The sequence below is a fragment of the Plecotus auritus genome, assembly GCF_963455305.1.
Source record: "Plecotus auritus genome assembly, chromosome: 1".
Taxonomy (NCBI): Eukaryota; Metazoa; Chordata; class Mammalia; order Chiroptera; family Vespertilionidae; genus Plecotus; species Plecotus auritus.
Genome location: NC_137770.1, coordinates 153835876 through 154111689, shown reverse-complemented (window position 1 = coordinate 154111689; position 275814 = coordinate 153835876). Strand labels below are relative to the sequence as shown.

The 275814-nt window shown below is 41.3% G+C and overlaps 2 protein-coding genes and 1 pseudogene across 4 annotated transcripts; 1 reads left to right on the top strand and 2 right to left on the bottom strand.

Moving 5' to 3' along the window:
• Positions 1–33026: 33026 nt before the first annotated feature.
• USP6NL (USP6 N-terminal like) lies at positions 33027–222016 on the bottom strand. Of its 2 annotated transcripts, XM_080656700.1 has the most exons (15): positions 221813–222016; positions 202769–202855; positions 118829–118896; positions 115723–115805; positions 105042–105081; positions 92729–92809; positions 79765–79872; positions 72599–72708; positions 70209–70257; positions 67550–67670; positions 63631–63725; positions 62471–62536; positions 62280–62379; positions 59394–59546; positions 33027–36614 (listed from the first exon to the last, which is right to left on the bottom strand). In XM_080656700.1, the coding sequence occupies exons 2-15, from the start codon at positions 202770–202772 to the stop codon at positions 35215–35217; spliced, it is 2478 nt and encodes an 825-aa protein (XP_080512826.1). In that variant the 5' UTR covers positions 202773–202855; positions 221813–222016; the 3' UTR covers positions 33027–35214. The 2 variants fall into 2 exon arrangements, with proteins under 2 accessions (XP_080512826.1, XP_080512827.1); XM_080656701.1 differs by lacking the exons at positions 70209–70257; positions 72599–72708 and having other exon boundaries at positions 221813–221996.
• On the top strand, positions 101979–102533 carry LOC308245564 (large ribosomal subunit protein uL22-like; annotated as a pseudogene). Its single transcript has one exon. The product of its transcript is annotated as a large ribosomal subunit protein uL22-like (transcript).
• Positions 190658–194676, bottom strand: LOC308248468 (large ribosomal subunit protein eL6-like). Its single transcript, XM_080668526.1, has one exon. It carries the CDS (start codon positions 191577–191579, stop codon positions 190689–190691), a length of 891 nt encoding a protein of 296 aa, XP_080524652.1. The 5' UTR covers positions 191580–194676; the 3' UTR covers positions 190658–190688.
• Positions 222017–275814: the final 53798 nt, after the last annotated feature.

Genomic DNA, 275814 nt, shown 5'->3' with positions numbered 1-275814 from the left:
TTTCAGGTGTACAACGTAATAATTCAATACTTGTATATATTGCAAAATGATCACTACAATAAGTCTAGCTAAGATCTGTCACCATGCATGTTACAATTATTTTTCTTGCAATGGGAACTTTTAAGACCTACTCTCTTAGCAGCTTTCTCACATACAGTATAGTACTGCTAACTATGGTCACAATACTGTATACTAGATCCCAGGACTTATTTCATAACTGGAAGTTGTAACATTTTAACCTGTTTATAGAAACACTAGAGGCCCAGTGCATGAAATTCATGCACTGGGGGATAGAGGAAGTCCCTCAGCCCAGCCTGCGCCCTCTCACAGTCTGGGAGCCGTCATTCGGACATCCTTAGCGCTGCTGCGGAGGCGGGAGAGGCTCCTGCCCTGCCGCTGCACTCACCAGCCGTGAGCCCAGCTTCTGGCTGAGTGGCGCTCCCCCTGTGGGAGCACACTGACCACTAGGGGGCAGCTCCTGCATTGAGCGTCTGCTCCCTGGTGGTCAGTGTGCGTCATAGCAACCTATCATTCTGCCGTTCGGTCGATTTGCATACTAGCCTTTTATTATATAGGATGATTGTCATTGAGGAGACCTCAGGTAAAGGCTTAAACAAAAAAGAAAAAATGGAAAGTAAAAAGAGTACCTTATGCAAAAGGTGATTTGGCTAAGGAGAGGGTCCAAGCAGAGCACTGAAGGTGCCATCTGATTTTTTCTTGCTGCTGCTGGTAAAGGTGAGAAAAGAGAGATAGTTAAGGAAGAATTGTTAAACACAAGAGAGCCAGAACTCTCTGGAAATTCTTAACCTCTCCAGATGACAAATGCTATTAAAATTAAGAAAGGGCTTCCAGGCAAAAATCAAGTACAGGGCACTGTCAGAAAAACCCAGTTTAAATAAGAACCCAGAGGGGAGAAAAATGGCGGCGGAATAGACAGACGTGTTCCGAGCCTTGTCCCGGAGCAGAAAGAAAGAACAGCTGAGGGTCGCACTAGGAGTGTTTGTTGGCAAGTTGGGGGACAGCTGAACTCCAGAAGAAGGTGGGAGACTGCTAGACGGGGTTCCCCTGACCTGGCAGCTCCCACTGCGGCTGGGTCCCCTCCCGGAGCTGCGGGCTTAGACGCGGAGTCGCCGCCATCTGGAACCGGAAAGTGGAGCTTATCGGAAGCCTGAGAATCCACAACTGCGGCACCCACGGAACAGCTGCGAGCCCCAGAACAACGCTCCCCAATTGGCGCAAACACACGGGTTCAGAGGAGCTCTACACTCCACCACGGAAAGGTCAGATTTCGCCTGGGATAAGGTGAGGTCTCTGGTCCCAGCGCGAGAGAGGAACGCGCGTTTTGCGGGAGCTGGAGGACCAGGGAAGTCTGTGCCTAGAAAAATCAGTGGCTGCTGGGGCTGGCGTGATCTGTGAATGTGGAAGGGGGTCCTCAGAGCTGCTAAAAGAAGGGCTCTCTAAAAAGCAACCCATTTTGATCTGAAGTGCAGGGACACCCTAAGAATTTCAGGGGTGTGCTAGACTTACGCGCAGCCACAGAGTGCGCACACTTGGGCTTTTTCCTCTTGAAATTCTTGCTTCTGATTACTAAGCCCAATTCATAGGTTCACCCAGTTGGGGACACCCTGGGAGACTGCAGGGGAAAGTTGTTTTTCTGGAACCTGGGGATCGGAGCGGGGAGTGACCATCCGAGAGTCAGCTCTGAGGCAGCCCACTCCCACAAACCCTACCGGTGCCACAGGGAAAGAAGACTCTAACACTTCCTAGAGAGGCCATAGATAAACCCGGAAGTCAATCCAGAAACACTGCCACCCAGGGGCTGAATCACAAATTGACTCTTGTGTAATCAAAAATAAAGGAATACGAATTAAGACACACCGCCTGCTTAAAATCAGGACTGGCTTACATCACTGAAGAGCAGTGGAATGCAGGGAACTGCAATACTGTCCGGACTGAGAAACAGGCGAGCCAAACAGAACAACAGAGGAAGTGAATGACCTTCACTACTCCACATTTTATTTTTATTTTTTATTTTTTTATTTTCATTTTTTGCATCTTTTACTCAAGAAACTAATTTTTTTTTCCTCACTTGATTTTACCTTTTTAATTATTACATTTTTATTTTCAATCCGTATTATTACTACTGCTATTTTATATATATATATTTTTTTTAAGTGTCATTTTATTTTCTCTTCATTTTGTTTTGGGATTAATGTTCTACATTCTATTTTTATCTTTCCTTTAGCATCATTTTACTCTATCTCAAATCTACCTTTATGCCATCACTCTCTTCCTCACTTTTCCCTTTTCAGTGTCCTGTTTATCTTACCCCTTTCCTGCTTTAGATTTTCCCTATTCTTTCTGTTTACCCCCTTTTAAAATTTCACCCTACTTATATATCTAATCTCCAATCCCCTGCTCCAAGTCCATACACCTCTCTCTTCGCTGTCTTAACTATCCAAAAAATTGTTCTTCTCTCTGTCCTTTTGTTGTTGTTCGTTTGAATGTAGATTATATTGAATTTTTATGCTTTTTTGTGAGATTGTTTTGCTTATTCTTCTTTTGTTTATTTTTTTGTTTGTTTAGTGCTTCTGTTTTCCCTTGCCTCACTCAATATTAGTTGGTGTTGTAGTTTGTATTAATCCCCAGGTACTTGTTGCTGGCATTTGCTGGGATTAGTGATTGTTCTATTGGAGTTTTATCCCCAATATATATAGTCTGTTTCCCTTTCTCTCTTAGTCTCTTTCTTGTCTCTCTTACTTTTTTTTCTTCTTTTTTTCCCTTTTCCCAATTTCATTTTGACACCCCCCTTTTTTCCTTCTTCGTCTTCTTTCTTTCCTTTTCCTCTTCTTCTTTCTCTACTATCCCCTGATTTGCCTTTCTCTGGTGGTCACCTTTATTGGAGGTTGTTAATATCGTGAATACATTTCTGTTCAGTGCCTTGTGTGTTGTACCTGGTAGTGCTGTATTTTGTGCCTTTAAATCGACGCAGGAGAGAGAGAACTACATAACCAGACACCCAGAGAAGAGAGACCATGGGGAGACAAAGACACAGCCCGCACATGAAAGAAAAGCAGGCATCACCAGAAAAGGAAGTAAACGACATGGAGGCAAGCAACCTTCCAGAAAAAGAATTCAGAGAAATGGTCATAAGGTGGCTGAAAAGAATGGAAGACAAATTTGACAATATGAGCAAGAACCAAGAGGAAATGAAGAAGAACCAAGAAGAAATGAAAAATGACATCGCTGCTGTAAAGAACTCAATAGAAAGCATCAAGAGTAGACTAGAAGAAGCAGAGGACCGCATCAGTGAGCTAGAAGACAAGATGGGAAAAAATACCCAAGTAGAGCAACTTCTAGAAAAAAAAATTAAAAGGCAGGAGGAGAGCCTAAGGGAACTTTGGGACAACACGAAACAAAACAACATCCGCATAATAGGGGTTCCAGAAGGAAAGGAAGCTGAGCAAGGAATAGAAAACCTATTTGAAGAAATAATGACAGAAAATTTCCCTGATATAGAGAAGAAAAAACCCACACAAATCCAAGAAGCTCACAGAGTCCCAAGCAAAATGAACCCCAAAAGACCGACGCCAAGGCACATTATAATTAAATTGGCAAACACCAATGACAAAGTAAGAATCTTAAAAGCAGCCAGAGAGAGACAGAAAGTTACATACAAAGGAACCCCCATCAGACTAGCAACTGATTTCTCAACAGAAACTCATCAGGCCAGAAGGGAATGGAATGAAATATACAAAGTCATGCAAAGGAAGGGTCTCAATCCAAGAATACTGTACCCAGCAAGGCTGTCAATCAAAATTGAAGGTGAAATCAGGAGCTTCACAGACAAAAAAGGTCTAAGGGAATTTATTACCACCAAACCAGCAATGCAAGAAATGCTAAAGGGTCTGCTGTAAAAAAAAAAAAAAAAAAAGAAATAGGAAGCGAAGAAGGAACACAGGTGTAAAGAATAGGAATGGCAACAAATAAGTACCTATCAATAATAACTTTAAATGTAAACGGATTAAATGCCCCAATCAAAAGACATAGGGTAATGCACTGGATAAGAAAACATGACCCATATATCTGCTGTCTACAAGAAACCCACCTCAGAAAAAAAGACGCACACAGACTGAGGGTGAAGGGATGGAAAAAGGTTTTCCAGGCAAATGGAACTGAAAAAAAAGCTGGGGTAGCAATACTTATTTCTGACAAATTAGATCTCAAACTGAAGGACATAACAAGAGATAAGGAAGGCCATTTCATAATACTAAAGGGAGCAATCCAACAAGAAGAAATAACTCTGGTAAACATATATGCACCCAATACAGGAGCACCCAAATACATAAAAAAACTCCTGGAGGATATCAAGGGAGACATTGACAGCAATACAATCATAGTAGGAGACTTTAATACCCCACTATCACCATTGGACAAATCCTCTAAACAAAACATCAGCAAAGAAACATCAATCCTAAATGACTCACTAGACCAGATGGAATTAATTGACATCTTCAGAACATTTCACCCCAAAGCCACAGAATATACATTCTTCTCAAGCGCACATGGGTCATTTTCAAAGATAGACCATATGTTGGGACATAGGCAAAGTCTCTTCAAATTCAAGAAGATAGAAATCATATCAAGCATCTTCTCAGACCACAGTGGCATAAAACTGGAAATCAACTACAATAAAAACAACCCAAAGAAATCAAACACATGGAGACTAAACAGCATGCTATTAAACCATGACTGGGTTACCAGAGAGATCAAAGAAGAAATAAAAAACATCATGACAACAAATGACAATGAAAACACTACAATCCAAAATCTATGGGACACAGCGAAAGCAGTCTTGAGAGGGAAGTTCATAGCTCTACAAGCCTACTGCAAAAAACAAGAAACAGGGGTAATAAATTACCTAACCCAACAACTCAAAGAGTTAGAAAAAGAGCAACAAGAAAAGCCCAGTGTAAGCAGAAGGAAGGAAATAATAAAGATCAGAGCACAGATAAACGACATAGAGACCAAAGAAACAATACAAAAGATCAACAAAACCAAGAGCTGGTTCTTTGAAAGGATAAACAAGATTGATGAACCTCTAGCCAGGCTCACCAAGAAGCAAAGAGAGAGGACCCAAATAAACAAAATCAAAAATGAAAGAGGTGAAATAACAACAGATCCCGCCGAAATACAAAGGATTGTTAAAAAATACTACGAACAACTCTATTCCAACAAACTGGACAACCTGGAGGAAATGGACATATTCCTAGAAAAATATAACCTTCCAAAACTCAATCAGGAAGAATCTAAACAGCTCAATATGCCAGTAACTATGGAAGAAATTGAAGCAGTCATCAAAGAGCTTCCGGCAAACAAAAGCCCGGGGCCAGATGGCTTCAGAGGAGAGTTTTACCAAACATTCAAGGAAGAACTAAAACCTATCCTCCTCAGACTATTCCAAAAAATTCAAGAGGAAGGAACACTTCCAAGCTCCTTCTATGAAGCCAGCATCATCCTAATACCAAAACCAGATAAAGACAACACAATGAAAGAGAATTACAGGCCAATATCCCTCATGAATGTAGATGCCAAAATCCTCAACAAAATTCTAGCAAATCGGATCCAGCAGTACATCAGAAATATCATACACCATGACCAAGTAGGGTTTATCCCAGGAATGCAAGGATGGTTCAATATCCGAAAATCAATAAATGTGATACATCACATAAACAAATTGAGAGATAAAAATCACATAGTCATATCAATTGATGCAGAAAAAGCATTTGACAAAATCCAACACCCTTTCTTGATAAAAACTCTCAACAAGGTGGGAATAGAAGGATCATACCTCAACATAATAAAAGCTATATATGATAAACCCACAGCTAACATCATACTCAATGGGCAAAAACTAAAACCATTTCCCCTAAGAACAGGAACAAGACAAGGATGCCCACTCTCACCACTCCTGTTTGACATAGTACTGGAAGTATTAGCCATTGCAATTAGACAAGAAGAAGAAATAAAAGGCATCCAAATTGGAAAAGAAGAAGTAAAGCTGTCCTTATTTGCAGATGACATGATATTGTACATAAAAAACCCGAAAGACTCTATCAAAAAACTAACAGACTTAATAAATGAATTCGGCAAGGTAGCAGGATACAAAATTAACGCCAAGAAATCTATGGCATTTCTATACACCAACAGTGAACTTACAGAAAGAGAGACTAAAAAAGCAATCCCATTTTCCATCGCACCAAAAAAATTAAGATACTTAGGAATAAACCTAACCAAGGAGGTAAAAGACCTATATGCGGAAAACTACAGGACACTGAAAAAAGAGATAGAGGAAGATGTAAACAGATGGAAGAACATACCATGTTCATGGATTGGTAGAATCAACATCATCAAAATGTCCATACTACCCAAAGCAATCTATAGATTCAATGCACTCCCCATTAAAATACCAACAGCATATTTCACAGACCTAGAAAGAACTCTCCAAAAATTCATCTGGAATAAAAAAAGACCCCGAATAGCCACAGCAATCCTGAGAAAGAAGAATAAAGTAGGAGGGATCTCAATACCAGATTTCAAGCTGTATTACAAAGCCACTGTCCTCAAAACAGCCTGGTACTGGCACAAGAACAGACATATAGATCAATGGAGTAGAATAGAGAATCCAGATATCGACCCAAACCAATATGCGCAATCAATATTTGACAAAGGAGGCATGAGCATACAATGGAGTCAAGACAGTCTCTTCAATAAATGGTGTTGGGAAAATTGGACAGATACATGCAAAAAAATGAAACTAGATCACCAACTTACACCATACACAAAAATAAACTCAAAATGGATACAGGACTTAAATATAAGACGGGAAACCATAAAAATACTAGAGGAATCCTCAGGCAGCAAAATCTCAGACATATGCCAAAAGAACTTTTTCAGTGATACTGCCCCTAGGGCAATGGAAGCCAAAGAGAAAATAAACAAATGGGACTACATCAAAATAAAAAGCTTTTGCACAGCAAAAGAAACCATCAACAAAACAATAAGAAACCCCACTGTATGGGAGAACATATTTGCAAATGGTATCACTGATAAAGGTTTAATTTCCAACATCTACAGGCAGCTTATACAACTTAATAAAAGGAAGATAAATGATCCAATAAAAAAATGGGCAACGGACCTAAATAGAATCCTTTCGAAAGAAGACAGAAGGAAGGCCAAGAGACACATGAAAACATGCTCAAAGTCACTTATTATCCGAGAGATGCAAATCAAAACGACCATGCGATACCATCTCACACCTGTCAGAATGGCTATCATCAACAAATCAACAAACGACAAGTGTTGGCGAGGATGCGGAGAAAAAGGAACCCTCGTGCACTGCTGGTGGGAATGCAGACTGGTGCAGCCACTGTGGAGAACAGTATGGAGTTTCCTCAAAAAACTGAAAATGGAACTCCCATTTGACCCAGTAATCCCACTCCTAGGAATATATCCTAAGAAACCAGAAACACCAATCAGAAAGGATATATGCACCCCTATGTTTATAGCAGCACAATTTACGATAGCTAAGATTTGGAAACAGCCTAGGTGCCCGTCAGCAGATGACTGGATCAGAAAACTATGGTACATCTACACAATGGAATACTATGCTGCCATAAAAAAGAAGGAATTACTACCATTTGTAGACACCTGGATGGAATTAGAGAACATTATGCTAAGTGAAATAAGCCAGTCAATGAAAGAAAAATACCACATGATCTCACTCATTTAGGGATAATGAAAAACATTATAAACTGATGAACCAAAAGATAGTTACAGAGGCAGTAAAGCATCAAACAGAGTGTCTAATTACAGCGGTAAGGTTAGGGAGAGGTGGGGGAAATAAGAGATCAACTGAAGGACTTGTATGCATGCATATAAGAGTAACCAACGGATGCAAAACATTGGGGGGTGAGGGCAGGTATGGGAGTGGGGTGGGGGGGGGGCAATGGTAAGATATGTACACATATAATACCTTAATAAAAAATTTGAAAAAAAAAATAAAAAAAAAAAAATAAGAACCCAACGGTGCCACTGGGTCTTAGTCTGATTGGACCGTCATAACAAGTAACAAATGCCGCAGGCTGCGTGGCTTAAACCACGCTCTCCTCTGCAGGGCTTATATTGAAGACACTTGCAGCTGAAGCTCTTTTCCTAATGGAGTGAGCCCAAAGTTTTTAAGACAGTTATACTGGAAGAGACATTGCCAGCTTGTGGTGAAAGGGACAGACAACACAAATTGAAAAGATGCTTTTGGAGTCAGAAACTTCTATAGGCAGGAAGCTGGCTGAGAAAATGACACAAACACAGAAAAAGGAAGGATAGCTCAAAGGGTGGAAACCAACGTCCATGCAGAAGCCAAAAACCAGGAAAAATTATTCTGGAGGACTGTCAATTTGTACTCAACTGGATTTCAGAATTGCTATGAGCCAGTGACTAGTGCATCCCTAATTCCCACCCTTGTTCAACAGGGGGGTCTACAGTAAATATCCTATGCTTGTCCTAGAATTGTATGTTGTTGGGGGGAAGGGGGCAGATAACTTGTCTCTCTAGTTCACATATTTCTGATAAAAAGAGCTGGATTTGAGGACTCAAAGAGCCACACCCAGGGAGCTTCAGCAATAATGAATGGACCAGGTTTGGATAATGAGATTCTGGACTTCAAACTGATATTCTATTGGGGTGAGACTTTTGGGGGCTTTGGGAGAGGCTGAGCACATCTTGTGTGTGGGAAGGACGTGAGTCCCTGGGGACAGAGGGAGGGCTGTGGCAGCCAGTTTCCAAGATGTCCCTAGTGACCCCCACCTTCTGCTATTCTCTCCTTTGTGCCATCCTCCCCACACAGAATGGAATTGACCCACGGAACCAATAGGATGCTGAAGAACAGAAGGATGTGACTTCTAAGGTCAGATATTGTGGTTTCCTCATATTCTCCCTTGGGTGACTTGGTCTGGGAGAAGCTAGCTGCCATGTCATGAGGATACTCAAGCAGGTCTGTGGAGAGGCCCACATGTGAGGAGTGGGGCCTCCTGCTCACAGTCCTGTGAGGGACCATCTTGAAGCAGACCCTCCAGCCTCCTCCAGGGGGCTGCAGCCCTGGCTGACCTATTGTTTGTAACCTCATGAGAGCACCCAAGCTAGATCATTACTAAAATGCTCTTAAATTCCTGACCAACAGAAACTGTAAAATAACAAATGTTTGTTATTGGTTTAAGCCACTAAATTTGGGGGTAATTTGTTACCTAGTAATAGATAACAATGATAGGATTAGAATGAGCACATGTCAAAAATTTCACTCAATTCATTAATTAATGATGGAAATAGAAATATGGTTCTACTAGAGGTCTGGTGCACAAAATTTGTGCACGGGTAGGGTCCCTAGGCCTGGCCGGAGATCAGGGCCAATCTGTGGGGCAACCAGAGGGTGATGCGGGGGGCCCTACTGGCACCCGCCTTGGCCAGCCTGGTGCTGCCCACTTGCTGGCCCCACCCCCCACCGCTGCCGGTTGCCTCCCTCTACAGGGTGACTGGTGGGGTGATAGGGGAGCCCCCGCTGGCACCTGCCTTTTGAGGAACTTTATATTTATTAGCAATTTAATAAAGAACTGTTAAAATTTGAGTGTTAGGTTAATATAAAATAATAAAAAATGGTTAATGTCCTACAGGGTAATAAACCGAAACCTTTGGGTTATCTTTTCTACCAGATAGAAAGTATGTTCATCTCCATCAGTCAAAAATCTAAGTTCCTACAGAACTTCTAGGACCTCTAACCAACAGAGCCGGGAGTGGAATAATTCTGTGTTGTGAGGGGCTGCTCTGTGCTTTGGGCAGGTTTGGCAGCATCGCAGGCCTTTGTCCACTAGTTGTCAGTAGCATCCCTTCCTCCCCACCAGTCACGACCATCAAAAATGTCTCCAGACATTGCAAATGTCCCCGAGGGCCCCAGGATTGCAAACCACTGTCTTAGGTAATTAAATAATCCTTGGGCAGACCTATCAAAGGATGCCCCTTTGACACTAAAATGACATGCCAATCACCTTTTTACATCATTTTTTATCTTAACAAGCATATGACCCAGAAACTGAGAAAGGGAATTCCCTCCCACATGGCTGACTTGCTTCCAAAAGAGGAGGTCCTGACAACTGCTGCCCCCTGGGCTACACCCGGGCATGACCTCCCTCACCTCCACTCAGAGAGAATAGAAATGAATGATGAAGAGGCGGCAGACATGGCTGGAGTAGCCCATGGGGTCAGAGTGGTCCCAGGGCAAACAGCATGACAGCCTATAAGGACTTGTCACAAAGCAGCTGGCAGGATGATGGGTTGTTAGGTGGTAGCAAGGTAGGCGGGAAGGACAGGTGGGCAGGGAAGGAGAGAAACAGGATGCTCAAATAGCATCCCAGGCCCTAAGATTTTGAGGGTTTTGTTTGTTACGTTGCTTTTTAAAAATCATCCTATCTAATAAAAGAGTAATATGCAAATTGACCGTACCTCCACTACACCCACAAGCCACGCCCACCAGCCACGCCCACCAGCCAATCAGGAGGGAACATGCAAATAAACCCAACCAAGATGGCTGCAGCCATAGAGAGCAGGAGGGAGGCTTAGGTTTCCTTGGCAATGGAGGAAGCCAAGCTTTCCGCCTGCCCTTGCCGGCCCAGGCCTCCACTCAATGCTACAAAGTTTCAATTATAGAAGATACATAAATCCCAACAGAAATAGCTGCCACCACAGAGCAAGCAGAAGGCTTGGCTCCGCTCCAGGCTACAAAGTTTCAATTGTAGAAGATAAATAAATCCCAGATCCCAGGGCCTCTGCTTGGTTTGCCGGGGGTTGTGGCCAGCCTGCAAACCACCACAGGCCCCTCGCCCAGGCCGCCCCACACCCCAAGGGAGCCTCCACCCTGATCCGGGACACCCTTCAGGGCAAACCAGCTGGCCCCCACCCATGCACCAGGCCTCTATCTTATCTAATAAGAGAGTAATATGCAGATTGACCATCACTCCAACACACAAGATGGCTGCCCCCATGTGGTCAAAGATCCTGCTCCCATGTGGACACAAGATGGCCACCACAAGATGGCCAGCAGGGGAGGGCAGTTGGGAGGAACCAGGCCTGAAAGGGAGGGCAATTGTAGGTGATCATGCCAGCAGGGGAGGGCAGTTGGGAGGGACAAGGCCTGCAAGGGAGGGCAGTTGGGGGTGATCAAGCCTGCTGGGGAGGGCAGTTAGGGGTGACCAGGCCTGCAGGGGAGGGCAGTTAGGGGTGACCAGGCCTGCAGGGGAGGGCAGTTAGGGGCAAACAGGCTGGCAGGGGAGCAGTTAGGCATCAATCAGGCTGTCAGGGGAGTGGTTAGGGGGTGATCAGGCTGGCAGGCAGAAGCAGTTAGGGGCAATCAGGAAGGCAAGCAGGCGAGCAGTTGGGAGCCAGCAGTCCTGGATTGTGAGAGGAATGTCCGACTGCCCATTCAGGCCCCATCCCACTGGGATGGGCCTAAGTGAGCAGTCGGACATCCCTCGAGGGGTCCCAGATTGGAGAGGGTGCAGGCTGGGCTGAGGGACACCCGCCCCCCTCCTGCACGAATTTCGTGCACCAGGCCTCTAGTTTTAAATATGCAAAAAGTATTTATCTAATAAAAAGAAGAAATTCGAATTCACCTTTGGGTCAGATTCTTTGTTTTGGGAAGAACCACTAAGTGAATAAATTACTAACTATGAAACCAATACTCACATGGTTCCTGTGGAGTCTGGTGGCCCCAGTGCCGACGTATGAGGCTAAGGAACTCCATAGTCTGTGCCAAGTAAATGGCAGAATCAGAACTGTTTCTGAAAACAAATTAGTTGGTGGCTAGGGGCTCAGGAATGGGCTGGCAGTGCTGTCCCCGCAGTCTGGGGGTGGCGTCTGCAGCAGGCCAGGCTGGGCAGAACACCACCCCAGGGGAGGGAGGAGGGGAATCTGGAGCAAGGCCCTGGTGGGGCCTTCGGGGATGCTGTGGCTTCCAGCTTGTTGCTTCAGGCTGAGGTCTGGTGAGTGCTTGTGCTGGACAGTCATGGTCTGATGGACCAGCCTTGCCAGAAGCCAGATGGCCAGGGAGCACTCCTGAGGCTAAGGGGGTAACTCTAACATGGGCGTATTCTGTTCCAGTCATCCTGTAAGGCTGGTCTCCAGACAGGAAGCAAAGATGGGGGTGGGGAAGGAGGCGGCCTCTATCTGGGACTCCCAGCATCTGGGTAGGCCCCTGACCAGGGACAGGCCCAAGGCCTTCCACAGAGGCCACCTGGAGGCCAGGTGAGGAGCCCTGCGGAGGACTCCAGGGGGAGCCACTTTCAGTCGGCTCTCAGGTGCCTGGACTGCACGTCCTCACCTTTCTTTCTCCGCAGCTCCTCAGCACAGTCTGTCTCTGCTGCTGTGGAAGGATTTAGGGAAAAGCCTGCTCTGTGCCTGGAACGCCAGCATGTTGGTCAGGACAAGAGCCTGAGGGAGGGGTGGCGGCCTGACTCAAGTACAGAGCATGCGTGAGACATCCCCAACCCCAACCCAGACCCCTGGGAGGTCCCAGAAGGACTGGAATCAGGGCAGGGAGGGCCCCCAAACTTAACGGCTCACAAACTGACAAGCATCTCAGAATTTCTCCTGTTAAGCCCTAACTGGTTTGGCTCAGTGGATAGAGCGTCAGCCTGCGGACTCAAGGGTCCCAGGTTCGATTCCGGTCAAGGGCATGTACCTTGGTTGCGGGCACATACCCAGTAGGGAGTGTGCAGGAGGCAGCTGATCGATGTTTCTCTCTCATCGATGTTTCTAGCTTTCTATCCCTCTCCCTTCCTCTCTGTAAAAAATCAATAAAATATGTTTAAAAAAAAAAAAAGAATTTCTCCTGTTAATCTGCCTTACATCCATTTAATTCTTCTGCCCAGCTGAGATCCAAAAAGGGGAAAGAGAATTTTCTTCCCCTACAATGGATGGATGGATAGATAGATAGACAGATGTTAGATAGAGGATGGAGAGAGAGAGAGAGAGAGAGGGAGAGAACGTTGTGGAGGACACATTTATTTTATTATAATTCTAAAATGTGGACAAGGGGCAAAGAAAGGTCATGAAAACGTAAGTGAATGAGAACCCAGAATGCAACTTACTTGCTTGGCTCATCACCCTCCAGGCGGAGTTTAGAGGCCAAGTTCAGTGGTCCCCAGTTTCCCTCTGTCCAGATACCTGTGATGGGTTTATCGCAGCCATTTCACCCAACACTGACCAGGAGATCAGGCAGCATGGAATAGAACCCCGAGAACCAAAAAGTGCCCACTACTGCCCCCCACATCACATAAAAAATGGAAGAAAAGAAAGTTGTCCTGAGGGGCCTGGGCAAAAGGCTGGTTCTCGGGATGTCACCTTGAGCTCCCCACCCAGCCGTGTGGCTCCCCCGTCTGGCTCCTTTGTCCCTCAGTTGGCCCGTACACCGGGTGAAGGTTGGGCTATTTTGCCTCCTTCCTAGGGTGTGTCAAGCAGCTCAACCACTATTCTAAAGAATGCGATTGTTTGGGGGTCAAGACCCCATGCAGGACTAACCACTGTCAATGAATAACAGCACAGGGCTCCCTGAAACGTGACAGCCAGATCGATTCTGTGGGAGCAGGAGACAAGATGGAGCCAGTGGGACGGGAGAGTTCTAATCCTCTGTGAAAGCCTCGCTGGGAGCCCAGCCGCACACCATGTGCATATTTGTCTATGCTTAAAGCTGATTATCCACCATGACATGAAAACAAAGAAAAATTATTTGTAATTATTCTAGACTGAAAAGTAGTGACTTCTGGAAGTTTTTTGATTCCCCTCCTACAACGGCCATTAATGGATATGAAGAGGAAATAACACCGCATTGATTTAGAATAATGCAACAGATCAGAGCGTGATTCACGTCTTAGGAGGTGGGCGAGAAGGATCTACCTTTAAAGAACTCCAATTAAAGTAATTACCATTGTTACAAAAATTACTGTTTTTAAAAGACTGAAGTCTTCTATTGGAGAACACTTAAGACAGCTGGGGGGAACCTCACATGACCGGCAAGATGAAGGAGAACAAAAGCCAACCATTGTTTAAAGGGAGCTGCTTAATCCTCCCATGGTGGGAAGTCATCATTCCTGAAAGCTTGTCAGGCTTTCAGTTTCCCAAGAGCTGTCAGCACTGTTCCAGGGAGGCAGGGGGACCGCCACGTGAGCGCTGCTGCTCGTGGCAGGGTGACGGCTGTCACCTGCTTCTCCTTCTGAACTTATAGCAGGCGAGGTGGCATTCTGCGGCTCCTCATGGTGGACCAAGGAGAGGATGGACCACAGCGGGGGCCGGGTCTGAGACTCCACACTCAACCCAGAAAATTGCAGAAGAAATGTTAGCAGGCAGGGCCAGCTGCCCTGTGGGGGTGGAGGCACAGGAGGTGGTCCCAGGTCTGTCTGCATAACCTGTGTGCTCTCGGCTGGATGCTGAAAAGACCAGATCGTGGGTTGATGTTGGTGGAGATGCTTTCAGATTGTGAGGGGATGGACTGTTAGTAAAATTTTTTCAGTGTGCTGCAGATATACCCTAAAAATTAATTACTAAAGACATGGCGTTTATAAAGAATTATGAAATACTAGAAGCCGAAATTTGTGCACTGGGGGGGTCCCTCAGCCCAGCCTGCCCCCTCTCACAGACTGGGAGCCCTCAGGTGATGTCCAGTCTGGCCTCCCTCTGTGGGAGGCGACCGGGCTGATCAGGGGAAGGCGCCAGCCCCATCATCCCGCTGCTGCTGCCACTGCTGGCCACTGCAGCTGCCAAGGTGTTTTCATCAACATGGTCTCCAGTCCCTTCACCATGAAAAAAATGACAACTTTCTTTAGGCATTTTCAAGATGTGTCTTTCATAGGATATGACATTTCTTCCTTTCTTTTTTTAAAATCCTCACCTGAGAATATGTTTCCATTGATTTTTTAGAGAGCTTGGAAGAGAGAGGGAAAGACAGAGAGAAACATCAGTGTGAGAGGGACACTTCGATTGGTTGCCTCCTGCATGAGCCCTGACCTGGGCCCCGGCCAGGGAGGAGCCTGTAACCTAGGTACATGCCCTTGACCAGAATTGAACTCGGACCCTGCAGTTGGCAGGCCGAGGCTCCATCCACTGAGCCAAACTGGCTAGGACAGGATATGACATTTCTTAGCCCTCCAGCAGCGGACCTTAGTTTTTTCCTCCAGGAATGAAGTGGAAAAACCCTAGATCACCTTCTTAGATTCTTATTACCCAAGTTACCAAGAACACTGCAAGTGGTGGCGTACAGGGAGCTTAGCCAATGGGCGGTCAGAAAAGGTGTTTCCTCTGTAGCTCACTGCGTTGTGTCCGCTGGGGTGGGGGCATGCTTTGAGCCACGCAGTGGCCGCCCGGAGCACGCCCCCAGCCCTGCGTTGTGTCTGCTGGGGTGGGGGAGTGCTCCAAGCCACGCAGTGGCAGCTTGGAGAAGGCGCACCTGTGTGCTGTGTCTCTGCTCCGGCCCTCAGCGGCCTGGGTGCAGGACGCTGGCCTGGTTGCCGGGGCGACGACACCAGCGTCCCACCCCAGCCACTATGGGTGCCGCCACCTTTGTGATGGTTAATTTGCATATTACTCTTTTATTAGATTAGATAAGCCCCATGACTTTGCTCGTAGGCTCGACAAGCAATAAAAATTACTCTGTCCAGTAAGTTTAATTGTTTAGCTATAATTAGCTATAAATGTTACTAAAAGCTCACTCTCAGCTTCTGTACTTGCGTCTTTGCAGACCACCAGTCCACACTTTAAGTATCTCTGGTCTATACCAGCATATCCCAAAGTTGGCACTAGAATGACTAAGTTACCAAGGTGACCACAAGAAAATAGTTCTGATGGTCAAATAAGGTTTGCAAAAAGCTACAGATCCTTTTGAACATTCACATGCACGTTAAAGGCTATGAGACATTCTGTACTGCAAACAAAGCAAAAAATGACTCACTTTTATTGAACTCAGTTTTCCAAATTTATTTGCTCTCTCTCTCCTTTTCAATTGTATTTGTTTTCTTATTAATTTCTTTTTGCAACATTGGCTCAACTACATTCCACCAACAGATGGTAAGCAATGCTTGCCGGGGGTCTGCCCCCCGGCCCAGGAGTTGGCATCACAGGGGAGAAGTCGGTCAGTAGTGCTGGACCCCAGAGTGGACAGTCCCCCCATCAGTGAGCCTCTGCCTGCGATGGTGATACTGGACCCATCCGCAGACCTTGCCAGACGACCCAAGGAATTGCTTCCAGGGACACTCAGGTGCCTCTTCTTCTTCTTCTTCTTTTTTTTTTTTTTAAGGAAAGGTATTTATTATTTACACCATTGAAATAGTCCTGTAAGAACAATATACACCAGGTTCATTTGAAAGGATCAGATTCCTCTTTAATTGTTTAGCTGCAGCAGATAAGAATCCCAGCTGTTAGTACTGCTGTACTGTGGCAGTGCGCGCATGCTGGGACATGGCGGCCTTTAGCAGACGTCTGTGCATGGAATAAACTCAGTCAACTGGAAGGAGACTCTGAGCTACACTGGGAGCTCCAGGCACCAGCTAGGGTGATGCCATTTACCTTTCCCTGGGCGAGACCCAGAATGCGTTTTCCTAATTAGTTGGCATCAGGCACACATCCCGTGGAGCAATCCATGTCCTTATAGGAGGCCCTGGAATACTGCTGGGAAGGTCATTAGAGTCACCAAGCCTCCTGATTCCCCTCCAACGAAACAGTTCCAGTTCCTGCACACGGAGTCCCACGTGCTGTTCACATTGGGGCAGTGGAAGGAGGGGTCCGGTTGTACCAGGACTTGACTTGCCATTGGTCCTAACAGTCTTGGAGGCAACTGGCTACTCCTGTCAGTCTAGAATACAACTGCCTTTCAAATATTTAGGGTTTCCCGCTCTTGTATCACACATCAAAGGCACACCAAAGTCCAGGCCACGTTCTTGTCCACTCTCCAGTCTCCTCACTGGCCCCTGCCTTCCTAATGCTATTTTGTATCCCTGTGGGATTAGCACTTTACAGTTGGCATGAGTTGCAGGAAAAAATGACCCAGGCCTGGGGGTTTTCCTGGTGACCGCAGAGATATAGCATTTAGTCAGAAAATGTAGCTACTTGTCCGCATGCTACACCAAGTCCGACAGGAACTGCCAGCCCCTGCAGGCACCCTAAGGCTCACCATTGACACAGGGTGTAGCTAGGAGGCCCCCAGACTGTGTCACAGCTTCTCGGACACACCTCCCAGGGAAGGGCAGAGTCCGGTTTCCCTCCCCATGATTAAGGGCCAGCCGTGGGCGCTGATTCTGACGGCAGGAGAGATGGCTGCCCATCCTCTGAGGTGAGGACAGATAGGGGTGTGGTTCCGTCCCCGTTGCCTCTCTGAGACACACGGCTTTGGAACCTGAGCTGCCACGTGGGAAGTTTCGCTCCCGAAGTCATCATGCTGGGAAGACCATGAGCGAGGCCACAGAGAGAGAAATCCCTGAGGGTGAGGAGCCCTGGCTATTCCAGCCCAAGAACCAGGTCTGGGCGTGGAGAAACCTCGGCAACATCCTCAGGCTGCTCCTGACTTGTGAGAGGCAATGAATGATTATGGTTGTTTTCAGCCACTAATTTGGGTGATTTGTTACCCAGCAATAGATGACTAATACACTTCTTAAATGGGGTACGAGTGGAGGCCTTTCTACTTCTGTTCTTCCCAGCACACCTCACTGGCCTCTTTAAGACTCGAAGCTAGTAAGGCTCACAGAGGAGGCCTGCCCACTCACACCTGGCTTCAGGCAGCTCCTCTCCTCAGTGCTGACTCCTGTCCTCTGTTTTAGATGCTTCTAGTTCAGAAGCCCGCTTGGTCACTTGGTTACACTCCAGTCTCTTAGGTTATTCAGGGCAGATCTCCCAGGCACCTACCATGAGCCTGGTGGATGGAGGTACCTCATCCATGGGCACACCCTGAGACCGCATTCCTTGGCTTCTCCCTCAGAGGCAAGAGGCACTGTTGGACACAGACTTGTGGCCGTCCCCTGTCCCCTACAGGTTCCACATGCTCGCTCACTCACTCACTCACTCACTCACTCACTCACTCGTGTTTATGAAGCATCCATGGAGCTCTGGGAGCAGAACCAAGCTGCTAATCTCTCACTGCACTGTAGAAGCAGGGAGAACACTCCTGTCTGCATTAACAGTGGGATGAGCCAACACCAGCCAGGGCGTTGTGCAGTTAGGACGGGAAATTTAAACAGGGAAGATTTTTTTCTGTTGTTGTGAAGATGTGAATGGGCATAACTACTAATTTTCTTAGTGCTTTTGTGAGGATTAAATGGCACAACACAGGTAAGATGCTCCCTCCAGTGCCTGACAATTCTTACTGCTATTACGTATCATCGAGCTTAATATGCCCAATATGGAGCTTTTCACATTCCCTCTGCTCCTCCCACGTCTTCCCCATATGTTATCCTTTGAGTTACTCAGAAAAACAAACAAACAAAAACACACAGTGAAACAACCTAAAGTCGTCCCGTCTCCTTTCCCTCTCTCTCATTTCACACCCAGCCCGGTGCCCGGGCTTTGCGGCCTTGCCTTTCAAACAGATGCAGAACTGGCACTTCTCACCCCTCACTGCTCTCTGTGCACGCTCTCATTGCCTCCCCTCAGCACAGCCGAGGTGTGCTAGCGCCTCTGTCTGCTGCCATCCACCCTCCATCCCGCATCGCCCTGACTGGCTTTTCAACCAGCTGCCAGAATTGTGTTTAAACAGAGGTGATAGCAACTTTTTTGCCCCAAATCCTAACGACCTCAGGCTCTAACGATCTGGCCTGGAAGAGTTAGAGCAGAGCTGGAGGTCAAGTCTTTCGGGGATGCAGTTCTTAGGGAGGCCCTTCGGTGTGGTCAGTGGCAGGTTTCCATTTATTCCCTGCCCGTGACTTGCAGTGGGGTACACATGGGGCGTGAACATTTCCTGGACAGGTAAAAGTCATGTTAAGCTGGTGTGTGTGTGTGGGGGGGTGGGGGGTCATAGGATATGAGTTTTAGCCCAGGCTCTGCTTTTGACAACCCAAAGGAGACTGACCACTCTACAGCTGAGGAGCCTACCAGGAAATGAGTTGCTCTCTACCTGCTGAGCAGGCTCAGAGCACTGCCGGCTCTGCAGCCTCAGGCCTGTCTAGGACAAGAACATTTCCCATCAGCGGTGGGAAAACAACCAGAGCATTTTGTGGTGACATCTGCTTCATGTACAATAGCTTTCTCCTTCTTGCTTCTCTTGTTTCACTCACTTATTCATTCAACAAACACTTACTGAACATCCATCTAGGCTACAGAAGTAAACTGGTGATGGGTCTTACCTCCAGAAGGCCCTCATTTCCTCTGTGTGTCTCAGCCTCATTTTTTTTTCTTTCTCTCTGAGCTATATACCTCAGGCTCTTAGGGTGAAGCTCAAGGCCTCAAAAGCAAGAAAGGTTGTTGGTTCCTGTGCCAGGTGGTCAACACGAATATCCTCTTTGCGGGAGTTAAAGCCCTCCCAAGGCCAGCTGGTATCTGCTGGTAGATCCCAACATTCTGCAGCTCCACAGGTGCGAAAAATGGGTTGAGCAAACTGTCTCAATGTGGACTTCAGAAAACACTTGAGAAGAAAGCAATGGGGGATGCAGGAGAGCAATGACTAAAGGTTTACTGGAAACAAATGTGTCAGGAGCTGTGGATTCTGTAGGGATGGGTTTGTCAGAGTTGGCATCTACGACATGGCACAAGGCCCAGGCATAGCAGGTGGCCCAGACACAGCCTTAATTGATAGCTTAATTAAGGAATTAGGGAGGTTATAACTTTCAACCTGCAGCTTGGTTTAGGGAAATTTTATTATCTTCCTTTCCCATGGAAACACACACAGAAGTGAATGAGGAGTGGATGTCATCACCTGTTGCTGACCTGGGTTGGCTACCAGCGTGCACGAAAAGGAAGAAAAACAACGTGCGAGGGAGGAAACGTCCAGAGTCACTTCCTCCACCTGCCGGGAGCTGCTCCAGGAAAACCCAAGGGCAGTGATTTACTCTTTTCCCGTAAGAACTTGCTGAATGGAGATGAGAAACATCATCTCCAACAGCCAGACGAGCGCTCACATGGTCCAGGCCTGTGAAATAAGTGGTCTGCCAAGACATGGAGGAAGAAGACATAAGAGCCATTTCATTTATGTCCATAGCTCTGCAGAGGCAAACTGCTACATGCTTCAGGAGCCACACTGGGCAGCTGGGTGGCCCCAGGAAGCTGCGTGGCCCTCTAGTATGAGCGTAGTGGGTCTTGAACTTCCTTTTGGTTCTTTTCAAGGAAGCCTGGCCTTGGTCTTTGATGTAGTGTGGACCTGTCCTAATAGCATCAGCATCACTGGGGAGCGTATAAGGACTAGAGAATCTCCAAATGAATCACAAGCTGATGGGGTCAAGCCTACATTTTTAGCAAGATTTCCCAGGTGATTTCTAGGCACATTAAAATTTAAGAATGGGTGACCTGGAAAACTAGATAGTACAGTCCAACTTCTAGTTAAAACAAACCCTTTCCTAAAAAATTCTGTGTAACTTGAAACTGTAAGAAGAGCAAGTTCTATGAAAATCATAGGCCACTGGATAGAGACCCGTGACCGAGATGTGACACCCTTCTTTAAATATAAATGTGATGCTGGGGTTCGTAAGAGAAGTGATAGCCAGGTGGGTCTTAATTAGATACAGGAGGTGGGAACAGGTGATAGAGTATACAGGAAGGGAGTGGGACACTGAAGGCTTTGTAATTCTGCCACCTGCAGGGTGGGCAACGTCCCCCATGGGCTCCCCTGGGGGCACTGGACGCTTCTAAGACCTGCAACCCACAGAACTCAGAGACCAGCGGTACCTCTTTGTGGATCTCTTATGCCAGCAAAACCTCTCAGTTATTGTCACACAAACATCCAGCTTTGCTACTCCCACACCCACCACTGTCTGAGTCGTTTCCAGGGAGGCCCTGGGCCATTGGAAGCAGAGACAGGAAACCCTGCTGGGAGGGCGTTGATGTCACGAACAGCTTTGAAAGCCAGCTGAGTGGCCAGAGCAGCCACCGAGCTGTTTGAGCAGGAAAAGGACATCACCCGCGTTGGGCATTAAAGGTGTGATTTGAGATTGTGCAGTGGAGTAGAAAGTTATGGCCATAGTCCAGGCAAGTGTTACTGAAGACTTTAATGAGGGCTTTTGGTTTTTTAATTGGGGTTGTAGTGAGCAAATGTAACATTATTCTGGCAGACACTTATGGTCCATCACAGACATTCAGTAACACCAGACTGAGTGAATGAATATTACATTCATTACACAGACCAATCTACACAGTAATGCAATTAAACCTTACATTTTGTTGAGCTCTTTTCACCTGTATTAACTGGACCAAAATACCATTTCTTGAATATTTGTACCTGGTGGTTGGTGGCTTTTCCATGTCACGAGGTTTTGATCGCTTTTCCTCCCTCTCAGGTTGAGGGCTGCCGGCTGCTGTGCAGTCTGCTTGGGATGCAGCAGTGAACGGTGAGGGCTGGTCCTCTGCTCAAGGCCAAGTCACTGGACGATTCTGGGCTCTTATCTATATGCTTTCCATCAGGAAACGAGGAGAATTTTAGAAACTGCCCGGCTCGGTCCACTGGAGACATGAATGAGCCTGCTGGGCTGAGGTGTGGTCTGTCATCCCAAGGGGTTCCCTGGCAGGCACAGCATTTGGGTTCTGCTGCCCTAAGTGTGGGACGTCCACGTGGTGAGGCCAGGTCCCTGGTGGCTTCTCGTCCTCAGGCAAAGCTGCCAGGTGACCAGATTCTGGGTAGATAAGTTGTCCCTGCTTCTCATCAACACACTTCATCGTAAAAGAACATCTGGTTTTCTTTGCATGTGTCATAACTCCTTGTATCAGCTTCAATCAGGTCCTACTTTCCTATAATTCACTCAGCTTATCTCATACGTAACTCAGAGATCACAGTGGATTTTTAAAACACATTGCACACATTCTATCTTGGGACTCTGATTAAACTCACACTCTCCATCTGGTGTTTCAAAAGCTGTTGCAAGCATGGAGTCCTTCTCTGAGGTTATTTGCCAACCATCTACCCATAAATTAATGGTTATGGTATGTTTATTAGTTTCTAGGACTTTTAATAGTTTATTGATTCTGGCCAGAAGGTTAGCATCTGGTTTGGCTAAAGAGTTTAATTTTCTACAAACCACACAATCCAATCATATCATCTGGTATTGAAACAAACACTAATTCAATGGCTTTTAAATGCTGATGTGTGCACCAGGGCTGAGCCATGCGGAGTTTTCACCAGTCTGCCATGAGGTGTTTACAAAATAAAAATTAAAAAAAGGTCAATATAGTGGATTTTTTAAAATGGTAACTCTATTCAATTTAAAGGCTGTCCATTTTTCTGAGTTGATGCTCTTTCTTCTTTTCATATGTACTACGAGTCTTTAAAATATTTTTCTTTTAATAAATGTATTTGACAAAATAAAAATGGACAACTCTATGACAGTGCCTCATATCTTAAAGGACATTTTACTCATCCATGAAACCCAAAGAAATAGGCTATCCTGACCTAATGGAGCATCCAGTGATTTTTAAAAGATGGGACAAGTCCAGATTTAAAACCTGCTCCACCCCTTTTTGGTATCAATAAACACCTGCCCCGGTTTCTGATCAGGGCCGGCCAGGGATAAAAGGTGGGCATACCAGGCAGGCTCAACAATAGAAGACTAAGTCCAACATTGACCTAGTCAGCAGGAAGAGAATATGAGGCGTCTGACCCCCCACCCCACCCCGCAGTCCCAGGTCTTCATATTTCTAAATAATTTTCAAAAAGAATTATTGCTGCCCTGACCGGGTGGCTCAGTTGGTTGGAGCATCATCCTGTACACCAAAAGGGGTGGGTTTGATTCCCGGTCAGGGCTTGTATAGGAGGCAACCAATGGATCTCTCTCTCTCTCTCTCTCTCTCTCTCTCTCTCTCTCTCTCTCTCTCTCTCTCTCCCTCCTCCTTCCTCTCACTCTAAAATCAATAAACACATCCTCGGGTGAGGATAAAAACAATTCATTGCTAACATTCACTCACTGGGCACTACTGGCCTTCAGCTTCACTGTAAAAGTAGGACTGCACCCTTTCCTCCCAGGCCGCACCAGCCCGGCAGCCAGGGCATGCCTTCCACTCACGGTCCCCGGTTTTGGCGACCAGCCTGTGACCAGCTGCTGCCTTGGAAGGCTGTCCCCAGGAACCTTTCTGACTTTCTTACGCTCCTTCCTCCCGATGGATAGCACTGGAAGGAAATAAACAAGGCAGTTCGAGAGGAGGGAACAGCAGTGGTTTGAGTCTGTCCAGAGAGGTCTGGCAAAGCCCTGTCATGCTTGTTCTTGGTTAAAGCCTGAACGGTGACCCAAGTGGGGAGTGCATGTTCGCTTCGCTCCCACCTCCTAGTCCTTCCACCTGGGACATGCCCTGCCCTCACCTCAGGGGTTCTTGCTCCTCCTCACTTCCCTGTTTAATTTCAACATGGTTATCCTTACATGCCAGATGCCTGCACAGCAGTTCTAAAACCTTCTTCACTGTCCAAAAGGCTGCAACGCCTTTATGCAAACAGAACTTCCATGGGCTCTTTGACAGCCCAGGGTTCCTAAACCCATGGTTAGCAACCCCATCCCACACCCAGCCTTGGCCTTCCTCACCACATTGCTGAATCTAGCTGCAAGGCTGGTCTGGGGGGAAGCCAGGGCTGGAATGCCAACCAAGGGCTGTGTGAATACTGCTTTGCAGCTTTTTCATTTAAAAATAAGTCAGAGACATCTTTCCATGTCAATCACATGGGTGCATTTTAAAAGGGTGAACAGGATTCTTTTTTTCTTTTTTTTAACCTTCACCAGAGGATATGTTTATTGATTTTAGAGAGAAGGAGAAAGAGAAACATCCATTTGAGGGAGAAAAATCAATAGGTTGCCTTCTGTATGCCCCCCAATTGGGCATTGAACCAGCAACCTAGGAATGTGCCCTGACCGGGAATGGAACTGGCATCCTTTCTGTGCACAGGACAGCGCTCAACCAACGGAGGCACTCGGCCAGGAGTTAACGGCATGCTTTGTACAGTTGTATCATATTTTTTTAAAAATATATTTTATTGATATTTTACAGAGAGGAAGGGAGAGGGATAGAGAGTTAGAAACATCGATGAGAGAGAAACATCGATCAGCTGCCTCCTGCACACTTCCCACTGGGGATGTGCCCGCAACCAAGGTACATGCCCTTGACCGAAATTGAACCTAGGACCCTTCAGTCCGCAGCCGACGCTCTATCCACTGAGCCAAACCGGTTTCAGCCAGTTGTATATTTTAACCTACCCTCTATTGATGGACATCAGGTTATCCCTTTACATGTATCTTTTCCACTTGTATTTCTGTTCATAGAAGCAGTATTTCTGGACCAAAGAGTGCAATAACCGCTGGGTGTATTTGTGGAATACAATGTCCCTCCCACGGGCAGGGCACCACCATTCTTTTCACAAACTGTCTTTGCCAATCACTGTTCAAATTTCAATTTCTCTAGTTAATGGGTTTGTACAATATGTTTAATAGTGTTGCACTTCTTTATCTGTACATTTTCTTTTAATATTCTTTGCCCATGTTCCATTTGGGGGTACTTAATAAATCTAAAGAGAAAAAAGCTATTTAAATATGAGTACCAGTCCTTTCCCTAGGCAAACATTTATATTCATCACTTAACATTTAGAGAGCCTGTGTGTCCCAGGCACTGTATTTCATGTACATTATCTGAATTAATCTCCAGAACAAACTTGCAAGGGAGACCTTGTTTTCTCTGTTGTATTCATGAGATTGATGTCCAGCAAGGCAGGTGGAAAGCTGAGACATCTCCCAGTTTGTTTTCAAGCCTGTATTCTTTCTATTACACCATTCAAAACCTCTAAATAGAAATCCCCTAATAGGAGGTTAGGGTGGTTTCCTGATAGTAGTAGATGATATGGAAACTAGAAGAATAAAGAAATAGAGGTGTGGCTCTATTGATTGGGCATCATAAAGAATAATGCCAAGGCCGGTTTGGTTCCGTTGTTTGGGCATCATCCTGTGCACTGAAGGGTTGCCAGTTCGATTCCCGATCAGGGCACATTCCTCAGGCTGCAGGCTCGATCTCTGGTAAGGGGGCGTGCAGGAGGCAGCAGATCAACATTTCACTCTCACATCAATGTTTCTCTCTCTTCCTCTCTCTCCAAAAATCAGTAAAAAATATTTAAAAAAAATAGAGATGGAGAGAGTGATGTCTCTCTTTCTCTATGGTCAAACACTTGTTAACAGAGGCAGGCCATTCATGTGTTTTTTTCATCAAAGGTTTCCAGGCCAAGGCTCTGATTTCTTGTAGGATATTCCTTTACAATTGTTTTCCATGGTTAGGTTCTAAGGGACAGATTTCAGAACCATGAAATATTGGCCTGTGTAAGTATTTAACTTATTAGTAAAAAGTACAAACCCTGCCCTAGCTGGTTTAGCTCAGTGGATAGAGCATTGGCCTGTGGACTGAAGGGTCCCAGGTTCGATTCTGTCAAGGGCACATGCCCAGGTTGTGGACTCGATTACCAGTAGGGGGCATGCAGGAGGCAGCTGATCAATGATTCTCATCATTGATGTTTTCCTCTCTCTCTCTTTCTCCTTTCCTCTCTGTAATTGATACAAATATTTTTTTTAAAAAAGTGCAAATCCTAATTCCTGGCCCACCCTGGGAGATTCTATCTTAATTGGTCTGGGCATAATATTTTGGCAACTCCTCAAGTGATGCTTATTCACAGCCATGGTGGGGACCCACTGTTTTAGGTCATTTCCACGACCCTTTCTAGCTCTGATGCCCATATTTCACAGCTGAGGAAAGCGAGGCCCAGGAAGGGAATGTGACCTGCCCAAGGTCATCCAGCTGATGACCAGCAGATGCAGTCTACCACACAGGTTTGATGGCTTCCAGTCCGCTCTACCGAAGGGCCAGTGTCCAGGGAGGGCCATGGCTGTCCTTCCTTTTCAAAGGCAACTCAGCTAATGGTACTATTCATGGGTGCAGACATGGTTGAGAACTTAAAACTGTCTTCATGTTAGCGACTCCAGCTCTTTGTGTCAATATTTGCTACTCTGCTTTCTTTGCTCCCAGGCTGCACTGAGAGTTGCTGTACCCCCCCACGTCTGTGAGCGGTTTCCTTTGCCCCTTATCAGGACCCACATCTTTCTCATGAGCGTCATATTCGCTTGTGCCACTATCATAGGTGCTAGTGCACTGGGTTCTCCTCCTGGTCCTGGCCAGGACGTGGGTCATGTGTGTTGGAAACCACACAATTAACATCAGCCTTCTCCACAGACTGTCCACTCCATGAGACCAGGGGCCATCTGGCCTTTGCTCACCTCTGCTTTCCTAACACTTGTCATAACACAAAGCACAAAGACAAACAGGCCTTGGGTTGAGAAACCCTCCCCTTAAAGGAAGCCCTTACAAAATTGCCCTCTGCCTCGAGTTTACAGATCAGAAAATGTGTCTGAGGCCCAGGGACCTTCCCGAAGTCACACCGTGAATGTGTGAACACTGAGTTAGCGTTTGAGGGAGCAGTTTGTTGCTGATTCACATTGGGCTTAGAGAAAAGCCAGCCTCTCCACATATGCTACTTCTGAATCACACTTCGTTAGTGTACATCACACAAAGCAAAACTTAAATACGTGCTCATCAATGTCAGTGATGAGCAGGCACAGCATTAATAGTTTTCTGATGCAGCCTACTCTACACTCAGGTCATGCTGATTTTCCTCCAAATTAAAGTGAGAAGTCTGAACTGCAGAAAGTTTAATAATGGGTGTTTTAATACTCATCAATACATAAAGTAACAAACTGGAATAAAACCAATGGCTGAACTGCAGAAGGATTTGAGCGTGTTTGAATGGTCAAAACTGATTTCTAATTAGCATTACTTTTTCCATGTAAATATATCTGCTCCCCCACTCCTGCCCTCATCCACCCTTCCCTCCAGCTACTAGTCAGTAACTATCCAGCCCGTCTCACTTACACGGCTGGAGAGCTGACCACCTCCCACTGGTGCCTGTGCCCACTACTATGTTCTAAGGACAGCAATGAGCTCCTAATTGTCAAATCCAAACCGTCTTTTCAGACGTAGTTGCTGGGCCCTTCCTATTGCGTTTTACACTGCTGATCACTTCCTTCTTCTTGGAACTCCTCCTCCTGCAGCTGCCCTAGTGCCTTCCCTCTCACCTGCCACGTGTGACTACTGCCCCTGTCCCTCACCGGGAGTCACGGCCCATGCCCTCTTGCTCACTAGGACCTGGCCCAGTGGGGGAATGTGAGTCTCCCTCTAGCCAATATTCCAAAGCATTACTGTGTGCTGATGCTGCATTGAACACTTCACACAAATTCATTCATTTAATCCTCACAACTCTTTGAAATAAATAATACTACCATCTGTCTCCCTATTATAGTGGAGGAAAGGGATCAAAACGTAAGCTCCTTGACGACAGGGATTTTGCTGTCCCTTTACATCACAATTTCACCAGGACCAAAGATAGAGGCTGGCCCATCAATGCAAGGTTCAAACTGGAGTCTGACTCCAGAGCTGTCCTCAATCACTGGACATTTAAATATTGTGGAACCAGCCCATGACTGCTCCCCGCGAGTTCTTCATGCACTCCTTTCCCTCTGGCACCTCTTAAATGCCAGAGATCCCCTAGGCCCGTGGTCGGCAAACTGCGGCTCGCGAGCCACATGTGGCTCTTTGGCCCCTTGAGGGTGGCTCTTCCACAAAATACCACAGCCTGGGCAAGTCTATTTTGAAGAAGTGGCATTAGAAGGAGTTTAAGTTTAAAAAATTTGGCTCTCAAAAGAAATTTCAATCGTTGTACTGTTGGTATTTGGCTCTGTTGACTAATGAGTTTGCCGACCGCCGTGCTAGGCTCTCCCCTTCTTCAGCTCGCTCCTCTTCTCCCTCAACAAGTACTCTCTCACGGGTTTGCCTCCTACATGCTGGCAAACCTTTCTGGAGTTGCCAGCTGCCTGTCAGACACCATCTGTCAATAACCTAGTCCTCAAATTCTACGTGTCAAAACATGCCATTTCCTCACTAAACCTACACCTGCTCCTTCCCCTGAATTCCAGGTGGTGACCCTATGGCAACCCAACGTGAGAATTGTACAAATCAACCTTGACCCTTCCTCTTCCCTCAACAGTACAGATTAATGTTTAAGCACACTGGCTCCAAAGAAAACAATTCTATTCACAGAGCAAGAGAAATAAAATACTCAGAAATAATTTCAACAAGACGTGCAAGATATATACTAAAACTACAAGACATTGCTGAGAGAAATTAAAGAAAATAAAAATACATGGAAAGATATTCTATACTTATGGATTGGAAGACTCATATTCTTCCAAAATTGATCTGTAGATTTAAAACAATACCTATCAAAATCTCAGCATTTTTCTCCAGAAATTGATAAGCAGATTCTAAAATTTACATAAAAATGCGAAGGACCCAATAGCCAAAACAATTTGGAAAAAAAAAAGTTGGGAGGATATGTACTTTAGGGGAAAGTGTAGTTTTTAACACAGGATGCTGAGACCACTGGATATCCACATGAATTTAGACCCTTACCTCACACCATATACAAAAATTAATCTCATAGACTGAAATGTAAGAGCTAACAGTATACAAGTTCCACAATAAAACAGGAAAAAAATCCTTTGTGACCTTGGGTTAGGAGAGAAACAATACTAAAAGCATGATCCATAAAGTAAAAAATTGAAAAATTTGACTTCATAAAAACATTTGTGCCTTAAAAGGCACCATTAAGAAATTGAAAATACAAGTCACAGATTAGCAGAAAATATTTGCAAATCATGTCTTACAAAGGACTTGTATCCAGAATACAGTAAAAACTCTTACTATGACATAAGAAAACAACACAATTTTAAGTGAGCAAAAGATTTGAACAGACATTTCACCAAAGAAGATATACAAATGGCTCATAAGCACATGAAAGGATGGTTGAGATCATTAGCTATTAGAGAAATACAAATTAAAGCCATAATGATATATCATTTCACACTCACTGGGATGGCTATAATAAAAAAATACAAATAATAAGTATTTACTGGGAACGTAAAATGGTGCATTTGGAAAAGTCTGGAGGTTTTTCAAAAAGTTACACATAAACTTACCATAAAAGCTGGCAATAGCACTCCTGGATATAGGTCCATGGGAAGTGAAAACCTGTGCACACAAAGACTTGAACACAAATGGTCACAACGTGCCGACAGTCCAAATGTCTATCAGCTGGTGAGTGAACACGCACATTGTGATACAGCCACACAATGGAATACGATTCAACAAAAAAGGAAAGCACTGATACATGCTACACATGGACAAGCCTTAAAAACATTATGTAAATGTGAAAGAAAGATGCAAAAATAAACCACAGGTTACCTGATTCCATGTTTATGAAATGTCCAGAAAAGGTGAATCTGAAAGATAAAGTGGATTGGTGGTTGCCTGAGGCTGGGGGCAGAAATGGAGATGGATTGCAAATGGGCCTGAAGTATCTTTTTGAAGGGATGGAAATGTTCTACAATTGAGCACAACTCTGTAAATTTACTAAAAAAATCATTGAAGTGTACACTTAAATGGGTAAAATGTTATGGTGGTTACATTATGCCTCCTATAACCTTTATAGGTGTGTGTGTGTGTGTGTGTGTCGGGGCGGGGGGGGGGGGGGGAGGGGATCCCAGGCTCTAGATTCAGATCACTTGGATTCAAGTTCTGGCTGTTACCTACCACTGTGTCACTAAGTTACTTCAACTCATTTGTGTCTTAGTTTTCTCATCTGCTCACTGGGAATTACAATAGTACATACGCCATAGAGTTGTTGGAAGAATTAAATGAGTTAATATGGGTAAAATGCTTAAGCAAGGACCAGACGCGTAGTAAATATTCAGTATCATTAGCTACTTTTCTTATGATTATGATGATGACATTCAAGCAGTTATCAAGTTTTGCCCATTTTACTTAGTAATTAGTTCCCAAGTTAACCACCTTTTCTTTGGAACTTCTTCCCTGGCCTTCAGCTCGTACCACCTTTAGAAGAACACTTCCTTAGTTCCTCTAGGCTTGTTCCCTCACAGCTAGCCTCCAGCACTTCTAGGGGCCACACAGGTAATGTAAACATACCCGGGAAAAAGCTGCCTCCAGGACCAAGTTCAATGACATACAAGACCGTCCAAAATCTGGTCTCTCTGTGGAGCCCCACACCCACACATCAAAGTGGCAAACTTTCCCCCACAGACCCTGCAGTTGCTCATGCCACCCTGGGGAGAAATGCCGCCTTTCCCTCCCTATTTTCTGTCCTCTCAAGAATTCTCTCAGGCTCAGCTGAGGCAACTCCCCCACAAGCTTCCCCAATCCTTTTGATGGGTGGCCTTCTGTGCCTGTAAGAATCACCTGTGCGGGTCTCCAACACTGACTGGAGACATGGATTATAAAACACGTCTCTGATATTGAAATATGAGTCCCTAGGACAGCTAGTCCACTGTGCTCAATTAAGTGTTGACTAGTCAAGCGACTAAGAAGCATTTTCTCAGCCCCTCACGAAATACACGCAGGCTTCCAGACAACGTAGGCCTTTGTTTAGCATGTCACTTGATGAAAACGAGAGGTTATCTAGGGAAATGGAAATCTTAACAAGGCACTATCTATTTTGTACAACTGTTGCCAGCCTTAGTGAGAGACATTACAGGGTCATGCTACTTTCCTTCGGAAGACATTTATACTTTCCACCACTGTCAGTTCATCAAAACTTACAGATTCCTGATAATGTTCATCTTCCCAGTGGAATTTTTCCTAACTTACTCAAACTGACCTGTTAAAAATTTTTGAGACAACTCATAGTGAGAATATAAGACAATCAACTTTAGAGGGATTTTTGGAAATAGCTTAACTGACAGAATGGAGGAAAATATAATTACCTGATACCTGGGATCCACCCTAGCCATTCTGATTTAAGGGGCCTAGGGTAGGAACCAAGGAGAAGATTTTTTAAAAGTTCCCCTGAAAATTCTAAAGAGCAGCAGGGGTCAAGATTCACTCCTATGAAATCTAAAATTTGCTCCTTTCTCAGTGTTCTTATCTATAAAATGGTGACACTTATCCTTAGATTTATGGTTAACTGAAACTCTTTCTGAAGGTACAAATCATAAATACATTTTAAATAGAATCCTTCTTCCTAATCACAATCACTTGATTATAAAAGTAAAGTTTGACTTATTAAAATCACCTTGTCCATAAGCATTAATATCCAGATTAGAAATGGACATTTACAATTCATTAAAGGACAATTAAAACAAAACAACAAAACCAGATCTCAAAACCATAGTCTTAACCCACAATTAAGTGCATACTAAAATAAAGTGCGAGTATAAAAGATAATTGAGAGCACTATTTCCCTAAGATTAAGGTTAGGTCTGCTGTAAATAAATCCCTATTTCTGGACATGGCATGTTTTGCTCTAATCATGAAAATAAAAGAGATCTCAGCAAAGTATTGAGGAGGTACTGTTTTTGTGCCTGAAATATAATAGGTCCTGAGAGAGAGATCTTAAGATAACTGCAGGCATAAAACTCAATTTTAAAGTTACACTAAGTATGACATAAAATCTTCTTAAAATGAAAAAAGTTAAAACAATCATTCTGTAAACATCCAGACATGCTACCCCAAAATATGCCACTTTGGCATAAGAAAGGTTTTGAGCTGAAGGCATTTGAGTTCCCGAAATCCCTTATCTGTCTAAAGCAGAACCTCCCCAAAGAACTCAATAGTCATAAATCCCCTCCCTGGGCAATTCTCATCTCTTCTGGCACCACACCCAGACTTGTCACAAACTATCATATCTCGTTTATTTCCAAAAGGCCTATTTATTTTCCAAAAAGTCATTTACTTTTCCACAAGTGCCTTTCTCCCTTTCCCTTCCCCACTAAGTGAGGTACCTAGACCCACACCTGCCCTTCATAGATACTCATCACTAGATCCTCCCATTTGCGTGCAGGATGCAGATGTCAATAAACTTGTTTTTCTCTTGTTCACCTGTCTTTTGTCAGTCCAATTAACAGGGCCTGGCCAGAGAACCTAGAAAGGTAGGCAGAAAAATATTCTTTTCCTCCCTACAATTGATATCTGATTTTACATATATCGCCCAGCTTTAAAAAGCTGTCATTAAAAAAAAAAACTATTAAAAAACTTAAGCGCTGGAAAGAGTCAAAGTTTAATAACCCTTTGAGACTCTGGGTCTAGTTTCTTTAACCTTTAAAACTAAATATTAAGAAAATTAAAACTATACCAAAGTGCTTAGTGTTTTAGGCAAAACTACTATGAAGACTTTAGCAAAACATTTACACCAAGTATATGCAATTACAGAGTAAAATCAGTCTCCACACCATAAAAATTCTTACCAAATATGTTCTTCATAAATATATTTTAACCCACTTTACCAATATCATTTCATATTTTATCATTATTTCATTATTTATCTTTAGTGAAAGATAAATCTGAAAGCGTGAAGTTGTATGGTGGCAAAACAACTTCAAATTAAATTTTCATACTTGAAAACCTACCATAGCTATACATTATAATGGGGAAGACTAGAAATAACACCTTATTGCTATTAATAATGGCAGATTACATAAAATAAAGGAAAGGTTTTATAATTCTAAACACAGTACTACTGGAAATTAATATGCATATAACATTGAACTTGAGTATATAAAGCCATGTCCGCAAACACTGGCAGTATCTACTCAATTAGAAGAGAGTTAGCTTTAGAAGGCTCAGGGATGCAGCACTTCTGCCATATGAAAAAAAAGCACATTAAAGACACAAAACAAAATATATGTATTACTTTTAGCATGTTAAAAACAATCACATCAAAAAAAGTATACAGATAAAAAATGTCATAGATGACATAAGAAAATAGTGTGTGTATACATATTTTGCATACATACATATATATATATAAATCTACAGTATTTACCACTGTTGATATATAGATTTTGGAGCAGCTCAGATGCTGCTATCATGAACTAAATTGTACAGCTTGATTTATTACAAGTCACAGAATTATGGTTTAAAAATTAGAATTAATGTCCTCAGCTACATTTTTACATACATTTATGTCTAAGCTTCACATGATCTGAATCAAGAGCCCAGTGATGTCAGGATTTCGTCTGAGCTTCCGTGCAGTGCTCACCTGCTAATACACTGCATTTGTTTTGTCATTTAATAACATCATTACCAAGGTGATTAAAATTACATTAGATTCATTATATACATAAAAATTATTGTCACATTCACTAGCTAAACAAATGTTACTTTCATTTTAAAAGACATACTTCTGTACCTTGAAAGCTTAAAGCCACAACTTGCAACAAGAAGAACCCTCAATGTTAGGTTTTCGACTCTATTGTTCAAATGTGAGCCAAATAATGTTGAAAACGAGCTCTCCAATTAAACACAAAGTCCTATTTTCTTGGCATGCTCCAAACTTGGTCAGTGTTTTAGTAACTGTAGTGTAAATAGAATATTTTAAAAGACACTGCTAATTTTTTTTAAATAAAAATATTTTTGAAATTATGAAAATCACACTATTAAAAAAGAAAAGGCCATAATTCAGATCATTTTTACAATTTTACATGCTGGTAATTTAATGGCCTAGGTGGCGGTGGCAATATCCATTGACTATGTTCTTGAAAGAAAAGAGTGCCAGGAAAAAGATCATGTAAAGGACCACCCAGCCCTTTGTAGTGAGGCCCCTGCAGGAAATGAGGGGCAGAAGCAACCATATTGCTAATCCTGCTTTCAAAAGTATTTCTGGGAGTGCGTTCTGCTGCCCCATGGGAACTTGCCTCCTCTCCCACTGGCACCCACAGGAGAGCTGCAGCCTGTGCCACAGCATTTCCTTCACATCTGGCAGGAACATTCTGCTCTGAGCTTTGCAAGCAGGCCAGGCCAAGGGCACAGAGGCAGGAACAGATCTCGGTGCCCACGGATACACTGAGCCTGCACCTCTGGACACACGGATACCTGCACCTGTGGCCTTCAACTTACTTTCACTGCTACTATTTTTAAGCACCATTAAGTGGTTAGACTTTCTCTCCAATGTCTTTAATTTTCAGATTGAAAGAAAATGGCAACAGAAAATGAGTATCCTGTGAGATCTGAATTAATCACCTCAAGGCAAACCCTTAAGTCAATTTAGGGTCTGGGTTAAAAATATGAGGGGGGTCGCCCTGACCGGTTTGGCTCAGTGGATAGAGCGTCGGCCTGCGGACTGAAGGGTCCCAGGTTCGATTCCGGTCAAGGGCATGTACCTGGGTTGCGGGCACAACCCCAGTAGGGGGCGTGCAGGAGGCAGCTGATCGATGTCTCTCTCATCGATGTTTCTGACTCTCTATCCCTCTCTCTTCCTCTCTGTAAAAAAATTAATAAAATATATTTAAAAAAAAAATATGAGGGGGTGGGGGGGACTTGACTAAAAGACCAGTTAAAGAAAAAAAGGAGAATAAATTATTCCATGGATCTAGATTAAAGCAGGTTTTTTAATGTTTCATTAGTTCTGTGTTGAAGTGTGTATGTATAGATGTCTATATCTACTTAAAGACACATACTCTACATAGAGCCTTAAAAATGTCTAGTATTCATAGACAGTTTTTCAGTGCTTTGTAACATTACTCAAAGTAAAATGGACTAATAGAGTAAAGTGTTTAGGTTCTGAGAAGTTATAAATGGAACTGAGTAATGAATTTATTTTGTACGCATCCCTAAATGCTATTGCTATGTTTCCACGGTAAATTAATAGATTCAGTGATGATGCAATTAAAATGCTCATCTTAAGCAGCATCTACGTGGGGATGAAAACACTCCCATCTATTCTTATTACTAACATACATGAGAATTGTGCGAGTTGTTTACAATGGTATAAAATACTGCTTTGGCAATTACAAACATAGCAATGTAGATTCTGGGAGATTTCTATTCTCATCTTCAGCAAGTAGAGATGAATTCTCACAGCAATACCGATTCTTGAATAGAAAGTCCATCCCGGTTTCTGTAGTGATATGCTGGAGCAGAGGGCCCTGAATACTGATACCCAGAGGAGCGGGCATCTTCTAAAGCCGGGGAAGTCCTATACCGCACTGGACCATCCACGGAAACTGGGGGGAGGCTATGGTCCTGAAAGGGTACATGCTGAAAGGCAGAATATTTTGTTAAATTGCTTAAGTGGCTACGGTTAGCATCCCGAGTCCATGACTGTTCAGGCATCTCAGGTCTGAATGTGTAACTGACTTCTGACCATTTTCTGTTATCTGGCAAATAATCCACTGGAGGAATGATGAATTTTCCATTCTTTGGTGACCCTGAATATCCCCCAGCACCAATATCAATGGGAAGAACTTCTATGCGACTAGATGGTAGGACAAGAGGAGCTGGACGGCTGTGAGATTTCTCTGGAGAAACATTGATGGAAAGAGTGGAATCATGAGGTCTCCTGGAAGGATTCATTTGAGCCCCGTGGCTAAACTGTGGAGACACAAAGCTGCTGTTAGTGGTGGGGATGTGCTTTGGAGAATTTCCGTGGTAAATAGGGGGATTGCTATAAGATGGGGGATGCACGGACCCTCGATCTTCTCCATCTAGCTGAGCTGGATATTTTGCATAACTTAGAGGCTGTATTTTAAAAGTAAACTTGTTTGATACTTTTGATGGACTAGAAGTTGGCTCAGGATGCTTCCTCGGACTGTGCGTGTAAACAATATTCCTTGGACTCTGAGAATAAGCCCTTTCTAGTGCCTCTTCAACAGACGGGCCATTTTCATTTTCAGGTACATTATCATACTGTGATGCATTCGAGCCCCGTTTCCCTTCATCGGCATCCCAGACCTTGATCTTCTGCCTTGCATTTGACACCCGAGGATCAGCAGAACTCGGGATGGTGACTGTAAGCGTGGGGTGCGCGAATCGACTTTTGCCTTCAGTGGCATATCTGGCAGTTCTTTCAATAGCTGAAACATCTGATGGTTTATTCCATTTGGGCACAAATTCCTTCCTGATATTTGAAAGAGCATTGCTATTTTGGTTAGCAGATGCATGGTCATATTGCCTAGCATTGTCTTGTGGACCTGATGAAGGTTTTCTTTGAAAGTCTGCTTCATCTTTAAGCTTTTTACTGTCCTCCTCCACTGATGCCCGTCTTGGCTGCCTTGCTCTTTCTGGTGTACCAATTCTGCCTTGATGGTGAGGGGAATGCTCGGGCTTTTTGTGAGGTGATGAGCCACTCTCTCTTCTGATCTTATGGGGACTTGATCTGCCAACACTTTGTCCATTGCTCAGGTGACTAATGCCAGCAGACTGAGGTTCAGGTGGAAGCTGTCCCAAAGGTTTCTTTGGAAATTCATCCTCTTTACCTAAAGGAAAGATATATTTATGAGTAACATTAACACATGGGTAAACAGTACCAAATATAAGAACCATGCTATGAATAACTGTATACTTTTCATATGTGCACTCATACACATACACACAGAATTATAGTTACAAGAGATGCACTTTTTAGAGAGACTGATCGTAAAACACACGAAATTTCAAAATCTAATAAGATTAGGCAATGTGCAGGTGGGAATATTTTATAAATTTTATGTGTAACACATGATTCTTATATTTTGTTAAGACATACTATTACATGCTTTTTTTTAAAGAATGCAAGGCTGATATAGTCTCATTTCTATTCCTAAAACAATCCTGCTGTTCAATGTCTTACCATCACCTTCACTTTAACTTACCTCAACTTAATACAGCTTTGAAATCTCAGTAAAACTTTTCTTATCAACTTCAAGCAGATCTGCCAAATTTAAAAGCCAACTGTGATCTAAAGTTGTCCACAAACAGTTCATTATTAAGCACCTTTCACTGTATTACTGCGAAAAGTAAATAGTACTCTCTATTTTAAAGATAATATTCTAAGAGGATCCTACTTTAGAGGAAAAAAAAGAAAGAAAGAAAAAGGAGGAAATCACATTGGGTACTTTGAGTTTTATATTTTACTAGAGGCCCGATGCACGAAATCCATGCACTCGGGCGGGGGGGGGGGGGGGGGGGGAAGGGGAGGGAGGTCCCTCAGCCTGGCCTGCGCTCTCTTGCAGTCCGGGAGTAAGCCAGCATTCGGACATCCTTAGCGCTGCCACGTAGGCGGGAGAGGCTCCCTCTACCACCGCTGTGCTTGCCAGCCCTGAGCCTGGCTCAGGGCTTCTGGCTGAGCAGCACTCCCTCTGTGGGAGCACACTGACCACCAGGGGGCAGCTCCTGCACTGAGTGTCTGCCTCTTGGTGGTCAGTGCACATCATAGTGACTGGTCGTTCCACCGTTCAGTCGATTTGCATATTACCCTTTTATTCTACAGGAATTTATTTCGTAGACAATATTCTTAAACCCAGCCTATTTCTGGTTTCTCTCAGTGCTCTCCTTCCTCAAAGCTGCAGTCTTCTGTGTTGCTGATGATGACAGTGATGCCAGAAATTCTCCATCAACTTGAGCTTCAGGTTGAAGTTTATGTAGGAACTTCTCAAAGTCACCTGCAACTTCATAAGGTTTCTTGGTAGCCTTTGTTGGAATTTAGCAAGCTTCTTGTCTATTCTTTCCTGCTGCTATCTTAGGAGTTCATTAATTCTGTGCTTATCCCAGTCTCGCTGTGACCTCTTCTATAAATCCTTGGTTATAAGATCTCTCTTCAGCTAGTCTTCAGTTGGTTATTCAGGATGACTGTTCTATATTTCAGTTGTACTTTCAGTTTGGTCCTGGAAGGAGATGAATGTAGCTTCCATCTACTCTGCCACCATCTTGGATTGAGAGTTTTATGTTTTAAATAACTAACATGAGAAATGAATGAGGAATTAAAGGAAGGTGCAATAAATTTGCCATTTAGCAGACACTGTGTAAACATGATCTATTACAATATCAACATTCAATAAATATCATCTTGAAAAACAACTTGTAAAAATTCCATGATTTAAGGTATGTTTTTCACCAATTATTACAAAATATATTCTCCCTTAAAAATAAGTTGCTGCTCACTTCAAATATCCACTTGTTGTCCTTCCATCTAACAAATATTTATTGAGTTAGCTCTGCTTTGGGACTGTGCTAAGCAATGAATACGTTAGTAGTAAGTAGGCAGACCCCGTCTTTGTTTTCATGTAGTTCATTTCTTAATGAGGACAATTTTGTTATTTACCCTTATAATCTTAATTTTCTTTAAGACATTTGAAAAAATATTCAATGAGCTTTCCTTTGGGAGGGGAGGGTGCAGAGAATGTGAAGAAATAATATAGGAAAGCTGCCAGAATCAATTAAGCTAAAAAATAACCTTTGTGCTCTTTTAATTCGGTGGTTTTTAAGAAACAGACTTTTTTCAAACCAAATTTCATATGAAACCCCAGCATATAAAGGAGATATAAGTAACGCTGCTCCAGTTGAAGTGGAGGGGCTCAGGTTCCTCCCCTCACCCTCTTTCCCACTTCCCTCAGCGGGGCAGCTTCTCAGAGATTTCCAACCCTGCCTGCATTTTATAGACAGGAAAGCAGTCTCAGGGAAGCCAAGTGATCCTTAGTGGCAGGAACAGAATGAGAACCAGGACCCAGCATTTTCACTCCAGGTCACTGTTTTCTTCCACTCTGCCATGTTCATTAAATTCCAGAGAAACTTTGGAATGGTTTTAACCAAATTTAACTTTACTTTGACAATATTTGTGCAAGCTCTTTATTTTATATATGTGAAAGCACACAAAGTATTAGGATTGGGAGTAGTTTGTTTCATTCATTCACCCATTCAACAAATAGCTATAGAGCAACTACTATGAGCCAGGCACACTCGTTGCTGGCGATGCACAAACAAAACAACAGGGTGAAGCCCGTCCTATGGAGCTGCTGTGCTAGTTGTGCAGGGCGGTGAGAACAGCACCAGGAAAAGGCAAGCACAGTGATTTGGGTGTGGCAGGGCAGAGCAGGGAGGGGTCCCGGCAGGAGCAAAGGTGCCCTGTGCCAGGTGGCGAATGGCTGGGGACAAGGTCGGAGGAATGGAACAGTCACATCACACAGGGCTTTGAAGACCACAGTAAGAACTCTGGATTTTGTTTTTCTTTTTCTGAGTTTACTATAAACTACTGAAGGCTTTTCAGCAGGAGAGTAACATGATCTGATGTCTATCTTATAAGTTCACTTTGAAAGGTGAGTTGGATTTAGATTGTGTAATAATTAATGAAAATAACAGTAATAGCTAACATTCATTGAGCCCTTATATGTCAACATTGCTCAAAAGCTATACACACAGTATCAGCAATAGGCATATAACATAGCTCACTACTACTGTTCTCATTTTATAGATGAGAGGACGGAGGCAGGCGTGACCTTGCCCAAGGGCTCATAGCTAGCTAGTGACAGATGGAGAATTCAAACCCAGAGCTGATTCCAGAGCCTCCTCTCTTTACACTAAGTGTGAGGGAAGCAGTGAGGCGAGGCTGTGCTAGGATATGCTTTAAGGCAGAGCACAGACACTTGCTCTTGTGCTAGGTGTGACCCGTGAGTGATGAGTGGGGTGAGGTATGGCTTCTGGTTTAAAGACAGTTAATAGCTCGGTCAGTGTGGCTCAGTGGTTGAGCGTCTACCTATAAACCAGGAGGTCAGGGCACATGCAGGCTCAATCCCTAATAGGGGGAGTGCAGGAGGCAGCCAATCAATGATTCTCATCATTGATGTTTCTCTCTTTTCCTCTCCCTTCCTCTCTCAATCTATAAAAATACATTAAAAAAAAAAAAAAGACAGCAACAACAGAAATGTACTACTCAGGAACAGTAGGCACACCAAATTGTTCTGTCTTTTCATAATGAAGACATTTTATCATGTGTGACAAATGATTACAAGTGATAGCTCGAATTTTAAAATGCTTGTCACTGGGAAAAGTTTCCTTTGTTCATGAATGCTGCATGTAAAATAACTCAAAGTATTTCAGTTCAGCTCTGACTAGTCTCATAGGAAATACTGGAATCGGGGCAAGAGAGTTGACTCAAAGGCAGCCAAGACAAGAACTTTCACAAGTAGTTATTTAGTCTCTCTGGTTAAAAACTAACAATAAAAATTAAAACCTATTTAGTGTCCCCAAAATGTTTTTATCAACTCAACAAATAATGATTCATTAGTTCCAAATAAATATATGAATTCCTTCCTCCCTACAGGCAACTGACCCCAACAAACACAAATTATCAAGTAGATATAAAGATCTATGTAATAGAAAAACTGAATCTATGAATTTTCGTTTAGTCTTCACTCTGATTATTTTCTAAGGGCATGCAACTCAGTTATGTGACTGGCTACATCAATGGCTGGTTGATATTCCTTCAGATAATAATACCAGTCAATCATCAAAACACCCTTTTCAGGTTGGTGTGTGGGAACCTGATGAAAAACTAACCATTAAAAAGAAAAGGAAGACAGTGGCACCCAGAGAGTGGTTAATTCGTGCCTGCAGATGCGTTGCTCCAGGGACAAAACTTGATCAGCTGTAGTGATCTTCAGGCTGGGCCCTGTAAGCAACCCCGCTTCTCCAGCACTCAACGGCCTTTAGCAGCCTGCAGAGAGAGCCTCGTGCATAGGAAATAATTTCAAATGTATTTTTTAAAATTCTCCATAGCAGCTTTGTTAAGCAAAAAATAAAAGGAACTGCTGTTGCAACTTGCGTGTGTACTCCCTAGAACTCAGGCGGCTAGTGAAAGCTTCGCTTAGTCCAGACTGTGGCTACTCAGAGAGTTTTCCCATCTGTGTCAATTCACAACTCACGAAACCAAATCCACTTGGAACCGGATTTTTCAAAGACTAGCTAACTACTGTAGACTGAATGTCTGTGGCCCACCTCCACCCCCAATTCATATATTGAACTCTCAGTGTAACCGTAATGTAATGGCATTTGTTGGAGGGGCTTTGGAAGGTAATTAGGTCACAAGGGCAGAGACCTCATGATGGAATTAACATACCAACACACTCAAAGTGGAGTACAGATAGGGCCTCAAAGAGAGGTGTGATCTGCCCAGTGTTACCTCCCCCTCTGAAAAGGCTTCTAGAAAGTAGCCATGTTGCACCACAGGGACTGCAGCCCTCAGGTTCCTGGGTTGTGGTCAATAGTGGGGTGAGGAGAGGCCCTGGCAGAGCAGGGAGAAGTGGTCAGAAAGGGAGTGCTGGACCTCGTGGGGATGGCCATCTCTTTTTGCCATCACCCCTTCTCAAGTACACAGAGAGAGGCGACACCTAAGAGGAAGGAAGGCTGTTCTCTGACTAATGTGTGGAGTCCTGGACAGTGCCTGGCACAGGGTGGCCTCAGCTTGGGTCCCATGGCGTGGACTGGGCACTAGAGTTGGTGATGAGTCACCTGAGAACAAATTTATGTTTTTCCTCTTCTTCAGCAGGGTCTGTGCCTAAAACCACCTCATTGTTACAGGCTGAATTCTGTGCCCTCCGAATTCGTATGTTGAAGTGGTAATCCCTGGTAACTCAGAATGTGACTGCATTTGGAAGTAAGGCCTTTACTGAGGTAAGTAAGGTTAAATGAAGTCACCGGAGTGAGCCTTGAATCCAATATGATTCATGTCCTTATAAGAAGAGACCATTAGGACACAGAAAGAAACAGAGACAACCATGTGAAGATGGCCATTTAAAGCCAAAGAGAGAAGAATCCAACTCTACCAACACTTCCCTCTTGGACTTCCAAGCCTCCAGAATTGTGAGAGAATAAATTTCCATTGTTTAAGCCACCCAGTCTATGGCATTTTGTTATAGCAGCCTGAACCAACTAAGACACGACCCTTAGGTCTACATCCTAGATCTGAAAGCTGACTTACTTTATTAAGCACACATTTTATAGATTGTTTTTTTTTCTGTTAGTAACATGCTGCATATTTTATTATTTATGATCATCTGCTTTTATAGTCCTAGCACATTTTCAATGTCCACAACTATAGTAATTAAAACATATTTACATACCACATCAAAGAGGCAAATGAACAGAACAAAGGTGGAAGGTGGATGTAAGCGGTACCACATCTACAAGGGTAACTAGAGTTCCATTACTTTGCAGATTCCTGTATGTCATTTTCTAGTCATCAACTTATTGCTAAAACAGTCAATTTGGGGTTGGCTTCCATAAGCATTTCCCATAGACATCAGCTTTAGCTACTTATTGACACTGATGAAGATAAAAGGGCATCCTTGTAAATGTGGTACCCAGAATTTAAGCAATATTCTAGGTTTGGACTAACTGAAGCAGAATAAAATAGGGTATAAAAAGAAGCCAATGAGGGAAAAGAGGTTTTGAAAAACACTTTAAAGTGGGAATGGAAGGAAGAAAGTGGGGGAGGAAAGAGGACTAAGGGAGAAACTGAACATCTTTGGGAAAAATAATACCATTTCACATACTGTTCTTATTCTAATATCCACAGGCTTTTCATTCTGAAATACTTTAGATACATAAAAGGCGCACATTGATAAAAACTAACAGGACACATAGTAAAATGTAGGATATGCATGTATTTCTCAGGACAAGCAATAGAAGAATTGAGAAGGAAGTAATGGAGAGACTGAGGTGGTAATTTCATGCATGAAACAAAATGGAAAGGTATGCATCATACCCAAGTGGGAGATTTAATTTTTCAATATAAACGGTAAGAAAATTATTTACCTTACACTTAACACTACTTTATATTCAAGTCAATAGAGAAATTTCTCTAAGGAAGAGACATTAATAGTCTATGCATCTACACATCATATTAGAATAATAAGAAAAATTTAACATGTTCCATTTACTGAATAGGCAAGAGGCCAAAATCCACATTGGGGGAAAAATCTGCCAATGTTCTAAAATATCCAAAAGGCAGCATCTTAAAGTTATTTCATGCAATACATTTCCCTTTCCTAGTAGACAAAAACTTACTTAAAGTGACTTTTTGTACCCTTTCCCATAATATCTAAAATAATAACAGAATTGTGTGTCAGATGTTGACAAAATGCTCATTGGCATATAGTAAATATGCATTATAGTAATGACACACTGTTCATACATACACTACACCAACAGAATGGTTACAAATACCCAAGATCTGCATAAGCCAAGAAACTAGGTATAGCAGGGTTTGGAGGGAAAATAAGTTCAGTGCAAACAAAATGACACTGTATCTAATTACTTTCTAAATGTCAATCTCTTGTTAGGAACTAGAACTCTATAAGAGGTACATGGTGAATACCTCAAACGTATAAAGACATTTAAAGAGTATGGTCCTTTGCCCCCATGAAGATTTTCAATAAGCACAGAAGATGAAGCAATTTGAAAAGAGGCAATCAACAACAATATAAGAAAGAGCCTCCTAAAATGTAAGTGCTTAAAAACCCCAATTCCGCCCGGCTGTTGTGCTCAGTGGTGGAGCATCGACTCATGAACCCAGAGGTCCCAGTCAGAACACATGCCCAGGTTGTGGGCTCAGTCCCCAGTACAGGGTGTGCAAGAAGCAGCTGATTGATGTTCTACTCTGTCATCAATGTTTCTATCTCTGTATCCCTCTGCCTTCCTCTTTCTCTTAAAAAAAAAAAAAATCAATAAAAACATTTTTAAAAACCCAATTCCTCCCCCTTTTGAAGACAGTAACACCAGTTAGGCTAGGAAGTATTACATGATAGTGGTGAGGGCCAGACCAATGTGCTGGGATTTGCTTAATTTCAAAGTATCAGGTCACATCTACTTTCTATAATGATTTGTGACCAGGGAGCAGACTAAAGACTAACAAGAGGAACTAAAATTCATGGCTCAGGATCCCGTATTGACATCTATCTTCCATAAATATTTGTTGACTGATAACACTGTTGGGTTATGCCATGTACAAGTTACTCTCATAACTGACCCAACACCTCTGAACAGTGCGAATTCTACATACATTGTTGGCACTTCAGCAAAGGCCCTAAGGGACCCTCAAGGACAACCTCATTTGTGGAGAACTGTGTCTCTCAAAAGATAAGGAGGAATGAAAAGTGTTGGAAAGAAGTGACCAGAGAAGAAAAGAGGGGAAGAAAGAGAAAGAGAGGACAAGAGTGGGTGATTGTGGTCGGTGAATAATGGAAATGACCGAAAGGAAAGCAGACGGCAACGGGATCGGGAAGGTAGAAAGTGGAGATGGCCACGGGAACCTATGAGGAAGCTTCTCCCGTCTGAGAGCAGGTTGTAACTCCCAAGTCTGAGTGGGGACTTGCTCATGTTACACTGGGCGGGGCAGAGGCCTCTGAACTCCAATAGCAGTACCAAACTCAAGGACTCTGTGCCTGGGCAATCTGACCTTTGCAAATATGAAATTAGGAAGACAATATACTTGACTTTGTTATAAAGGTGATTCTTTTTGGAGATTAACTATTCAACTTTCACTGAGCTGAAGATATATGGCATAGATCCTGTGAAGACAAATGCCATCACCAGCAATATTTTCATATGCTAGTAAATGTTCTCTGCCTTTCCCCCCCACAAACGTAGATCCAAATAAGCATTAAACATTACTGTATAGCCTCTTCTTAGATCCATCATAACCTACACACACACACTGCTGCACTTGGCCTATGTTTTAACTCTCCTTTCACCCCTAAGCAATTGAGTACAATGAAAGACTGAAGAATAACTGATGTCAAAACAGATGACTAAAAATAGGCAATAAGTATTAATATTTATCATCCATACTTTCATTCTAGACTTCTTTTCGATAGGCATAGTATTGTTTTGCTTACCCCATATTAGCTCCATGCCTAAAATTTTATTCTTTCCTTCTTCTCCCCAAATCACAGGAGTTTAAATGAAGAATTACTGCCCTACTCTTTAAAGGGCAGGAAAGCACCACAATTCTCATCAGATACAACAGGGGATGTTTTTGTGAAAATATCACATTAATGATTTTTTTGCTGCTGTTGTGGTATTTTTATGTCAGTGCCAACAATTAAGATATTCTACTAAAAAAAGGGCGATATAACTTAATATATTTAAGAATAAAGGCAATGATATTTAGTAGGTTTTTTAAGCCAACAATAAGAATACTCTAACCATCCTTAAAAATATAAGGGAAAGAGTCCCTCCAGGCTGGTCCATCTTTGATTTTATTCAGTCTCTGTCACCACCCAGTGGACAGCACACTCAACTACAAGTCTTGAAGATTAATTGCCTCAGAAGGCATTAACAGGTTTTTGCACCCAACGAGACATACAATTACAGGAAAGTGCTCTAAGTGCTCTTTCTTGTGAGCAATATTTTACTTTTAAATTTCAACAATAGGAGACTATATATATATATATGTATATATATATATATATATGCCGACTATTCTAACAGTATTCACTAAGAAATGGTGGGGGCCACTATCAGGAAAATTATCCTGAGAGAGGCATCTCATTCCCTTCAGATCAAATATAAAGTCCAACTGAGTTTTAAATTACTGTCACAAAATTCCTTTTAATATACCATCAGCCAAAAGAATATACAATTCAAACACTATTATAGCCTCATAACTGGTGATCAAAAGAGTACAGTTTGCTTTCTAAATTATTGCTAGGTTATTTTAAAAATTAAAAAAAATATTGTAGTTAGGCTTATGGACTGTACTCCCCCCGCTCCATCATATTAAATCTAAAATATAAAGGAAGCAGAAAGAAGACAATTATTTAAATACATTTATCATTTATACACCTGTTTAATACCACATAAATTCAGTAGATTTTGTGAAAAAAATTATTTTAAAAATCTGCACTTTGTGTTTCCTAGCATTTCATTTCACATACACATACATAAAAGTTGTTGGACATATGTGACTAACACTGGTTTCCATTATATAAACAACTAAAAGTGAAAACACACTCAAACACTCAAAAAGTGGGACAGAGGTTTCTCCTTTATAAACTTACAATAAAATTGACTTATCTCTCTGTGTGTGTGTATTCAATCAGGATACAAAACAATTCCATCACTTCAAAAAACTTCAGTAATGTCTTCTGTCCTTTGCACTTTATTTTTGAAATGGTAGTAAAAAACTTTGCAACATATGAGAAAATGTTTGTAAGCTGAATTAATAAATTTAGAGAACATCAGTAAGCAAAATACTAATTTTACAAACCTATATAATGCTGTGTATGGAAAATTATCCTTGGGGATATTAAAAAACAAACAAACTTACATTGACAAATACCTTATTCCAAAGGGCTGCTGAAAAAAATAACTGAAATGTGTATGTAAAGAAAGCATTTTGCAAGGAGTCTATTATAAGACTCAAAAATTTGCTGTTACTATTACTCTTTAAAAGTGGCCAGGAGCAGGAATATCTCAAGAAACCAGAAACACCAATCAGAAAGAATATGTGCACCCCTATGTTGATAGCAGCACAATCTACAACAGCTAAGATTTGGAAACGGCCTAAGTGCCCATCAGCAGATGAATGGATTAAAAAACTGTGGCACATCTACACAATGGAATACTACACTGCTATAAAAAAAGAAAGAACTCTTACCATTTGCAACAGCATGGATGGAGCATTATGCTAAGTGAAATAAGCCAGTCAGAGAAAGGTAAGTATTACATGATCTCACTCAATTGTAGAATATAATGAACAACATAAACTGATGAACAAAAATAGACCCAGAAACATAGCAGCATCAAACAGACCATCAAACTTCAGAGGGGAGGTAGGGGAGGGTACGAGGGAGGGGGAGGAGGGTATGAGATAAAGAAAAGAACTTGTATGCATATAAACATAACCAGTGGACACAGACAATAGGGGCTGAAGGCCTGGGCTGGGGGGCCGGGGTGGGCTGGGAGAGGACAACGAGGTAAAAGGGGACATATGTAATAATTTCAATAATAAAGAATTAAAAAAAAAAAAAAGTGGCCGGGAGGTGGGGTGGGTGGAAGTAGGAAAACAAACGGGCCAAGGGAGTCTTATACATCAAACTAAGGAGTTTGGATTTTTTTCCAATAAGCACTGAAGCCTCAGAAGGGCTGGATGTTCTACAAGATCATTCTGGTTCAGCAAGGACATAAGCAACACTGGCACCAGGGCTTCCAGTGTAGCCAATGCGGCTCTGGTAGGAAGGGAATGAGAGATATTAAAAATCAAAAGAAACAGCCAGGCTGGAGTGGCTCAGTGGTTGAGTGTCTACCTATGAACCAAGAGGTTAGGGTTTGATTCCTGGTCAGGCCACATGCCCAGGTTGTAGGCTTAATCCCCACTGTGGGGTGTGCAGGAGGCAGCAGATCAATGATTCTTTCTCATCATTGATGTTTCTATCTCTCTCTTCCTCTCCCTTACTCTCTGAAATCAATCAAGATATATTTTTTAAAAAGGAAAAAGAAACATAAAACTTGGCAACTATATGCAATAGCTAAATGGAGAGCCAGTGGTGAGGGCAGCACGGAGAAGGAGATTTTGGATAACTAAGAGGATGAGTGAATGTTGAGTACTTTACATTGATAGGAAATGCAGAGGAAAATGGGAAAAGTTGGAGGTGGGGTAGGAATTTAGACATTAAGTTTTAAGTATCTGAGGGACAGGTGGGTGAAAGTGCCCATTTACGGGATCAGTTAAATGAGCCTGGAGCTCAGAAGTTCTAGTACAAAGATCTGGGTGAAGGTTCCGAGCTGGAAGTCTTTGAAGTGACTGCATACTAGGGAAATGATGAAAGCACCTGGGGCGGTATGCAGAATGAGAAGAAGGCAAGAACACAACCTTCTACAGGTCATTGAAAAGACCAGCCCAGGAAAAGGAAGTCGTGGAGGAAAAAGGAAATGAACGGTTGGAGAGGCAGAGGGGAGAAAGTGAAAAACAGCAGTTATCTGGAAGTGAGCCACAAAGAACTCCAACTGTAACCCCCTGCTGGGGCCACGCACAAATGAACGTTTCCTTCCCATGTTCCAGTGAAAAATCTGGACTGACACCACCAAAAACAAAAACAAGAAGACAATGCAATGCTGAAGCTGGAAAAGTTTTTCTCTTGATAAAGAGAATAAAATTCCCAAATTACTCTAGAAAAACATGGACAGGTCCCAGAGCTAAAAGCAGTAAAATGTTTTCTTTCTTAAAAAGGTTCCTTCAGTTTCCTATTTTCTGATATCTAAAATAAAAGATAAACTTTAAAATGGCTCTCTCAATTATTCTCAGAAAAAAGTCTCTCTCAATTGTTCTATATAGGTCATAAGCTATAAATGGGGGCCAAATTGACAGCCATAGTAGATCAACATAGGCTTTCTAATCAGAATGACTTCCTTAAGTGACAAAAATCTCTGCCAATGGCTTTATTTGAATAGAAGATAGCTGACGAGAATAGAGGAATATTCCTGTCCAAATAATCACTAGCTAATGGGGTATGCAAGAAACCATCTGAGTCATTTTAATACTTCACTTGTCAAAAGTACTTTTATTTAAATTGATGTCTTCATAGTTGATTCACATGAAGGGATGGAGAGCTAAAACATTTTATCTACTTATACATGTTTATTACTAGTGGCCAAAAAGAAGAGCATTATAGAATTAGTCAATAAAACAGGAAAATAATAGAAAACAGAACAGAAATGGTTGAAGTCAGATTAGCAATATAAAGGAAAGGCTTGATACACTCATAATAAATGAAGACTAAAAACACAAATAGTGACATAAGGATAAAGTGTCAGCAAATTAGGAATAGAATGGAACATTTGTTGATAAAAGCCATCTACAAAAAAGCTACATTCATTATGCAAACTCATTAGTCAACAGAGCGGCAAACCATGGCTCATGAGCCGCATGTAGCTCACAAGCCGCAGTTTGCCGACCACTGGACTGGAATGTGCCCCAAACTGCTGGCCAGTAGTTTCCTTTGAAGGAAAGAACACAAGTATAATGAAGTAATGGAAAGCCTTCATACATCACTCAGCATACTTCAACGATTGTCTGGAATTCATATAAGGGTATACTTGTGTATTATTTGTGCAATAAAACTGAACTGGGGATTTTTAGGATAAGCCAGAGATATCTTGCTGCACATGAAAGCAAAGAAGTATTCAAAGACTACTAGTGTTTGGTCAAAAGGACACAGAAATCAGTTTAAGGGAGATCCCAACGACCAAATGTAGAACAATTCGAGCAATAAAACAATAATTATATCTGATTGAAACATTTAGGACAAATCAAATTCCACTAATTTACAATGAGAAAGCAAATGAAAAGGTCATTTGTTGCCACTGAATATAATCTAGAGCATCAACTCCTAATTTTGAAAATTGACAAAGAGAAAACAAGCACTTATTCTGCCTTTTTAGTAGGAAACACATCTATAATAAAAGCGTAATATGCAAACTGACTGAACTACCAAACAGCAGAATGACCGTGACGACCTTTCAGACCACCACGCTATGACACGCACTGGCACCAGGCTAGCCAAGGTGGATGCGATGCGATTGGTTTGGGGGGCCCGCCATCACCCCACGATTGCCCCGCAAAGGGAGGCCCAGGCCACCCTCTGCGGGGAGATCGAGTTGGGGGGCTCTGTGGAACTGGGGAACCAGGGGTGTGTGGCAGCGGACGTAGGCAGCGCCAGGCCAAGGTGGGTGCAGGTGGGGGGCGGGGCCGTGAGGCACCCGGGGCTGCAAAGGCCTACCCTTGCATGAATTTTGTCCATCTGGCCTTTAGTTTTAAAATAACCATAGAGCCCTTGTTGATGAAGGAGAGAAAGCTCTTTGTTACAGAAGAAAATCTTCTGATAAATGTAAAAGAAATAATCAAATTGGAAAATTACTATTTTACAGCCTCTAACAAAATATTTGTTTTAGACAAGAATTACCAATGAAAAGTATAAACATCAAAGGAAAGATTAAAAGAATACTGGATACTGTACAGTATCAAAACATTATGATATAGATTACTTGCTAAAAGTTTTGTAATTTAAAAAAATCTTATTTGTAAAATAAGAGATTTGGTTATCACCACCTTTTACCCAGGGTTCAAACTGAATGTCACTATTATTTATAAAACTAGTCTTTATGTGTCTCCTTTTTAACCTGAGTCTAATTAAACCTCTACATTTAACTTCTTATAGAAATACAGAGGCTAGAAGAATGAGTTAAATGACCACAGGAAAGAAAAATTGGACATTCCACAAGATAATAGGACTGATTTCTTCAACAAGGTGTCATTGAAAAAAGAGAAAAATAAAGGTAGGAGTGGGAAGTGAGAAAGAAGAAGAGGAAGAGACTGTTGCATATGAAGAGACTCAAGAAGCAGATCACACAAAAATAAAGTGAGGTCCTTGGTTAAATCCTGGTGGAGAAAAATAACTAAGATAGTTTTGGGTACTACTGAAAAAAATTCCAATATGCAACTGGTTTATAGATCATATTTGAGACCTATGATATCTTTATTTTCACTTTAAAATTGTTCAATAAGCTGGATGATGAATAAATGGAGAAAGGGATTCTTTAACACTTTTTCTATTTTTGTACATGTTTGAAAAATTTTTTTGCAAAATCTTATACAAATACATTCAGAAACTGGAAGTGAACAACTTTCTAAGAAAATATAGAAGTCTCTCCTTATCCATGGGGAATATGTTTCAAGACCTCCAAGTGAATGCCTGAAACTGCAGATAGTACTGAATCCTACATACACTATGTTTTTTCCTATATATACATAGCTATGATAAAGTTTAATTTCTAAATTAGGCACATTCTATGAAGCCAGAGTTATCCTGACAACAAATCCAAACAAAGATACAAGAAAACTCCACAACAATATCCCTTAAGAACACTGATAGAAAACTCCACAACAAAATACTAGCAAACTGAGTAGAGCAACATAGTAGAAGGATTATATACCATGACCAAGTGGAATGCATTCCTGGAATGCAAGAATAGTTCATCATATAAAAACTGATCAATCAAAAATACCACATTAAAAAAATGAAGGGGGGGGGAGATGATTATCTCAATTGATGCAGAAAAAGTGTTTGACAAAATTTAAAACTCATGATAAAAAACACTCAACAAATTAGGAATAGAAGGAAATTACCTCAATATAATTAAAAACCCACAACAAACATATTCACTGGTAAAAGACTGAAAGCTTTCCTCTAAGATCAGTAAAAAGAAAGGGATGCCTATGCTCACCACTTCTAATCAACATAGTACCAGAAATTCTAGCCAGAGCATGTAGGCAAGAAAAGGGGGAAGGGAAGGGGAGAAGGCATTCAAATTGGAAAAAAAGAAGTAAAATTATTTCTGTTCACAGATGATAGCATCTTATGTATAGACAACCCTAAAGATTCCATACACATTAAAAAAAACCTGTTAGAGCTAAGAAATGAGTTCAGCAAAGTGGCAGGATACAAAGTAAACACACAAAAATCAGTTGTATTTCTATACACTAATAATAAACTATCTAAAAGAAAAAATACAAAACAATTCCATTCACAATAGCATCAAAATAATAAAATACTTAGGAAATAACTCAACCAAAGAGATGAAAGACATGTTCAATGAAAACTACAGACCACTGCTAAAAGAGACTAGCTAAGACATAAATAAATAAAAAGATGTCAATACTATACAAAGTAATCTACAAATTTAATGCAATATCTATCAATACATTAGTGACATTTTATGCAGAACTAGAAAACCATCCTAAAATTCATATGGACTCTCAAGGGACCCCAAATGATTAAAATAATCTTGAAAAGCTGGAGGACTCACATCTTCTGATTTCAACACTTATTACAAAGCTATACTAATCAAAATAGTGTGGTACTAGCATAAAGACATCCACTTTAAGATCAATGGAATGGAGTGCTCCGAAATATATTTTCACCTACATGGTCAAATGATTTTTGACAAGGATGCCAAGACCATTCAATGGGAAAGGGACAGTCTTTTCAACAAATGGTGCTGGGGAAGATTGGTTATGTACGAGCATAAGAATGAAGTTGGATCCTTACCTAACACTATGAAAAAAATTAATTCAAAGTAGAGGAAAGACCTAAGTGTAACCTCCTAAAATTATAAAACCCTTAGAAGAAAATATAGAGCAAGAGCTTTATGTCACTGGATTTGGCAATGATTTCTTGAGTACCACACCAAATGCACAGACAATAAAAGAAAAAACAAATTGGACTTCATAAACATTAAAAATTTTGTGCATCCAAAAACAGTATCAATGGAGTAAAAAAATCAACCCATAGAATGAGAGAAAATATTTGCAAATCACATATTTGATAAGGGAATTAATATACAGAATAGAGTGAGAACTCCTAAAACTCAACAACAATAGAACAAATAACCTAATTCAAAAGTGGGCAAAGACCTGAATAAACATTTCTCTAAAAGAAAAAAAAATGTATAGATGACCAATAAGCACATGAAAAGATGCTCAACTCACTGATCATTAGGAAAATGTAAATCAAAACTATAATAAGATACCACCTAATACCAATCAAGATGGTTACTAAAAAAGAAAAAAATAGAAATGTTGGTAAGAATGTGTAGAAATTGGAACCCTTGTGCATTGCTGGTAGAAATGTAAAAGGGTATATAGCTGCTGTGGAAAGCAGTGTGGTAATTTTTCAAAAAATTAGAAACAGAATTGTAATATGACCCAGCAATTCCATTTCTGGGTATATACCCAAAAGAATTAAAAATAAGGCTTGAATAGATATTTGTATACCCATGTTCACTGCAGCATTTTTAACAATAGATGAAACGTAAAAGCAACTCAAGTGTCCATCTTGAATGGATAAGCAAAATGCAGTTTATGCATATAGTAGAAAACTATTTAGTCTTAAAAAGGAAAAAAATTCTGACACAGGCTATAACATGGATGAACAGTGAGGACATTATGCTCAATGAAATTAGCCAATCTTCAAAAGACAAATACTGTATTATTCCACTTACATAAGCTACTTAGAATAGTCAAAAATCACAGACAGAAAGTAGAATGGTGGTTTCCAGGGGATGGGAGGAGGGGGAGGGGGAATAGAAAGGTCTTGATTAATGGGTATAGTTTCAGATTTATAAGAAAAAAAGTTAAATAGATAGACAGTGGTGATGATTGTACAACATTATGAATGTGTTTCATACCACTTAACTATAACTTAAAAATGGTTAAGATGGTAAATTTTATGTTATGTGTATTTTACCACAATAAAAAAAACACACAGATAAAATGGAAAGTTCACCTTATAATAGCAATAAAAAAGATAAATTACCTACAAGAGTGAGGGTTTGGGTGGGTAGATAAGAAATGTGTAACAGTCATATGGAAAAAACAAACTTGACTGAGATTAAAGCAAACTGAACAGCTTAAAAGCTTGTATTTTAAAAAATCCTATCTTTTAAATATCAATTTTCTCTCAATAATCTTTAAATTCAATGCAATCTTAATTAAAATACCAGTAGTTCTTTTTTTGTAACTTAACAAAATAATACAAAGCAATGAGGAAAAATTAGCCCCAATAGATATTAAAATTGTTTGTAATTAGAAAAGTTGAGATCGATGGAACAGAATAAAATGCTAAGCTAGACATTTTTGCTACTTTATCACATGACAATGATGGCCTCTCAAATTGCAAGAGGCCGTTAAGCTACCTGGCTAGTTATGTACAAATACAAGCAAAGCCGAGCCTTTATATCCTTTTTTAAACAAAAAGTAATTCTAGATGGTTAAAGAATCAAGCAAAGACCTGGCTGCTAGGCCGGTGTCATTGATGACACACTTCAAGTTAAGATCACAGACAATGCCCTCTCTAGAGACTTGTTCCCCATAGACTATCACTGTCTGGGGGACAATGAGAACAGGCCAGTTCGGTGGATGGCTCTGGAAAGTCTGATTAATAATGAGTGCTCCAGCGCTAGAGATGTGTGGGCCTTCAAAGTGACACTGTGGGAGCTCATGACTCTGGGCCAAACGCCCTATGTGGACATCGACCCCTTTGAGATGGTGGCGTACCTGAAAGACGGTTACCAATAGCCCAGCCTATCAACTGTCTGATGAACTATTTGCTGTGATGGCTTGTTGCTGGGCCTTGGATCCGGAGGAGAGGCCCAACTTCCAGCAGCTGGTACAGTGTCTCACGGATTTCCATGGAGCCCTGGGGGCCTATGTTTGACTCTCACATCCCACAGCATCCAGGCGGAAGGTGCCCGCCGGGCTCACTGGGAGCCAGTTATGGACGTTCAACCATCCCGCGACGCCAGCAGAAGCACATTCGTCTTCCAGAACGCTGTGCCTTAGAAATGCGTTAGAATCTGAACTTTTAAAGACAAACTTAATAATGGAGAATATTTTCTAGATATCACTTTTATTTGGTTGAACTAAAAAGGTTTTTGTAAATTTTTTGGCCAAAATTTTTTAAAACATAGTTACTTTGGACTAGGGGTACCTTCTTACAAAATAAATAAACAGTTTTTAAATTTGTTTTTTAAAAAAAGGAATCAAGCATAAAAAATAAAAACATAAACGCTGTAAGATAGAATAAAGGTAAATAAAGTTTTCATTCACCATGTAGAAACTCCTTCACATACTACCGTAGTAAGACACAAAAGTGAGATGCCATAAAGAAAAACACTGGTTAAAAATTTTTAAATTCTGTATGAAAAGCATCTGCAATGCATATATTAAACTAGCCAATCTCCTTTAACTTATCAACAACTTGTATAAAAAGGCCAATAGAAGAATGGGCAGAAGATGAACTGGGAAGTTTACAGAAAAGAAATAAAATGCCCAATTAATACATACTAGTAAGAAAGATACTTGATAAAAATGAAAGAAATGCAAATCAAAACAACAATGCAATACTCTGTCCAACCAGCCAAAAAGTTAAAACTTTAATAGTGCTACCATGTGTTTGTGTGGGTCTAAATAGGCCCCATCACACATTACTGCTGAGAGTTCATACTAATGCAGTACACAAGGAGCCAAACAGAAATAACATGCTCACATAGGTTTTTAAAATTATACATGTGGCACAAGAACAGACATATAGACCAATGGAACAGAACAGAGAACCCAGAAATTGACCCAAGCCATTATGCTCAATTAATATTTGACAAAGGAGGCAAGAGCATACAATGGAGTCAAGACAGTCTCTTTAATAAATGGTGCTGGGAAAATTGGACAGATACCTGCAAAAAATTGAAACTAGACCACCAACTTATACCATACACAAAAATAAACTCAAAATGGAAAAAAGGACTTAAACTTAAGATGGAAAACCATAAACATCTTAGAAGAATCCATAGGCAGCAAAAATCAGACATATGTCGTAGCAATATCTTTACCAATACAGCTCCTAGGGCAATGGAAACTAAGGAGAAAATAAGCAAATGGGACTATATCAAAATAAAAAGCTTTTGCACAGCAAAAGAAACCATCAACAAAACAACAAGAAAGCCCACTGCACTGGCCAATGTTATATCCTAATCTCCAAAATTTATAGGGAACTCATACATCTTAACAAAAGGAAGTTAAACAATCCAATAAAAAATGAACAAAGGACTTAAATAGACACTTCGAAAGTGGACATACAGAAGGCTAAGAGACATATGAAAACATGCTCCAAGTCACTAATCATCTGAGCAATACAAATCAAAACGACAATGTGATACCATCACACACCTGTCAGAATGGCTATCATCAACAAATCGACAAACGACAAGTGCTGGCGAGGGTGTGGAGAAAAAGGAACCCTCATGCTCTGCTGGTGGGAATGCAGACTGGTTCAGCCATGGTGGAAAATAATATGGAGTTTCCTCAAAAAATTAAGAATAGAACTCCCATTTGATCCAGTAATCCCACTACTAGGAATATACCCCAAGAAATCAGAAACACCAACCAGAAAGGATATATGCACCCCTATGTTCATGGCAGCACAATTTACAATAGCTAAGATTTAGAAACAGCCTAAGTGCCCATAAGCAGATGAGTGGATTAAAAAACTGTGGTACATCTACACAATGGAATACTACACTCCTGTAAAAAAGAAAGAATTCTTATCATTCGCAACAGCATGGATGGACCTGGAGAGCATTATGCTAAGCGAAATAAGCCAGTGGGAGAAATATAAATATCACATGATCTCACACATTTGTGGAACATAATGAACAACATAAACTGATGAACAAAAACAGATCCAGAGACAAAGAAGCATTGATCAGACCATCAAACCTCAGAGGGAAGGTAGGGGAGGGTGGGGGTAAAGGGGAGAGATCAACCAAAGGACTTGTATGCATGCATATAAGCATAACCAATGGACACAGAGACTACGGGAGTGAGGGCATGTACTGGGGGGTGGGGGTGGCCGGAAAAAGGTCATTGGGGGACAAAGGAGACATATGTAATACTATATGTAATACTTTAAACAGTAAAAGATTTAGAAAAAAAAAGCCTATACATGTGATACTAAAATTTCTTGTTATAATGTTCATCTTATTATTTTAATGTTCCATTTTTAGCTTATAAAAAGGTAAAGAGGATAACAATAGGCAGGCTTCAGGGCAAAAAGTCCAAAAGGAAATGTTGTAGAAGTATAGGTGAAAGACAGATTGTTGTAGTAGAAAGTGCACAGCCACCTGACCATGTTCAACCTTAACTGCCAGCATAATCAGAGCAAAACAGAGCCAATGTTTCTGGTCTTATTTATCTACTAGAGGCCCAGTGCATGAATTCGTGCATAGGTGGGGTCCCTCGGCCTGGCCAGTGATCGAGGCCTATCAGGGGGCTGCCCAGCCGGCTGCCCTCCCATAAGGCCTAAGGGGGGGGGGGGCTAGGGGGAGGGGACGCGGCAGTTGGCCACTACCCCCCAATCGGCGGGGTGGGGGGGCGGTTGGGGGCAGGAGCAGCCAGGGGAAGGGGCCGGGGGTAGTTGGAGGGGGGCAGTTGGGGCCCGGATCAGGATGGTTGGCCACCACAGTGCCCGTCACAGTGACCAATCATTCCGGTTGTTCCGCTGTTTAGGTCGCTGGGCGTTTTTATATATATAGACTAGAGGCCCAGTGCACGAAATTTGTGCACTCAGGGAAGGTGGGGAAACACTAATGATTAGACCCCTTTAACAACTAAAAGCAGAGCATCTTGGTTTTCACCAAAGGAGAAAAGATATGCTTGTTCATTAACATATTTCTGCTTTTTCTGTACACACACATCCAAGTAGACATCAAAGTATGGGTCACATTGACTGGAAACACTAAATCCAACTGCACCTGAGGTCTTACATAACTGACCACATTTACTTTTCATCTATCACCATGGTCTTCCACTTCCCGACTCCCTTCCCACATCCATCCATGCAACAAAGGTAAGAAAAGGGCAGAATAACTTATTGTCAAGTAATATCTAGTCAAAACTCCTAAAAGTTATTCCTACTGTGATAGTTCTACATTTCCTTTTTTCTTCGCTCTCATCCTCCACTCCCCTTGGGATCCAAGGTCCTTCCCCCTGTATCCTATATTTATCTAGCTCTATTATTACCCCTTCACAATCTATTTATCTTTGTGTAAATCCCATCTCTCCCTGCGTGCACCCTGAAAGCAAGAAGCATGTCTTTCTTTTCAGTTGTTCATCCCTCCTAGCACCTAGCAGAAAACCCAATAGGAGGTACTAGAAGATGTCTTGAAATCTATAATAATAAAAGTGTAAAATGCTAATTAGACCAGACGACTTTCTGGACAAAGCTGCGGCAGCAGAGGCCAAGGCAGAGGCAGCCGCCACAGCGGTGGGGGTGGAGCCCCTTGCACGAATTTCATGCATCAGGCCTCTAGTCTATTTATATAAAAGGCTAAGCGACCATTGCATTCAAAACAACTGAATGGACGACCGAACAGGCTGTGTGGGGCAACCAGGCTGGCAGGGGGGTTAGTGAGGCATGACCAAATGACTGAGCAGCAGGCTGCATGGGGTGACCAGGCCGGCAGGAGGGTTAATGAGGGGTGACCAAATGACCGAGCAGCAGGCTGTGCAGGGCGAAAAGGCCAGCAGGGGGGTTAGTGAGGGGCAACCAAAAGATCGAACAGCAGGCTGCATGGGGCGACCAGGCCCACAGGTGGGGGGGCAGTTGGGGGTGACCAGGCCCGAGGGGGGGTGGGGAGGGCAGTGAGGGGCAACCAAATGACTGAGCAGCAGGCTGCGTGGGGTGACAAGGCCAGCAGGGGGGTGAGGGGCAACCAAACGACTGAGCAGCAGGCTGCGTGGGGCTATCAGGCCTACGGGGGCAGGGGCAGTTGGGGGAGACCAGACTGGCAGGGGGGGCAGTGAGGGGCGACCAGGCCGGCAGAGGGGGGCAGTGAGGGGCAACCAGGTTGGTGGGGGGCAGTTGGGGGCAACCAGGCTGGCAGGGGTGGGGGCTATTGGGGGCAACCATGCTGACAGGCGGTGCAGTAAAGGGCAACCAGGCTGGCAGGGGTGCAGTTACAGGTGACCAGGCCGGTGGGGGGGGGGGCAGTTGGGGGCGATTACGCCAACAGGGGGGACAGTTGGGGGTGACCAGGCAGGCAGGCAGGTGAGCAGTTAGGAGCCAGTGGTCCCAGATTGGAGAGGGTGCAGGCTGGGCTGGTGGGACCCCCCTGTGCACGAATTTTGTGCACCGGGCCTCTAGTAAGTAAATAAAATAAATCATCTTACAGTGCAATACACTGCAAAGAGCCCTGGATTAAGTCAGAAAAATTGGACTGTATTGTCAATAATGCTCTATGCTGGTCGTGTAGCTTCATATTTAAGCATTTTAGTATCAGTTTCCTCTTCTATAAAATAGGACCCTTACTTGCTCTGTTATTGCATATGGTTTCATAAATTGAAATGATGAAAGTAAAAAGAGCTTATTGTTATGTTAGTTTAAAGCTATATGGTTATTTCTGTTGAACATTATTACTTGTCAACCAAACTTGCTAAATTTAAGTAGGGATAGTACAGTTATTCCATTAGGAAAGGCAGATTTATTTAATACATTTACTTGCTTTTTCTTAAAATAGAATAAAGTCATAAACAGCTGTTAAAACACTGATTTACATAATGTCATCACAAGCATGTGTAATATTTATGTTTGAAACAGAAATGGCCTGTGTTAATTGTGCCATATTTTCCAATTATAATTATGATTTAGATAAAGTTTTTGGATATTTCTTACCAGGTTCTGGAAGGTCTAATTTTGCCCGCTTTAATTCTGCCATAGAAATCTGAAGTTGCTCTATTACAAAGTCATCTTCAAAGAAAAAGTCCTTTGCCAAGGTCTCCTGAAGAAATTCTACAAGTTCTTCCATAGACAATTTCATTAAATGTTCTAAGAAAGGACAAAATAAAATGCTATGTCAACAGCTAGTTTAGGTTGAGAAGATAATGTATTCTATTCTGGTGTAGCATATTTTTAAAGGGGCACAAGAAACAAATTAAATATGGTATTGCGAATATCATTGAAATTCAGTATGACAAAACAGTCACAGAGAAAAGCAGGAACTCTTAGTGTGGGGGATGAGGAACTGAATACTACTAAATACCTCCTCATTGGTTTAATAATAACCATACCTAGGCATTCATATTAATCCAGAGCAACAGCTTCTTAGATACAACAGACATAGACCACCTAAGATGACATGAGATCTTTCTGTTTTTTAGGTCTATATTTTTACTGTTTCAGAATTTCAAAAAATATGGATTACTAATTTTACTTATATTTCTACTTATGGAATTAATTTTATAGGAAAAAACTCAAATTATAGCTATAAAACAGAAAGTAAAAATGAGCTAAGATCCCATAGCAACTGCCCTATAAGATGTGTATACATGTGTATCAATTTAAAAAGTAAGTAACGCCACCTTGTTTCCACGCCCCCGCAACACTCAATAACCTATATCACAGATATCCCTTATTTCAACAAGTGTAATTGTACACCATCATTTTTAGTAACTGTGTGCATGTACTATAATTTTTAATATTGGGCACCTAGGTAGTTTCTTTCTTTCTTCTTTTTTTTTTTTTTTTTTTTACTGTTAAACCCACTGTGTGGTGAACCTCTAGGAACAATGTCTCATTAGTGTTAAGGCAATTGGGAAATAACCTAGAGAAAATCTTGGGAGCTTCAAATAACTATTAGTTAAGGGCCCAGACACAGTGTTTGAAGCTTTATATGGCAGTGAATGAACTTCTTGTAAGTCTGAGCTTTCTCTTCCTAAGAAAAAATACACAGTAGCACACAGACTTTTTTCCACAGCTTTAGACTACTGAAATGATGGTATAGTAAGTAATTGTTACACTTTATTTACAAAGGGTGAAGAAACTTTTTACTTATCAAAATTAATCAAGAGCCATATAAGTCAAACATACTTTAAGAGGGAGAGGAACACTATAGAGAAATAGAACTTCCTATTTCTTCTCCTCATGTTTAGGGAACATTAATAAGTAAAAGTCTTAATAAAAAGCTTACTTTTGTTTTATATCTTGGTCAATTCATAATACAGAAAGAGGAAAGGGGAGGAGAGATTGAGAGAAACTGAGGGAGACTGATTTCCTGTGGTTATAGGACAGTCTTGGAGACAATTTATTGTCAATTGTTTTGATTGGTGCTGTGGTTTGTGTATTGGGGGAGTAAGGTTCTGGGTGTAAGAGAAACAAATCACAACACTTCTGAATCCTTTTCTTTCAGAGTAAACAATACAAATGTGATTTTAAAGGGGATTTTCATTCCTGTCTAAAGTTTGGATAATCTGGTGCTCATGAAGTCCACGCTTTTCAGATAAACAATCAAACAATCCTATATTAAAGTATCTAACGTGTGCTTAGAACAATGCTAAGCACAGCAGGGGAAAAACTACAAAACATGACCTCAAGTACTCAATTAGATTATAATTTAGTTGGGAAGCTAAATAGATGAATCATCTGAGAACATATGAGAGTGAATACAATGAACGTAAAACTATGTTGTGTGGCCTAATTAGAAGTGCACATGCAGTTCTAAAGCTTTCAGTGATTCTCTTCTCCCCCAAGTTACAAAAGTAGTCATAATTTTTAATGTTGAATTGAGACATTAAGATGAATAAGGTTCTTCATTTTATGAAGAAAAACTCTCATTTCTTGATTTTAAACAAGGCATAGCACATCAAATTTACTGAGCCCTAGAAATATTGCAACTGCAGACGTTTTAAAGCCTTGTTGCATTTACAGTAGGCAACTATATACATGAACTGCACTTGCCCCAGAGGCCACAATGCAGCCAAACAGAGAGATGAGCTGGAGGGTCCCCATCTCGTGTCTACACCTAGGAGCTGGATGCTTTTTTCCTGGATAAAAAAAACAGTAATGGAAAATATCCTCTCTAGACCTTTAGACTAAGGTGCCTGGTTTCTTTGGTCTCCCTCTTCTCTTATCACAAAGCTGAGATTCAGACTGATGAAAAGAATAGGGTCCCAGTAGAAACAAATCTACACTAATAAAAGAGAAAGATGCAAATTGACCATACCTTCGTGATGCCTACCAGCCAATCAGGAGTGAGTATGCAAATTAACCCAACAAAGATAGTGGGTTAATGTGCATACACAGGTGTCGATTGGCTGGAGGCGGGATGCTTGTGTCATCGCCGTGGCGATGACGCAAGCATGCCACACCACCCCAGCTTCTCCGGGCCTCTGGGCAGCGTGGGGAGGGAGAAAGGTGGCTCTGGGCCAGAGCGAAGGCAGAAAGGTGGCTCTGGCTAGAGCAAAGGCAGTGCTGGCAGCCAGGGGAAGGAAGGCCCATTCTTGCACGAGTCTTTGTGCATCGGGCCTCTAGTACTTAATAAGATCAGTATTATTAGCAAAACCAGCACGATGCATTCTACTGATATAGAGAAAAGAATCAAAGACCTTTGCAATGAAGTAAACTTCTTCCTAAATTATCAACTGGAGATCATTTGTTCACTGTTTTTCAGGAATTTTTAAAACTCACTACTAAAAGAAAATGAAGATGAGTGGGAAATGAAAACTCAAGAGTTAAAACATGAATAGATTTTTGTGACATCTTTATAGTTAAACATTTTCTTACTTTTGTGTAATTTTAAGATTGTATAAGACATAGCAGTAAGAACTCGTTCTCCTTCAAAGATGTAGATATCCCATATTCTGAGATTTAGCGTAAAGGGAGTCTATAATTAAAAACAGACAGAAATAAGATTAATAGTTTGCCCTGTCTGATATTTATAATTTCACAATTGGGTTTTGTAAATAAATACTCACACGATCAAGGAAACATTGAAAAAACCATTTCATTGTATAAAAACTTGTGTAGATTTCTTGAGAATCCTGAAAAAACAAGGACTTCATAATTTCTGGATTATAGCAAACAAAACATGACATATAACACTAAAATTTACGAAAGCTGTGGGGGGGGGTAGCTGTCAAAGCTACACATAAAACAATTTCATTACAAATCTTTTTTCATGTTGCTGGAGGATTTCTATTTTTTCTCTTTTTGTTTCCTCTCCTCTCTCATTTTTTACTTTTGAAAATCAAATCTTTCTTATGACAGGACTGTAATACAACATTTTGATTCTCTTTAATATAGTTTATAGTGAAGTATCTTTGCTTTACTAAACTACTGTGTTTTATCATAGATCATATATATGGTTCACTAAAGACAAGTTTATATGACCTTTAAAATACTTTTTGTGCAATAAAAACACCTTCAAACCCTAGCCAGTGTGGCTTAGTTGGTTGGGTATCAACCTGTTTAATGAAAGATTACTGGTTTGATTCCCGATCAAGGCACATGCCCAGGTTGCCATTTCAATCCCTCCTAGGGGGCTTGCAGGAGGCAGCCAATCAATGTCTTTCTCTCACATTGATGTTTCTCTCTCTCCCTCTCCCTTTCTCTCTAAAATATCAATAAAATCTTTAAAAAAAAATAGCTTCGCCGAAACCGGTTTGGCTCAGTGGATAGAGCGTCGGCCTGCGGACTGAAGGGTCCTGGGTTCAATTCCGGTCAGGGGCATGTACCTTGGTTGCGGGCACATCCCCAGTAGGGGGTGTGCAGGAGGCAGCTGGTCGATGTTTCTCTCTCATCGATGTTTCTAGCTCTCTATCCCTCTCCCTCCGCTCTGTAAAATATCAATAAAATATATTTAAAAAAAAATAGCTTCAAAATTACTGAAATATCATATATCTTTAAAAGCTGTATATATCAGCTTCAAAGAAGTTTGAGTTAGGGCTGTGATAGTTGATCAATATTAAATTTCACAAACCCAATGTTCTTTAAACAACTGGGAATTATAACTGCATACTAAATGAAATGGACAACAATATAAATTGATAAGGTAATTGGGACCAAATGCTGCACTCAATTCTGCTAGCTTTATTCTTGGTGTAAGTGGGTTTAAGTCATTGTCACGTCTACCTACCAAGTGTTGCTTAAGCTTGGACAGAAATTTATTCAGTATTTTTTCATGATGTTCTTGAAACCTCAAGAGTTTAGGAAAACCATGGACAAAAAAGCCTAGAATACAAACATAAAAATAATATTTCTTAAATAAGACCAACAAAAATTCCTATTTTAAAATACAATCTTTTTTTCATTTTTAACTGTCAACAACAAAAAATAAATCCAGTAGTTACCAAAATATTTTTCCTCCCCACCAAAAAAATAATTGTGTATGAGCTTTGATTAAAAAAAACCCCTGTAGCATAGTATTTATTTTTTAAAGATCTCCTATAACCTTATAAAAATATAAAAGAGGACAGAACATTTGTGAATTAAAAGGAAAACAAAGAAGCTAAGAAAAAATGAAAACTGAAGTCATTTATCAAGATTAGATTAGAGACCCGGTGCATGAAATTTGTGCACGGGGGGTGGGGGTGGGGGGTGGGGTGGGGGGAGGTGTATTTGTCCAGCCTGCACCCTCTCCAATCTGGGACCCCTTGAGGGATGTCCGACTGCTTGTTTAGGCCCGATCCCGGTGGGTTCGAGTCTATACGGGCAGTCAGACATCCCTCTCAATCCAGGACTGCTGGCTCCCAACCGCTCGCCTGCCTGCCTGCCTGATTGCCCCTAACCCAGCCGTGGGCAAACTACGGCCCGCAGGCCAGATCCGGCCCGTTCGGCTGTTCTATCCGGCCCGCGGAGCCGAAAGAGCGGAGGGTTCTCTTGCTCTCCCCTCCGCTCCTTTACTTTGAATTTATATTAGTTCACACAAACACTCCATCCATGCTTTTGTTCTGGCCCTCCGGTCCAGTTTAAGAACCCATTGTGGCCCTTGAGTCAAAAAGTTTGCCCACCCCTGCCCTAACTGCTTCTGCCTGCCAGCCTGATCACCCCCTAACCACTCCCCTGCCAGCCTGATGCCTAACTGCTCCCCTGCCGGCCCGATTGCCCCTATCTGCCCTCCCCTGCTGGCCTGGTCACCCCTAATTTCCCTCCCCTGCAGGCCTGGTCACCCCCAACTGCCCTCCCCTTCAGGCCTGGTCCCCCACAACTGCCCTCCCCTGCAGACCTGGTCCCTCCCAACTGCCCTCCCCTGCAGACCTGGTCCTCCCCAACTGCCCTCTCCTGCAGACCTGGTTGCCCCCAAGTGCCCTCCCCTGCTGGCCTGATCACCCACAACTGCCCTCCCCTGCTGGCCATCTTGTGGCGGCCATCTTGTGTCCACATGGGGGCAGCCATCTTGTGTGTTGGAGTGATGGTCAATTTGCATATTACTCTTTTATTAGGTAGGATTATCTGTTTTCTTAAAGTACTGGGCCATATCTTAAATGTGCAAATTTTTATAAGTAATTCTAACTCTGATTTCTTATCACTTTGTTTTACTGTTAATATATTACATAACGAACATTTCACTACTTTTTTAAGATTTACTCTTAACAATTTAATTAGTATCATGCTTCCAAAGTTTTTATCACTTTCAATCTTTCTATAAGTGATATTTAACAGCAGATAAAATACATTGGCACTATGTGATCAATGTTATATCAAAAATGGAATTTTACCCCAACTGATTATACAATATTCTATATAATCCTATATAATAAAAGTGTAGTATGCAAATTGTCCCCTCAACCGGAGTTCAACCAGGGGGCGGGGCCAGCCAAGGGAAGGGAGGGAGGCCCCAGCCGGCCACCGCCAGCCACTAGGGACCCTACCAGTGCACAAGTTTCGTGCACTGGGCCTCTGGTAATGTATAAGATTTCTAGATGGCAACTAATTGTAAATAGTAAGTCAGTATTAATTTTGTGTATTTAATTCATGGAACCTTACATCTATTTTTATTCACAAGTTTCCTTTCTGATATTCTACACATTCCATTAAAAAGGATATATACTTAATGGATTTACAATTTTTCCATATTCGTATTTAACAACCTGGGTTATATGTAACTTTAAAAGATGTTAATATTGTTTTTAAAAAAAGAATCCAGGGCAAATACTGTGTGTTACATATGCCCTCCCTAGATAGTCCTGATGTATGAGCTTCTTAAAGTTTCTCAGTTGTTTTATAGACTAAAGAAACATTTTTCTTTGTTTAACTCAGTCTTCCAGACTTACTTGATCCTGAAGACCGCTTTTACCCCACAAAACATCTGTTTCCCAAAGTAAAACTATGTTCCTCACACGCTTTTGGGAAACACTGCTTTATATATTTTGGGGAAGGGCTAGTTCATAACTAATTCTGTTTTCTAAGGTGTGTGTAAAAATTTCCACAGACAGAGATTCTATTCCTCCCCTAGTGATATTTTCCAGTGAAATGACTTCATAAAAAAATCCATATCTCTGTCTGTGCCACTTTCATGGTCAATTTGATAGGGATGGAAACTGGAAGAATCTCAGAAAGTCTTATTTTAAAAGTAATGCCCTTCAATAACAAGTACTAGCTAAGATACCTAATTTTTCTTCACTTTTCAGTGATATCCTAGACTTGATATTTTAAATCTCATTTTCTTCAGCCCTCACTTTATTGTATACATTTATAAGTGATACTTACATATATGAAATGCAAAAAAACCCACAAAACTTCTCAAAATAGGGCAGTCTTCTACATATTTATGTATACTTAAATTATAACATTCCACTGTACTTTAACATGTATCAGCAACACCATCCATGGTAAAGCAAAATAAAAACTGATACAAGGCAGAGCTATTTTTCTTTCAAGATGCTTTTTAAATGATGCTGTCTATTGGATGGCAGTTCAATGTAATATGTCAGACTTTTGGAGTCTATTCACGGGGTGCAAAGTGTCCATAACCAGTTGCCATAAAGATAGTATTTATTTTTTAAAAATTCACAAGGAACACTAAGGGAAATAGCCAAATGCGCACACACACACAGTGCACATGTGCGTCTACACACACAGACCACACACATACAAAATACATCCCCCAACCCACATAGTAAGAATGTGAGATTTAATAAACTATAAACTATGGAAGATCATGTGAGATTTAATAAACTGTAAACTATGGAAAGTGATGTTAAAATGTCACTTTAAACATGTGGCAGGTTCCCTACAACATAGGTTTAAATATTCACCAACAGAACTTATATGACCCATTCTTGGAGTGATTGGTGTTAGATTTTGCTTTTATTTGGTATTATCACATGAATGGCACTGGGAAAATAATTTTGCACTATTTGGACAAATGTCACTTTTATTTCCAAGACAAGTTGGAATCCAAATTCTTAAATAAAGTTTATTGCATATGCTTCACAAAGATAAGGACATGGTTATTAAAATCAATCTTCTAACTTAAAAAACAAAAAGTATCCAGAATGTGTTACCAACCTTTTATGTAAAATGGAATGAATTTTATAGCTGAAAAAACTAAAACACACACTTGTTACAAAACTACTTAGTTATTATGTACCTTTTCTTTAACACTTTAAGCACCATTTTTCAATGACTATTCTTTGAGAAAGAGTTATATATCACAATATCCAGTCAATAATAAAGAGTTCACTGATATGATAATTGTATGACTATCTAAAAGGCATCTTTTATTTCTCCCAATAATATAGCTTTTCTAAATTCCTCCAAACCTAAATTAGTTTATTCTGATTGGAGGGGCAATTAAAAAAAGAATTTTTAAATGCCAACAATATACTCTGGGGTAAACACAAAGGAATATAAATGTGAACAGAAAAATTTAGAGAGTTTAATAAAGAAGAATGAAATAAAAAATTAGTAACAAACACTAATTAACTGAATGAACCCCAGACAGTAAGTTTTTGTACTTAACTCTGCCAAGCATCTTCCATAGTTTGTGCTTTAATTTACCTTCTCTCACCCTCCCTTGCTTATTATTTAAGATAACTATGGGGCTTTCTTACCATGCATGGCATGTTTGGGGCCTGAGAAGAGTTTGACCAGAGCCCAGAAGGCATCTTCTTCATTCATATACATAAGGAGTAAAGCTGTGATCTGGCTCATCCCCTGACAGTATCCAACTTCCTGAAGAACAAATGAGAACAAAGAAACTGGGGGTTTTAAGATCAAATTACATGCATATGCACATATAAAACTGACCTATAAATAATCAGAAAATGCCTAAATACATTCTTGAATGAGCAATTCCACAAAAAATTTTAAATGTCAACAATATACTCTGGGGTAATACTGTTCAATACTGTTATACCTTCTGTAAAGAGCACTAACAGTTATATATATATATATATATATATATATATATATATATATATAAATATATAAAATATATATATTTTTATATATATTTATATTTATTTTATATATTATATATAAATATAATATATATATTTATATATATATTATATAATATAATATATATATAATATATATTTATATTTATATATATTATATAATATAATATATATTATATAATATAATATATATTATATATGTAATATATATATTTATATTTATATATATATTATATAATATAATATATATTATGTATGTAATATATATATATATTTTTATTATATATATATATACATAGATATATACATACATATATATATATATATATATATATATATATATATATATAAATAAAATGACTAGAGGCCCAGTACACGAAATTTGTGCGTGGGTACAGTCCCTAGGCCTGGCCTGTGATCAGGGCCATCTTCCCCAGCTGCCCGCAGCCGGCCCCGCCCCCCACTGCCACCCACCCCCGGTCCCCATTCGCCATCAGGTGATCGGTGCTTGATGGCCAGGGGAAGGGACCGAGGGGTCAGCTATTCCTGCCCACTCGCCAGCCCCGGCCCCACAACAGGTGGCCATCGGGGACTGGAGCCTGCTGGCTGGGGAAAGGGACCAAGAGGTGGTCAGTGTGCCTCACAGTGACTGGTCCAGCAGTCGTTCTGCCGTTTGGGTCAATTTGCATGTTACCCTTTTATTATACAGAATAGAGGTCTGGTGCATGGGGAGGGGGGCTGGCTGGCCTGCCCTGAAGGGGGTCCCAGATCGGGATGGGGGTCCCCGCTGGGATGGGGCTGGCCTGGGCAAGGGGCCTGGGGCAGTATACAGGCCGGCAACACTGCCAATTGGGGTGGGCGTCCCCGCTGGGGGCGGGACCGGCCTGGGTGAAGGGCTGAGGGTGGTTTGCAGGCTGGCCAAGCCCCCAATCAGGGTGGGTGGTTCCCACTGGGGGCGGGGCCAGGCTGGGTGAGGGGCCACCGGAGGTTTGCAGGCTGGCCAAGCCCCCCAGCTTTGTCAGGAAGGATGTCTGGAAGACGTCTGGTCTAATTAGCATATTACCCTTTATTAGTATAGATTCTCAGCTCAATATTCCTCTTCTTTGCTCAGATGCTGGCAAATCTCCTCCTACAATTCCCAGTTCACTATCTGGCCTTCTCTAGACTTCTGGACCTTTATGTACACATTCGCAGCCTGTGCCCCTTCTCTGAGACCTGCCCACTCTCCCCATGTCCCCTGCTCATCAAGTGGCCTTACGTGTACATGAACCAAAGCTTATGGAGCAGAAGAGGACACTTGACCCCAGGGGAACGATTAATTGGCTGCACTGGCTAATCACAAACTCTTTCCAGGAAATCTGAATAAAGCCACAGAGACTGTAACCAGATGGTAGTGTGTCCTTGAATAGAGTGGTCACGGTGAGTCTGTGGATGCAATTTTAGCCATGGAAAAACTGATAAGTAGGCAAAGAAAGCAACTAGAGAGAGAAATATTGGAATAAACAGTTTACAGAGGTAATCAGAGTCAGCTCAAGAGGAAGAGAGAAAAAGTGTAGCTCTTTCTCACCTAAGGCTTTGTACCAGCTCCAACTCCCAGGAGGCTCAACTACTGTTTCATTTCTATGAGAAGTTCCTTTAGTAAACTCCTTTTTAACTTGCTCTAGTTTGGGATTTCTATCCCTTGTAACTTAAAGGTTTCATTATAATAAAAATGACTTATCTCAAGGTTCAAGGCTGTCCTTCCTGAAACCTAGTCAACAAGCATTAATTTAACACTCAAATTAGGTTCAACCCTAATTGGTCTTCCCTAAAATTATCATCTCCCCATGTAAGAACAACATGTTCCATTACCAGAAAGGTTAGTCTTAGCCTGCTCTTTGGAATAGCAAGTAGGCACAGGCAGTACCCTAGTTGAACCTCACTGAATGGATAAAGTGCAAAGCAAAAATTAATCTAGCTACCAACTTCCTGTCTTTCTACTGCTGGTCATTCCCAGTCCTGTTTGCTTAAAATAAAAACAAAACAAACAACAACACAAAAATAATAAACAAACAGGCTGGAGAAAGAGGGAAAAAGTGAGGTTCACTGATATGCTGTGATTTTTCCCACTTCCAAACCAGCTTTCCTCTAGACCCAGGGTCACTGTAAGGAGCCCTGAAGAGATCCACAGAGATCAATGACTGTGGGACCATCCAGTCCTGAGATGAAGAAACTCAGCCCAAAGGGCCTTGTTAGGAAGGGAGTGCTGAAAGATTCCTCCTGTTCCTCAGAATACTCCCAAAGAGCTACAGGCAGGCATGTTCCAACTTACCGTATTATAAATAGAATATGCAGCAAGAACATGGAACAAGGACTGTTGCCTAGAAGGGGAAAAAATTTCATATTGAACACAACCTAGTTATTTCACACATTTTAAAAATTATAAGCTTAAAAAAATAGGTTGACTGAAAATAGATAATCCACATAAAATTACTAATATAATAAAGAAATGATCCCAAGCTCAAATTTTAACAATTTCTATATGGTATAAATTCGAGGTTAGATAACATTCATTTTGATAGAAAGAATTTATGCCAAAAACACAATAAGCTTCACAATTACTTACATTTGTTGTCTTCTTTCACTGAACTATTCTCACTATAAAATCATCCCCATGGAAGCAACTGGCCGGACAGAATCATGGAATGGCCTGAGTTACATGCCAGCCAGCTAAGTGTACAATACCTGTAAGGCTGAGGCAATGTCTTCCAGGAGGTTGTACATGCTTTAAATCAGCCTTCAATATATGGTGCTGTCTCTCCCATAGCCAGGACCCAGGGGTCCAAGACTGAAGGGGTGGAAGTGGGAGGGCTCCACCCACGATTATCTCTGGTATTCTACTAGCAAAATGTTTGTTTCCCTTCCCATCAACCTTAGGCTCTCTGGCAGTCTAGAGGTCTTAGAAGGCTTCCACCAGGAAACACAACAATGATTCCACTTAACTGAAATTGGAGACTGCCACCCACACTTTTGGCTCCTCTTCCTCTGAAGGCAAAAAAGTGCCTGGGATGACTGATTCTGATTATTGAGGGGAAACTGAGTTGCTACTACATAATGGACATAAGGAAGAGTATGTCTAAAATATAGGGGAACATTTAGGGTGTTAGCATTACCAAAACCTGTGATTCAAGTCAATAGAGAACTACAACAATCTAATTCAAGCTGGATTATTAATGGTCGAGGCTCTTTAGGAGTAAAAGTTTAGGTCACCTCACCAGGTACATAACCACAACCAGCGGAAGTACTTGCCGAGGGAAAAGGAATTAGGGACTGGATAGTGGAAAGAGTTATAAACTAGCTCTGACCACATGCCCAATCACAGAAATGAAGTCTATAAATTAGTATTTCGTCCTTATTTTGGTATATGTTTGTATATGTTAAAATATTTTTCTTCCTTCTCTTTTTCCTTGTCACCTTATGAGATATAGTAACAACAGTTGATTTTATATCATAGTAATTAGCTGATAGAATACTAAAGCAGAACAGTAAACAGACACCCTTTGTGGGGAAAGGGTTAACATATTTGGTCATAAGCACTCAGGGCAAGGTATAACTTTGTTATTGTTTTATTTGGAAATTAAATTGACAAGGGTTGACTGTGATGGTCAACTTTGTCAGCTTGGCGAGACTACAATAGGTGTTGCTACAAAGAAGGTATTTTGCACACGTGATTAAAATCCATAATTGGTTGACTTTAAGTAGAGCAGATCACCCTAGATCAGTGGTTCTCAACCTTTCTAATGCCGTGACCCTTTAATACAGTTCCTCATGTTGTGGTGACCCCCAACCATAAAATTATTTTCGTTGCTATTTCATATCTGTAATTTTGCTACTGTTATGAATCGTAATGTAAGTATCTGTGTTTTCCGATGGTCTTAGGCTCTACAGCAGTGGTTCTCAACCTGTGGGTCGCGACTCACAGCTTCAGCTCATGCCCAAGAGTCCCTGCCTGCCCTTCGGACCTCAGACCTGCCTAGTCAGCCCTCAAAACTGTGTAAGCCAATTCCTCACAATAATTCTCTTTAATATATAGTGTGTCCCCCCAAAATTTATACACACACTTTGAATAATTATAAAGGCAGTGTTTATTAAAATACATTTCATTTTTAAAATTGAGCTACTGGCTATTAAAGTGTATATACATTTTGGGGGACATCCTGTAATATTTACTGGTTTCTGTTTATCTGGTTGAACCCTAACCAATATAGAGGTCAGCAAAACTATACCTTTCATTCATAACTGTCATAGTCATTTCATTCATTCATCTAACTAAAGTTTTTAGTTTCATCTACATATGAGGTCATGGTTATAGGGATGTATTTATCACTGACACAGTTCTCGAAAAGCAACACAATCTCTCATTTCTTTTCCAAGACTTTTAATAAAGTGCCATATTTTTTAAGAATTCACATATCATAAAATGATTCTTTAACAATTTTATAGCACCAACTATGTAAAAAATTAAAAGTTTAAGTTAACTTTGAACCTAAGTTTCACACAACATGAACCAAATGATCTGCAAAGCGTAAAACTTCAGGACCTGAATGAAGATTATTAGTCTTTAGGAGACAGTCTAAACACTCACATTTTAAGTTAATAAAGATTTTGATTCAGACTATTTACAAAGGCTATTTACAATGCATAATATTAAACTTTACTTACTTAACACCGTATCTGTCTCTAAACATAATATGGTCCCTAAATGTGCGGTTGACATCAAGGTCTATTTGTCTGATATCAGGTGAACAACCACGTGCTCTGTGTTTTAATTTCTGAAGAGGAAAAAAAGAGGGGAAAAACACATTTTTATGGAAATCAGCTGTTGAAAAGTCTATGACAAATAGTAAAATAATTTTCATTTTAAAAGTTCTTTTGGTTTAGGAAAATCATTCCCATTGTTCAAACATGAAAAAACATAAAAAGATACACAATGAAAAGTTTCTCTCCCATTCAAGCCCCATCTCTACTATTCCCATGCCCTCTTTTCCCATCCCCTTTTTCCCTCCTGTCCTATCAATAGAGGTAGATGCTAATTTTGGATAGAGAACTTTTTGGAGTTTGCATTGCTATGTAAAAGCTCTTCATAGCTAAGTCATGTAGTCTACTATGATTTCTTTTTTTCTTTCCAACACAATATTCTTGTTTTCCTTGGAGCTGATCATTGCATTGTATCTTGATTTGCTTGTTTTCTACATAGCTGTCACTAACTCAATCCCAAACTCATACATCTCTCAGTTCTGAACAATTTGCATAAATCTCTTCTGGTGACACTCAAATAGAAGGGGTATTCTCCCAATTTTAACTGTTTGCAGACATTGCTCCCAGAGCCTTCTGACCTGCTCTAGTTTGGGCTACTGCACAGGTGTCTTGGGGTCTCCCTTCACCATCTGCTAGGCCTCTCTTTGCTTGGGTCCCGTTTCCTGCATTTCCCATCTTCTTTCCTGGTTTATTTCCTTGTTCTGGAGGGCCACATCCTCCAGTAGCTCCTGTGAAAGGGTGTGTTTTTTGAAACTTTGAATGTCTGGTAGCTACCTCCTTTCTTAAATATTTGGCCATTTTGAGTTCTAAATTGGAAAATATTTTTGCTCAAAAGGCATTGCTTTCATTGTCTTCTAACTTCCAGTGTTTCCATTCTAATTCATGCTTCTTTATATGAAGTCTGTTTTTTCTTTCTAGAAGCTTATAGGAGTTTCTCTCTCCAGGTCTAAAACTTCACATTTTTGTGCTTGGTTTGGATCTATTTTTATCCACAGGATTGGGCATTTGATGGATCTTTTCAATCTTAAAAACTCATATATCTCTCAGTTCTGAACAATTTTCTTCAATAATTCCTTTGTTGATTTCCCCAGCCTCCCCTCCCACATTCCCATTTTCTCTTTCTGGAACTCTTATTATTATAGTGTTGGATCTCCTGGGCTGTCATTTAATTTTCTTATATTTTCTCTATTATTTTCCATCTCTTTGACATCATAATCTACTTTCTGAGAAAATTCTTCAATTGTTATTTTCAACCCTCCTCTAGAATCTTTCATTTCTATTATCATTTTTATAATCATAAACTCTTTGCTGTTCTCAAATGTTCCCTTTAAGAGCATTCTATACTTGTTTTATGGATGCAATATCTATTTTTATCCTTCTGAAGATATTGATAGTTGTTTCTTGCAAGTTCCTTTTTTCCATTTGTCCTCATTTGTCTTTCATATTAGCTCCTTTCTCAAAAGAACAGTGATACTTCGTTGTCTCTTATATTTAAAAGTAGGAGACGAACAGCTGGTGGAAAGCTCTGTGTGCAGAGGTGGGGATTCACGACTGTCTTCAGTGGCTGGGCAGTTTCACTGGGGTTCCCCTGAAGTCAGTATCTTTGGGTTAATTTTCTTAGGGTGGTCAGATTCTCCAGAGAAGGCTCTTCTGATCTGCCAAAAAGACAAGTACCCAGCAGTCGATGTTCTGGGAGCTGAGTGGAAGGAAAGGCTGCAATGCCCCAAATTCAGGATATTCAATTCCTCTGTACATGCATTACAGCAGCCCACCCTCAGCAATGCCTGTGTTCTCCAGCCCAAAGGCCCTCTGTTTTACCCTCTCCAAATGGTGGACCTCCAATCTCCTGCTTGGGTTGGGGAAGGAGACTTAAGGGCTCTAACTGCTTCTGCAACAGACTTTTAACCACTTCTATTGTGTTTAGCTTCACTTCCACTTCCAGAGGCACCTGGAATTGGTAATTATCAAGGCTTTTGGAGATTCTGAAATATAAATCAAGTGCTTCTCCAATTTCTCACTACTAGCCTATGATTAGTTTTCTCAGGTTTGCTAAGACTATAAAGTATTTGTCTGAATTCTGGTTTTCAAAAATTGGCAGCTGTTATCTCTTCTCCTATTTTTTCTTCCTTGTGGGTTTGCCTTTTAAAACACCCTCTGCTGTCAATTTAGTGGCATTTCACCCATGTTTAATCAGATGGGAGATTAAAATTTATATAATTTATACTTATCCATGATTAAGTCTCATTAAGACATCGATACACATATGTTATATTGACCCATTGACAATGTGCTGGTAATATATATTTCTGCTAAAATCAATTCCAAAAATATACATAAAATATAATTAATTCCTGACTTAAGCTAAACATGAAAAAAGGAGAGATATGTTGGATGTGTGTGTACATGTAGTTTTGTGTTTTGAGGTGGAGCTCAGAGAAGAGCAGCTCTGTAGTTTCTAAAACATTCCAACTAGCCATGGTGCCCTTCAGAGTTCCAAGGACAGAGGAAGATACTTAAGAGTGTTGTACTGGAATCATATGACCACTAATACAGTATTATATGCTATTTATGATATAAGCTGGTCCAGAAAACATTACAAAAATTTAGCTTTAAAAATAATAATCTTTACATATTTGTTCTTTAAATATCTGGGGGAAAGATAATGGGTAAGTAAAGAGGTTCAATTGTTGCCCTCTAGGCCTCCTGGTAAAAGATAATATATCAAAACACAGAAAGAAAATGTTTGACAAGACATGATAAAATAGAATTGACATAAAATTTAGTTGAAAGGAAGTAAAACATCCAAACACATCTATAATATCAGCTTCTCTAGAAGACAAAGAAAATCCAACCAAAAAAACCTTCATGATAGAAATAAAGCCCAGTTGAGTCAGTAAAAAAAAAAAAAAAAAGGTCAGAAACATTATTTATGCCCTAGAATGTTTACAAGTTAATGAGCAGAATACAAGAAATCAAGACTATTACATATATATATATATATATATATATATATATATATATATAATCAGAAAGAAAGGGAGAGATAGAAACATCAATGGTGAGAGAGAATCATTGATTGGCTGCCTCCTGCACACCCCCTACTGGGGATCGAGACCACAACCCAGGCATGCGCCCTTGACCAGAATCAAATCTGGGACCCTTCAGTCTGCAGGCCAACACTCTATCCATTGAGCAAAATAGGCTAGGGCAGCCTATTACTTACCTTAATGAAAGGAGGTTAGCGACCGTTCGACCGTTTGTTATGACATGCACTGAATGCCAGGGGGCAGACACTCAACGCAGGAGCTGTCCCCTGGTGGTCAGTGTTCTCCCACAGTGGAAGCGCCGCTCAGCTGACGAATAAGCGGCTCACAGCTGGCGAGCACCACTGTGGCGGCGTGAGCCTCTCCCATGGACACACCCCCTGCTCGCGCCCTCCCCCATCTGGACTGGGACCAGGACAGGGACCGGCATGGGAACTGACTGGGCATGAGTCCGCTGCCACTATTGGTCATGGGCATGCGAAGACTGCAGCGGAGCGGCAGGCGCAGCAAGGCTGGGATGAGTGGGAGTGGCGTCAGCAAACTGCCTGTTTCGGCCCAATCCCCACAGGCCAGGCCGAAGGACCCCACCGGTGCACGAATTCGTGCCCTGGACCTCTAGTATAAGAATAAACATCTTATTTAAAAGAAATAGATTCTAATGAACCTACAAAACTGAAGACAGAAGTTGTGTGGAAAGCATTTAGATGAAAAACTAGCACTGTGGGTTTGGCTTACAAGATTATTAAGCCCCACTAAGGCTGTAGATGAGGTTGTTAACCACTATGGACTGAACCTCTACCATCTGTAAGATATTTCACTAGACCCCAGAGAGACAAATAATGATGAGACATAATGTTCTCCAGGTTCATTCATGCCGCCGCAAAGAGTAAAAGTTTCTTCCTTTTTATGGCAGAGCAGTATTCTGTTATGTAAATGTACCACAGCTTTTTTTTTTTATCCACTCATTACTGATGGACAGTTAGGCTGCTTCTAAATCCTGGAGAACATTATGCTAAGTAAAACAAGCCAGTCAGAGAAAGTCAAGTATCATGTGATTTCAGACTGTCTTCTCCACAATTGTAAGAGAGTAAGTTTCCATTGTGTTAAGCCACTCAGTTTGTGGTACTTTGTTATGTCAGCCCTAGGAAATGAATACAGTATGCTGAATAAAAGTAATTTACTTCTTGCCCTAACTGGTTTGGCTCAGTGGATAGAGCGTCAGCCTTCAGACTGAAGGGTCTGGGGTTCAATTCTGGTCAAGAGCATGTACCTTGGTTGCAGGCTCTATCCCCGGTCCTGGTCCAGGGTGCATGCAGGAGGCAACCAATCAATGGTCTCTCTCACATCGATGGTTCTCTCTAGATATCCTTCCCCCTTCCTTCCACTCTCTCTAAATATCAATGGAAAAAATATCCTTGGGTGAGGATTAACAAATAAACAAACAAAAAGTAATTTACTTATTTTATTAAACAAATATTTACTGAGCACATACCACATGCCAGACACACTTAGGAGATGCTGGGGTTAAATTTCATATATGTTCTTTCAGACACAATTTTCAACACTGGATGCACAACTATGACACTACAAGCAAATATTTAATCAATAGTCTAAAATAATAATTTAAAACTCGAAAATCATGAGACATAGCCCGGCAGGTGTAGCTCAGTAGTTGAGCATTGACCTATGAACCAGGAGGTCACGGTTTAATTCCCAGTCAGGGCACATGCCAGGGTTGTGGGCTTGATCCCTAGCAGGGGGCGTGCAGGAGGCAGCTAATCAATGATTCTCTCTTATCATTAATGGTTTCTATCTTTCTCTCTCCCTTCCTCTCTGAAATCAATAAAAATATTAAATATGTCTATTAAAAATCATGAGACATAAACTTATAGTCTGCGCAGGGTCCAATCAGCTAATTTTTAAATTTTTATACAAAATGAGCAATTCTTTAAATTAAGCCAGTATTTTTTACCTTCATCTTGATGAAATTTTACCTATATTAAAAAGAAAATATCAAAAAAGCATTTCAAAGCCCCCTTTATAATTGAAATTGTGTTTAAGTTATCATTTTTCCATTTATTCTAATTTATTCTATTTATATACATTTTCTGAGGAATATATTTCAAACTGATTTTTAGATATAAGTGTTTTACTCCTTTCAAAGATGGATATAAAACTTAGGTTTCAAAGGGAAATAGCTGAAATGACAAAAAAGTAAATTTTATCCATTAGGTAATTTAAGGAACACATGACTGATCACTGAGTCACAGTTTCACTTTTCGTTAATAAATAATAAAACCTAGAGTTACCCTAATAATTATCAGGGGAAAAAAATTCTTCTTTCTCACATTTAGAAGAAAACAATCATATGCAGGCAGTTGCTGGATAAACTGAATTCTATTATTTTCCCATAAATAAAAGTGGCACTGTAAATCTCTATATTAATACTACCTTGAAAAGAAGCAGCTACAATCAGGTCTTAGTCAATTTTTCTTATGAATATGGCCCAACACTGACTGATCATTTCAAGTATTTTAAAAGCACTTGATAACTTACTGACTGATACAGAAAATAACATTTTCACTGAATTATCTGTTTAAAATTTAGGAAGTAGAGTGCAATAAACAAAACTGCCAAGAAAACAGATAATAGCCCTATTAAACCCAATGTAGTGACATCCTATCTAATAAAATAGTAATATGCAAATTGTCTGTCACTCCAACACACAAGATGGCTGCCCCCATGTGGACACAAGATGGCCACCACAAGATGGCCAGTAGGGGAGGGCAGCTGTGGGCAGTCAGGCCAGCAGGGGAAGGCAGTTGGGGGTGACCGGGCTGGCAGGGGAGGGCAGATGGGAGCGACCAGGCTTGCAGGGGAGGGCAGTTGGGGGAGACAAGACCTGAAGGGGAGGGCAGTTGGGGGTTACCAGGCCAGCAGGGAGGGCAGTTGGGGGTGACCAGGCTGGCAAGGGAGGGCAGTTAGGGGCAACCAGGCTGGCAAGGGAGGGCAGTTAGGGGTGACTGGGCCAGCAGGGAAGGATATTTGGGGGTGACTGGGCCTACAGGGGAGGACAGTTAGGAGCAACCAAGCCTGCAGGGGAGGGCTGTTGGGGGAGGCCAGGCCGGCAGGGGAGGGCAGTTAGGAGCAACCAGGCTGGCAAGGCAGGGCAGTTAGGGGTGACTGGGCTGGCAGGGGAGGGCAGTTGGGGGTGACCAGGCCTGCAAGGGAGGACAGTTAGGGGCAATGGGGCCGGCAGGGGAGCAGTTAGGCATCGATCAGGCTGGCAGGGGAGTGATTAGGGGGTGATCAGGCTGACAGGCAGAAGCATTTAGGGGCAATCAGGCAGGTAGGCAGGCAGGCAGGTGAGCGGTTGAGAGCCAGCAGTCCTGGATTGTGAGAGGGGTGTCCAACTGCCCGTTTAGGCCCGATCCCACTTGGATCGGGCCTAAACAGGCAGTCGGACATACCTCGAGGGGTCCCAGATTGGAGAGGGTGCAGGCTGGGCTGAGGGACACCCCCCCGCCCCCGTGTACAAATTTCGTGCACCAGGCCTCTAGTCTATATATATAAAAGCCTAAGCGACTGTCCCACCGTTTGCCTGGTAGCTATGATGCGCAATGACCACCAGGGGGCAGACACTCCGACCAGTAGAGGAGGGAGCATGATTAGTTGCGGAATCAGCCATAGATTAGATTGCTGCTGGAGCACTGGCCCTGAATCTGCTTCACCTGCAACCCGGACCCAGAGAGGAGGAAGGAGGGAGCCCAATTCCTCACAGAATCAGCTGTGGGTTAGGTTGCTGCTGGGTCACTGTTGCCCTGAATCTAATTCACCCGCACCCCAGATTGCGAGAGGGCTCAGGCCAGGCCGAGGGACCCCTCTGGTGCATGAATCTGTGCACTGGGCCTCTAGTTTTAATATAATTTCAAATGATGATATGAACACCTTACATCACCTTGAATGCTAAAAGAAATGGATTTTACTTTTGAATTTCAAAATAACAGGTTGGTGTCAGATACTCACATTATAAAGGTCCCTTGTTTCTTCTTTCATTTTGGGGATCTCAAGAAGTAGAGCCCAGACTTCACCTCGGAGCTGGAGTGGGATCCCTTTGTAAATTCTCCTATGAAACTTATTGAAAGGAAACATAAATTGAAATTACAAACTGACAAAAGCTTAGACTGGTCCCTTAAATAAAATTAATATTTGCTAGTCTTTTATTTTCATAGTATCCATAATAATTAATGACACATTTTTAACATGGCACATTTGGATACTATCATCTCTACTTTTTAGATTTTAATAGGGAGACATAAATGCAGAAAGTAATAAAATGTTAAATATGCCTAGTACATTAGTATTTCCAAACCATTCATAACAAAGGTGTTCCCTAAGTAGCATGAAAGCATAATCAATGCTTTTTTAAAGTTGTGAACATCTGATTTACACATTCCCTACTGATATATAACTAACTAATTACACACTTTCTTCCTTTTAATCCATACACCTAAAAGGATCCAAATAGCAAAAAGGTTTCCTTGTGCCAAAAGTGTCTTCATGGAGTGCAGACAGTGCTGTTAACCCCTACTCTCTTTCCCACAACCTTCTCACCTTTTCTCTGGGCTCTTTAGACCAAAGCTGGCCCCTACATCTCATAATCTTAGTTAATTCCACCCACAACCTTCATTACCCTCTCCTCCCCCACCCTTTCCTCTTCTCTTTTCAATTCTTAATAATTTCTTCAGGACAATCTTTTTCCTTTTCTTAGTGACACAGATCCTAGACAAAAGTAGTAATAAATCCCCATCAGGAAAGAATACCATCACTTTTGAATGAAATTATCCGTAAAACATCAGTATCGTCAATTCTTTGGTTCCTTGAAAGTATACTGCTAATCCTCTAAGAATCACTCAATTCTCCAGTCTTGTAATTATATGTTTTTCCTCAAGGCTAATTACTCAACATAACATACAAACCTATCATGGTCATTATAAAGTTTGCATAATAAAACCTGGAAACTTATATCCTTATGATCAAAATAATGTATTTAAAAGTATGGCTAAGAAAATAAGATGCAAATTTTAATAAATGAAATGTTGGTGAACTATGAATAAACAGAGTTCAACTTCCACCACTACACTACTTACATTTTTAAAAACTAAAGCTTTAAGAAACTTTGATTAAATGGTTTAAAAGGAGTGACACTATAGAGCAACTTTTACTATGGAACAGTGAATATTGTGAAATTGATTCAATTAGATAATTACATAATTTCAGTTTTGTTCTTTGGTATAAACATAATATGCCCTAAATTAAAAATTTCAGCAGACAGTGACTAAAATCATAGCAGTTTTAATGTATGCAGCAGATTTAACTGGAAGAATATAAACAGAAAGGCTTTGTGTAAACTAGACTCTGCTACTTGTAACATTTCCCATGTACTAAACATTTATCAACATTAGCTGCAAACTGAATGTGGTAAAAAAGCAAGTGACTTATTTTCTTAAACGAAGTCTGTCATCTATATTCACCTCAAAATCATAATATACTTTTTAAAGATATATCATCCACTAAAAGTTACTTCAAATTACCTCCTAAATTTCTAGAGTGAAGGTTCTACACTATAAGCATCCTATATAATAAAAGCCTAATATGCAAATTGTCCCCTCAGGCGGTCGTTCGACCTGGAGACCGGGAGTTCGACCGCTCGTTATGATGTGCGCTGACCACCAGGGGACAGCCCGGAAAATGGCAGGCATTGGCGACACAGCGCTGGCAGTGGGCAGCAGTGGAGGCGCTGCCAGCCCCATGAGCGGGACTGTGGTGGGATGGTTGAGCAGATGAGCGGGTGGCGCCAGGCCAAGGCAGGTGCGAGTGGGGGTCCAAATGCCCCGCAGATGGCGACCAACAATGGCGGTGGCAGGGGGCAGGGCCGCCACCCAGCTCCCAGGTGCTGAGGGAGCCGGGCAGGAGCCAGCCTTGACTGATTGCTCTGCAGGTGGGATGGTGGAGCAGGTGAGGGGGCAGCACCAGGCCAAGGCAGGGTGCCAAGTGGGGCTGTGAGCCTGGGGGCACAAGCTGGGGCGCGATCCCCGCAGGCCACCCAAGGGACCCCACCTGTGCACGAGTTCGTGCACCGGGCCTCTAGTCTGATATAAATATCAGAAAGTATGGAAATTATTGCAAATGTAAAAAGTAGAATTTTAATAGTCAAGTAGAATATAATGGCAGGTAAATAGATTAACTTTGATAGACTTGAATCTCCATTAAGCAGATGTTTTTCAGGGTAAAATAAGAGCTCCGACATGTACTTCTTAAACTATATTACTTAAAAAGGTTTTTGACATTTGATTGTTGTCACTCAATTCTGCATTCAACAATCGTATATAAATTACTGTCTATTACTTATCCTAAAGTTTAATAGAAATTTAGAAAAAAACCATCAAATTCTATGATAAATTGGGAAGAAATAATAGAGAAATATCAGGTAGCAATAAAAAATTAATGGTCCAGTGTTATTACAGGGCTCAAATAAAACAATTAGTCACATATGGAAAAGACTGAAAAAGAAATGTTGGCACATTATCACTACCGTCATCAACAGTAACAATTAAAGTAAACTTTTAATGAGCATTTATTATGTACAGAAAACTTTTAAAAGTTATTTACAGATATTTGTCTCATTTAATCATATTGACAACTCAATAAGAATTATTATCCCAATTTTATAGATATTGAAAGTAAATCACAAAGAGGTAGAATGGCTTGTCAAACAGCACACATAAGATCTTACCAGTTAGTAAAAAATACTGATTTTACATTTTATAAAAAACAAAGACTATCTTTCAAGACCATATATAGTATCCATTATTCTGCTCAACTGTACCTATTTACTAAAATACATGGAACAGAAAAATATTAAGGAAGTCCAAGAGCAAAAACTATTAAAATAATGGTAATAAAATTATACCTAAAACTTAAAAGTAAAATAAAATATGAATCTGGAATTTAAGCTGTGAGAGGTAATGAAATGAAGCACATACAAAAGTCATATAGAGACGGAAAAAAAATACAGATAGAGAACAGACTGACAGCAGCTAGAGTGGAGGGGGTAGAAGGGCTGGGTGAAAAAAGTGAAGGAATTAAGCAAAAACAAAACAAAACAAAACAACCCTTAGACACAAACAACAGTATGGTAATTACCAGAGGGAAAGAAGGGTGGAGGGAGGTGGAAGAGGGAAAAGGGGGATAAATGGTGACGAAGGAGACTTGATTTTGGGTGGTGAACACACAATACAATATACAGATGATGTATTATAGAATTGTACACCTGAAAACTATATACTTTTATTAACCAATGACACCCCAATAAATTAAAAATAAAAAAACAAAAAAGAAATTATGAGACCCTAAAATAAGAAATTTTAATTATGTTTATTATGTTTCAAATATTTATACTGTTATATGACAAGCTGACTTATGGTTATGTATCTTTCCTCACAAATTTTCAACTATCATAAAAATTTTGTAAAACAGTAGAAATTACATCAAAGCACAGCAGTTGTAATAAAATTTGCTTATTCTCCAGAATAGTCCAGTTTACATCTGTTAAGAATCTTTCAACGGACAATGTAGTGTCTCATATTTTCTAGAATAACTCAGGAAATCAAGGTACAGAGAAGTGGTTCGCCTAGGTTAGAGAATTATCTTCTTACTCCTACTTCAAGGTATTTCTGCACCACCTCCTAGAGATTACAGCTTTATGAAAATTGCAGAATTTATTAGGTGATAGCTGATTGTCCCAATTTATAAATTCATTCATTCAAAAAATAAACTGTAATGACTGCCTGCTCATGGCCAACACTAACAAGGTACTATGACTACAAACATGAAAAAGTTCTGTGCAGCTCATAGTGTGGTGGGGAAGAGAAGTATGTAAGCAGATAATTTTAACATAAACAGACAAGCCTTTATAATATAATAAAGCCACATACACGAGTCGCTATCAGAGCTGAACATCCCACCCTGACAGAAGAAGTTGTGATGGAGATAGACTCCCCAAGAGGTGGGCAAGGATGGTAAAAGGAGAATGGTAGGCACTACACTGTAGATCTGCAGAAATAACACCAGAGGGCAGTTATTCCTTATGTAGGACAGTGAGATTCCAAGGGGAAACCAGAAAAAGTTTACGGATAAAAGTGTTGGGAGTGAGGTCAGTAAATCTCCCATGATGGTCACTTTTTATTGGTCCAACACAGTTGTGCCTCTCATCCTGAGACTGCATTAGAGGTACTATAATGCAGGGAGGAGGGTAGGGATGAATTCATGTTAGGAAAAGTTTTGTTCAGACAAGATGACAATAAACTCAATACTGAAGGAAACATAGGGATTTGCCAAGAAGAGAAAATGAAGGTGGGGATGAAGGTGAGGATAATGATGAATCTAACAGTAATAACAATGTTAATAACAATTATACTAACATTTCAGATGATTTATTAGGAGCCAACATATTTGTTTCTAGATCAGAAATTTTCAACCTTTTTCATCTCATGCCACCCATAAACTAATTACTAAAATTTTGCAGTACACCAAAAAATATATTGTATTCTTCACCAATCTGAAAAAAATATTTACTTTTGATTGATTTACAAAAAAAATAATAATAGTAGTAGTAGTAATTACCTCCCCTTTTTGTTCCAAAGTGTCTTTTTTAAAAAAATCAAGTACCTATACTTGTAGATAGGATTTCTGGTACCAAGAATTAACCAATCAGATGCAACCTTATTACATGATGTGATCAATAAAATACAACTCTATTATATGACCTATATATTTATGGTTCAAGATAGGGCATTCACACCAGATGGCTATTGTGTGGGTTGTTGTCACTTTTTTATTTGACAATCTAAGGGAAAGAGGTCAGTGCCCTGACTAGTCAGGTATTGCATGTTTTAAAAATTCTTGTGGCACACCAGTGGAAATCACTTTTCTAGGTCAATATATTCCTTGTAATATTATTACACTCCTTAAGAATTAGGTACTATTATTATCATTCCAATTTTAAGGGTGAGAACATTAAGATGTGGAAAGGTTAAATAACTAGCTCAAAGTCATTCTAATAAATTGTGGAAGAACTGAAATTCAGTTAGTATGACTTCAGAGGCCATAGTCTTAACAACCATGATATAGAACTACCACATATAGTTTAAAAACGTATTTTAATATTCCAATTGAAAAGTACTATCATTAAAATTCTGTTACAATTTTATGAATATACTAGAGGCCCGGTGCACGAAATTTGTGCACGGGCGGGGGGTTGTGTCCCACAGCCCAGCCTGCACCCTCTCCAATCTGGGACCCCTCGAGGGATGTCCAACTGCCCGTTTAGGCCCGATCCTACTGGTATCGGGCCTAAACGGGCAGTCAGACATCCCTCTCACAATCCAGGACTGCTGGCTCCCAACTGCTCACCTGCCTGCCTTCCTGATTGCCCCTAACCGCTTCTGCCTGCCAGCCTGATCACCCCCTAACCACTCCCCTGCCAGCCTGATTGATGCCTAACTGCTCCCCTGCCAGCCTGTTTGCACCTAACTGCCTTCCCCTGCAGTCCTGGTCACCCCTAACTGCCCTCCCCTGCAGGCCTGGTCCCCCCTCAACTGCTCTCCCCTGCAGGCCTGGGTCCCCCCGAACTGCCCTCCCCTGCAGGCTTGATCACCCCCAACTGCCCTCCCTTGCAGGCCTGGTCCCTCCCAACTGCCCTCCCTTGCTGGCCATCTTGTGTCCACATGGGGGCAGCCATCTTTGACCACATGGGGGCAGCAATCTTGTGTGTTGGAGTGATGGTCAATTTGCATATTACTCTTTTATTAGATAGGATAGAGGCCTGAGTGCATGGGTGGGGGCCAGGTGGTTTGCCCTGAAGGGTGTCCTGGATCAGGGTGGGAGTTCCCTTGGGGCATGGGGCGGCCTGGGTGAGGGGCCTGTGGTGGTTTACAGGCCAGCCATGCCCCCTGGCAACCCAAGCGGAGGCCCTGGTATCTGGGATGTATTTATCTTCTATAATTGAAACTTTGTAGCCTTGAGCGAAAACAAGTCTCCTGCTTGCTCTGTGGCCGCAGCCATTTTTGTTGGGATTTATTTATCTTCTATAATTGAAACTTTGTAGCCTTGAGTGAAGGACAAGGCAGGCCAGGGTGTGCGGAAAGCTTGGCTTCCTCCATCGCTGGGGGGGCAACTCAAGCCTCCTGCTCTCTCCAGCTCCGTGGCTGCCGCCATTTTTGTTGGGATTTATTTATCTTCTATAATTAAAACTTTGTAGCCTTGAGTGGAGGCCTGGGCTGGCCAGGGCAGGCGGAAAGCTTGGCTTCCTCCATTGCCAGGGATACCCAATCCTCCTGCTCTCTCTGTGGCCACAGCCATCTTGGTTGGGTTAATTTGCATACTCGCTCCTGATTGGCTGGTGGGCATGGTTTGTGGGTGTAGCAGAGTGATGGTTAATTTGCATAATGCTCTTTTATTAGATAGGATGATATATAAAATATTTAAGGAAAAAATAAGGTTGTCTGAAATCTACCTTTTTTTTCAGTATATCTGTTCACTTGTCAATAAAATCAAGCAGTCTACTTTAGTCACACAGATACATTAAAAAATCCATCAACTAAAAAAAAACCAATTCCATTAACTCGCCTGATGTTTTCAATACCCCTTTCAAACCTGAGTGATTTTGAAACAGTGATAAGTGTGCCGGTCCACGTCATCATGGCTGCCAGAGAGCAAACCTGTCAGTCCAGCAAGTTTAACTCAATTCTGTAGAACATTCAAAACTGCAGTGTACACCATGAAACACAAGTTCATACTCAGAGCTGCTGATGCTTCTCACGGCCCCCATTTCCTGTAATCATCCTTGCTCCACTGGCTCCTTGATCTCTGCCTCCAAATAGACATGAGGCTCCATAGTTGTATCTGAAAATGTTTTAAACCACCCACAGGCCCTCCTGCCTTTTATAACTGCCTTCTATTTCCCTCTGACCTCTTACTGACAAACACCAAAGAAAAAGCTAGTGTAAAAGATGGTTCAATGAACGAGCCCTGAAGTCTGGCCATAGGATCTCTTGCTTAAATTTTATTTCTAAATGTGGTGCCTTCATTTCACATCAGTAAAATAAAATGTTGGCTAATGAGTCCATTAATTATTTGATCAAAAAAGGTCCATTCAGTTATTTGATCAAGAGAAAAAATATATGTATCTGTAGTAGGTACCCTGCTGTGACTTAAGACACCTTACATTATGACTAGTTAAATCATAATGGGCTCCACTTAACAGAGATAACTTCCTTTAATAGACTATACTTAAAAAATACATACTATTGTATATAGGGGGCAGTCACTGTGAGAACACACAGGCAACACAAATAGCCTTACTGGAAACTTTTTCATCAATGCTTGTATCCTAAAAAGCCAAAGATTCTCTATGAGGGCTATATTTTTATTTCAAGATATTTCCATGCCCCTAGCTGGTCTGGCTCAGTGGATAGAGCATCAGCCTTCAGACTGAAGGGAGCTGGGTTAGATTCTGATCAAGAGCACATACCTTGGTTGCAGGCTCCTCCTCCCTGGCCTGGGCCCTGGTCAGGGCTCATGCAGGAGGCAACCAATCAATGTGTTTCTCTCACATTGCTATTTCTCTTCCACTCTCTCTAAAAATCAATGGAAAATATCCTCGGGTGAGGATTAAAATCCTACCTAATAAAAGAGAAACATGCAATATGACTGTACCTCTGCTACGCCCACCAGCCAATCAGAGCGAGTATGCAAATTAACCCAACAAAGATGGCAGCAGCCATGGAGCAGGAGGCTTGGGTTGCCCCTGGCGATGGAGGAAGCCAAGCTTCCCGCCTGCCCTGGCTGGCCCTGGCCTCTGCTCAAGGCTACAAAGTTTCAATTATAGAAGATAAATAAATCCCAGATACCTGCTTCCAGCGGCCCTGGCTTCCGCTCAAGGAGACGATGAAAAAAAAAAGAAAAAAAAAGGAGGGGCTGGGAGCTTGGGTCGCCGGGGGGCATGGCCAGCCTGCAAACAGCATCAGCTCCTCACCCATGCTGGCCGGGCACCACAGCGAGACCCCCCACCCTAAAGGGGCTGTGGCCAGCCTGCAAACAGCCATCAGCTCCTCACCCTGGCTGGCCAGGCACCCCAGTGGGGACCCCCACCCTGAAGGGGGTGTGGTCAGCCTTAAAACAGCCCTCAGCCCCTCACCCAGGCTGGCCACACCCTCATGGGATGAGGGTCCCCGATGGGGGGCTTGGCCAGCCTGCAAACAGCCATCAGCCCCTCACCCAGGCACCCCAGCAGGACCCCCCACCCTGATATGGGGCACCCTTCAGGGCAAACCAGCCAGCCCCAATCCATGCACCAGGCCTTTGTCTATACCAGTGGTCCTCAACCTTTCTAATGCCGCGACCCTTTAATATAGTTCCTCATGTTGTGGTGACCCCCAACCATAAAATTATTTTCGTTGCTACTTCATAACTGTAATTTTGCTACTGTTATGAATCATAATGTAAATATCTGTGTTTTCCCATGGTCTTAGGCGACCCTGCTAGCAGTTCTCAACCTGTGGTCGCTAGCAGGGTCGCCTTAGACCATCGGAAAACACAGATATTTATAGGTTGAGAACTGCTGATCTATACTAATAAAAGGGTAATATGCTAATTAGACTGGGAGACCTTCCAGGAGACCTTCTGGACGTTCTTCTGGACAAAGCCATGGTGGCGGGGCTGAGGTAGAGGCAGTTAGAGGCCAAGAGGGGAGGGCAGTTGTGGGTGATCAGGCCAGGATGGGACGGCAGTTGTGGGTGATCAGGCTGGTGAAGGGCAGGACTGTTGGGGTAAGCAGACCAGCAGGGGAGCCAGTTGGGGGCGAGCAGGCCATCAGTGGGGGTCAGTTGGAGGGGATCAGGCCAGCAGGGGGGCAGTTTGGAGTGAGCAGGCCAGCAGGGGGGCAGTTGGGGGCGAGCAGCTCAGTGGGGAGGGAAGGTGTGGGCAAGCAGGCCAGCGGGGGGGGGGGGCAGTTGGGGGTGAACAGGCTGGCAGGGTTGGCAGTTGGGGGTGAGCACACTGGCACGGGGGGCAGTTGGGGTGATCAGGTTGGCGGGGGGCAGTTGGGGGCGAGCAGGCTGGCAGGCAGAGTGGTTAGGGGCAATCAGGCAGGCAGGCAGGCAGGTGAGCGGTTAGGAGCCAGCAGTCCCGGATTGCGAGAGGGATGTCCGACTGCCGGTTTAGGCCTGATCCCTGTAAACTGGCAGTAGGACATCCTTCAAGGGGTCCCAGATTGGAGAGGGTGCAGGCCGGGCTGAGCAACACCATGCCCCCCCCCCCCATGCACGAATTTTGTGCACCAGGCCACTAGTCCTATATAATAATCCTATATAATAAAAGGGTAATATGCAAATTGACTGAACGACTGAACAACTGGTTGCTATGATGCGCACTGACCACCAGGGGGCAGACGCTCAATGCAGGAGTTGCTCCTTATGGTCAGTGCCCTCCCACAGGTGGAACACTGCTCAGCCAGAAGCCAGTTACACAGCTCATAGCTGGCAAGTGCAGCAGTGGTGACGGGAGCCTCTCCCACCTCTGAGGCAGCACTAAAGATGTCCGACTGACAGCTTACGCCCACTCCCTTTGGGCCCACTCCCTAAGCTGTCAGTCAGACATCCCCTGAGGTCTCCTGGACTGTGAGAGGGTGCAGGCCAGGCTGAGACACACCCCTTCTCGAGAGCATGAATCTCGTGCACTGGGCCTCTAGTATATATATATGTATGTATATATTTCTATGAATTTCTTTGTTTACTACTTTGTAAGTAAGGAATCTGTGGAAAGAAAACTTATACCTGCTCCTCTTAGAAGAGAAGAAAAATACATGCTACTTTTTTACTTTAATGCAATTTAAAACTAGGTATGATCTGAAAGCAGTGATTATTTTAGAAGGTGCATTCTGTTCACACTAAATTGGACCATATATGTCATCCAATAATTCTACCATTATGGTTGTGGGAAAGTGCTTTAAAATTATACATCAAAGCAATAGTTCTGTTAAAATCTCTCTAACTGGGAACTAAATTAGCCAGAGTTGTTGTGCAGAATGATAGCCTAGTAGAATTGCTCATTTTACAGAGGCTTACTTACTATCATAGATATCTATATATCTATACTATATATATATACTAGGCAAGAAAATAAAGCCATATAACTCTACAAATATTTTATTAGACTGAATATGAGATTAAAGCATAAGTATAATGCACCAAAATTTATCTTGTAATTACCACTTGAGCAATCTTTCCACAAAGACAAAAGGTAAAGTATAACTGTCAACTTTAGGCCAATCTGAGAGACTCGGCAAAATATTAAACAAGAGCACAGGCATTGTAATTAATGTTCTACTTGGAACTGATCCTCTTAAAAACATCGTGACTTCCAACATAATGCTAAAACACACAGATAATAAAATCAGCAAGGTACTCACTGCTGATGAAAATAAAATAAGAGTCTAAACTTTAAATAAGAATACTTAAGATGCTTAAAAAAAAAAAAAAAAAGTGACATGAGCATTGTGATATACCCCAGGACAAAAAGATTTCCATGGTTAAGTAAGTTTTGTACAATTTAAGGTCCCTCTTAAAAATTCCCATCACATGTTATAGTATTAAAGACTCTCAAAAGTCCTGTAGTAAAGAAACACTGCTTAACTATGTTTAGCTCTGATTTTCTCTACTTTATTTAGCCATAGAGCCTTTTTTCGTACAATAATAAGCAACATTTACTGACTGCATACTAAGGGTGCTTTATAGGAATTAACATTTAATCCTCTAAACAACTCAGAGGTAAATGCTATTCTTATCTCCATTTTACAGATGAGCAAACTAAGTCAGAAAAAGGTAAAATATCTTCCCCAAGGTCGCACAGCTAATAAAGTGGTGGAGCTGAGATTTGAACCGAGGATGGCCTGGCTTCAGAGTCTATTACTAACCATTAGGCAATACTGTTTCTATGTAATATTCATTAGAATCTAAGAGACTGATTTCTTTTCCTGGAATTCTTATTAACAAATGCTGACACACAATTTGTATCTATGCAAAAAGGAAAAAAAAAAATAACACAGAAAAGAAGTGTGAGGAAATAGAAATCCTAATAGTTAATTCAGTTGTATTTTCCTCTTTTTTTTTTTTTTTTTTTGTCCAAACTCCCTTCAAAAAACTAACAGCAGTAACAAATATTTACTGAATGCTTACACTCTGCAAGGTGTGTACTGAGTGCTATATATGCATTAATTGCTCACTTTCCATCCCTTTGAAATGGGTATGATTATCTCCATTTTACTATGAGGAAGTCAATGCAAATGTTAGCTGTTCTCAAAGCACGGTCTATGAGGTCAAAGCTGTTCTCCTAATAAAACTAAAATGTCAGTTGCCTTTTTCACTATACTGCCTTTTGCACGGTAGCAGACAAGCAATGGTCATAAAACTACTGGCACCTTCACACAAATCGCACAGTAGCAGCACTACGCTAGTGGTCACCGTATTCTCCACTCACAGTTTAAAACAAGTTTATTTTACTTTAGATGAAGCAGTAGAAATTATTAATTTTAATCTCAACTCTTGAATACACATCTTATTAATATTCTGAGCGATGGCATGGGAAGTACACACTGAGCACTTTTCTGCACATCCAAGTACAGTGATGGCCTCAAGAAAAAGCACTTACAAAATTGTTTGAATCATGACCTGAATCAACTGCTTTTTTCATGAAATACCTTATTACTTGAAAAAAACTACTGAGTAATACAACTATAGTTATTCAGATTTGGGTATTTAACATTTTCTCAAAAATAAATGAAGCCTGTCACTTTAAGGAAAATATCTGATAGTATTTGGTACCACTGATAACATTTGACCTTTCAAGCAAAATTAGAATTTTAGAAAATTTCTATCCCATAAACTTCAAAATTCACCAATATTTAAAGACTTCTTGATGAGGTTGGTGGTGATATTAATAGGTGTGTATTTTTTTAATTGGTTCAAAACTGAGCACAAACTCAATGCAGGGCAAAAAAATTAAAGAGGAGGTTTGCTAGAAGCTTCTAGAAAAAGAGATTGTTCCTGTTTCAGGAAAGAGGTCAGAAGCCAGTCCTCCCTTTCTGAGCAGTGAGACATGTGGATATGAAGTCTGAAACTACTGCAATAATTGTGATCCCAAAGGGAAGCCAACCTCATGGTGAAGCTGACACTGCAGAAGGCAGAAGAGAAGTGCAAAGAAATTAAGTCACTGGCAATGTAACTGAGCAGCTGTATTAAATCATTCCTAAAACCCAGCCTACCTCTGGACTACCCAATACATCCTCTTAACTGGGAAAACAATCTGAACTGGGCACTCTGTTACAACATAAAGAATCCTATTTTGTACTGCATGTAATATTATTATATTTAAGATCATTTTTCTTGAATAATTGGTGTTTACTGCATGTAACATTATTATATTTAAAATCGTTTTTCTTGAGATATTAAGGTTTATTGCATGTGACATTATTATATTTAAGATCGTCTTTCTTGAAATATTAAAAAATAAAAATAAATAAAAATAAGTGAGTTATAGGAGATATATATATATTATATATATGGTAGATGTACATATATATCATACATACATATGCATATGTCATGTATACTAATCTATAATTTGTATGTTTAAAAATTTTTCAGTCTGTGATCTGTCTTGTAACTTTATTTGTTGTTTATTACTAAACAGAACCTTAAAATTTTTAAAAAAAGAATCCTATTTTGAGGCATTCCACTAAAATTCAATTAAACTAAAAAAGTTTTTTAAGAATATGAATGTAATAGTCTTATAATTAAACAGAAACTTGTACTGGGAAAATCCACATTGAACTTGTATAGTTTCACCAGGAAGTAACATTATTTTTAATTACCTTTTCAGTGTTCTTGTATTTTTCCCATCCTTTTAGCATTTTCAACCACTTAGTAGTTCTTTCAATTTCCAGATGCTTTTGCTAAAATAAAATCAAAATTTATTGTTACTATTTGTTCAAGGCTTCTTTACTTACAAATTTCAAAACAATGTCAAAGAAAATGCTGCTAAAAAAGGACTGCTGAAAGACTTATGCTATATTAAATAGCAAGTATTCTACTATTAAGTTGTATTAATAATTTTACAGTTGTATCAATGGAATTCCATAGCGAAAATTAAAGATACACAGGAGGTACTTCACTGGGGTAAAAAGAAAGGAATTGTTGAAATTTTCCAAAATGCTCTATTATACAAATTTAAACCAAAAGGAAATTTTAAAATATTTTGAACTACCTTTTAACAACAAAAACACAACTTCAAAATCTCATTTTCTTCCCTTTTCCCCCACCCCACAAATTTTACTGAGTTCTAGCATCATAATGTTTTCGGTGACAGAATTGGTTCTTCAAAGAATTGGGTATTTCTAGATTCGTGGAGTGATTAATATTTAATTATCACTATGCTACTGAAAAATTATACAAAAGTAACACTTGCTGCTGAAAAAGAAAGTTCGCCATTAGCTCAGGGTGACTGATATGGAAACATGCTGTGACAGGTGCTGTCACACAGTGTCAGGAAGGGTGAGAGTAAGGTCATGGTGGAGGGAGTAGTCAAACCTGCCTGATGGATGGCAGAAGATGAGCCTTTCATAAGGTATGGAAGGATTATCAGGATTTTCATCAAGTGCAATGTGGGGAAGAATACTCTAAGAAGCATGAGTGGATGGAGTTCTGAGATAATCAGCATTAGATGAGGCTGAATGGAAACAGTCTTGTAGATCACACTACATTGAGACCCAGAGCAAAGCTGGGAAATGGGAAGGTGGCACAGAAAGTGCTTCTTCCTCACTTCTTTGGTTGCCAGGAGAGGGATATTGTTTTCCTGAGGAACTGGGCCTGCTGTCCAATCTCCTACTCACTCCTAAGGTGGTAGAGCGACTGTGATTAGTAAATTTAGAAAAAAGAACTGGGCATACAGCCCTCAGTCCCTATAACTTTCAGAAAGCATATTTGTCTTCTCTCCTTTCAGGCAAGAAAAAACACCCTCCTCAGCCAAGAAGTCTGTGGTAACCTTAGCCTATGACCAGGTGAGCAAGTCTGTCTCCTTTTAGGGGTCAGGACACCTGCACACCTAACCCACGCTCTTCCCTAGGAAAGCTGCTGGGATGTTTGCTGTTTCCCCACTGCCCAGATCAGTGCTGGGCACAGAGTAGGCACTTAATTATTTCATTTTCATGAGAACAAAACCCAGCATAATTTTCTCTTATAAGTGAGCTGAGATTCTGCTATTTTGTTCATTTTTCTCAATCCCTACATTTTCTTTTCTGCAGGCCTCTGTAAGTATAATAAGCATAAGAATAAAAAGCAATGGAAATGAAAGATTCACAGGAAATAAAATTATTCTAAGGATACATTTTTATGCTCAAAACATATGCTCACTACAACCCTGTGAGGTAAACATAGCCATGCCCATTGTACAGATAAGGAAACAGAAGCACAAAAGGGTTAAGTGACTGTCCAAATTCCCCCATTTAGTAAGTTCAAGTTTGAAGGGGGTTTGAGGTTGGGCAGCTTGGCTTCAGGACCTGCACTTTTAGCTCCACTCCTCTCTTGCTTCCATCGTGGCCCTGCTGTAGCTCAGGCAATGGCACTCCTGGATGAAGGCAGTAGCTCCTACTGACTGTCTATATTCCAGCCTCAAACAGGCAAGGCAGGTGGCACATGCCCGCCATCAATATTTTCAGACTTAAAAAGGGCATAAAATCCCAAAGAAGAACAGTGCACCATATACTTAATATATGCTTCACCAAAATCCACCCTGAATTTAGAAAAAGATTATAACCAATAAGAATATTTTCTAAAATTTTACTTTTAGGCATATTTTTAAAACTCTTTATAAAAATTTTGATGGGTTTTTCATAATAAAAGATGATCACTTGTGAGCAAAAGATATTGTTATAAATTCCATTTTTCAAAAGACTAAGCATATTCTTCATTATATTATTAGTGATAAAATGTTGCAGATGGTTCTAGAAATATGTTTAATTTCAAAACTCAGTGGGGCACTGAAATCTAATTAATGTTTCTGCTCAATGTGACTTTAGAGAAGGCGAAGCTATGAAAAATTAAGATTGATCTAAGCTGCCATTTGGGTTTTTTTGCACTTCCTTCCCTGACTTATTCGAAGCATATCCTCTTCTCCACCAACAGGAAAGCACGAAAATAATTCAAGCCAACATAGAGTACAATAACACACTTTGTCAGGAACAACCCTGCTGAGATCTAGCCTGTCTCTTGCTATCTTTCATTTTTATGACTATGAATTATCAATTAATCACTTTAAGAAGCATTCTTTTTTGTAATGGCACTCTTTGGTATTCTAATGCTTATCATATATATAGATAATTTTAAATGCTATAAATTCTCACATGCAAAGACAACACACACACACACACACACTTTTAAGAACCATGAAGCGTGATTTTCTTTCCCCTACAGCAAAAAACAAAAATGATACACCTTGAGAAAAGCTCCCAGGCTATAGGATTTAAAAATTATATATCAGTAGTTGAATCTGGTTTAAATGTTAACTCCATGATACTGTCAGTTCAGCTACACCAGACTTGAATGCATGTGAATGTCTTTCCCCGCCCTCAGCTCATGAATATATAATTCATGGATAAAATATACTTTATCACCAAACATACTACAGCTGACTATTCCAGAATTAATTGAAAACCATGTGACAAATGTGAACTCAAGTGCTCTAGAAAAACAGGCTGAGGAACAGCATCTTGCCATGAACTGAATTAACACCAACACAAACTAGAACATAACAGCAAGTTAGAATTTCAACCTACAAATTCAGCAAATACTTGAAATTCAACATATCCAAAACCATTTCCCTCACCATGCTGCTATTATTCTCCTCTTTCCTATCATAAATTAACAGCATCACTACTCACTAAGTCAAACAAACCAGAACCTTAAGTTGTTCTCAATCTTCATTTTACCTTCCTTCCCACATCCATGCTATACTCTGCTGGTCCCATCCATGTCTCATGTTTCCATCATGTCCTCTGCCCTAATTCAGGCGATCCCAATTCCTAGAAGAAAGCATTAACTCCTTAAGGGTAACCCTGACTGTCTTCAAAAAAGCCTCTACACTGCCACCACAATTTTTAAAACGTGTCCCGTTTAAAACCCTTCAATGGCTACCCATTAATCACCCACAAAAATGTTCCACATGGATGGGTCTTCACAATATGGCCCCAACTCACCTTCTTGCTACTTTTATGATTTGGCATCTTGAACTATTTGTCATTAACACATAATGCTATTAATTGGATAATCTGTTCCTTAACAACTCTACTCAGTGGTCTTACCATACAGTGATAATCCCTGTCTGAATCAATTCTGATTCTGACAGTGGTAAATGATGTTTGTTTGTTTGTTCTAATCCTATGATTCCTTCTGTATGATTAACTGACATTTTCTATTAAAAAGGATTGCCTTCCTAGCTCCTCCACATTTTTAATAGCACTATGATACAAGGGGCTGTTTTATCAATGTATTGTAATCTACTATCATTGTTCTTTTTGAAGTTCAAATTGCCCCAAATTTAGCTGACCCCTCTTATTTGGATGGAGATTTCTCTCTTCAAGTGGATCCTTTAGACCAGTGGTCGGCAAACTGCGGCTCACGAGCCACATGCGGCTCTTTGGCCCCTTAAGTGTGGCTCTTCCACAAAATACCACGGCCTGGGCGAGTCTATTTTGAAGAAGTGGCGTTAGAAGTTTAAGTTTAAAAATGTGGCTCTCAAAAGAAATTTCAATCGCTGTACTGTTGATATTTGGCTCTGTTGACTAATGAATTTGCCGACCACTGCTTTAGACATACTCTATCTGGCACAAAATAATTCAGGCTCACTTTATATGCTTTCTACCTGGACTTACAACAGCCATTTCTTTAAGAAACAGTAGTTCTTTTTAATGGAGAATGATCCTCAAAAATTAAGATCTGGATACTATATATGCTCATCATTTCAATTTTTAAAATCATATAGGAGACCCGGGTATAAGAAACTTCTACTCCCCTAAGGATATGACAACAACATGTATCAAAAGGAAAATGATCCGAGGTCTTAGTCTCCATCCTACATTCTCTATATCTTTCCATTACCTCCACTGACTACAAAAATGGTACATTGTTGTGTACTCGCCCCCTCCCTCACCAAGGGTTATTTGCAGCAAAGGACTAAACTTACATTTGAAGTGTACATTCAATTATCTTAAATTGCTGTCCCCTATGAATCATAACTGCCCCTCTCCTATTTGAGCAAGGAGGGTGTAAAGACTAAAACTGGACCAATATCTCGTTTGTTACCTCTCAACCTCCATATATTTTTAACCATATGCAGGGCCAGTAAGCACTTAACAACTGTTGATCACCCACATAAGTATTAGCTTCTCTTCTATCTGGTCCAAGGCTCCTCCCACTATTAACATGATTAATAATCCAGATGGTAAAGGCTAAACACACACACATGCATGAATGGGTATTAAATAGCTTCTCTTCCAGAATAAGAAAACTTAGAACTTTAATGAAGTTTATGTCTTCAGATACTTCTTTGTCTCTCCTGCATTAGGAAGCCTGACAGGATCAAGTTGACCAGAGACACGAACACCTACACCTCACCAGCAGAGGCAGGAGAGGACAAGAAGAAGGAAAGCTTTGTGTTTTGACAGAATAACATTGAGAGATCTACCAGTCGTGTATTTTAAGATTTCAAACCACATAAAATTAAAATGTAGTTTCAAAAGATAGGAATAGACTCCCATATTTTGTAAGCCATGCAAAATATTGCACTAAATAGATGAATCTACAAAGACGCATAGTTTTACATATCCTTTTCTCCTTATGAAAAACATCAGTAAGCTCAAAGAAACAATATAACTCATTATTAATATTGTTCTCTGTACAGTAAACATAATAAGTGTGTGTATTTGTTTAATTGCCTATTTGGAGGAATCCAAAGCACTTTGTAAATATTAACACTAATCCTTGTATGACGCGCTATCCTTATTTTAAACAAAATATCCTTATTTTAAATAGAGATCTGCCTTCCATAAAATACTATATTGGCAAACTTGAAACTAAAGCCATGATTACTTGACTATGTGTTAGTGTACAGGCTTCCCGAGTGACAATAAGTGCATGCTTCAAGGGTATGCTTTGTAACGATTAATAAACATCTTAGACATCAGCAAGGCTATCATTTCCATTGATTTTATTCAACAAAGTCATACATGTAGAATTTTCTATTAGTTTCCTCAATATGGCAGAGCTTGGCCATGAGGACTGGGCAGTTACCGAAGAATACATAAACTGAAGTTAGACCAGAAAAATTGGAGGAAATCCTGATAAACTAAAAAGTTTGTAGCCTTATATTGCTCTGCCCATGTGTAAAGTTCCCCCAAAATGGTAAAAGGTAGGTCATGCAATATGAGAGCAGTTTATATATGAAAGGCACAATGGAATCTCAATCAGCAGCCTCAGAATTCTGCCCTTCTCTCAATATAAGACTGACAAACGAATATAAAATTAAATTTCTGTTAAATTATTAAGGAGTGCATAGGTCATTTTTTAGTGATTTCCTGTTATATTAAACTCTTGAGATTAAACAACCAATTAATTACAAGCTTGACTGCATTGTGCAGGCAAATATATTTTAAAAGGGACTCCTGCAATAATGTCAAAAAGAATTTTTAATTTAAGAATAATAAGGTATTTTTTTAAAGCCTACCTAAACTATGCATCCTCTAAAATACAGCTTTTGTCTTATATTTCTTCTTTTCTTTACTGTCACATTTCTTCAATCTAAATCGCTGGATCCAAGACTTTTGGATTTTCTGGACCAGGAATTTATTTTTAAAAGGGAAGAAGGTAGGCAATACAGAGAGAAGTCAATACTGAGTTGCCAGATTTCTATTTTGCACAATTCAGGTATATTTTGTTACAAGATACCTTCCAACTCTTCTCTCCATGATGTCTCATATAAAGGGTATTTAACATTCGAAGGGACAATCTTGGCAGTCTTTAAATCAACATATTTAGTTATAAAGCAGTTACACCATTCATCTGGTCATTCACTCAGCCACTACTTAGTGCACAAATACTAACATACTATGTGCACTACTCTAGGTTCTGGGGATACAGCAGTGAACAAAGAGGTTTAAAAAAAAAACAACCTCATAGAGATTAGATCCTAGTGAGGAAAGTCATAAATTAAAAAAATAAATAAAATATTTACTATTTGAAATAGTAAGTGCTAAAGAGAAAAATAAAGGAGAGAAGAGAATAATTAGTATTGTGGGGGACAGTTCCCAATTTTAGAAATGATGGCCAGGGAAGGTATTTTTCTGAAGGTAACATTTGAGACCGAAAGTATTGAGGGACCGAGATTTGTCACTATCAAGGGGAAGAGCATCCTGAGAAAGGAAGCAGCCAGTGCAGAAGGCCTGATAGAAGGAATATGGTGGGCATGCTCAGGAAGCACTAAAGAGGCCAGTGAGTGAGCAAGGGAAGGCAGTAGGAGATGAGATGAGAGACTTCACACAAACCAGGGCATACAGGGCTTTGCAGGCCATTATAATGACTTTCCCTCTTCCTGTGTTTCAATTAGAGAATGACATGATCCTACTTATTTTAAGAGGATCATTCTGGCTTTCTGGTGAACGGATAGATTCTGTGGGGCAGGGGAAAGGTGGCAGAAGTAAGAAGTTGGAAGCTCCAGAAGAGATGCTGCAGTGGACCAGGTGGCAGAAGTGGAGCTGGTGATCAGATTCTGAATACATTTTGAAGGCTAAGAGATGAAAAGAGCAGTAAGAAAAAGTCAAAGCTAACTCAGAAGTTTTTATACTGAACAACTAGAAGAATGGAGTTCCCATTTACTGAGATAAAGAAATTTATAAATAGAAAGAATTTGAAGAGAATAACAGAAACCCCAGTTTGAACATTTATCAGACACCTAAACGTATATCGTCAGTAAGACATCTAAGTCTAGACACTGAAATGTATATACAAAAATATACAAGTCTTGGATTGAGGGAGCCAAGTCATCAACATACAGTTGGCATTTAAGGCCAAAAGCTAGATGAGATTACCACAGAAGAAACACAGATGGGAAAAAGAAGTTCAAGGTTGAGCCAGGAGGCACCCTGAAGTGTAGATCAAGGAGGAGAGGAAAAGCAAGCGGAGCAAACTGAGAAAGAGCAGTCAGTGAGGAAAGAAGAATATGTGAGTTCTGAAGTCCAAGCAAAGAGAGTATGTCAGAATAGATAGTAACCAACCATGTCAAATGCTGCTGCTATGTCAAGAGGAAGTCTAGGAATTGACTACTGGATGTACCAGTAGAGAGGTAATTAGAGACCCCGATAATAGCAATGGGGTGGGGGGTAGGAGTTAAAATCTAATTGGAATGGGTACAAGGAAGAACTGCAGGAAAGAATATAGGAACCACTTTCAAGAGTAAGGGCAACAGAAAATGCTGTAGGAATCAGAGCAGTAGCTGAGGAGGAAATAGGGTCAAAAGAAGATTGGTGTTTTTGTGGGTTTATTTTTTAATGGTAGTAATAATAGATTTTACTCTAATGGAAACAATTAAGTAGAAAAAGAAAGAATTCAGGAGAGAGAGGAAAGAATATCTCGAATGATGTTCCTGAATGAACAACATATACATGCACAGGAACTAGAGCTTTAGGCATAAATGATGACAGGTGGGTAGGTGTGGTTGTGGAAGCCCAGGGAAATTCTCTTTTCATTGCTTCTGTTTTCTTACAAGAAACTAGAGGCCTGGTGCACAAAATTTGTGCACGGAGAGGGAGGGGGTCCCTCAGCCTGGCCTGCACCCTCTCCAATCTGGGACATCCCTCTCACAATCCGGGACCGCTGGCTCCTAACCACTCGCCTGCCTGCCTGATTGCCCCTAACCACCTCTGCCTGCCGGCCTGATTGCCCCCTAACTGCTCCTCCCTGCTGGCCTGATAGCTCCCTAACTGCTCTCCTGACATTCTGAACACCCCCTAACTGCTCTCCCCTGCTGGCCTGATTGCCCCCTAACTGCTCTCTCCCCTGCTGGCCTGATCACCTCCTAACTGCTCCCCCTGCTGGCCTGATCTCCCCCTAACTGCTCCCCCTGCTGGCCTGATTGCCCCAACCACCTCTGCCTTGGCCCCCGCCACCGTGGCTTTGTCCAGAAGGACATCTGGAAGATGTCTGGTCTCATTAGCATATTACCCTTTTATTAGTATAGATAAGAAGCAAAGCCATTAGCTGAGAGAGGACAGATAAGGAGTAGTGGAGGTTTGAGGGGGAAAGAGAAGGCTCCAATAGTTGAAATGAGAGCAGACATTCATTCACTAGGGAGGAACAGTGTGACTTCCAGGCAGTGCTAATGCTCCAGCTGAGGTTTGTGATCATAAATGTAAAGTAAAACCAGTCAGCTCAGCTGTCTTTCCCTAGCTGCACTTCCCTATGCAAGTGCAGGCACTGCAGCAGCAGAAAGTTGGTTTTAACTAGGGCCGTAGTTTAGCCCAGAAGAAGCAACAGAGGGAAGGGAGGTTAAGGTTTACGCAAGTGACTACAGAATTGAGCTGGGAAGAGAGAGAAATGAAGACATGAGTATAGCGAGGGGCAATGAAGCAGTGTGGTATCACTGGGGTCCAAGGATTAGTGCAATCTGTCAATCAGGGCACTAGGCGAGAAGAAAGGGCAGAGAGTGGAAACAAATCCTTATGTTCCCATTTCAAAGGGGATTGGTAAAAAGTTCACTAGAGACAGAATTTAGAAATTGCTCACTGTTATTCATCACTTCCTTCTCATTCATTCCTTAGCCACAGATCTGCCTTCCCCACCACCAGCATAGCCATTTCATGTCACTAATATTACGCTCCCAAAAGCCACCAATAATCAATCAATCTCTCACTTGACCTTCCTCTAGTCACTGGGCAGACAGTGAGCATCTCAAAGGCAGAAACTATGTCTATTTGATCCAAATATTCTAGGCAATACCTAGTCCAGTGCTCTGCAAGAATGTGGCTATTAAAAAAAATTCCTGCTCTTCCCCAAAGCAGCCACAGGTGACCTCTGAAAATGGTTCGCTATTCACTAGACCCAGAAAACCCCACAAAATCACACCAATCAAGAGGCTCAAATCTCCGCGTTCACTTTAAGAACACTCGTGAAACTGCCCAGGCCATCAAGGGTATGCATATTCGAAAAGCCACCAAGTATCTGAAGGATGTCACCTTAAAGAAGCAGTGTGTGCCATTCCATCGTTACAATGGTGGACTTGGTAGGTGTGCCCAGGCAAAACAGTGGGGCTGGACACAGAGCTGGTGGCCCAAAAAGAGTGCTGAATTTTTGCTGCACATGCTTAAAAATGCCGACAGTAATGCTGAATTTAAGGGTTTAGATGTAGACTCTCTGGTCACATAGCATATTCAGGTGAACAAAGCTCCCAAGATGCGGCGTAGAACCTACAGAGCTCATGGGCGGATTCACCCAAACATGAGCTCTCCCTGCCACATTGAGATGATCCTTACTGAAAAGGAGTAGACTGTTCCTAAATCAGAAGAGGAGGTTGCACAGAAGAAAAAGGTATCTCAGAAGAAACTGAAGAAACAAAAACTTATGGCCCGGGAGTAAATTCAGCATAAAATAAATCTAAATAAAAGTAAAAGCAAAAAAAAAAAAAAAAAAAAAAAATTCCTTCGCAAAACATCAAGGTCTGATACTGAGAGAATCAGGAAGTCACAAGAGAATTCAACTGTATGCAGTACCTATCGGGAACTCTATATATATGTCAAATGGCAATTTTGTCTACATCTCAAAGTTGTACCACAGTTGTTATTTTCAGAAAATTTTGATTTTAGAAAGATTTTCTGAAATATTTTTTCAAATTCCAATTTTAATTTTACCTCAATTATATGAAATTCAGCCTCCTTCCTCATCAAACATAAACAAAGTAGGAACAAACCCAATCAGTAGCCTCTTCTCATTCTACAATTCACTTTTTGGTATCCCCACCTCTCCTGCCCCCCGGCCACACACACATACACAACAGAGAAGGGAAGAGAGATTCTGACCAACTTTAAAACATTCAGTCCCTGGTCTCAGCTATGGAACCAGTTCCCTGCCCAAATATAATGAAGAAAGGGGAAACTCCCGAGCTACCAAAAGGTGACAGGTTTACTATATATAAGACTTCCTTAAGTCCTTAAAAAGCTAACAGCTTTATTTGACTACAGCAAACTTGGTTGTTATTGGTGGGAAAGTTGTCACGCATGGGACAGCCCTAACTGGTTTGGCTCAGGGATAGAGCGTCGGCCTGGGAACCGAAGGGTCCCAGGTTTGATTCTGGTCAAGGGCACATGCCTGGGTTGTGGGCTCAATCCCCACTGGGGATGTGCAGGAGATAGCCGATCAATGATTCTCTTTCATGTTTGATGTTTCTATCTCTCTCCCTCTCCCTTCTCTGAAATCGATATATATATATATATATATATATATATATACACACACACACACACACACATACATACATACATACACACTGAGTGGCCAGATTATTATGATCTCTGAATGCATAATAATCTGGCCACTCAGTGTATGTATGTATATGTGTGTATATATATATTAGAAGTCTGGTGCATGAATTCGTGCATGGGTAGGGTCCGGCCAGCATGGCCATGGGGAGGGGACATAGGCGGTTGGCCGGCCTGCCTGCTGGTCAAACTCCTGGTGAAGGGGACAATTTGCATATAGCCTTTTATTATATAGGATATACAGTGAGTGGCCAGATTATTATGCATTCAGAGATCATAATAATCTGGCCACTCAGTGTGTGTGTGTGTGTGTGTGTGTGTGTGTGTGTGTGTGTGTGTGTGTACACTAGTGGCCCGGTGCACGAAATTCGTGCATGGAGAGGGGGGGAGTGTTCCTCAGCCCGGCCTGCACCCTCTCCAATTTGGGACACCTCGAAGGATGTCCTACTGCCAGTTTATAGGGATCGGGCCTAAACTGGCAGTCAGACATCTCTCTCACAATCTAGGACTACTGGCTCCTAACCGCTCACTTGCCTGCCTGCCTGCCTGATTGTCCCTAACCACTCTGCCTGCTGGCCTACTTGCCCCCAATTGCCCCCCCCCACCAGCCTGATCACCCCCAACTGCCCCCCTTGCTGGCCTGCTCGCCCACACCTTCCTTCCCAACTGATGGCCTGCTCACCCCCAACTGGCCCCCCTGATGGTCTGCTTACCCCCAACGGCCCCTGCCATCCCATCCTGGCCTGATCACCCTCCTTTTTTTCTTTTTCTTTTTTTTTTTTCAGCGCCTCCTTCAGTGGAGGCCAGAGCCGGCTGGAAGCAAGTATCTAGAATTTATTTATCTTCTATAATTGAAACTTTGTAGCCTTGAGTGGCCAGGGCCGGCCAGGGAAGGTGGGAAGCTTGGCTTGCTCCATCGCCAGGGCAACCCAAGCCTCTTGCTTGCTCCAGCTCCGTGGCTGCCACCATCTTGGTTGGGTTAATTTGCATACTTGCTCCTGATTGGCTGGTGGGTGTGGCTTGTGGGTGTAGCAGAGTGATGGTTAATTTGCATGTTTCTCTTTTATTAATGTATATATATATATATATATATATATATATATATATATATATATATTTTTTTTTTTTAAACAACAACAATAAAAAAAAAACTTCATGGGACAGTGATATTCCAAAGAGCTTCTGTTTTACAATAGTGCTCTATCAGCCACAGAATACATGAGAATCTCTTGGGAAACTTTTTACAAATTACCTGCCGGCCTCCTGCCCAGAGTCTGACTTGACGAATGAGGTGGGTCCTAAGCAACTGTGCTCCTTAAAGGCTCTGCATTAGGAAGCACTCCTAGAGTGAGAACTACCTGTCTGGAATGCAAATCTTTACCGCTACCTTTCCTTTACTCAAATATCTATCAGAAGTTCCATCAATCTCCTAAAATCATTTCACCATTAATTTAATTTAATTTATAGTGATATACTTAGGGTCAAATTTTAACAATGACTGCCCCACTTATATATAACAAGGCATTCAGAATCAGGAAGGTGGTAGATTTTATTCCTCTGATAAACCCAATTCACCAGTAACGGTCAGTAAATGCAGAGCTGGCCTTACCCGTTCCACTGCTGCATTATGATATGGGAGCTCCTCCTCACTGCAGAGAAAAAAACAGTACATGTCAATTAGTCGTAGCAAACTTTGAAAAAATTATAAACCAATACATACACGTGATGTACAACCATCAATTGTGATTACAAACATTACATAGCTCCCATTCCACCTAATTCCTTATAAAACAAGTAGCTATCTGTAACCAGTGTCCCTTATCTTCACATTTCTAGACCTGCACTGTCCAATAAAGTAATCTCTAGGTGGATGTGGCTATTTAATTTTAAATGTGAATAAAATTAAATTAAAAATTCAATTACTCAGTTTCATGCTATAGTTCACCAACCTTCATTCTCTGGCTCAAACCATGGCCTATAATACATAAATGATTGCTTAAAAAAAATTAGTATAAGGAAATAAAACTTCCCCCAATGAATTTGTGAATCAAAAAGCAAACTTCACCTTTTATTTGGTAAATAAGGAAATCTTCATTTGTGAAAATGTCAATTTTTAACATACAATAACAGATAAATTTCACTTTTCTGACAGTAATTTTGTGCTATCACCTCTAATATAAAATATTCTGAGACTCTTATATCACTGTCAGTAACATAAAAACAATGTGCTATCCATAAACAAAGTTATGTGCTTCAAGTTGCTATCTCAGCAGAATTTATGTTTTGGCAATGATATGTACACATTCTTGCCTCAGTTTCTCTTGAGATCACATAATACCACTTCGTAGAGTGTAATGCATTCATATTCAAGAGTCCAGTATTTCCGAGTAGCAGAGTTTTGCTATCCTGATGACTGGAGTCCTTAGGTGAACCATGAAGTCACAGCCATGGAACTGACAAAAAGGTGTAATAGTTGAGTAGAGAGATAGTCCAAACCCTCATTTCACAGATATGGAAGCTAACATTTTCACTTAATCACACTTAGCCTAATGTAGAGATGTTCAGAATTATCTAACCCAGTGAGTTCGAATTAAGATATAACTTCGGTTTAAAAGTATACCTATCCTTTCTTCATTTACTAATAGGAGAGGACTTGTTGAAACCACTGGAATGTACTTCCTAGGTAATTAGGTCAGCAGCGACACCTTGAATGGTATTTCTGGGATAAGTGGACTGCCCTGGGCAAGACCAACCTTTTGTACAGCTGATTTGAGCTGATTCCGACAACTGTTTATTTGAACATTCCGAACCTATGGCTGCCTATCACAGGAGAAGTTTTTTGAAGTTGCTGGGTGAACTTTTTTGGTGTCCTCCTATTTACTAAATAAGACTGACAGACCTATTCTCAACCCTGAATCAGAACCAAGTTTTGCACTTGGCTGTGGAATGATGCTGATCATCTGCTCAGGCTACATGGCCTGTGTTGGGCAGGTCCTACAAAACTAACTGCTTTATGAAATTCAAGATGAGACAGGACTTCACATAGCACCCCACTCCATGTTAACCTCAAATCATACTATTGAAACTCTGGGGGCAAGGAATGCCAGAATCTATCTACATAAAACCCTAATATGCAAATCCACCTAACAGCATATTGGTGGGGGGGCGGGGCCAGCGAGCAGGTGGCGCCAGGCCAGCCAAGGCAGGTGCCAGCAGGCAGAGGGAGATGATCAGTGGTGGCGGCAGAGGGCAGGGCCGGCCAGCGGGCGGCACCAGGCTGCCAGCCAAGGTGGGTGCCAGCGGGGGCACCCCGGTTGCCCAGCTCGTTGCCCCACAGATTGGCCCTGATCACTGGCCAGGCCTAGGGACCCTACCCTATATATTAGGAACAGAATCTTACATTTAAAAATTAAAACCTGGCAAGGCTACTCTAACACTGGAAAAACAGGATGATGCAGCAATGACAAGCATGGACTCTGGCTTGCACATTTTGTCAGCCCTGATTCTGACACTTACAACTATGTGACAAAGCCAATAACTTAACTTTTCTCTGCTTCAGTTTTTCCACCCATAAGATGGGGAAAATGGTACTACTGCCTCAGAAGGATCATGTTATGTACTACTTTTTATAATCAGGACCAAAAAATGCAGCATACAACAGCAAGACGCCTTTCACCTGTATGAAAAATATGGTCACTGGTGCATGCAGCATCCTGGATTGCAAGAGGGATGTCCGACTGCCAGTTTAGGCCCGTAAACCAGCAGACGTACGTCCCCGGAAAGGTCCCAGATTGTGAGAGGGCGCAGGCTGGGTTGAGGGACTGATCCCGCCCCCCATGCACAAAATTCATGCACCGGGCCTCTAGTATACATATAACCACAGCCAGCCTTAGGCAAAATCCAGGAGTACACAAACCTGGTATTAGATTTCCAATCAACCCAATATTTCACATAATTTCCCTGTGGCAACCCCACCAGGATCTGGTTGCCTATCCAGTCCCTATATCATGATACCCAGGTTACTGAACTCCTACTATCCAAGCATTTTTTAATGTTCATTTTAAATTTTATTTATTTAAAAATTAAGACACAATTGACATATAACAATGTATTCCTTGTAGGCTATAACATAAGGATTTGATGTATGTATATATACTGCAAATGATTATATTAGGTTTAGTTAACATCCATCAGCAAACATGCTTACAGATTTTTTTTCCTTATGATGAGAACTTTTAAGATCTACAAGGTACAATACAGTATTGTTAACTATTGTCACTATGCTGTATATTACATCCTCAGTACTTACTTATAACCAGAAGTTTATACTTATTGTACACCTTCACCCATTTCCCCCAACCCCCAGACATATGCCCTTGACCAGGAATCGAACCTGCAACCTCCTGGTGCATGGGACGATGCCCAACCACCTGAGCCACACCAGCCAGGGCTCCAACATCGTTTACTGAAGAGACTATTCTTTCCCCATTGCATATTCTTGTCTCCTTTGTCATAAATTAATATGTGGGTTTATTTCTGGGCACTCTATTCTGTTCAATTGATCTATGTGTCTATTTTTATACCAATACCATACTGTTTTGATTATTATAACTTTGTAATATAGTTTGAAATCAGGAAGTGTAATGCCTACAGCCTTGTTCTTGTGCAAAATTGCTTTGGTATTTTGGGGCCTTTTGTGATTATATAAAAATTTTAGAATTATTTATTCTATTTCTGTAAGACAAGTCATTGGAATTTTGATAGGGACAGCATTAAATCTGTATATTGCTTTAGGTAGAATGGACATTTTAACAATGTTAATTCTTCTAATCCATGAGTATAGAATATCATTGCACTCATTTGTATCTTCTTCCATTTCTTTCATCTATGTCTTATAGTTTTCAGAGTACAGATCTATTACATTCTTGGTTAAATTGATTCCTAGATACTTTATTCTTTTTCATGTAACTGTAAATAGAACTGTTCTCTTAATTTCTGTTTCTAATAGTTTGTTACTGGTATATAGAAACACAACTAATTTTTCGTATTTTGAGTTTGTATCCTGCAACTTTACTGAATTTGCTTATTAGTTCTAACAGGTTTTTTTGGTGGAGTCTTTAGGCTTTTCTATATATAAGATCATATTATCTGCGAATAGAGACAGTTTTATTTCTTCCCTTCAGATTTGGATGCCTTTTATTTTCCTCTTGCCTTTTTGCTCTGGCTAGGACTTTCAGTCCTATATTGAAAAAAAGTGATGAGAGTGGGCATTTGATCTTAAGAGGAAAAGCTTTCGGTTTTTCCCCACTGAGAATGATCTCAGCTGTGGATTTGTCATATATGGCCTTTATTATGTTGAGATACAGTCCCCTCTGCCCATTTTGAGAATTTTTTCATGAATGGATGTTGAATTTTGTAATACGCCTTTAGACTTCATAGATGGATGATAAACCTCAAGAACTTGGTCAAGGTTTCCCACGTGGATTTTCATGCATTATTACTCCATACTTAAAACCTTTTATACAAAATCTGCTTTGTGTACAACACTCATCTCCAAAAAACGATTCCTCCTCAAATATCTGTGGTGGCATACACTGATTTCCACAGCCTTCCAAGGAGACAGCAGGGAAATGCTGCCTTCCCAACAGCTACACACAATGTCTAGATACACATGTAAAGTACTGCACCAGCCTCAGGCACAGGTGCTGACATACTGAAGGAACACACGAATATTGCTGAATGAATATATGATGGGAAAGATGAATGCATGCCTGCATGCACATGAGCATATTTACCTTGTCACCTAAATATCCTTCAATTATTAAAAAAAAAAAAAAAAAAAAAGGACCAAAATCTGGGTGAGTGGAGTATTCCTTTATGTCAGCAAACTACAGCCATGGATCAAATCCGGCCCACTGCCTGTTTTTGTAAATGAAGGCTTATTAGAACACTTCCACGCTCATCCATTTATGTATTATCTGTGGTTGTTTTCATGCTACAATGGTAGAGTTGAATAACTGTGACAAAGGGTCCATAAAGCCAAAAATATTTCAGACCTGGCTCTTTACAGAAAATGACTGCCTCCCCCTGCTTTAGAAAACAAGGGTTTATGCTCTAAGGGAAAGAAGCACCTAGAAGCTGCTCAAAGAAAACACCAAGCTGACAGTAAGAAACTATGCCTCACAGAAACACAGTAAGCAAAAACAGCAACAACATAGTCATCTCTGGAAAGAGAGGAACCTTAACTAGATCTATTTTTTCATCTGCTATTAAATATAGAATTACTAATTAGAATATATGTGTCTATAATTTTTCAATAGCTCAGAGCATTTCCATAACTTGAAATAAACTTTCATTTGGAAACTTAAAATTTAACTTGTTAAAATCAGTTAAGCTGAATATACTGACTAAATGTTTTTTCTATTTTTGTAGTAGACTTATTCCAGTCAAAATTATTAGTTGAGTAGAAAGAGTTCTCAAGCCCTTGTCATCTAAAGAGATATGTTTTAAAAACAAAAACACCTTTATTCTGGCTTTCCAGTATTTATATAGACATCGTAAACTACAGTTAAATTTTATAAACATATACATTTTGATAACTAGTTGAAAACCTGAAGCTTGGTATTAATTTTATCTTTATTTTTGGTACATTTTCCTTCTAACCCTTCTATTAATAACTTGTGACCTGAAAACATTATCTATCTTTATCCAAATACCAAGCATTCTTTGTGAGCAGAGTAGCACGGGCTATTTTTGATAAAAATGTTGAAAGTTCTCTAACTTTTTAAATAAGCTCGATTTCTCTACTCTCAGATGCAATGCAATCACAGCATACAGATTGGGGATAGCGCCCCATTTCTGAGTACTTCACAAAGATGTTACTTTTCCAGCATCAAGCCAAGCTGGTTTGGCAACAATTTTCATATTTATTGTGAAATCTGTTATAAAACCAAGTTATTCCTGTACTGCATTTGCTAATTACCGTCATCCTTCCCCACATATCATAACAAGTCATTTAACTTACTAAAACTATAATTAGATATGAAGTCAGCAGCCTTCAGAGAAGGCGACAAAGTTAGTTTTTGCTATTGCATTGTACTGACATTGACACTTAAAACCCAATTTCATTGAAGAACCAATCAAAAAATCTCAAAGAATGAAGACAGCAGAAAGAAATGCTCTTTTGATCAAGATGTGACAGGAAGCAATATCTAAATGCTTAGGCCATGTGACTTTATTCAATAGCACTCAAAAAACTCCAGTCTACAGTGACAAGCAATAAAAGCCACCAGCAGCGACCGCTATAGAAAGCGTTTTACTGAAATTAGACATTGTAACAAAAATTAATGACTTCGGTGAAATTTAATAAAGTCTAACATTACATTAAAATCCATTTTTATGCTTCATTATTTTCATTTCTGCTGTCTGCCTTGGAACTGCATCATGGAGTAAATTTTAAAAAAAATTACTGTGTCAGTATGAGAACTCGTACAATTGGCTTCGTTTTTAAAGAAGTGATGAGCTTAGCTATCTGAGCATACCTCAGTACATGTGATCAGTTCAAACAGTATCCCTCTCTTAGGCACCCTTTTTTTGTTTTGTTTCTAGGCGTTTCAAAACCTTCTACTAGGTTTCTCTTATTAAAAACACAGGAGAGCAGAAAAGACAGTGCAATGCAGAAATTCAGAACACAGGCTCTGCTGTAGGACTACCAAGGTCCACAACCCAGATCTGACACTGTCAGCACAACTTGGGCAAGCTGCATGACCTCTTTGTGCTTCATTTTCATCTGAAAAAAATGATAAAAACGAGTACCTATCCTCACAGAGTTTTTTGAGAGAATAAATTAGTTAATCTATGAAAAGAGCATAAAACTGTACCTGTCACACAGTAAGGGCTCAATAAATATTAACTAATATTATTAAGATAGATTATTGACTGACTTTTCCCCACTAGTGCCAAATGGATCTCAGCACAGAGAAAAAAACAACAAAATAACCAAGTGCGATTTTTAGATTGCCAAGTACAGGCCAGAAACTCACTCAAGATGTTCACAGCAATGAGAAAAGAGAATTTAGGTAATTACTAGACCCTTTTTGGGAATTCACAGGTTTTTCACATGTATTTTGTACTATATTAGACCATTTTATGATTAAAACATCTCTTAGAGTGGTTCACTCCCATCAGAGGAGGTCAAAATCGGCTGAGTTGTATTCCACTTGCTGAATCAAAATATGGGATAGACCCCAGAAATCTATTTAAAAACAATAAATAATTCCCAGCTGACTCTAATGTGCAGGCAAGTTTGGGACCCACTGATCTTGACCAGGCTAAATGATCAATTTGTCCTTCAAAACTCCCTCATATACCTCAGATCTGCCTGTTAACCCACACAAATGTGTAATCATTTCCTGCCATATTGGTGGCCAACCTTGATTTACTTTAAAAAAAAAAAAAAGTGTAAGTGGAGGGTTAATTTAAGAACAGTATTTTCATCATAGTTAAATTCTGCTCTGTTACTCTGCTGAAATTCAAAGTCTTCTAATTATAACTACTCAGGAAAACATTCTGGGTCTGCTAATGTCACGTCTTTAGGTATAATAATAACACCTTATATTTGTCCAGACCTTTATGGAGTCTTCTATCATTTTATGTCTTCAAAGCTTCCACGACACTGTCAGTATGCAGAGTAGTTTTACATGAGGCATGAAATGGTTAACTGAGCCAGTGAAGACACAAGAAAAGCATATATTCTCTAACTTTCAGAACTGTTTCTGTTTATCTATTTGCTTATTTTACCCTGAGAAAAACATTAGACAACCAAATACTGTCTAAATGCAAGACTAAACAGAAGGAGAGAATAAGTTTTGAGTACTATGTTACTGATATGAACTACTATACAAAAAACTGTATTTTTCCTTCAACATTTAATCATATATCATAAAATAAAAATCTCTGGCTTCTTCCTATTTATAATAAACTATTGACCCAGTGCACGAAATTTGTGCACAGAGAGGGTGTGTCCCTCAGCCTGGTCTACACCCTCTCCAATCTGGGACCCCTCAGTGGATGTCCGACTGCCGGTTTAGGCCCGATCCCTGTGGACATCCCTCTCACAATCTGGGACTGCTGGTTCCTAACCACCTGCCTGCCTGATTGCCCCCTAACTGCTCCCTTGCCGGCCTCATTGATGCCTAACTGCTCCTCTGCCAGCCTGATTGCCCCCAACTACCCTCCCCTGCTGGCCTGATCACCCCCAAGGCTTTTATTAGTATAGATCTGACCCTTCACAGAAAATTTCATTAACCCTGCTTTACAATAAGAGCTTGATGATTGAATCATTGGGGCCAGACACCAAGATTTCCTTTCTTTGAATAGTGGAGGGAATAATTATCTTGTCTTTAAGTTGCCCTGAAATTCCAATGAGATAATGACTTAGAAAAGTATAAAAGCACCATATAAAGACAACTGTCTTTTTCATGTACTGAAAAGACAGTAAAGTGGTAAAATGAAAAACATTATTTTTATTCTCCCCCTTCCTTACTTTACAGCCTGTATTTAAGCTTTGAAATTTATAAAAATTTCACTCCAATTTTCATTTCTTTACATTCAATATTATTTTGTATTAGTTTTAAGTTTTATATTAGTTACAGAATAGTGGTTAGACAATCATATACTTTACAAAGTGTCCCCCGATATTTCCAGTACCCACCTGGCATCATACCATCATTACAGCACTATTGACTATATTCCCTATTTAAGTGACAATGGGTTTACAGGTTCCTTCCAGTCTTTCTTTTGTGTTGTTCGCCTTTCTTTTTCTTTCTCACTTCTTCCCTCATTTTCCTTATATAGTATCTCAATTGGCCATCAAAGCTCAGCGAAGGCACTGGGACATGCTTAATCCATTTACAGACAAGGAAACTGAGGCCAATACCAGCTGGCTGCGGAACTTGACTCAGCATGGAGGGAGCCCTCAGAGCCATGCTCTCTGCCCTTCCTAAGGGGCAGCCGCCGGGCAAACAGAACAAACCTTCCCAGCAGGCCTCCGAGCCTCTTTCTCAAGCACCTCTTTGTTGCGGACACTCCACATTCTTTCCTCTCCCCGGCCCCCTGCCCCCATTCTTTACTGCCCCCCTAGGGTCAGGGTGGGCGTGGGCTTGCTTTTGGGCCAAGGTGGGAGCAGGAGTCACCGCCTCTGAAGTGCGAAGGCCGCCTGGGCGAGGCCCGGTTAGCGGGTTAGCGCTGGGAGCTTCTCTGAATCGCATCAGTCAGGTACCCTGCAGTGCAGCACCCCTCCAATGAGGTGGCACCGCCCCTCAACCCCCGCTTCAGGGCTGTGGGTCCTTGCCCCTCCGCCCCGGTGTCCTTCCATGCCCCTTGATCCCCGGCCAGGCCCACCCGCGTCTTGGGGCCACTGCAGAACCTCACTCTCTGCAGGGAGGCAGATCCCTGCCCGCGGGTCCCCTGCCCGAGCCCGAGCCCCCTCTGGTGCACCCCGCCTCGCCAGGTTTTTGCCTTTGTCTATGGCATTGGTGACAGCACACTCCTAGCAAGTCTGGTACCCAGAGGGGCACAGGGTCAGTTCTTTGCCCAGAATGTTAGAGGTTGCAGTAGCATTTGCAGATTTTGCCCAGAGCCTGCTGCCAAAGGCAGCGCCTGTGTGGGGTGTCCTCATAGAGGGATGGTGCGGCGCTGCTCTGCACCCCTTGGAACACCTGCCTCCTGGCCGGCCGCTTCACCAAAGCCGTGGCGCTTGCCCTGGAGCCGCCCCTCAGGAGGCCGGACAGTCGGGCCTCGCACCTCTGCTAGGTCTCCACCCTCACCTTTCTTCCACATTCAGCCTTCATCCATCCCTCTCTCCTGCAGTGCTTGGGCTCCAGGCCCAAAGAAAAGAACCAAGACCAAGAAGGACAAAGCCCAAAGGAAGTGAGTCTTGAACCCCCACATCCCATTCTCTGGATTTCCTCCCGCACTTCCTCTCTGTGTCACATCTTGAACGGGCACCCTGTGGCCCAGCCACATGGCCTCCGGGCGGCCTGATAGAGTCGGTCTCCGCGAAACTGTGGATCTGTGGCCAGAGGCCTGGCCTGGGTCTCAGCAACCCCATGTCTGTGATGGTCCCGGAACCCTGCAGGCGGGGCTAGGCACCACTTCCCTCATCTCCCTGGGTGGCGATGGTCCCGGGAGGTTTCGGGCTTGGTGCCCCTCCCTCGGCCACTTGGCACCTGCGTATGTAAATTAATCCGCCATATTTGTAGGGTTAATTTGCATACTCACTCCTGATTGGCTGGTGGGCATCGCAGAGGTACAGTCAATTTGCATCTTTCTCTTTTATTAGTATAGACAAGACTGAAAAAATACATCTGATTGAGAACTTAATCACTGAACTATATGGAACCAAACACACCACAGAAATGAAGAGAAGTATCCAGTCTATGGGAACCTGACTAGACAATGCCAGAATCAGAACTGGCAGATTCACATCATTAGTAGGATGTTTCTAAGAGTCAAAATCCTTTTAACCACTCTATTTTGTAACAGTCTAGACCTCTGTCAACTCTTTATATAATATATTCAGGATGAATGGAATTAATTTTGAGAAGCAAATGCCTAGCTGGCATGGCTCAACGTCGACCTACGAACCAGGAGGTCAAGGTTTGATTCCAGGTCAGGGCACATGCCCAGGTTGTGGGCTTGATCCCCAGTAGGGGGTGTGCAGGAGGCAGCTGATCAATGATTCTCAAAATTGATGTTTCCATCTCTCTATCCTTCTTCCTTCCTCTCTCTGAAATCAATAAAAAATATATTTAAAAAATTTTTTTTGAGAATAACATGAATACATTAACATGAATACAAGTATAAGGAAGATCAATGGCATTTTTTTTCATTGCTCAATTTCAGGCTGCATGACACTAAAGTTCTAATAGCTAATTATTTTTAAAATGCATTTATATAAAATAAAATTTATATAAAATAATTATTTTTGAAATACAATTTTTTATTAATTTCCATTTAATTCTGACAAAGTATTAATCCAACTCACTTATTGCACTAAATGTTCTTACTAAAATGTAACGAATAGTGTTAAAGATTGTATTCTTACAAAATAGTTGAATTTCAATGATAGAGGATAAAAATGCAGGGAATTCAATAACAAAAAGCATGTTGCCGGACCAGTCTTGGAATATTATTCACAACAGTGCTAGTAAAAATAAATAAAATCAATATAACAGGTGTCTGCAAAAGCATCATAATAAAAAAGTTAGGTTTCAATCTATGCAACTTACTGTAAAAAGCCAAATCTATCCGTGACTTTGTAAACAAGGTAATTAGCATCTTCCCAAGGTTCAATCTCTGCACCTTCTCGTCCCTATAACAGTGAACAAAGAAGGGTGTTATTAGAAATCTATAAAACTGAGTAATTTTTCAAATAAAAAGACCAAAAACAAAGAGTTCTTTTCTTTATGTATTAACAGTAAGAGCTGGAAATGAGGAACTATCCACCTTAATTTTAAATATATATATATATATATATTTTTGGCAATATAATCACTATTTTCTAGTTACAAACTTTGGAAGATACTATATGTCAGCAACAGCTAACATGTAACTAAGCTTTTTTTGTTGTTTTTTTGTTAATCCTCACTGAGGATATTTTTTCATTGCTTTTTAGAAAAAGTAGTGGGAGGAAGGGATGGAGGGGGAGGAGAGAAAGAGAGAGAAACACTGATGAGAGAGAGACATTGATTGGCTGTCTCCTGTACATGCCCGACAGGGGCCAAGGATCGAACTTGCGACCAAGATACATGCCCTTGACTGGGAAGTGAACTCTTCAGTGCACAGGCCAATGCTCTAACCACTGAACACACTGGCCAGGGCACATGTTACTAAGTTTTGATCAGACTTGGGTTCCTGTAAATACCAGGAAAGGAGGGAACAGCAGAGGATAAGAAAGACACTCAAGAATGAGCCATCAAACTTTAAACTTTTAGAGTGAGCCTGTCTTAGGAAAAAAAGTATTTCTTGTCTTTTCATCCAAACTTCTCATTAGAGTGGGCTATCCACCTTGTCTCTCTACTTCTTTACTTACAGGTACATCAGCCTAGAAGTTATTCCTGCTAGAGTCATAAATAATCTCCCACTGTTAAAACCAGTGGACACTCTTCTAATGGAGTTTTTCAAAGCAGTCTGCATTGTTGCTCACGCCTTATTCCTCAACCTCCATGGCACCATCTCTCCTGGTTCTCCTCATGCCTTTTCAACTCTTTTTTGGTGGCTCTTTCATAGTATCTCTGTTGGTGTGGCCATAACTCTGTCCTCAGCCACTGCTCTCTCATTCTTGAAGCTGTTAACTAGCACTGTTGGTGCAGGAACCCCAAATGTAGCTGTCTATACCAATCCCTCAAATTTCAGACTCAATACCAAACTATCTTGTGAACCCCTGCATCTGAGTATACTTTATAATTGTCTGCTCCTGTGTTCTCCTCCAAGTAAGCTGTGAGCATCTTGTGAGCAAAGGCTACTCTAACTCATGTCTGTAATGTGAAACCCCAGGACCAGCACAATGCCAAGCCTGGTCAGTAAGTATTAGTTGCATGGGGGAAAAAAACCAATGCATGCAAGCATCCAAGAGTGGTAGTTTTACTGTTCCAAATGACCAACTTAAAACAAACTCTGGAAACATCACCACTGAGTTGAGACCTGCCCATATGCCTCCCTGAAAGCAGGGCAGAGTCCAGATGGCTTTCTCTAATTCCATGCTCCTATTATTCTCCCAAAAAAACAAAAATCCTATCTAATAAAGAGGTAATATGCAAATTGACCATCACTCCAACACACAAGATGGCCGCCCCCATGTGGTCAAAGATGGCCGCCACAAGATGGCCAGCAGGGTAGGGCAGTTGGGGGTGACCAGGCCTGCAGGAGAGGACAGCTGGGGGGGGACCCAGGCCTGCAGGGGAGGACAGTTGGGGGGGACCAGGCCTGCAGGGGAAGGCAGTTGGGGGGGATCAGGCTGGCAAGGGAGGGAAGTTAGGGGTGACCAGGCCAGCAGGGGAGGGCAGTTGGGGGCAACCAGGCCAGCAGGGGAGAGCAGTTAGGGGCAACCAGGTTGGCAGGGGAGGGCAATTGGGGGCGATCAGGCCAGCAGGGGAGCAGTTAGGGGGTGATCAGGCTGTCAGGCAGAAATGGTTAGGGGCAATCAGGCAGGCAGGCAGGCGAGCGGTTGGGAGCCAGCAGTCCTGGATTGTGAGAGGGATGTCCCAGATTGGAGAGGGTGCAAGCTGGGCTGAGGGACACCCCTGCCCCCGTGTACGAATTTCGTGCACTGGGTCTCTAGTAACATATAAAATTACATGCAAGAGATATAAATATAAAACATGACACTTATAAATCATTGCTTCAACCCAAAGACCTTAAGAGGTAAGGAAATAATGAGACATTAAATCCTCAATAATTGTGATTTCCTAGAACTCAAAAAACAGATTCCATAACTAATTTAATGTAATGGAGATTATATATAATGTGTAATTTAAATTTTCAGATCCAGGTTAAATTTTTAATAGCACCCATAAATTATGACTAAAATGGGTATTTACTGAGTACCTAGTATGAGTCAGGAACTGTTCTAAGTATTTAAGACACAAGAGTAAATCAAGCCCAGCTGGTGTGGCTCAGTGGTTGAGCATCGACCTATGAACCAGGAGGTCACACAAGGTTCGATTCTCGGTCAAGGCACATGCCCAGGTTGTGGGCGTGATCCCCAGTGTGGGGTGCTCAGAAAGCAGCCAACCAATGATTCTCTTTCATCATTAATGTTCCTATCTCTCTCTCCCTTCCCCTCTGAAACCAATAAAACATCACTTTTATTTAAAAAATAAGAGCATATCAAAAGAAAATCTTACATTTAGGAGTGAGAGCACACAACAAACAAAGTAAGTATAATATATAGTATGTTAATATCGTAAGCGCTATGGTGAAAAGTAAATAAGAAAAGGGGCTACGGAATATAGAGGACAGGGGGAGTACTACACAACGTGCTCAGTGATTTCACTAAGGTAGCATCTGGGTGAGACCTGAAAGAGGTAAGGTAATGAGGCATGAGCATGGTCAGGACCTATCTGTTCTCGGCAGAAGAAATGGCCAATGCAAAGACCCAGAGTGAGAAGCAAGCATGGTGTATTAGAAAGCAGCAAGAATTTGGAGAGGTTAGTGCAGAGGAAAGGAGGGAGAGAACGTTTGGAGATGGAGTCAGAGAAAAAGGATGACCTCAATGGTCACATGAAGTAAACAAACTGGTTCTGTAATTTAAGTGCTCCAAGAAGCAAATCCATTTCTATTTATATGTTGTTTTTACTAATAAATATTACTCAAAGAGTAAATATAAATACTTACTCTGTCATATTTAGCAACTATTTCAGCTCGCTCCTGGGCAAGTTTGAGTGCTACATCCTGGTCTGAATCTGTGGAGAGATCAAATTTAGATGAACTATTATTTAAAGAATCATAAAGTTAATTAATTATAAAACTGACAAAACAGATACAAATAGAATAAATCCATACTGCCTAAGATGACAAACCAGCAAAAATCAAATAAACTTAAAAGGATGAGTTAAGTATCTGTAACTACAACCTTAAAATATCAACATATATATCATTTCAATATTATGTATAATATTGAAAAAAAAGCAACTTTATTAACATAGCATTAACTTAGGGGATATGATAAATCTTATCCCTCAAGAATCAATTTTGATCTAATTTCAGAGAAATGAGTATTAAACCACAAACTGAAAGTAAAAGCTTTGAGTTTTCAGATGAAGCCATTTGGGTAGATGATGAAAAGAGCACTCAAAACGGCTCTTAAAAATTAGTGGAACTCATCCACAAAGAAAACTAAAGCAAGTTATACTTCAGGAGTTTTTTTAAAAAGCATTTCTCTTACATGATGAAAATAATCATTTCTTCATTTAACCTCTGAGGACCCCCCTTATCAATGTCCCAAATACTATAATAATCTTCAGTTTTACCCTCCTCCCAGAAAATACACACACACACACACACACACACACACACACACACCCTTATTACCATCAGGTATCTTTCAAAAACACAAATCTGATAACAAAAGTAGAGATCATAACATAAAATAGTATGAATATGACTATACATACCAAGTACCATGAATAAAAATAAAAGACCAATGACACACTACATAAATGGTACCACTGATCAATAAGAAAAAGACAAGCATTCCAATGGAAGATTGGGTCAAGGTCATGAGCAAGAAATTCACAAGAGTAACAATAGCAGGAACAACTATATTTGTACTCTTACTGTGCCTAGTAGAGAGTTAAGAAACTGCCAGACAGCAGATACTACTGTGAAGAGCACTTTATAACACTCTGAGATAGTTATTCTATTAATCCTATTACACAGATGAAAAAATGAGGTTTAGAGATTTGAACCAACTTGTCTAAGGTCTCAACACTAGTTAATAGCAAAGCTAAGATTCAAATCCAGACAATCTTGACTCCATATAAGCATTTACTTTATAACAGTGATGACTAAAGAGAAGATAAAGAACTTCCAATTAAAGATGGCAGGTGGAACACACATATCCATTCCTCCTAAAACGGAACTGAAATGACAACAGAGGGATTCTTTAAAGCCCTTCCCTCAAAGGCTTAGCAAATGATAATTCCTGAGGAGAACGAAGGGTGGAGTTAAAGGTATCAACTCCCTGAGAGTTGAAGGAAAGTGCATATATGTACAGAGCTTGGGAGCACAGAACCTCACCCTCCATCCAAAGCGTGAAACCAATAGATGATGCCTAAAGCTGCAGAAGCAGGAAATGGCAATAGACGTGTGTTATCTTGCACGATGGAAGTAAACACAAAAAGAATCAGCTAGGGGAGTAAGCAGTGAGGAGGGAGGGGTATGGAGTCAGCTATTTTTCAAAGTAAGTCTTACAGACTGCTGAATCTTTAAACCAAGTATAGCTCTGACAAAAGTAAAATCTAAATTTAAAAGCCATGACACGGGGGGGGGAGGGGGAATCAAACTCACTAAAAGCTAAAGATATACAAGTTTTAAAATATCCCTTTGCACCTATCTCAGACTAATGAAAAATGCAACGGTATTGCTCAATGCTGACAAAAGTGAGCAAATCTGAAGTACCTTACACTGGGGGTAGAATTATAAATGTATAAGTCTTTCCAGAAAGCAGTTTGATATTATGTATCAAAAATCTTAAAAGCAGGCATATCCTTTACCCAACAATTCCACCTCTAGGGATTTATGTCAATAAGATCATCAAATGAGCACAATCCTAAAGAGGTAATATTCAAATTGACCATCACTCCAACACACAAGATGGCTGCCTGCCCCCATGTGGTCAAAGATGGCCGCCCCCATGTGGACACAAGATGGCTGCCCCCATGTGGTCAAAGATCCTGCCCCCATGTGGACACAAGATGGCCGCCACAAGATGGCCAGCAGGGGAGGGCAGTTGGGAGGGACCAGGCCTGCAAGGGAGGGCAGTTGTGGGTGACCAGGCCTGCAGGGGAGGGCAGTTAGGGGTGACCAGGCCTGCAGGGGAGAGCAGTTAGGGGCAATCGGGCCGGCAGGGAGCAGTTAGGCATCAATCAGGCTGGCAGGGGAGTGGTTAGGGGGTGATCAGGCTGGCAGGCAGAAGTAGTTAGGGGCAATCAGGAAGGCAGGCGAGCGATTGGGAGCCAGCAGTCCTGGATTGTGAGAGGGATGTCCGACTGCCCGTTTAGGCCTGATCCCAGGCAGTCGGACATCCCTCAAGGGGTCCCAGATTGGAGAGGGTGCAGGCTGAGCTGAGACACACACACACACACACACACACACACGCATGAATTTCGTGCACCGGGCCTCTAGTATTGTTTATAATAGTAAAAATAGCAAAATGGGAACCTGTAAATTTTTAAAACTATATTTAGTAAAAAATGTTTATGCCACTGTTTTTCTCGGTTATATTATAAAATGTCAATATGCTGTCCTTTGGGGGAAATGTGAATACATAATATAATGGTTTGAGAAAATAAAAATACAGACTAGTTTAGATTTTCATAGTAAACTAATGCAATCAGAAGTCTGGGATAATCAACACAGTTATATACAGATTCTTTATCCTATTTTAGATTTATGAAACTTTGTCAATTCCTCTTTCCCTCTTCTGTTGCCCCCCTTTAAAACATTACACTAACACCTTTACAAAAGGGAAGAGAAAACAAATCAATAGAAATTAAACACAAACTAGAAAACTTGACTACTTACTAAGTTGCATTTCCATGAACAGAGCATCTAAGCATCAATTTCTATCATGATTAGGCCAATTCAATGGATAAGCATTTTCTATGAATGTATTTTATTTTTTCAAAAATACATTTTTATTGATTTCAGAGGAAGGGAGAGGGAGAGATAGAAATATCAATGATGAGAGAGAATCATCAATCTGCTCCCTTCTGGGGGGACTGAGCACACAAGCCGGGCATGTGCTCTCACCGACCTCCTGGTTCACAGCTCAACACTCAACCACTCAGCTTCACCGGCTGGGCATGTATGAATGTATTTTATATCAGTCCTTTATTCCTGCTACCAGTTGTAGGAGTCAAAACTTATTTCCAACTTAGTGACAAAAGTTTAAAAGAATAAAGGCAAAAACGGGAAACAGTATGGAGTTGGGAAGTGATGCAAAGTATCTCAAGAAAACATCAGTGTGGCAAACTGTAACATATAGAGCTTTACACGAATCATCTCCAGTCTAGAGATTTCCAGGAAAGAAAACCTAACCATATAACAGGTTGTATTGGAACTGGATGAAACTATCCTAATTTTATGGAAGAAAGATGATATACTTTACTAGTAACATGATTAGAATAGTTAACTCTAAATCAAATACATGTTCTTTATCTTTAAATTCCTTTAGAAATTCCCTATGTTAGTATTTTCCCATGGGGGAGAAAATTTCATACTATTAATGCATGTATTCTAAAAAGAAAGCAAATTTAAAGTCAAATTAATTTTATAAAATACAGTCAAACCTGCTTCTTTGAAGAAACTAAATGGAAATGCCAATCTTTTCCAATATGGAATTTAAAGACATCCTATATAATAAAAGCCTAGTGACCGAATGGCGGAATGACCAGAACGACTGGTTCACCAGTCGCTATGACATGCACTGACCACCAGAGGGCAGATGCTCAATGCAGGAGCTGCCCCCTGGTGGTCAGTGTGCTCCCAAAGTGGGAGCGCTGCTGAGCTGACCGGGATGAGTGGTGCTCTCACAGCGGGAGCAGCTGTTCAGAGGGCAGGTCCACAGTCGCTTGGCTGACCGGGATGAGCGGCGCTCCCACAGTGGGCCAATCCCTGCAGGCCACACCCCCCACCAGTGCACGAATCCCATGCATAGGGCCTCTAGTTATTTAATAATCTGCATTGTGAAACAGTCATCTTTAGAGTAAGAAATAGCATCCTTAAACTTAAGCCTGCTACAGTTAAACTGTGTTTCATACTGTCTAATCTATAGTTGAGAAGTTATTAAGAATTATACTCAAATATTTCCTTTGGTTTCATTCTGCTTGCTTACTTAGAAATTTCATTGCAAGAGCAAGAGTTTGCCCTAAAACACTGACCACTGGGATATCAACAGCTGTCTTATGTCTGTGTGCAAGTGTATACAAAGTTCCAGGCACCTCTTAAACATGACAGCTGTGTCACTTAGTACTTACATCATATATCATTCTCAAATTCAAAAAATCTATTACATTATTAAAGCCAAATTAAATCAAATTTAATTCTTATTGACTGTACATCTAATATAAAAATGTTTCAAAGTTTAAGAGCAAATCTTAGAAAGTAAGGATAAAAGGTGTTTGGATTAAATAATACTCAATGATACAAGAAAACATCTCTGAGCCCAGATTTATGAAAGAAAATGAAAACTATAGCATTTTAAAGAGTGTTTTATAACATTTTAAGAAGACCATTACTTCACTTAAACACAAAAACTGTTAAAAAAATCAAGTATCCTCCTGAATTACATTTTTTAAAAGCATGTATTGTAACTCAGTACAACTCAACTCCAAATTCAAATAAACAAGTCATTCAAAGTTGTCAAGTTTCAAATTCAATCCCATAAAACAAAATGGACAGGAAATCATTTTCTTGGTGTATATTTTGAAAGGTGAACATTAAATATATATAAATCAACAATTTTAATTTAAAAATTACTTTACCGTTTGTTAGATACCCAGTCTCGCCTTGGGAATTAACAACAGCTTCAGTCCTCATAGAGTAAAGTTATCTATTCCAAGCTTTCATTATTAGTTTACAATTCTAAAGCACACCAAGAGTGTTAGGTGGTGCCCCACACATTCTGCAACAAACTAAAACAGAAAAATGGAAGGCAGCTCTACTTTACTGGTGAAACAAGCACAAGAAAGAAGACATTTCAGATACATTCTAAGAGAGAAAAAAAGACCTTGCTGTGGTTACACAGACCACAGATATTCAAACAAAGATGATATTTGTTGAGGGTAAAACATGTCTTTCAGGCTAGATCCCAAGTATGAACCACACCAGCCTACACCCAGCATTCCATCTAATAACAAACAGGGGCTTTAAACAAGCAGCTTCAGGATATTCCTTACTCTTGTAATTCAAAATTAGCCACATTCTTATTAATTTTAATAAAGTCTGCCATGGAGAAACAAAGAAAATTTTTATTTAAAACATTAAAGCTAAGTAGAAATGCTCTCCTCCTCAAATATATTTTATATTGTAACATAATCTTAAAGATAATTTTTAAAGTGAAAACTGCTGTTTCAGGCACTGAGCAAATATATGCTAAATTTTGGAATGTTTTGTACTTTTTAACATACCACATGTATACAAATGAAACAAATGTTTTATCTAACAATATGTATAACTACTGCAGATAGCACTGTGAAATTTTATATTCTATTTGTTCTTTCCTCTTCTCTCCATTGCTTCCTTCTTCCTTGCTTTCTTTTAAAAGGGTAGGGACCTACAATTTGAAAAGTAAAGTAACAGCCACATTAGAGGCATGCTTATGAACATTAATTACACTGAACTGGACACTAATTAAATTGATGCTCAGCTTAAGTCAGTTGTAACATTCAACATATGCAAAAAAAAAAAAAAAATCTCAGAAGTGTAGAGAGAGGGGAAAATGTCAAGTCAGATACCATGGCATAAGAATCAGGTTGGCAGCAAACTTCTTATCAGCTAGAAGATAATGAAGCACTATTTTCAAAGTTCTGAGACAAAATGATCATGAACTTAGAATTCTATACTAAGCCAAACTATCAATTAAGCATGAGAAAAAAATAAAACCATCCTATATAAAAAGAAGTAATATGCAAATTGACCATCACTCCAACACACAAGTGGTCAAAGATGGCCGCCACAAGATGGCCAGTAGGAGAGGGCAGTTGTGGGCAATCAGGCCAGCAGGGGAGGGCAGTTGGGGGGACCAGGCCTGCAGGGGAGGGCAATTGGGGGGGACCAGGCCTGCAGGGGAGAGCAGTTAGGGGCGAACAGGCTGTCAAGGGAGGGCAGTTGGGGGTGACCAGGCCTGCAGGAGAGGGCAGTTAGGGGCGATCAGGCTGTCAAGGGAGGGCAGTTAGGGGTGATTGGGCCAGAAGGGGAGGGCAGTTAGAGGCGACCAGGCCGGCAGGGGAAGGCAGTTAGGGGCAATCAGGCCAGCAGGGGAGGGCAGTTAGGGGGTGATCAGGCAGGCGGGCAGGCGAGTGGTTGGGAGCAAGCAGTCCTGGATTGTGAGAGGGATGTCCAGAGGGTGCAGGCTAGGCTGAGGGACACACCCCCTCCGTGCACAAATTTCGTGCACCAGGCCTATAGTCTATACTAATAAAAGGGTAATATGCTAATTAGACTGAGAGACCATACATCTTCCTATACCAGTGGTGGGCAAACTGCGGCTTGCGAGCCACATGCGGCGCTTTGGCCCCTTGAGTGTGGCTCTTTCATAAAATACCACATGCGGGCGCGCACGTACAGTGTGATTGAAACTTCGTGGCCCATGTGCAGAAGTCGGTTTTCGGCTCTCAAAAGAAATTTCTATCGTTGTACTGTTGATATTTGGCTCTGTTGACTAATGAGTTTGCCAACCACTGTCCTATACCATCTGACTTCCTTCCGGACAAAGCCTCAGTGGTGGGGTCGAGGCAGAGGCGGTTAGAGGCCATGAGGCCAGCAGGGGAGGGCAGTTGGGGGCCTTGAGGCCGGCAGAGGAGGGCAGTTGGGGGCCATGAAGCCGGCAGGGGAGGGCAGTTGGGGGCCATGAGGACGGCAGGGGAGGGCAGTTGGGGGCCATGAGGCCAGCAGGGGAGCGGTTAGGCGCCGATCAAGCTGGTAGGCAGGCAAGTGGTTAGGACCCAGTAGTCCCAGATTGTGAGAGGGATGTCCGACTCCTGGTGCAGGATGGGGCCTAAACCGGCAGTCGGACATCCCTTGAGGGGTCCCAGATTGGAGAGGGTGCAGGCCAGGCTGAGGCACCCCCCTCTCCTGGTGCATGAATTTCATGCACCGGGCCTCTAGTTTTTAGATATTACAAGATATGTAAGCTGAAGAATGACCCCCCAACAAATGTCCACATCCGAATCTCTGGAACCTGTGAATGTACCTCATATAGCAAAAGGAATCTGCAGATATAGTTAAGTAGGGATCTTGAGATGGGGAGATTATCCTGGATCATGCAGGTGGGCCCAATGTCATCATAAAGCTCCTTATAAAGGAGAGACAAGAAGGTCAAAGGAGGAAGTAGGAGGTGTGACGATGGAAGCAAGAGACTGCAATGATGTGAGGAAGGGAGGAGCCATGTGGCCTCCAGAAGTCAGAAAAGGCAAGGAAACGAATTCTCTTTTAGTGGCTCCAGAAGGAACCAGCCCTGATGACACCTTAACTTTAGCCCAGTAAAACTGGCCTCCAGAACTATAAGAAAATAAATTTATAGTTTTAAGTCACCAAGTTTGTGATAATTTGTTACAGTAGCATAAGAAACTAATACAAGAATTCAAAGTTTACTGCTTTGCAATGTTTCTCTTAAGAAGGCTTTGAGGATATAGTACAGAAAAACAAAATAACATCAACCAAAAGAATTGACGAAGACTGTTTGTATGCAAACATCAACCAGGCTCACAGAGCCCTCCTCTCAAGTAGACCCCAATCTTAGTCTCCTGTTCTGTCCAATCTCCTGCCTAGCCCAATTTTAGCAACAATCCTGCTAAGTCAATTGAGTGAGAGTTGCCCCCCACAACCCTTGATATCTGATCACCTTTGATACCTGGTCAGAATCCTCATTCCCCACTCTTGATATTTGATCACTCTTGATATCTGGTCAGATTCCTCACCCACCACCTTTAATATCGGATGACCCTGGCCTGCCTTTATCAATAATCCTGTTAAATCGACTTAGGAAGAATCTCCCTATCCCTGATGTCTCCTCTTAGTAACTGTGCATCCACCAAATTCTTCACTTTGTTTGTTGGCTATAAATCCCCACTTGTCTTTATTGTATTTGAAGTTGAGCCCATTCTCTCTTCCCTGTTATGATAGTTTTGATACCTGATGCAATACTCCTGGGTAAAGATTTTTTTACTATTAACAAGTGTCATAATAATTTTTTCTTTAACAGATCAAAAAGAGGGGCAGACACGGGATCCATGAAATCTCAGGAAGTTAAAATTAGACATTTCCAGATGCCAACTGTGTAATTGCCTAGAGAGTAACCAGCCTACATTAGAATAGGGAATACAAAGTTTCTCAATAAAAATGTGTATTCTAGACAACATAGATCCTGGATATTATTAACGATACAGTAAAAGCTTACATATAAAAGACACTTGAAGCCAAAACCGGTTTGGCTCAGTGGATAGAGCGTCAGCCTGCGGACTGAAAGGTCCCAGGTTCGATTCTGGTCAAGGGCATGTAACTTGGTTGCGGGCACATCCCCAGTAGGAGGTGTGCAAGAGGCAGCTGATCGATGTTTCTCTCTCATCGATGTTTCTGACTATCACTCTTCCTTCCTCTCTGTAAAAACATCAATAAAATATAAAAAAAAAAAGACACTTGAAAAGAAAAAGATGAGGGGACTATTAGAAATCTCATTACAAGCAAAGCAGAGTGTTAAGTCAATCAAATATGAAGTAATGTACAAAGGGGCATGGCTGTGAATCTGATGGTGTGTGGAAAAAGTGAGTTCATTTTTCAATATTAGGATTATATTTCCTTCCTATATACCTCATCATAATATCTGAAGTTGAGGTAAATTATATTAATATTATTATTATTACAGTATCATTAATATGATTATTGATCTCTGATCTGCACAAATATACACACCCCACTCCAAACCTAATCCTCCATCCTAGAAGCAGCCACTGTTACTTACCAAAAGTACTCTCCACATCACACAAGAATCTGCATGTGTGCAGGCACACACATACATATTTAAATCTCTCTCTTCTATTCAAACACTAGAATCATCTTATAAGTAATCCAACACCTTATTCTCTCTTGTTTAACAGTACATCCTGGAGATGGTGCACTTCAGCACCTACAGATCTCCCCAGTGGTGTGCCAATAAAGGTTTAGCAATGAGTTTTTGGAGGCAAGAAGTAGAGGCCATGAGCTTGGGTTCGTGGCATCTGCCAACTTCCATGCTGTGGTATTTCCCCTATGGTGGCCAATACCAAGCTACCAAGGTGATGTCACTGAACAGAAAGTTCAGGCTGGCTCCAACACATCAGTGCATCTACCTCAACCTTCTTGATAGTTGTCAAGTTTCCTGACACATTAACATAATTTATTCCTCTCCTAGGAATTTGAAGTAGGATAAACTGAGAGAGTCCATTTGCAAAGGGAGTTAAATGAAACATCAGGAGGCAAAGAGCACAATAGTCAATAGTGACCAAGACAGCTCCCCCCAAGAAAGCTTATTCTTAAATAGCATCCCGGGATACTGAAGAAGCCTAAGCCAAAAGCACCATCTGTGGTCCTGTGAGAAGAACTGATCCAAAATCTCCTGCCCCTTTATCCCCTCCTTTGGTTTGGGGGTGGGGTTGGCTATAATCCAGTACTCTTTTGCACTCCAGCCCAGTCCCATTTCTATTTCTCATAACTCAGTTAACTCTATGTTAAACAAATGTCTTATCAAAAAATGCAGAACCTCAAAAACCCATTTATCTCCTTCCTCCCCCACAGTGTAATAATCTTAGAAAACTCATCTGGCTGCCTTCCCTCTTTCTCGTGTTCACTTGGGAACAACACAACAAAAGATTCTGATCATAGCTGCCATTACAAAAACAGTATAAATAATCATGATCAAGGAGGGAAAGCCCAAGGCTGAAAGCTAAATACATGAAAGAACCAATGCCATAAACCCAACAGTCCTCAAAAATGCTATCTTGAAATAGAATTTTTAAAACCAATAAAAGATATGAGAAAGCTAAGAATCTTTGGCAAAGGTATACTTTTTTGCAGTGAAGGTATATCTGGAAAATAGCATATAAATCCAATTTTAAAAACAAATTGATATATTAAGTGCTTAACTGATTAATTCACATTAATAATTAATTTTGAATAATTTTTCTTATCCTTTTAAGAAATATTTAGTGAGCATTTACCATGTGCTAGACACTATGATAGATTCTAGAATATAGACATACTTTCACTGCAAAAAGTACACCTTTGCCAAAGATTCTTAGCTTTCTCATATCTTTTATTGGTTTTTAAAATTCTATTTCAAGATAGCATTTAAGATTCTATTGAGTCTAAAATTTAGATATGAGAAGTCACAATCTATTTCTAACACTTCTGATTATTTACTAATCCTTCATATCCATTAAGGAATGAATGGATGGATAAATGAACAAACAGGGACAGATGGAGATGAAGGAATGAATGTGTGTATGTCAGGGGCTCTTAAAAGATGCAGAAAACCAGAAAACTTGTTTGTTATGTCTATATTACAATCTACTCTTCTCCATGTGCTTTCCCTTTACCTAGTTTCCAGTCTACTCACGAAATTTCACAGTCTCTCTTTCTGTTCTGGAAGGTCATGTTGACTTGCCTGTGTGCTTCCATCATGCTTCAAGTAACTCTGAACTCTCTCCCCACTCTTCCCTTACTCCTCTCAGGGGGCAGGAGTTTGGGGGTCTAAGAGTCTGAAAGGAGCACCTGAGCAAGGCTGAGGCCAAGCTCCAGCCTTTCTCTCTCAGCCACCCTGTCCCTGGGTGCAGGCCCTCTGCTCTGCTCTCCAGGTAGGAAGGCATCTGTCCTGAGGGGAGGCCTGGGGTTGCTTATTCTGGGGGTAAGCCTGTCTAAGTCAAGGCGAGCTAAATTTCACTTCACTTCAGATCTAATGTCATGTGTCCTGCAATCAGCCAAGAGGAGTCCTTCTGATCTTCATCTGTCATTCTCCTGTGTCTTAGTTCTCAAAGAGAATAATTATCACTACTGGTTCCCTAGAACTCCCAATCAGACAAGTAACTCCTACGTTTATGTGTAAAATGATTCACATAGGAAAAGGATATGAAGTGATGTAATATTACTTAAATAAATACCATTACTACTGATGAAAAACATAATTACTGGTTGTTGAATATTAGTGTAATTTTCATTTTGGGGGCAGGGTTGAATGGTGATAAAATTGCCAAGAATAGATACTTAGAACCAAGACAAGCATATGAGTCATTTTAATCACTTAAACCCGCCTACGCTTGCTGGCAAACTCAAGATTATACCTTAGCTGCAATTCCGCCAAGTATGATTGTTTTAATAGATGACACAAGACTGGTTTGTAACAACTCCTTGTTGGTGGATACTTTATAACCTGTTTAGTCAGAATTTACTGCTGCCAGACACCGTGCTGGACATTTACTACACATAATCTCATAATCCTCACAGTGAACCACCTACTCTGTTAGTTAGAGAGACTGTGAAATTCCAGTTTACATATGAGGAGCCTGAGGAGTAGAAAGGTTACGTCATTCTGAACCTATGGTAAGTAAATGGCAGAGCAGGACTTAAAAATTAGGCTTCCTAATTTCAAAGCCCTGTTTCTTACCACCAGCCCATTTTGCTGAAGTTTAAGTGAAGGATCCTTTTATATTTCTTCTCACTTCTGCTGTTTCTTTTCTTAGAAACACCTATGAATTCTTAACAGTTGTGTTTTATAGGTTCCAGTAGCTTTCCAATCTTATCACACTAAATTGTCAATTATTTGTGCAAAATGGAGACCAGTAGTGTTGTAGAGGATCCAACAGCCATTAACATGAAATATTTTTTGTAACCATATGCAACTGTACTGGCTCTGTTACGTTTTAAGTTGTGTGTTTTAGGAAAACAACAGTAAATAATTGAGAAACATTTAAAAAATTGACAGAATATTAACCAGTTGGATACTGATATTAACTTTACTAAAATATACTTTTACTTGATGATAAAATCAAATGCCTTCATGATTAATTTCTATGATTATAGAAACAATTCTGTTGAATCCACATCGTTTACTTAACTTTCATAATTCTTTCAGCTGATTCACAATTGTAAGCATGTACAGTTATATTCATTACAGTAAAAATTTGTGTTGAAGTCAGCCTAAGGGGTTGAAGAAATGATACAAATCCAGCACATTCTTATAGACCAATATAAGACAAAAGGGATAAGAGAGAATTCACAGACTGCCCACCAGAACAACTTAGTAGCACAAAGGAAGACTTGTATTAATACATAAACAAGTCCCTGAATGCCCTTAGGTTCAAATTGGATCAGAAGGCCATCAAAAGCTAGCAATTTAGAAAATAATCAATACAAATGCTCATATCACACTGAAGCTGTCATTCATTTAATCATTTGAAGAAGAACATGAACAAGAGCAACATAGAAGAAGAGTGCCCTAAGCTCCAAACACAACACCACATAATTCTCATATGCAGTTATAGTCAACACACCTCATTAAACAAATCCTAAGAACATTGTAAGTATCTCCCAGGTGTATGTGTGTTTAATATAAGTATTCTTTACATTCTGTTACTGTTATTGTGCTAATAATGTTGTGTTAGGGTGACCTGGATGAGTAAGATTTATTTTACATTAACAAACATCAAAAGTGCAACACTTATGATGGTCTAGATCAGTGGTCGGCAAACTGCGGCTCGCGAGCCACATGCGGCTCTTTGGCCCCTTGAGTGTGGCTCTTCCACAAAATACCACGGCCTGGGCGAGTCTATTTTGAAGAAGCGGCGTTAGAAGAAGTTTAAAAAATTTGGCTCTCAAAAGAAATTTCAATCGTTGTACTGTTGATATTTGGCTCTGTTGACTAATGAGTTTGCCGACCACTGGTCTAGATGAATTAAGTACCAACTAGGGAGCTGGGCTCCTAAATCATAGCTAGCATTTATTTTGCATGATATAAATGTTTTAAGTGTAATATTTCATTTAATGCCTTCATATCAAAACTATGAGATAGAGATCATTATTGTTCATTTAGCAGATGAGAAATTGTTAAGTTAAATAACTGGCAAAGATCACATAGCTTTGAAGTTTAGAAGGGGCATCTGGAAGATGGCAAAAAGTCTCCAGAGTACTCTTAATCACTCCACACAGCCTTTGAAAAAAATAAAATGGCAAGCAAATGAACGAAGGTTTATCAAGAGAATCTGTCAACAGGGATCCTCAAAGCAAATAAGGGAAACAGGCCAGGGAAGTGTCCACCAGTCAACAGGAGGACAAAAGAGGTGTTTCTGAATAGAAAAGAGGCCAGAAAAGCTGTTGGGAAAAAAATGAAGGCTACTCAGGAAAAATAGTTTGTTTATTAATAGCTCATGTTTGTTTAACTGTTATGCATCAGGCACTGTGCTAGGTACATACATTATCTTATTTAATATTCAAATAGCCCTACTGTCCTTTACATTTTAAATAAAACTTAGAACTCAAGCAACTTGCCGAAGGCTATATTAGTGTGGGAGTCTCAATTCAAACCACCATCCAGAAGGCTCCAAAGTCTGTCCTCTACACAGACAACAGGGGGGTGGGGTCATGAATGGCAGGTGGGGGGTAATGGGGGAATAAGGACACATATGTAATACCTTAATCAATAAAGAAATTTAAAAAAAAAAAAAACAGCACAAAAAACCACAGTCTGTCCTCTTGCTCACTACGCTGAGAGACAGACAGAGAGAAAAAGGGAGAGAAATGTGTCTGTGAACCTCTAAATTAATAAAGTACAAGCTACCACCTAGTGCACAGGAACCAGGAAGCAGGTGGGTGGAGTTCAGTGCTAAAGCCTCCATGTACTGGTATACGTCCTCAGTAATACCCTACTCCCTCCTGATCCAGTATAAAGAGAAACCTTCCCAGATCTGCCAGAGATGACTTCCCAAATTACTAATTCCTGTACCTTTTCAGATAGCCAAGTTCCCAAGGTTTTACTCCACTGATACCATAAAGCTGCCACAGAGTTTTAAGGATATAAAATAGATTTCAATAATATCTGATTATTATGAACAAGCAAGCAAATATTTCCAAAAGTTAAACTGGGACAACAATATATTGCTTTCATATACGACTAGGTACAATTTGTTTTTTATGCTGTACTAGTTATCAACTGCAGACCCTGGGCAGGAAACAGGGAAATGTGAGTTCCCGACCAATGGATTTCAGTCTTTAACTTGTACTCTCTATTCAATATAACCCAGTCCCACTCTTATTTTTTTCAAACCCTTTAAAACCGAATCTTTATTTTTTTATCATATAACACATGTTTTTCAAAGTAATGATTCATCAACCCTTAAGTATATCAAACTTTAAAAAAACAGTATTTCCAACACTACTACTGGCAATTTGTTAACATATAATATTGTACAAAAACTTTAGTATTTTCCCGACAAAGAGGTCTTAATAAAACAAAATTAATATTGTTCACAAAAGCTAAAGGAATAGGAAGTAAATTTATTGCATCATTGCCTCAATGGAAGTACAGCTGTTTCACATAGTGCACTTAGTAAAATTATTGTGTCAATACAATTTGAATATCATCTTGGAACATAAATGTGCATAATTTAAATTATTATCCTTTAACTTATACCAAAATATAAGTGAAAGAATTTTCAATCTGAATTAGAGCAAAATCAGCAGTGCAGCACATTAATATTGTAGTATCTTCAATAAGTAACTGTTTAGGACCAATGAACAAGTCCTCTTCACTTTTGGCATTTTGTTGGTCAAGAGCAGGTTAAGTAATAAAGTTCCCTTAGCTTTATAATGAGACATTTGAAAAATGATTATATAATTAGCCACCATTTTTGTAGTCATCTGTTTATTCAGAAGTGTTGATGGAGAGCCAGCCATGTGCTCTGGACCCTGCAGTGGAGGGGACAATCAGGGAGCCTGCCCAAGGTAGCTGGGGACTCCAAACACCACACCGTGATAAAGGCTTCAAGAAACATATATATACAGTATGCTATGAGAACATAGCAGAGGGAGAATTGGACTCTGGCTGGGGGAGTCTGGAAAGACCTGAGAAAGGTGACCTTTAATTTGACATCTCAGCTGTATTTGACAATATAAAATATTTTCTTAGTCTTGAAATTCACTGCCTAAATTGTACAACTTTCCCTCAGTTCTCCTACCCCTGCTATTTTTCCCCTCAATGTTCTGTGTTAATTCCTTCCCTTCTGCTTATTCTTGAAATATGAGGTTCCCTAGGATCTGCTGAGAGTGGTTCTCATCTCATCCTTGGCATTTGAAAATTTCAACATTGGAGCAACTCCTGAAGGCCATGACATGTAACAATTGGCAATCTTCCTGCGGCATGAATTTGATTCAAGGATTGTCAGTATGAAAGCAGGTCACCTGCCCAGTGAGTGAGCCTAAGCTACTTTTGCTGGAGCCTATCTAAGTAGCTTTGTTTTTTTTCTCTACTCATTATCACAAACACACTAAATCCCATGGTTGGAGTGAAACAAAACAAAGGAAAACATAAAATGTAATGGCCTCAAAAAGAAAACAAGTAATATTTTCTAAGTAGTTCTGAATTGAGGGATTTACTAAGGTAACAGAGACAGTATATGGACCTGGGCCTGCGATCCCAAGGACACCAGATGGCCAGAAAAAAACACCAGATAGGCTAACCACAAGAATGTCACCACCCCTCTATTCCCTGCTCAAAAAATGCAAAATTTTATCTCCCTTCTAACCACTTGTTTCTCCTACCCAGACATGGAAAATTCCACAAGCCCACCTTTTTCAAAAGTCTCACATTTTCAAGCAAGTCTACTTTGTACTCAGCTTATAAAAGCCCAAGCAGAGCCAGCCCCATGGTCAATTCAGAGGACCCTTCATTTTCTCTCTGCTGCCTCCCCTGTGCTCGAGCATAAGCTTAATAAACGCTGTCTGAAAATTTCTCTGGGGTTTCCTCTTGATTTCTATTTGGGGAACCCAAGAATCCCAATGCCAGTAACAACACAACATAAGCCTTCCAGATGTGATCTACAGAGGTCTTAAATGACAGATACCACCACAACTGTGCCATCCAACACCTAGAATTATTCCAACACCAAACAATAAAATAATAAATCAAATATTATGCAAAACAAACAAAAAAGCCCATAAACAAACAAACAAAAAAAGAATGGAATGAAATACACCAAAATGTTAAACATTTTAACTTCCAAAAGAAAGAAATATGAGTAACTTTATTTTCCTCTTACACTTTTGTATTTTTTCTGAATGATCAATAAAACACATATATTAATCTACACTAATAAAAGAGAAAGATACAAATTGACCATACCTTCGTGACGCCCACCAGCCAATCAGGAATGAGTATGCAAATTAACCCAACAAATATGGCAGGTTAATTTAAATACACAGCTGCCAAGCAGCCAGGGGTGGGGCGGGACACAGGCATTCCTCACTGCCCCAACCACTCTGGGCCTCTGGGCAGTGTGGGAAGGTGGAAAGGTGGCTCCGGGCCGCAGCAAAGGCAGAAAGGCAGCTCTAGGCCAGAGCGAAGGCAGTGCCAGCAGCCAGGGGAAGGAAGGTCCATTCTTGCGTGAATCTTCGTGCATCGGGCCTCTAGTTTTACTATAAAATATATGTTTTAGCCCTTCCTAGTATAGCTCAGTTGGTTGGAGCATTGTCTAGTACACCAAAAGCTAGAGGGTTCGATTCCCGGTCAGGGATACAAGAATGGATCAATGAATGCATACATAAGTGGAACAACAAATGGATGTTTTTTTCTCTCTCTCTCTTTGTCAAAATCAATAAATAAAATAAAAATAATAAAAGCAATGATCTTACATGACCTGATACATGAAAGGAGAGGAAAGTGCTGCCACTGGGCTCCAGGTTCACATTTAAGATTCTTTACAATAATCTGTCCATTACATCCCCATCCCAATCTCTATACTCAATTACTGGGCCAAAAACTTATACACAGGTTCAATCATTTTCTAAATCCATATTTTACACAGTAGAGTAAGACTCTTTAAAAAAATCATTAAGAAGAAAAACGAGCCTCTTCCAGAATGATGGGTTATCATTTGATGAGTTATGCCAATTTCTGCATGAAATCTTACCTTATCCCAAGACAATTGACTATAAATAAAAACACATTTTACATAAAAGAACTGCCATCTTTCTCACTGTTAAACATTTCTTACAAAGCACTGTTTAAACTCACTGAGTAAACCATCTGAAATTATAGAAGGTATTTATAATAGCAACACCAATTCCTTCTTTATAAGCAAGGCCAACTTCACAGTGCAGCAACGAAGACTGCAAACAACATTAAGTGCACCAATTCAGCTATTAAAAATCATGAAGGAAAATTATGTACTGATTTGAAATGATTTCCAAGATATATTGTAAATAGGAAAGAAAAGCAAGCTTCAAAATAGTCATACAACACACGGTTGGGGATTAGGGATGCACATAAATATACCAAGTTCATAGTGGTTATCCTGGGGGAAATCAAAAGTAGATAACTGAATGAAATAATGCATTTTTCACTGGATACCTTTAGTAGACCTTCAATTTTTACAATGTATATGTTCTACCTAGTCAAAATATAAAAATCACTTAAACAATTGTAAAGAAATTAATGTTAGGAGAAAAATCCCTCTACAGGGAAAAGTTGAAGATTTAATACTACTCCAACGTATCTACTTCTAAACAAGCAAATGGTTCCCTTCTCTACCACACCCTTCGTTAAGCCCCCAGTGATCAGAAACATTAGAAGGGTCAAGAATAAGCCACCTCAGCCCAGCCTATGTGGCTCAGTGGTTGAGCATCAAGCCATGAACCAAGAAGTCACTGGTTCGATTCCACATGCCCAGGTGGCAGGCTCCATCCCTAGTAGGGGGGCGTGCAGGAGGCAGCCAATTGATGATGTTTCTCTCTATCTCTCTTCCCTCCTATCTCTCTAAAAATCAATAAAAACATATTTTTTTAAAGTATAGCAAATTAAAAAAAAAAAATAAGTCACCTCAGCCTTTTCTGATAGAATGCCTTCACCTTTCAGTTTTCTTTACTGCTCTAAAAGAAGGGAGGAAAGAACACTAATGCAAAGAGATGGAAACTATGGCCACGTGCATAACTACTTCTCTCGTGACCAAAAGAAAACCAATTAATACTTTCTCTTCCATCCAGCAGGCCATGTAGGCTGGGGAGCAGTGTGGTGCAGAAAGAAGAAATTAAGTGTCTATATCAGCCGTGGGCAAACTACGGCCCGTGGGCCGGATCTGGCCCGTTCGGCTGTTCTATCCCGGCCCACGGAGCCGAAAGAGCGGAGGGTTCTCTTGCTCTCCCCTCCGCTCCTTTACTTTGAATTTATATTAGTTCACACAAACACTCCATCCATACTTTTGTTCCGGCCCTCCGGTCCAGTTTAAGAACCCATTGTGGCCTCGAGTCAAAAAGTTTGCCCACCCCTAGATATTCTACATTCTTAACATATGAATCAAAAACCAGGCCCAGAGAAGCATATCCTTACTCACTGCAATAATTTTCAAAAGGGTTAGCACTTCACTGAGAACTGCAAAAATTAAAGAATAATACAAATGGCCCTAGCTGGTTTGGTTCAGTGGATAGAGCATTGGCCTGTGGACTGAAGGGTCCCAGGTTCAATTCCGGTCAAGGCCACATGCCTGGGTTGCGGGCTCAATCCCCAGTACGGGGCGTGCAGGAGACAGCCGATCAATGATTCTCTCTCATCATTGATATTTCTATCTTTCCTACTCCCTTCCTCTGAAATCAATAAAAATAATAATAAAAATTTAAAAAAAATAATAATACAAATGCTAAAGTCATTACATTTTATGCTATTAAGGACTGGTTCAAATACTTTAAAAATAAGTTCAAGCCAAATAACCAAAGTTATAGGAGAATCTGTCTCAGCAGATCACACTGCAACTTTCCTGATTAATCCACTTACTGCGATAAGTCTGGGTTGTTTTAAAATGGATTTCTTATATGAATTTGATTTGAAGCAGCTGTCGCCAACTGGTGGTCCGCAGACCACTGGTGGTCTGTGAGGTCTGAAAGGTTGGCGACCGCTGATTTTAAGTGTTTTTGAAATGCCTTTAAAGCCTTTTCGATGGTATTTTTCCCCTTTAAGTCATATTTTCCATAAGACATTGATCTTAACCAAATGTAGTTGTGCCAACATTAGTCCTTTTCAAGAACATACTTTAATAAACTTGTTGACAAAGAGATTACACTACTATCATTGTGAATGGTAAGTTAATTTAGCTGACCATTCTTAATATAGCCAATTTAGTTGGTTAGCTGGTTTCCAATAAAGCCATCAATGCATTGACAATTTCACAAACTCACTATGTGCAGGGCTCTTTACAAGTACATATTGAGAACAATAGATTATTAAAACAGTATCTGCCCTCCGGATGTTTACAACTTTGTAAAAAAATAAAAGAATCCTTGCCTGGCTGGTGTGCTCAGGGGTTGAGCACTGACCCATGAACAAGGAGGTTAGAGTTCGATTCCAGGTCAGGACACATGCCCAGGTTGTGGGCTTGATCCTTGGGAGGAGGTGTTCAGGAGGCAGCCCATCAATGATTCTCTCTCATCATTGATGTTTCTATCTCTCCCTCCCCCTTCCTCTCTCTGAAATAAAAAATAAATAATAAAATAAAAATGGGTTTTTTTTAAGAAATAAAAAGAATCCTTACTATAAGAAATACTACTATGTTCACCCCAGAAACTAAACAGCAGTAAGAAAAACGCAAAAACAATCCTTGAAGCACACCACACAATCTACAGGGGACACCTACTTTACTGTACTAAACACAAACTATTTCCAACATGACTAGAAAACTACAGAACAGTTCATGAATTAATTATAACAGATGACTATCTGAAGACAGAAGAGAATTTCAGTGAGATCATTTTTGGGTTTTTAAATTATAAATGACAGCATATTTGTATTTTTCTTCTAGGAGATGCCTTCAGTTTTCCTCTAGAAATCTAAGCACATCTAGAAATCAGAAGGTCAAATTGCTTGGTAAGTACACCAGAATGCCCACAGAACTCAAGTTAATTGTCTACTTCCTTTTAAACACTATCAAGCACCATAAATCTTTTGGAAAATGTGGATATCTTCATTTATAATATGCTTTAGAATAGGCTTTCCTACTGAATTATATCTAGAATGTGTGTGTACATGTAAATGTACAGGCAAACTAGAGCTTTCCCAAAATCTAGTCAACTGTTTCACAGCAGTCTGATGGATTCATTTAACAAATTAAATGGCATCAATACTATTTCACAAAATATTAGCCCATATGCCAGTAATTGTACTCCATTTCTGATTTGTACTCCATTTTCGTCTAATTCAACAGAATTCTCAATAACTGCTCTACCACTTATTACTGATATAAACTTGGGCAAGTCTCAACCTGCATGAGGTTCAGTCTCCTTACCTGTAAAAGAGAAATGTAATGATGACAACATTAGCTAACATTCACTGTCTACTATGTGTCAGGTACTGATCTAAGCATATTATACTGTTCTAAGCATATATTCTCAAACCTATGATCATACGTAAACCCAACAACCATATGGCACAGTCACTATTATTATCACCAAATTACAGATGAGGAAAGGAAGGCATTCAGAGCCCAGATGGTTTGGAACCCAGAACCCAAACTCTAAGTCATTAAGATGCAACTGTCAGTCACTAATCATATGAGAAATGCATATCAAAATGACAATGAGGTACCATCTCACACCTGTCAGAATGGATATCATCAACAAGTCAACAAACGCCGAGGATGTGGAGAAAAAGGAACGCTCGTAGACTGCTGATGGGAATGCAGACTGGTGCAGCCACTACAGAAAACAGTATGGAGTTTCCTCAAAAAATTAAAAAATGGAACTCCCATTTGATCCAGTAATCCCACTACTGGGAATATATCCCAAGAAATCAGAAACATCAATCAGAAAGAATATATGCACCCCTATGTTCATAGCAGCATAATTTACAATAGCTAATATTTGGAAACAGCCTGAGTGCCCATCCGCAGATGAGTGAATTAGAAAACTGTGGTACATCTACACAATGGAATACTATGCTGCTGCAAAAAAGGAAGGAACTCCTACCATTTGCAACAGCATGGATGGAACTAGAGAGCATTATGCTAAGGGAAATAAGCCAGTCAGAGAAAGATAAATATCACATGATCTCACTCATTTGTGGAATACAATTCACAACATAAACTAATGAACAAAAATAGATCCAGAGACATAGAATGGAAGCTTGAAACAGACCATCAAACCTCAGAGGAAAAGCGGGTGGTGGAGGGTGGGGAAGGGGCTGTAAGAGATCAACTAGAGGACTTGTATGCATGCATGTAAGCATAGCCAATGAACACAGACAGTAGGGGGTGAGGGCATGTGCTGGGGGATGGGAGCTGCCAGGGAGAGGTCAATGGGGGAAAAAGGAGACATGTAATACTTTCAACAATAAAGAATTTAAATTTAAAAAAAAATGCAATTGTCTAAAAATTGTAAGCCCAGCCGGTATAGCTCAGCGTGAACCCAGAAACCAAGAAGTCACCAGTTTGATTCCTGGTCAGGGCATAAAGTATGCCCGGGGTTGCGGACTCCGTTCCCTGTGGGGAGTGTGCAGGAGGCAGCAGATCAATGATGTCTCTCTCATCGATGTTTCCATCTTTCTATCCCTCTCCCTTTCTCTCTAAAAATCAATAAAAACATTAAATTAAATTGTAAAACATTTTTTGCCCAACTTGTAGAATTCTTGTGACCATAACATTTAATCGGGCCTCATAAAAGCATTTTAAAACCTTTAAGTACTATATAAACATAAGATATTTATTTTTTTTAATATATTTTATTGATTTTTTTACAGAGAGGAAGGGAGAGGGATAGAGAGTTAGAAACATCGATGAGAGGGAAACATTGATCAGCTGCCTCCTGAACACCCCCTTACTGGGGATGTGCCCAAAACCAAGGTACATGCTCTTGACCGGAATCGAACCTGGGACCCTTGAGTCCGCAGGCCGACGCTCTATCCACTGAGCCAAACCAGTTAGGGCAAGATATTTATTTTAATAAAGTTTCAGGGACAAAATTAATAAGATTAATTGTAAGGTATCTAAGAAGTAAAAAGTTTTTTAAAAGTTAAAGGAATTGGAAGGAATCTTAAAATGTATCTAGCTCAACCTCCCACAAATGATGTCATCTCTCATTTCACATCCTTAGTAAGTGGTCACTTAATTTAATGCTTCCAGAGATGAAAATCTCACAAGTCAGCCCATTCTATCTTGAAATGTTCTAATTATTATTAGAAATGTCTTCCTTTTAGTTCTAAACAAAATTAGGCTTTCACATGACAAACCTATAAATAACAATCACTGAGATATACTGCTCAACACATGACATTTTATTCAAGTCCCCTCTGAAATCTGACACCCTAATTCAACATGATACCCCAGAAAAAGTCTGATGTGAAGAGAACAACAACTCTATTACCTCCCTTGATCTGCAACCAAACCATTCACTTTCCTTTTCTGACTGGTAAGTCCATTAATGGGCTCATAATTAGCATATACTTCATTGAAAATCTCTAAATACTCTCTTAAGAGCTATCTCAATCTCAGTGTAGAACTTAGCATTCTATCATTTTAAATTAAAACTGTTTTTCATTTTGCTTCATTATTCGAGCCTGTAAAGCTTTTCTAAGTCTGAATTTCAAAACCTTTCTCGAGCTATCTCTGTCAACTTTGGACCCTCCCTCTTCCTTCATAAATCATAACCAAATTTTCATTCTAGCCACTGAAAAACTGTTAAATAAGCTAAGACCCTAAGACACACTAACAAAGACCTTCACTCTGACTGACATAAATGTAAATATGGTCCATCAATAAATTATAAAATCCTTAAATGACCTATCACTTCTCATCTACGGTGGCATCACAGAAGTTTATCAAATACCTTTCTAACATATAAATAAAACCTATCTCCAACATTTCCACCCTGGCCAGTGTGGGTGTCATTCCGTGCACTGAAAGGTTGTCAGTTCGATTCTTGCCCGGATTATGCCCAGATTGTGGGTTCGATCCCTGGTAGGCAATGTTTTGTTCTCACATCTATGTTTCTCTCTCTCTCTCTCTCTCTCTCTCTCTCCCTTCCTTTCCCTCTAAAAAAAAAATCAATTAAAAATCTTTTAAAAAGAACTTTTAGGATTTTTGTTGGAACTTTTCTACATCATGAGGTGGCAGCATTATGATGTAATTACAAAATTCATCAAGCTGTGTGCTTTGAATGAATTCACAGTAAGTAAATATATACCTCAATAAATCTGAAAAAAAATTTCATCATCTCACATTTTTAATAATCAATTACTGTATATTTTATTACACTAAACCTTGCTGCTTTTAGAAAATCTCTAAATTCATGCCCTAATTTGCCACTTCTAGGCTGTTATAAAAAAAAAAAATCAAGTAACAAAATTTACATGAGCAGTATGAAAAATAATTTCCAACAAGCTGAGTGAGAACCTAAAGGCCTCTCTAAACAGCACACATAAGTTTTAATACACTGACTATGGCATCTACGTTGCAAGCTATTTGCTTCCTTCAAGGTTTTAAGTGACAGCCCTGGAAGTAACCATAACATCTAAAAAAATAAGGAATCATTATAATAATAACAATGATACCAACTAACAGTAATCATACACCTTGAGTCAAGTACCACACAGATCATGAGTAGCTATTTATCCCACTCTTCACAATTTGAAGCAGTACTCCTACCAGACAGGTCTCCTTTTAGTTCCTAATAGCAACTGCCCCCCGCCCCCCGCCAGCCTGATCGCCCCCAACTGCCTGATGGGATGGGGCCTAAACTGGCAGTCGGACATCCCTCTCGCAATCTGGGACTGCTGGCTCCTAACTGCTCACCTGCCTGCCTGCCTGATCGCCCCTAACCACTCTGCCTGCCGGCCTGCTCGCCTCCAACTGCCCCCCCCCCCCGCCAGCCTTCTCGCCCCCAACTGACCCCCCTTGCTGGCCTGCTCTCCCCCAATTGCCCCCCCTGCTGGCCTGATCACCCCTAACTGCCCCCCCTGCCAGCCTGCTCGCCCACAACTGCACCCCCTGCCAGCCTGCTCGCCCCCTACTGGCCCTCCCCTGCCAGCCTACTCACCCCTAACTGACCCCCTGCAAACCTGATCGCACCCAACTGCCCCCCCTGCCGGACTGCTCTCCCCCTGCTTGCTGGCCTGATCGCCAACTGCACCCCACTGCAGGCCTGCTCACCCCCAACAGCCCCCCACTGCCGGCCTGCTTACCCCCAACTGGCTCCCCCTGCTGGCCTGCTCGGCCGCAACTGGCTCCCCCTGCAGGCCTGCTCATCCCCAACTGCCACCCACAGCCAGCCTGATCACCCCCAACTGCCCTCAGTCATATCGTGGAACATTGGCCAGAATAGGCATAGCCACTGCAAGCGTGGGAAGATTGAAATATTTACTCTCCTAAACAAAGGAGTTCACTTTTTTGTTTGCTCACACTTGACTCCTGGCTTGCGGAGCAACCGACAGGCTCGAACCTTCCATGTATCACCCAGACTTTACTGGGCATGTGTCTGTTCCTTCCCTGTACTGTCTCTTCCCCCAGGGATCTGAGGGGAACAGACCGGTGGCCCCCTGGGGAGTGTTAAACTGCAACTTCCTGGCAAAGCTGGATAAATCACATACCTACAATATTTGGCCTTTCCTTTGCTCCTTTCCTGTTATTAATATCTAGGTTGATTACAACCATATCATATAGACATTAATACACTCCTGCACTTTCCCACATGGCCCACAGTTATATGGATCCCACACAATGGACTAATGGACTGCAACTGGCCTGATGCTGTACTGGACCCAACTCTACCATGGAGTGGAACACCTCTGGACACTGGCTTTGCTTCTAGCTCTGCTGAATCCCCAGCTGCACCTCTTCCAGGATTAAGGGAAATGAGACTTTAGAAACCAAGGGATGTAATTCCACGAAAATAAAGCTTTCTACCACATCTCATCCTTCCAGGGGCCTCTAGAAATGCTTATTCCAGAGGTGCCCCAAGGACCCTACTCCTACTAGCAAAGAAAGACCATCCAAGCTTTTCTCTGATAACAAACATAGTGCAGCAAAACTCATTAAATTTAAGTCCTTGGTCTGATCATATATAAACTCCAAGGACTATTTAAAATATTTCCTGGAATTTTGCTTGATCAAATATTCTTGGAAATAATTTGGCCAGCTCAATTGTTAAGCAGAAATATTTACTAGGCCTGATGGCTTTAATTGGGTACAACAAAATTTATAGTACATTTCTAAACAACAGATGCATGTTTCCACTAAAATAAATTATGTAGTATTTATACATTCATCTTATTAACAAAGAGCTTGTTGTCTTACTACTCTTAGACACTACTAACTCTCACTATATTATACTTCCTGCCAAGACTAAACAAAAAAATGCCAGCCATCGTAAGTAAAAGCTTTGAATATGCCTTGAGGCGTGGCATATACACACCAATTAAGAAAAAAACAAAGGTTATATTCAGCAATGTGAGACTTATTATAGCAATTCTATTCATTGGGAGAAAAAAATAAAGCCAGGAAAAGAAAGGCAGAATGAAAGAGCTTTTGAATGACAGTGAACTTCAACAAGTGAGTAAGGATAGTGAGTCATTCCCAAGTGTATTCCTCAAAAATGTGAACAGACACTACCATAAACCCTAAGATGCTAATTATAATCTGTGTCAAAATAAGGAAATAATGCTGCTTTATGTTGAATTACTGTTTTAAATGGGGTCACAGTTTTGCCATATACATAAGAATTATATTTTAAGACCAGACTCTGACATACTGCCTGGAGATAGGGGCAGCTATAGAATATATAAGGGTACAGCTGCAACCAAAGGCTTAGTAAAGTTCTATAATATCCTTTAAAGTGGAAAAGGTAAAGAAATCCTTTTATATTGATGTTATACAATTTACATTATGCAGAGAATTAATACACATCAAAGAGAGAGCATGCCAACTAAACATGTTTTCAACCTTAAGTAATGAAACATTGATTTTCTTACAAGAAATCCTTTCCTAATTTGCCTTTTATAATCAACTAGAGGCTCAGTGCACAAAATTCGTGCATGGGGGTGTGTGTCCCTCAGCCCAGCCTGCACCCTCTCCAATCTGGGACCCCTGGAGGCCTAAACGGGCAGTCAGACATCCCTCTCACAATCCAGGACTGCTGGCTCCCAACTGCTCGCCTGCCTGCCTTCCTGATTGCCCCTAACCACTTCTGCCTGCCAGCCTGATCACCCCCTAACCACTCCCCTGCCAGCCTGACTGATGCCTAACTGCTCCCCTGCCAGCCTGTTTTCCCCTAACTGCCCTCCCCTGCAGGCCTGGTCACCCCTAACTGCCCTCCCCTGCAGGCCTGGTCACCCCTAACTGCCCTCCCCTGCAGGCCTAGTCACCCCTAACTGCCCTCCCCTGCAGGCCTTGTCCCCCCCAACTGCCCTCCCCTGCAGGCCTGGTCACCCCAAACTGCTCTCCCCTGCAGGCTTGATCGCCCCCAACTGCCCTCCCTTGCAGGCCTGGTCCCTCCCAACTGCCCTCCCCTGCTGACCTGATCACCCACAACTGCCCTCCCTTACAGGCCTGGTCCCTCCCAACTGCCCTCCCCTGCTGGTCATCTTGTGGTGGCCATCTTGTGTCCACATGGGGGCAGGATCTTTGACCACATGGGGGCAGCCATATTGTGTGTTGGAGTGATGGTCAATCTGCATATTACTCTTTTATTAGATAGGATAGAGGCCTGGTGCATGGGTGGGGGCCAGCTGGTTTGCCCTGAAGGGTGTCCCGGATCAGGGTGGGGGTTCCCTTGGGGCATGGGGCAGCCTGGGCAAGGGGCCTATGGTGGTTTGCAGGCCGGCCACACCCCCTGGCAACCCAAGCGGAGGCCCTGATATCTGGGGTTTATTTATCTTCTATAATTGAAACTTTGCAGCCTGGAGCGGAGCCAAGCCTTCTGCTTGCTCGGTGGCGGCAGCCATTTCTATTGGGATTTATGTATCTTCTATAATTGAAACTTTGTAGCCTTAAGCGGAGGCCTGGGCCGGTCAGGGTGTGTGGAAAGCTTGGCTTCCTCCATCGCCGGGGGCAACCCTAGCCTCCTGCTCTTTCCAGCTCCATGGCTGCTGCCACTTCTGTTTGGATTTATGTATCTTCTATCATTGAAACTTTGTAGCCTTGAGTGGAAGCCTAGGCCGGCAAGGGCAGGCAGAAAGCTTGGCTTCCTCCATTGCTGGGGAAACCCAAGCCTCCCTCCTGCTCTCTGTGGCCGTAGCCATCTTGGTTGGGTTTATTTGCATATTCGCTCCGGATTGGCTGATGGGCGTGGCTTGTGGGCATGGCTTGTGGGTGTAGCGGAGTGATGGTTAATTTGCATATTACTCTTTTATTAGATAGGATACCATCACCATGACAGACCTTCAATTCAAAAGCTTAGTGACATTTTTAACATTTTCTTTTTCTTTCAACCCTCTATATGTAATTTTTCACTAATTTCTGAACATGTTTTTCAACCATGCCTTACTTTTTTTAATTTCTCCCTCTACATTGGTCTACAATCACATTTTGCCCAAGGAATAATATTTGTGGAATAGAAAAAAGGGTGTTGGTTCAAGACAGTGTATAGTAATTCCCAAGTATGGTCTATTGGGATCATTTGGTAGGTATGTCATAAATAATTTGCCAATAATAATAAATAAAATCACTTGTATTCAAGTATTCCTCTGTAGTAACATTCCTCTCTCTCACTTTGATTTCCATGTTTTCTTGTGTGGGAATTAAAGTGATGACAGTTAGGCAAGTATGGGAGATATAATACATAAACCTGTCAATGAAACCATTCACTCAGTGAATGTCAATTATTATCTATGTCACAACTATATAAAAGACTAAAAACCAATGACCTTTAATATATTAGTGTTGAATGTATACATATGTAAATTTGCTCAATTAATTAGCATTAGATTTGACTGGGTAAGCACAAAACTTCAAGTAGCAAGGCTAAAACAAGAGAAGATGTTGATTTATCTCCTGATATCTAGGAAATCTAGATCTAAGTCCTCTAGGTCTGATATGAGGACTCTAGAGAAGGGGTCCTCAAACTTTTTAAACAGGGGGCCAGTTCACTGTCCCTCACACCGTTGGAGGGCCGGACTATAGTTTTAAAAAAAAACTATGAACAAATTCCTATGCGCACTGCGGGCCCGGGACGAGTCGGCTGCTAAGGAGGACAGGCAGCAGCACCAGGCGGGCCGCATGTGGCCCGCGGGCCGTAGTTTGAGGACCCCTGCACAGGATTCCAGGTTCTTCAATCTTTCTCCTCTAGAATCCTCTTTAAGGCTTCCATCCTCAAGTCAATTCATGGTCCAAAGATTGGCTGTTGGATCTCCAGCCATTACATTTGTATTACATACAAGAGTGTAAGAGGGAAAGAGTGCCAACACTGCCCACCCCAGATAAGAAATGCTAAGAGGAAGAAAACTCAACAGTTTTCACTGTCTCCCAGGGCTGGGAAGACAAATACTGGCACTCAGGGCACTTAAGTCAGGCAGTACCTAAAGGCCAAGATCCCCAGAGAAAAGAAAGCAAAGAGAAGTCAATCTAAAATCTCATTGCTTAACTCCACGATGTATTTGCCAACTCATAAGCAGCACAGACTTCAGGAAGCCAAGTAGAGACTATCAATAGCAGTGAAAGAGCTAAACAGAATTTCTGGCAGTCCTGGGACATAAAAATTGGAGTTCAAGACCCATCAAGGAGGCATGCCCCTGGTAGGCACCCCAGATTTTCAGCTGAGATCCCTGAATGACTATACCCTAGGATTAATGGAGAACTAGAAATAAACAAAGACTTATAAATACTAAAATTCAGACTTGCAACAGTTCAAACATAATGAACAAGGTTGCTCTGCTGTTCTCTAACTGCCTGACAGCAGCTGAAAATTTATTCAAAACCTCTACAAGTTTTTCATGTACAATAGTTGCCATCCAATAAAAAGTTTCCAGGCTTACGAAGAAATCATATCAAACGTAAAGAAGAAAAGAAAAAGACCCACAAGGTAAGGTAGATATTGCAGTATTCGACACAGAATTTCTTTTAAATTTTATAATTAACATGTTTAAGAAAACTGATGACACGATGTAGAATCTCACCAAAGATTTAGAATCTTTTTTTAAGAATATATAAATTCTAGAATTAAAAAATACACTGAAATTAAAAACTCAACAGATAGCCTTAACAGATAAGACACAGTTAAAGAGAAAAATTAATTACTAGAAAATCTCTACACTGAAACAAGAAAAAAAAAAAAAGGATAGAAAATACATGAAAGAGCATAGGAGACATATGAGACACAAGGAAATGGCCTGACACACATTATAATTGAAGTCACAGAAAGGGAAGATAGTTATAACGGTGTGGAAGCACTTTTAAAGTTCTAATAATCAAGAATGCTAACTCACAGATTCAAAAGGCAAAATAAACCTTAGGCAGGATATATACAAAGAAAAAAACCACCAGGGCACATAAGAGTAAAAAGTTCTGAAATTTGAAGACAAAGAAATTTTCAAAACAGCCAGAGAAAAAGACATATAACCTTCAAAAGAACAGCAATTTTCTAAACAGAAATGATTATAGTTGGAAGACAACCAATTAACACTTTTAACAAGCATGACGAAAATAACCAGCAACTTAGAATTTTAAGAAATTTAAAATACATCCTTCAAACTGAATTAAAATAATACGAATATTTCCAGACAAACAATATCTGAGATATTAAATGGTCAGCACAAATACACTAATATAAAAGGGAGTTCTTCAAGCAGAAGAGTATAAGCACTGGTAGAAGAACATACATGAAGGAAGAAATAAAAAGCAATAAAAAAAGGTAGCCCTAGCTGGTTTGGCTCAGTGGATAGAGCATTGGCCTGTGGACTCAAGGGTCCCAGGTTCGATTCTGGTCAAGGGCATGTACCTTGGTTGCAGGCACATACCCAGTAGGGAGTGTGCAGGAGGCAGCTGGTCGATGTTTCCCTCTCATCAATGTTTCTAACTCTATCCCTCTCCCTTTCTCTCTGTAAAAAAATAATAAAATATATTTAAAAAGGCAAATATATGGATATTAAATACATAGGGCTTAAAATATATGTAGAATTTAAAATATACATAAACAATACCTAAATGCAGAAGGGATATAGATAAAGTATGTGAAGGTCCTTAGATTTTTCTGATAAATGGGTAACTGCACTAACTTGTATTTTCTAACTAGTGGCCCGGTGCACGAAATTCATGCACATTAAAAGGGGATTAATTAGAGGAAATAATTTAATATTGCTATTTGCCCTTTCTCTATAATAGAAGTGTCAGAGATGAAAGAAAATTAGTAAAATGTATATGAAAACCTTCCTCCTGTCAGAATCTGGGGCACACCACGGGACCCAGAGTCAAGTCCCCGCCCACCCACATTCGCCTCAAAATCGCGTGAGATCCAGACCCGGCCACCCACACCGCCATTGGGCTAGATCCAGATCCGGCCATTCCCACCCTTGTCAAGCCCCACTGGGCAGGGGACGTAGCCTCAGGATGGGGGGTGTGGCCTGAGGTTCCCCAGCCCAGACCAGGGCGGGGGGCATGCCTTGAGGTCCTCCATCAAGCCCTGTCAGGTGTGGGACATGGCCTGAGATCCCCTGTCAAGCCCCGCTGGGTGGGGGGCATGGCCTGAGGTTCCCCATCAAGCCCCTCCAGGTAGGGGTGCACAGCCTCAGGTCCTCCGGCCTGGCACTGGGAGGGGGCATATCCTCAGGTTCCCTGTCAAGCCCCACCGGCAGGGGGGTGCAGCCTCAGGTCCCCCGTCAAGCCCCGCTGGGTGGGGGGCGTGCGGCCTGAGTTCCCCTGACCCAGCACTGGGTGTGCACCTTGAGGTGCTCCGTCAAGCCCCACTGGGTGGAGAGCATGGCCTGAGGTCCCCTGTCAAGCCCTGCCAGGCAGGGGGGCACAGCCTCAGGTCCCCCAGCCCGGTGCTGGGGTGGGGGTCGCGGCCTGAGGTCCCCATCAAGCCCCACTGGGTGGGAGGCATGGCCTGAGGTCCCCCAGCCTGGTGCCAAGGTGGGAGGTGCGGCCTGAGGTCCCCTAGCCCAGCACCAGGACAGGAAGCGCACCTTGAGGTCTCCTGTCAAGCCCCACAGGGTTGTGGGAGGGCATAGCCTCAGGTCCCTGCTGATTGCTCGTTAAGGCTCCTTATGGGAACTTGGCCTCAGCTGTGGGTGTAGCCATCTTTGTGATGAAGTGATGGTTAATTAGCATATTCCCTCTTTATTATATAGGATAAGGCAAGGATGAATAATGCAATCTAGCATAACACTAAAGAATAGCAAAAGAATTTATAACTACCAAACTAATAGATCTCAGAATGGATAATAAAATTTTTTGAATAATCTAAAATATGACAGAAAAAGAATTTAAAACCGGTGGGAAGATATAAACAGGAAGTCAGATTTATTAGACCTATAGATAACAGTAGTACATGTAACAATAAACTGAACACTTCAATTAAAAGAAAAAAATTATCAAATTAAATGTAAATGTATATAGAAACATCTTAAATATATCAACATAGAAAGTTCAAAGGGGAAAAGAATAAGAACAGATATACCATGCAAACATGAATATAAAGAAGTTGACATAATTGTATTCATATTAGACAAAATAGACTTAGGCAAGAATAATTACTAGAAATAAAAAAAAACATATTTCATAGCAACAAAAGAATCAATCCGTAAGGAAGACATAAGTATAAACCTAATAACATTATTTCAAAATATATAAAGCAAAAATTGGCAGAATTCAAAGGAAAAATAGACCAAATCACAGTGGGAGAATTTGAGATAGAGAGATATCAGGAAGAGTATCTCTAAACCTCTCTTTAGTAACAAATCAATCGCATTCAATACTTTTGAGCCTATAAATGTAGCTCTCAATTTCATTCAGAAGAACCTTGATTTTTTATATTTCTTGCATGAAAGAAAAAAAGCCCATTGATTACTTTCTTTCAGGTCATAACTAGAGGATTTTAAATGAATTCTAGGTAATTCCATGTCCTCAATAGAATTTTTAAGAGATTAATAAAAGCTAAGGCATACAACTCATTATGAATAATGGCTATCGTTAACTACACATCAGATTAACTTTGCTATATATGTTTTCTTTCTATACTAAACTTCCTGCATGCTAATTGTTTTCATGTTTACTCAGTTCAGTTTTTCAGTCACAACTTCATTCAACACAGAGAGAAACTTGAAACCATCTGCTTAATCAAAACTAGACAATTTCTTAGTCATAGGAAAGACTGGGGAATAGTCACACAAAAAGACATATGGAGCCCAATACTACAAAGCCAACAACTATGATGCCCAATATTTAACAAGAGCAATTAAAATGTGTTACCATTTTAGCACCTTTTTTATAATACAACCAAAGCAACTAAAGATGGATGGTAACGTGTACACATTTCTCTACTTGGCATAAGAATTTAAAGTGGTGTCAATAATATATTCTAATTCAAATAAGATTTATTATTTTAAAAGCAAACTTTAAAGTGGATTATCACCCATGTTAAATTAAAGTGATGGGGTTGAAAATCTGACTTACGTGCTTTTAAAAGAAAATGGAAGCAGAGAAATTAAAGACAGTGAGTACAGACAACTCCTTTACTGCAGAGGGGAACAGAGAAATGGGATAGTTGCTGGCAAAGTGAGTATAATCAAATGTAGTATTGTTTCATTTGATTAACGATGGGTATGAGTCAACAGAGGAGGAAAACTGATGACACGAGAGAAAGAATAGAGAACTGAGTGAACAATGTTTTGGGGAAGGTGAGAGGACAGAGAATTTAGTACACAAGGAAAGGAGCTAGCATTACATAGGAGCAGGGAGAGTTCATCTATAGTAGGAACAGGCAGACTACATAAGGTTAGTTAATATGATGTAGGTAACTGACACTACTAGTCCATTGAAGTAATTAGCTAAAAGTTTCTCAGTAAAGAAGGAAGCAAGATCATCAGCTGAGAATTAGATATGGAGAAGAGATGTTGAAGGTTTGAGAAAAAAGGGGGAAACTGAGATAGTTACTTTGGTGAATTAAGTAGGATAATGTAGTGTGACTTCCAGGCAGCAGTAAAAGTCCACCTAAAGATCAAGATCATGAATTTAAAGAACTAGTCGGAAGCTTGTGGTTTATTCTCGGGTACAAACATCTAGCTGCATATGTACAACAAAACGGGTATAAAGTTAGCAAGAGCCTGTTGGGTGGTAAGAGGTCAGTACAGATACCAAAAAGATTATGAGGTCTTGGCCTCTGCCCACCCCCCACCCCCAACTAAATTCCACTCCAACAAATACGGACGGTAATGCCCATGTACAAAAGAACACCAGCATCACAGGGTTCTGTCTCCTTTTCTAACAGCATCCCCGTGGGTTCTCTCTCCTTCTCTTCTATCCCTGTCTTCAAGAAGTTTTCCGTGAGTGATTACATCCATTCCCAAAATGATGAAACCTATATCTATGTTGCTCCACCCTATTCTACCTGAATGCTGAACTCATATTCTGCGGCTTTCTGGATATCTACATCTGGCTATCTTGAGGATAAATCCCAATGTTTCTGAAACAACCCTTGATAATCTGATCCCAGTTTCAGGTTGTGAAATTCCAAACATCTACCACTCTCCATCCTCAGACCCATAATCACTGTACTTCTTTCCCAAACACACCCAACTCTATAACTACTGCATACCTCTACAGAGAGTCACATTTAATTACCACATTAATTTTATATAAACTATATATATAAAAAGCCAGCATCTGTAACGACTGGAATGACCGATAACTGGTTGCTATGATGCCCACTGTGGCCAGCAAACTGGCCTTATCAGGGGGCGGGGCCGGCCAGCCAACCTCCCACAGCCCCTCCCCTGGCCAGCCCCACCCCCGATGGGCCCCCACCACCCTGATCAGCCCAAAGTCCCTCCCCCTGGCCAGCCCCGCCCCTGATCACCCCCACTCCAATAGGGGGTGGGACTGGATGGCCAACCACCTGCAGCCCCACCCCTGGCAGGCCTCGCCCTAGTGGGCCCCCACCACCCTGATCGTCCCACTGCCCCTCCCATCACCTTACCCCACCCCAGATTGGCTCCCCACCCTGATCAGGGGCAGGGCTGGCTAGCCAACCACCCATGGCCCCTCCCCCAGGCCGCTGGTCCCCTGTTGGCACCCCCCACCCTATTTGGGGGAGGGGCAAGCTGGCTCATCGCCCACAGGTTCTCCCCATGGCCTGCCCCACCCCCAATCGGCCCCGAACCCCAATTGGGGGCGGGGCCAGCTGGCTAACCTCCCTACATCTCCTCCTCCTGACAGGCCCAGCCCTGATCTGCCCCAGACCCCACCCATGCACGAATTCATGCACTAGTCCTCTAGTATCCACATAATCCTAATCAAATTGCAAGGTACATCATATTGAAGTTATATATAAATATGTAAAGTACTCAAACAGATCTACCCCTCCTCTGCTACAAATATATAGCAAATACAGTGAATTTTTTCTGGAATGTTTTAGACAATGTTTGAATTCAAAGTATAATGTCTGAAGTTAACCATAGCTTATTTTGTGTAATATTAGTATACTAGAAGCCCGGTGCACGAAATTCGTGCACTCGGGGGGTGGTGGGGGGAGTCCCTCAGCCAGGCCTGTACCCTCTCACAGTCCACGAGCCCTCGGGGGATGTCCAACTGACAGTCCTACAGTCCGACATCCTTAAGCCAGCAGTCCGACATCCTTAGCGCTGCCACGGAAGCGGGAGAGGCTCCCGCCACCACCGCTGCACTCGCCAGCCATGAGCCCAGCTCAGGGCTTCTAACTGAGCGGTGGGAGTGCACTGACCACCAGGGGGCAGCTCCTGCATTGAGCGTCTGCCCCCTGGTGGTCAGTGCACGTCATAGAAACTGGTTGTTCCACAGTTCAGTCAATTTGCATATTAGCCTTTTATTATATAGGATGTTTTTATAATTTCTGTTTTTTAATAGTTTGTTGATTTTTAGGAAGGGAGGGAGAGAGAAACATCGATGTATGTGAAAGCTAAACATCCATCAGCTGCCTCCTGTACTCCCCTACCGGGGATCCAGCCCTCAACCTTTCAGTGCACTGGACAATGCCCAACTGAGTCACACCAGCCACGGCTAATTTCTCTTTTTATTGTTGTTGACCTTATTACAGATGCCCCCCATATCCCCACTGCCCCACTATACCTCCCTCCACCCAGCCCCTACTCCCCCACCCCCTCCACCCATTCGTTTGACACTTTGTTGTCCATGGGCTATGCATATATGTTCTTTGGCTAATTTCTTCCAGTCCTCCCCACCCCTCTCCCCTCTGAAATCCCTCAGTCTGTTCCATGCATCCATGCCTCTGGTTCTGTTTTGTTGGTCAGTTTATTTTGTTCATTAGATTCCACATATAAGTGAGATCATGTAATATTTGTCTTTCTCTGACTGGTTTATTTTACTTAGCATAATAATCTAGTACATGTTTTATAATTGCCTAAATGATACATTCAGATAAACCACTAACTTTTTTTTTTAATACTACTTCTGAAAAAATCATAAAAAAGCAATAGATGGGTGGTGGGCACATGGGGCAATATACAGATCTTGTAACATAGAAACCTGCACCTGAAACCTATATGTTCATGTTAACCAATGTCACCCCAATATATTTAATAAATAAAATTTTAAAAAAACAACAATTCAAGCCATTCAGTCAAGCTGGTTACATACTTCTATAATCATGACAGTGTAACTTTCAAAATACAGGAAATAAGAAACTGCCCAATTCCCTAAGATAAAGGTCCAAGTGTAATAAAGCAATAAAGGCAAGTCCCCTTAAGGAAACAGATTTGTCCTTGTGTGTGTGTGTGTGTGTGTGTGTGTGTGTGTGTGTGTGTGTATAGTGTGTGTACACCTAAGGTACTGTATAGGCAGTATACACAGTCTAATATAAAAACTAGTTTTTCAGGGAGTTTCTGAAGATTATAAATAAACTAGAGGCCCGGTGCACGAATTTGTGCATGGGTGCGATCCAGCTGGCTGGTCCCGATGGGGCCCATCGGGCCGGGCTAGCAGGGGGGAGGGGCCGTGGGTAGTTGGCCGGCCAGCCCCACTCCTGATTGAGGAGGGGGCTGATCGGGGGCCAGTCTGGCCAGGGTTAGTTGGGAGGGCCAATCGGGGCCCTGATCAGGCCAGTTGGTGCCGCAGTGCGCGTCATAGTGACCAGTCGTTCTGGTCATTCCAGTCGTTCCGCCGTTTCAGTTGCTTGGCTTTTATATATATAGATGTGTAAATGCTTTAGCATGTTTAAATTAAAGGCAATATTTACTGACCCAAATAACAATTTCTACTTCTTAAAGACACATGAACAGGAAAATTAGAATTTCAAAACGATTACAAAAATAAGTATTAACTTAGTCATTTTTTAGTGCAATAAAAGAGCAATTTAAAAATAATTTTATAGCCCTGGCCCGGTAGCTCAGTTGTTTAGAGCACTGTCCCAATATGCCAATGCTGTGGGTTCAATATCCAGTCAGGGCACATACAAGGAGCAACCAATGAATGCATGAATAGGTGAAACAACAGATCTCTCTCTCTCTCTCTCTCTCTCTCTCTCACAATCAATAAGTAAATATTTACTTTAAAAAATCATTTTCCAAATTACTCAGTAATTCAACATCCGAGTGAACACATAATGCATCCCCAAACAGTGTCGTAATAAGACCAGCTTAGAGAATATTTAACATTGATGGGGCTCAAAACATGCATATCATCTAAGTAACATTAAACTATAAAAATACATAGGAAAACAACGTACTAAGCCCAAACCTAGTTTGCTTTCTTAAACAATCACAATGTACAAGCTAACCCTTGATCAATAGCTTAAAACACAAATTACTGTAAACTGATTCTGGAGAAAATTGATTTCAACTAGGCAAGGAGGAAAGCCCTGTCTAGTTCCAATGGAGCATCAATCCTGATTATGAATACCACCTCTAACACTTTTCAGCAATTTGATCTTAACCTCTCTCAGCCTCATTTCCCTTATTTGTGATTGAGATATTACCACACCGTGCAAGGTTGTCTTAAGAACTTGAGACCAAGCCTATAAAACAAGTAGTAACTGCATATGGAAAAAAGACTAGAATGATAGATAATAAAATATTAACAGAGAACTTTCTTGAGTACTAAAATTACAGAGAATTTTAAAAATCTTTCTTTTGTGTATTTTGTATTGTCCAAGTTTCTTGCACAAAGAATAATAATTCTATAAAAAGAAAATAATAAAGTACTGTTTTATTTAAAAAATACAACACATTATGCAAATCTCAAATTTCACATTATCTTCTACATTGTCACCATTTCTTGTTTTTAATATTTTTATTGACTTTATTGGGGTGACATTGTTAATAAAATTATATAGCTTTTAGGAGCACAATTCTATAATGAATCATCTGTATATTGTATGGTGTTTACCACCCAAAGTCAAGTCTCCTTTCATCATTATTTATTTTCCACTTTACCCTCTTCTATCTACAGTGTCACAGTCACAACCAGGCTATGCGCGCACAGGAGCTGGTGGGCGGGATTGGGGGTGCGGACTTGCGCCACCGGGACATGAGGCTGCCACAGGGGTTGGCCCCCCTGATGGAGGCACATGCAGGCCCGTCAGGATGGGCCATGGCAGCATCCCCCGGCAGAAGCACGCACAGGCCCACAGCACTGCCCGGCCCAGAGTGGGGCATCAGGATGGGGGCAGGGCCTCGGCAGAGAGCTCTCAGCACTCCTGCACCAGGGTCTGAAGGCACGGAGAGGAAGGGAGAGCACATAGGCAGTTAGGGGGTTTAGGACAGGAGGGGAGAGCAGATAGGCAGTTAGGGGGATCAGGCCAGGAGGGGAGAGCAGTTAGGGCCATCAGGCCGGCAGGGGAGCAGTTAGGGTCTTCAGGCAGCAGGAGAGCAGTTAGGAGCCATCAGGCAGGCAGGTGAGAGCTTAGGAGCCAGTGGTTCTGGATTGTGAGAGGGATCCCAGATTGGAGAGGGTGCAGACCAGGCTGAGAGCCCCCTCCCCCCCCCCGTGCACGAATTTCGTGCACTGGGCCACTAGTCTATATATATAAAAGCCCAATGGCCAGAATGGCGGAACGACCAGACCAACCAGAGGCTATGACGCGCACTGCAGCAGCCAACCAGCCTGATCCAGGCCCCGATCAGCCCTCAACACCCCGACTGGGGGCAGGGCCAGCTGGCCAACCACCTGCAGCCCCTCTCCCCCTGCCAGCCCTGACCGATGGGCTCCCATCGGGGCGAGCTGGCCAGACTCACCCATGCACGAATTAAATTATAACCATCCCAAAAGTTTTTCACTGGCATTTTCAATTGCTCACTCTACAGAAAGATAAGGGCTTTCCCAAAATTATTTAAAGGAATATTAAAATGTTCTTAAATAGTGACTAGATTAGTCTAAATCAGATTTTCCAGGAACAGCATCTATATTGTGTTGAATGTTTTTGGTAACTTTAGTGATGAAACTAACAGATGTTCAGGTTAATAGTCATTAAAAGCTCTCCATGACTAAGCATAATGAACTTTATTAATCACTGTATCTGGTGTCGGCTAAATAAGAGAGAAACAATATTCCAGCAGCCTATTTTTAAAGGGTGACAAGTTATCTGAATGAAGACACTGCAGAACTTTCAAATTATATTTAAATTCTATCAAGATAGTGGTATAAATAAGCATTTCATTCCAAGAGTAAAATAACTCATGGCAAACCTAATTGTTCTCTAGGGAATGTTTATAATATCTACTGAGCAGTTTGTTTCAGTAATAAAATAACAGAGAGTGAAAACAGAATCCCCTCATTAATTAGGTAACTGATTAAACAGAACAATTATCTCTTATCCATATGTGCATTCATCACTTTGATGATAAGCTATAGAGAAACAAATACCAGGCAAGCTCATCAACCACTGCATTCTTCAGAACTTTTTTTTAAAATATATTTTTATTAATTTGAGAGAGAGAAATATCAATGCTGAGAATCATTGATCGGCTGCCTCCTGCACACCCCCTTACTGGGGAACCCGGGCACGTGCCCTTGACCAGATTCAAACCCGGGACTGTTCAGTCTGCAGGCCGACGCTCTATCCACTGACCCAAACCAACTAGGACCAGAACTAATTTTTCTTCAAAATGGTGAATGAATTATGGCCCTTGCCCTCAAGAAGCTCACAGCTTAATACACAGAACTTTAAAAAGGAACCGTAAGTATATATGTAATAGGGTAGTAAATAGAGATACATGCAAAGGGCTACTCTAACTCATCGTTAAATAGAAGCTGGTATCCCTGTCTTACCAGTTTCCAACTATCCTCCCTGCCACCTCTAAAAACCCTAAGGAAGCAACACAGGATATTGACTCAATGTCTCAGAGAAGAGGTCTGAGTATCTCTGATTACTCTGCAAGACGATGCATAAACTTGATTCACATTACTGGTCTTATCCATTCTTCCCCATCAAGATAATAACAAGATAACTTGCACAAGATATATTTGTGACAGTATATGCAATCCAAAATGCAGCCACCCATAGATATTTATGACTTTGCCATTGATATTATTATCTACTAGAGGCCCACTGCAGGAAGATTCCTGCAAGAATAGGGCTTCCTGTGGCCTGAGAGAAGCAGAGAAGGGAGCGAAGCCCACCGAGGCAGGCTTCCCGCTGCCGCCGCAGCCGCCACCACCCCGCACTTTCCCTCCCGCCACCCCCCCCACGCTTTCCCTCCCACCACCGCTGCAGCCCCGCTTTCCACTTTCCCTCCCTCTTCCTTCTACGCTGTCTTCAGTCTTCGCTCCTCGCCTGTGTATGCAAATTAACCGCCATCTTTGTTGGGTTAATTTGCATGCTCACTCTGATTGGTTGGTGGGCGTAGTGGAGTGATGGTCAATTTGCATGTTTCTCTTTTATTAGTGTAGATTAAGCAACTTATAACAAATGGGGATTCTGTATGGTCTTATTACACCACAGGCATACACTGTTCTACAAAAGTTTACATTAAAGTTTTTACACTTTTTCTTCATATGGAGGAGATAAGCCTATTTAAAGTGAAAAAAAGACCTAAATTATTATAGAAACATAAAAAATAAGTTTTGATTGTTTGGATGGTATTTTTTCCTTTTGATTGACTTGTTTCCCTTTGTTATATGATAAAAATTTGAGTATAATCAGAAAAAAAACAAACACAGAGCAAAGCAACAAACAGTAAAGCAAAGAATATGGAAGATAATTTAAAGAAGTAAATCAAATCCTCAATCAGCATCCTTTAAATATGTGTCATCCAGAAAATCACCAAATGGTGATTGTATGTCACCATGTTATGGGGGTTGTGCCCTACAGTGGTGAGAACTATTATCCAGACGCCTTCCCAATGAAGCAAACATGCACAAGTAGCAGGGCCTTGAGAGAAGCAGCACAATTCTGATACTTACATCACAGATGGTAGAATGGGTTTTAAATTGCTTTTATTGCAATGATTATTTGAACAAACCTATTTTGATAATAAAAATACTCATTGCATTTCAAAAACTGAAGATTCTTTTATTCAACAAGCATACACTGGGCATTTACTAAATGTACAGATAAAAATACTACACATTCTGGGAGAGTTCATATACCCTTTGAGGAGATGAAACCACCATTAAATATTTTTAACAACAAAGGTACTGATTAACTAAACAATGGAATAAAGGACTAGAATTGATGGCAGAGTGAAAAACGAATTGGGAAGGGCCGCCTTGAACTCCCAAAATGCCTGACAAAGGAGACTGCTTCACCCTGAAAGCAGTATACACTCACAATAAATTATTTTAAGCTAGAGTGCATAACGGAAACATTATTCTAAATTGTGGCCAAATATAAAAATGAAAAATGCATTCAAGCAGGTTGGTGTATATAATTTTTTCTCTCAAAAGGGCAATAAAGATACACAAAGGACAAAAAGGTAATCACTAGATACTAATAAATTATAGAGCATAATAAAGCTCAACACTATGCACATTTGTTTACTTAACAAACACTATGTGTCAGGTGCTATTCTGAGCACTTTACAAATGTTGACTCGAGGTAACATCATGGCTGCTACTATACTACTCCAGGAATCTGACAGAAAAACTTGGCCAGAAATCCCCAGCAAGGTTTGCTTACAACTCAGGAAATAGACTTTGTTGATTTGTTTTTTAACTGAGCACAGTAGCACCCCAAACAAAATCAATGTTATTTTGTTCATAGTAAAAAATTAAGGGAGAATGGATATTGGATGGGCAATGATAGTGTTTGTTTACCACAAGAAGCCATTTCTCAACTTCTCAGTAAATAATTCATATGATAGTATCTTCTTTTTCTGGTCAAGACCATTAAAATTTTTATGTATCAGAACTTCAAACAACTAAAGTATACTAGATACTATGACTTCAGTTTCTGAAGCTTAAATAGTCAACATGTATAGCAAAATATGGATATATTTTAAATATAAGCTGAAAGCTATTATCTTATCAGACCATTACCAAATATCTCAAAGGGCAATCAAACATTTCCCTGTCCATTGTTTGTTATTAGCTATAATACTTCACTTATTTAAAGATCAGTTTATGACACTTTTAACCATCTAAAACACAGCTAAAAACAGAATGGAAGCAAAAATGTCCACTAAGCCAAAACATTTATTTAAATTAATATTAATTGGTCAATTTAATAAATATAATCATAATGTATAATATAATTTTAAAGGTATAGGATTAGAGATAAAAGATGCTAAGAATACAAAGAACGGAATGATTAACTCAGACCTAGAGCAGTGACTTTTCACTCTTTTTCATCTTATGGCACCCATAAATTAATTACTAAAATTATGTGGCACACCAAAAAATATATTTTTGGAGATTAAAAATGGCAGTGGAATAAGTGGATGCTGCACAGCAATGCTCCCAAGACCAAACTGGAATTACAACTAAAAACAGAAAAACTTCCTGAACAGTTAGTAGAAGACTTGCTGGAGAGAACCCTGATAACCAAGGACCAAAAGGGGAGACTGCATAGAGACTGATGGGGCAGAGGTGGGAAAGGTCTCATGGGCTCCCACAGATAGCAACTAAAGTTTCGGAGAGATATCTGAACTATGAGGGGTTACCACTAAGAACTCTGGGGTCTAATCTCCAAGCTGGGCCCCTCAGCAGAGAGCACCAAACTGAGAAGGGTACCACATAACATCTGGCTGTAAAAAGCAGCAGGGTTGCTGCCTGCCAGGGAGAGACGGCTGGAAATTCAGGCACCCTCTGAAAGGGCCAACACACAAAATTCCCTGTGGAGCCACCCAGCTAGTGTTCTGGCAGAGTGGCCTGGAGCTGTGTGAGCAGAAGCCAGGATCTGAGGCTCTGGGGTTAGAGCTCAGAAGGCAGACACCCCAGTTTACTGTGCTGAATCATTTCCTCACACTGCAAAGGTCATCTTTCTCACCCAGACATTTGTTACACAGGGGAACTTGCCTGGGGGTAAGACAGCTGATCCATCCTATTCAAAAACACCTTGCCCCTCCCAGCAGGCCCATTAAGAGACTGAGAATAGCAATTAGCCTCCAGGCAGAGGCAATTGCCCCAACCTGTTGAAAAAAAAACTCTTGCCACACCTGTGGACAATTGCCTGAGGGCAATTCAAGACAAAATCCTATCAGCTGTAGACAGGATTTCAAATCTTCTCTGGAGGCTTTGAATTTTTGCCTGATCTAATAAGTCAGAAACAGCATTTGACACTGTCCTGCACTAGAGATTGAGATGCTTGGCAGACCTACCTAATACACAGTCACAAACCCAAACAGGCAGCCAAAATAAGGAGTCAAAAAACAAGCCCATAATGAAAGAACAAGAGTATTCTCCAGAAGAAGAGATAAATGAAATGGAGATAAGAAATTTATCTGATATAGAGTTCAGAATAATGACATTAAAAATGCTCAACAGCATGAGAAAAGATATAGTAACTAGAAAAATAGAAATAAAGAATAACATAGCACAAATAAAGAACACATTGGAAGGAATACACAGCAGATTAGGGGAAGTTGAGGATTGAATCAGTGGATTAGAAGACAGGGTTGGAAAAAAACACTCAATCAGAGAACCGAAAAGAAAAAACAATTTTAAAACAGGAGGACAGCTAAGGGAGCTGTGAGACAATGTGAAACATAACAATATTCAAATAGCAGGTGTGCCAGAAGGGATAGAAAGGAAAAAAGGGATAGAGAACATGGTTGAAGAAATAATGGCAGAAGACTTCTGTAACCTGGTAAAGGAAAAAGTCACACAAATCCAGGAGGCACAGAGAACGCCAAGCAAGAAGAACCCAAACAGGCCCACACTCAGACACATCATAATTAAAATGCCAAAAATTAAAGACAAAGAGAGAATCTTAAAGGCAGCAAGAGAAAAGAAAACTGTTACCTACAAAGGAGCTCCAATAAGGCTGACACCTGATTTCTCATCAGAAACTCTACAGGCCAGAAGGGAAAGGCATGAAGTACTCAAGGTGATGGAAAACAAGGATCTCAAACCAAGATTACTATATCCAGCAAGGCTATCATTCAAAATAGACGGTCAATAAAGAGCTTCCCAGACCAAAAGAAAAGGTTAAAGGTGTACATCTCCACCAAGCCTGCATTACAAGAAATGCTAAGGGCACTGCTGTAATGAGAAGAAGAAATAGAGAAACCTAGACATACAGAATTAAAATGGCAATAAATAAGTACCTATCAATAACTTTAAATGTAAATGGATTAAATGCTCCAATCAAAAGTCATAAGGTAGCTGAATGGATACAAAAACATGATCCAACTATATGCTGTCTACAAGAGACCCACCTCAGAATAAAAGACACACACAGATGTGAGTGAGGAATGGGAAATTATTTTCCATGCAAATGAAAAGAAAAAAAGCTGGAGTAGCAATACTCACATCTGACAAAAATAATATATTTTTTGCTGATCTGACAAAAAATAGGTATAATTTTGACTGGTTTACAAAAATAATAATAGTAATTACCTGCCCTTTTTTGCTTCAAAAGTGACTTTTTTAAAAATAAAAGAATATGCTAATTAGACCAGACAGCCAATTGAAATTCCGGACATCATTCCCGATGTCCTTCAGGACAAAGCCATGGTGGCAGGGGCCAAGGCAGATGTGGTTAGAGGCAATCAGGCAGGCAGGCAAGCAGTTAGGGGCAATCAGGCAGGCAGGCAGAGTGGTTAGGGGCGATCAGGCAGGCGAACAGTTAGGGGCATTCAGGCAGGCAAGGAGAGGCGGTTAGGGGCGATGAGGCAGGCAGGTAAGTAGTTAGGGGCAAGCAGGCAGGCAGGTGAGCAGTTGAGGCAATCAGGTAGACAGGCAGGCGAGCAGTTAGGGGCGATCAGGCAGGCAAGCAGGTGAGTGGTTAGGAACCAGCAGTCCCTGTGGGATCGGGCCTAAACCGGCAGTCGAACATCCCCCGAGGAGTCCCAGATTGCAAGAGGGTACAGGCTGGGCTGAGGGACCTCTGCCCCCCTTCTCTGAATTTCGTGCACCGGGCCTCTAGTACTTATATATAAGGAATGATACCAAGAATTATCAAATCAGATGCAACCTTATTATGCAACATGACCAACATGCAACTCTATTATATGACCTATATATTTATGGTTCAAGACAGGGCATTCACACCAGATGGCTATTGTTGTGTTGGCTGTTATCATTTTTGTATTTGACAATCTAAGGGAAAAGTGGTCAGTGCCCCTGACTCAATAGTCAGGTATTGCATATCTTAAAAATTCTTGTGGCACATTGGTTGAAATCACTGACCTAGAGGGGTGAGAGGAGATAAATTTCAGAGAAGCACTTTGGTGGAGGTAGCATTTGAGCCTTGCAGGCAGATCTGTACGGATCTGATAAGGGGGAGAAGGACTTGCAGTCCTGATGGAGCAGCATGTCTGGGAAACAGCAAGCATTCTGTTTAGCTGGCACAGTCAGTGCATGGAGAACTCTAGTGATACAACTAGAAATACAGGTGAAATCCAAATTCAGGTTTAATAACATTGTTTCAAAAAGCTATCTCATAGTATGAAAGGATGGAATACAGAGTTAAATGACCAACTACAACATGAACAGCCTTCTTTCCTTCTCCCACTATCTCTTTAAGAATATTTCCAAACTTCTCACATGGCATAGAAGTCTCTTCAGATTTGGGCAACTGAGTTTCTTCCACTATTTATTCTGCTTGGAATGCTTACTAGGTGTACCAGTTAATAATGTGGATTTTTTTCAATAGATGGAGTTACACATATGTTGATATAGTATATGCGATTTGATATGTATGTATGCTATTTTGTTGTATTGACAGCAAGCTTCAAAACTCCGTATGTCAAATTTGCTGAAGATGTTAACATCACAGAGATTTTTATGCTTGAAAATGTCGAATTTCATGCGGAAAAAAAAGGGCATTTGCGGGTAGTTTTAATTCATTACTTTATTTTGAAGAAAAAGTTATCGTATACTTCGGGAAGCTTATGGTGAACATGCTCCATCTCAAGACACTTATGAACGCTGGTCTAAATGCTTTAAAGGTGATGATTTCTATGTGAAAGACAAAGAACGTCCAGGTCAACCAAAAAAGTTTGAAGACCAACAATTACAAGCATTATTGGATGAAGATGCATGTCAAACTCAAAAACAACTTGCAGAAAGATTAAACGTTGCTCAGCAAACAATTTCCGATCGTTACAAGGGTCCTCAAAATTTTTAAACAGGGGGCCAGTTCACTGTCCCTCAGACCGTTGGAGGGCTGGACTACAGTTTAAAAAAAAAAACTATGAACAAATTCCTATGCGCACTGCGGGCCCGGGATGAGTTGGCTGCTCAGCAGGACAGGCAGTGGCACCCGGCGGGCTGGATAAATGTCCTCGGCGGGCCGCATGTGGCCCGCGGGCCGTAGTTTGAGGACCCCTGGACAAGCAATAGGTAAGATTTTAAAGGAAGGAAAATGGGTGCCACATCAACTGAAGGAAAGACAAATGGAAAACCAAAAAGTCATCAGTAAAATGTTGCTTCAAGGGCACGAAAGAAAGTCTTTTTTGCATCGAATTATGACTGGCGATGAAAAGTGGATTTATTTTGAGAATCCCAAATCTACAAAATCATGGGTTGATCCAGGTCAACCATCAACATTGACTGCAAAGCCAAATCGCTTTATAAAGAAGACAATGCTCTGCTTGTCTTCTTTGGTGGAATCAGGAAGGTGTGGTGTATTAAGAGCTTCTAAAACCAGGTGAAACTGCTAATACTGATCACTACCAACAACAAATAATCAATTTGAACCACACTTTGATCATGAAACGACCAGAATGTGCCAGAAGACACAGCAAAGTAATTTTGCTTCATGATAACGCACCATCACACACTTCAAAACCAGTTAAAGACACGTTAAAAGATCTTGCCTGGGAAGTATTAACCCACCCGCCATATTCACCAGACCTTGCTCCTTCAGATTACCACTTGTCCCAATTGATGATGGCACATGCATTTTCTGAGCAGCACTTCAAAAAAGTACAAAGAAGTGGAAAACTGGGTCTCTGAATGGTTTGCCTCAAAACAAGGGAAGTTTTATTGGGACGGTATCCACAAATTACCTAAAGATGGGGGAAATGTGTAGCTAGCGATGGACATTACTTTGAATAAAGCACTTTTGATGTTTCTCTTGAAATTATCATGTTTTCTTTAATTACAAAATCCGCCATTATTAACCGGTACACTTAGTATATACACTCTTTTTTTTCCACTAGCTAGCTAGCTTTTATTCATCCTATGAGAGCATCTGTCAATTCACCAAAGAGCTGAATCCCTTCACTTTCCTAATTACCAAACCAAGACCAGTTTCCTGTGGGGTTCCCTGTCTATACCAACACCTATCACATCATATTAATTATAGACTTCTGTCTCTTACCACTTGCATATGAGCTCCTTGAGGATACATATCTGTACCCTTGCATCTAAGATGTGATAAATGTTCAGTGCAAGTTTATCAAATATGATAAACGAGGAAGCTATTTTAATAATCTAGAGCCATGGTCGGCAAACTGCAGCTCGCAAGCCACATGCGGCTCTTTGGCCCCTTGAGTGTGGTGGCTCTTTCACAAAATACCACGGCCTGGGTGAATCTATTTTGAAGAAGTGGCGTTAGAAGAAGTTTAAGTTTAAAAAATTTGGCTCTCAAAAGAAATTTCAATCGTGTACTGTTGATATTTGGCTCTGTTGACTGATGAGTTTGCCAACCACTGATCTAGAGTGAGGTGCTAATGCATGAAAGTGGGAAATGAAAAGTTTAGGGCAGATACCAAAGCTCATATGTTTATTCATAGGAGAAACCTTAAATCTATTCTTATTTTAGGAATAGTTTTAAATGCTCATCAGGTTTTATAGCCTACAAAAAATATATTTTTTAATAAAGAACCTGAATCATTAAGAAAAAGTTAAGTTACAGTGAGCATAGATCAGCTTAACAAGACAGAGAAAATTGCACTATTTCCAAAATGTTTTCATCCAAATAAACATGAGGCTTTTTTTTTGCACACATCAAACACTTTACTGACATTCTGTGACAGACTGTAGCAAAACAGAACCTCATAGACCTTGTGAGGGTGTAAATTGATTCAATTTTATGGATATTAATTATCAATAGCTCTAAAAATTTAAAAGGGGTTATCCTTTGGCCCAGTAAATCCACTTATAAAGTTATCTTGCAGACATAGCTCTGTGCTCTAAATAAAGGACATTCATTCAATTAGTACTGTTTATAATAGCAAAAGACTAAACAACCCACAAACCTACCAGTAAGATTAAAACTAATTAATATATGTTTTGCCCATACATTAGGAAACTATAGAGCATTTCAAATGAATAAGATAAATCTACACATACCTCCATGTTAAGATCCTCTGACATATCTAAATATATAAAAGCCCAGCGACCGTTACAGCGGAACGACCAGAACAACCGGTCACTATGACGCGCACTGATCACCAGGGGGCAGACGCTCAACGCAGGAGCTGCCCCCTGGTGGCCAGTGCACTCCCACAGCAGGAGTGCCGCTCAGCCAGAAGCCGGGCTCACGGCTGGAGAGCACAGTGGCGGTGGCAAGAGCCACTCCCACCTCCGCAGCAGTGCTAAGGAGCGACAAGCCAAGCAGTAAGAAGCAAGCAGGCAGGCAGTTAGGAGCAAGCAGGTAGGCGGTTAGGAGCGAGCAAGCAGGCAGGCAGTTAGGAGCGAGGGGTCCCAGATTGTGAGAGGGATCCCTGAATTGCGAGAGGGCGCAGGCCGGGCTGATGAATTTCATGCATCAGGCCTCTAGTTAGGTGAATAATATAATATGCATATACAAATAATAAAACATTTATGAAAAGGATATACTTGGATATGCCTGTAAATTCACAAAAAAAGTTTATCAGAATAAGCACCCACTTCTGAACACTTCCTTTAAGAAGAGGAATAGAAGGAAGATTTAGGTTTGGAATTTACAGGGTTTTTTTCACTTTTCATTCTTTTTGTGAGAAAAATGCATGTACATATAGTATTACATTTGTAGCTAATAAAAATAACGCACAACAGTATGGTGATTAGCAAAGGGAAAGGTGGTGACAGGAGGTAGTAGAGGGTATGGGGAGAGGTAAATGGTGATGGAAGACTTGCCTTGGGGTGGTGAACACACAATACATTATACAGATGATGTATTATAGAATTGTACAACCAAAACCTATATAATTTTATTAACCAATGTCAACCTCAATAAAGTCAATTAGAAAAATAGTAACTAAACTAAGTGAAACCAGGTTCACAAAAGCCTTACTTGGGAACTGTGCTACTGAATGATGACCAGAAAGGTAAAAGCTGCCATTCAGAACACATGTAGTATCTGTGCCATTGTATACTATATGTGAGTGTGTGCGCGCGCGTGTGTGTGTGTTTGCGCCCCTGTGAACAAGCCAAATTCTCCCAATAACCTGAGGGTCATGTAGGACAGGCACACATATTATTCTCATTTAAAGTGTTTTTTGTATTAACTGAACTCCTGAGAGGACAGGCCTGCCACAGACAAAGTTAAGGCTAGTCAGGTTACCAGTCACACGTGCTCCCCAAGGAAGCGCCAGCATCCAGGCACAAGCAGCAGAGCTGAAACAGACTTCTTAGAATTTCTCCAGCAATCTGGCGGCTGCAGTGGAGCTATAGGTGCTTAGTCCAGCAGCTACTTTCCAACCTACTGTGGTGTTTGAGAAATGGCTTTTCCTTCCAGGAAATGAGCCCCAATCCCTCTAAAGCTGCCCCAGAGGCAGTGCCCAAGCCCTCAGCAAAGCAAGAAGTAATGGAACCTGGGCCAGACTCAGATGTGGGGCAGATCTTCCACCTTGTCAAGGCAGAAGTCAGAGCTCCTCTTGGTATCAAGTCAACAACAGGAACCTGAGGTGAGCTGGGGGCTTCAGGGCAGCACCCAGAGCCACTAGGAGCGACTGAGCAGGAGTCACATTCTCACCTGGTGTTGGAGAGGTGGGTGCCATCTCTGCCAGAATCACAGTCATTAACTGAAGTGTCTCATTGGTGTTGCTGCTACACCAACTGCCTAGAGGCTTTGCACTCCTGGGCCTTCCAATGGCTGGGATGGGAGGTGGGCTGGCATCCCTGGGTCCTCCTGCTGGCAACCATACTGCTGATGGCCACTGTGGGCAGTGGCTTCATTTACTAGCCCAAGGATGAAGAAGAGGACCTTGAGGAGCAGTACACCCCATTCAGGAGCCCAGCCGAGGCTAAATGAGGCTTTGTGCAGGGCCATTTCACACCACTGACCACTCTTATCCCTTCTCCATCTCCAGGAAGAGCACCAAGGTCAATTTTGCTTGGATCCTAGTGGTCTCCCACACTGCCTCTCTGCCATGTTGCAAGTTTAGCTTTACTTCCATTCACTATAATTGTTTTCCCTTAAAGTCAACACCTATTTTTGCTGCAAGTTCTGGGTCAAAAGTATCATCTGTGAACCTCAAGAGCAGGCTAGACTTGCCTAGGCCACTCTCCCGATGGATAAGGATCTTCAGAGTAGCCATCACACTCCAAGTCCATCCTGGCCCTTCTCAGCTCCAAGCCCAGCTGCCGGTCTGGCTCTCAACCTTCACTAGGGAGAGCTGCCCCTGCATGAGACAGAGGTCCCATGAATGCGCTGGGGACCCAGGTGCCAGCGCAAAACGTGAGGGGGGCTGGCCAGGGAGCGCACAGCGGATGGGGTAGGGGGTAGGTGTTGCAGCAGCTGAGGCATCAGGGAGGTGCATGGACAAGCTCCTGTCAAGGTGCCAGCTTCATCCACAAGGGGGTGGGGGATAGGTTGGGCAGGAAGGAGTGGGGTGTGTGGATGCCCAGGCCCAGAGGAGGGTGGTGGCTAAGAAGCCTACAGCAAATGGGAAGGGGGAGGGGAGGGAATGGAGCACATAGCAGGAATGAGTGTATGGGGAAGGGGTACATATTAGGGGGCTAACAGGGATGGGGTGTGTCAGGTGGACTCACTGGAGTCCAGGAGCAGGAGACAAAGGAAAGGGAGCACAAGGTGGGGGGCGAACTACAGGGGGCACCATGGGAGAGCTTGTTGGGGAGTTGGAGGCTGGCGCGGGGTGGGGGGTGGGGGGGTGGGGAAGATGGAGGTTTCATCCAAATAAACATGAGGCTTTTATTTTCTTTTTTAATAAGAGGCTTTTAAGGAGAAAACCAGGCTCTTAGTTAATACACAGCTACAATGATTACATTTGTGCCTAATGTACATTTGAATAGATTGTATGGTTTTAAAAAGGTGTTTCCCTTCCTAACCTAGTCAAGCTGGGCCCTCGAGATGCAGGCTAACTAGGACATTCCAGAGGAAAACTATGACAGCTTATTTTCCCATTTGGCATAGAATCACTGATCCCATTCCTTTCCCTGGTTCACAAGTTTAAATTGCTTTGACTCTGCCCATGATGACCTCATGGCAGAAGATACAACCCACTATTCTGCCCTGAGTATAATACCTCTTAGACTAGACTGTCTTAACACATGTACCTGCCTTTCTTTCTTTCCTTCTTTCCTCCCATCCTCCCTCCTTCCCTTTCATAAATAGCTGAGTGTTCCAGGCATGAACAGGGATCGTATCCTATTTTCTATCCCCAGTCATTAGCAAAGACTGAACACCTAAACGTATATATTTATTCACATTTGACCCTGTCGCCTATAAGGCAAGGATACTTTTCCAATGACCAGTTATCCTGTGCCTAGTTTTCCTTTATTTTGTCCAAAATCGTATTACAAAACATCTATTCCAATCCATTTCAACTATCTTACAAATGTCAATCATTTCCATCAGTTCCCGACTGCATCATAAGAATAAAGAATGTGGGTCCACTAAAATTATCCTTCAAACAATATTAGTTCTCTCCCTTTCTTATCATGCTAACTGTTGCAAAATTCTAAGTTTCTTAAAGAGCATTAACATGAACTCTTAGCACTGGATTTCACTAAGTGCTGAGTAGGTTGGGATACTTCAACTAAATGACAAAGCAGTAATTTAGCAGATGTTTTGAAAATTTTAGTGAAAATATTCCTTAATTTCCCTCCTTCCCCAAAATAATTCTTAACCATACCTTGGGTCCTACTTATAATACAGTATATCAAGTTTGTTTATTACCTCATACCAACAAAAACTAATTAATAAAACTTCTTTTAAAAAAATTTTTAATATATTTTATTGATATTTTACAGAGAGGAAGGGAGAGGGATAGAAAGTTATAAACATTGATGAGAGAGAAACATCGATCAGCTGCCTTCTGCACACTCCCCACTGGGTATGTGCCCGCAACCAAGGTACATGCCCTTGACCGGAATCAAACCTGGGACCCTTGAGTCTGCAGGCCGACGCTCTGTCCACTGAGCCAAACCAGTTAGGGCTAAAAATTTTATCATAATTATTTCATCCCAAACTTTGATACTTTCCTTCACAAATCAATTTTCCATACTATTTATTAATAGTCTAATATTAAATGTGAATACAATACATTGAAATGTTGCTCTCTATATTCATCAAATTTATACTATATTTTCAAGAACCGAGTCAAAAACTCTTCGTATAAGTCATTGTTTTATATAACTGTAGGACTTTGCCGTTTATTAATATTAAAAACTGGTAAAATGTAACAATATTTTGCAAAAGGATAAAATGGTAAATATGTTACCTAAATGATTAAAAATACTATTAGAATAGGTTTAAAAAACAAGTGTCTTAAAAAAAATCTATGTATAAGTGCCTCTGTTTTTCCAGGTTACAGAAAATTCTATCTGGAAAAATAAATAAATAAATATAGGACCAAAAGCTGTTCTACTGCTTTAGTATACAGTATCGTTTAGTATTATTTTTCTATATTCATATGGCATTTCCCAAATGTGAATACACTATGTGTGTGTGTGTGTGTGTGTGTGTGTGTGTGTGTGTGTGTGTGTAAGCGCATTTTAAAAGGCAAGAAGAACCCAGCCAACATGGCTCAATGGTTGAGCATCAACCTATGAACCAGGAGGTCACAGTTCAATTCCCGGTCATTGCACATGCCCAGGTTTCAGGGTCAGTCTACAGGTAGGAGGCAGCCAATTGATGATTCTCTCTCATCACTGATGTTTCTATCACTCTCTCCCTCTCCCTTCCTCTCTGAAATCAATAAAAATATATTTAAAATATAAAAGGCAAGAAGAATAGCATTATTCGTTTCTCTGGGTATATTCCAACTAACCATGATTGTGACTGTAAACATAAAGTAAAAAAAATATTCCAACCAACAAATTCTGACCATAAAGATTAAACTGTATGAATCAGATCATTTGAAACAGATTGGGATTAAATTAACTAATTTATACTATCCTGAAATAGTAAAAGGAGTAAGCTTTTCAAAAAATACCTAATTGTTTGAATCCTGCTATTCAGAGACAGGAATGCAATCTTTGAAGGAAATGGAAGGAGGAATAAAGTAGAAAACAGGAGGTAAATAACTGTAAAGCATTTTCAAAGGTAAATGACAATAGTTTCTTTGCTTTTGAGATGCATTTTTGTCCATGTATCATATTTCCCCATAAAATGAGGATAGACAGGAAGATTTCTAAACTTTCTCTCAGCTATAATATTCTGTTGGTTAATTATACTATACTAGAGGCCCAATGCACGAAATTCATGCATGGGTAGGGTCCTTAGACCTGGCCAGCAATAAGGGCCAATCTGCGGGGTGACCAGCGGGGTGATTGGGTGGGGGGGGGGGGGGGGCAGTGGCACCCGCCTTGGCCGGCCTGGTGCTGCCTGCTCGCCGGCACTGTCCCCCAACGCTGACAATTGTCTCCCTCTGCAGGGTAACCGGCAGGGCCCTCAGGGGCCCCCGCTGGCACCCACCTTGGCTGGCCTGGGAACAAGCTCCTGGGTTGAGCGTCTGCCCCCTGGTGGTCAGTGCATGTCATAGTGACCAGTGGCTCCACCAGTAGTTCGCCATTCGGTCAATTTGCATATTAAGCTTTTATTATATAGGATGTCATAATAATACTTCAAACCATCACTCTAAATCATTTTACATAGGACTTAAGGAATCTCATAAGCTTTCCTTTAAACACAGATCACATCAAGTTTTTAAAAATCCAAATAACTTATATATCATCTAAGTTATGCTATTCAAATACATAAAGACAGAAAAGTATATTTTATATATATATAAATTATATATGTAAGTTTATCAATTAACTGATTTTAAAGCAGTTAGTGAATTTAAAGCAGTTAGTTAAATGAGTGAAATTGCCAGTATTATAAACTTAGTTGCTGGCCTATATTTTTAAAATCAATTCCTAAATTGCCACTTTGGAGATTTACTATTTCAAATGTTTAAAAAGCAAAGTATACAAGTATATCTTCCAAGATGTGTCTGCATTAGTTCATTTTAAGAACCGTAAGTCAGACATGCAATTAAAAAGAGATTTTGAAAATGTATTTCAGCATATCCCAAACTGAGACAAAAGTATTTGAAATAAAAACAGCATTGATTAAGCCTATAATCATAAGCAGAAAAAATTAATTATTCACTGAAAATGCAATAAAATCTACCATTCACTGTCTAATTCATATTTATAACTACTAGTTTATCAGCTATTCACAATAAGAATCATCGAGTTCTTTTGCCCTGCTATCGGCAGAATCCTAGGTTGTTCCCTTCTGGTTTCTACCATAAACACTTATACTTTAAAATTAAAAGAAAAGAGAATGATATAATTATTCTTCTCCCCCTAAAATACATAATGCAAGAGTATCTTTACAATGTGAAAAATACTGTTGCAGCAGATATGTCAGAACCTCTCCTTGCTCTTCATACCTTTTAATATAATAATATGTTTCTAATGTGTGGTCTAAAAACAGTAATAATAAGGCATGTTAACATTTATGCCATAACCTGATTCTTTCAGATACCATAATATATCAGAAGCACAAAAGCATACATGATAACTCAAAACTCCTTTTTTTATCTGTTCCTTAGATCCATATTTGTAAAAATCTGAGTGGTGCCTTAAAGTGCTAATTGTTCATTCTAATACTGCTCCTACCTTCCTTTGCTGTGGCTGCCTTTTGCCTCGATGGTGTCACCAGCTCCTTTACAATCTGGAAGACTTGAATCATTGTTACTTAACAAGCCAAAGACTCAAGCTGCTTTCTCCAGAAATCCAACAAGTTTCATCAGCAAGAGCTCATGGCATTTCTGCTTTCAGGAAGCTCAGGAACGAACACAGTTCAACTTCAGAGAAATAAATGCTTTGCTTAGCTATCCTTGAAGGCTCTGAAGCAGTTAATAAACAAAAAGATAGGCTGTATCTTCGTGAAATGATGGCTTCAACGTGATTTCAGCATATGTGAAAACCAACATCCTCAAAGTCCCAAAGGTATGACTTTGCAAAGCATTAGCAGTTATAAACAAAACAAAACGTGGGTAGTCATCTGTAAGTCACTAAGCAGAGTGAAAACATTTTCTCACAAAAGTCATGACAGAAAAAATAAAGTGTTGTGCTGTAAATTCTCACATAGTGGATCTCAGATGCTATGTGCAAGTCCTTAAAAACACACTCAGAAGCAGTCAACCAAAATACCCTGCACTGTCAAAGCCTTAATACTTTTTTCCAATTTCTCAAAAATCTCATATTTAAAACACAGAAAATAAAATGTGGATAAAAATAAAACTCTATCTTGCTAACTCTAAGCTCCCAGAACTGCATAAAAGATATACCTCAAAATATATCCTCCAAATTCCTTGCCCCCTCCACACACACACACACACACACACACACACACACACACACACATCTCTAACATCTTAGTAGATAAAGAGAAGTCTAGGTTCACACTGCACACTAGAAATCCCCTAAGAGGTATGTAAATTCACTGGTCTCACCATTAGAGGCATGGATCAGAGAATTTCAAATCCATTATAACCACCATTTCTGCCATGAGTTTTAACAGCCAAGTTGCAACAATGCTCAATTAATATTTAATACCTTTTTTTACATGTTCTATTTTTCACATAGCAGCCCTTTTCAAAGTAAACCCACAGAGTTAACTAAAAGAGAAAACTGACAGTAAGGTTAATATGATTAAACTAGAGGACCAGTGCATGAAATTCGTGCACCGGGGAGGGGGGGTTGTGCCCTTAGCCCAGCCTGCACCCTCTCCAATGTGGGACCCTGGTGGGATCGGGCCTAAACAGGCAATCAGACATCCCTCTCACAATCCAGGACTGCTGGCTCCCAACTGCTCACCTGCCTGCCTGATTGCCCCTAACTGCTTCTGCCTGCCAGCTTGATTACCTCCTAACCACTCCCCTGCCAGCCTGATCGATACCTAACTGCTCTCCTGCCAGCCTGATTGCCCCTAACTGCCCTCCCCTTCCAGCCTGGTTACTCCTAACTGCCCTACCCTGCTGGCCTGGTCCCCCCCAACTACCCTCCCCTGCAGGCCTGGTCACCCCCAACTGCCCTCCCCTGCAGGCCTGGTACCCCCAACTGCCCTCCCCTGCAGGCCTGGTACCCCCCAACTGTCCTCCCCTGCAGGCCTTGGTCCCCCCCAACTGTCCTCCCTTGCAGGCCTGGTTGCCCCAACTACCCTCCCCTGCCAGCCTGGTTGCCCCCAAATGCCCTCCCCTGCAGGCCTGGTCACCCCCAACTGTCCTCCCTTGCAGGCCTGGTTGCCCCAACTGCCCTCCCCTACCAGCCTGGTCACCCCCAACTGCCCTCCCCTGCAGGCCTGGTCACCCCCAACTGCCCTCCCCTGCAGGCCTGGTACCCCCCAACTGCCCTCCCCTGCAGGCCTGGTACCCCCCAACTGTCCTCCCCTGCAGGCCTTGGTCCCCCCCCAACTGTCCTCCCTTGCAGGCCTGGTTGCCCCAACTACCCTCCCCTGCCAGCCTGGTTGCCCCCAAATGCCCTCCTCTGCCAGCTTGGTCACCCCTAATTGCCCTCCCCTGCAGGCCTGGTCACCCCCAACTGCCCTCCTCTGCCAGCCATCTTATGGCAGCCATCTTTGACCACGTGGGGGCAGGCAGCCATCTTGTGTGTTGGAGTGATGGTCAATTTTCATATTACGTCTTTATTATATAGGATTATATAGGATGTTACGATTTACTAAAGTGAATTTCCATTAGCAATTTGTTCTCCATACTGTGCTGCAAACTTCCCTCTCTGAGTTTTCTTCTCATTTATTACTTTGATATTCTTAATGTATCATAAAACAATGACTCCCAGAGCAAATCAAAGGCAGTTCCTTTGCCTCCACACAGTTAAAGGCTTGTTATTTTCCTATTTTTCAATTGGACTACTGAGGCACAAAGCGAATCAACCAAGGTTGGAAGTAATAGGATCCAAAATTCAAAGGCTTCTCTGTTTTCTCTGACACTAAGCCTCTTCTGTAAAAATGTACAGGGTGACGTTTCCAGCTCTTCAAAGAAGAGGTGCTATAATGTGTGCATATATATCCACCCATAATGTATTCTCCATATGGGTGTTAATTTAAGACATCAGTACTACAGATCTATGATAGTGAGAAAATATTTGCAAATGGAGGACAAAACAGGGCATTTATCCTAACTACACATTATCTTTAAAGACCATGTTTGTACTTGCAAACTAAATAAAAGCAAGAGTTAAGATGGGTCAAAGACCAAGTTTTAAACCTCAAATCAAAACTGTGCACTTTAACAAATACCTATGAAGATTTGATATAGACAAATCAACATTTATTTATTGTTTATCCTCACCCAAGGATATGATTTTTATTGATTTTAGACAGAGAGGAAGGGAGAGAGAGAGAAAAACATCAACATGAGAGAAAAACATTGATCTGTTGCCTCCCGCACACTCCCTGACTGAGAATCGAACCCTCAATCTTTTGGTGTACAGGACAACGTCCAACCAACTGAGCCACCTGACCAGGGATAGACAAATCAACCTTTTTAAATCAAACTCCTCAAATCAAGTTCCCCTAATTCTTTATATCCCCTGTTCTGTTTCCTAGGACAGTTCTGAACACAACATAGGTATTGTGTATCTCTGTATTTATTTTCCAGTTCTTTGCATTTCCAGCTCCTGAGAAATTACTTCTACTCTTCTGGAAAAAAAAAAATAATATTTTTGAGAGATACTTTTCTATTAGCTTTGCTCTCCCCCAGAGTATTTCTCTTTCTATTCAAGGAAGGGGATATACAGGACATGACCCTCTCAGTCAACTCTACGCTCCATGTTTTATAAGTGAGGAGAGGAATATTTTATTCATGTTTCCATAAATTTCAATACTCATCATCATCTATCTCACTGATATCAGTGCTGGTTTTGAAAATGAAAATCGCCTGGCTGGCATGGCTCAGTGGTTGAGCATCAACATTGACCTATGAACCAGGAGGTCACAGTTCAATTCCCAGTCAGGGCACTTACCCAGGTTGTGGGGGGCTCGATCCCCGGTGTGGGGTGTGCAGGAGGCAGCTGATCGATGATTCTCTCTCATCATTGATGCTTCTATCTCTCTTTCCCTCTCCTTTCCTCTCAAAAATCAATAAAAATATATATTTTTAAAAATAAAAATCATATAGTAATCAGTTTGGATACACTGTTTCAATCCTTACCTTCTGCTAAGCTAAGCAACCAACAGCTTTTCTTCTCTCATTCTCTTCTCATTGTTTTATCACATACTGCATCAGTAAAAATATTTGAGCACATATTCTAATATATGTAACTGAGTTGTGCTATAAAATGTCAAGATCATGAAAGGCAAAGAAAGACAAAGAAACTATTATAGATTAGAAGAGTGGAAAGCACAGAGTTAAGATAACTAAATGTAACACATGATCCCAGATTAGATATTGGACCAGAAAGGGAGAGGGAAAATGTATGACATTTTTGAACAACTGATAAAATTAAAATACAATCTATAGATTATCAGTGTTAATTTTCTGACTATGAGCATTACACAGTAGTTATATAACAGAATATCCTGGGTTTTAAGAAATATACCCTGAAGTATGTAGTATTTAGGGGTCAGTACTAAAATTTACTCTTTAATGATTCAGAGAAAAATAATATTAATATAGAATGAGAAAGCAAATGTGGTAAATGTTAACATTTGGGAAATCCGGGTAAAAGAATATATGATAATTTGTGTTACTCTTGCAACATTTTCCTAAGTCTGAAATTATTTCAAAATAAAAAGTTAAATACTGACTATATATTCCAATATGTATACTTATTTGTTTAAAAAAGATATATATTAATATCTACATAAGTTTAATCATACAAAAGAATAATTTTAAAAGATGAGATAAATATAAAGAATACACATGTGCATATATGCTGTTTCAGTTAACTCTGTGTACAAACACATATGCACTCTCATATTTGCTTCCTTCACCCCATAGGTCACTCTGAACCCTCCTGTAATGAAAATTCCAAAGGCAGACATACCTCTGGGTTATTCTGACATGGATAATTTTTAAAGAATTCATGTCCAGCATTGGCAAGTTTTGCACAGTGGTTAGAGAGTTGGCCCGCATCACTAAGGGTTGCACGTTGGATCCCTGGCCCTGGTCGGGGCTCATTCAGGAGGCAACCAATCAATGCAACTCTCTCACATCTATGTTTCTTTCTTTCTCTCTCCCCTTCCCATCCTCCCTTCCTTCCACTCTCTCTAAAACAGCAATGAAAAAAAATATCCTCAGGTAAGGATTAAAAAAACATAGTTAAAATTAATTTCCAGATCCTTAACTTCCATATAATAAGGATTGCTAAGGCTGACCTGCTTGAGAAGATGCCTGCAGCAGGGATCCTCCATTCCCATCTCCCTTCACAATCTCCTTTCTCCAACTTTATAAGAAGGCCAACCCTTGCCCTAGCTCAGTGGTCGGCAAACTCATTAGTCAACAGAGCCAAATATCAACAGTACAACGATTGAAATGTCTTTTGAGAGCCAAATTTTTAAAACTTAAACTTCTTCTAACGCCATTTCTTCAAAATAGACTCACCCAGGCCGTGGTATTTTGTGGAAGAGCCACATTTAAGGGTCCAAAGAGCCGCATTTGGCTCGCAAGCTGCGGTTTGCCGACCGCTGCCCTAGCTGATTAGGCTCAGTGGATAGAGCGTCAGCCTGCGGACTGAAAGGTCCCGGGTTGGATTCCAGTCAAGGGTGTGTGCAGGAGGCAGCCAATCAATGATTCTCTCTCATCATTGATGTTTCTATTTCTCTCTCCCTGTCCCTTCCTCTCTAAAATCAATAAAAATATGGTGTGTGTGTGTGTGTGTGTGTTTAAAAAAAGAAGGCCAACCCTCATTCATCTTACTATGGTACAGTGCTCCACAGGGTAAAAACATGGGAGGTGAGGGACAATTCCTTTAGTCAAGGCACAATAAGTAACAGCCCATTCCCCTTATTAAAATTCTAAAGGCCCGGTGCACAGAATTCGTGCACTGGGGGGGGGGGGGGGGGGGGCGCGGTGGTCCCTCAGCCCAGCCTGCACCCTCTCCAATCTGGGACCCCTCAGGGGATATCTGACTAACCAGCAGTCTGACATCCCTCTCACAATCCAGGACTGCCGGCTCCTAACCACTCACCTGCCTGGCTGCCTGATTGCCCCTAACCACTTCTGCCTGCCAGCCTGATAGCCCCCTAACTGCTCCCCTGCCTGCCTTATTGTAACCTAACCGCTCCCCTGCTGGCATGATTGACACCTAACTGCTCCCCTGCTGGCCTGATCACCCCCAACTGCGCTCCCCTGCAGGCCAGGTCTCCCCCACATGCCCTCCCCTGCAGGCCTGGTACCCCCCAACTGCTCTCCCCTGCCGGTCCGATCACCCCCAACTGCCCTCCCCTGCAGGCCTGGTCTCCCCCAACTGTCCTCCCCTGCAGGCCTGGTCACCCCCAACTGCCTTCCCCTGCAGGCCTGGTCACCCCCAACTGCCCTCCCCTACAGTCTTGGTCGCCCCCAACTGCCCTCCCCTGCCGGCCATCTTGTGACAATGTGGGGGCAGTCATCTTGTAACGACATGGGGGGCAGCCATCTTGTGACAACATGGGGGGGTGACCATCTTGTGGTGGCCATCTTGTGACGACATGGGGGTGGCCATCTTGTGATGCAAGGGCATGAGGGTCAATTTGCATATTACCTCTTTATTATATAGGAGGATGAGTTTCTAATAAAATGTTACTTTATAGTAAATATTTATCAAAATTTATATTTGCTATTTTTTACCAATGGCATTAGGATAAACCTCTGTGAGGAAAGTGGAAAGATGTATAATTTCAGAAAAAAAAAGTATGCAAAATCTCTGGCTACTAAGAAATAGCTTATTCATTTTTTAAATGTACCTGAATATACTTACAAGGAGGATAAAACTGTTTTTGATTTTTTTTTTTTTCCCTTATTGGGCCTCTGGAACAAAGAATTGGTTTAATCATATTCCTTAGTTTTTATCATTGATCCATGCACAGCCCAGCTTTATTTATTCACTCAACTATTTAATTATACTAAATAATTTATTAAACACCAAAAAATTATTACCCAAAACAAAAACTAGGACCTTAAAAATAAGCTACATTTAACTCACAGTCCTGCCAACCCCGTTTCAACCCAAAGTAACAATCATCCTGAATCCTGCAGTTACCTATCATTCCCTTTATCTCCTTTATTATCTATACTAGTGGCCCGGTGCCTGAAATTCGTGCACATTAAAGGGGGATTAATTAGAGGAAATAATTTAATATTGCTATTCGCCCTTTCTCTATAATAGAAGTGTCAGAGATGAAAGAAAATTAGTAAAATGTATATGAAAACCTTCCTCCTGTCAGAGTCTGGGGCACACCACGGGACCCAGAGTCAAGTCCCTGCCCACCCACATGCGCCTCAAAATCATGTGAGACCCAGACCCGGCCGCCCCCCTCCCCGCTCATTGGGATGGATCCAGACCTGGCTAGTCCCACCTTTGTCAAGCCCTGCAGGGCAGGGAACATAACCTCAGGTCCCCTGGCCCGATGCCAGGATGGGGGGCGTGGCCTGAGGTCCCCCAGCCCAGACCGAGGTGGGGGGGTGTCCCCTGTCAAGCCCTGCCAGGTGGGGGGCATGGCCTGAGGTCCCCTGTCAAGCCCCGCCAGGCGGGGGGCGTGCAGCCTCAGGTCCCCCGGCCCAGTACCAGGAGGGGTGAACAGCCTCAGGTCCCCTGTCAAGCCCCATTGGCAGGGGGGTGCAGCCTCAGGTCCCCCTGGGTGGGGGGGCACAGCCTGAGTTCCCCCCACCCAGCACTGGGGGTGCACCTTGAGGTCCCCTGTCAAGCCCTGCCAGGCAGGGGGGCACAGCCTCGGGTCCCCTGGCTTGGTGCTGGGGCGGGGGGTGTGGCCTGAGGTCCCCCGGCCTGGTGCCGGAGTGGGGTGCATGGCCTGAAGTACCCTGTCAAGCCCCACCTGGTGGGGGGAGTGGCCTGGGTCCCCTGGCCTGGCGCTGGGGCCAGGGGAGCAGCCTGAGGTCCCCTAGCCCAGCACCAGGACAGGAAGCGCACCTTGAGGTCCCCTGTCAAGCCCTGCTGGGTGTGGAAGGTGGCCTTAGGTCCCCTGTCAAGCCCCACGGGGGCAGGGGAGGGCATAGCCTCAGGTCCCTGCTGATTGCTTGTTAAGGCTCCTTATGGGAACTTGGCCTCAGCTGTGGGTGCAGCCATCTTTGTGACGGAGTGATGGTTAATTAGCATATTCCCTCTTTATTAGATAGGATATCTGTACCTATAAAATGTGTGTGTGTTTGTGTGTGTGTGTGTGTGTGTGTGTATGGCTGTTCTGAACTTTATAAAAAGAATGTCATGCTTTATATAATACTTTGGTAATTGTATTTTTCTTAAAAATGATTCTATTATATTCTAGACCAGTGGTTATCAATCATTAGTACATATTGAAATTGCCTGGGAAGTTTTAAAAGTATGACGCCTGGGTCCACCCACAGGGATTTTGACTTCATTGTCCTACGGTGCAGCCTGACCACTACAAATTTTAAAAGCTCTCCCAAATGATCCTAACATTCTACCAAGGTGAAGAACCACTATTCTAGAAGAATGATATAGGAAAAGCTAATTACATGTGCATAAGTAAACATGAAAGATACAAAATATTATGATTCCACTATTGCCATTTACACACACACAAACACACACATATGGGTGCACAAAGAAAAAATATCAAAATGTTGCCCTAGCCCATTTTGCTCAGTGACTAGAACGTTGTCCCACAGACTGAAGGGTCCCAGGTTTGATTCCAGTCAAGGGCATGAATTTCAGTTGCAGGCTCAATCCCTGGCCCTGGTTGGGGCACATGCAGGAGGCAACCAATCAATGTGTCTCTCTCACATCAATGTTTTTCTCTCTGTGTGTCTCTCCCTCTCCCTTCCACTCTCTCTAAAAAAATCAATGGAAAAATATCAAAAAGTTACCAATGATTTTTCCTCTGGAAGGTGGCATTATATATTAATTGTTACTGTCTTTTTTTTGCTGTACTTTTCTACAGAGAGAACAAATTTTATTAATTCTTTAAAGAAATTACATTTTGTTTTTTTTAATAAGCTGTATCACCTCACCAAAAAAAATATATAAATGGCAACTAAGCATATGAAAAGAGGCTCAACGTCTTAGGTCATTAGGGAATTTCAAACAATGAGATACCACTACACACCTACTAGAATGGTTAAAATCCAAATGCTGTTGAGAATGTGGAGCAACAAGAACTATTTCATCACTGATGACAATATTAAATGATACACCCCCTTTGGAAAAGTTTGGTGGCTTTGTACAAAAGTAAACAGTTTTACCGTACAATTCAACAATTGTACTCCCTGTTATTCACCCAAACGAGCAGAAAACTTCTATCTACACAAAAACCTGTATATGAATGTTTACAGTAGTTTTGTTTATAATTGCCAAAACTAGTCAGAAACCAAGATGTTCTTCAGTAGGTGATGGAATAAACTGGTACATCTAGACAATGGAATATTATTCAGCAATAGAAGGAAATAAGCTATCAAGCCAAAAAAAGACATAGAGGAACTTTACATATTGCTAAGTGAAAGGAGCCAATCTGAAATGATACACACTGCCTGATTCCAACTATATAACATTCTGGAAAAGACAAAACCATGGAGACAGTAAAAGGACCAGTGTCTGCCAGGGGCTTGAGGAAAGAGAGAGAAGGATGAGCAGGTGGAACACAGAGACTATTTAAACAGTGAAACTAGTCTATGATTTTGTAATGGTAGGTACATGTCCATTATATATTTGTCAAAACCCATAAAATGTACAGCACAGAGAATAAAACCTAATGTAAACTATGGACTTCAGTGAAGGAGTAATGTATCAATACTGGTTCATCAACTGCAGTAAATGTACCAAACTAATGCATGATGCTAGTAATAGGGGAACCTGGGAAGGTAGAGAGTATTATGAGGGAGTATAAGGGAACACTTGGTACTTTTCACTCCATTTTTCTATAAACCTAAAACTGTTCTCAACAAAGTCTTTAAAAAATAACAAAGGAATTCTATAATATATATTTAATCTATATCCTACTCTTCAGACTTTATCTGAAATAATAAAAGATAAATAAAAAAAAATACAGAGTTTAACTGGAGAGGGTTGCTTAAAACAAAAATATGAATTGCCTATATATACAAGAGATCCAACATGGCTTGGTGGATTAAAAAAATGTTATAGTTGCCCTTGCAATGAGCTGCCTGCAAATTGCTGTGATCTAATTCTTTTTAAAAAATATAAAACTATTTATTGAACACTGATTACCAATATTTACAATAAAGTAAACAATATACAGTTGGGTAACATTCTGTTTACTACAAAGCTATTGTTTTTCCAGGCTCTGTTGAACCAGTAACCCAAATACTGGGGCTGAGCTTACATGTAAGGAATGAGTTGGAGTAAAGAGAAAACATGCAGGTCAAGATTACATTACCAAGTGTTCCCTTATACTCCCTCATAATACTCTCTACCTTCCCAGGTTCCCCTATTACTAGCATCATGCATTAGTGTGGTACATTTACTGCAGTTGATGAACCAATATTGATACATTGCCATTTACACACACACAAACACACACATATGGGTGCACAAAGAAAAAATGAAGCCCATAGTTTACATTAGGTTTTATTCTCTGTGCTGTACATTCTATGGGTTTTGACAAATATATAATGGACATGTACCTACCATTACAATATCATTCGTGCACATTAAAAGGGGATTAATTAGAGGAAATAATTTAATATTGCTATTTGCCCTTTCTCTATAATAGAAGTGTCAGAGATGAAAGAAAATTAGTAAAATGTATATGAAAACCTTCCTCCTGTCAGAGTCTGGGGCACACCACGAGACCCAGAGTCAAGTCCCCGCCCACCCACATGCACCTCGAAATCGCGTGAGACCCAGACCTGGCCAGCCCTCCCCCACATTGGGCTAGATCCAGATCTGGCCAGTCCCACCTTTGTCAAGCCTAGTCGAGCAGGGGGCATAGCCTCAGGTCCCCTGGCCCAGTGCCAGGAAGGGGGGCATGTCCTGAGGTCCCCCAGCCCAGACCGGGGCGGGAGGGCATGCCTTGAGGTCCTCCATCAAGCACCACCAGGTGGGGGACACAGCCTGAGATCCCCTGTTAAGCCCCGCTGGGTGGGGGGCATGGCCTGAGATCCCCTGTCAAGCCCAGCCAGGTGGGGGGGTGCAGCCTCATGTCCTCCGGCCTGGTGCCAGGGTGGGGGGCATGGCCTGAAGTCCCCTGTCAAGCCCCATCTGATGGGGGGCATGGCCTGAGGTCCCCAGGCCTGGCGCTGGGACGGGGGGATCAGCCTGAGGTCCCCTAGCCCAGCACCAGGATGGGAAGCACACCTTGAGGTCCCCTGTCAAGACCTGCCGGGTGGGGGGTGCAGTCTGAGGTCCCCTGTCAAGCCCCAAAGGGCCGGGGGAGGGCATAGCCTCAGGTCCCTGCTGAATGCTCGTTAAGGCTCCTTATGGGAACTTGGCCTCAGCTGTGGGCGCATCCATCTTTGTGATGGAGTGATGGTCAATTAGCATATTCCCTCTTTATTAGATAGGATTGCTTGCCTAATTAAAACACATGAGGGAGACACCGGAGACACAGGACCAGGAGCTGCATGGAGGTGGTTAATAATAACTCTTCAAGTCTGCAATAAAAAATGGCCTCCAATAAAACTACATTGCAAATATGGGAAACAGAATGGAAAAAGTAAAAAAGTAGAAGAGGCAGAACCTGAAGAATTTGTAGTGAAAAAGTATTGGCCTGATGTATGGTGAATGGGAAAGTGGAGTATTTCCTGAAGTGGAAGGGATTCACAGATGCTGACAATACTTGGGATCTAATTCTTTTTTAAACAGATAATTCTTAATTTAATCTTGTTTCCTACATTTGTATTTTTATTATACATGGCCACCCGAAAACCACTAACTTTTGGCTAACCCCAAAACTGCTGACTTACTTTTTGTCCCTATCACTTCCAAACTCAGCATTCCCAAAGTAGAACACAAGGGAGAATATATATAAGAGAAAAGGAATGAGACAACAAAGACAGAAATGCAATAGGCCAGGAATATAAGCATTCCCTATTGTCCACCTATTTGTGCCTTCCAACTTAGGCCATTCTCCTTTCTCCAAATGAAAATAGAAAGCAGAAAGAACTTCTTTCAGATGAAAAGGGATCAATAACAGGACTTATATGAACAAACAGCTAGGTAAAGGAAGAAAATCAACTAGGTTAAAAAAGAAAATCTTTTCCCACCATTACTCATGCTCCAAAAAAGAAAAAGGGAGGGAAGGAGGGAGGGAGGGAGGGAGGGAGGTGGGGGAAAGGAGGGGGAGGAAGGAAGGGGAGAAAAAAAGAGGAAGAAAGAACTAGATTGAATTTAATCTCATTTGTATTCTTTCTCTCAATCATTTAATAAAACCATGAACAAGTTCACTGGAGCATCCTGTTTAGCCCTAAGTGTAAAGGCCAAGAGAATCAGTATTATTTTAAAGGAAAATCATACTACCATTCGTAACAAAAAATGTTATAGATAATTCAATCCAACTCTTAACTTCCTAGAATCTTAAAGAAATACAAACTAATCTAAAAAGTGTATTTTTTCTTTTTGTCAATATATATCTTTAATAGTTTTCCTTATTACAAAATAATGCATGTTTACTATAGAAAATAAGTATCCAAAAATATATCAACTTTTGTTTCCCCCAAAGTTAACTCAATTGTCCCTTATTCAAAAGAAAATAAAAATTTCTCTTAGGCTCTAACAACCTTTTAGACTTATCCATGTACTTTGTTGTTGATTTTTTTTAAATCGAGTATTATTATGCATACTCTTTTGGAAGTGTATGCATTTTTCACATTTTAAAATATTTCATCATCATCTGTTTTATACAATCAACACAGACAAGGGTTCTTGCATTGTGCTCTGCATCTACAAAAACTTTTTGATCATATGAATAACATCCCAACATCTTCTCATTCTTGGCATCAATTTAATTTTTTCTAACCACTTTTCAGAAAACTTGTTTGGACTTCCTGGAAATATGTTTCAGAATAAAACTGCTGTCATCTTTTTTCAAGACATGTAGATAAATGAGAAGAAAAAAATGTGAGAGGCCACACTTCTTGTGACAAAAATAATCTGTAAATATCCCAGATGTCAGCTGGCCTGAAAATAGAAAAGATTACTGAATATTAAACTATAAACTCACTTCTTTCTGACTGGTCTCCTCTTGGGTTAATAAGTCAGTTAATATACTTAATTTCTTTGTCATTCTTCTTAAATTGTAAGGGTGGGATATAACCACTTTTTTGTGAAATTTTGAAAATCAATCTCTACAAACTCTTCAATATAAAATACATCATACGTTTGTTACTAAAAAATGTTATACATTCTTTCTACCTAAAAGCTATACTATTTTCTGTTCCAATAATTTTCAGCTGCCTGTACAGAAATTCCTAATAATTCATAGTGGGTATTTAAAAGTTAACACTGTCAAAAGGTAATCAACTACCCTCATAGAATTTTTTTCATAGGAAAAAACTAAAACCAAACACAGAAGATATGAAGGTTAAATGTCCTGAAATTGTAGGATGTGGAAAGAACCACCGAGTATGTGTTTATGGATGACATTATCCTTCTTTCACGTAATCTCAAAGTATATTAGATGTTAGTGTTTATGAACAAAAGTACTTGTATTGATGTAATTAAGTTAGCAGTTCTTTCAAAACCAGTTTTAAAAAAATACTTTACCAAAAGGCAATTCATTTTGCTTAGAAAAAACAAGCAAGAAACCTCTCAACTCTGCAGCTCAGTGGAAACTGTTATAAATATGTGCAAAATATGCTTCACAAACATAGGAAATAAAAATATATTATCCCAATGCATCTTTACAGTATCTAGAAATTCTTAGTGTATTGATTACATAAATATGATAAGGCAATGAAATCAGGTTCATCCATTCAAAATGTATTAAGCACTTAGTATGTACAATGCTTAGTAGGTACCTAATAGGTACAATGCCAGTTGAAGGTTATAACAAGGGTGATCAACCTCCTTCCATTCTACCATGAGAAACTGGCATTAAACACATACAAAATTAATTAATGAATTACAATTGAGGTGACTCCTCCAAGTAAGTATAGGATGACAGGAGAATATACCCTTAAATGAAAAATTAGTGTGAATTAAAGGCCATACATAGTACAGTTGACCTTAACGTGGGAGGTTAGGGGAGTCGATCCTCAGGCAGTTGAAAATCTGCAAATAATTTTTTATTCCCCCAAAAGTTAACCCAACTGTCCCTCAGTATCTGAGTGGGATTGCTTCTAGGACCCATGCTCATACCCTCTCCAACCTCTTTTAAGAAAGATAGGCAAAAACATTTTCATACTATAAACCTATCCTGAGGAATTAATTCTGGTTTTGTTTGTGTTTTTTGTTATTGTTTTTTTAAAGGACAGCCCTGGCCAGGGAACTCAGTTGGTAAGAGGATTCTGCCAAGGTTGTGGGTTTGATTCCCGGTCAGGGCACATACAAGAATCACCAATGAACGCATAAATAAGTGGAACAACAAATCGATGTCTCTCTCTCTCTCTCTCTCTCTCTCTCTCTCTCTCTCTCTCTCTCTCCCCCTCCCTCCCTCCCTCCCTCTCTCTTTCTCATCCATTAATAAATAATAAAAAGAAAAAGAGCAAATTCACCAGTGATATTCATTCTGCAAGTATTTTTTTTAATTGAACCACCCTAGCCCAACCAGCATTGCTCAGTAGTTGAGCTTTGAGCTATGAACCAGGAGGTCAAGGTTCGATTCCTGGTCAAAGCACATACTCAGGTTTCTATCTTTCTCTCTCCCTCTCTCTTCCTCTCTGAAATCAATAAAAATATATTTTAATAATTTTTAAAAAATTTAACCATCCCAAATAACCAAAATATAGGGAAATGATGCATCATTACCTTTAAGTAATATAATAATTATGCATTCTAATTATGAAAAAAAGAAATATAATTGTCTAAGCACAATTCAATGTTATAAATATAAAATTGCATATGCACTATGAATTCAATTATATAAAATATATACTATTGGAGCGATACCAGAGGGTCATATGCAAAAAAAGCAAATGGTTGCTTTAATATAGTGGGGTTACAATGACTTTTTCCCCCCAATATCAAAGTGTGCTTATTTTAAAATTATGGTTATACTTTTAAAACAACAATAGAAGGAGTTTGGGAAAGATGAAGAGACTAGATTAGTTTAGATGAGTTGGGTAAAATTATGTATAAAATGGAGAAAACAGTGGAGTGTTTAACTAAACCAAAATTATAAACTTAATCTCCTCCAACCACCTATTTCTCAATCAATGCTGAATTTTCCTTAATTTCTTCATCTTAATCTCAACCTCTTAACTCCAGGTCTTCACACATGTTATTCCCCTGCGTAGAACCCTCTCCCTCTTCTTCTTCACTTAGCCAGGACTCAGCTGAAATGATTTCCTAATGGTGGTCCTTCCTGCCCTTTCTCTGCAGATCAGCTCCCTTGCTCCCTGAAAACCCTGCATTTCCCTTTTTGTTTTACTAATACTGTGCTACTTGTGCAGTATTAATATTTCCCAATAGTAGTATGTTCTATATGAGGCCAAGGACCATGTCTATCTTGTTTTTATCTATATCCCCAAAGACCAGCACAGCAGAAGTATACATGGAGGTGCTCATAAAGTATCTGTTTGTGCAAAAATAAAATCAGCCCCTGCTGGGTGGCTCAGTTGGTTGGAGCGTTGTCCCAGGAACCAAAAAGATTGCGGGTTGGATTCCTGGTCAGGGCACTAAGTTGCGGGTGAGGTCCCCTGTTGGGGCACAGGCAGGAGACAACTGTTCAATGTTTCTCACATCAATGATTTCTCTCTCTTTTCCTTCCTCTTTTCCTCCCCCCACCCTTCCTCTCTCTCTAAAATCAATAGAAACATATCATCAGGTGAGGATTTAAAAAATTATTTATTCAAAATCATATAATCTCTTTCTTTAAATGTTTTAAAATCAGACTCAAATATCACTCTTAAAACATTTTAGGAAATTAATTTATAGCATCATGTGTCTCAGACTTGTCTATAAAACAATATTTCAATCTCTTATACTTTGCATAATATTCCAAATCAATTTTCTAGCTTTCAATACACCTTGCAATTATTAAACTTTTAAGAGACATAACTATGGATGGTAAGTATCCTGACGTTTTACATCCTATATAATAAAAGGCTAATATGCAAATCAACCAAACAGCAGACCGACCGGTTGCTATGATGTGCACTGACCACCAGGGGGCAGACCCTCAATGTAGGATCTGCCCCCTGGTGGTCAGTGCGCTCCCACAGGGGAGTGCCACTCAACCAGAAGCCGGGCTCACGGCTGGTGAGCGCAGTGGCGGTGGCGGGAGCCTCTCCCGCCTTCGCAGCAGCACTAAGAATGTCTGACTGTCCCCAGTGGGAGGTGTGCAGGAGGCAGCTGATCGATGTTTCCCTCTCATCGATGTTTCTAGCTCTCTATCACTCTCCTTTCCTCTCTGTAAAATATCAATAAAATATATTAAAAAAAAAAAAAAAAAAGAATGTCTGACTGACATTCCAGGGGGGGGTGGGCCTAAGCCGTCAGTTGGACATCCCCCAAAAGCTCCCAGACTGTGAGAGGGTGCAGGCCGGGCTGATGCCCCCCGCCCCAAGTGCACAAATTTCATGCACTGGGCCTCTAGTTAAAATATAATATAACCCATAAATTTCTAAAACCTAATGATAATCAAAATCTTGATATGTTCTTTTTCTATTTTTTAGCTAAAGAAAATTTACTAGAACAAAGACAAAGAGGCACCAGGTAACGAGAAAGGCTAATCTTTAGTGAAGCAATCTCAATTTACATATGAAGATCTGCATATATAGACCTTATACCTTCATAGTATTTGTTCATCAACATTTGAGATTTTTGTCAAAATAATTCAAAACAGGAATCATGCAAAAAGAAATTTCTCTTGAAAAAAGCCAAATTTCTCCTTTCTAAGCCATCTCATATTCTAGATTTCATTGGCATTTTTTCTCAAGCTTTTGCAATAAAAGCAAAACAAAAACTAGCAAAGCCGAACAATAAATACTGTTCTTATGTAAGAGATTTTAATCTTATTTCAATTCAAGAAGAAGTGGGAAGTTTTTCTGTTAAAGAACTAATGGGAAGGAAATCTAGAGATTACTATGTAGTCTTCCTTTCTTTTCTTTTTTTTTTTTTTAACATATCAGTTATTTAATTGGGTTCTTATAAGAAATTCAGAACACCAGTTTGTGAGGATAAAGCCTATTGGTGAGAGCGAACAGAGAGCGGAGGTAACCCTGGAGCTGAGGAACAGCTTTGATTTTTGGCAGAATTTGAGAGTCCACAGCTTTCTGGTCAACCTTGCGCTGTTCTGTAATCTTGTATTTCTCTTTCTCTGCGTCGAAGATCTCACCCTCTTGGTGTCTGGGCTTGTGCAGCTTCTTCTTGAAGTAAGCATCAGTGAGATGTTTGGGGATTTTCACACCACTGATATCAATTTTGGTGGAGGTGGCGATGGCAAATTTCTGGTGTGTTCTACGAAGAGGAACTCGATTGAGGGACAGAGGTCCAGTCACAAGTAGCAAGCCACTGCTCAGCTGCTTCAGGAAAACCACCCTCTTGCCTCTGTGGCGCCCAGTGAGGACGATCAGAATGGTCCCAGGAGTGATGCTGGCCCGCAATCTCCTCACATGCTGACTGAAGGGTTTCTTGCTATGGCTCAACAGCTTTCGAGGCACATCTTCAGTAGGATAATATCTAGGCATTTTGCGGAGTTTAACCACTCGGGTACCACCATTCTTGTCGCCACCAACTGGTTTTATGAAAGTAGCAAGAACTTTCTCCTTTTTCTTTTCAATCCTGGATTTAGGGGCCGAATACTTCCTCTTGTACATGGCCTTTCTCGAATACATAGCCGACAGGAAATATCTGCCCATTCCTCTGACAAGGACGGGGTTTCGGCTGCAGTGGGGCTTCGCCTTCTTAGGCGCCTTAACCTTGCCGCCGGAATCAGCCTTCTTCTTGGCTTCAGGTTTCTTCTCCTTAGTATCCGGCTTCTTCTCCTCCTCAGTATCATGCTTCTCCTCTTTAGTATCCGGCTTCTCAGTTTTCTTTTCACCCGCCATCTTGCAAGATGGGAAAGAGCTTCCTTTCTTTTCCAGATGAACTTCCTGAAGGTATGCTCCCCCAAACAAATCACACACAGTAGGACAGACCTCATTAGAGGATCCTAACCTGATCTATAAAAGAACTAGTTTGCATTCTTAAAAAACACATCACAAAAGATAAAAAGCAAGCAAACAACAACAACAACAAAAACTCTGAGTAACTGTTCCAGATTAGAGGAGACTGAATAACCTTGACAAGTAAATGCAATGTGTGAACATCACTCAGCTGGATCCTGTCCTGAGGGGCAAAACTGCTCTAAAGGACATTAGTTGTAAAAATATATATTTCTATTGATTTCAGAGAACAAGGGAGAGTGAGAGAGAGATAGAAACATTAATGATGAGAGAGAATCATTGATTGGCTGCCTCCTGCACACTCCCTTCTGGGGATCAAGCCCAAAACCCAGGTATGTGCCCTGACCGGGAATCAAACTGTGACCTCCTGGTTCATAGGTCCATGCTCAACTACTGAGCGACACTGGCCAGACCAAAAGACATTACTGGGGAAACTCAACAGTGGGAAAAGGACTATAGACTAGATAATCATAACTTATCTATTTAATAGTTTTACTGTAGTTATGTAAGAGCATATCCTGTTCTTTAGAACTACACACTGAAATACAAAATAGAGAGGAGTATGGTAAATGCAACCTAGGCTCAAATGGTCCCAAAATAAAAAATATGTATGTTTTCAAAATACATATTTAGAAATTTAAAAATAAAATAAAGAACTGATCCTACTGAAAGAATAAAATTGGACTGGTTGGGGAGAACAGATAGAATTTCATATCAGAGTTATAATTTTACCTGCTGAGCAGATACACATTAATCAAAGAAAAAAAATGACTTAAGAAAAACTACAGTATTGTTTTTTCCATCAGAATGCAGCTCAGCACTGAGCCTGAAAAGCATATAGATATTTTCCAGTAAAACTGAAAGCTCTGATGACTAACACTTTTTACATCACATTTTAAGGAAAATAGAGTAATGACTCTACTTTCATAACATAAATAAAACATTTTAAGTAGCCTTCTTAAGTGCAGAGATACTTTTAGTGAGGAAGCATTTCGATACAAGTTCATTTTAACAAACTGAGTTTGAGTATATAGAAAGTTGGGTTGGGTTTTTCTTCCTGGGCAAAGTTCCCCATACATACATACAGGTACGTATAACTATAGAATATAGGTACAAAATTCCTATAAAAGGTCTACGGTTGATTTTCTTAAAAAATCACAATGGCCCCACTGCTTCCATGTCCGGACAAAGACAGCATCTTTCCTTACCCAAAGGAGAGACTCTAATAGCAATGAAGTTTCCCCTTAGTTAGAAGTAAGGAAACCCTCTTTTATATAGCTTTTAGGTTGCTTCTACCACCAGAAACAAGATTTCTGATAATAAAGCATGCCAACGAAAGACATCTTAACAGTCCAAATCAATCATTTAGCATAGAAACTTGTGTTACTATAGTTAAAATAAATTTAAGCACATTTGAAAATCAAATTCAAATTTTGTTGTGCCATAATTATCATAAGTAACAAATTTGCAGTGTTCTTCCAATATAAATAATACCTAGTTCCTAGTTTCCTAATATAGAACACATTGCACTTCATCTACATCTATATATCATATAAATAATAGAAAATTATTGCCTAAGGAAAATACACAAGACCAACTAATGTTAAGTTTACATAAAAACTTAATACATGTTTGTTTTTTCAAATTTCTTTTTTTTAATATATTTTTATTGATTTCAGAGAGGAAGGGAGAGATAGAAACATCAATGATGAGAGAGAATCATCGATTGGCGGCCTCCTACTCACCCCCTACTTGGGATCGAGCCCACAATCAATCCGGAACCCTTCAGTCCACAGACTGACACTATCCACTGAGCCAAACCGGCTAGTGCTCAAATTTCTTTTAAATTATAGTTAAGAAAACATATTCTACCTTACTTTGCATTTGTTAGAACATAAGGGGGACATGTTAAAGAAGTCAAGCCACATACATAACATGGCAAGTTAGCAGCAAAGCTAACCCAGATCTCTGGGACTCCAGGAACTTGAAGAAGATTGCCACTGGACAACTTCTTCCCTCAAAATGGAATTTTTAAATGTTCCCAATAAGAATAGTGTATCTTAAAACTATAATAAAGTGGTTCACGGTTCATGTTATACTAAAAATTTTAATTAATGTTAATTTATATTCCAAGTTTATATTATGCAATATATTGTAGATCTAAAAGAAAAATGTTAATGACAGGCCTACAAATAAGCTACATAAATAATGTGGCTTTTGAATAATAGCATAATAATATTAGGTAAATAGTTTGAAATTTTAAGACATAGCTAGCAAAAGTAATTTTACTGAAATTATAATTCTACAGTAATTTACATTTGTACAAAGAATTTAAATGACTTTTAATAAAAAGAAACTAGATTTTCACAGAAATTGTTTTGTTTAATTGCAAATCAATTTCATATATAGATATAGATATATAGATATGAGTAGGGGTGTATGTGTGTATGCAAGGGAGAGGGGAGGGGAGAGGAGAGGAGGAGAAAATTAAATGGACAAAATACAAACAATTGGTAAATCAGGGTAAAATGCATATGGGAAATAATTTTGGGTACTATTTTTACAACTTTTCTTGTCATTTTGAAAAATATGAAACAAAATATGTAAAATAATGCAAATCATCTCCTAACAAGAACTATAACTGAATATACTCTATAAGAAATGCTTCATTAAATTCACATTTAATTCCCCATAGTATCAAACTAAGAATTATTCACTTTTCTGCAGTAAGTGGTCAAAAAGAAGATAAACTAGCTAAAAATAAAGTATATTCTATTTTAAATTATCAATATTAACACAATGAAAATTGAACTAGTAAATTTTCTGAGAAGACATTTTTGCTGACATTCTTTATCACCTTACCCACATTTTATTGCTGCCATGATTCTGATAGGCTATACACGGTGTTTCTCAACAGAGACTGTTATGCACTCTCCTGGCCCCTGCCCACAAAAAAGCAATGGGCTCCCCCAATAACTATGACAACCAAAAAGTCTGCATACATTTCCAAATTCACCTCCCCCATTAAGAATCACTGATTATATATCCATTTTAAGAATGGTTGACATTTAAAACTTTATATTCCAAAATCTAAATTTATCAAACATAGATGCGTCCTAACAAATGGATACTTGTTATAATTCACAGGGGGGTTTCTTTAAAGATTCTGTTAAATGCAGATACACTAGTATTTAAAACACAATTAATTCAACTTAAATTTTCTTTAATTTCTGCCAACTTCTGAGGTACAAAGTTATTCAATAAAACAGAATATATACATATATATACTATCGTCCTAGACAGAAGTTTTAGCCCATACTTAGGGAAAATGTTATGTAACTTGTTGGGAGATTTTTTTATTTAGGAAGACGCAGAAGAATCCTTCAACCACCATTAAAGGATTTAGCAATCTACTCAATTATTTACAACATTGAGTGCTATAGCAAATATTAAAACAAATTGTTCTTCACTTCAGTATGAACTTTTAGTCTACTACTACAGTGGATGAAGATATTTATTTCTCCTCTATTGGGAAGCTAAAAATACATTGCATTCCAAATTATCCACTGCCATTACATTTTCCTCAGATCAATGAGAAACATTTCATACTCAGAAGTGACCTCAAAACACTCACTCCATTATTTAGGCCAAAGGGCAGGATCAAACACCAACAGATTTCCTCCTGAAGTGCCCAGTAAGAAGAGAATTAACAACCAGAAAGGCTCTCTTAGGAAACATGTCATGTAATTAGTTACAGAACAAAACTTCCTTGAAGATTAAAATTTTAAAATAGACAAATAGGCCTTACTTTCTTTTAACTTAAAACTTGGGAAAAGAAAATTAAGTAGTAACCTAAATAATCATTTTTGGTTTTTGGTGCTTTTTTGGGGGCTTTTTAAAAACATATTCCACCAAAATGATCACCTAGATATGGTCTGGCATTACATTAAGTACTCTTGTTGTTTTCTCCATTAAAGAACTAAGAGGTCCACTTCTAATTACAGCCATGCTTTAAATACATCATTTCATCTTTAGCACCACCTAGTAAAACAGAATTCTGAATATTTCTGATAAATGGTAAGCATTGCAAAATATGCAAATACAGAAAAACAAGAACTTAAAGAATGAAAATCAAAAGGCCTTTTGTAGATTATAATAAAGTTAACAATTCACAATGAAATGACCACATCATACTAGCATCATATAATACATTTTCACAAAACAAATATTCAGCTTCAGAATGGGACTACATCAAACTAAAAAGCTCTATATAGCAAAGGAAACCATCAACAAATGGGAGAAAATATTTGCAAATCATAAATCCAATAAGAAGTTAATATTCAAAATATCTAAGGAACTCATACAACCAATAGCAAACAAAAATTTTTTCAATTAAAAAATGGTTAGAGGATCTTAACAGACATTTTTTCAAAGAAGATATACAGATGGCCAAAGGCACATAAGGTGTTCAATATCAATAACTTCAGGTAAATTAAAACAAAACCACAATGAAATATCACCTCACACCGGTTTGAACGGCTATTATCAAAGAGACAAGAAATAACAAGGATTGGAGAGGATATGGCGAAAAAGGAAACCCTCATAAACTGTTGGTGGGAATGTAAATTAGCTTCTCCAATATTTCTTTTTCAAAAACAGTTCCTGATAAATTCAGTTCCCACTCCCTGGAAACTGCAGCATAACGTAACCACCACAACATCCCCTCACCGTGAATGGTCCACTCAAGGATGACTTATATCACTAGACAAAATCAGCAACTTGGCAAGAACAATAAAGAGAACTCAAAGTCTATTTCAAAGGGAGACTGAAAAGAGCTGAAAACTAACAACAAAGCTAGAAAAGGCAAAAACTGCTTATAACTGATCTTTTTAGTTTACATCTAACAAAAATGTCTACTTGTCAGAGTAATTTTTCCAGAATGAAACCTTTAAGTGTTTTCCTGATTGAAATCCTTAAATAGTTCCTTAAGTCCTGCAAGATAAATTCCAAACTTCCTGGAATGTATGTGGCCTGGCCTTTCCTATCTCTAATCTCCAGAATGTTCAACTACTTGGTAACAACTACCAGTAGTCAAACCTTCATATATCTCTCACACTGCTCCCCCTACTTGGAATGCTTCATCCTGTCACACTCCTCTCTCTCTCTTTCTCTCTCTCTCCCTCTCTGTCTCCCTCTATCTCTGTCTCTGTCTCTTCAGGGCAATAGCTCAAATTTCACCTTAAAATATGTGGAATAACTACCACATACTAAGGACATTAGTTAGAAACACCCAAATCTATGCACTATTTATTGAACATCATTAAGAGCCAGAAATAGTGTTTAGCACTAGGAATAAAATTGTGCCCTCAAGAATTTATAGATAAGAATGAATAAGCAGGTGATTTTAATACAGTATGATAGGTACCAGAATGAGGCAAGCAGAGTGCCATGGAGAGGAAGTGCAATGGGGCTCACCTAACCAGCAGAGTGGTACAAGGATGACAGAGAGGAACTCTAGGAACTAGGGACTAAGCAGAAACTGATTTTTTTTTATCTTGTAATCTTAAATGTGGGGAAAAAAAATCTTAAATGTGAAGGGAGGACTTTGGGCTTTTTTTGCTGATTTGTTAATCATCACCAGAGAATATATTTCTTCCAATAGTTTTCAGGAAGAGTGTAAAGGGGGGAGGGAGAAGAGGGACAGAGAGAAACATCGATGCGAGGGAGACACATCGACTGGTTGCCTCCAGCAAACGTCCCAACCAGGGGGTGGGAGCGAACCCAAAACCCAGGTACATGCCCTTGACTAGGAATCAAACCCAAAACCCTTCAGTTCTCAGTTAGACGCTTTGACCACTGAGCCACACCGGCCAGGGCTTTGGGGCTTATTTTAATACCAATGGCATTGATCATTCTTTGTGGCTCCCCTGTCTTTGCAACAAACAGAAAAATTCCAGATAAAATATAAAAGCAAATAACCAACATACCTACATCCCAAAACATGTTAAACATCTCTATGGATCAAAACTCTAACAGGAACACAAAGTGTGAGCCAAGCTGAAGCCAGGAGGCCTTCTGGGCTCTGGGCCCCAAAGCAGGAAAATCAACAGGAAGTTGATTCTATAGGGTAATCGTAAATACAAGGATTCCATGTAAAGCAGGGTAGTAGCCAAGCTCTTAGGTTAAAACCAGAGACAGGGTGCCACTTCTTGATTATGAAACCAGACTGAAAAAAGACTTCTGCTAACTTCACTGAGGCTACAGCTAGGGATGCTGCTGACATAATGCCAGCTGACTCAGTGACTAACTCTGTGATATCCTCAACGTCACTATGGGCCAGGGCTCGGATCCACTAACACAAGACCAGATTCTGATCTGGGTATACCGAAGCCAGACAAGAGGCAACTATAAATCTGCTAGACCAGCAGGGAAAAATCACAAAAAGAGATAGAGGGAGCGAGAGAAACAAAAGGGAAAGAAAAAGAATTCTCATCAGAATGTGCCTGAAAAACTACAGAACATAAAGAAAACTCCAACAATATCAACAACCACAACATAAATTCACTGGACAAAAGATTTAAAAATAATCCAGTGATCTAAAAAAAAGACTTTAAAATAAACATGTAAAAGACTCACAATGCGATAAAGGAATAAAAAAGAACCAGAAAATTAAAAAAAAAAAAAAAAGAAGAGGTGGGAAAACAACTAGTGGATATAACAACAACAACAACAACAACAACAACAAAAAACAATAAAAAAATCTTACAGCCCTGGACAGTGTGGGACATTTGTTATGGCCTCAGTCCCATGCACCAAAGGGTCTCAGGTTCAATTCAATTCCCAATCAAGGGCACGTACCTGGGTTACAGGTTAAATCACCAATTCCTGGCCCTGGCCAGGGTTTGGAGGTAACCAATTGATGTCTCTCTCACATCTATATTTCTCTCTCCCTATCCCCCTCCCTCCCTTCTACTCTATCTAAAATCAATGGAAAAATATCCTCAGGTGAGGATTAACAAACAAACCAAAAAATCTTGTAAATGAAAAACTGCCATTGTAATCTAATCTAATAAAGAGGGAATATGCTAATTGACCATCTCTCCATCACAAAGATGGCTGCACCTACAGCTAAGGCCAAGTTCCCACAAGGAGCCTTAACGAGCAATCAGCAGGGACCTGAGGCTATGCCCTCCCCTGCCCCCATGGGGCTTCACAGGGACCCTCAGGCCGCGCCCCCCACCCTGGCATCAGGCTGGGGGACTTCAGGCTGCACCCCCCGCCCCAGTGCCAGGCCAGAGGACCTGAGGCCAGGCCCCTGCCCGGCAGGGCTTGATGGGGATCTCAAGGTGCACTTCCTGTCCTGATGCTGGGCTAGGGGACCTCAGGCTGCTCCCCCCACCCCAGCACCAGGCTGGGGACCTCAGGCCACACCCCCCACCAGGTGGGGCTTGACGGGGACTTCAAGCCACGCCCCCCACCCCAGCACCAGGCCAGGGGACCTCAGATCGCGCCCCCCGCCCCAGCACAGGGCCAGGGGACCTGAGGCTGCACCCCCAGCCTGGCTGGGCTTGACAGGGGACCTCAGGCAGTGCCCCCCACCCAGCAGGGCTTGACGGGGGACTTCAAGGTGCACCCCAGTGCTGGGTTGGGAGAACTCAGGCTGCACCCCTGCCCAGCGGCGCTTGACAGGGGACTTGAGGCTGTGCTCCCCTGCCGGTGAGGCTTGATGGGGGACCTGAGGCTGCGCCCCCTCCCGGTGCTGGGCCGGGGGACCAGTGGCTGCGCCCCCCCCCCACCTGGCAGGGCTTGATGGGGGACCTCAGGCCATGCCCCCCACCCAGAGGGTCTTGATGGGGGACCTCAAGGCACGCCCCCACCCTGGTCTGGGCTGGGGGACCTCAAGCCATGCCCCCCCGTCCTGGCACCAGGCCAGGGGACCTGAGGCTATGCCCCCTGCCCAGCGGGGCTTGACAAGGGTGGGACTGGCCGGGTCTGGATCTAGCCCAATGGGGGGGGGGGGCAGCTGGTCTGGGTCTCACACGATTTTGAGGAGCATGTGCGTGGGTGGGGACTTGACTCTGGGTACCGTGGTGAGCCCCAGACTCTGACAGGAGGAAGGTTTTCATATACATTTTACTAATTTTCTTTCATCTCTGACACTTCTATTATAGAGAAAGGGCAAATAGTAATAAATTATGTCCTCTAATTAATCCCTTTTTAATGTGCACGAATTTCGTGCACCGGGCCACTAGTTTACATATAATAACAGGGCTCTGAGTTCTTAGGGGCAACTGTGTACAAGACATTGTTAGACACTGAGACTCAGAAAGTAAAGACACGTGGCACCTGTCTTCAAAGAAGTCACCATATGGAACAGTGATACTAACAGAACATTAAGATTACACTTCTAGGAATATATCCCAAGAAGCTAGAAACATGAATCAGAAAGGATATATGCACCCCTATGTTCACAGCAGCACAACTTACAATAGCTAAGATTTGGAAACAGCCTAAGTGCCCATCAGCAGATGAGTGGATTAAAAAACTGTGGTACATCTACACAATGGAATACTATGCTGCGGTAAAAAAGAAGGAATTCTTACAATTTGCAACAGTATGGATGGAACTGGAGAGCATTATGCTAAGTGAAATAAGCCAGTCAGAGAAAGATAAATATCACATGATCTCACTCATTTATGGAATACTAGAGACCTGGTGCACAAAATTCCTGCACTGGGGGGGGTGTCCCTCAGCCAGGCCTGCACCCTCTCGCAGTCCAGGAGCCCTCGGGGGATGTCCAACTGACGGCTTAGGCCTGTGGGGAGCGGGCCTAAGCCATCAGTCGGACATCCTTAGTGCTGCCACGGAGGTGGGAGAGGCTCCTGCCACCACCGCTGTGCTCGCCAGCCATGAGCCCAGCTTCTGGCTGAGTGGTGCTGCCCTTGTGGGAGTGCACTGACCACCAGGGGGCAGCTCCTGCGTTGAGCGTCTGCCCCCTGGTGGTCAGTGCGCATCATAACGACCAGTCGGTCTGCCGTTAGGTCCATTTGCATATAAGCCTTTTATTATATAGGATAATGAACAACATAAACTGAACAGATCCAGAGACAGAGAAGCATCGATCAGACTGTCAAACCTCAGAGGGAAGGTAGGGGAGGGTGGGGGTTAGGAGGAGAGATCAACCAAAGGACGTGTATGCATGCATATAAGCCTAACCAATGGACACAAACAACAGGGGGGTGAGGGCATGAGTGCGGGGGGGAGTTAAGGGGGTAATGGAGGGATGAGGACAAATATGTAATACCTTCATCAATAAAAAAATTTAAAAGGAAGATTACAAAGTAAAACAAAATTTAATTAAATTTAAAAAATGTAAGTATTTTTTAAGTTAAAAGACTTGACATTTCTCTCTAGGTTTTCACGAACTAATATCACCACCTTTATTAGAGTTGGGACTTTATATTAGATCAGTGATTTTCAACCTTTTCATCTCATGGCACACGTAAACTAATTACTAAAATTCTGCAGCACACCAGTATTATATTTTTTTGCCGATCTGACAAAAAAAATGGTATAATTTTGATTCATTTATACCGACTAGCTATTGTTGTGTTGGCTATCATTTTTTATTTGACAATCTAAGGGAAAAGAGATCAGTGCCCATGACTAAATAGTCAGGCATTGCATGTTTTAAAAATTCTTGCAGCACACTAGTTGAAAATCACTGCATTAGATAAACATTCTCACAAAACTGCATATGAATAGAGCTGAAATAACAAAAGCAGCTTCTTTCTTAATCTGTATTTGAACTAATCTAGCAACTATCTTTGTTTATCCAAAGTGCACCACTGTGAAAATGTGCACACTGGAAAGTCTAAAAAATCAAAGACTACTTCTTGCAATATTATTCTTAGTAGAAAGCACTCAAAGATAACACAATAACAACAGCTTCGTTTTTACTTATCAACTAGAGGCCCGATGCTTGAAATTCGGGCAAGGGCCTTGGCCCCTGCCACGGCCGCCTCTGCTGCAGCCCCCACCCGCCGCACCTTTGTCCGGAAGGGAGGACGTCCGGAAGGATGTCCGGTCTAATTAGCATATTATGCTTTTATTATTATGGATTGCCTAATTATTTAAACTGTTGATAAAAAAAAAGGTACTCTGGTCAATATTAAGATCAATACAGGGTGGGGCAAAACTAGGTTTACAGTTGTGAGTATGCAAAACAGAGTTTATTCTTATATTGTTATTTAATTATTGTATTATATTCCATGTGAACTGTAAACCTCATTTTGTCCCATCCTGCATAATCAATATAATATGTAAAGAACTTTAAAATCCCTAATATTATAACAATAAAGAAATGCTCACTTCTTCCCAAAATTTTCATAATCAAAAAAGCTGTCATATATCAAAGTTACCATAGGGTTATGATAAGGTAAAATCTGAACTCTATCCTCACTCTCTAAAAGTAAACAGTTAACACAAAATAGTAAAATCCACTTCTCCTATTCACAAGCAGAAATGGCTAGAAATGACAAAAAACATTACATATACAACTGAGAAGATAAAATCTACAACAAATTTGTTAAGTCTATAGAATAGACTTGGTTCCTTGTTCCATCAAAGATGTTGATAAAGAGAACTTTATTATTCTTTTTTTTTTAATTTTGTACTTGAACATATTAACCCATGTTACTCAATAATCACATTTCACACAATAAAACATCTGCTGATTGATGTCAACTGCCATTTTTCCTCCTTCATATTTCTAATGAGTCATTTTCCAATAGCTACTCAATAGAAAATTATAAATAATAGAACCATAAGTCAGCCAAGAAGTTAATAACACAGATTTCCTTACCACATTCAACTTCTTAGAATAAATCAAACAACAAAAAGTATTGCCTTGTTTAGAGACAAGTGCACAGTCCAGGGTAAAACAGATTATCCAATCTCTTGGATGAAGTCACATAATTCCAATTTGTCCAATAACAATTTTTTTCTCTTTTTAAGTACAACACTGCAAATGCTCCTGAGACCGTTGAAATGAAATAAAGAAGGACACTTACTCATGACTGGAAATGTCTCTGTATGTTTCCCCAATCAGATATTAAGCCAAAATCTGCTGTCCAAGGTTTCTCGGAGGAATACATGTCCTAGTCAAAAAACAAAGAGAAATAAGTCATATTCTGTGACAGTATTTAAAATTAAGTTTTCTAAATGGAGATGAAAATAATTTAGTTTAAAATTTTCTATGTCCAAAAGAACCTCTTGGTGTCATCTATAATAATAAAAGCATAATATGCAAATCGACCGAACGACCGAACAGCAGAACCACCATCAGGACGACCTTCCGGACAACCACGTTATGACAACCACTGGCACCAGGCCAGCCAAGGTGAGTGCGATGCAATTGGTTGGGGACCCAGCCATCACCCCATGATCGCCCTGCAGAGGGAGGACCAGGCCACCAGCCAGCAGGGCGATCGATCAATCGGGGAGCTCCATGATTGCCCCAAAGAGGGAGGTCCCTTGCCGGCCTGATCTCACCCCCAATGGCCCTCCCCAACAGTCTGATCTCGCCCCTAACTGCTCTCCCTTGCCGGCTGATCTCACCCCCAACTGCCTCTGCCTGCCTGATCACCCCTAACTGCCCTCCCCTGCCGGCCTGATCTCGCCCCCAACGGTCCTCCCCAATGGCCTGATCTTGCCCCTAACTGCTCTCTTCTGCCGGCCAATTTGGTTCTGATTGGTCAGTTTCTATGCCAGTCAGCATCAAAAGCTCCACCTCCTAGGCAGCTATTGGCTCCTCAGTTGACCCAGATTTGGTTCTGATTGGTCAGTTTCTATGTCAGTCAGTGTCTCTGGACCTATCAACGGGGTCTGATCAGAAAAGCGGGTCTGATCAGCAGCCCTGGTGGAGGCCTAGAGAGAAATGGAGGCATGGCTGTTGGCCAGGCCGGGAGAGAGAGGCAAGTTCTGATCAACGGCTGCCACAAAGGCTACAGATCAGACCCTGCCTCTCTCTCTGAAGGCCTCTCTCCAGGCCTGATCCGCAGCCCCCTAGGCAATCAGTGCTGGGTCAGGGCGCCAGCAGCAGCCCCAATCAGTGCTGGGTCGCCACGGCAACCCAGCACTGACTTCCAGTCTAGTTGAGCCTTTGGTCGTAGCGGTCATTACGACCCTGGCTCTTTATTATATAGATGCCAATCGATCTTTAGAACATCATGATCCCATTCTATTTTTTTTTTCTATAAGAAGTTACTTCAAATGTAAATAAAATGTATAAAGTAATTACCATACAGAAACTCAGTAAGGTGTCTTTTGTCTTAATATTAAACAAGCACTCCAGCTAGGGTAAATATAGCACATCACACCTGCTAAATTTACTATGATTACATACAAATTATTTATATACATGACCAAATAAAGATTATCAAAGTTATTGCTATAGATTTTCTCTAAAAATGGACATTTTCCTCACTATGAAAGTAACATGGTTTCACTGATTTAAAAAAATTGCAAACAATACCAAAGTAGAAAAAATTATATCACAACACCATATTACTATATTTACCCAATCATTTGGGGTATATTTCTTTTCAAGGCATTTTTTGTAACTATTTCTTAAATATAATTTATAAACATTACATACAAAATTTTGTATTTTATTCTTTTCACTTGAGTATAACGTAAAGCATCACCCTGTATTAGTATAAATATATTTAACCCTTTTGCTAAAATTTACATTATAAATTTCCTTTCTGCCCAGCCAGCGTTGCTCAGTGGTTGAGCACTGACCTATGAACCATAGATCAAGGCACATGCCTGGGTTTTGGGTCGATCCCCAGTAGGGGGCATGTGGGAGGCGGCCAATCAATGATTCTCATCATTGATGTTTCTATTTCTCTCTCCCTCTCCCTTCCTCTTTGAAATCAATAAAAATATATTTTTTTCACAAATTTCCTTTCTTGATTAGTGTATTTTTAAATGAGGCATAAATTAATATTAATGCTATATTTAAATATACCAATGGATGCATAAATACCTCACCAAATCTAATATATGAAATTCCACAGATAAGATCAGATTAGATACAAAATGTACTAGTATACTTGTGTTACCTAATATGTAGCTTCCTTCAATCACAGGAAATGATGGTTACTTTATTTGCTAAATCAATTAAGAAAATAGCATAATACTAAGGACCTCTGCTTCTGAAACAGATTAAAGTTAGGATAACATTCTTTGAAGAAATAATGCTTGCCCCATATATACACTTTACTCATGTATGTAATATATATGGGAAGTATAAATTTACAAACTGACCATTCTATATGAACAGTATGGCTCCTATACTGTAATTAACAGTGGCATACAATCATAGTGCTGTCATGTAATCACCTGACCCCTATCCCATATGCTTTCTTCTTTATCTATACAGGAGATACTATTAAATGATTTTCATTTCCAGATAATCCAATTACCACAAAGGAAATGAGAAGTTATATGGAAAATCCAAAACTTATCATCTACATGTTAGTTTTAGAATACATGATGGAAATTACTCACTATCAATACTCTTTATGAATGGTATTTCACTGAGTCTATTAGAGTTGTTTGCCCTCCCAGGAACTATGAGGTTGACATGCTGAATGATGACGTGGGAAGGCAATCCCATGTTACAAATACACAAAGTAAATTAAATGTTCACAGACGACCCAGGAGTTCGTTTGCTTACACTTGTACAATCTAATCTCTCTGACCAGAGACTTTTCTTTTTATTCATGTTTGGATCAGATTTTTTAATCTTAAACTTAAAATACCAAAATGGCAACATCAAAGCACTGTGTACTAAGCAGTGTGCCCCTTCTTTCAATAATCATAAGTTGCCAAATAAATAATTATTCCAGGATTGAAGTTCCTAAGATATCAAGAGTTTTTTCAGCTCTGGCCGGTGTAGCTGTTGTTGGTTGGGCATCTCTACGTTTTTATTAATATTTTCATCTTTTAACATACTTAAATTCTTTGTAGAATAAGAAGGAAGACAAAATAATTCTTTCTCATAATTTTTAGCTTCCTAATCAGTTTCTACTTCAGAAACTTTTAGCACTCTACTATGAACTTTTCCATTTTTATCATTCAAGATAAGAACATTTCCAACTGCCGAAACCGGTTTGGCTCAGTGGATAGAGCGTCGGCCTGCGGACTGAAGGGTCCCGGGTTCGATTCCGGTCAAGGGCATGTACCTTAGTTGCGGGCACATCCCCAGTGGGAGGTGTGCAGGAGGCAGCTGATCGATGTTTCTCTCTCATCGATGTTTCTAGCTCTCTATCCCTCTCCCTTCCTCTCTGTAAAAAATCAATAAAATATATTTAAAAAAAAAAAAAAGAACATTTCCAACTAAAACTAAAGCTATCAGAAATATCTGTTTCTAAGATTTTTGTGCCCAAATGGTTTGTACACCCTCTTATTAGATAGCACCTAAAAATGCTTGATAAAATATAAGAATTAGCCTTTTAAATGCACAGCAAAGCTCACAAGGAACTCAAAGACAAAAGTAAAATAAATAAATAGGAGCACAGAGAGTATAGGCAATGATGCCACAACTGCCCTTAGAGACATTTGACAATCACTCATAACCAAGCTGCACTGTCCAATACTGTAGCCAGTAGCCACATGTAGCCATTTAATTTTAAATTAATTAGTTAGGTAACATTTTAAGTTCCTAAATTAATATTAATGCTATATTTAAATATACCAATAAATTAATATTAATGCTATATAGTTTCTTTCTCAAACTAGCCACATTCCAAATATGGCTATAGCTACTATATTAGCACAGATATATAGTATTTTCAGTTACAGAAAATTCTACTGGACAATGCTGAAGGGCTTTCAAAATTAACAGTTTGCACAGGATAAATCCAAACCTTTATGCTATATAATATGGGAAGTCAGACTACATACAGATAAGCACATAAAGCCTGGCACCTGAAGGACTAGATCTTCAATAAAAGTAATAAACAATGAAAAAATAAATACCCCAAAGGGATGCTATAAGGAAAATTCTGCCAAGTATAGGTTTATTTGTGTTTGGGGAGGGGAAAGAGAGTATTCCCTGGAAATCTATAACCAAACCAACCTTCACACAGGCTTCAAGTTCAAATTCAAATTACTTGTACATTGAGAAAATCTTAAGCCTGGAAATTAAGTGGCCCTGGGTTGACCGTGTCCTCAATTGCAAATTCCCACTAGGAGAAAGTAGTATTAACTCAGGTCTCATAAGCATTTCCACAGATGAAGGTATAATTAAAAAGAGCTCAAAATGTAAAACTATGCATAATAAGCAAAATTCAACAGAAATAAGTAGACTACTCAAAAAAACTTTTTAAAAAAGAACAGCAATGCTGCCCTGACCGGTTTGGCTCAGTGGATAGAGCGTCGGCCTGTGGACTGAAGGGTCCCAGGTTCAATTCTAGTCAAGGGCATGTACCTTGGTTGGGGGCATATCCCCAGTAGGGGGTATGCAGGAGGCAGCTGATCAATGTTTCTCTCTCATCAATGTTTCTAACTCTCTATCCCTCTCCCTTCTTCTCTGTAAAAAATCAATAAAATATATTTTTAAAAAAGAACAGCTTCCAAATATAATATAAAATGGAAACTATGAATAAAAAAGGAAACAGATTTGAAGAATCAAATGAAAATAGAAACTGCCAAACCTGTCAGCTAGAATTAAATGCTCATAGTGGTACACCACTGAAATTTAGCAGTTGTTTGTTACACAGCAAAAGATGGCTAATGCAGAGGATAAATATGTTCATTTTAAATGCAAATAAATTTGTGAGTTTTAATTTTACTAAAATATTTTACTCACTAAATTTGTGAATATATACATACACACACACAATACCATTTATATAAAGTTCCAAAATACGTAAAATTAGCAATATGTTCTTTAGGGACACATGCAGATCCTATCTAATAAAAGAGTGATATGCAAATTGACCGTACCTCTGCTACACCCAAAAGCCACGCCCACCAGCCAATCAAAAGCGAGTATGCAAATTAACCCAACCAAGATGGCTGTGGCCACAGAGAGAGCAGGAGGCTTGGGTTTCCCGGGCAATGGAGGAAGCCAAGCTTCCCTGCCGCCCTGGCTTAAGGCTACAAAGTTTCAATTATAGAAGATAAATAAATCCCAACAAAAATGGAGGCAGCCACGGAGCTGGAGAGAGCAGGAGGCTTGAGTTGCCCCCGGCGATGGAGGAAGCCAAGATCCCGCAGTCCTGGCCTGCCTTGACCTCCGCTTAAGGCTACAATTATAGAAGATAAATAAATCCCAGATACCAGGGCCTCCCCTTGGGTCGCCGGAGGGCGTGGCTGGCCTGCAAACCACGACAGGCCCCTCGCCCAGCCACCCCATGCCCCAAGGGAACCCCCACCCTGATCCAGGACACCCTTCAGGGAAAACCAACCGGCTCCCACCTGTGCACCAGGCCTCTATCCTATCAAATAAAAGAGTAATATGCAAATTGACCATCACTCCAACACACAAGATGGCTGCCCCCATGTGGTCAAAGATGACTGACCCCATGTGGACACAAGATGGCCGCCACAAGATGGCCAGCAGGGGAGGGCAGTTGGGAGGGACCAGGTCTGCAAGGGAGGGCAGTTGGGGGCGATCAAGCCTGCAGGGGAGGGCAGTTAGGGGTGACCAGGCCGGCAGAGGAGGGAAGTTGGGGGGCGACTGGGCCTGCAGGGAAGGGCAGTTGGGGGGGACCCAGGCCTGCAGAGGAAAGCAGTTGGGGGGGACCAGGCCTGCAGGGGAGGGCAGTTAGGGGCAAACAGGCTGGCAGGGGAGCAGTTAGGCATCAATCAGGCTGGCAGGGGAGTGGTTAGGGGGTGATCAGGCTGGCAGACAGAAGTGGTTAGGTGCAATCAGGACAGCAGGCAGGCGAGCAGTTGGGAGCCAGCAGTCCTGGATTGTGAGAGGGACCTGGATCAGGCCTAAACGGGCAGTCGGACATCCCTCGAGGGGTCCCAGATTGGAGAGGGTGCAGGCTGGGCTGAGGTACACACACCCCTGTGCACGAATTTTGTGCACCGGGCCTCTAGTCTATAATAAAAGTGTAATATGCTAATTAGACTGGACAGCCAAACAACCTTCCGGATGTCCTTCCGGATGACCTTCCAGATGAAGCCACAAATGTGAGGGGAGACAAGCCGCCACAGCTGCAAGGGCTAATTATTTCTTCTAATTAATCCCCTTTAATGTGCACGGGCCTCTAGTCTATAATAATAAAAGCATAATATGCTAATTAGACCAGACATCCTTCCAGACAACCTTCAGGACGAAGCTGGGGCTGCGAGGGAAGCCCTGGTCCCAAGTCCCGGGTGCTGGTGGCCAGAGGGAAGCTCAGGTCCTGGATGCCAGAGGGAAGTCGGTGCCAGCAGCAGGGGGAAGGAAGGCCTACTCTTCCACAAATTTTGTACATCGGGTCTCTAGTCCTATCTAATAAAGAAGGAATATTCTAATTAATCATCACTCCGTCACAAAGATGGCTGCACCCACAGCTGAGGCCAAGTTCGCATAAGGTGCCTTAACAAGCAATCAGCAGGGAGCTGAGGCTACGTCCTCCCCAGACCCTGTGGGGCTTGACAGGGTACCTCAAGGTGTGCTTCCCATCCTGGTGCTGGGCTAGGGGACCACAGGCTGCTCCCCCGGCCCTAGCATCAGGCCGGGGGACCTCAGGCCGCACCCCCCGCCCCACCACCAAGCCAGGGGACCTGAGGCTGTGTCCCCCTGCCTGGCGGGGCATGACAGGGGACCTCAAGGTGCACCCCCAGTGCTGGGTCAGGGGAACTCAGGCTGCACCCCCCGCCCAGGGGGGACCTGAGGCTGCACTCCCCTGCCAATGGGTCTTGACAGGGGACCTGAGGCTGTTCCCCCCTCCCGGTGCCAGGCCAGGGGACCTGAGGCTACGTCCCCTGCCCGGCGGGGCTTGACAAGGGTGGGACTTGCCAGGTCTGGATCTAGCCCAATGGGGGCGGGGACCAGCCGGGTCTGGGTCTCACATGATTTTGAGGCACATGTGGGTGGGCGGGACTCTGGTGCACCCCAGACTCTGACAGGAGGAAGGTTTTCATATACATTTTACTAATTTTCTTTCATTTCTGACATTTCTATTATAGAGAAAGGGCAAATAGCAATATTAAATTATTTCTTCTAATTAATCCCCTTTAATGTGCACGAATTTCTTGCACCAGGCTACTAGTGTAATTATAACTATGAAGAAAAGCAAGAGTTGACACTGATGGTTTCCTCAGGAAAATAAAATGGAGTAGTGGGGAGATGTGATCCAAGAGGTACTGGCAATATCACTTAAGCTGAAGGAGGGGATAGTATGGACATCGGTATATTAGACTGAGTAACACACATTACATACGGTTTTTTGTATAAATGTAATATTTTAATATAAAAAAGTGAAAATTTCCCAATAAAATTCAGAAATAAAATGATTATAAATAAAAGTAACCTATTATATGTAAATGTTATAAAGGAGTTAAATGCACTTATAGTCTTTAAGCCATAATTAAGAAAAAGAAACAGTTGTGGTGACTCATTTACTCTTTAAAAGTTAAAGACAAATACAAGTGATAGCTAGTTCCACTACAAATTGCAAGATAGCTTTTCTGTGAAAGACTGATGATTACCCATTATCCACATGTAGAACCAGCTGGCTTACCCAAAGAGTTGTCCCATTTGTGATGTCTGATCTCAGCTGTCTGATCATTGAAACTTCTGATCTCACCTTTGCCGTTGTGTAATCCAAATTCATTTTCTAGTAGAAAATCCTAGATCCTGTTTTGCTAAATTGCTATTTGTTGAACTGCCATTCCAAGAGAAAGCTTAAGAAAATTCCCTTCATTGAAGCATTATTTGTAATAGCAAAAAATATATAAATAATTTAAATGTCCAATAATAAGGGATTGACTAAATGAATGTTGTTCATTTACACGCAGTGGACTATCATGCACTATTTTAAAATGTCTCAAAGAAATCTGACAATGAATGAATGCTCTGCAATGTACATTATGCAACTTTCTCATAACCAGCAAGATGTAATAAAAAATTATGCCTCAACCAATTTAAATTTATTTACAAAAGGCTTATAAACCAATACTTAAATGATTAATGTTCAGTTTTTAAACTTAAAAGACAGATAATATACAAATTTATAATTCATTCCACAAATATTTGCCGAGCAGCTATTATGAGTCAGGCAGTGCTCTAGGCTCTGAAGAAACAGCCATGAACAAAATAAAGAACCTACTCCCCATGGAACTTACATCATAATGATTTTAGTAGCTTTCTTTCTTAATTCAGATGCACAGTTTAGTAGTTCAAATATATTATGTCAGGGCAAAGTCCCAGGTAATACATTTGCATTCCAGATAAAGAAATAACTTTAGTTAATATTAAGGCCATTATTTATTGACATAGAAGGGCTCACCACTGTACTTTCACAATTCTTGGGCTTTCTATTAAAAAATGCTTTTCTCTGCAATTTATATGCCCTGAAACATAACGCTATAAATTACCACAATTTTAAGTATTTTCCCAGCTCAAGAGAAGTAAAGCAAATCTATTATTGCTAGAGTAAAAGGAGGTTTGTTTATCCTATTCACTAAATCAACAGAGTACTTCCTGCTAAGATCAGAGAATGAGATGGGCAAAATGAGAAATCTTTTGGTTTCCTCAGTTTGTTTACACGTGTATGTTAATGAAGCATCAGATAAGAATGAGGTCTAATTTCCCCATCTGCAGGTGGAATTTAAGCTAGGTTTCCAAAAGGACTTATCAAATTCTAGTAGCTTTAGGCTGGTCAACATGTCAACTTCTAAGTAGTTAGGAAAACAAATGTCCCATCTAAGGCCTCCTTACTTATCTGTTACAGAGGCAGGATCTTTCAAAAGTGGCTTAGAATTTGTTTACATGTTACATTTGCCTAATTCTCTTGATATATCCTATCAGAACTGTACATAATGCCTGAGCTCCACAGATAAAAGCTAAAATGAAAGATACAATATTTCTGAATTTCAGGAGCTGGCATCCTTTTAAAAGTGAGTTAAAAATTACAGACTGCCAACTACAATAGTATGCACTATACCAGACACCATGAGAAATATAAAGAAAAGTAGACCTGATTCTATTTTCAATAAATTTATCTCTAGCTGGATTCTTAACACAAGACTGCATCCATCCATTCATTCAGAAAATACTAATTGAGCCATAGAATAATGCAAAAACTTCTCAAGGGGCTTCAGATACAACAATCAAGAGAAACCTGTATGGTGATTACCAGAGGGAAAAGAGGGTGGTGGGAGGTAGGAGAGGGTAAAGGGAGGACAAATGATGGTGAAAGAAAACTTGACATGGGGTGGTGACCACAGAATACAATATACAGATGATGTATTATAGAATTGTACCTGAAACCTATCTACTTTTATTAACCAATAAAATTAGAGAGAGAGAGAGAGAGAGAGAGAGACCTGGTTCCAGCCATCCTGAGCTAACAGAATACATATACATACAGGACAAAAGTACCAAGAGAAACAAGAATGAGATGGGAGTTAAGAGCTTCAGCTCATGCAAAGGCCAAAAATACACATATATACAGTTGAAGAGAGGAAGATTCATATAGGATGTCAATAAACTTGAAATTTGGCAAGTTGATGACAGACCTTGTAAAAAAAAAAAATTAAATCACTCAGTATATAGGAAGTCCCAGATACGTATGGACCAGCTCTGCCATTAACCAGCTCTAGAAATTCAGATCAAGTCACACCACTTCTCTGACCCTGTTTATCTGTAAAATTACAATTAAAATTTCCAACCTGTCTACCACTCAAAATTATCATGGGTTATGCATAAAAAATGCTTTGGTAAACTAAATATCTTATATATTTGACATGTATTAGTACTGATCCATTTTTGGTCTTCTTGTATAAAATAAAGGAGTTGAAATACAATTGTAAGTTCTTGTTCTAGCACTGAAAGATTTATGACCTAAAAACTTATTTTAATTCACTGGGTAACTAAGAAAGATTCTAGCTTCCTTAGCATTATAAACAGAATCAGTTGATCATAACCAGATATGAACTAAAACAAACTAATCTAAAATGTTGTTGTTTTTCAAATGGGCCAGATTTAAATGACACTTAGAAGATAGTCAAAATGACTATTAACAGTGAAATAATCAAAGGTAACCCTAAGTGTGAGGGGAGAACCTAGATGGCACTCTGTTGGCAATCCTCAGTGAGAGCAAATCATCAACCTTGGAGGAAAACGTTTTTGTAATAGAAAAATATTTCCCAAGCAAATCTGAGGAAGGAGCTTAGAATCCAAAGTGGTATAAAAAGTTGGGTCAAGCCGAAACCGGTTTGGCTCAGTGGATAGAGCGTCGGCCTGCGGACTGAAAGGTCCCGGGTTCGATTCCGGTCAAGGGCATGTACCTTGGTTGCGGGCACATCCCCAGTGGGAGGTGTGCAGGAGGCAGCTGATCGATGTTTCTCTCTCATCGATGTTTCTAGCTCTCTATCCCTCTCCCTTCCTCTCTGTGAAATATCAATAAAATATATTTTAAAAAAATAAAAAAATAAAATAAAATAAAATAATAAAAAGTTGGGTCAAAAGAAAGTATGATATAACTGATGAAGAATGGAGCTCAAGCACCCCAAAAAGCAATTTCTTAAAAATTCTCTTAAGCAACTAATGTAGATAGTCGGCTAATGGTAACTACTCTTAGCGGTAATTTGAATACATATTCTTAAATATTACTTTTTTCAGTCTATTACTTCACAATCAGACTCTTCTACCTAGTCTTCATGTTCTAATAACTAAGCATCTAACTGGGAAAGTAAAACACAAATACATGAAAAATTGCATAAAAGACAAAATAAGGGATGTGCATTTCCAACAAAGATAGACCAGGTATTACAGATCAACCTTCTTGCTTGAACAGAAAGCTAGACCAAAAAATATATATATGTTAAATATATTTTTAAATTACTAAAAATATCAGAGGGTATAAATTGGTACAACCACTTTGGAAAACTGTTTGCTAGTAACTATATTTATATTTATATATTTATTCACATTTTCCTATTGCTCAATAATTCCATTCCTAGGAATATATCCAAAAGAAGGTAGTACATACGTTCAACAAAATATATAAAATGTTCTTAGCAACTTCATTATAATAGCAAAAAATTGGAAACAATTCCATGTCTATTAAGAGTAAAATGGAGAAATAAACTGTGACACAGTCATGTATTAGGCTACCTCTAAGGCAGAGTGTATTTTCCAACAATGGTCACTGCATTATTTCTGGTCTCACATGCTATTCCAGAATTATGCCTCTCCCCAACAGGAGGCAGAATCCATTTTTTTTTTAATCTCTTTAAACCTGGGTAAACGCATAACTGCCTCAAAGAATAGACTGAAGTGGAAATAATACTGAATAAGCTTCATGTAAGATGTCAAGGCCAAGTCATAGAAGCCAAAATAGCATCTGTCTGGCTCACTGGCTCTTCACTCCCCTTCTCACCACATGTGGGTTGGACACTTGCCCTTGGAACCTAGCCACCACGTAGTGAGCATGCTCAGGCCACATTTAGGTGTTCGGTCATCAACCACCAGACATGTGAGCAAACCTTCAAACAATACTAGACTCAGCCTTCAAGCAGCCCTACTTGAAAGCTAATGACGCAGAGGTGAACACTACCCAATCTGCAGGTTTATAAGAGGGTAAAAATGTTTTCATCATTGAAGTCATTGAGGTATGAGACAATTTTTTCGGTGCCACAGTGCCCAGAACAAGTTCAGGGCAATAAAAAAGAAACACCACTGCTACATGCAACAACATAGCTGAATCTCACTGATACAATACAATGTTGAATGAAAGAAGCCAGACATAAGATACTACATACTGTATGATACCATTTTGATGAAAAACTAGAAAACCCAAAACTAGTCTATGGTGACAGAAAATTGGGTAATTGTTACCTGAGGTAGGAGAGGAAGGTAGTATAATTGGGAAGGAGTGTGACAGAGCCTCTTGGGTTGACAAAAATGTCCTATATATTGAAGTGGGTATGATTATATATATTTAATTACATTTATAAAAATTCCTTAAGGTATACATTTAAGATTAGTACACATTTCTATATGTATAATATACCTTCATTTAAAAAAGAGGGGGAAGGGGGACACAAAGACCTAACAATATAATAAGGAATTACCAGCTACAGAGATAACAGGAATCCAGAATGCGGAGCACAGCATTTTACTCCTGGAATTGTTTGCCTAATCAAAACAGGTGCCTGAGAGGCTAAAATGCACTTAGGCAGACTTCCAGGCTAAGAAGACAAAATATCAGAGTACAAGATCCACCAAAGGAACTACCCCCTGCTATAAAATGAGACCTTAAAAAGCTGAATCCCAGAAGAATGGACAGCCCATAAATAAACTAAACTAACTCCTTGTACAGACTCTCAAAAAAAAAAAAAAATCTGTTTGGATAAAGGTGATCCTAAGTGCTGGCAAAATTCTTATTAAATCTATAATTACTTCTAGAAATACTTTTTCTTTTTTTTCTTTTTTTTTAATTTCTTCATTTTCTCCTTTTTTTAAAATATATTTCATTGATTTTTTACAGAGAGAAAGGGAGCGGGATAGAGAGTTAGAAACATCGATGAGAGAGAAACATCGATCAGCTGCCTCCTGCACACCTCCTACTGGGGATATGCCTGCAACCAAGGTACATGCCCTTGACCGGAATCGAACCCGGGACCCTCCAGTCCGCAGGCCGATGCTCTATCCACTGAGCCAAACCGGTTAGGGACAGAAATACTTTTTTAAATACAATAAACAGTACATAACCATAGGTAAGCAGGCACATAAGGAGATTAGCTCCTCGTGAAATAACAGGCCACAAAACAAACAAAAAACCTATAGAATTTTGGGATAGAGTTGCCATGCTTACTCTGTCCAAAGAGATGTGTGCAAAGCTTGAAATTTTTTAAAAATACATTTTTTATTGATTTCACAGAGGAAGGAAGAGGGAGAGAGACAGAAGCATCAATGATGAGAGAGAATCATCGATGGGCTGCCTCCTGCATGCCCCACACTGAGGATCAAGCCTGCAACCTAGATAAGTGACCTGATGGGGAATCAAACCATGACCTCCTGTTTCATAGGTTGATGCTCAACCATTGAACCATGCAGGCCAGGAAGAGCTTGAAAATTTTGACAGGAAATTAGAAACTATTAAAGTGGCATAGCAGATTTTTAAAACATCAAATTGAAATTTAGGGTGAAAAATACAATAACCAAAATTAAAAACCCAGACAATACATGTAAGAACAGATTAGACAAGATGAGGATGAACTCAGTAAACTGGAAGATAGGCCAGAATAAAATATTCACAACAAAAAAGAAACAAAAGAATGGAAAATATAGAAAACAAGTGAAATACATAGAGGATTCAGTGAGATCCAACATTGAATATAATTGACACCCTAGAAGGATAGATCTGGGAAAGAAGCAATATTTGAAGACATGATGATTGAGAACTACAAAAAACTGATGAAATACATCAAGTCACAGCATCAAAATTTATCCCAAGAGAGAAAAGAAAATAGAGAAAATCATCTGAAATCAGAAGATAAAAAGAAAATCCTTAAAACAGTCTGACAAAGAAACAAATTATAAACAAGAAAGCAATAAATTGCAGCTGACTTCTCAATAGAAATAAAGTCAAACACTTTAGAATAATCTCTTCTCCAAAAATAACACGTAAGTATACGTATTTATATATCTCCAATCTAGAATTTTATACCTGGCTAAATGTATCTTTCAAGAATGTAGGTGAACTAAAAACATCCTCAGACAAACAAAAAGTTTGAAAATCTGTCAATACTAATCCTCTTTAAAGAAAATACTAAAAGCACTCTTAAGGCAGAAGAAAAATTATTCCAAATGAAAGGTCAGTAATGCATAAAGGAATTTAAAAAAAATACAGTAAGTCTAACTGAATAATAACAGCATAAAACAATAGAAAAACTTATTTGGGGGTTAAGTATACATATATGTATGTATGCATATCTATATCTAATAAAAGCCCAAGTGACCATTACGGCAGAACAACCAGAATGACCAGTCGCTCTGATATGCACTGACCACCAGGGGGCAGACGCTCAGCGCAGGAGCTGCCCCCTGGTGGACAGTGCGCTCCAACAGGGAGAGCACGGCTCAGCCACAAGCCGGGCTCATGGCTGGCCAGTGTAGCGGCAGTGGCGGGAGCCTCTCCCGCCTCTGTGGCAGCACTAAGGAGCAGTGAGCAGGTGGGCGGTAAGGAGAGAAAGATCCCGGGCTGTGAGAGGGATGTCCGCTGAGGGGTCCCGGAATGTGAGAGGGCGCAGGCCGGGCTGAACCCCACCCCCTCCCGCAGTACACAAATTTCGTGCACCGGGCCTCTAGTATACATATATGCACTTAAAAACATGGTAACAACAAAATAGGTAATGAAAGGAAATTGGCTTTAATGTTTTTATCTGCATTAAGGAATGCATTATCTGAAAAAAGGGTGAAAGTTTCTATTGATATTGCACTGTGATAATTCAAGAATACATATTAGAATTTCTTAGACAAACAATGAAAGAAGAGTAAAATATATATATATAATCCCAAGCTAATAAAAAATGAGGAAGTGAAATAACTATTTTTTTAAAATCAACCCAAAACAGAACTATAACAAGAAAAAAAGAACATGGAACAGGTTGAGACAAATAGATTTTTTAAAATATATTTTTATTGATTTCAGAGAAGAAGGAAGAGGGAGAGACAGAAACAACAATAATGAGAGAGAATAACTGATCAGCTGCCTCCTGCACGCCCTGCACTGGGGATCGAGCCTGAAACCCAGGCATGTGCCCTAACCAGGAATCAAACCGTGACCTCCTAGTTCATAGGTCGATGCTCAACCACTGAACCACAATGGCTGGGCAGATTATTTTTAATTTTAAACATTAATGTCAGTAGTCATTGTATGCCACTTCATTAATTTTTATAACAAGCACTGGCAAAATACACATAAATATCTAGCCCACACACAAATACCTAACCTTAATTTCAACCTTCTCATCTATTTGATTTTTTTACATTTGACTGACTTTTCAAAACCTTATCTTTTCTTATGTTACCACAGATAGACTATTGAACATTAAAATGTCCAAAAAAGAAACAGGAATAAAAAGCCCCAAGAACCAACTGGCTTATAAATATTGCATTAATTCCATAATAAAATATTAATTTGCCTTTACTGATCTATATAACATTGCTAACTGAAATTCACACATTAACAAGCTTAAAATTGATATTATTTCACTTATTTCATGAAAAAAATTACTCTAATATTTTTAATTCACTTGATAATTCAGTGAAAGGAAAATTCCAGGATAAAATTGTACCTTTTTCTGTACTCATCAATGTTAGCAAGACACAGGTGCAATGTGTACATCTACCAGAGAATAACTAATGTCTTTAGAACCAAAAACACTTAAGCAAACAAGACATGAAACTCCAGTCACTCCTGATCTTCCTAGAAGCAAATTAAATTCCTGCCATTTACTAATTTTATTTTTTTAGGGTAGATTGGTATTATTATTTTGTGAATAGATATTCTAAATAAGGTAGTCTAAGCTCTTCTAAGGGAAAATGACATCAAGGTTAAATCAAAATACGATACTGACATCAGTATATAATACACTGATATCAGATGATAGTATCTCTGTAAGGACATTAAAGAAACTTTTATTTAACATCTAATTCCAGTTTTAGAGATATAAAAACTAACAAGTAGCGGTGCCTGAGTTGACAGTAGACACCAATGTGTGCAGAGAGTCATTTCCAGGTCTAGTGCAGTTAAGAGTCCACTAGATTGACGGCCTTTCTATAATTGCTATGGAACAAGATGATTATGGTGCCAAGAGCCAAGTAAGGTGCCAAGAGCCTTCTCTATACAACTAACAGTGGTTGCTTCCGTACCATGTAAGGCACTAACTAATAAACACGCATTCTTATCTAACCTTCTCAACAGTCTCTTCAAGGAGTGTATACATGCCCTTCTCTCATCCTCAAAGGGTCCACCCATCCATTTCCCCTTTTCAACTAGCATATCCTCCTCATCCTTCAAGTCTTACAAGTCACTTCCTCAGGATAGCTTGTCCTGACACCTCCAAATCAAGTTAGGTTCCCTACTTACATGTTTCAGAACTCCCTATACTTTACTTCAAAATTTCAAAAGACTTATGCACCATCTTGCTAAAAACAAGGTACCTAACTCAATGTCTTGGGGTACGTTAAAAGCACTCAAGAAATATCTGTTCAATAACCAAACTTAAATTTATGTTCCCCAATTTTACAAAAAAAAAACGAAAACAAATTTGAAATGTAAATTAATTGCATAAAGCGAAATAGCCTGGAAATGGCACAGACCAGTTGAGAAACCAAGTGTTTGTGACTCTAATTCCCATGCTCTATTCCCACATACTATAATGAAGTGTGCTAGAAGGCAGGATTCTTTCAGATTAATATTATCTTTGTATTGACTTCCACTGTAAAAATTGAGACAGTTTTTAAAAGGGAAAAATATGAATCTCTAAACATAAGTAAATCACATCTAAGAAGGCAATATGCCTTCCAAAAATCACACTGAAGGGACAAATTATAACTTTCAGGTAATAAACAGTCTGAGTATTGTTTATAACAATATCACTGCACTAAAACAAAACAACAATGGTTAAAGTAAAATTGCAAACATAAACCACAAAATGTTAATCTCTTGTCTCTTTCTCTCTACCTGAAGCAGAGAGAAAGCACTGTTGCTAAATCTTTTGCCAGCTTCAAACTGTCTTTTCATCCCTAGCACTTTGTAAGCAAAATAATTTTGTTTTTAATTTGCCACTAGCTTGAATTCACTGGCCTCTTTTTCACCCATTTCCACTGGCTACAAAATGTAACAGTAACTTGACATAGATAAACACATGTTGGCAAAGACTGGCCAGTGCAACCTCTCCTTGGCACTGGAGGCCCAGCCCAGTCTGGATCCACATGCCAGGAAGTTGTCTTGGTTCCCTATGATGCTAAAGGATGACCAGTCCATTAACAGATGGTGCCAAAGCTGTCACTTCTACTAACTGACTTGTTTAACCAATGGCAGTTGTCTTTACTAGGAGTAATTTCGTGTCAAAACACTGTTCAAACTGGTAATGGGATATCCTTACCAAAAACAAGTTACAAGTGAGACTGACAGTCTAGTTAAAACCAGTAAGGAGGCACCAACACTAAGACTTAATGTTTGGCACACATCGCTCTTTGAATGCCTTTCTGACAACTCAAAGGAATTTAACTCGGGCGACCTGTACTTGAAATTAAAGACTATGGTTTTCCTTTAAAAACTAACTTCTACTTTTATTAGTACAATTTTTTTCTTTTGACATATTTCAATTGCCTATGTAGCATACAACAAAGGATTAACATTCATTTTGAGTAATAAACTAGTCTATCTTGACAAACTTTATTAAAAAAGAGAAGCAAACTCAAATATTTTTCTTAACTTTCGGGTCTGATGGAGTGAGAAATAAAACCAAATAAACTACCCTGGACGATGGGACTCAGTTGGTTAGAGCATTATCCCCTACACCAAAAAGTCCCTGGGTTCGATTCCCAGTCAGGGCAAATATCCAGGATGCGGGTTGCGTACCTAAGGAAGGGAACCCATCCATGCCCGCCTGCCTCTCTCTCTCCCCCTCTCCCTCTCTCTCACTTTCTACCTCTTCCTCTAAAATCAATGGAAACATATCCCTGGGTGAGGATTAAGAAAAAAGAAAAAAAGGCAAATAAACCACTGTTTACTTGATGCTGGCTAATTTTAATTCTCATTAAGGTGACTTCATAAAAGAAAAAAAGGTACCCTGATTTCCCTCCAACAGAACTTCCCTGAGATTCAACATATGAGGGAGTTGACCAAGGTGATCTTTAAAGTTCTATCGAACTTTTCTGAGCTACAAAATATTAAATATCTATCCCAAAGACTTAATTCTCTTTAGAGATGGATTAATATAGAGCTGAATATATTCCAGCCAACGAAATATTCAAGATCGTGTCCCCACTTTTCTTTTCCATCTGTGTCACATTTTTCCAATGACTGGGTATTGACAATTCAAAAAGCTTTCCCAGCCACATAAAGGGACTCATGTAACTCCTGTTAAAGTCTACTGACTAGGAAGCATCTGAAAATTAAAATGGAAAGGGGGAAGGGGGAGAGGAGTTCAGTCTTCAATGTACAGAATGTCCACGGGCGGATTCATACTCCTCGCATTTTCTGGCATTAAAACACCTGCGAGTAACGATTCTCACGCATTAGCCACGCCACGCCGTCACAAGGCTGTTAGCCGCAAACTATTCAGCAAGCTTTGCAAAGAGGCACAGATTTCCAGGCTCAGCGAATCCCTCATCCGCCCCATCCTCGCCGGGTGGAAACAAAGTTCCCAGCATGAAGGCGCTCATTTAAATGCACGAAGTTTGCCTCAGTCCTGCCCACTGGGGCTCCGGGGCACGCAAGTGAAACTTGCAAGGGAGACGCGTCTTCAGGGGCTGAAACTTGCTCAGGGGGCAGCGGGCAGTGGGTCTCCCGCCCGCGACCGGCTCGCCTGACTCCTTCCACCAGCCCCGTCACCCGCAGCAGGTCGCCCCGCGCCGCCCCGGCAGACCCCACGCACGCCCCCGCGCCCCCGACCCGGCGCCCGCCTACCTGTCAATCACACCCGCAGGACCCCACAATCCTGGTTCCAGAGGGGGACAAGGGCGGCCCCACAAACGTTTCCGGAGCCCGCCCCCCGCGAGCACCCTGGGGCAGCCGCAGCGCGTCCCCCTCCCCTGGGTCCGAGAATGGCGGCGTCCGGCTCCCCGGGGCCAAGTCGGAGTGCCTGCCCCGGAGGAAACCCGGGAGACGCCGCGGGCGGTAGGCGAGGGGAAGTGAAGTTACCTCCGGACGGTCCCAGCGGAGGCAGCGGAGGGGGCAGAACAGGGCGTCCCGGTGGCCCAGCAGGTCTCGCGCAGCGGCGGCTACCGCAGTGCCCTCCGCCCCATTGTTTCCCTTCCAGGAGGATCCCCGCGAAGCCGAGCCCGGGAACCAGGAAGTTCCCGGCGCGACACCTCCTGTCGCCGCTATGGAAACGGCCCCGCCCCCAGGGCGGCCAGCCCGGGACCCCGCCTCCGCGCAGCCGCCCCGCCTGCCTCACGGGCCGCCGCCAAACCCCGCCGCCGCGGCCACGGCTGCCGCCATCTTGGCGGCCCCTTCCCGGCGGCCACAGCCGCCCCGCGTTCCCGCCGTCGGGGGCGCGCCCGGCTCACCGCGGCCGCAGAGGGAAGCCCAGCGCTGAGGCTCGGACCCGGGCGCTGAAGGGAGAGGGCGGGGCTGGGGACCCTGGAGGCGCTGCGGGGACGGGCAGCCTGAACCTGGGGTCCAGAGAACGGTCCAGGGATGGCGGGACCAGCGGGAGGTCCACAGAGGAGTCACCGAGAGCAGGGTCCCTGCGGCCGCATTGCCTGGGCTTTCATTTCTGACGCCACTACTTAGCTGCGGTCCCCCCTTAGGTGATGGACTTCATGTTCTCGGTGCCTCCGTTTCTCTCAAAGTGGCACCATAACAGCACCGCCTGTGAGGGCTGTGACCTGGGACAAGCGAAGCTGCATCATTAGGCAGTGCCCAGGGATCCTCCGCTTAGCAAATGGCATTGCTTCTGACAAAATTCGCATTGCTCTCGTTTTTCAGGACCGTCACCTAAGTGTTCAAATCAGCATGGCTCTCAGTAGGCTGCTGTGCAAAACCCCATTGCTACCTAGAAGTTCTCAAATGCTCGTCTTTTGTCCCGTCTTTCTCTAGGTCAGCTTTCCTTTTTAATTCCATGGAAGTTGTCAAGAGTTTGAATCTCCAGAGCTCCCTTTAAGAGGTGCCATGAAAAGCTGAATGATGTAAACTTTCCAACACTGTCTTTGCTGCAGTTAAATGATTTATTCGATAGGAGCTGGAGGAGTGTTAGGCTGTGCAAACAACTGAAAGGCTTCCTGTCCTTGTTCCAGGAACAGAATGACGGGCTGGCCACTCGGCATGGTGGCGGTTCCCTCTCTCCAGGCAGGTGAGACTGACACTAAGAACTGGGTGCTGTGTGCCATGTGGGCAGGAGGGACGAAGGAGGGCACATCTTGGCAAATTTTAAGAACTATACAGAAGATTAAGTCTTAGGTGGTCTCTAAGGCTCCTAGCTCACAAGTGTGATCTTATTTGTACACTTTTAAGAAAATACAAATTTATACTTCCCTTTGGGTCTTTTTTTAATTCATTTAGGCCAGATTTGTGAAGACTAATGTTTACTTTTATGATCCTGATCCAAAAATAGCATATAACTGTTTGATCTATGAATTGAGGTAAAAAACAAATCAGGAGTTGGGAAACATTTTCAACATCCAAACACTTCTCCAAGAGGCAGGGAGAGGGGGGCTCACCAAAGATCTTATATGAATATACGCATTACCTATGGACACAAATAGGGTGGTGAAGGCCTGGGGGGCGGGAACCTGGTGGGGGGGGGCGGGGCAAATGGAGGGATAAAAGGGGAACATATGTAATACTCTCAACAATAAAGATTTAAAAACAAAACACTTCTCCTTATGGAATGCTTTGATTAGCTGTCACCAAAACGGCTATACTGAACTTCTGAAAAGCAGAGGCCCCACTCACACAGCTTTGTAGTCCCACTGGACCCACAGATTTCTTTGTACGTGGTAGGCCCTCAATAAATGGTTTTTGAATTAAATTGCCAGGTTGTGGTTCAGTTCTCATCATTTAAGGAGACCTTGGGAACCACTGAGTCACACAAGAAATGTTACTCAAGGGACATCCCTGCAAACATCATAAACAAGAATCCAAGTGACTAGTTAATAATGAGTTCATGGGAATTTGGATGATCGACACTGGCCACAGGATAATTTGCAAAATGAAGTAGAAATTTCAGACATGTTTTTTCCATAAATTATACAAGTGATTTTTTTTTAAATTTTATTTTGGACTTCTTCATGAGCACCATTGATTCAATTTTCTACTTCAATAATCACGGTCTGACACTATAGTATTTTTTTAAATATTGATTTCAGAGAGGAAAGGAGAGGGAGAGATAGAAACATCAATGATAAGAGAGAATCATCGATCGGCTGTCTCCTGCAAACTTCCTACTGGGGATGGAGCCCACAACCTGGAATTATGCCCCAGGCCAGAATCAAACCTGGGACCCTTCAGTCTGCAGGCGGACACTCTATCCACTGAGCCAAACCGGCTAGGGCTATAGTATTAAAATTCAGAAATCCCCACATCTTTTCCCAAGTCAAAGTGTCATCACTGAATCATGTCACATCAATATAAAACCTGACTTATTAGGTGTAACTTCTGGGGCTTACCATAATTTTTATTATTAAGCCTCTTAGAGGTATTGTTAAACTATAAACAGATTTTTATCTTTCTTGTTTACTAAGATATCTCCAGGGTAGTGCTTGACATGTGATAAGCATGCAATTTTACTTCTCTGTGGCATTTAATCATTTATGTCAATGATTTTAAAGAAAATACAAGACTCATTTGCCTAAACCAGAATAGGCAAATTTTTTCTTAAAGGGGAAAGATAGTAAACATAAGAGCAGTCATAGATAGTATGTAAAAGAATGAGTGTGGCAATGTTCCACTAAAAATGTACCTATAGAAATAGGTGGTTTTGACTCACAAGGTCATATATTACCAACTCCTAAATAATTACATTCACACCATGATTATATTTACTCCAACATTAAATGCCAGATATTAAAATACCCTTTAACTGAAGAAAGGGTAAAATCTTGATATCAATAAAGCACCAAAAGTGAAGAAAAAGGGGGGGGGGGGGAGAGAGAGAGACATATGGAGTAACAGTTTGTGCTACCAATTAAAATATTTCCCAAATACCAAAAGTTCAAAACTACAACCAATGCAATACTAGATAGATGGACACTTGCATTTCTCTTTTGCAAAAGTTATATGTTATGCAAATGAAAAGAACTTAAAATGTTGCCAAAACTAAAAGTATAGGTTTGAATCCCCCACAAGGATGCCATAATAACTAAGGCCAGAAGTACAATTTGTGGTAAGAACATAAAAACAGAGGACATAGAGCAAAAAATTCTACAAAGTAAACCATCCATCTTTCACTCTCATCTTCAGAATATGGATGAAAGGGTAGGTCCTTAGAGTCTCCTGTAAATTGAGACTTCGAAATGTGAATCCATGGCTATCTGAGCCATTTAATTTTTTTAAGAGGGGTAAGCAGATAGTTTCCTAAGGAAGGAATTTTTTTTTTTAAAGCTGTAGGAAGCCTTGCAGGGAACATTTTCATCCTCACAAGCAGCCGTGCTTTCTGAAATTTCATAAGGAACCAATGCTTCTCCATCTGTAAGGAAAGTAGGTTCCAATGACACCGCACGTAGTTGTTCTTCATGGTTGGAAAAGAAAAAAAAAACAGTCAACAACTGTGTACTCAGTCTAAGTGGAAAAGTAATGAACCAACAGCCACATTCACACTGCTCATGTTAAAAAGTCATCCTTTCGTTTAAAAGAGAAGTTATTAATTGCAGAGCAAGGAAGACAAGTCCATGGGAAGACTGTGAACCCCATAAAATTGTATGCAAGAGGTGTATGCAGTTTGGTGTATGCAGTTTGTTACTTATAACTATCTGAGTTTGTCTTATTTGTGGGTGTATTATCTTGTTGTTGTTTTTAATCCTCACCCGAGGTTATTTCTCCACCGATTTTTAGAGAGAGTTGAAGGGAGGGGGAGAGACAGAGAGAGAAACATCAGTGTGAGAGAGACTCATCGATTGGTTGCCTCCAGCATGCACCCCAACCAGGACCAGGTACATACCCTTGACCGGAATCAACCCACGACCCTTCAATCTGAGGGTCTATGCTCTGTCCACTGAGCCAAAGCAGCAAAGGTTGGTGTATCATTTTTTCTGGGTTTTTTTTTTTTTTCTGTCTCCTTATCTTAAGAATGTATTTGCCATGAAATTGGGAAACTTATCTTCTTCCCTAGTCTACCCCTGGTCCAGATCGATATCTGATAGAGAATCAGCTTCTATAAATAATTGTACAAGGAATGAAGGAAGAGGAGTGGGGAGGAGAAAGGAAGATAAGGAGGAAAGAATGCAGGAAGAAACAAAGGAATACAAATAACCATTTTAGGGGAAAAAATTTTAACTTCTCTCATATACTCAAAAGTTATCTGTGAGTCAAAAAAAAAAAAAAAGCAGGAATGACTAGTTTTCAACTACAAAGGCTGCCTCTCATTATCTCCTCTGCTCACAAACCACCCTGCTCCTAATTACATACCAAAATGGGTATCATGGTTTCCCAAAAATCTATAATGATGTCTTATCATTTGAAAAGTATCTCCTTATGTTTTTATAGCTTTTGAGAATTTCTTCTGCCTGCTCAACTTATAGCTGAGCACTTCTCCACTTGGCCACTTCTTGGATGTCATGCCATTTATTTATAATTTGTCTCATCAAGCAGAGGTGTATTAAAAGGTATTATTAAGATATTTAAAAATGTGAAGTGCAAGTTCAAGGCATTTTTATTTCAGTTGTGGGGTAATAAAACTTTTGCCTCTGTGTAGATGATTTTTAAAAACTTTTACACTCTTGTGCACATATCTATATAAGTTGCGTGGTAGCAAGTTTTCAAAGATGCCCCCCACCACCACCAAAGAACTATGCCTCCAATATTTACATCCTTTTTTATCATCCTCCTCTTAAATCTACAACAGCCCTGTGACTTTTGGCCAGAAGAACAGGGTGGGAGTGATGCCAAGTGATTTCTAAGGCTAGATTGTAAGAAGTCTTGCAGCTTCCGCCCAGGTCTCTGGAATACTAAGGCTCCCAGAACTCAGCCACCTCGCTGAAAGAAGCCCCAGCCACATGGAGAGGCCACCTATAGGTGGTCTGAATGAACCTTTGCTGAGACCCTGGTAAAAGCCAGCATTGACGGCAAGCCATGTGGGTGAGCTATCTTGGTGTCCAGCACAGACAAGCCTTCAGATGCCTTGAGCCCCAACCATGTGACCCCATGAGAAACCCCAAATGAGAATGTCTCAGGTGAGCCCAGTCAACCCATGGAACCATGAGAGCAATAACAAATTGCTGTTTTAAACCACTGAGCTTGGAGTGGTTTGTTATCCAACTACAGGTAACTGGAATAAGTTTATTAAAAATAAAATGTTAAAGCAATAGCTACATTTTAGCTAAAATCTTAAAAAAATAAATCACTATAAATATTAACAGAAATGCTGTATAAGCAGGTCAAGTTATAAAAGAACAAGGGGTATATAAATGTCTAATTACTATGTTGTTCACTCGAAACTAATATAATACTGCATGTCAACTGTAATTGGAAAAACATTTTAAGCCCCCCCAAGAGTGTCCCCCCTTAAAAATAACAAGGTAAACTTTAAGAAATCCTAAGGTATTGTTTTTCACTCCTAAGTTGCTGATTTTTCCTGTTCTGCTTTGGTGGGGTGATATGCTGGGCATTGTGGAACAACACAATGGCCTTAACCTTAAGGCGTCTGCAAAGTAAATATACTTGCAATTACATTTGACTTAAATAGGTAAAAAATAAGTCCTCACCACATGCTTTGGCTATAAAAGGAGAGGAGAAGTGGTCACAAGTAGCCTGACTAAAGATCAATGAAGATAAAAAGCAACGAGAAAAAATATTTTAAAAATCCATTCAGCCTCTCTTTTCTATTTGCTAATACTTCATGATAATTGCAGGTCCACAATTCCTAATCTGCAATTTTGAAATCCACCAAGCTCTGAAAACCAAAAGTTTTTTCCCCTATGTTTGGCACCTACCTCACTTGGTAGCAAAGGAACTGTCCTTTGGCTGTTTATGATCTTTACCTTATTTAATATGAACACTCATCCAGTTGCAGAACTGTTAGTGTGTTTGATTACAAGTTCCTGTCCCAGATCCCTTTTAAGCTGCCCCACAACTAACATGCAGTGTATGTGCTGGGTCCCCCTTCTAAAAATCGAAACTTCTGAGTTCCAAAACACTTCTGATTTCAGACTTGAAGCAGACTTTATTGCAGACCTGAAGTAAACATTTTTGTGCAGGGGGAAGGGAGTAAGTGTGGAGTCACCGAACACTCTCTGTATTCACACATCCTGCATTCAAATTCCCACTCCACTGCTTGCCACCTCTGAGACCTGAGTTAGTAAGTCACCCTCTGCCTCAGTTTCTTCCTCTGCAAAATAAGCATGGTAACAGGAACTACCTCATGGGGTTCTTTTTTAAAAATATATTTTTATTCATTTTAGAGAGGAAGGGAGAGAGAGATAGAAACATAAATGATGAGAGAGAATCATTGATCGGCTGCCTCCTGCATGCCCCACACAGGGAGCCCACAACCGGGGCATGTGCCCTGACCGGGAATCAAACCTTGACCTACTCGTTCATAGCTTGACGCTCAACCACTGAGCCATGCTGGCCAGCCTTTATAGAGTTCTTAAGAGAACTAAATGAAATTATGTGTGTCAAATCTTTAGTCCAATGACTAATAGTAAACACTCAACAAATGTTAACTCTTTTGTACTGTTATTAAAATGTAAGCTTTTATGAATTCAATAAAACTAATATTTCAGTTATGGTTCAGTGAGGAAAAAGGAAACTACTCGGGTATGACCAGCAGAAAGGTATTTAATATAGGGAATCCGATGCATGCAAAGTCTTTGGAAGGAGAAGACGAGTGAAGGTTGAAAAAGGACCACCACTGACTCGCAGGTTGTGCCACATCAGCGAGGACATCAGGAAGCTGCGGCACGCAGTATCAGAAACTGCAGGAAATGGCAGAAATCACTGCCAGTGTCACAGCTGCCTTGCAGCTTAGAAGCTGGTTACTGCCAGGGCGCTCTGGGGAGACCAGCTTCATTGTAAAAATTGATAATCTGTCAAACCCTCATGTCAAGCGCTGTGCTGGAGGAAGAATGACACGCTCCTTATGCTGTCCAAACCCCATGAGTGCGTCTCACCAGCAGAACCTACATCTTATCAGAATTGTGTGCTAGTGCAACCCCCGTGACACAGAAAATAACAAACACAAGTAATTTAATAATGTAAGTTCCATGTGTAAAACAGTGAGGCAGGAACCACAGCACAGAGGGGCTCAGTGCTGTGCCCAGAGCTGCACAAGTAGAGCAGTGAGACTCAGGTCCCCACACCCACCCTGTGTGTGTTTCTTCATGCCAGTGTGTCCTATTTAGTCATCTGAGTTCTACTGGACTCCCAAATCCTCATGCCATTTACATTACTATATACCTAATGTTTTCCTTTAAGTGGGCTTACATTTCTACTTAGATCAATTTAAAGAAGAAATTTTTGCAACACAATCTAAATTATAATGCACATCATTTAAAGTGGAAAACAGGTGTCCTGAAACATAAACAAAAGATACAAGTAAAAATGAACGCACTGAAAATGAAACAATGGTATTAAATCCACTTTCAGAGCATTGCCCACAGAGAGCTCTGAGCCTGGAGCCTGATCTCTCTTCGTTGAAAAAGGAGATTCGTGTATGTTAGAGATATTAAACATAGTAACAGCTAACATCCTAGCACAAAATTGAGACTTTCACTGATGCAGTCAACAGGGACTAAAAGGTGATAAAAATCTCTGAAAATAAATTTCTCACTATGTGAGGGAATGTTATTTAAAGCCTTTCCCATCTGACCTACCATCATTAAAACACATCCCACACTTTGGGTAACATTGATTTCTGCCACATCATTTTGAAAGTTTAGTTGAGAATCAGTATTTACTAATTTAATTTTTTAAAACTCTCGATAGCTGAGTATTAAATGCATGTCAGTATGTTTTGCTCCTATTGACTCATTCATATATTCTGTTTAAATGAAATTCATATAATATAAAATGAACTATTTTAAAGTAAACAATTCAGCCTGGCCCCTATGGCTCAGTTGGTTGAGCATTGTCCTAGGCACCAAAAGGTCCCAGTCAGGGCACATGCCTGGGTTTGGGCTCAATCCCCAGTAGGGAGTGTGTGAGAGGCAGCCGATCAATGTTTTTTTCATCGATGTTTCTCTCCCTCTCCCTCCCTCTCTCTCTAAAATCAATGTAAATAATATTTAAAATAAAATAAACAATTCAGTAGCACTTAGTGCATTCAGTGTTGTACACTCCATGTTCATCACCCCAAAAAGAAACTATGTACCTGGTAAGCAGTTACTCTCCATTTCCTCTCCCCCATCTCCCCGCTAGCCAGGGCAAACACTAATCTCCTGTCTGCTTAGCATAATGTTTTCAAGGTTTACCCATGTTGTAGCATGAACCAGTACTACCTTCCTTTTCATAGCTGCATTAGTGGCCTGGTACATGAAATTCATGCATGGAGGCGGGCTTCCCTCAGCCCAGCCTGCACCCTCTCGCAATCTGGGACCGCTGGCTCCTAACCACTCACCTGCCTGCCTGCCTGATTGCCCCCAACTGCCTCTGCCTGCCCAATCACCCCTAACTGCCCTCCCCTGCCAGCCTGATCTCACCCCCAAACGCCCTCCCCTGCCTGCCTGGTTGCCCCCAACTGCCCTCCCCTGCCAACCTGATCTCGCCCCCAACTGCTCTCCCCTGCCGACCTGATCACCCCTAACTGCCTCTGCCTGCCTGATCGCCCCTAAGTGCCCTCCCCTGCCGGCCTAATCTTGCCCCCAACTGCCACCATGACTGTCCGGAAGGAAGTAGGACGTCTGGAAGATGGCTAGTCGACCTGGTCTAATTAGCATATTACCCTTTTATTAGTATAGATAGATTATATAGGATAGGATTGCTTAAATGGGGGGTGGGAAGCCTTTTTCAGCAGGAGGAGATGCTCTTGGCAAACAAAAAGACATAATCCCTATATCTGGACTGATAGCCAGCCATGTGCACTATACTGCCAAACCGGTCATTAAAAAAATTGAACCGCTTTTTTTCACCTTACACCAAACAGCTGTTGCCCTTAAAATCCCTCCTCAGCCCCCACCTTAGGTTCTGCCTTCGCAGTTCACCCAGATTAGGTTCTGATTGGTCAGTTTCTATGCCAGTCAGTGTCAGAAGCTCCACCTCTTAGGCAACCATTGTCTCCTCGCAGTTCACCCAGATTTAGTTCTGATTGGTTGGTTTCTATGCCAGTCAGCGTATCCGGGACTATCTCTGGGCCTGATCAGAGAGGCAGGGCTGATCAGCAGCCCCCGCAGAGGCCTGGAGAGACACAGAGGGGAGCTGCTGGTAAAGCCCAAAGAGAAAGACAGAGGCAACAGCTGATCAACAACTGCCATGGAGGCTGCAGATCAGACCCTGCCTCTCTCTCCAGGCCTCTCTCTGGGCCTGATCTGCAGCCCGCTCGGCAGTCAGTGCTGGGTCGCCATGCCCGCAGAGGCAGCAGTCAATGCTGGGTCACCATGGCAACCCAGCACTGACTGTAGGACTGACTTCCAGTGTTTGGTCGAGCCTTCGGTCAGTTGTTACAGACCCTGGGTTTCTATATATTAGGATAATATTCTATTATATGGATATACCACATTTGTTCACCCATTCAATCATTGATTGACTTTGGGTCATCTCCACCTTTTGGCTTCTGAGAATACTGTTACTATGAATGTGTATGTACATGCATTCATTTCAGTACCTGTTTTATAGTTAGTTTAGATATAGACTTAGGAGGGGAATTATGAGGCCATATGGTAATTTCATGAGATTAGCTACCTGGAGATATTAACTTACCCAAAGCATTACTGTGAAATTTAGAGTATGTACTCAAATCTCAATTTTATTAAATGTAACCAATTCAAACTAAGTTAAAACTGAATATGAAACAAAATATAAAGGTAGTAGTCTATATGAAATCTTGTAAAAGAAGAATCAAATGGCAATATTTTGTCATTATTCAACCTTCCCCATCAAAGGTAAATATTACACTTAGTAGATATGAATATTTCTACAAGAAAAAGGTATTCTGCATAATCTTATAGAGATCATTTGCCAAATTCTATCATGGCTTGGGTGTAACATCATTAAAAATCCTTTAACTCCCTTTACTATTTCCATGTTCTCCAAACAAGTTTCTTATTGCTGTTAGACTCCTCAGGTAAATTATTAACAGCATAAAAAGAGTGTTCTGAATGGAAGACAAAAGAGTTTAAACCAGTTAATATTTTATATTTGCATTTTAAATTAATACAGGAAACTAACTAACAAGATAGTTCATCAGTAAGCCAAGCTGTTATAATACTGAGACCAAGAGTCAGATATCAAAGTCTAGAGTAGTGTTTAGAGTTAGGCCATACCTAGTAGTCCACATTGAGAAGTCATGCTGGCATGAGGGGCATCACTTAAAAGAGGGTGTGAGCAGGGAGTCATTATGTGGCTACTGTATAAGCTACCGGCCTCTGGTTTACACACAATACCCTGTTCACTTCCATTTGTCCTCCCTTAAAATTGAGTACAGTCTTTCTGATAATATTATCCTGTCTCAGCTGTGTGAAGCCAGGTTTGTTTACATTGGGGGTAGGATATTCATGGAGAAAGTCCCTGTAACCATGGTGGTGATAATGGTCATCACAGCAGAGAACCCCAAGGGAAAAGTGAAATGCCCATGTTTCTCATGGGAGGTTGTTTGGTCCTGCTTCCTCGTCACATCTCCAAACCCCCAACACCTCCCTCCCTCTCTGATACTTCCCAAACCAAGAATTGAGGTGTTTTGTGACTTGATTTAAAATCAGAAATAACTCTGAGACTTAAATATAAAAGGCTGGAAATAAGTTAGGACAGGAAGCTAGGCAGTACTCTAGTCAAGATACCACTCTACACCCAGGGTGGGGTCCTGAGATATAGGCTAAGGGGGAAACAGGAAAGAGTGGGTAGAAGAATGTGGCAGATTCTAGTGCACACTCACCAGACCCATATCCTAATGTAGCACACAGCCTCATCACATTTCCAGCCTTTTTGCAGTCAGGTGTGGTCATGTGACCATGTTCTGCTCAAAGTGGGCAAGAGAGATGTGCACCACTTTCCATCATGGCCCATAGAAACCTCCCACAGGCAACTCTCTATGCTCCTCTCCCGTTACAGAGCAACTTGGGAAGTCAAGTGTGGAAGATGGCATGGATGGAATGAGCGTGGGTCCCTGCACCTCTGCTGGAGAACACAACCACCCAGTAAAAATACCCAACTGGTTTTTACCTTCATGAGAAATAAAACGTGATTGTGTTAAGCTACTGAGATTTAGAGAGTCATCTATACAGCAGCTCATTTTACCTTGCAATCACCTTAATAAATACCAAGGAAATAACAAGATGCCTAGAGAAGCTGGATGAGAGAGCAATGGTCAGCAAGAATACATGTTGCAATGCAGCTGTCAGTGGCCTTACAGCAGAATCCTCTACTCTGCCTCCTCCTCCTCCAGGGTCCACCCTTTATCTTACCTTCTATTCATAGCTGAGTTTTTTGGAAGAGTGGTCTACATTGCTTTCTTCACGTCCTCACTTCCCACTCTTTCCTCTTTCCATAAAATCTAGATCTGCCCCCACACTCTGCTGAAGCTGCACCAATGACCTCCTAGCTGTCTATCCAACTGAACACTCCAGTCTATATGGAGGGCTTCTAATATGCAACAAAATGCAGACTTCAAAAAAATGTAATTGACATGTTTCCCATCTAAAAAGTAATATTTGTAAGCTTCTTTTCCCACTAGAGGAAATCCAATCTTAACCATTATTGGGGTGCCTTACCCAGGTCCCGGGTCATCCAAGGTTCAAGAGGATTTTAGACAGCACAGAATACTGGGGCCAGGGTCTTCAGTTTGCAAGAGTATGGAGTGATGTGCTTCTTCTCCAGCCCATACTCTTCCCTTGGGGACAAATGGCTCCCCTGCTTTTGTTCTAAGCTGGGCACAAGGGGTGCTGACCAGACTAGAAAACCTGGTACTGCCTCTCTAGGTAGACAATACACTCAGGCCCCACTGTCCTGAGAGTCCAGGGCCTCAATTCACTGCCTTCTTCTTCAGGACACTCTCTCCTGCTTACCAGGACACGTCCAATTTTTCAGTCTCCTTGGAGCCCTCCCTCTGCTCTCAAACAATTCAACTCTTTTTTTTTTAATATATTTTATTGATTTTTTATGAAGAGGAAGAGAGAGGGATAGAGAGATAGAAACATCAATGAGAGAGAGACATCGATCAGCTGCCTCCTGCATGCCCCCCTACTGGGGATGTGCCCACAACCCAGGTACATGCCCTTGACCGGAATCGAACCTGGGACCCTTCAGTCTGCAGGCCGACGCTCTATCCACTGAGCCAAACCGGTTAGGGCAATTCAACTCTTTTTGACATCACTCCACTGCCATAGTGGGCAGGGGTGTGGAATCCTTGCTCCCCAAACTCAAAATCCCTGCTTGGGCCAGGGAAAAGTGAACATATTTCCCACAGAGAATTAAAGACTCTGTAGATTATCTTTTGGCACTTGCCTTGCTTCAGCTGAGACAGAGAACAATATTCCTCCTTGAATGTCTATTTGAATTCTGTGAACATTCCTTCTGACTTCTTCTTCCTTCTTCCTGGTTATTCTCTCTTAGTCCTCTTTGCTCGGTCTATCCCTAAATAAATGGTTTTCTTCCCTCCCCCCGGCCTCTTTTAAGTCTTCCCCCCAGGAATGATGATATTTTTTCCATTGATTTTTAGAGAGAGTGGAAAGGAAGTGGGAGGGGTAGAGAGAGAAACATCAACATGAGAGAGAGACACAATGATTGGTTACCTCCCTCTAGCAGGGGCTGGGGATAGAATCTGCAACCGAGGTATGAGGTACATGCCCTGGACCAGGAATGGAACCTGTGACCCTTTGGTCCTCAGCCTGATGCTCTAACAGCTGAGCAAACCGGTCAGGGCTTTTCCCCCTTTTTTATCCCTAAAAGTACTCTGAAAAATTATGTACTCTTTCTGTACATTTTTTAACATTCTATATATATGTATATTTTATTAATTTAAGAGAGGAAGGGAGAGGGAGAGAGAAATAGAAACATCAATGATGAGAGAGAATCATTGATCGACTGCCTCCTGTATGCCCACACTGGGGATCGAGCCCGCAACCTGGGCATGTGCCCTGACTGGGAACCGAACCGTGACCTCCTGGTTCATAGGTCAATGTTCAACCACTGAGTCACACTGGTGGGGCTCCTTGTATATTTTTAAGTTGAAATATTAAAATTTTATCCTAAATCTAAATATTTGCAAAGAATATATTTTCTAGTACATCATAATTATCTATATTTTGAAATGAAACTTTTATAATGTTCTTTTAAATAAATCTAATGAAATCTACAAAACATGATATGCTATAACCCACCAACATCCATATTTGAAAATACTTGAACAATCCCTTATTTAACAGTTGGCATTTTATATAATTTCTTTTTCCCATTGACATCATAATTCCTTTCTCACAGAATTTAACCCTAATGTAATATATTTTGTACTTTATAGCCTTTATTGATCACTCTCTTACTTCTCTGGAAAACAAGTAAAAATTTAAATGTGTTTGTGTTTTCCACAGTCAGAAGCCTCTAAGTGTTAAAAATTTCTTCTGGATTGAGATACATTGCAATGATTACTGCTACATAATTGTTATAAATTTTATAAATAATTATTAAACAGAAAAGTAGCTTTATTGAGGTATAATTTAGATACAAAAAATACCCATTTAAAGTATACATATTGATGAGCTTGACAATTGTGTTCAGTTATAAAACCAACACCACAATCAAAATCAAGAAGATAGAAAACATTTCCTTAACTCCAAAAGTTACCTCTTGCCTCCAAGCAGGCAATCCCCAACCATATCCCTGCCCCAAGTGACTGATAAACTGCTTTCTGTCCCTATAATTTTGCCTTTAAAATAATTTTTTATTGGACATTGCTGTGGTCTGAATGCTTGTGTCTCCTCCAAACTCCTATGTTGAAAACCTAATGCCCCAGGCGATGTCATCTGGAGGTAGAGCTTTGGGGAGTGCTCTACCCTCATGATTGGAAATAGTGTTCTTATAAAAAGAGACACCAGAGAGCTTCCTAGCCCCTTCCATCATGTGAGGACACAGTGAGCATATGCCATATATGAACCCAGAAGTCCTCACTAAACACTAAATCTGCCAGCTCCATACAAGATCTTGGACTTCCCAGCCAGAACTGTTAGAAATAAATGTCTGCTGCTTATAAGTTACCCAGTCTGTGGTGTTTTGTTATTGCAATCCGAACGAACCAAGACAGAGATGCATCTCTTAGTTTATAGGACTAGAGATATATAAATAGATATTTCCCCTAGTTTAGCCATCTGTTGGTAAATATTATTTGTTGCTAAAACAAGACAGGGTTCAGAATCAATTCTATTCTCTTCTCATCTTTCATTTCTATAGATGTAAGTTCTGAGAAACCTTATTCACATACAGTAACTAAGTGAAGGAGAAAGGAAAATGTATTTATGCAAGGGTCATGTATACATTTATGCAAGAGTCGCAAAGTATACATGTGACTCCTGCAGTAAGTGCTTGTATTTTATATAAATGCCTCTCAAATCTTTGAACTGTTTCTGAGTTATGCTAAAAATCATAGAGTGATCTAGAATCACAGACGATTTGTGATGGTTTAACAGCTGACAACCCAGTAAGTTTCACTTCAATTTTGCCGAATGCAGGGAGTGGAGACCACTGGCTGGCAAGAGGGTCTGGGGCTTGGTCACTAGAGTCATTCGCTTTCTCAGAACCAGCACCAGTGTTTCCAATCACCCTTTGTTTACCATCTTGGAGATGGTTTACTCCCCAGGACAATGCAATGTGGTGCGATGAAGAGAGCCTTTCTTTCTGAAAGTGGAAGAAAGGCAATTGCAAAATGATAAGAAAGGAGACATTGTCCATTCCCCAACCCATCGCAGGCACATCTCAGACAAAGCATTTAAAGGAATGATTAGAAATGGAAGCTGAGGCTCGAGAAATGGATTCCCTTAAAACATCCATGCTTGTGTAACCCTTAGAAAGTATTCACATGCCCCTAACAGTACTTTATCCCACTTTAAAGACCTCTGCCTTAAATAGCTAGTATTGAGTTCAGCCCCAGGTCATCCTCATCTCCTCTAGTTCTACACATCCCCTTCTGCAACATTTCACCTTTGACTTCAACCACCATGATAGGCTGCTAGCTCCCAAATCTTTTCCTCCAGATCAGACGTCTATCCTGGGTCTAAGAACCATGTATTCAATTGGCTGTTCAACATCTTCACTTCTCACTCTTCTGAGTTTGATATGTTTTTTATATGTACAAACTTATTCTATACTAGATTTATGAAAAAAATACTCAACCTCATAAATTAAATTGAGAACTAAGTAGCTAGCATTGTTCTATTATTTTACTATTACAAAGTGCTCTCATCTATATACAAATGTATATAATACAAAGTATATATGTGACTCTTGCAGTAAATGCTTGTATTTTACAGATGAGCACACTGAGACTCAGGGAGATAAAGTGAAAAGTCAACTATATTCCAGAAACCATGAAGGAAATAAAAGATTTAGTCTCTGCCTTGACTCAGTTGTAGAGAAATTTCACAGGAAATATTAAAAATAAACCCAAGCCTGTGCACACTAGGAGCCAAACCAACTGCTCAGGTAGATGGGGCAAAGTATATCTTTTCAATAAAACATAGAATAGATTTGCAATCAATGCAAAGGCACGGTACCTCATTTCCTTCTAGAAATATGAAAAAAAATTAAAAGTAGTTGGGAAACTGCCCTAACCGGTTTGACTGAGTGGATAGAGCATCAGCCTGTGGACTCAAGGGTCCCAGGTTCGATTCTAGTCAAGGGCATGTACCTTGGTTGCGGGCACATCCCCAGTAGGGGGTGTGCAGGAGGCAGCTGATTGATGTTCCTCTCTCATCAATGTTTCTAACTCTCTCTCCCTCTCCCTTTCTCTCTGTAAAAAAATAAATAAAATATATTTAAAAATAATAATAAAAGTAGTTGGGAAATAAATTATGCTACTCATAGTACCTAAGACCCAAAACAATTTGATGAACAATTTCAATGACTTAAGGGTTGTTCAGCCAGAAACAGGAGGTGAGATGTGTCACTTCCTTGGCTTCCTTCCAACAATTTAATTCCATACAAAAGGGGAAAAAAGGCTTTCCCATTCCGATTGTGTCTTTGACATAGTCATTCATTGAGTGTACATTTCCTGCCCTGAGTAAGGTGTTTGTGGATTGTGGGAGAAAGCAATGTCTTAGGCACATCTTGAACAAGTGTTTGTAACAAAGCCTAGGAAAGGGGCATTCTGGCTTCACTCCTAACTGCTCTTACTCAAACCAGAAACATAAGCTACGTGTCACCTATTTCCACCTTTAAATGAAAAATTAGATTTTAGCACCTCAGTGACACTAAAGTACCCAGGACGTTACTAACGTTACTGAATGTAATACATTTTGTCATCACAAAGGTAATGCTTATTGTAAAAAATTCAAACAATACAGTGGTAGGCAGAATAAAAAGTCAAAGTTCCACTCCACACAGCTCCTTCCCCCGTAGGAATTCCCTGTTAAGAGGTTGAGGTGAATCATTTCATATATTACCTCTTTCTATACATTTACAAACACACAGTATAATGTTTTTAAAAGCCTAAATGGTGCCCTAGCCATTTTTTCTCAGTGGTTAGAGTGTTGGCCCATGGACTGAAGGGTTGCAGGTTTGATTTCTGTCAAGGGCACGTACCTTGGTTGCAGGCTTGATCCCCTGCCCTGGTCAGGGCGAGTGCAGGAGGCAACAAATCTAAGTGTCTCTCTCACATCGATGATTCTCTCTATGTGTCTCTCCCCCTCCCTTCTACTCTCTTTTCAGTGCAAAAAAAAATATATATATATCTTTGGGTGAGGATTAACAAAAAAATAAAAAAAATTTAAAAACCTGAAATGGTATACCACTTATAGTATTCTGAGATTTAGATTTTCATTTAACAACTAGAAGCCTGGTGCACAAAATTTGTGCACGGGTATGATCCCTAGGCCTGGCCAGGGATCAAAGCACGAGCATCTGGCGTGAAAGGGCAGGTCCCAGCTGACCTACGGGTCCTGGGCAGCACCTGGGCCCCTGGGCCCCCGCACGCCCCTCTCACAGCACCCAAATCCCCACACAGAGATGTGGTGAGTGCAGCCGGATGCCGCGGGCCGGGGCACAGCGTGGACCTCTGGGCCACCCAGTGGTGCTGCACCAAAGCCAAGCAGGCAGCGTGCTCTCTCCCGGCTGGCCTTGCTGGCCAGCTCCTACACAAACCCACGGGGAGCCCGACTGGCCCCTGTGGTCCCTGCAGCTGCGGCCAGGCTCACCCAGAAGAGGCCATGTGGGTGCGGGGCAGGCTCCTTGTGGGTGTCCAGCACCTGAGCACGGAGGCTTCCTCGGTGCGCAACCCCTGGTGTCCCAGGGGAGGGTAGCAGGGGGAGTGAGAGCGAGCTTGGCGGACACACTGCATTCTCACAGCACCTCTGTCCCTGTCACCCCCACCCCCAGGTAGCCTGTGAGAGGTTGAAGCCACCCCCTCCCCGCTGCCTGGGTGCCTCGGGAGGTTGGTCACAGCCACCCACCCCCAGCTCCAATCCAGAGAAACAGGGCCTGCCAGCTGCTGGTCGCTGTCTGTGGGGTGATTGGTCGGGGCTGGACCCCCCACACGGCTTCCTCAGCACCTGGGAGCCAGGCGGTGGCCTCGCCCCCTGCTGCCTCTGCTGGTTGCCGTCTGCAAGGCAATCAGCGGGGTGATTGGCCCCCAGCTCACACCCACCTTGGCCTGGCACCGCCCACTCACCTGCTCCACCATCCCACCATGGTCCCACTCTCATCGGGGCCCATCGGGGCCAGCAGCGCCTCCACTGCTGCCCACTGCCAGCACTGCATCTCCGACGCCCGCCATGTTCCACGCTGCCCGTGGTGGTCAGCATACATCATAGCAATAGGTCGAGCTCCAGGTCGAACTCTCGGTCAAGGGGACAATTTGCATATTAGGCTTTTATTATATAGGATATAATTTAGAGCTCATTTTAATATAGGTCAACTTTATTTTTTAAAAAATATATATTTTTATTGGTTTCAGAGAGGAAGCGAGATGGGGAGAGAGAGATAGAAACATCAATGATAAGAGAGAATCATGGATCGGCTGCCTCCTACACGCCCCCTACTGGGGATTGAGCCTGCAACCCAGGCATGTGCCCTTGACTGGAATAGAACGTGGGACCCTTCAGTCCACAGGCTGACGCTCTATCCACTGAGCCAAACCAGCTAGGGCTAATTTTCTTTATTGATTAAGGTATTACATATATGTCCTTATCACCCCATTGCCCCCCTCCACCCCTCCCTTGCTCATGCCCTCACCTCCCTGGTGTCTGTGTCCATTAGTTATGCTTATATGCATGCATACAAGTCCTTTGGTTGATCTCTCCCCCTTATCCCCACCCTCCTCTACCTTCCCTCTGAGGTTTGACGGTCTGATCGATGCTTCTCTGTCTCTGGATCTGCTTTTGTTCATCAGTTTATGTTGTTCATTATGTTCCACAAATGAGTGAGATCATGTGATATTTATCTTTCTCCAACTGACTTATTTCGCTTAGCATAATGCTCTCCAGGTCCATCCATGCTGTTGCAAATGGTAGGAGAGTTCCTTCTTTTTTACAGCAGTGTAGTATTCCATTGTGTAGATGTACCACAGTTTTTTAATCCACTCATCTGCTGATGGGCACTTAGGCTGTTTCCAAATCTTAGCTATTGTAAATTGTGCTGCTATGAACATAGGGGTACATATATCCTTTCTGATTGGTGTTTCTAGTTTCTAGGGATATATTCCTAGAAGTGGGATTACTGGGTCAAATGGGAGTTCCATTTTTAGTTTTTTGAGAAAACTCCATACTGTTCCCCACAGTGGCTGCACCAGTCTGCATTCCCACCAGCAGTGAAGGAGGATTCCTTTTTCTCCGCATCCTCCCCAGCACTTGTCGTTTGTTGATTTGTTGATGATAGCCATTCTGACAGGTGTGAGATGGTACCTCATTGTCATTTTGATTTGCATCTCTTGGATGATTAGTGAAATTGAGCATGTTTTCATATGTCTCTTGGCCTTCTGTATGTCCTCTTTCAAAAAGTATCTATTTAGTTCTGTTGCCCATTTTTTTTATTGGATTGTTTATATTCCTTTTGTTAAGTTGTATGAGTTCCCTGTAAATGTTGGAGAAAAAACCCTTATTGGAGATAACATTGGCAAATATGTTCTCCCATGTAGTGGGCTTTCTTGTTTTGTTTCTTCTGCTGTGCAGAAGCTTTTTCTTTTCATGTAGTCCCATTTGTTTATTTTCTCTTTAGTTTCCATTGCCCCAGGACAGTGGTCGGCAAACTCATTAGTCAACAGAGCCAAATATCAACAGTACAACAAATGAAATTTCTTTTGAGAGGCAAACTTTTTAAACTTAAACTTCTAACGCCACTTCTTCAAAATAAATTCGCCCAGGCCGTGGTATTTTGTGGAAGAGCCACACTCAAGGGGCCAAAGAGCCGCATGTGGCTTGTGAGCCGCAGTTTGCCAACCATGGCCCTAGGAGATGTATCGGTGAAGATATTGCTTCGGCATATGTCTGAGATTTTGCTGCCTGTGGATTCTTCTAAGATTTTTATGGTTTCCCATCTTACGTTTAAGTCCTTTATTCTTGTTAAGAGTTGCATGATATTCTTGATTTACCATAATTTATTTGACTATTCCTCTATTGGTGTACATTTAGATTATTTTCAGCATCCTGGTATTGCAAACAAAGGGGCAAGGGACAGACTTGCACACATTTTGTGTACATCTGCCAGAATTTCTCCAGGGTAGATTCAATAAGGCCCATTGGACACTGGATACCTGCATTTAAATTTGAATTAGAATCACACAGCAATTTATGATGACCTTTTCCTTTTGGTCTTTCTTCTTAACTCACAAAATTTGATCATACACATTTCAAGCTAGGAGAGGCCCTGCCAGTGTTGGGAGAGGCCTTTGGCATCTGGGGTGTGTCTTAGTCTGTTCTGGTTACTATAACAAAACTACCATAGAATGTGTGACTTAAACAATAACCATTTATTGTTTAAGTCACACAGTTCTGGAGGCTGGGAAGTCCAACATCAAGGCACAGGTAGATTCAGCGTCTGGTGAAGGCCTGCTTCCTGGTTCATAGTCCTGTTACTATGCCCTCATACAGCAGAGGGGTGAGAGTTTCTCTGGGGGGCCTGTATAAGAGCCTTAATCCCATTCATGAAGGCTCCATCCTCATGATCTAGTCACCCCCAAAGGCCCTACCTCCTAATACCATCACCTTGGGGATTAGGTTTCAATATATGAATTTAGGAGGACACAAAACTTTAGTCTACAGCAGGGTGGGACAAGTCTTCATTGACAGAACTGTCCCACCAACTACAGGCCATTTAGCATCCTAGACTCTGCTTATTAAAAGCAAGTCTGTCTGAGTTATCTATTGCTACATAACGAATCGCTCCAAACTTAGCCCCTGAAAGCACTAATCATTCATTATCTCATAGTTTCTGTAGGTCAGGAATCTGGTTTGCAGGATTCAGCTCATCACCACATGGGCCTCTTTGTGAGGTTGCTCATGACAAGGCTTTCCAAGGAGCAAATAGAGAGAAATAGATAGACAGATAGACAGACAGAGGGTTAAAAAAGGAAGCTGCAGTTGTCTTTTCTAACCTTATTTCAGAAGAGGTGGATTTTTACTTCTGCTACATTCTATTGGTCACACAAATCAATTTTCCTACAATATGGAAGAGACTACAGAGGGAATTTTGAAAGCTGCCTACCATATACCTACAATCATTGCATACAGCAGAAATATCCCACACATACTCCCAACCACTCTTCCCTCTTGAGTTAAAAATATCACCTTATTTCATGGCGAGGAAACTGGAGCAAAAGAGAGACAGTGGCTTGCTTAGGTTCTACATTTGTTAGTGGCAGCACTCCTGCACCATATGGCCTCTCAGCAAATGCATTTGTGGATAATAGTTGGAAATCATGTGTGTTCATTCAAGAAATTATGATAATAATCATATATTTAGGTTAACAGTAGATTTTTTTTCCCTGTGCCTAGAAATTTCAGTATTTTTTATACAGGATAAACTAAGCTAACAATTTAAGACTCCTCTCCAGTTTTCTCAAATATGGTCAAGACTCAGTCTGCTACCATAATTTTTAGTATTGGCCAAACATTCATGAAATATTTTTTCATATGCCAAAGAATTTGAATCTTGCAAAGAGCTCTTCAGTTTGGGGTGAGAGGAGTTGGGAGGGTGTGATAATGGATATAAGCCTCCTGATACTGATGATGATGAGGCCATGGTTTTATAGCATTATCTCATTTAATGTTCACCATAATCCAGTGGAAGTGGGTATTATTATTCCTTATTTTCCAGGTGAGGAAACTGTGATCAAAAAGATCTAGTAATTGCTAAGTCACAGAGCCTGTACGAAAGCCAAGTCTGCTTCCATACATTATTAGAACTGAATTCTTTAGACTTATAACAACAAAAAAGAGTAGTAGTAAAATTTTTTTAAAAAGGCTAAGAGGAGAAGCTATGAAGAAGACCAAAAGGGTTATAATCCTCAAAGATGAATGAACTAATTATTTTAATCACTGGGAATAGACTATAAACTTAAGACTGTCCCTAAATTGATAATGAAATTTACAAAATGATGTGATTATGAATAACACTGGGTTTCTGGTCAGTCAGGGACAGGTATATTACCTTGACACAAATACAGTGAGACATCACATTCCATGTCAAACTTTTAGAACTGACAATAATATGAGTAGTCCTGACTGCCAACTCTCACCCTTCGCTTCGTTGGTCCATTTTGACACAGCCATTCCTATGTTCACAGCCAACAGTCATCTGAGCCTCACCTAATCTACCAGCTTTTTAAGTTCCACATTTATTCTACTCCTAACTCTCTAAAACTGACAATAACCATTACTATTGAACACCAAGTGTGTACCAGACACAGTTTTAGGCATTTTAGATACATGACCTAACTTAATCATTGTAATACTTCCTAAAAGATAAGAAATCAAAGTGATTCATTTAAATAATCTCCCAATGTCAAAACTAGTGAACAGGTCAATCAAACTCAGAGTTATCTGACTTCCAAACCTAAGCTCCTGTAACATAGCACACTGCCTCCCATAAGGGCTCTGATGTGGGAAGTTTGGTACATACATTCCTTGGGCAGTATTAACACCTTATTATGAGCAATGGTGAATTAGTATACTTCTCCTTTCTCCATTTACCTGCACCATCCAACTTTATTTTATTTTTTATTGATTTCTTTAAATAAATCTTTATTGTTCAGATTATTACAATTGTTCCTCTTTCTTCCCCCATAACTCCCCTCTACCCGGTTCCCACCCCTCCCTCTGCCCTTACCTCCCTTCCCCCACTGTCCTCATCCATAGATGTAAGATTTTTGTTTAGGCTCTTCCCGAACCCCCCCACACCCCTTTCCCCCCGAGAATTGTCAGTCCACTCCCTTTCTATGCCCCTGATTCAATTATATTCACCTGTTTATTCTGTTCCTCAGGTTTTTAATTCACTTGATTTTTAGATTCACTTGTTGATATATATGTATTTGTTGTTCATAATTTTTATCTTTACCTTTTTCTTCTTCTTCCTCTTCTTACAGAATACCTTTCAGCATTTCATATAATACTGGTTTGGCGGTGATGAACTCCTTTAGCTTTTTCTTATCTGTGAAGCTCTTTATCTGACCTTCAATTCTGAATGATAGCTTTGCTGGGTAGAGTAATCTTGGTTGTAGGGTCTTGCTATTCATCACTTTGAATATTTCTTGCCACTCCCTTCTGGCCTGCATAGTTTCTGTTGAGAAATCAGCTGACAATCGTATGGGTGCTCCCTTGTAGGTAACCAACTGTTTTACTCTTGCTGCTTTTAATATTCTCTCTTTGTCTTTTGCTCTTGGCATTTTAATTATGATGTGTCTTGGTGTGGTCCTCTTTGGATTCCTTTTGTTTGGGGTTCTCTATGCTTCCTTAACTTGTAAGTCTATTTCTTTCACCAGGTGGGGGAAGTTTTCGGTCATTATTTCTTTAAATATGTTTTCAGTATCTTGCTCTCTCTCTTATTCTGGCACCCCCATAATTCGGATGTTGGTACTCTTGAAGTTGTCCCAGAGACTCCTTACATTATCTTCATATTTTTGGATTCTTTTTGCTTTTCCAGTTGGGTGTTTTTTGCTTCTTTGTATTTCAAATCTTTGACTTGATTCTTGCGATCCTCTAGTCTGCTGTTGGATCTCTGTATATTATTTTTTATTTCAGTCAGTGTAGGCTTAATTTCTAGTTGGTCCTTTTTCATATCCTTGAGGGTCTCACTAAATTTATCGGCCTTTTCTAGAAAATTCTTGAAAAACCTTATAACTGTGGTTTTGAACTCTATATCCAGTCATTTGCCTTCCTCCATTTCTGTCATTTATGACCTGTTTCTTTGTCTCCACATTTTGGCTGCTTCCCTGAGTTGATAGAGAGGCTTTATGTGCTAGGTGTCCTATAGGGCCCAGTGGCTCAGCCTCCCCAGTTAACTGAGGTGGACATGCTTGGTGCACCCCTTTGTGGGCTGTGTGCACAGTCTTGTTGTAGTTAAGCCTTGATTGTTGTTGGTATCACTGGAAGGAATTGACCTCCAGGCCAACTGGCTGTGAGGATCAGCTGTTTCTACACTGGGAGAACTTCTGTGCTGGAGACACCATTATGAGGCAAGACTTGCTTCAGTGGGGCTTTGGTGCTCACTGAGTCTGCCCCCTGAGTGTGTCCCTTATGGATCTGAGGAGTTTTAATCTGGATGGTCCCACTCTGACCCCTGGGTACACTGGCTCTTGGATCTCCAAGGCAGTGCTAATTTAGCCTCTGCCTGAGGCCACCCAGCGGGAGCTATGGAGAGATCTGCAGATTCCTCTTCTTTGTTTGGGTTTTGGAGATGCCCAGATGAGGCCCAGCTGTGAAGCAATGCAAGCTGCTATGGGGCCTTGGGCCTTCTTTTGGATGTTCTGGGTCTCACTGACTCAGCTTCAGTTTGTTAGGTAAGTTTAGGATTCAAAGGACCAGGCCATTCATATGCAAAAGCCTCTGTGCTTAGCTTGGATGGGGCGGAGTCTCAAGGTGGAGCAAACAGCTATGTCTTCCCGTCAGCCCTGCCCTAAGAGGCCCCTGGGTCTCAGTGTCCTGCGGTAATCCAGTAATCGCTGCAAGCGCCTCTGACAAAGCTGCCCTCAACTTTTGCCTGCTGCCAGACAGTCCAGTTTCAACCTGTATGAGTCTGGGTCCCCAGAGTCTCGCCCGGAACTGGAGTTCAGAGCAGTTGGGAGCTTTTGTCTCCCTCCGGCTTGAAAAAGACAGCCGCATACTCAGTTGCCAGCCCTCTAAGCGCGCGTGCCTGCCAACCCTCTCCACGTGCACGCCTCTGTACCTCTGCCTTTACTTCTGCAGCTCCTCTGAGTCTCAGTGTGCTTTTCTCTTTCCTTCTAGTTGTAGAATTTCCACTCAGCCAGCCTTCCTGTGGTTCTGGATGATGTCCGTTTTGTCTTTTAGTTGTAGTTTTGAATTTTTGTGTGAGGCAGCAGTTCAGGTGTTTACCTATGCCGCCATCTTGGTTTCTCCTCTCATCATTGATGTTTCTATCTCTCCCTTTCCCTTCCTCTCTGTAAGCCGGAGACACAGGGAAGTCAGTGGTGTGACTCAGAGTCCAGAGGCCGGAGAACTCAGGAGCTGAGGATGCAAAGCTCCAGTTCAGGGAAGAAGAACCACCATCCAATTTTAGTTGATTGTATTTTTTCTGTGCTTTTTTTTACACCTTTAAGAATATGTGGGCCATATGAAACCATGCTATAGAGATGAGGGTCTTGCAGTAATTTGATTGTAGGAAAATTGTGGGAGAATCGAATCATCAAAATACACATGATGGTATAAGCACACAAAACTCTAAAGAGTGTGCTCCAGCATTCAGCTCCATATTCACAGTGTAACTGATATGGAGTAAGAATTCCATGATGAGAACACCCACCAGATCATACAGTGAACTATCAACAAATAAACTTCATTAAATAATATATGTTTTTAATTGTTGTCCTCATATTTGAGATGCCCTATTAGATAATCTCTTTTAAATAATGGACAAAGGCTATAAAATAAACTTTGCTAAACAAAGGTCATGACAATTACTAAACTGGTGGGCATTATGCTCAAAATCAAAATAACCAAACCAACAAGTGAAATCTCAATCATATAAATAGATTTTTTTTGCTATTAACGCCAATAGCAGTGATAATTATTTTAACAGAACAATACCATCTGTCACACTGAATGTCAGTTTCTATTATATGAGTTTTGTAGTTGTGCTAGTACTTAATATGCATTGATTTTTTTATCATTGTATAAAAGCTATACATATAGCTTTCTATCTGGATTTAAATATTAAATGTATGTATCATCAAAAATCTTTCTGTTGGGAGAAAAACGTAAACCAACCTGGTTTGTGTTCATCTCTCACAGCCCTCCTGGCTCTAATCAGGTTGGTTTATATATTTTTTAGCAATTTCTTCATGGGAAATATACACATCAATCACAGTTCTGTCCTCAGTCCTTCCCTTTCTCTGCACTTTGATTTGGGAGAACTCATCCACCCATGCAGTTTAATATTGTGAAGTGACTCTCTAATCTCTACATCACTATCCACGATGTCTTCAAACCCACATTTCTGCTTGTCCGATGTACATCTCTACCTCTGGTGTGATATAACAGACACTGACAGACTCTCTCCCTATCTCTCTGTCTGTCTCTCTTCTGTCTCTTTCTCTCTGTCTTGTTTTAAAATAATGTTATTTTAACCATAATAGGTTAAGGCCACTGTCTCTTTCCTCTTGGATTTTCTCTCCATCATATTTCCCTTTGCACAGACATCACTAGAATGGCTATCGCATTCTGGATTCCAGCTAAGGGGATGTTGAGCTCGAATGCATCTTACTAGGTTTGGTGGTACATATCCATGAGGTTCAATCACGGGAGTGTATGATAATTGCTAGCCACCCTGGTGTCAGAATAGCTGCTACGCTTACTCCTACTATCCATTAGGCTGATTCACCAAGAAGGTATGTTGTGATATGATATGCAAGTGTCCTACTGCACCCAGCCCTGAAAGGATACAGGTACTAGAAGAAAAACAAGTTTAAAATATGCACTAGCCAGGGGTGGGCAAACTTTTTGACTCGAGGGCCACAATGGGTTCTTAAACTGGACCGGAGGGCCGGAACAAAAGCATGGATGGAGTGTTTGTGTGAACTAATATAAATTCAAAGTAAAGGAGTGGAGGGGAGAGCAAGAGAACCGAATAGAACAGCCGGATCCGGCCCGTGGACCGTAGTTTGCCCACGGCTGCACTAGGCTCTCACTAAAGCCCAGCAGAAAAGAAGTCCTCTCCTGGCAAGAGTACTCACTAATTCAGCAGGATCATTTTAAATGCACTGCCCCCTCTTTTTCTGACAGGAATCATGTAAAACAGGATGATCATAAATTCTGTGTTTATAAAACACATATTGCAAAATCCTATAAACAGCAAGTACATCGAAAGCAGTTCATATGTGAAAAAAGCCATCTATATGTCCAGAATAAAAACCTACAAAGTAAAATATAAGGGAAATCTATGAAATAAGAATGTTTTGTTTCATATATTATCTTATTTGATCTCTATTGCATAAACAGAGCAGGTATATTTTCACAGAAGACCCAAAGAAGTTGTCTAAGCCCGAACTTGCACCCGACACCCCTGCTTTCTCACAGCACAGAAGGAACCTCAGCCCCTGGCCAGCTGATCTACCAATCTGAGCCTCAGCTGCTCTTGTTAGGTGACATTGGGTGCAGGTGCCTGTCTTGCACCACTGTCAGCTGTCAGTGCTGCTCTTCTCACCATGACCAACTGTGCTGCTCACACAGACCCAGCAGATGTGTGGATGGCCAGGTGCCAAGTGTGCTGCTTGAGGGGTACTGCCAACCAGCCAGAGAGGGTTTCTGCCCTTGATGTGCTAGTGTTCCTCCCTGACATGTGGCTATAGATAGAAAACATTTCCTCCTAACATTTTATTTTTAAAAAAGTCTCACCTACAGAAAAGTGAAAAAATAATATAAGAATAGCTATATACTCATCACCCAGAACCAAACAATTGTTATCATCATGCCTATTTGCCCTCTTGCCCTCTCGCCTTCTTCCCTTGGCCCACTACTCACCTTCCTTCTCTACACCTCTCTCTCCCTCACTCCCCTTCCCCTCTCTCCTCCTCTCTTTCTCTCTCCATCTCTCCCTCTCCCTCTTGTTTGAAAGTTAGTTCCGGACATCAGGGCATTTCACCCTAAAATCTTCTGCGTGTGTCTTATAAGAGCAAAGACATTCTACTACACAACCATAACTAAAACCATAACCAGTAACACATCACACACAAGAAATGTAATATTGATACAATAGTATTATCTAGTGTGGAGTCCAAACCCTACTTTCCCAAGTTTGTCCCCTAAATATACCTTCCGTAACTCTTTAATTCTAGGACAATCAAGGCTCATACAGTTCACCTAGTTCTCATGTCTCCTTAGCCTCCTTTTATCTAGAATAGGTCCCCATATGTGAGTGTGTTTTTCTTTTCATGACATTTTTGAAGAGTTTAGGCCACTAGCCTTGTAGAATACCCCATAATTCATACCTGTTTATTTCCTCATGATTAAATGCAAGTTGAACCCTTTGGGCAAAATATAACACGGTGTACTTTCCATTGCTTCACATGAAGATTGTGCCTGATAACGTGGTCTCACTATTGGCCATGCTCGGTTGACTACTTGGTTAAGGTGGTTTCTGCTAGATCTCTATTGTAAAGTCATCTTTCCCATCCGTAGTTAATAAGTAACCTATGGGGTGATAAAGGGAGACTTTAGAAATTGTGCAAATATCCTGTTCCCAGCAAACTTTAACCCAATGATTTTAGCATCATTATTACATTGGTGACTGAAAAAAATGGTAATTTTTCTAATTCTATTATTCTGTCTACAAGTATAACATGGCATTCTTCATAAAAATTTCCCTCCCCTGCACACACCTTTTTAGTATCACTATAAGTGCATGGACTCTTTTGTAATTTCATGTTTTATAATCCATTGCCATTATTAGTCCGTTTAGTGCTCTCAAATTGCCCCACAATTAACCAGTGGGAGCCCCTTCAAGCTGGCTCTTCTGACCTTGAACACATCTCCCATTTTCAGGGTCAGCTTCCTGGACGTGTGATCCCTACAATTACAAAGACCCTGCTCTTAGAAAATACTTGCATGGTTCAATGTGCTACTGTGGCTAAACTGACATTCTTTGTAATTTTTCAACAGGGAGTCCTGCATTCTCATTTTTCACTGGTTCATCCATAGGTCTTTGAGCACTGTCTTGCTTTCTGGCATGAGACTATATTCCAAATACATTGTACCTTCCCTGTCCCTGATCTGGAATTTAGGGGTAAATGGTATTTAGAAACCAAAATCTGAGTATAATGTGTCCATTGATCCTAGAGTGACATTGCTTCAAGGTGCTGTTAGTGGTGAGAATAGCAGAACTCCCAGCACCTAACACATAGTCTAAATCTCTGAACTAAGAGAACCAAACTCTAGCATGGCTTTAGGCAGCATAAGGTCATACAGTATTCTAGCATGACTCTACGCCCTCCCTTAAATGCCTGCCTGGAAAGCTCAACACTGCCAGGAGCATTTACTGTTTGTTTCAGCCAACACCTGAGACAGGTCCCTGACAACACTTTCTTAGAGCATTTACTAAAAAGGGCTTCCAATTGTGAATTCCTCCTTTATCCCTTTGAGATGTACAAGTATCTCCTGTGACTCAGAAGGGTCTTCCTCAAGGACATTCTTCTGAAATGTCTTCATCAGGGCCTCTGTCTCCCTGTTTCTGTGGGAGGATAGACTCTTAACATCCATCATTTCCAGCTGGCAGGCACAAGTGGTCTAATCACACATACACCAATTGTTCTTTGTAATTGTTTACTTGAGCCCCTCTCTCTTCCTCTCCCAGTCCTTTCCTCTTCCCTTAAAACACCCAGTCCCTCTGCCCAAGTCTCAGCCTTTTCTTTACTGTCAGTAGTTACTGAATAACATCTGTTTTCACAGCTTTAACTAACATCCCACTCTGTCTCTGACACTGGATAGAGCTGGAAAATTATGAATTCATACTGAGATCTCCACTTGAATCCAAGAGTCACCATTTCTCCATTCGGTATTATTTCCCTCCTCCTACAGCAAGAACCATAGGTCACCCCACACAATCTGTATATTTACTCATTTGCTGTGACCTACAATAAACACAAAAAAGTTTCAGTGTGATGTTACTATTAATTACAAACCCAATTCATAAGCCTCCTGCAGGTTTTTTTTTCTTCTAGAATATATCCCACTAGTCAGAGTACGGGGTTCAAAAGTTACCTGTAATTCTTACCTCTGTAATTCTTGTTTTGCTGTCAATTTGCTAACAACTTATATTCCTTTGCACTCCACATTAAGATGTGTTTTTAAATCCTCTTTGGTTTAATTTTTTTAATATTTAAAATATTTAATGATTCAGAGAGAAACCAAGATGGTGGCATAGGTAAACACCTGAAATTGCTGCCTCGCACAACCACTTCAAAAGTACAACTAAGAGATAAAACGGACATCATCCAGAACCACAGGAAGGCTGGCTGAGTGGAAATTCTACTACTAGAAGGAAAGAGAAAAGCACACTGAGACTCAGAGGAGCTGCGGAAGTAAAGGCAGAGGTACGGAGGCGCGCGTGGAAAGGGCTGGCAACTGAGTACAAGGTTGTCTTTTTCAATCAGGAGAGAGACACAAGCTCCCGACTGCTCTGAACTCCAGTTCCGGGCGAGATTCTGGGGACCCAGACTCATACGGGTTGAAACTGGACTGTCTGGCTTTGGGCGGAACTCGAGGGCAGCTTTCTCTTAGAGGTGCTTGCAGCGATTACCACAGGACACTGAGACCCGGGGGCCTCTTAGGGCAGGGCTGAGGATCAGCCATAGCTGTTTGCTCCGCCTTGTCGATTCCCTGAGACCCTGCCCCACCCAAGCTGTGCACAGAGGCTTTTGCATATGAACAGCCTGGCCCTTTGCAATCTAATATTACCTAACAAACTGAAGCTGGGTCAGAGAGCCCCAGAGCTTCCAAAAGAAAGCCCAAGGCCCCATAGCAGCTTGCACTGTTTCACAGCTGGGCCTCATCTGGGCACCTCAAACTCCAAACAAAAAGAGGAATCTGCAGATCTCTCCATAGCTCCTGCTATGGAGGCTAAATTTGCACCTCCTTGGAGATCCAAGAGCCAGTGTACCCAGTGGTCAGGGTGGGACCATCCAGATTACTGCTCCTCAGATCCATAAGGGACATACTCAAGGGGCAGACTCCGTGAGCACCAAAGCCCCACCGAAGCAAGTCTTGCCCCATAAGGGTGTCTCCAGCACAGAAGTTCTCCCAGCGTAGAAACAGCTGATCTTCACAGCCAATTGCCCTGGAGGTCAATTCCTCCCAGTGATACCAACATCAATCAAGGCTTAAGTACAACAAGACTGTGCACACAGCCCACAAAGGGGTGCACCAAGCATGTCCACCTCAGGTAACTGGGGAGGCTGAGCCACTGGGCCCTATAGGACACCTAGCACACAAAGCCACTCTATCAACTCAGGGAAGCAGCCAAAATGTGGAGACAAAGAAACAGGTCACAAATGAAAGAAATGGAGGAAAGCAAACGACTGGATATAGAGTTCAAAACCACGGTTATAAGGTTTTTCAAGAATTTTCTAGAAACCGCCGATAAATTTAGTGAGACCCTCAAGGATATGAAAAAGGACCAACTAGAAATTAAGCCTACACTGACTGAAATAAAAAATAATATACAGAGATCCAACAGCAGACTAGAGGATCGCAAGAATCAAGTCAAAGATTTGAAATACAAAGAAGCAAAAAACACCCAACTGGCAAAGCAAAAAGAACCCAAAAACATGAAGATAGTGTAAGATGTCTCTGGGACAACTTCAAGCATAGCAACATCCAAATTATGGGGGTGCTAGAAGAAGAGAGAGAGCAAGATATTGAAAACCTATTTGAAGAAATAATGACCGAAAACTTCCCCCACCTGCTGAAAGAAATAGACTTACAAGTCCAGGAAGCGCACAGAACCCCAAACAAAAGGAATCCCAAGACACATCATAATTAAAATGCCAAGAGCAAAAGACAAAGAGAGAATATTAAAAGCAGCAAGAGAAAAACAGTTAGTTACCTACAAGGGAGCACCCATACGATTGTCAGCTGATTTCTCAACAGAAACTATGCAGGCCAGAAGGGAGTGGCAAGAAATATTCAAAGTGATGAATAGCAAGAACCTACAACCAAGATTACTCTACCTAGCAAAGCTATCATTCAGAATTGAAGGTCAGATAAAGAGCTTCACAGATAAGAAAAAGCTAAAGGAGTTTATCACCCCCAAACCAGTATTATATAAAATGCTGAAAGGTATTCTGTAAGAAGAGGAAGAAGAAGAAAAAGGTAAAGATAAAAATTATGAACAACAAATACATATGTATCAACAAGTGAATCTAAAAATCAAGTGAATTAAAAATCTGAGGAACAGAATAAACAGGTGAATATAATAGAATCAGGGGAATAGAAAGGGAATGGAATGACAATTCTCAGGGGGGAAGGGGTGTGGGGTACAGGAAGAGACTGGACAAAAATAGTACACCTATGGATGAGGACAGGGGGGGTAAGGACAGGGAGGGTTGGGAATCAGGTGGAGGGGAGCTATGGGGGGAAAAAAGAGGAACAATTGTAATAATCTGAACAATAATGATTTATTAAAAAATGTAACAGCATCAAAAATAAAAAAATAAAATATTTACATGATTTAAAATTCAAAACTGAAAAAAAAATACACTTATAGGTGTCATTGACACTATCATCCCTACTCTGTTCACATCTGTGCCCTCTAGGTGGTCATTTTCATTTGTTTCTGGTTTATCTTTCCAATGATTCTTGTGAAAACAAGACACACACACACACTTCCCTTTCCCCTCATCTTACCCAAATGGTAGCCTGTTTTATATATTGTTTTCTACATCGCTTTTTTTTCACTTAATAATATAGCTTAGGCATTCTTCCAGTTCTTAGAGATTCCTTTATTATTTTTTATGACTGTATAATACTCCATTACTTGGCTATTCCATGATTGCTTCAACTAGTCTCTTATGGATGGGAACTTTTTGCTTTCAACATTTAGTTGTTGTAAGTAACACCACAATCAATAACCTTTTCATACACTGTTTTGCATTTCAAGGGGTATTTCTTCAGAGTAGAGTAGAGTCAGTGAAATTAGGTTACTGGATCAAAGGGAATGTAGCCCTGCTGACACCTTGACTTCAGACCCGTGACACCCATCTAATGTTGTCTTATTAAATGTTGCTAAATTCTCCTCCTGAGATGAACTGCTTTGTACTCTTGCCAGCAATGCCTGAACAGTCCTCTTTCAGATGTGGAAATGCTAACACAGGGAAACATACCTGTTGCAGATGCCTAAGATTGGAGGGTTTATTCTGTGTGTGTTGTCTGTTGCCAGAAAGCCAGTCATCTAATTTGTATAACCATGAGTTTGTTGTGTTTGTGTGTCCAACAAGACTGAAATGAGAGTTCACTTGGGCAAAAAGGAGGCCACAATGAATAGCAAAACCTTTCATGATGAATTAGATATTAAACCACCTTTAAGGAGAGCCCTAAATATAGACTGTGGAGGCTCCGAAGCACTGGTCTCTCAGGAAACCTATGAGAACACAAAATGAGAATCACAGACACTACATCAATTAAGGAATTAGGGTTAGAGCAGCTCCACGAGGACCAAGGTTAAAAATAATAATAATAATAACACATCCACTGCACACAGAAAGCAGGTATGAGGGCCTGGCCCTGCTTTAACTAGTAAGCTTTTTTAGCCAGAATGAGGAAGTTGAGTAGTTTAACTAAAAATCTCATGAGTAAAATTTACAGATTTAGCTTTAACTACAGCAATTAGGGTGATTAGAAACAACTATATGTTTTGAATCCAAAATTTAGCTAACTTCACCCCAAACTCATAAAAACCCAGTGTATTAGTTTTCTATTGCTGCTATAACAAATTACCACAAAGCTAGCAGCTCAAAAGAGGGCAGATTTATTCTTTTAGAGTTCTGGAGGATAGAAGTCTGGAATGGGTCTTACTGGGCCAACATCGGGGTGTTAGAGTGCTTTTCCAGTATCTAGAGGCTGTGGCATTGCCTGGCCTGTGGCCTGCTTCCATCTTTAAGTGGCCAGTCAAGTCTTTCGAACATGGCCCTCTCTGACCGCAGCGCTTCTGCCTACCTCTTCACCAGTTAAGAACTCTTGCGATGACAGATAACCCAGGATAATCTTTTTATTTCAAGGTCAGCTCATCAGCAATCTTAATGTCATTTGCAAACTTAATTCCCCATTTCCCCCTAACCTGACACATTCATGGGTTCTGGTGATTAGAATGTGGACATGTTTGGGGGCTGTTATTCTGCCTACCACACCAGGTAATACTGGACTTTCTTATTCCTATGTCCCAACATAGTGTAACATTCAAAATTCTACAAAGCCTTGAAAATAAAGGGTATTTTCATTAAAGGTCCCCTGAGGACAGTGAGAAAGGAGTTTCAGCTCCTCACGCAGTCAATCTTCTTTAGACATCTCTTCTTCTTCCTCCTAAGTTTCTTCCCAGCGTTCCCACGCGCCTCTTCTCTCCTTCCAGACCTATTTTTCCTTCTCAGTATCACCCATACCTCCCTTCTTTTCTTAGAGAAACTCAGCCCCCACCTGTTCTCAGCCTCCCCACTTGCACTCCCATTTACCCCACACAACTCCTTGTAGAGTGCAAGGAGATTGGATACATTGTTTGCTCCTCCAGTCCAACCTCCATCCTCTCCCTCTATGCTCTGTTCCTGGGAGGCCAATCTTGACCTCTGGCTCCTGGTTGGTTTGGGTAGTGCAAAACACCTGCACAAGATCGGGGGTCTAGAGAAGAGGGAGGTGGGGGATGGTCTATTCTCCCCTTTCCCCAAGGCTCCAGCTTCTGTCTGGTGGACTTATCTCCAACTACAATTCTTCCTCCAGGTTCTGCTAATCATCACCCCTTCTTTTCCCTTCAGGCCTTGGAGTGTACCAGCTCCCCACTGTTGCTAGCTCTGGGGGACTTAAGCATCCCTTGTTGATTTCCTTAAACCTTGCCCACATCCTTATAAATCAGGGGTGGGCAAACTTTTTGACTCGAGGGCCACAATGGGTTCTTAAACTGGACCGGAGGGCCGGAACAAAAGCATGGATGGAGTGTTTGTGTGAACTAATATAAATTCAAAGTAAAGGAGCGGAGGGGAGAGCAAGAGAACCCTCCGCTCTTTCGGCTCCGCGGGCCGGATGGAACAGCCGAACGGGCCGGATCCGGCCCATGGGCCGTAGTTTGCCCACGGCTGCTTATAAATAGTCCCTTCTTTAAATTCTGCTCAATATCCATGTCAATATTCCAAACCATGTGTTTCCTGCAAAGACTCTGACAATATAGTGACAATAGTTTCATTTGCATTTTATTACAACACACATATTCACACAAATTTCTGACTCATGCATAGATGAACCAGGAGGACACTGTGCTAAGTGAAATAAGCCAGTTACAAAAGGACAAATACTGTATGATTCTACTCATTGGGGTACCTCAAGGTAGTCAAATCTATAGAGATAGAAAGTAGAATGATGGGACCAGGGTCTGGGGGAGGGGGAATGTGGAGTTTAGTTTAATGGGCACAGAGTTTCAGATGAGAAAGTTCTGGAGATGGGTGGTAGTGATATAAGCACAACAATATGAATGTACTTAATGGCACTGCACTGCATACATAAAAATGGTTAAGACAGTACATTTTATTATGTATATTTTCACCACAATTTTAAAAAGAGAGAAAACTAAATATTCCTGTCATGCACACCATAGGAATCTTAGCTTGAGTACAGACTATGATGGTTGCCTATGATGGGATATACCCAAGTAAGCTCTGACCAAATGGTGGAATGGCCTGACAAAAGTTCATTTGTAAGAGGGCTGAGAATTCATTTTAAAGGAGGAAAGACCCAGGCATCAAGAGCCTGACCCAGAAACACTGTCTAGCTCATCAGAGTGATAGAGCAAGTTTCCAATTCAGATAGGGTCCCGGTCCCCTTAATACACTCCAACACACCTTCACAGTCTTGATAGCACTTCCTGCAATTACAACCAAATATATATTCAATGCCTGTTTCCCCATGCACTAAAAGCTCCATGAACAGGCCTTTCTTAGTTCAGAGACCTATTATAAAAATATCATGGACAGGGTGGCTTATAAATAATAAACAGTTCTGGAGGCTTAGAAGTCCAAGATCAAGCTTACAGACAGATTCAGTGCCTAGAAAGGACCTGCTTTCTGGTTCATAGACAATTGTCCTCTTGTGTCCTCACAGGAAGGGGTGAGGGACCTCCTTGGGGTCTTTTTTATAAGGACACAAATCCCATTCTTGAAGGCTCTGCCCTCATGACCTAATTATCTCTCAGAGGCCCCACCTTCAAATACCATAATGAGGGCTAAGACTTCAACATATAAATTTGGGGGGACACATTCAGTCCACAGCCAGGGCCATGACTTTGTTCATGGCTTTGCCCCCAGCCCCCAGCACCCAGCTTAATCTCCCTGGCAGTAATACCTGCTCATTGAATAGCTGAATGAAGAGTGCATTATGAATACAGTATGGTAGTAGTTAGCATCACCTGGTCCTCCCAGCTCAGGAAATGGATAGGGTTATAGGATTGTAGTTAAAATAACTGTTGCTGTGAACTCCATAAAACTCCAGGGGCATAAGAAACATCAATTAGGACCTTTAGAGAACATGGCAGGTAGATGAGAGCTATCAGGATGAGCGTGAGCCTCAGAATTTCAGAATTCACAGCAGCATATCATCTGGTGATGGATCATGGTAAGTCATACTGACTTTTCTTCTTTTTTTCAAATCCAACCTCAAAATAGTCTAATGTCAGCCATCCCAGAGCTCTAAAATGATCTTTCTCTCTTTATTATTAATGTTTCAAAGCCACATTAATCAAGCTAATTATATTTAACTTTAATGGATTTTATAATTATTAATATAATTCTTGAGATATTTTTGCAATATTCCCATCCTGCTCATATATTCCTCATTTAACATTAATGCCAGTGGCTTTCAATCTTGACTTGAAACATGGTGAACTGTTTCTGTTGTAATATCGTAACTTGGTTTACATTGGTAGCTCTTGGGAAGGGTTCTGACCTCCACCAGGATAAAGGAAAACCAAGACGCCACTTCCTGTTTCTCTCACCACACATACCTGCCAACATTTACTCCCAGCTGTGTGCCTATTGGCTCTCTGTCTTGTTAGGGCCTCGGGCTGCAATTCTAGTTAGTCTGGAAACTGTCTCTGTCTTCTTTTTAAAATTACTTTTTATTTTTGAAAGTATTACAGATGTCCCTTCCCCCTGCCCACATTGACTCCTTCCACCCCGTACCCCCCTTCCAGACCTTCACCACACTATTGTTTATGTGAATGGGTTATGCATATCTACACTAATAAAAGAGAAACATGCAAATTAACCATCACTCCACTACACCAAGCCACACCCACCAGCCAATCAGGAGCGAGTATGCAAATTAACCCAACCAAGATGGCAGCCAGCCATGGAGCTGGAGCAAGCAGGAGGCTTGGGTTGCCCCGACAATGGAGGAAGCCAAGCTTCCCTGGCTGGCCCTGGGCTCCGCTCAAGGCTACAAAGTTTCAATTGTAGAAGATAAATAAATCCTAGATACTTGCTTCCAGCCAGCCCTGGCCTCCACTCAAGGAGGCACTGAAAAAAAAAAAAGAAAAAAAAAGGAGGGGCTGGGACCTTGGGTCGCCGGAAGGTGATCAGGCCAGGATGGGATGGCAGGGGCCGTTGGGGGTAAGCAGACCAGTAGGCGGGCCAGTTGGGGGAGAGCAGGCCATCAGTGGGGGTCAGTTGGAGGTGATCAGGACAGCGGGGGGGGGGGGGGGCAGTTTGGAGTGAGCAGACCAGCAGGCGGGGGGAGTTGGGGGTGATCAGGCTGGTGGGGGGGGGCATTTGGGGGCAATCAGGCAGGCAGGCAGGCAGGTGAGTGGCTGGAGCCAGCAGTACCGGATTGTGAGAGGGATGTCCGACTGCCGGTTTAGGCCCGATCCCTATAAACCGATAGTAGGACATCCTTCGAGGGGTCCCAGATTGGAGAGGGTGCAGGCCGGGCTGAGGAACACCCCCCCCACACCCCGTTCATGAATTTCAGGCACTGGGCCACTAGTATGCATATAAATTCTTTGGTTAATCTCTTCTCTTCCCCCATCCTCCCACCCCCTTGCCTTCCCTCTGAGATTCTTCAGTCTGTTCCATGCTCCTGTGTCTCTGGATCTATTTTGTTCATCAGTTTATTTTGTTCATTAGATTCCACATATGAGTGAGATCATGTGATTCTTGTCTTTCTCTGACTGGCTTAGTTTGCTTAGCATAATACTCTCCAGGTCCCTCCATACTGTCTCAAAGGGTAAGAGATCCTTCATTTTTATTGCTGCCTGGTATTCCATGGTGTAAATGTATCACATCTTTTTTTATCCACTCATCTACTGATGGGCACTTGAGCTGTTTCCAGATCTTAGCTATTGTATATACTGCAGATATGAACATAGAGGAAACTGCTTCTTCAATGTCTTGGGTTTTTGTCACCTCCTACTTGAGAACATACTCTTATTTAAAAAAACCAACTCAATATAGCTGTTGCCTAATGCTTTCTCCTGTGGGTACTTCCAGATTCCCAATAATGACATAGTTTCCTCCTTCTCCCCTCCTTGTTAACTAAGACTGGAACTGAAATATGCAGGCGTGGTACACCTCATGCTGCTCCTTTCCACAGAAAGACCAGAGGGGAGAAGCAAGCAAGGGACAAGGGGCGGTTGTCTGGGAGCATTAAGATTTGCCTGGAAAGAATTTTCTGGACCAGGCCCCTCCTGAATTCGGGAGTTTTTGTTACATCTCCTGCAGGTGTAGTTAATGTTCCTCAATATGATGTCAACATTATTTTTAGCAAAGGCTCACAATGCATTTATCTTTTTCCTAGCATCCAAAATCTTCTTATTAACAAGGTAGGATCTGGGGTTTGTTTTTGTAGCCGCTGCTGGCTGTGTGCCTCCTGCGCGCTGGAACTTGTGTGGCTGTGAGGGGTCCCAGGGCCTCCCCGAATGGCGGGGGCACCTCTGGGCCCTGCGAGGGCTGGAGAGCAGGACAGTGCCGCAGCCCTGGGGGCCCAGGGCCAGCTGTCCCAGGGGAGGATCTTCCGCGGCCTTGAGGAGGCGGCTCCATCGCGGCTGCTCACACCTTCAGTTTGGGCGCCTCCTGGATATGCAGCGTCATCGGTTCTAGTCCCACAGCCACAGAGGGTGAGGGTTGGCCCTCCCAGCGGGGAAGCTTCATCTCCCGGATCATCCAGGAAAGGGACCCAGGCGGCCGGTTGGTGCAACTCAGGAACAGCCTCTTCAGCACCACGTGGTTGGAGGTGGAGTTGGTTCTTCTGGCCAGAAACCTGTCCAGCTTGACCAACAGCCTTAGGCAGAGGTCCTGCTCTTGGGCTCCTTGCCTGAACCTTTTGGTCTTTATTGTGGCAGGTGCATGACGGCGCCTAATGCTCCACTAGGTCAGGAAAGCTCACCTTGTATTTCAGTAATCTATTATTTTGCATTCTTTTCCATGTGATGTATTTTCTTATTCATGGCCTCTGACTCTTGCCCTTACCCTTATCTGTGCCACATGGACACACTAAATCTCTGACAAATTCTACATGGATGAACCTTGAGAACACTGTGCTAAGTGAAAGAAACCAGTCACAAAAGACCAAATTTTCTAAGATTCCATTTATCTGAAATGTCCAGAATAGGCAAATCCACAGAGACAGAAAATAGAATAGTGGTTGCTAGGGGTTGGGGAGGGGTGATGGGGAGTCACTAATAGATGCAGGCATCCCTTTTTAAAAATATATATTTTTTTATTGATTTCAGAGAGGAAGGGAGAGGGAGAGAGAGATAGAAACATCAATGATGAGAGAGAATCATTGACTGGCTGCCTCCTGAATGCCCCACACTGTGGATCGAACCTGCAACCTGAGGATGTGCCCTGACTGGGAATCAAACCATAACCTTCTAATTCATAATTCTATGCTCAACCACTGAGCCACACTGCCTGAGCTCCTTTTTGAGGTGTGAAAATGATCTCAGATTGATTATGGCAATAGATACACAATTTTGTAAATATACGACAAACCACTGAATTGTACACTTGTGAATTGTATGGGATGTGAATTATACCTCAGTAAAGCTGTCATCAGAAAAAAACAACTCACAATGAGGGGAAAGAGGAGAAAAAGGAAGAAGTTGGTATTAGAGGAAATGAACAGTGACACTTAGAGAAATCAGAGGAAGATAATGAGTGGGGTTTTTTGCCCTGGGTGGTATGGCACACTTGGTTGGATGTTGTCCTGTACACAAAAGGGTTGTTGGTCAGATTCCCCATCCAGTCCAGGTTGCAAGAGATCCTCAGTCAATGTTTCACTCTCATCTCCCTCCCTCCCTCTCTCTCTCTCTCTCTCTCTCTCTCCTTCTCCCTTTCCCTTCCTCTTCCTCTAAATATCAATTTTTAAAATCTTTTTTTAAAAAAAGAGTGTGTCGGCCCTAACCGGTTTGGCTCAGTGAATAGAGCGTCGGCCTGCTGACTGAAGGGTCCCAGGTTCGATTCCGGTCAAGGGCATGTACCTTGGTTGCGGGCACATACCCAGTAGGGGGTGTGCAGGAGGCAGCTGGTCGATGTTTCTCTCTCATCGATGTTTCTAACTCTCTATCCCTCTCCCTTCCTCTCTGTAAAAAATCAATAAAATATATTTAAAAAAAAAAAAAAAAGAGTGTGTCGGAGAAACCAAGGTGGCAGCATAGGAAAACACCTAAACTGCTGCCTCACACAAAAATTTCAAAACTACAACTAAAAGAAAAAACGGACATTATCCAGAACTACAGGAAGGCTGGCTGAGTGGAAATTCTACAACTAGAAGGGAAGAGAAGGGCACACTGAGACTCACAGGAGCTGCGGAAGGCAGAGGTACGGAGGCGCGCATGCCGAGAGGGAGGCGCGCGCACGGAGAGGGCTGGCAACTGAGTATGCGGCTGGCTTTCTCAATCGGGAGGGAGACAAAAGCTCCCGACTACTCTGAACTCTAGTTCCAGGAGAGACTCTGGGGACCCAGACTCATACGGGGAAAAACTGGACTATCTGGCAGCGGGCGAAACTCGAGGGCAGCTTTCTCTCAGAGGTGCTTACAGTTACCGCGGGACACTGAGACCCAGGGGCCTCTTAGGGCAGGGCTGATGGGAAGCCATTGCTGTGTGCTCCGCCCTGAGACTCCGCCCCATCCAAGCTGAGCACAGAGGCTTTTGCATATGAATAGCCTGGTCCTTTGAATTCTAATCTTACCTAACAAACTGCAGCTGAGCCAGTGACACCCAGAACACCCAAAAGAAGGCCCAAGGCCCCACAGCAGCTTGCATTGCTTCACAGGCCTCATCTGGGCATCTCCAAAACCCAAACAAAGAAGAGGAATCTGCAGATCTCTCTGTAGCTCCTGATGGGTGGCCTCAGGCAGAGGCTAAATTAGCACCTCCTTGGAGATCCAAGAGCCAGTGTACCCAGGGGTCAGAGTGGGACCATCCAGATTACAATTCCTCAGATCCATAAGGGACACACTCTTGTCTCATAAGGGTGTTTCCAGCACAGAAGTTCTTCCAGTGTAGAAACAGCTAATCCTCACAGCCAATTGGCCTGGAGGTCAATTCCTCCCAGTGATACCAACATCAATCAAGGCTTAAGTACAATAAGACTGTGCACACAGCCCACAAAGGGGTGCACCAAGCATGTCCACCTCAAACTGCAGCTGAGCCAGTGACACCCAGAACACCCAAAAGAAGGCCCAAGGCCCCACAGCAGCTTGCATTGCTTCACAGGTTAACTGGGGAGGCTGAGCCACTGGGCCCTATAGGACACCTAGAACACAAAGCCACTCTATCAACTCAGGGAAGCAGCCAAAATGTGGAGACAAAGAAACAGGTCACAAATGAAAGAAATGGAGGAAAGCAACGACTGGATATAGAGTTCAAAACCACGGTTATAAGGTTTTTCAAGCATTTTCTAGAAACCGCTGATAAATTTAGTGAGACTCTCAAGGATATGAAAAAGGACCAACTAGAAATTAAGCCTACACTGACTGAAATAAAAAATAATATACAGAGATCCAACAGCAGACTAGAGGATCGCAAGAATCAAGTCAAAGATTTGAAATACAAAGAAGCAAAAAGCACCCAACCGGAAAAGCAAAAAGAAAAAGGAATCCAAAAATATGAAGATAATGTAAGGAGCCTCTGGGACAACTTCAAGTGTACCAACATCTGAATTATGGGGGTGCCAGAAGAAGAGAGAGAGCAAGATACTGAAAACCTATTTGAAGAAATAATGACCGAAAACTTCCCCCACCTGGTGAAAGAAATAGGCTTACAAGTCCAGGAAGCGCAGAGAACCCCATACAAGAGGAATCCAAAGAGGACCACACCAAGACACATCATAATTAAAATGCCAAGAGCAAAAGACAAAGAGAGAATATTAAAAGCAGCAAGAGAAAAACAGTTAATTACCTACAAGGGAGCACCCATACGATTGTCAGCTGATTTCTCAACAGAAACTATGCAGGCCAGAAGGGAGTGGCAAGAAATTTTCAAAGTGATGAATAGCAAGAACCTACAACCAAGATTACTCTACCCAGCAAAGCTATCATTCAGAATTGAAGGTCGGATAAAGAGCTTCACAGATAAGAAAAAGCTAAAGGAGTTCATCACCACCAAACCAGTATTATATGAAATGCTGAAAGGTATTCTGTAAGAAGAGGAAGAAGAAGAAAAAGGTAAAGATAAAAATTATGAACAACAAATACATATGTATCAACAAGTGAATCTAAAAATCAAGTGAATAAAAAATCTGATGAACAGAATAAACAGGTGAATATAATAGAATCAGGGGCATAGAAAGGGAGTGGACTGACAATTTTCGGGGGGAAAGGGGTGTGGGAGGTGCAAGAAGAGACTGGACAAAAATCGTACACCTATGGATGAGGACAGTGAGGGGGGTGGTAAAGGCAGAGGGTGGAGTGGGAACCAGGTGGAGGGGAGCTATGGGGGGAAAAAAGAGGAACAATTGTAATAATCTGAACAATAAAGATTTATTTTTTAAAAAAGTTTGTCTATTTTCTTAAAAGAAAGGAAAAAAAAGTTCTTGTAAAAAAATAGAGAGAGAGCTTTTCACCCAATTCTTGAAGTGCTGTTCCTAAAGGATGTTCTGGAAACTGCAGGAGGGGAAAATACCTGGGTCAACACTGTAGAAGTGGAAGACAAAGGGCAAAGCTAACAACAGGATCAGACACACCAAAGCCAACAGTCTGAAAATCAGGAAGCAGAGCGGAAGAGCCAGCCCGGAAGAAAGCCACAGGAAAAAAAAAAAAAGAAATAAATAAAAATTAAGTTAAATGGGACAAGAGAGCCTACTTTCTTTCTCCTGTTCTGTTTTTTTCTTCTTCTTACTCCCCACACCTCCTGCTCACACCACCCATACCTCTCTTCCTCGCTCTCTCCCTCTCCTGCAATAGAGTCCCTATTCCAGCTCTCTTCACAACAGGCTCAAGCCAGTCGCAGGCCTTGGGAACACACAGGAGTAAGCCGGGGCACGGCTGGCCTGAGCTTCCACCAACACCCAGCTCCTGAGCAGCAGTGTCCCTGGTCCCCACCAGAAGGCTACTCATGAGCCAGGAAGAAACCAGCTTCACAAAGTAGCGGGGAAAGTCCCTTGATACTAGGCCAATTGGCCACTTGCAAGAGCAGACAGTTTCTTGGAGCTGGTTCCTTCTACTTCCTCTCTCATCAAGCAGCTGGCCCGGGCACTAACTAGACCATGAGGCAGGAAGTCCTAAGCTCTTTTTTAAGCTGTGACATTTGGGGATGGGGGATGGGGGAGGGCAAATCCTTTCTATTCTGTATTTATGCAGCAACTTTTTCTAATGGGTCGCTTAGGGAGACAGACATTATCCTTGCAGATGCTATGATTCCCATCTTACAGTTCTGAAACTTGAACAGGGAAACAACAGTCCCCATGTCACAAAGTGAGTCACTGGGTCAGGCCAGAATTAGAACGCCTTAGTCCCCAGAGCCAGGTCTTATCGACAGGTTCAGTGTTACTGTCAGGCTGACGCTCTGATAGAGCCTTGTGAGGGAGAACATAAAGCTACATGAGACAATATATTAGTCTACTCACACGTTTCTTTTTTCATGTTATTTCACCTCTTCTATTGTGAGAAATCTGAAGCTTAGAAAAACAAAACAAAAACCCCATAGCCTTTTCTGATTCAAAATTCTATATACCTCCTCTAAAACATTTAGCTAGTCTTTAAATAAAATAATCTATACATCCACATTCCTCCCTAATGTGTGTTACACTTTTAAAAAATTTTTTAAATTGTGTAAATTTAAACAACATTCAATTGTAGAACTTTATTGTTTAAGCAGAAAAATCTGTCACAAGGCTAGGTGCTCTGGCCATATAAAGACTTGAGGGAGTCTGGGAGGGCACAGGGAGGGGAAAGACTCTGAACTCTTTCTGTTTTATTTGGTTCAGGATGACAAGGCTCCAAAGCACACCTGCAATAACCTGACGCCAAGAGCAGGATGACCTCACCTGGGTTTGTTCAGATCCATGCATAGAAACTCATTCTGGGACTAACCATGACCTGGCTTTGTAAACATGATTCCCATTTCCAGAACTACGCATCAAATCAGACCCTCTAAGGCCGTGGTCGGCAAACTGCGGCTCTTTGGCCCCTTGAGTGTGGCTCTTCCACAAAATACCATGGCCTGGGCGAGTCTATTTTGAAGAAGTGGCATTAGAAGAAGTTTAAGTTTAAAAAATTTGGCTCTCAAAAGAAATTTTAATCGTTGTACTGTTGATATTTGGCTCTGTTGACTAATGAGTTTGCCGACCACTGCTCTAAGGAACCGTGGATGTGAAAATTAGAAATTCAACCCCTGGGAAGAGCTTTTAATAATAATTATACTACCATTCTACCCCTACTCCACCAACCTTCTACCAAGTTCAAGAAACATATAAATAAATAATCTCCTGTAGTATTATGCCACCAAGAAGCATTTATTAAGTACCTAATTGCTTATGGTTCTGGGCTAAGCACTGTATAAAGGGATTTGCATAAAACAGGTCTCTCTCCCACTCTCTAGTTTTAAGACCTTACCATGTAAGGTAGACAGCACTCACCTGGACAAACAGGTTCTGGACACAACAACAGTTGGGAACTTGAAAACATAGGAGTGACTGGTCACTGAAGCATTCATCTGGTCACAGTCAGTGCATTTTTGGGGTGGGGAGCCTGGAAGGAGAATAGGAGGAGTGTAGCTTTTGGGTTTCTAAGGGTTGCTTGGGCTCAGTGGCAGATACCACCCAAGCCTCGTAGAAGATACCAAGTCCACCTCCTAGTAGGTAGGGAAAGCTTCAGGATTAGATTCTAGACAGTGGGGAGGAGGTTGGGTTGGATTAGGAGGAGGCAGAGGGCAAGCAGCAGGGGTGTGGCCAGCAAAGAACCATGAAGCAGAGATGGCTCTACTGAGAAGAGCTAGGCAAGGGGAACCAGCCAGAGAGCAGCTGTTGCTGGCAGCCCCACCCATGGCTTCAGGCCAAAGGGGTTTCCCAAGCCTTCCACTGTGCTCAGAGACTAAGGTGATTCTAGGGCACTGTGGTTGGTGGGCATGGGGAAACGGAGGGTCTAGGTAAAAGTTAAAACGTGTTTTGGAAGTCAAGGGGTCAGGGCATGAAAACATGTCCTGCTCAGAGGAAGTGCTAATAAGTGACAGGATCAGTCGTACCTGGGAGAAGGACATCCTTAGACCTGCCCTTGAGGATGAGAAGACCTCAGCAAAGCCCTTGATATTTCTGCTGATGGATGACAACCACACAAAAGGGGGTAATCAGGAGCCATAAAGTTCCAGTGGGCCAGCTGACTGTCGTTTAGAATCAGACTTTGTAAAGGAGATATGTGCAAGTAGTAAAACCTGACTTAGCATCATAAAGCCTCAAAAGTAAAGAGAATTCTGTCAGTAAAAGCCATTGCATTTATTAATTAATAACTGTAAGTTTTATAAACCATTTTAGATCAGTGGCAACACCTCCCTCGGTCTCACCACAGTCCAGACTCCAAACAAATACTGCATCTCACTCACATGAGAGGGGCCAGGTGCTGGATGATGCTGGATGACAGCGTTCCATTTGAATCCCCTCCAATGACACACATCTTTCTATAATTATGCATGCTCATATTTGTTAAAAGATACATCTAATGCATCGTAATGAGAAAAAAGTGATGGTGGCATGTGGCTAATAAATTTCCTCCACCCCCAATAATGCTCAGAAAAATTCAAATTATAATTGACAGTGAGATATGTCTTTGCAAGACAGAGTTGTAAAAAAATAAAGGTTGTCTATAACCCAGGTGGAAAAATAGATTCTCTCCTATACACTGGTGGTGTACTAATACCACTTTATTGGTGATAGCAACTTGGCAGTATTTATTTTTATAAAATGCCCATGACTTTTAACCTGCAAGTCATTTCCAGGTGTCTGTCTTGTTTTCCATCTGTCCTAGAGAATTACTCAAATGTGTGCACAAAGAAGCAACGGATGTTTATTATAACATTTAAAACAGAAAAAAAATGGAAACAACTTAAATAGTCATCATTAGGGAAACTGGTTAGATTTTGGCATACCCATGAAATACAATATAGCCGACATACAATAATGTAGTAGATTTATATGGAAAAGATCACATGAAAATCTTATGGGAAGACCTCAAAGACATGTCATTCATTGGAAGCTGCAACAGAACACTAAGCATGGCATTATTTATGTAAATACATCCACAAAATGATATATTTCTCTATGTACATATGGTCATGCAAATGCATACAAGAAAATCTGGACAAATTTATAGAAATTACCTCTGGGTGAGGAACTAGGCTGGGGGTTGGGGAACTAAAGGGGATTTTTGTCTTTCTCTGTTTAGAATTTTCTTTCACAATGAGAATAGAATGTATTCATGTGTTACTTGTGAAAGTAAAAAGGAATCTTAAAAGAATGGAGGAAAGGAACAGAGCACTGTCTTCATTAGCCAGAAACATAAACAGAGTTGACTGACGAATTGTGTGTGTGATGAACGGAATTTCTCAAGGAACTAAGCAAGAGGACTCTTCATCCTCTCCCTCGTGTCCTTGACCTCTGGAGTTGACTGTTGGACACACAGGTCCCATGCCTCTCTCTTAGCTAGGTGGCCCCAGCAATTTATTCTGAAGCGTGTGGTACCCCCCACTCCCTCAGAATGAGGAATACACATGCCCAGGAACAATGATTGTGGGAACTAAATAGCTAGGGACCCCACACTATGTGATCGCCTATAGCTCCCAAACTCACTGCCAGGCCATTGCTCTTGACCCTTCCAGGAGAGCTTCATTACACTATGAATTCATGACCACACAGCTCAATCTTAGTGAGTCTGAGTACGGTTTTGAAACAGACACTGGAACAGTTTGAATGTACTGAATTGGCATTTTAACAAGTAACACACAAGAGAACTGGTGAGTGGCAAGGGTGATAAGAATACAGCCTCTCCCCAGCCTAAGAAGTGACAGACATAGAAAGTAGCATTGGGTCAGACCTTAAAGACTGAAAAAACAAACAAAGAAACAGCAACAAAAACAACCTAAAATGGGACTGTGGAAAGGAAGAAACCTGGAAATAAACAATAACGAAATGTCAGGTTGGTAGTTTCATTTTCCTCAGTATTTTCACCTTCATACTTCACTTTTGCTTTTTTCTTTTTTTCTCACATGGGAGGTTAAAATGGTGAAGCATGAATGAGCCCTTCATCCTCAGAGAATATTTGGCATAAAATATTAACCACATCAGCCTTTGTTTTCTTTAGAGAGGAACAAAAACAATATTTTTCATCTCAACCCAGCTAACATGAACATTTAAAAAATATTTTGCTGGCAAAGATTACAATCACAGATGTACTGAGCCAAACAACATCACATTGCCTTCCTCGTTAATTTAATGAATTGTGACTTCATATGGAGGTTCATATTCAAAGACTGAGTATACTAAAAATGGTATTACTGTCTTGACTCCATTGAAATTATAATGAGAAAATATGATCATATGTTGATTCTGAGGTCTAATTGGAAAAATATTATTCTACATAGATAATGTGCATACTGTAACCCACTATTTGTAGGAGCTTGGTAGATGAATAAAACCCAATTAAATTCTGTTGTCTTAGTTGTTAAGTCTAGGTCATTATATACATATACATATATACCAGTACACACAAATATACACATATGTATATGTGTATAGTAATATTCTGTTTTTCACAAACTTATGTAGGTTTGAAATTTTTCATAATAAGAATTCTGTTGTCTCTTTCAAAATCTCTCAGATTACCCTTTACTATCACCTTGTTCAGACCTTCACTTGCTTGTGGGAAATGACTTGGCAGGAGATTTTTCTGACTTTCTCTGATTCCATTTTGCAGCCCAGCCTAGATATAGCAGTCACATGACTCCTCTAAAGGAGACTCTGCTCTTCCTGTTTGACAGACAGCAGTGTCTTCCTGCGCTGTGCCAGCCGCAACCCCGAGACACAAGGATGAAGGTCGGAGTGAATGGATTTGACTGTATTGGGGGCCTGGACTCCAGGGCTGCTTTTAACTCTGGCAAAGTGGACATTGTTGCCATCAGTGACTCTTTAATTGGCCTCAACTACATGATCGATATGTTCCAGTATGATTCTATTCATGCCAAGTTCAAAGGCACAGTCAAGGCTTAGAATGGGAATCTTGTCATCAATGGAAAGTCCATCTCCACTTTCCAGGAGCGAGATCCTGCCAACATCAAATGGGGTGATGCTGGTGCTAAATATGTCGCTCACTACCTTGGAGAAGACTGGGCTGGGCTTCTCACCAACCCTGTGTCTCTGCCCATGGGTCACCCTGCCCAGAATGTGCTTCCTATCACCTTCACTTACCTGAAGTTCAGCACTGGAATCCCATCCTAAATCCTGCTTCCCCCACTCATTCCCTGGTCTTCAGCACCTGAAGTGTGAACCATTAACACCTGCACACTTGGATGCAAATTTAGCATTTCTGTTAGCGATTCTGTCTCAGCTACTTAAAAGACAGGAAACAAAAGGAACAAGCACCAACTAACAGATGTTTATAGATAAATTATTTATCAATCTCAATATAATGATGCTTCTAAAGGTAGACAAAAGTAGATTCGCTAACAATAAAAATATGCACCCTGGCTGGTTTGGCTCAGTGGATAAAGCATTGGCCTGTGGATTGAAGGGTCCCGGGTTCTAATTTGGTCAAGGGCACATATCAGGGTTCGGGTTCGATCCCCAGTGGGGGGCATGCAGGAGGCAGCCAATCAATGATTCTCTCTCATCATTGATGTTTCTATCTTTCTATCTCTCTCTCTCTCTCCCTTCCTCTCTGAAATTAATTATATAATTATATATATATATATATATATATATATATATATATATATATATATATACACACACACACACACACACACACACAGGACTGGGCTATGCCTTAGTTTAACACATATTATTGAGTATCTTCCATATGCAGGCATTTTCTGGGTATTTAAGATACATCAGTGAATAAAACATTCAATATACTGTATATCCTCATTAAGTGTATATTCTTGTAAGAGCAGAAAACATAACTAATGTATAAAATAAATGTGTGTCTTATAGTATATTGGAAGATGGCAAGTGCAATAAAAAGAAAAAGTTGGAAAGGATAAAGGAAACTTGATAGCACATGGTGGGGAATGTGGCAGGGGGTGGATGTGCAATTTTAAATAGCATGGTGAGTGTCTTAGTCCATATGGGGGGCTATAACAGAATACCATAAATTGGGTGGCTTATACACAACTGCCATTTATTTCTCAGCTTTAGAGGCTGGAAATCCAAAATCAGGGTGCCAGAAGATTCTGTGTCTGAACACACTTCCTGTTTCATACATGGCAGTCTTCTCACTGTGTCCTAACGTGGTGGAAGAGGCTAGGAAGCTCTCTGGGGTCTCTGTATAAGAGCACTAATCCCATTCAGGAGGGCTGTACCCTCATGACCCAATCATCTCGCAAAGGCTCAATCTCCACATACCATCACTATTAGATTTGAGCAGAGCAAGGACAATGGGCCAAGTACAGAAACTCACCAGGGCAGAAAGCCCTGGATACCTAACATGGGGTTAAACTGGGAGAAAAAGAACCTCGCCCCAGGGTAACCTATCCTCCCCTAACATATCACTGGTCATGTGGTTTGGACTCCTCATATCATTGGTCAGGCAGTTTAGAACCCCTTGACCATTTCCTCCCTAAAAATAACATCTACGCCTCAACTGTATTTCAGCTCTAGGCCCATAAAAGCAGCAAAACCAGACAAGTGGTACTATGGCTGCTTCAAGACAAGCTACATTAGCCAAAACTGGTTTGGCTCAGTGGATAGAGCGTCAGCCTGCGGACTGAAAGGTCCCAGGTTCGATTCGGTCAAGGGCACGTAACTTGGTTGCGGGCACATCCCCAGTAGGAGGTGTGCAAGAGGCAGCTGATCGATGTTTCTCTCTCATCGATGTTTCTAACTCTCTATCCCTCTTCCTTCCTCTCTGTAAAAAATCAATAAAATATATTTAAAAAAAAAAAGAAATTGGCAAATGCTATGGACAAAGGTTTAATTTATTAAAAAAAAAAAAAAAAGACAAGCTACATTGACTAATGACCCCCTTCCCTGGCACTGACCAATCAGTGGAGACTACCACCCTGAAAGTGCACACCTGGAAAGCTGATGAACATTCTATTAAGCCCCTCCCCTGAGACCTTCCCTAATATTTCCACCTGCAAGAAAGAGCATGCCCCTGCCATTCCCTTTCCACTCCTCTTCCCCCATAGGCACAGATCCCCCTAACCTTTAAAGGACCCCATGAGACTTGCAACCAGGGGAGCAATGGGCAGCAGCAGCTCATCCCAGGCTAATAACCCCCTGAACCTGTCTCCAAGGGCCCCTTTTCTCTGACTTCTCAGTGAGCCAAAGCAGCCAAGCCTAGGCTTTCCTATTGCTTCTTCTATGCTTTTCCTTGTTTCACTGTCCTTAGTATGTTTTTGCTGCCATCATGGACCCAATACCCTTTGGCTCAGTGCTGTGTAGCCCTTTGCTTTGGACACCTCCACTCTCCAACCCCTTTTCCTTAAATAAATTCAATTTTCTTTAATCACCATCTGAGATGGCTATTTAGCCAGACCCCACACCACTCACTTTAGTCTTTCAATCACCTTGGCAGTTAGGGCTTCAATACATGGATCTTGGGGGAGATACAAAATTCAGAACTTAGCAGATAAGGAGGCCACATTGAGAGAGTGACATTTGTAAAAAGACTTGATGAATGTAAAAGAGTTGGCCATGAAGATATTTGGGGGAATAGCATTCCAGGCAGCCACACAGAAGAAAGCTAAGCAGGAATGAGCCCAGTGAATCTTTGTCATCTCTCGATGTAAGCACTCAGCACCCCAAACCAGAAAACACCAAGTTTCCTAGCTGACCTCCTTCTTTCTTCCTTCCTGATACTCCCCACTTCAGTGTGTCAGACTTTCCAGTTCCAACAACCATCTTCTGCATTATATATGACAAATATCCAATAAATATTAATTAAGTAGGGAGCAAAGATATAATACTATACCTTTATAACTCTCAGTCATTTAATAGCAAGGATCTCAAAGAAGACTCTCAAAACACATTTGTTAATAAATGGCCTGATTCATTTGTTAATGAATGGCCTCCTATGTTACCAAAGTTTACTATTATTTTGGAACCCTTTTCTTCAATTGATTTCATGTTGCGTCCTTTAGAGACTTGTAAATAAAATTTAGGACACGATAGGAGAATGAAATATTCCACTCTAAACCTCTGATGGAAACCGGCCAAGTCCACGTTTGGGAGGAAGAAGGGAGGCAAGAGGCAGAAGGGATGGAAAAAGGGAACTGCCAGGCCTTTCAGAAGCACAGGTGTGGCCTTCCTCTGGGAAATCCAGTCGGTGAGTTCAGCCTCATTTGTCCAGCATCCAGGGGGGCTCCGGTGCTCAAGGACAACCTGGCTTAATAGGAAGTCTCTGCAAAGTGAAAATAATGAGGCATACCAGACCAGAGAGCTATAATTTATACATTTTAACTTAAAAACACAAGCAATGAATCATGTTTATCCTCATATGGAAGTCATTAGGGAAAGTGGAGTTGGATAAAAGTGAAGAGACAAAAATTTTACCTGCCCTGACTTTTAGTCGTTTATCACCCAGCTACACACACACTTTAAAAACCACAACAAGCAAAATTACCCAACTAGAAAACACCTTGTCACCTTAATTAGATCAGATCTTATCTTAACCATGACAGAGAAATAGTGATTTTTCTAACAAGAATTTAAAAACCACCTCTCTCTTCGGGAGGTACACTTCTTGACACAGATTAAGGCAGGCAGGTTATTTATTTCTTTATCTCACCCTGACACTTCTGTTGTCTTCTGCAGAATAATCGCTCCAGGTATAACACCAGCCCCAGGCACAGGGGTCCACACGGACATTCGACCCTGTGCCACAGTGCTGAGCAAGACAATGTGGTCTCTGCCCCTAGGGGACTCATCACCTAGGAGAGACACAGACATTAAATGGGAAAAATCACAAATAAACCTTCAATTACTTCAATTATTTAAACTTTACTATATATATATCAGAGGAGAAGAGATAGGGTGAGAGAGATAGAAACACCAATGATGAAAGAGAATCAGTGATCTGCTGCCTCCTGCATGCCCCACACCGGGGACTGAGCCCACAAACCCGGCATGTGCCCTGACTGGGAATCGAACCATGACCTCCTGGTTCATAGGTAATGCTCACCCACTGAGCCACTCTGGCTGGGCAAATTATTTAAATTTTTAAATTTAACTTATAGCTATGACTATATAAGGAACTCATACAAATTAACAAAAAGAAGACCAAAAAAAAAAAAAAAAATGGGCAAACGACCTAAATAGATACTTCTCCAAATAGATACAGATGGCCAGGAGACATATGAAAAAATGCTCAAAGTCACTGATCATCAGAGAGATGCAAATTAAAATGACAATGAGATAACATCTCACAATTGTCAGAATGGCTACCATCAACAAATGACAGGGAACCCTAGTACACTGCTGGTGGGAACGCAGACTGGTGCAGCCATTATGAAAAAGAGTATGGAGTTTCTTCAAAAAATTAAATATGGAACTGCCATTTGACCCAGTGATCCCACTTCTGGGATTATATCCTAAGAAACCCGAAACACTAATCAGAAAGAGTGTATGTGCCCCTATGTTCATAGCAAAACAATTTACAATAGCTAAGATCTGGAAACAGTCCAAGGGCTGATCAGTAGATGAGTGGATAAAAAGCTGTGGTACATTTACACCATGGAATACTATGCAGCAATAAAAAAGAAGGATCTCTTACCCTTTGAGACAGTATGGAGGGACCTGGAGAGTATTGGGCTAAGCAAACTAAGCCAGTCAGAGAAAGACAAGAATCACATGATCTCATTCATATGTGGAATCTAATGAACAAAATAAACTGATGAACAAAATAGATCCAGAGACACAGGAGGATGGAACAGACTTTGGAATCTCAGAGGGAAGGTAGGGTGGATGGGTGCGGTAGGTGAGGGGAGGGAAGAGATTAACCAAAGAATTTATATGCATATATACATAAACCATGGACACAGAGACAATAGTGTAGTAAAGGACTGGGGCAGAGGGTGGGGGTGGGCTAGAAGGGGTCAATGGTGGAAAAAGGGGGACATATGTAATACTTACAACGATAAAGATTTTTTAATAAATTAATAAACAAACATAAATTATAGTTATGGTAAGTATTAGGAGAGAAGTTTAGAGGGACTTTGCCTAGATAGTGGGGATGGGTGTGCAGAGGGGACAGGCTTTCTTAAGGAAGTCATGCTTAAGCTGACATTTGAGGCTTACATGATGGAAGAGGTTAGGGAACTCTCTGGAGTCTCTTGTATAAGGGAACTAATCCCATTGATGAGGGCTCCACCCTCATGACCTGGTCATCTCCCAAAAGCTTTAGTGAGGACACAAAGCAGGGAAGAAGGTTCCCACAGAGGAAAGGGACTTAGTGCTTTCAGGGAACTAAGAGGTCAGGGTTGCTTCAGATAATTACAGTGGGAAAGGATTACATTAGTCATGGTTTTCCAGAGAAACAGAGCAATAGGATGTATATACAGAGAGATTTATTATAAAGAACAGGTTCATGTGTTTATGAAGGCAGGCAAGTCCCAAGATCCGCAGGTGAGTAGGCAAGCCG

Coding starts and splice junctions, on each gene's coding strand:
- USP6NL (XM_080656700.1), bottom strand. Junction 115,806..118,828: donor TAGTTGCTAAATATGACAGA/GTAAGTATTTAT, acceptor TCACTGTTATAG/GGACGAGAAGGTGCAGAGAT. Junction 36,615..59,393: donor ATTAGACCTTCCAGAACCTG/GTAAGAAATATC, acceptor TCTTTCCTTTAG/GTAAAGAGGATGAATTTCCA.
- LOC308248468 (XM_080668526.1), bottom strand. CDS start 191,579: ATGGCGGGTGAAAAGAAAACTGAGAAGCCGGATACTAAAGAGGAGAAG.